Source organism: Rhinatrema bivittatum, chromosome 8, assembly GCF_901001135.1.
Source record: "Rhinatrema bivittatum chromosome 8, aRhiBiv1.1, whole genome shotgun sequence".
Taxonomy (NCBI): Eukaryota; Metazoa; Chordata; class Amphibia; order Gymnophiona; family Rhinatrematidae; genus Rhinatrema; species Rhinatrema bivittatum.
This window is the reverse complement of record NC_042622.1, coordinates 103,735,108-104,003,345: the sequence shown is the minus strand read 5'-3', so window position 1 is coordinate 104,003,345 and position 268,238 is coordinate 103,735,108. Positions and strand designations below refer to the sequence as shown.

General features: G+C 44.6%; 1 protein-coding gene across 9 annotated transcripts; it reads right to left on the bottom strand.

The window, feature by feature from the left end:
• Positions 1-28,941: 28,941 nt before the first annotated feature.
• On the bottom strand, positions 28,942-248,904 carry LOC115096830. Of its 9 annotated transcripts, XM_029611992.1 has the most exons (7): positions 248,805-248,869; positions 172,416-172,550; positions 147,424-147,532; positions 110,584-110,704; positions 48,371-48,495; positions 47,854-47,946; positions 42,270-44,142 (listed from the first exon to the last, which is right to left on the bottom strand). In XM_029611992.1, exon 7 carries the CDS (start codon positions 44,073-44,075, stop codon positions 42,663-42,665), a length of 1,413 nt encoding a protein of 470 aa, XP_029467852.1. In that variant the 5' UTR covers positions 44,076-44,142; positions 47,854-47,946; positions 48,371-48,495; positions 110,584-110,704; positions 147,424-147,532; positions 172,416-172,550; positions 248,805-248,869; the 3' UTR covers positions 42,270-42,662. The 9 variants fall into 9 exon arrangements, 8 of the variants coding, with proteins under 8 accessions (XP_029467852.1, XP_029467857.1, XP_029467851.1 ...); XR_003858151.1 differs by lacking the exons at positions 147,424-147,532; positions 172,416-172,550 and adding an exon at positions 28,942-30,069 and having other exon boundaries at positions 42,441-44,142; positions 248,805-248,904; XM_029611997.1 differs by lacking the exons at positions 147,424-147,532; positions 172,416-172,550 and adding an exon at positions 73,320-73,384 and having other exon boundaries at positions 248,805-248,904.
• Positions 248,905-268,238: the final 19,334 nt, after the last annotated feature.

The following is a 268,238-nucleotide window of genomic DNA, read 5'->3' as shown; positions in this document are numbered from 1 at the left end:
GGCATGGTTGATGGAATTCATTTGCATACAGACGAGAGTTTGATGCCCTTATTATCTAATTGATACTTCTGTTACATTTGATTCCGTTGATCATGGCCTATTGTGGAAACGATTTGTGGAATTTGATTTTACTGGATATGCACTAGATTGGTTTTGCTCATGTCTGTCTAATTGTCCATATTAGAGCTCTGAGTAATCCATAGTCATCTTGGATTAATCCCTGTGGCTTACCACAGAGATTAACTTTGTCACTTCGTCTCTTTAATCTTTATATGGCCTTATTGACCACCCTTCTTGAGGGGTTTTAGATTGAAAGTTTCTTGTTCGCTGATGATGTGCAATTAATAACCTACCTGGCTACTGATCAAGCTGAAGGGATTTGTAGGTCTAACTGCTGTCCTAAGGCTTTAGTGAATTAGTTGGTGTCTTCTAGACAGAAGGTAAATCCTACAAAAATAGAGGCATTATGGGTAACTCAGTCACTTACTGTTTTTCCTGAATTAGGTGGAGTTTAGTTGGTGCCTAAAGATGTGGTCCATAGCTTGAGTGTATGTTAGATACTAAGCTGATAATGAAGAAGGAAATTTCATTGGTGGTTTAGTTCTCATTTTGCCACCTCTGTTGAATTTGTCAGCTTTCATTGTTATCAACAACAAAACCTCCGTTCCCTTGTACTGAGAATCATCATTAACAACCAATCATCAAAGGAGCTCCTTGATGTGTGGTAATGTGCGGCAGCCATATGTGGGGCAACCACTCTGTGATTGTCACGTTCAATAGCTGCCATCTTTATTCTTTAATCTGTATGTTTTATACTTTTTTGTTTTTTGTCTTAATGTGCTTTATATCTTCTATGTGAGGCATCCACTCCCCGGCGATCAATCCAACCATAGGCGTTTTCACTACTGTTTCTATGTACTTATCACTTTCGATTAATGCTTGATGAATTTCAACCGCTGCTGAAAGGTTGGGGCTGCCTGCCCAACATCGGCCGTGTTTCGACAACTGTCTGCTTCAGGGACCTCGGAGTGATCTTTTTTATCATTCACCTCAGGATTTCAGGCTTTCTAAAGCACATATAATTTCATTCTTTAACAGTCATTCTCATGAGTGGCGCATGAAAAAGGCGCCACTCACGAGAATGACTGTTAAAGAACTAAAGATTCAGTAGACCCATTTTCTTTTATTATGTTGTGTTATTATGATGTTATTTTAATTTTCCATCTTTATGTTTTGTTAAATTTAAAGTTAATTTTATTTTATTTTTAATATATTTTAGGATAAAGATATTTAGTAATATTGATAGTGATAAGTTACTATGTAATTTTTATTCATACTTTTTATTATTTTTATTTTATTTTTACTTTCACTTTATGAAAGAATAGTATTTATTATTTTGCTCATTATTGTAAACCGTTTTTGTTCAAATCTAATTTGCTAAAGACGGTATATAAAAAGCTTAAATAAATAAATATGTATATTAGATTACGTGCATAAGATTTTCCATACTGGGTCAGACCGAGGAGGGTCCAGCATTCCATTTCAAACAGTGGCCAATCCAGGTTACAAGTACCTGACAAGAACTCAAACATTAAATAGATTCCATGCTACTAAGGCCATAATAGCAGTGGCTATTCGTTAAGTCAACTTGATTAATAGTAATTTATGGAGTTCTCCTCCAAGAACATATCCAAACCTTTTCTAAACCCAGCTACACTAACTGTCATAAACACATCCTCTGGCAATGAATTCAAGAGCTTAATTGTGAGTTGAGTGAAAAAGAGTTTTCTCTGATATGTTTTAAATGTGCTACTTACTAATTTCACGGAGTGCCCACTAGTTCTATTAACTAAAAGAGTATCTAACCGATTTATAGTCATTCTATCCTCTCATGATTTTATAGACCTCTATCATTTCCCTCCTCTGCCATCTTTTCTCCAAGCTGAACAGCCCTAACCTCTTTAGCATTTCCTCATAGGGGAGCCATTTCATCCCCTTTATCAATTTGGTTGCCCTTCTCTGTAACTTCTCCAGTGCAACTATATCTTTTTTGAGATACAAAACATTAGGGATGTGAATCGTTTTTCAACGATTAAAATTATCGTCCGATAATTTTGAAATTGTCTTAAATTGTTAAAGAACACGATACAATAGGAATTCTAACGATTTATCGTTAAAAAATTGTTAATTGGGTTAGTGCACACTAACAGGAGTTAGTGCGCACTAACAGAAAATGATACAAATTGACACTTTTCAGGTCAGTTAGGAATGAATATGTATTCCTATTGGCTGGCTGCCCTCTTATTTATTGATGTTACCAAGGTTCCCACTGAGGTGATGGTTGGGGGGATGGGAAATGGAAACGGTTGGTAGCTTGACAAAAAAAGTAATGTGATCAGTCAATGTGACTAGAACTTGTGCCTATCCCTGATACCGGGAGTGTTGTGATCTTCCTGCACGCAGTTCCCTAACCCTGATACCGGGAGTGTTGTGATCTTCCTGCACGCAGTGCCCTAACCCTGATACCAGGGGTGTTGTGATCTTCCTGCACACAGTCCCTAACCCTGATACCGGGAGTGTTGTGATCTTCCTGCACGCAGTGCCCTATCCCTGATACCGGGGGTGTTGTGATCTTCCTGCACTGAGCAGGGATACGGCACTGCATGCAGGAAGATCACAACACTCCCGGTATCAGGATTAGGGCACTGTGTGCAGGAAGATCACAATACCCCTGGTATCAGGGTTAGGGCACTGCGTGCAGGAAGATCACAACATCTTATTAAATACTTTTGTTGAAAGACCTCATACAAGGCATACATTGATCAATGCTAATTAGCACCAAAGTATACCAACAGTATAATCATGGGTCTGTGATATAACGATCAACTTTTTTTTCAATTTTTATGCTCAAGTGAGTGTGTGGCCCATTTTAGACCCGTGTTTCATTATGCATAGTAGCACTTAACTTAATGGAGTCGACATGCCGCCACCCCCCCCCCCCCACTCCCTGAGCTGCCCCCCCCCAAATTTAATATAGCCCCTCAAGACTCACCAAATCCCCTGGTGGCCCATGGGGGGCCCAGGAGCAATCTGCTGCTTCTGAGCCATCAGCTGCCGCTAACCAAAATGGCGCCGGTGGCTTTTAGCCCTTACTATGTGACAGGCGCTATCTGTACCATTGGCCAGCCCTTGTCACATGGTAGGAGCAATGGATGACCGGTGCCATTTTTTAAAAACCAAAATGGTGCCGGTCATCCATTGCCCCTACCATGTGATAGGAGCTGGCCAATGGCACCAGTAGCTCCTGTCACATGGTAAGGGCTAAAGGCCACCTGCACCATTTTGGTTAGTGGCAGCCAATGGCCCACCAGGGGTCTTGGTGATTCTTGAGGGGAGTCGGGAGGGTGGCATGATGAGAGGGAGGCAGGGTGAGGCAGGGGCTGCAGAATTTTGAAGGGGCACTTTTTGCCCCTTCAAAATTCTGCCACCTGAAGCAGCCACCTCACTTTGCCTCATTACAGAACTGCCCCTGAGTATAGTCCTTCAGCATGGCATTGAGCAGGAACTGAACCCGACCTAGAATCTGAGCCAGAGATGTGCGCTTCAGCCCCAGAAAGTATCAACACAGTGAGGGGGATTGAAATAGGGTGAAAGGTGATAACAGACTATTTGGTTGAGCAGCACCATTCCTTTGTGGACTGTGCCAGAAAGTTCTGGAATTGTATTTAAGACTCTGATATCTGTTCTTGTACATTCTGTTTCATGTATTGATAATAAATGTTTATTTCTTTAAGAATTACATATTTTTAAATGTTCTCTACTGGGTTGGATTCTGTCCTTGGTATGGGGTGGTCTTTGGGTTTGCCAGCCTAGTGTCCAGGGTCCACTGCCTTACAGAACTGGGCAGACAAAACACATAGCACACCTCTGCCAAGTTCAGCAACCATATTGCAGTTATTTTCCCTTCTCACTAGGGTGATAATCTCAGAGCTCATGGACGCCAGTACTCTGATACTAGTGTGCTGGGAACTGGAGATTTCCACACTGTTTTTGGAGGGAGAGGAATGATGGGAAAGGGGGATGGAAATAAGAAGAGGGGTGGGAGAGGGGTTAGTTGAGGTAGTAGTGGGAAGTGGGGTTGGTACTGGGAGAGAGGGAGAGGAATGTGTTAGGATAAACCCACGCATGGGGGGGTGGGGAAAAAGAGAGTAGTGAGGTTGGTGGACTTTTGGGAGGGGGTAGGTAGGATGGGAAAGGAGTGGTGAGAGAGGGGTGAGTGGCGGTAATAGTTGAACGTGGAGGTTAGTAGTGGGGGAGGGGAGGATACTGTGTTAGAAACCCATGCTTGTGAGAGGAGGGGAGGGGGAGGACAGAGAGTAGTGGGGTTGATGAACTTTTGAAAGGGGGAAGGAGGATGGGAAAGATGGTTGGAGAGAGGCGGGTAGAAGTACACTTGGAAGGGGGTTAGTAGTGGTGGAGGGGGAGGATAAGGAGAAACTTGCTTAGCTAGGCGCCTTTCTTGGTGCCCGATTGTCCAGATTCATGGCCAGATGAGCGCTTATCTCAGCTCCCGAAAAGCTAGATACACATCCAGTGGAGCGCCTATCTCGGCACCCGAGCAGCAAGATTCGTGATTAGCTAGGCGCCTTTCTGGGTGCTCGAGCGTCCAGATTCATGACCAGCTGAGTACCTATCTCGCTGCCATGCAGTTGAATTATCACCCATGAAAATATTTGCCATTTTTTCTGCAGCATACAGTTATTCAAAATATTAAAAATACATTCCAGGATCATACTTTCACTGAATAGGGAGAGCACTTGCTCGCTTTTATGCGCAGATTATCGGCGTGGATTTTCAATGCGGATGCAGCCGCTTATTACATAGGGCCTTATCATGCTTAGGTATGTGCATTTCTTCATGACTGCGCAGATTTCTGCGCACAAATTATTTGCCTAATTAATTTTTTTTACATCCTGCAGAGGCACCAGCTTTAGCTACACGTGGTGATCAAAACCCACTCTCATAACTAGCACCTGTTTTGCCACGGGTCTTATTACATCGGCCCCTTTGAATGTGCATGGGGAAATGAATTATTTGAAGTTTTGAAAGGGAGTAAAGTCCTAATTATTTAAACAATCATTTGAGAGTTAAGCATATTATTTAATGCTTTATCTGATTTGTTTGTATTTATGAAGTTATGAGATTTATTGGATTTACTGTTGGAATTGTTTTATGTTATGTATTTATATAGTTCACAATGTATTTGTGATGTTTATATTTTAGACTTCAATGAGCTGAAAAGGCATGGCAGGATATCAAGTATAAATAAATAAAATTGTAGAAATAAAAAATAAATTCCATTCTAAAACACTTTCTACTCAGTAAACTAATCATAGAAAAGCTCCAAAAATGATTCAGAACAAAACATGGATTATGGATTACAAATTTTGTATCAACCAATCTCTAAATATATACCCTGTACGGAATCTATATTGTTGGGGAAGGGGGAGGAAGTATAAGGTCCAGCCTGGGTTATTTTTGCTCCCAAGATAACTCCTTGCATCCAATGGCAGCAGAGGCCAAGGCAGCCAGGCAAAATCTAGAGGGGGCAGGGGAGGGAGATGAAGGCCTGGTTTCCATCTTACCGCCTTCCTTTCCCGCAGCCCGGACTCAGACTAGAAAATGTTACCCTGCCTATCAGTGACAACAGAGACAGCCCCTGCTCAGATTGCCCCTTTGAGAACAACTAAGAGCATGGGGGTTTATTACAGGCAAGGGATTCTCCTACTTTTTGGTGGGAATAGTGAATTTGTTTGGGTGGAGGAGGATTATCTTGTTCTTACCATTTATAGCCTGATGCAATAAGGTGTGCTTAGTGGTGTGGACATGAATGCATGGTTCTGCGAACATTTTTGTGCAAGGATCTTTAGTCTAGATACTGTATAACAAGGAGTTTAGCACATACAAAATGTGCACACAGATTAACACTTCTCCATGTGAATCCCATGTTAATCGAAGCATTAGCTACTGCTTCCAACTGCAGAGAAATGTGTAGGCTTACCTTATGTTTTCTTAACAGTGGAAATTTTACTCCTGGTCAGAGCTGGAGAAAAGTTTCTGGGGCTAATGTTAGTTTACGGAGTTGAACCTAAAATTGGTGGTGTAGGGGTCCTATACTCGCCTTCTCTACTTATAAAACACATTTTGTACACATAACATGTTTTCTGGGCAAAAAACATGGTTTACATGAAAAAATCATGTTTTCTTGGCTGAACAGAGTTTTGCGTCAGTACAATTTTTTTATACCCTTAATGCATTAAAATGCTATTAACCTATTGCATTGGGAGTTAATTCTGTTTTTGTGCATGAGTAAAGAAAATGTGCACTGAACTTCAGGCTGTTAGTGAAAAAGGGGTGAAGATAGGAAATGTTATAATTTAATAATATTTTTAACTGTTTGGGGCAGATTTTTAAAAAGTATGCGCGTGCGTACTTTTGTTCGCGCACCCGGCGCAAACAAGAGTACGCCTATCTTTTAAAATCCGGGGTCGGCGCGCGCAAGGCTGCACAAAATCGGCAGCCTGCGTGCGCCGAGCCGCGCAGCCTGCCTCCGTTCCCTCCGAGGCCGCTTTCATTCCAGCGCCCCCCACCTTCCCTTTCCTTCCCCTAACTAACCCGCCCCCGGCCCTAACTAATTCCCCCCTCCTACCTTTATTTCAAAAGTTACGCCTGCCCGAGGCAGACATAACTTACGCGCGCGGGCCGGCTGCTGGCGCACCATGTTCCGGTCCAGGGGCTGGTCTGGAGGCCCTGGCCATGCCCCTGGAACGTCCCCCGATGACTTGCCGGCCATGACACGCCCCCCAGGAAAACCCCGGGACTTACGCGCGTCCTGGGGTTTGCGCGCCCCGCGGAGCCTATGCAACATAGGTTCGGCACGCGCAGGGGGTGGAAGGGGCAGCTTTTCGGGGGTTATGTGCGTATCTTACATGCGTACCCCTTTGAAAATCTGCCCCTTTGTATATTTATTGTATTTGATAATACTTGCTGTAAGCCACTCAGGGCCCTTTTTGGAGGAGGGCAACACTTAAAAATTAAGGGGCAGATTTTAAAAAAGTACACGTGTGAGTACTTTTGTTTGCGCAACCGTCACAAACAAAAGTATGCCGGATTTTAAAAGATACACGCGTAGCCGCGTGTATCCTTTAAAATCCGGGGTTGGTGCGTGCAGGGCTGCGCAAAATCGTCAGCCTGCGCGTGCCGAGCCACGCAGCCTGCCTCCGTTCCCTCTGAGGCCGCTCCAATTTTGAGCGGCCTCAGAGGGAGCTTTCTTTCCAGTGCCCCCCACCTTCCCTTTCCTTCCCCTAACTAACCCGCCTCCTGGCCCTAATTCCCCCCGCTACCTTTATTTCAAAAGTTACGCTTGCCCGAGGCCGGCTGCCGGCGAACCATGTTCTGGTCTGGGGGCTGGTCCGGAGGCCGCGGCCACACCCCCAGAACGCCCCTGGGCCAGAACCATGGCTGCAGCCCCGCCCCCGGAATGCCCCCGATGATGCGCCGGCCACAACACCCCCCATCGACATGCCCCCCAGGAAAGCCCCGGGACTTATGTACATCCTGGGGCTTTGCGCGTGCCGGCAGCCTTTACAACATAGCCTCAGCGCGCGCAGGGGGAGCTTGGGGCAGGTTTTTGGGGGGTACGTGCATATCTTATGCGCGTACCCCTTTGAAAATCTGCCCCTAAATGAAATGAAATGTGTTTCAAATGTATTTCCCATTTCAGATTACACAAAACATCTAAAAGGTTGCTTTTTCTTTTCTATAAATTTAAACACAGCTACAATGGATGTGCAAAAATGTCATCTCTTTATTGCACCTTACATTTTCACAGTTTGATTTCCAGTTTACAATATATTTTTGAATCTCCATGATTTTTTAATTTTTTACCAACACAACCCTTAACCCACTGTTCAGAGAAAAACACCAAATACAAACTCAACCGATTCTCTAAATCTATTGTCACACAACAAGTTTAATTATGTGGTGATTCTAATATATATACACTAGTGATTCATAATGTGAAAAAGTCAGAGGTCACTAAAATGGAGCTAACAGCATCTAAAATTATAATGATTGATCACCCAAAATAAACCATTTTTTAAAGTTTTGTATTCTGCATTTAAAACATAGCTTTTTAAGCTTTTTAAGGTATGCCGATTTCCTGCTCAACTCAACATTAGTGCCAACGGTTCGAATGTAAGGCTTTGCTTCAGGAGAACACTGGAGAAAATGTGGCAACCAAAGTCATCAACTTGCTGTGTGGTCTTTCTGAAGTGGAAATAGATATGCCAGTTTTAAAATTTACAATGGACGTGTGAAACAACCGATCAGAATGCTGTAGGTTAACCAATCAAAATTTGACAAGTGCAGGGCCAGCGCAACTCACTGTGCAAGCCATGCAGTTGCATAGGATGGCAGCTCTGAGGGGGCGGCAGCCTGGGGACACCAGTGGACAAAATGGAGTGGAGGCCACGGGGCTGTCTGGCAGAATCCACCCTGCCGGCCTGCCTGCTGCAAAATCTTGCTACTCCTATCACAAGATTGGCCCCGTGGCAGCAGGAGATGATGTCACTGAAACACTACTGCTGCTGCCAGCTCGCTCAGAGGATCCACATGTTGCTACATAGAATCAGGCGGGGTTAGGGTTACCCTTGCCCAATGTGATGCTTAAATCTGAGCAGGCAAGCCTCCCTTAGGCCTTTCTATGCTGTGGGTGGCCTGGAGCCTTTCCTCTACTAAAGTTGCCAGCAGCTTGGATTCTGCCAGGCAACCCTGTGGCCTCTGCTCCATTTTATACAGGAGAAAGAGCCTGGGAAGGGGAAAGAGGTAGGAAGTGACAGGATAAGAAAGTGGGAGAAGGAAGAAAGTGGGGAATGCATAGGAAAGGGTGAGAAAAGGGAAGGAAAGAACAGGGGAGCGAGAGAGTGAGAAGAGCCTCTAGAGGAAGGGAGAGGGGAAAAGCTAAGGTAATGAGGACAGAGGGTGAGAAGGAGAAAAAGCTGAGCTAGTGACTCACTAAAGGATGAGAAGAGGGAGAAGAATCTCTAGAGAGACAGCAATGGGGAAAGAACTGAAATAGTGTGAGAAGAGGGGAGAATATCTAGTAGGGATGTGAATCTTTTTTTGACGATTTAAAATATCGTCCGATATATTTGAAATCGTCAAAAATCGTTAGAGCCGCGATACAATAACAATTCCCCCGATTTATCGTCAAAAAATCGTAAATCGGGGGAAGGGGGAGGGGAAGGGGGAGGGCGGGAAAACCGGCACACTAAAACAACCCTAAAACCCACCCCGACCCTTTAAAATAAATCCCCCACCCTCCCGAACCCCCCCAAAATGCTTTAAATTACCTGGGGTCCAGAGGAAGGGTCCCGGTGTGATCTTTTACTCTCGGACCTCCGTGCGTTGTAGAAATGGCGCCGGCGCTACCTTTGACCTGTCATATGACAGGGCAAAGGTAGCGCCGGCGCCATTTTGTTTTTTTGTCCCCCGACGGCAGGAGCGTAGGAGATCGCTCCCGGACCCCCGCTGGACCCCCAGGGACTTTTGGCCAGCTTGGGAGGGCCTCCTGACCCCCACAAGACTTGCCAAAAGTCCAGCGGAGGTCCGGAACGATCTCTTACCGCGAATCGTTTTTCCGTACGCAAAATGGCGCCTGCCACGGCAACACGATTCGACTGCAGGAGGTCGTTCCGGACCCCCGCTGGACTTTTGGCAAGTCTTGTGGGGGTCAGGAGGCCCCCCCAAGCTGGCCAAAAGTCCCTGGGGGTCCAGGGGGGGTCCGGAACGATCTCCTACCACAAATCGTTTTTCCGTACGCAAAATGGCGCCTGCCACGGCAACACAATTCGACTGCAGGAGGTCGTTCCAGACCCCCGCTGGACTTTTGGCAAGTCTTGTGGGGGTCAGGAGGCCCTCCCAAGCTGGCCAAAAGTCCCTGGGGGTCCAGCGGGGGTCCGGGAGCGATCTCCTACGCTCCTGCCGTCGGGGGACAAAAAAACAAAATGGCATATGACAGGGCAAAGGTAGCGCCGGCGCCATTTCTACAACGCACGGAGGTCCGAGAGTAAAAGATCACACCGGGACCCTTCCTCTGGACCCCAGGTAATTTAAGGCATTTTGGGGGGGTTCGGGAGGGTGGGGGATTTATTTTAAAGGGTCGGGGTGGGTTTTAGGGATGTTTTAGTGTGCCGGTTTTCGATTTACACGATTTACACGATTTACACGATATTTAAAAAACCCAAACTGCGACGATCCAATTCCCTCCCCTCCCAGCCGAAATCGATCGTTAAGACGATCGATCACACGATTCACATCTCTAATATCTAGAGGGAAAGAGGGAAAGGCTCTCTGCAGGGAGAGAAGGGAGGAAGTGGGGGAAAGCCAAGATAGTGAGAGAAAGAACCAAGATAGTGAGAGAACCAAGATAAGAACCAAGATAGTGAGAGAAAGAACCAAGAAAGAACCAAGATAATGAGGCTATGGGCTGCCTGGTTGCCCCTGGTTGCCCCTGGTTGCCCCCATCTCACCAGCCCAAGGAAAGCCAAAATGAAGAGGCAGGTCCAGGTATGCTGGGGGAGCAAGTGGAAGAAAAGAAAGTGAGGCCCATGTGTGTGAGAGAGCACGTGTGTGTGTGTGTGTGTGTGTGTGTGTGTGTTTTGTGCTTTTAGACCCTTAGACTGAGGTGAGGTTAGCACTCCCTGCAGGTCCTCATAGTCGGCAGGTAGAGCTGGCTGGAGCAAAGGCCCAACAAGGACTTTACCAATACCAGCCCATGTTCCTCGCAGGTTGAGCTGGGGTTGGCTGGACTTAGGCGCGGGCCTCTGGATGATGGAGGATCCGTCGTGGAAGAAGGTCAGCGAGAAGAAGACAGGTTAGTTTGGGCAAGGTCAAGGCAGGCAGCAGACAGCAGAAACAAAGACAAGCCGAGGTCAGGGCAGGCAGCAATCCAGCGAAGTCTAGAAGATCCGAGGTCAGCCAAGAATACAATACCGAAAAAAACAGGGTCCAAGCTGAGGTCCAAAAGCTAAAGAGACAATCCAAGGAAGGAAGACAAGGCAAGGCAGCAGGGAGCAGATGAACCAGGAACACCAGATGAGGAAACAGGAACCAATGGAGACACAGGAAGTAGGAACAGGAAATAAAAATCAGGAACCGGAGACAGAGCACAGGAACTGCATGGCAAACAGCTACTCTACAGAATTTGACCTATTGCTGAGGCGTCAGATGTTGGGAAAGCAGGCCTTAAATATGAAAGGCCTGGGACATCATCTCAGGGTGCAGCAGGGGATTTCCCAATGCGGACTCTTTAAGAATGCACCAGTCTCGCTCGCGCCTAGGGACTCCCCGCTCAGCTGAGCGACGGCTCTATTGCGGCACTTCGGGCCATCAGTGTCGGGAGTCCCACTGCAGCCCAGGAGGCCAAGGTAAGAGTGGCCGGTCGTGAGACAGGACTGTGACTGGCTGAATACAACAGTGAGCATATGTGTGACAGGGAGCATGAATGTACGTGTGTGCACAGCGCATGTGTGGGAGAGAGGGACTGTGTGCATCTGAGAAAAGAAGCATGAGTGTGTGAGCATGAATATGTATCAGAAAAAGTGTGCATGAATATATGATAGAGAGAAGAAAATTTGTGTGCCCTCCCACACCCACTAATCCATAACAATCTCAGGATTACTGAAAATTGAAATTCCCAGGTATGGAGAGTGGGAGTTTTATTTTTAATCCTTATTAGTTCAAATTATTTGGTTTTATTTGATATGTCTGCTGTTTTGAAATATTTTACTGGTGCTTGGGAAATTAAAAAATCTATTTATGTGTTTTTAATTATTGGATTTTTATTCTGCTTTCTTGAAATATTTATTTTCATAATTAATATGGTTTTACTGTTTTGATTGCTGTTTTATATTTCTTCATTTAATTATTTGATGTTTTATCATGAATGGTAATGTTTCTGTTTTTCCATTGTTGCACTGTCTTCAGAGTCTGGCTTGTTGCAGTTTCCAGTTCAGTTTTTGTCTGCACATTTTTATTTATGATTTATGGTCTCTTTTTTTGTTTTCTTTTGGTGATGGTCTGTCTATATTCTACATGTGTAATGAAGGTGAGGTATTCTGCTAGTGTGTAGTTTCCATGTAGGAATCTATAACAGCCTGGCTTGTACCGTTTCCCTAAAAGGAGGTGTATTGGTATTTTAGGACTTGGGGTAATATATTTGCAGCATTACTTTTTCATAGGTAAGATTGTTATTGTTTGAGTGCTAGCAGTTAGTTCTGATTTGGTATAGGAAGTCTATATAATTGCAATTGTTCACTCATGGCTTTCTGAGGGTCAAGTCCACATTCAACATGCATTACAATAGTAGTTTTGCTGGGTTTTCTGGTTGGTGCCACGGCAGTGCATGTAAATATAACATACAGGTTGCTGTAAGTGATGTTTGTACCTCGGAAGACTGCTCAGAATATTCTTTTTAATGTAAAATCTGTTATTATAAATGCATAATTTTTAAGTGTGTGTGTGTGTAGAGGGTAGGGATGTGCAGAGCAAAATTTTATGTTCATATTTTTTATGTCCGAAAGGGGGTCCCACTTGCGGCCAATATGGACATAAAAAAAATCCAATGAGTTGGGTATATGTACATATGTGCAAAAAAAAAATTTAAACCCCCTCACCCTCCTTAATCCCCCCCCCCAGACTTACCACAACTCCCTGGTGATCGAGCGAGGAGTGAGGACGTCATTTCTGCAATCCTTGGCGAGAAGCATGTGACGTCGGTGGCACGTCGAGTGACGCGGCGTCACGTGATTCCCGGCAAGTTCGCGCCGGACGGCTCGTTCGGCCCAAAAAGAACTTTTGGCCAGCTTGGGGGGGCCTCCTGACCCCCCCAAGCTGGCCAAAAGTTCTTTTTGGGCCGAACGAGCCGTCCGGCGCGAACGAGCCGGGAATCACGTGACGCCGACGTCACGTGATTCCCGGCAAGTTCGCGCCGGACGGCTCGTTCGGCCCAAAAAGAACTTTTGGCCAGCTTGGGGGGGCCTCCTGACCCCCTCAAGCTGGCCAAAAGTTCTTTTTGGGCCGAACGAGCCGTCCGGCGCGAACTTGCCGGGAATCACGTGACGTCGCGTCTGAGTGACGCGGCGCCACGTGATTCCCGGCTCGTTTGCGCCGGACGGCTCGTTCGGCCCAAAAAGAACTTTTGGCCAGCTTGAGGGGGCTTCCTGACCCCCCCAAGCTGGCCAAAAGTTCTTTTTGGGCCGAACGAGCCGTCCGGCGCGAACGAGCCGGGAATCACGTGACGCCGGCGTCACTCGACGTGCCGCCGACGTCACATGCTTCTCGCCAAGGATTGCAGAAATGGCGTCCTCACTCCTCGCTCCATCACCAGGGAGTTGTGGTAAGTCGGGGGGGGGATTAAGGAGGGTGAGGGGGTTTATATTTTTATTTTGGCTCAACAATCGCGATTTCCCACATATCGAACATATCTATGTTCGATATGTGGGAAATCCGATCGTTTATGTCGAATCAATTTTTTAAGTAAAAAAAAAATATGAGTTGCGTTTTACTAATGCGGTCAATCCGAATGCACACCCCTAGTAGAGGGCTGGGGTGGGAGCTGTAAAGGTCGACTAGAGCATCTAATATACTAGCACTGGCTATGGGTTCCAAAGGAGAGGGGATGGACCTGGGTAGAGAGCAATATCAGATTTTAAGGTTTAGATTACTGGAGAGAGATGACTGAACTGGGGGACATGGGGGGGGGGGGGGAGGGCAGCAGTATAGTAATTGTTCACGCAGGGCAGCAAAAAAAGCTAGCACTGGTCCTGGACAAGTGCCAGCTAAAATACAATAAAACAGGAACAAATGCATATGAAAAAGGAGGTCATAAAAGTGTGTACCAGTCCACAATTTCATTGAGGCTACCTGGGGACATGCTTCTTAATGTGAAAATCCAAAACTGCTTGCGTTCACTAAGGTGGACATTTAAATCTCCATCTCTAGGTGATGGTACCAAGTGCTTTGTGACTGTACATTTCAATTGATTGAACAAGTGCACTTTATCAATGTAATGCTGTACAATTGGAGCTTAGGTTTTAAGAGTGTTGATACAACTCCTATGTTTAATGAGCCAAGTCCTGATACTTTGCACTGAACACTTGCTACATTTGTCCTGCCACGGGATAGGCCTGCAACCAACTGCTCTCTCTGACTCATCCCAGCACAATCAGCATCCTCCCGATGCGGCAGAAACACCACTGCAATCCAGAGAGCCCAGCTCTCCATTTGGCTCAGATGCCACTTGCACGTTGCAATGTTCCGGCACCTCCTTGGGTCGCCTTAGGTGTGCGTTCTCAGCGCGCATCAGCACTTAAGAAGCTAATGGCAGGAAAAGCCCCGTGGCACCCAGCGATGACAAAAGCAGGAACTGACTACTTAAGAGTGCCCAGACTGCCTAGTGCCGCAACGTGTCTCCTGCCTTGTGCACAATATGTTGCTTCTATTTTCCTGAGTTCCTATTTTCCTGTGTTCTATAGTCCAGCCTTGCTTTGCCCAGACTGCCTCATCCAGCCTTGCCTTATCCAGCTTGTCTCATCCAGCCCTGCACTCTGGTCTTGTCCAGTATCTCATTATCCATCTTCGTCTGTCCTTGACTTAATCTTCTGGTGCTGACCACAGCCTTGAACCTGACCATGTTTGCCTGCCACCTGGGCATGACCATCACCTTAGACCTGACCATGTTTGCCTGCTGCCTGGATCTGATCATTGCCTTGGATCTGACTATGTCTGTTTGCTGCCCTTCCCGTCTCCTAGCCTGTTCAAAATTTGTAACCTATCATTAAAATCATCCATTGTACCTGAAGACTGGAGGATAGCAAATGTAACCCCAATATTTAAAAAGGGCTCCAGGGGTGATCTGGGAAACTACAGACCGGTTAGCCTGACTTCAGTGCCAGGAAAAACAGTGGAAAGTGTTCTAAACATCAAAATCACAGAACATATAGAAAGACATGGTTGAATGGAACAAAGTCAACATGGCTTTACCCAAGGCAAGTCTTGCCTCACAAATCTGCTTTACTTTTTTGAAGGAGTTAATAAACATGTGGATAAAGGTGAACTGGTAGATGTAGTATACTTGGATTTTCAGATGGCGTTTGACAAAGTTCCTCATTAGAGGCTTCTAGGAAAAGTAAAAAGTCATGGGATAGGTGGCGATGTCCTTTCGTGGATTGCAACTGGCTAAAAGACAGGAAACAGGGAGTAGGATTAAATGGACAATATTCTCAGTAGAAGGGAGTGGGCAGTGGAGTGCCTCAGGGATCTGTATTGGGACCCTTACTTTTCAATATATTTATAAATGATCTGGAAAGAAATACGACGAGTGAGATAATCAAATTTGCAGATGACACACAATTGTTCAGAGTAGTTAAATCACAAGCAGATTGTGATAATTTGCAGGAAGACCTTGTGAGACTGGAAAATTGGGCATCCAAATGGCAGATGAAATTTAATGTGGATAAGTGCAAGGTGATGCATATAGGGAAAAATAACCCATGCTATAGTTATACAATGTTGGGTTCCATATTAGGTGCTACAACCCAAGAAAGAGATCTAGGCGTCATAGTGGATAACACATTGAAATTGTCGGTTCAGTGTGCTGCGGCGGTCAAAAAAGGAAACAGAATGTTGGGTATTATTAGAAAGGGAATGGTGAATAAAACGGAAAATATCATGGTGCCTCTGTATCGCTCCATGGTGAGACTGCAACTTGAATACTGTGTACAATTCTGGTCACCGCATCTCAAAAAAGATATAATTGCGATGGAGAAGGTACAGAAAAGGGCTACCAAAATGATAAGGGGAATGGAACAGCTCCCCTATGAGGAAAGACTAAAGAGGTTAGGACTTTTCATCTTGGAGAAGAGACGGCTGAGGGGGGATATGATAGAGGTGTTTAAAATCATGAGATGTCTAGAACGGGTAGATGTGAATCGGTTATTTACTCTTTCGGATAATAGACTAGGGGGCACTCCATGAAGTTAGCATGTGGTACATTTAAAACTAATCGGAGGAAGTTCTTTTTTACTCAACGCACAATTAAACTCTGGAATTTGTTGCCAGAGGATGTGGTTAGTGCAGTTAGTATAGCTGTGTTTAAAAAAGGATTGGATAAGTTCTTGGAGAAGTCCATTACCTGCTATTAAGTTCACTTACGGGTGGATTTTAAAAGCCTTCCTCGCGTAAATCCGCCCAGGTTTACGCGAGCAGGGCCTTGCGCGCGCAGAGCCCCGGGACGCGCGTAGGTCCCGGGGTTTTTGGAAGGGGGCATGTCGGGGGCGTGTCGGGGGCGAGACCCGATGATGCTGCGTTCCGGGGGCGGGGCGCGGTGTTTCGGGGGCGGGACCGGGGGCGTGGTCCAGGCCTCCGGACCAGCCCCCGGGTCGGAGGACGGCGCGCCAGCAGTCCGCTGGCGCGCGTAGATTTACATCTGCTTCTCGCAGGCATAAATCTACGGACAAAGGTAAGGGGGGGTTTTAGATAGGGCCGGGGGGGTGGGTTAGGTAGAGGAAGGGAGGGGAAGGTGAGGGGAGGGCAAAAGAGAGTTCCCTCCGAGGCCGCTCCGATTTCGGAGCGGCCTCGGAGGGAATGGAGGCAGGCTGCGCGGCTTGGCGCGCGCCGGCTGCCCAAAATTGGCAGCCTTGCGCGCGCCGATCCAGGATTTTAGAGGATACGCGCGGCTATGCGCATATCTTATAAAATCCAGCGTACTTTTGTTTGCGCCTGCTGCGCAAACAAAAGTCCGCGATCGCGCTGTTTTTAAAAATCTACCCCTTAGAGAATAGCCACTGCCATTAGCAACGGTAACATGGAATAGACTTAGTTTTTGGGTACTTGCCAGGTTCTTATCGCCTGGATTGACCACTGTTGGAGACAGGATGCCTGGCTTGATGGACCCTTGGCCTGACCCAGTATGGCATGTTCTTATGTTCTTATATCTCCAGTCTGCTACCTAAACTGATCTCAGCATGTCTTTGGACTCTAGTTCTCTCGCTATCATCCTAGAGACCCACCTAAGTCCTCCTGGCCACCAGAACCCAAGGGCTCAACCTGCAGGTGAGGCAGCTGGTAAAGCTGAAGCTCCAGTCTGTTCCGCTTCAGGGAATGTTATCCAGCTTTCAGTTTAGGACTTGTAGGTCCACCTACTGGGCTGCGTCAACTATGCCACAGCACTAAGGACTCACTTCTATGCCAATTGAACACGATGGCCAGCTCCATTCAGGGCCTATCTACTCATCCAGTTCCCACAGAGCCTGCTCCAGTATCTCCTGTATGGCCTGCTACTCCCATGCTCCATCTCTCTCTCCTCCTCCAAGGTATGATGACGAAGTGTAGAGGCTTCTTGAACTTATGCCAGATTCAGTTTGAATTGCAAGTATCCCTCTTCTCTTCCTACCAAGTCAAGGTTACATATATCCTGTCCTTGTTGGGGGACTCTTTCCTAGACTGGGCTTTACCTCTCTCGGAGAGAGATGATGTGCTCTGGGCAACTTTTTGCAAGAATTCCTCCTGATATTTGATGAACCTAGTTGCATACCTTATTTATTTATTTATTTATTTAGTGCTTTTCTATACCGGCATTCAAGATAAAAAATCTCATCATGCCGGTTTACATTTAACAGGGGGGTGAAAAAATAAATAAATGAATAAAGTAACAAATTTTAGCAAGTGAAAAGAAAAAACTCTGCAGTTACAATAAAACAGGGGAGATTCGAAACTGGGAGGAGGAAAGTCTAAAGGAATTTAACATAGAGAGCAATTATTTACAAAGTTCTAGGAATGTCTGATTGTGGATGTCATTGAATTGCCTGATTGTGGATGTCATTGAAAACCTTCCATACAATGGAGCTCTTCAGAATATGTGGTTCATTTCCTCATTCTGGCATCTGAACTTCAATGGGGCCATTTTCAGGCAAGAGCTATCTGAATGCATCAAAGATGAGCTGGCCGGCTGGGACTTGCCTATCACCATGGAGGCTTTAATGAGTCTGGCAATCTGCCTGGACCTTAGATACCAGGAACAGGCTAGAGAGAAGGGCTTGACTCATCACCCCATTTGGCTCCCCCCGATTTTCAGTGACCTGTGACTACCAGATCATCTCCAGAGATAGGCCCTTCACAAGAAGAGTCCAAGCAGGTGGATTGCCTCATTTTCTTCTGAGGAAAAACAGAGGCACAGATGCCTCAATCTGTGAATATACTGTGCCACTCCTGGGCATTTTGCGAACAGCTGCCCGGTCAAGCCAGGAAATTCCAGGTCCTAGGTCTGGTGGGATAGGCCACCCTAAGTCAACAATGCTTCTCTCCACAAATCCTGGTACCGATATTCTTTTCTTTTGGTGAAACCTATGTGGATACTCAAGCCTTCCTTGAAACTGGCTCCAGTGGCAATTTCATTATGAATCCTTAGTGCAACAGTACAGTATTCCGACTCACTAGACATAGTGCTCACAATCTCTTTGATTCATTGAGAACCTCTACCAGGACATGTCATGATGGCCACTGCTCAATATTTATGCAGACTGACCTACTGCATGGAGGTATATGCTCCTCAAGGCAATCAAAACCATGATCTTAGGACTTCCTTGGTTGATACTACATCAGTCTCACATTGATTTGGGAATCTTACAGATAGCTCAGTGGAGCTCCCATTCTCATGAACAATGCCTCAGTAAGGTCTTGCCTTTGGTTTATCTTGCTCGAGCAGACACCCCAGAGCTACCTGGCCTGCCACTGCAATATGTAGAATATGCGGATGTCTTTAGCATGAAGCAGGTGGAAATCCTTCTGTTACAACCTTGCATTGATTATCATGGATTCAATGCAATTACCAAGAACAACCAATATCCTCTTCCGTTGATTACATAACTGTTTGACTGTCTCAGGTGCGTGCAGGTATTTACCAAGCTGGACTTCCATGGGGCATACAATTTGATTAGAATTCAGGAAGGTGATGAATGGAAAACCGCTTTCAGTACCAGGGATGGGCACTACATGTACCAGGTAATGCCCTTTGGGCTATGCAATGCCCCTGCTGTCTTTCAGTTTATGGTCAAAGAGATTTTCTGTGACCTTCTCTACTCTCATGTGGTAGTATATTCTGATCAATATCCTTATCTTCTCGAAATCTTTGAAAGAGCATTGAGATCATGTGAAGCAAGTCCTTCAAAGGTTCAAAGAATATCACCTTTATGCAAAATTAGAGAAATGCAGCTTTGAGCAGGAGGAATTTCTATTTCTTGGCTATATCATTTCCCAGTGAGGTCTATGATTGATTCTGAGAAATTGAAAGCCATCCTGGAATGGCCTCAGCTTGCAATGCTTCCTTGGGTTTGTAAATTATTATAAACAATTCATTCATGGCTCCTCTTACAACACTGACTAAAAAGGGTTCTGATACCAAGAACTGGACTGAGGACATGTCCAGGTGTTCAACTGCCTCAAGGAAAAATTCACTCAGAGCCCATGTCTACATAACTGGACCCTTCTAAGCCGTTCATACTAGAGGTAGATGCTTCTATCCTTGGGGTAGGGGCTGTCATCTCTCAGCATAATAATCATGGAACCCTCATGACTGTTCCTATTTCTCCAAGAAGTTTACTCCTGCATAGAGAAGCTACACTGTTGGAGATCACAAGCTGCTAGCAGTGAAGTTAGCACTAGAATAATGGCATCATCTGTTGAAAGGGACCAGACCTTAAAAATCTGGAATATCTGGTGCAAGCACAATAACTGAACCCTCAGCAAGCCTGCTGGTCACTTTGAGTTGTGATACCCCCGGCGGAGAAAAGTCAAAGGGCTAATGCCCTCTTACATTCCTTCGACAACGAAGGTTCCTTGGATCCCCCTGGACATAGACCCTGCCCAAGTAGTAGTCGCTGCCACAGAACCGGTCCCTACTGAGAAAAATGTGATTCCTCAGTGTTTATGCCAGAAAGTCTTTCAGTGGACCCACAATTCTCTTTTGGCAGGCCACCCAGATATCACCATAACCTTGAAGTTAATCTTCCGATACAATCGGTAGCTACAGATAAAGATCAATATTAAATGATGTTGAATCCTGCCCCACATGTGCCATCAATACAACCATCCAAGCTTGGTCTTGGGGCTTTTACAGCCGCTGCTAGCCTCCAAAGGACCTCGGACCCTTTTGGCCATTTAATTTGTCACGGACCTTCCCCTCTCAAGTGGCAACAACACTGTATGGGTAATGGTGGACTGTTTTTCAAAGATGGCTCATTTCATTCGCTCCTTGGACTTCTGTCTGCACCTGAATTTGCTAATCTCTTCATCCAGCACATTTTTCATCTTCTTGGGCTCCCATCTGATATTCTCTTGGACTGAGGGGGTACAATTTATGGCACACTTCTGGAAGAGCCTATGCAAGAAATTCTGGATCATCTTGGATTTCACCTTGGCTTATCTCCCTCACAGCAACAGACAGACAGAATGGGGTAATCAGACCCTAAAGGCCTTTTTGAGGGTTTTTGTGAACTAGCATTAAGATAACTGGGTGTCCCTTCTCTCATGGGCAGAGTTCTCTTATAATAACAACATGGAAAGTTCAACAGGATCTTTTCCCTTCTGCTTATCTTTTGGGTGCCACCCCCAGGCCCGGTGTTACCAGATGTGCATACCATGCATTTGCACAGGGAGACACACCCAAGGAGCTGGCAGGCCAACGGCAGCAGGAGAGGCTGCAGGGCCACCGGCAGAGCTTAACCCGCCGGTGGCTGTAGGAGAGAGGGCGCAGACCACCAGCAGAGTTTAATCCGCCAGCGGCTGAAGGAGAGAAAACACAGGTCTCCAGCGGAGCTTAACCCGCTGGCGGATGAAGAAGAAGAGATGCCTCAGGCCACTGGTGGAGCTCAATCCACCGGCAGCTGAAGGAAAGGCCCATGTTTTTATTTGCATTTGCGCACATACAACTTCCCTCCCCCCCCCCAAGCAGGAAGGCCAGGGGGCCATGTTGGAGCTCATCTGGCCATGGCCCGAAGACAACAGGAGGTAAGTGGGGCTATGGTGGAGCTCACCCCACCATGGTCGAATGACAATAGGAAGTCCATGGGGCAGTGATGGAGCTCATCCCACCACAGGCTGTGACAACACGAGACACTGTATGTATGTTTGTGAGCTTGTATGCGTGTATGAATGAGAGTGTTTTTGTCTGTGAGAGCATGTGTGTTGTGAATGTGAGAGCCTGTGTGTGTGTGTCTGTGTGACAGCCTATGTGTCTGTGTAAGCACATGTGTGTTTGTGTGTCTGTATGAACACCTATGTGTGTGTGTCTGTGGGAGAGCCTCTGTGCCTATGAATGTGTCTGTGAGAGCCTGTGTGTTTGTGTATGTATTTGTGTGTCTATGTGTCACAAATAGGCTCTTACAGGCACACACACACCCACATACATAATGTATCTGTGAGGGAAACGGAGCAAATTATGTATGTGAAAGAGAGAGGGTGTGAGAGAATAAATGTGTTATTGTGTGTGTGTGTGTGTGTATGTGTGTGTGTGTGTGTTTGTACAGCCCTACCTCCTCCAATCCATGATAATCTCAGGGTGGCTGGAAATCAAACGATCCCAGCTATGGAGAGCAGGAGATTTTTAAATCCTTATTAGTTTTAATTATTGAGTGTAATTTGATGTTTCTGCTCTTCTGAAATATTTAATTTTGGGGGGGAATAGAACATTTTTTAATTATTGCATTTTTTTATTCATCAGATGTTTTGAGATATTTTATTGGTGTTTGGGAAATTTTGGATATTCTTATTCATTAAGGGACAGATTTTAAAAGCCAACACGCGTAAATCCAGGTGGATTTACATGCTGGGGGGGGGGTTTACGTGCGCTGGGCCTATTTTAAAAAAGCCTGGTGGCGTGCATAAAGCCCCAGGACATGCATAAGTCCTGGGGCTTGAAAAATGGGCTGTCCTGGGGTGGGGTGAGGGCGTGGCCAGAGGCCTCTCTTCGGCCGCTGGGCCTGGGGATCGCGTGCCGGCACTTGGCTGGTGTGCGCAAGTTATGCCTGCCTCTGGCAGGCGTAACTTCTGGGATAAAGGTATGGGCTATTTTTTTTTTCGGGCTGGGGGTCAGGACAGATAGGGGAAGGTGCGGGGGGGGGGGGGGGCGAAGGAAAGTTCCTTCCGAGGCTGCTCTAATTTCGGAGCGGCCTCGGAGGGAACGGGAAAAGCCATCGCGGCTCCCCTAGGGCTTGGCGCGCACAAGGTGCGCTAGTGTGCACCCCTTTGCGAGCACCAACCCCGGATTTTATAACATGCGCATGGCTGAGCGCATGTTATAAAATCGGGCGTAAATGTAGGCCACGCGCGTAGGTTTTAAAATCTGCCCCTAACTGGTTTGAAATATTTATTCTTTTTCAAATATGATTTTACTACTATGATTGATGTTTTATATTTCTTGATTTTATTATTTAATGTTTTATGAAGAAAGGTAATATTCCTGCTTTTCCATTGTTGCTCTGCATATAGAGGCTGGCTTGTTGTGGGTTCCAGTTCAATTCTTCTCAGCACGTTTCTGTTCATACTTTCTGATCTATTCATTCTGTATTTGATGAGGGTCTGTCTATGTTCTGCATTTGTGACGAGGTGAGGAGATTGCAGGAGAGAGCTGGGCTTTATTTGATGGGCCAGCACAGAGACTGAATGAATCATGGGGGTAGGGCAGCACAGTAATTGTTCGCAGAGGGCAGTGAAAAAACTAGCACCAGCCCTGGCCACCCCTGGGAACCTCTACTAGTTTTCACCTTGATTGCCTGCCCAGCAGCTAATATCAGGAGGCAGGAGCTCCAAGACCGTTGGCAAAAGATGCATGATCTCTTAGAGCAGTCTGCAGAATGCTTCAAAAGTCAAGCGGACAAGAAACGACATCCAGTGCCACAGCTCCAACCTGGAGTTAATATGACTCAGTACAAATAAAGCTGCACCTCAAGATGCCATCCTTGAAATATGCTCCCAGATTTGTGGGAACAGTGGCTTACATACTCAATACAAAATTGAAGAAATTTTGGATTCCAGAAAATCAGGAACAAGATCCAGTACCGCACTTGGAAAGGCTATGGGCCTGAAGAAAATGTGTGCACTTTCCATGCAAGCCCAAGCCTAGAAGCCTGGGGAGGGGGCTTTGGTGGAGTGGGGGGGGGGGGGTATTGTTACATTTGGCTGGCTGGACGTTAAGCCCATGACCAGCTGCTCTCTCCGACTCATCCTAGCACCATCAGCGCCCTTTCGATGTGGCAGAAACACCATTGCAATCCAGCAGGCCCCAGTTCCTGACACAGCTCCAACGCTGCCTGAACACCGCTATGTTTCTGCACCTCTTTGGGGTCTTCTTAGGCAGGCAGGCAGGCAGGCACTTCAGGGCCAATGATGAGAAAAGCCCCACAGTGCCCAGCAGACTCCAACTACTTAAATGTGGCCTGCACTGCCTATCGCTGTCTCAACCACAAGTCTCCTGCCTTGTGCATAGTCTGTTGCTTCTGTGTACCTGTGTTCTCTCGTCCAGCCTCGTCTTGCCCAGCATGTCTTATCCAGCTTTGCCTCACGCATCCTGTCTCATCCAGCCCTGTCCTGCTAGTCTCGTCAAGTGTCTCACTGTTCATCCTTATCTACACTTAGCTTGATCTCCTGTACTACCACAGCCTTGAACCTGACCATGTTTTTCCTGCCGCTTGGACCAGACCACAATGGCCTGCCACTTGGACCTGATCATTGCCTTGGAACTGATTACATCTGCTTTCCGCCTGCCTCATCTCCTGGCCTGTTCAATTTATCTCCAGTCTACTGCCTGTCCTGACCCTGGTGTGACCTTGGACTCTAGTTCTCTTGTTATTATCCTAGGGACCCACCTAAGTCCTGCCAGCCACCAGAACCCAAGGGCTGAACTTGCAGGCGAGATGATTGGTATAGGTGAAGCTCCAGTCTGTCCCACTTTAGGGTGTGTTTCGCCAGCTGTCGGTGTAGACCTCATAGGTTTGCTTTTAAGGCTATGTCTACTATGCCACAGCACTAAGGGCTCATTTCCATGCAACTCATCACAGCACCAAGCATAGCATCAAGACGCGCCTCATTGAACACAGGAGCTGTGTCAATACTCTTAAAAGCCAGGCTCCAGTTGTACAGCATTGTGTTGATAAAGCGTACTTGTTCAATCAATTGAAATGGACAGTTATAGAGCACATTAAATCCTCACCTTTAGGTGACAGGACAAACACCCACTTTAATGAACAAGAGCAGTTTGGGATTTTCACATTAAGAAGCATGAACCCAGGTGGTCTCAGTGAAACTGTGGACTGACATACACAGTTTTGGCTTCCTTTTTCATATCCATTGGTGCTTTTCAAATTTTGGTTGGTTAATCTGCAGCATTCTGATTGGTTGTTTCTCACATCCACTGTAAAGTTTGAAAATAGCATACATTTCCACTTCAGAAAGACTACATAGCAAGTTGATGTCGGTCGCCACATTTTCTCCAGAATTGCCCTGAAAGAAAGCCTTTCGTTTGAAACATTAGCACCAATGTTGGCTTGAGTAGGAAATTGGCATACCTTATAAAGCTAAGTTTTAAATGCAGAATACAAAATGTAAAAAAATAATTTATTTTGGGTGATCGATGATTATAATTTCAGACACTGTTAGGTCCATTTCAGTGATCTCTGACATTTTCACATTATGAATCACCAGCGCCAATATATGAGAATCACCATATAATTAAACTTGTGTGACAGTAGATTAAGAGAATCTGAGAGTTTGCTTTTGCTTTTAATTTTTTAGATATTTTAATCAGTACATTACCTTAAAAAAAAGGAGAAAATAGATACAAAAATATATTTGTTATAAACACTCTTACATAAATCATTCTTTTCATTAATAATCAGAAAAACAAGTATATTTAATTTCCATTTTTAAACATGGTGGAGATGAGCATAAGCAAAAGTAATAGACTAGCTCTCTTTATACAAACAGAAATAGAATGGGAATATTAAATCCTATGGTACAATTCATCAGAAAAATAGCAGAGGCTTTACATACTAGAAAATAAATGCTGAATTGGCCAATCAGTAAATAATCTAACTCCAGGACATTATTTCCCAACCCTGTCCTGAAGTCTTACCTAACCAATCTGGTTTTCAAAATATCCACAATGAGTATGCATTTGCACATGCAAATCTCTCTCATGCATTGTCACTGTGGATGTCTTGAAAACCAAACCAGGTAGCCACGCAATAAACTGGGCCCACGGAAAACACCTGAAACCTATACCATGGCTACAATATGCCACAGTTGTTTTGGGCTTCTAAGCAGGAAAAAATAAAATAAATCAACTGAAGAAAACTGTATGGTGTTCCTTGTGATTAAAAAAAAAGATAACCATAGTTTTATTACTCCAACATCCTTAGTCCATTGGAAAATTTTACTGAAAGAGGACCACCTTCGGGGAGGTTCTGGACAATCATCCAGTTATTATAACATACAAAGCAGATGATAAATATCTTCAAGTGTTTACAGCAGAAAACATTATGAAAAAGAGTAGATTACAAAGTCAGCTTTGCAATTGTTTATTTTATTTGTTTGTTATGGTACCACAAACAAATTAATATCTTAACAGGTCAACTGGGTGGACCAAGTGATCATTTCCTATTGATATTATCTGTTTCTATGTTCCAGTTCTTCCCATAGGCAAAGTTATCATTTCTATGATTTGAAAATTTGCTGTGGATGCTGGTCTGCAATTATAAGTCCAGGACGTATGCTATTATCACCCTACTATAAAACTATAGCTGGGAGGAAGGGGGAGAAGAGACAAAAGTGTGCAATTCTTATTCCCAACCATAAAAATATGGATCTGAGACATAAGCGTAAAGCTTGGTAATGCAAGAAATGGCTAAGTTGTCTGTTTCAAGCAAAAAAAGGGTTAAATATAATATAGCTGCTTTAACATTCAACAGGACCTGATGTACTAAGGCTCTTCTCCCATTCTAAGGGGTGAATTTTAAAAACCTAGTGTGCGTCAAAGTTAGGAGATACGTGCAGAAGTTGAGCCAGTGCGCGCCGAACAGATTTTAAAAGGCGCCTGCGTAAGCTCACATCTCCAAGAATGCGCAGAAAATTTTCTTCTGAAAAGGGAGTGGGCATGTGCGTGGTCTGGGCGGGACATGGGCGTTCCAGGATTTATGAATGAAATACTTACGCACACAAGCGCACGCCGGGGTCCCCTGCCGCGTAATTTTACTTTTGCTATGGATGATGTGTAAGTCCTAAACAAAAAAACAAAACTAAGCTAGTCAGTAGGATTTGAAGGTTAGGGGCTAAAGGGGAGGCTAATTAACTAGGGGGTTTAGGAAGTTTATCTGGGCGAACTGGGGAAACTGGTAATTGCATCAGCATGAATGTCTACTAAAATCCCCTCACTTACACGGTAGAGGCATTTGCGAGCACATGCATGCATTCATATAGAATTGTGCACACATGTATGCGCATACAGTCTATTTTAAACCTGCTTGTATATATGCGTGTCTAGTATAAAATGACCGCAATCTTTGGCGCAAGCTGGCCTACACGCATACATGTACACCTGCATGCCGGTATCAAAGTTACTGTCTATGGCTATGGGAAAAGACCTTAATACATTGGGTCCTTAGTAATGTGGCTCTCTAGGGCGTGTGTGTAGGGAGTCCGTCTGTTCATCTGTTGGAACACAAAGAGAGACTGCATCAGAGTCTCATTTTTTTCATTCAGGCAGTTGCATTGCAAAGACCAGAGTGCATCAATTAGGGTCAAAAGTCCCTCTATTTTTTATTGTGTGTGTGTGTGTGTGTGTGTGTGTGGAGGGGGAGGGGGAGGGGGAAGGGAGATCTGCCCTACTGTTGGGCACATAATTTTAACAGTGCTATTTTCTCCACTCTCTCATGTCACATTAAAAATATAACATACTTAATGATATAAATTAACAAAAATGTTCAGATTGAAAATAAAAGTCTCTCTTTTCCCTTTGCTCTTTTGACTTGTCAAACTGTTGTCGGTCTGCTCTGCGATCTTGTCCGTCTTCTCCTGCTTCCGTTCCTGGTTCTCAATTCCATGCACTTTCCTTCTGTGCGCTTCTTCTTCCTTCTCCTCCTCTATGAGATCCTCCTGTCATTTTTCTTAATCTATCCCTGTTCCCATATTTTTTTTCATCCATCCCCTGTCCCTAACTAATTCCTCCATTTCCCACACCGACCTGTCTCTCTTACCCTCAGTCAGTCAGACATCTTCCTTTCCCTCTCTCGCTCTTCATTTCCCTTTTTTCTACCCATCTCCGGCAGGCCTCTCATGCCTCCTTCTATCTGTCCATTTGTTTTTCACCCATCACTTTGCCTCTTCTGCTCCCAGTCCTCAAATCTTCCTATCCTTCACATGCTCCAGCCCTCTTCACATTTATGCAGCCGGTTGCTATTTCATTCCATCCTTTTTCTTCCCATCTCTTCTTGCAGTTTCCTTCGAGTTCCTCTTTCATTCACATATTTCAGTTTTTTTCTTCCCATGCCCAACCTGAACTCTCATCCCCTTTCTCCATGGTCTTGCTAACCCCCTTCTCTGTCCATTCATCTTTTCCATTCATCGTAATGCCTTCCCCAACCTGTTTTCATTCCCTCATCCAAAATCTCTCCCCATTTCGCCATCTCCTCATTACTCCATATTAGGAGTGTGCAGGTCATAAAATGTTCTGTGTCACATCATTTGGGTTCAATTTTTGTTTTCGTTAATGTTTTCCCTTTTTTTTTTTTATATTTCAGAAAGAGTGTGCACTATGGGCCAGTATAACATGCGCGCGGGCGTAGATTTGTTCGCACAACCCGGCGCGAACAAATCTAGGCCCGATTTTATAACATGCGCGTGCTGCCACGCACATGTTATAAAATCCAGGGTCAGTGCGCGCAGGAGTTGCACAATAGTGCAACCTGCGCGCGCCGAGCCGAGCAGCCTGCCTCCATTGCCTTCAAGGCCGCTCCGAAATCAGAGCGGCCTCAGAGGGAACTTTCCTTCTGCCCCCCTGCACCTTTCCCTCCCTTCCCCTATCTAACCCGCCCCCAGCCCTAACTAAACTCCCCCTGACCTTTATTGAAGAAGTTACGCCTGCCTCTGGGCAGGCGTAACTTGCGCGCGCCGGCTCTCCATCCCCTGGCATGGTGGCTGTTCCGGAGGCCTCAGTCACGCCCCCGGAACGCACCAGGCCGGCGCCCTGCCCACGGCCCCGCTCCCGGAATGCCCATTTTTTCAAGCCCCGGGACTTACACGTGTCCCGGGGCTTGCGTACGCCGCAGAGCCTATGCAAGATAGGCTCAGCAAGCGCAGGGGGAGGCAGGGGTAGGTTTTCGGGGGTTGCGCGCATATCTTACGCTCGCAACCCTTTGAAAATCTACCCCTCTTTCTATACAATGCAAACTATTTGCAAAATAGTGTGCCCTTGTTCCGAATAGTACACTCTTCAGAAATAATGCAAACTAAAACACTAGTTTCAGATTGAAAACGACAAGAAATGACAGATGTCATTGACATTGTCTATTTCATTTCAAACGAATGCACATCCCTACTCCATATATCTCAACTACTCACTTTCTCTACTTATTCCTTCCATCTCCCACATCCTTCTCATCCCTACTCCCCTCAGTTTGACCCCAAGATCTCCTCTATGCTTGGTTTCCTCTTCCCAGGTTCTCCTTAATCTTCTCTTCCCAGTCCACATTCTCTGTGCACTTCTCTTTCTCCAAGTCCTCCTTGCTCCTCGATACCCACCTCACCCCAGGATCTCAAATTTACTAGCTCCTCACCTTCCTTCTCTCTGATGGTCTCACCATAACTCACTCCATTTCCTCTTCTCCAATCCCATGTATTCCTTTATCTTTTTGACCTTCTTTCCTACTCCCCTACCTCGCTCTGGACATCCTGTCCCTCTCCCTCTCCCTCTCATCCTGGTCAGCAGGTATGCAGTACTTTACCACTTATTATTCTGCCAAATGCCCAACAATTTTAATATCTTAGTGGTTTTTGAACTGCACAGGACTCCTTGCATTTTACATAATAATGAACAAAAGATGTAAGGAGCCCCATGTGATTTTAAAACCCATGAGGTTGCTAAGATAGTTGGGTAGCTGGCAGAGGTTAAAATGGTAAAATACTGCACTCCTCCAGCCTGGGAGAGAAGAAAGAAGGAAAGCACAAGGATACAGGTTGAGATCACTGGGAAGGAAGTGCACAAACAGAAACCATGAGTAGGAGGGATTTAAGCTGTTTGCAGCTTAGAGAGAACATTGGTTAGGGAGGCATTTTGCAATCAATGCCCTACAATTTCATTTTGCAAGGAAAATCTAAATTTTCAGCTTTGATTGCTATTTGATTTTCTAAAAAATGTTTTTAGTATGTTTTAAAAATTATGAAAGTGCTATTAAATTCAATGTGGGCATTGATGTCGGTCAGACCAAGGTGATGACCATCAGTGAAACATACTTTAAACAATCTCCCCTGTTTTTATTGGCTATTCTTGTTCTCTGTTTAGTTTTCGCTAATCACACATAGCTGTTCATTTGCAACTAAAATCCCACTTCTCAAAGAACAGCTCATTATTGCACTTAGGAGAACCACCCCCCGTAATGGACTGTTTTACAATAAGCAAAAATCCTGCAAGATGCCATTTCTATTTTGCTCAAAGCATGCTTTCAAGAGGTCACAAACACCTTGAGAAAAAGAATTCACAGCTTTGTCTCAGTTAATCGGCAACTAATGTCAGCATGGCCCAAAGCCTACACGGGGAGGTCAGTTCATTTTCTGCAGTTGATCCAATTCAAACGCTGCTTTTACTAGAAAAATATGTTTGAAGGAAAGAAGGGGAAAGCACTACAAAAATGAAGAGGTCTAATTTTCCTATTCTCCCCACCACCATTGCAATTTCAGAATAGCCTGTGAAAAAAGGAAAAAAATAAGTCTTGCACATGCAGTAAATAGGTTAAAATTGACAATGTGCCTTCAGAAATAATCACTGCTTTATATATATATATATATATATATATATATATATATATATATATTCAATATTTTTTAAAATCTACATTCCACTTACCTCAGTTTTCTAGTTTTAATATCATTGTTCATTTACCACCTACTCCCTTCCTAATATCAATTTGTATTAGCTTTAGTGCACAATACCATTGGCTGTATTAAGATGCCAAAAGGTATATAAAAATGGCAATTCTAAACAAATGTGCTATATATGAATACAATAAAAAAAAAATTAAAAAAAAAGACCTGTGTCTTCTTTTTCAAATTAAAGTGAATTAAATTGCAGGGAAAAATATTATATATAAAAATTAGTTTTATCTCAGTGTTCATTAACAATGTCACCAAACACACTTAATAGATGGGAAAAAGCCAGTTCATACATTTAAAAGGTTGCTGCAAAGCTGGCTAAGATGTTTTAATCATTACTGGCAAAAACCATGAAGTTCATGCCCATGTATTTAAATTGTGGCAGCAGCATTCTTGAGATGTTGAATCTATCTAGTCCAGACTAAGACCTTTTGAAAAATGGTTTATATACAAAATAAATGTGGAAACAACTCAATTTTAAATGTTCAATTGTTCCGGCAGGATAATGTCACTAAGAAAACCTTCATAAGGTAATAAAACCCCAACAAGGTCTTTGTTTCTCCAGAAAACCAGGGAATCTTTTTATTTAGCATGAAACAAAACTTATCTGGAAAGCCTGCTTGATGATGGAGCTCTTTGAATCCTTTGTTGATATCCTGTTGCGAACATGGGGATGTTCTCTGAACCTAGCTTGATGGACTCTCTACCTGGGTAACATCGAGCTAGGTTGAGAGAACATTGCACAAATCTCATCTTTGGGTGAGTTTCCTCACTCCGAAGGACATCAAATCTTCACAAGAGTGTACTGTTCTGTTTGTACGTCTCACTCTGAATACCTACCTACTATAAGGGCCTTATAGATGGGCTCTCTCTTTCTCTCGGAATTGCACCAATTGTGGTACTTACCGCAAAGTGCGAAAAAGTTATTGCATTCTGCGGTAATACCTATGCGAAGCACTAAGTTAGCGCACTTTGCAATAAATAGGCTATTACCATAAAACACACCCCTTTTCCTATAGTATGTGATATTTAAGTGCATTTTGATAAATCCAGGCCTAAGATGGAGGCCCACCCTGGTCTCTCATTGGACTGAGCATCAACACACTATTAAAAATTACATTTTTTTGTAGTTGAAGAAGCAATTCAGCATTGAGGAGGAAATATAAGCATTAAAATCAATACTTTTTCACTAGGACACCATAGTTCTGAATGATTTAAACTTAGCCATTGAGTGGGAAGTTTTAATTTAAGAAGATTATTCCACTTCACAGTATGATTACCTTTTATTGATTTAATTGGAAGTCACATGATCTGGAGGGTGGGCCTTTTAATTTAAAAGGAATATCCATTACATCTTTGTGTTCAGTCCAGACCAGCAAATCAAAGAGAGGTAACCATTTGCAGGTATGGCAATGTTTTTGTCTATTTGCTTTTTGAAGCTTGTGTTACTAGCAAGATCAAGATTGCTAATTGTTAATTTTGAAATTTTTGGTACACTTCAGGAAGAACAAATTGCATGATATGTACCAGTTTATAGATTGGTAGCATTGACATAGTTGGAACAAGCATTGTTAAGAGATTCATCTGTTTTGGGAACACCATTCAATTTCTCAACAAGGATATCAACAAAGGATTCAATCAAAGAGCTCCATCATCAGGTAGGTGTTGCGCTGCATTGGAAGGGAGCGCTAGGGGGCACTCCCCAGCGCAGGACAAGTGGTGTATGTCTCTGCGGTGAGACAAGTCCAAGTCTGGGAAGGACACAGGAGACGAGATGAGGACTTGAATTGAAGATCAGACGAGACGAGGACTGTAACTGAAGATCAGACGAGACGAAGACTCAGACGAGGTCTTGGAAGGACTCTGACATGGGAGGACCCAGACGTTAAGGATGAGCAGGTGCAAGGAGCTCTGAACAAGGAGAGAGTGCAGAGTTCTGATTCAGATTCAGGTTAAAACAAGGTCTCTGAGACTTGCACTGCTGAGATCAGAAACATGGAAATTCCTTAGTGACCACCACTGGAATCCCACCGAGTACCCTACAGTGGTTGAGGACCACTTGGCCACTGCGCGCCCTACACAACCCCATCGGGCTGGTCGCGGACCACGCAGGGACCGAACAGTGGAGCCACACAAGACATCAGGAACTAGGAACATCACGGATCTTGAAACAGGAACTTGGAACATTAAGGAACTTGGAACATCAAGGAACTTGGAACAGGAACATCAAGGAGATGCCAGGCTGGAGCGGAAGACAGGAAGTCTTGGAGAGAACTTGCTCCTGGAGGACTAGCTCCTTGCGAAGGCAAGTTGGAACTGACAGCAGGAGCCTTTTGTAGGCAGAAGAGGACTACACCCCGGGAGGCGTCCAAGAGGGTCACACTTGCACTGCAACTTTAAAAGAGGAAGAGAGCCACAGGCCTGCCCCCTAGGAGGAGCAGGAAGAGGAAGTCCAGATCCTTGGACAGCGGTGTCCCTGCCACTGCCCTGCAGGAGGAGGAGTTAGGCCTCAGAGCAGGCCTTAACGTGGGAGCGGCGGCATTCAAGCTGTGAAGGCAGGTCGAGGAGCGGCCTCCCTGCCATGGAACACACGGCATTGGGGAAGTCAGCAGGCAAGGCCCTGGCTTCTGTGGCCTCCAGGCTGAGCAGGTAAGCGCCTCCCGTGACTACAGCCACAAGAGGAACACAACAGCCCCCCCCCCTCAAAGGGAGTCCCTTCCCTTCCATCAGGAGGTTGAAAATCGGGCAACTGGAACAAGGATGGTGCAGGCGCCTCCTGCTGGTTGTGAGGAAGATATGGAATGAAACATGGAACAATGAGGAAACACAGGGACAAACAAAGGAACAAGGAAACAAGAAACAGGCAACAGCGGAAGAGCAATATGGAAACAGAGAAACAAGAGAACAGGAAATGGAACAAAAAAACAAGCAAGGAACAGAGAACAGAACAAACAACAGAGCAAACAACTGAACAGCGGAGCACAGAAACAAGAAACAGCGGAGCAAAGGAACAAGAAAAAGCAGAGAGCAAGACAAGAAACAGAGAACAGCACAACAAGCAAGATCAAAAAATGGAGGAACAAGACAAGGAACAAATGGAACAAGGAAGGAACAAGAGAACAGCACAAAGAACAAGAGAACAGCACAAGGAACAAAGGAACAAGCAACAGAAGAACAAGGAAACAAATGGAGAAGACCAAGGAGCGAATCCAGGGTGGGATCAGGCTGTAGCAATGGTCATCAGGTGGGGTGCAGGCACCTCCTGCAGGTCGTGGGACCCCGACCTGGAATCACCAAGAAAGTCTGGATGCAGGCGCCTCCTGCAGGTCTTAGGAATCCAGATGGCTGGGGCCTCCAGCAGGTCGTAGGAAGATGGAAGAAATCCCGAAAAACATTTTCTGGGGTTCGGAGGCAAGGAGTCCAGAACAAGGCCCGGGACCAGGGCTGTCCCACAAGGCACATGGCCTTCGCAATCTGTTGTGCTGCGTTGGAAGGGAGTGCTAGGGAGTGCTCCCCAGCGCAGGACAAGTGGTGTGTGCCCCTATGGTGAGACAAGTCCAAGTCTGGGAAGGACACAGGAGACGAGATGAGGACTTGAATTGAAGATCAGACGAGATGAGGACTGTAACTGAAGAACCGACGAGACGAGGACTCAGACGAGGACTTGCAAGGACTCTGATGTTGGAGGTCCCAGACGTTAAGGATGAGCAGGTGCAAGGAGCTCCGAACCAGGAGAGAGTGCAGAGAGTTCTTATTCAGATTCAGGTTCAGTTAAACAAGGTCTCGGAGACTTGCACTGCTGAGGAGATCAGAAACATGGAGGTTCCTCGGCAACAGCCACTGGAATCCCACCTACACACCCAGTAGGGGTGGTCGCGGAACAGGAACTTGGAACATCAAGGAACTTGAAGCAGGAAGTTGGAACATCAAGGAACTTGAAACATCAAGGAACTTGGAACATCAAGGAACTTGGAACATCACGAAACTTGGAGCAGGAACATCAAGGAGATGCCAGGCTGGAGCGAAAGACAGGAAGTCCTGGAGAGAACTTGCTCCTGGAGGACTAGCTCCTTGCGAAGGCAAGTTGGAACTGACAGCAGAAGCCTTTTGTAGGCAGAAGAGGACTACACCCAGGGAGCAGTCCAAGAGGGACACACCTGCACTGCAACTTTAAAAGAGGAAGAGAGCCACGGTCCTGCACCCTAGGAGGAGCAGGAAGAGGAAGTCCAGGACCTTGGACAGTGGCGTCCCTGCCGCTGCCCTGCAGGAGGAGGAGTTAGGCCTCAGAGCAGGCCTCATCGTGGGAGCGGCGGCATTCAAGCCGCGAAGGCAGGTCGAGGAGTGACTTCCCTGCAACAGAACAGAACGGGGGCGAGGGCCCCTCCCCCGGAGGGAACAGGGAATGTCGGCGGCCTCCTGCTGCGTAGGAGAAGTCCGGCAAGGCTCCTGACACGCCGGCAAGATGGCAGCCATGCCGCGGGAACACACAACATCGGGGAAGTCAGCAGGCAAGGCCCTGGGTTCTGCGGCCTCCAGGCCACGCAGGTAAACGCCTCCCGTGGCTCCAGCAGGCATTCTAGGTAAGTTTTGTTTCATACCAAATAAAAAAAAATCCTGATGAAGCCTTGTTTTCTGGAGAAGCAAGGACTTTGGCGGGACTTTACTACCTTATGAAGGTTTGCTTAGTGACATCGTTCCTACCAGAACAACTGAACATTTAAGAACTGAGTTGTTTCCACATTTATTTTGTGAATAAACCATTTTTAAAGAGGCCTTAATCTGGAATGGCTAGATTGTGTTGGGAATTCCAGCCGCGGACCACTGCAGCCGGGTCCCCCTTCCTTATCCGGCGGATGCCAGCCTCTGCCTTCCTCTGCAGTCCTGCCGGACAGGCTGCACCGGGCCTCTGCTGCGGCATGCTCCCCATGAGGGAGACGCCATCGACTGCTTCCTGGGCTCCTCCTCCTTAGGCACATGCACACAATCTATCCGGGAATTTAAAGGGGCCCCGGTGGGAACCCTCGGCCCGGCCCCCAATACTGACATCACAGTCTGGGGCTATTTAAGCCCACTTCCTGCTTCTCTTCCTTGCCTTGGCAACAGGTCAGCTTGAGAGAGTAGCTAGTTGCTTGTTCCTGCGTTCCAGTCTCTGTTCTTGTGTTCCTGCTTGTTTCTGCCTCCATTCCTGTGCTCCAGCTTGTTCCAGTGCCTTTTCCCGAGTTCCTGTGTTCCTGCTCCTGTGGTTCCGCTCCTCCAGTTCCTGTCTTTGGTTTTCTCCGAGGCTCTGACTTTAGCTTGATATTCTGATTCTCCTGTCTTCTGCCCGTCCTGACCTCTCTGGCATGTTCTCTGGTTCCTGCCCCGACTTCTGGCCTGGTTCACCTTGTTGCACCACTGCTACCAGCCTCGACTCCTGGACTGTCTCTGCGCTTCTGGATCTCTGCCAGCCTTGACTCGGACCGACTACTGAACTCTCCCTGCCAGGAGACCTTCGCCTAAGTCCTGCCGGCCATGGCACCCAAGGGTTCAACCTGTGGGGAATGAGGGCTGGTAGAAGCTCCAGTCTGGTCTCCTGGTCCTGCACCACCTCCCGGCTAAGAGTACCATTAGAGGGCCTTCCCTCAGTGGATCCATCTGCTCTCAAGCCAGCTCAAGGGTCCACAGTTTCAACAGTTTGCCAAGGCCATGGACCCGGCGGATCTCTCTGGTCTCCAGCCATTCCGGGCATGGCTCAACATTTGCAGCAGCAGCAACACTGCCTGGACCTTTTAGCTGCCACCGTTGAGTGGCTGGCTAACCGCCTGGACTCCACCCCACAGGCTGCGTCCCTGCACCTATCAGCACCACCTCGCTATGCTGGTGATCCCAAACAGTGCTGGGGTTTCCTTAACCACTGCTTTCTGCGATTCTCATTTCAACCAATACAGTTCCCGTCTGACCAAGTCAAGACAATGTACATTTTGTCCTTCCTGGATGGCAGGGCCCTGGCTTGGGCCTCCCCCCGTGGGAATGAGGCAACTCTCTGCTTGGGGACCTTTAGCGTTTTGTCCAAATATTCAAGCAGGTCTTTGATGAGCCGGCTCGACATTCCACAGCTGCCACAGAGCTCCTCCATTTGCACCAGGGTTCCCGACCCTTGGTCGACTATACGGTCAAGTTCCGCACACTGGCCTGAGAACTGGGCTGGCGGGAGGACAGTCTGCAAAGTATTTTCCTGGAGAGTCTGTCCTCAAGGATTAAGGACGAGCTTCCAACCTGGGAACTGCCTGTTGACCTTGAATCTTTGATTGATTTGACTGGACAGATTGACCGCCGCTTACAGCAACGAGCCCGAGAAGTGAAACCCGGACGTAGGCCTGTTCCTTTGGCGCCTTCCTTTTCTCAACCACTGGCTCCTCCTCCCACTGAGGCTAACTCGTCACAAGCTGAAGAACCCATGCAGCTGGGCCGCAGTCCTCTCCCCCCTAAGGAGAGACAGCGACATCACTCTCTGGGCCTCTGCCTCTACTCCGGCGGCAAGGGTCACTTGGCCCAGTGCAAGGAACTTCCGGAAAACTCCTGAGCCTAGGAGTCACAGGGGAGCTGACCCTAGGCTGTGCGAATCCTGCTCACCAATGCACGGTTCCGGTGTCCTTGATCATTCCCTAGACTTGCTTTCATTGACTCGGGAGCAGGAGGGAACTTCATTTTGGCAGAATTGGTGGAACAGCTACAGCTCCCGGTACTCCTGAAAACTCCACCTCTGCGAATTTCCTCCAATCGCGGAAGTCCTCTGCCCAGTCGTGTGACCTCCATCACTGGTCCAGTGACTTTCCACACTGGGGTTCTCCATGAAGAACAGATCACCTTCTTCATACTGGAAAAGGCGATCCATCCAGTTGTACTCTCCTCGCATTGACTGGGAGACCCTGCAAATTGCAGCTTGGGGACCGGCTTGCTTCTCCTCCTGCCTACCGGAATTACCCTGGTCCTGAATACCATTGGCTACTGCGTCTGTGTGCTTGCCAGCACAGTATGTGGACTTTATTGACGTCTTCTCTAAAGAGAAAGCCAGGACGCTACATGAGCATCGACCTTTTGACTGTGCTATCGACCTGTTACCCGATTCTACTCCTCCCTGAGGTCGAGTCTACCCTCTGTCTTTACCTGAGATGCAAGCCATGACTCAATACATCCAAGACAACCTAGAGAGCGTTCATCCGGCCCTCAACCTCCCCGGCAGGAGCCGGATTCTTCTTCGTGGCTAAAAAAGGCGGCTCCCGGAGGCCATGTATCGACTACTGTGGCCTCATCACCATTACCCGTCGGGTCCGGTACCCTCTTCCACTCATCCCCGAGCTCCTGGATTGCTTGCATGAAGTTAAGATCTTCACGAAGCTTGACCTTCGGGGGGGCATACAACTTAGTATGTATAAAGCCAGGTGACGAATGGAAGACCGCCTTCAATACCCGTGACGAGCATTATGAGTTCTTGGTAATGCCCTTTGGACTATGCAATGCTCCGGCGGTCTTCCAAAACCTCATGAATGAGGTCTTCCAGGACATGTTCCATTCTTGCATAATTGTCTATTTGGACGATGTGCTCGTTTACTCTAAGGACCTTTTTTTCCCATCGCCAAGAGGTACAACGCATGCTCCAACGCCTCTGGGACACCACCTTTATGTTAAGCTCGAAAAGTGCCTCTTTGAGCAAGAGTCTCTTCCCTTCCTAGGAAACATTGTGCGAACCAGTGGGAGCTGGGAACCGTACATTTAGCTAACGGACTCCTTAAAAATTGATACGTTTTACTTAAAAGTTGCAATTTTTGGCTGTGCGCACTAACTTTAGGTAGTGCGCACTAACGGTAACAGTGAGCGCACTAACCCCGTTAGTGCGCACTAACTACGGATGATTTAAAATACTGGTTCTACATTCCCATTGCCTGTTTTCCAGGTGGTGCGAACCAGTGGGAGCTGGGAACCGTACATTTAGCTAACGGACTCCTTAAAAATTGATACGTTTTACTTAAAAGTTGCAATTTTTGGCTGTGCGCACTAACTTTAGGTAGTGCGCACTAACGGTAACAGTGAGCGCACTAACCCCGTTAGTGCGCACTAACTACGGATGATTTAAAATACTGGTTCTACATTCCCATTGCCTGTTTTCCAGGTGGTGCGAACCAGTGGGAGCTGGGAACCGTACATTTAGCTAACGGACTCCTTAAAAATTGATACGTTTTACTTAAAAGTTGCAATTTTTGGCTGTGCGCACTAACTTTAGGTAGTGCGCACTAACGGTAACAGTGAGCGCACTAACCCCGTTAGTGCGCACTAACTACGGATGATTTAAAATACTGGTTCTACATTCCCATTGCCTGTTTTCCAGGTGGTGCGAACCAGTGGGAGCTGGGAACCGTACATTTAGCTAACGGACTCCTTAAAAATTGATACGTTTTACTTAAAAGTTGCAATTTTTGGCTGTGCGCACTAACTTTAGGTAGTGCGCACTAACGGTAACAGTGAGCGCACTAACCCTGTTAGTGCGCACTAACTCCGTTCGTATAAAAAAACCAAAACACACGCGAAAAACTAAATTTTTAAACGAATCGGTCGACCGAAGCCAGACCCGATACCTAAACACGAAGCACATCTCTAGTATCCACCATTGGCTTTCATAAGGACCCAGAGAAAGTCGTGAGTATTAGAGACTGGCCACGTCCTGTGGGAATCTGGGCTCTCCAGCGTTTCATTGGCTTCGCTAATTTCTACCGGCCCTTCATTCCTCGCTACTCACACTTAGTACCTCTGCTCACCGCACTTACCCAAAAGGGATCTAATGCCAAGGATTGGCCACCAGAAGCGCTTAAGTCTTTTGAAGAATTAAAACAGGCCTTTCTCCAGGAATTCCTGCCTGCGCCATCCTGACCCCTCTCGGACATTTGTAGTGGAGTTGGACGCCTCTGACTCCGCAGAAGAGGCCGTGCTTAGCCAATTCTCACCCAATGGGGTGCTGCTACTATTTTTCCCGGAAATTCTCCCCTGCGGAAAGAAATTACGGTATTGGAGACAAGGAACTTCTTGCTATAAAGATGGCCTTTGAGGAGTGGTGACAGTGGCTGGAGGGGGCTCAACACCCAGTAAATGTATATACAGACCACAAGAACTTGGAGTACTTGTGCCGAGCTCAACAGCTAAATCCTTGTCAAGTGCGCTGGTCCCTGTTCTTCAGCCAATTCAACTTCTTTCTCCGATATCACCCAACTTTGAAAAATATCAGAGCTGATGCTCTTTCCCGCACATCTGAGTCCGAGGATACTCCGGTCGACCCCAATATATTTTGGATCTAGCTAAGATCCATCTTGCTGCTACCAACATTGTTCCTGCAGGCAAAACCATGGTGCCACTTCATCTCCGAAAGAAAGACCTATCCTGGGTCCACGGCTCTTTGACCGCTGGTCATCCTGGCAGGGTCTGCACACTAGAACTGTTGACTCGCTACTATTGGTGGCCCCACGTCAATTGGGACGTCCAGGCCTATGTCACTTTTTGCCCAACTTGCGCCCGACAGAAGCCGCTTCCAGGTCGCCCATGGGGTCTTCTGCAGCCGCTCTCCATTCTTGAAGAGCCTGGACCCACATTTCCACGGACTTCATCGTGGACCTACCAGTATCTGAAGGGAAGCAAGTTATTTGGGTAACCATCGAAAGATTCTTGAAAATGGCCCACTTTGTGGCTCTTCCAAAACTTCCTTCAGCACCTGAACCTGCCTACTTATTTGCCCAACATGTCTTTCGGCTGCACGATCTACCCAGATATATAGCCTCAGACTGTGGATCACAGTTTACCGCCAAGTACTGGCGTGCCCTCTGTAAAATGTTTGGGGTTAAACTGGATTTTATGTCTGCTTTTCATCCGCAAGGGAACTGCCAAGCAGAGCGCGCCAACCGCACTTTAAAGGGCTATCTCCGTTCTTTCGTGAGACACCGACAAGATGACTGGGCACCCCTTCTGCCTTGGGCGGAATTTTCATATAACCATCACGTTCACTCTGTGACTGGAGTAACTCCATTCCAGATTGTCTCTGGGAAGCAAACCACACCACCACTGCCTTTACCATTGCCCGTGCCTTCGCCAGCAGCTCAACTCACAGCACAACTTCATGCTCTTTGGAACTCCACTCAGACACACCTGCAGCAAGCAGCTGAGTCCGCCAAGGAGGCTGCAGACAAACACCGTCGGCGGGCTCCACTCTTTAAACCTGGAGATCGAGTGTGGGTGAGCATGCGCCACATCTGCTTGAGGGTGCCCTCTATGCATTTGACACCCAAGTGAGTGAGCACCTAGGTCCAGTCTCGTATTGTCTGCGTTTGCCCTCAAGTCTGAAAATCCACAATGCCTTCCATGTTTAGCTGTTAAAACCACTAGTCCTGTCAGCCTTTCACCAGAAGCCTCCCGAGCCCCTGGATGTGGAAGCTGATGAGGACCCTATCTACCAAGTCCAAGACATACTAGATGTCAGATACAATCACAGACGCTGGGAGTACTTAATCTCCTGGTAGGGGTTCGGTCCGGAGGAAAACACCTGGGAACCCGCCTCCAACATTTGGGACAAATCTATCCTCCACCAGTTCCATCGTGAGCACGCTGAGAAGTCTGCTCCTTCTCGGAGGGGGCGTAAGGGGGGCTACTGTTGGGAATCCTGGCCACGGACCACCGCAGCCGGGTCCTCCTACCTTATCCGGTGGACGCAAGCCTCTGCCTTCCTCCGCAGTCCTGCTGGGTAAGCAGCGTCGGGCATCCGCTGCGGCATTCTCCCCACGAGGGAGACACCGTTGACTGCATCCAGGGCTCCTCCTCCTTAGGCGCACATGCGGCCCAGCCGTAAATTTAAAGGGGCCGCGGTGGGAAACCTCGGCCCAGCCCCCAACGCTGACATCACAGTCTGGGGCTATTTAAGCCCACTTCCTGCTTCTCTTCCTTGCCTTGGCAACATGTCAGCTCGAGAGAGTAGCTAGCTCCTTGTTCCTGCATTCCAGTCTCTGTTCCTGTGTTCCAGCTTGTTCCAGTGCCTTTTCCCGAGTTCCTGCTCCTGTGGTTCCGCTCCTCCTCTAGTTCCTGTCTTCGGTTGTCTCCTCGGCTCTGGCTTTGGCTTGGTATCCTGATTCTCCTGTCTTCTGCCCGTCCTGACCTCTGGCGTGTTCTCTGGTTCCTGCTTGTCTTTTGCCTGCCCCGACTTCTGGCCTTGTTTACCATGTTGCACTGTTGCTGCCCGCCTCAACTCCTGGACTGTCTCTGTTCTTCTGGATCTCCGCCAGCCTCGACTCTGACCAACTACTGTATTCTCCCTGCCAGGAGACCTTCACCTAAGTCCTGCCAGCCCTGGCACCCAAGGGCTCAACCTGTGGGGAACGAGGGCTGGTAAAGGTCCTGATCCTGCACCACCTCCCGGCTAAGAGTACCATTAGAGGGCCTTCCCTCGGTGGATTGATCTGCTCTCAATAAGGCTGCTGTCACAATTTAGACATATGGGTGGGTATGGGCTGGTTGTTATTTGCCAGTAATGATTAAAGCATCTTAACTAGCTTTGCAAGCCTTATAGATATATAAACTGGCCCTTTTTCCAGTTGTTAAGAGTGTTTGGTGACATTGCTAATAAGCAATCAGATAAAATTAATTTTTATATATAAAAAATGTTTTCCCTGTAATTTAATTCACTTTAATTTATATAAGAAGACACTGGGTGTTTTTTATTTTTTATAACAAAAACCCCAAAGGGTGAACGGTAAATCATGATCACATGCTTTCTTGAGCACACATAAGATTACAGGAATGTGCAAATACCTGAGACAGAAGGAGGTACTTCACTGTGTTAGTTATGTTAAATCAATGCTTCAACAGATCTATGCTTTCTTGTATTCTCTAGAAAACTCAGTAGCAGCATTAGTTTGGCCAAGGATGAGCAGCCCTATATTAGTAGTGATATATTTGTGAAAAAGTATGTTCCATTTTACAGATCAGATTATTAAAGTCCAAGCTCAGAAAAAGCAGATGGTTTTATTCAGCTTTAACATTTCTATGCAACATTCTCCACCCTTAAATATAACCCATGTCTAAAATTATCTTACAAAACACCAAGAGAATTTAGAAATGTTAAACTTTCTAGATTCTCAATTTTAAAAAAATCCTTTGCAAATATATTATCATACCTTTGGATTAGGTGACCCAGAGCAGTTCATTGGCCTCAGACCATGTCATATACTGTGGGCCGATACATTTTTTTATCTTAAAATTCTCCTTATCTCTTGGAATCATGAATAGTCAAATACTGTTGGGCATGATTATCAAAAATAATTCAGGATTTAGGATTCAAAACATCAAATTCAATGAAAAACCCAAATCATATTAAAACCCATATCTTCATATTAATGTCAGATGTTCACTTGCTCTGTCTCGGGATGTTTTCGATTTTCTAATACCCCAATTTTGTCCAGAGCCTTATCTACTCTCTCAGTTAAACTCAATTTATGCTTCCACAACAATCTGTCTTCGATAAGGTGCTCCTTTTCTAGTTTTGGTAGTATTGATTTTCTGAAATGGCACAACATGGCAACATTACTGGGCACCCAATACTGGGCCCCAGAAAATTCTAGGGGTGAATGAACAGATATTTTCACTAAATCTCTGGGATTTATGATCAGTTTTGCTGGGTCGAAGACGTCAGGTTGACGGCGCTCCCGATAGTTATACTGCAAGATATTCACTCCAGGGACAGAGTCCCATCCTTTGGGGGCAAAAGATTGATTTGCAAAGATCACATCTGTTGGGAAGATATGGTTTTCAAAAGTAAAAACGCTGGCCTCAGAGTTCTGCTTCCTGAAAGAGTCCATCATGTCATGCCAGTTTTCATATGCAACAGGAATAATTACTTCATCAATATCATTCAGGGTAATGTATTTGCTCCTGTACATGTTGCGATAGATGCAGTCATTTAACGTGGCAGTTTGTCCGTAATAATGAAGTTCTCCTGGGTGCTCGGGAAAGTGCCAGCCAGAAGAAACGTTCAAATATGAAGTGATGGGCCATGGGATAATCTCGATCACATCCAGCTTCTGATAGTATGACAAAACTTTCTCGAGCAATGGGCTACAATCTGTCTTATACACAACCACTTTTTGAGCCCCAAGTAACCTATACATTTCTATACCTTGAATGAACTGCAGCACGTTATTATAATCACCAAACAAGGTGGAAATGCAGACCAGAAATTCGTACTCAAATGTTGTTGCCAAGTCACCCGACAACTGCTCTTCTCGGTTTTGAACTTTCAAATAAGATAAAAGGGGTGGGAACACTTCATAATCAGATCCTTGATAAACTGATACATATTCTGGGATCCTCTGGTCTTTCAGGTTACATATAAGATCAGTGGTGCCATATGGGAAGTTAAAATGATCTGTATGAACTTGAATTTCTGCTTCAATGGAATAACTACCATTGAAAAGGCAAATGAAGCAGTAGAATTGCTCAGACTTTTCCCGATGTATAATTCCAAGAATGCGGACACAACGACTACTTCTGAAGTCTAAATATGCCGCAATTAACAAGGCATGACTGTTCTGTACTGGCGTGATAGTGCCAACTGCCACATTACTTCCGCAACTAAGTTTCTGAGTTGACTTGGTAGATCTTGCAAGGGCCAGCTCCTTCATCAGAGCAATTGGAGAGGACATTTTGAGCAGCACAGTCTTCCTGCATATGGAACTGATAAACAACAGCATAATAAGGGAGATGAATATTAAACAGTATTTGCAAATGCTTCTCTGTGATATGCAGTGATTCATTCTTGAATGAACTAGTACTTCAGGCAGCAGGAACCCTAAAACCTTTTTGTCATTCAGCCCATTTAATCTAAAAGAAAAAAAGGATAAAAGTATAAATTAAAAATGCATTTGACTTCTTGATATTTTTTTAATTTTTACATGCTTATAAAGAAGTCCAAATGCTTCCTTAAAATAGTCAGTTTCATCCTGTACCATCAAAGAAACTAAGCCATAGCACTCTATGGTGCAGGGGATAAAAAATTCAGAACCCCATCCAACAGGCCTGTGTAAGGGACCATTGTACCATTAATCTGGGGAGGTTCAATAGGAAATAATAGAGAGAGGTTTCGGTTTTGCTCCCCCATGTGGGAACATGCAGATGGTGTGTCCTAGCTGTTTATCATCCCAGTGTACCTGCTATCCTCATGGATTCTTAGTTAGACTTTCAAGCAGCCAGTAGGATGCTGCTTCCTGCTGTGTAATTTTTTCTCATTTATGGAAAAGGAACAAGGAAGTTTTCCCATTTAGGAGCCAGCCTCTGCTGACTTGTCTATGCAGCTTTTAAGCTTCTTTTTAGACTCTTTTAAGCCAACTTTTGAGCATTCCCTGTGAGAGCCTTGGTATACCTTTGCAGTATATTGGGGCTTCTGCAATGTAAGGTTAGATCATGTGTAAAGGAAGATTCTGGCAGTCTTTTGTCTCTTCTCCAGAGGATTTAAAGTGTCTGGTGACCCGATGCAGAGGAATTATATTTTTGCATTAACTGTCTTTTTGCACTATCTCCTCTGTTTGGAGGCAAGGACGTTTTATTCCACCCTTCCTGCTTCTTGCTTAATTTTTCCCCTTTTAGGGTCATTCTAATATTGTGAGTCAGCATATCAAACTGCTGTAAGAAGGAAGTCTTTCATCCAGAAAGACAGAGGTGTTGCAAATTCCATCTAAAGCTAGAGATCCCAGTAAAGTGCACTACCAGGAGAAACAAAGAAGATACAACATAAAGGTAACAAGAACTTTGTTGCTATTGAGGAAAGAAGTTAACAGAATCAAGAGAGTGAAGTACCCTTTTGGTACTGACTGAGGATTTCTAAGATATCTAAAGGATTTATTGGAAGATATTAAATTTGGGACTAAGTTCTGATTACATATTGGGACTGTATACTTTCTAACCACTTTCAGTGAGAAGATTTAAGAATTAAATTGAGAGGTGAAGGAGGATTGAACCAAGCTACATAACCTGAGGAGTTTGAGTTTGTGGGAGAAAAGAAATGTCATTGTAAATAATGAGTGCTTCCAAAGTGATTAAGAGGCTTTGCTAGAAGACGTGAAGTCACAAGTTTATTCTAGCTATCTGCTGTCTTATTATTTATTGCTGCTATTCAATCAAATACGAGAAGTGTAAATATTATTCAATCATCTGATCAAACTATCAATAAAAAAGTTGGAAACTACCATTCTTCTCCTGTGTGTTTATTGAATGCAAAGATAGTGTAAAGGATAGAAGTAAAGAATGGAGACAGAGCTTAATTGCAAAGAAGCAGGGTATAAGAGCTATTGTTCGACCCCACAACTAGAAGCCTGGTCTCAGAGACAAAAGCTAACCGTGGAGCAAGGGAGAGGTATATAGATATTGGGGAGGTGTTTACGCAGAAAGGATCCATCTCTAATTATTTCTATGTGCCCCTGGGTGCCAGTTAAAGGATCCGTCCCACCCAGAAGTTACACCTGTTTGGGCTTGGAGTCACTGCCATGGTCACTAAGGGAGAGTGTGCTTTACAGAAAGTGCCTCATCGGGCCAGAGGCCAGCAAAATGTTGTTTTGCTGCTGGGGCATGACCTTGGAAGGCACAAAGGATTTACAAAAAAAGCTAAGACAGTTTCCAAATTACTATTCTTATTGTCATTAATGTTAAAACCATGTAAATAAGTAGAGCTGGGCTGTGTGGCCAATGAAAAGCTAGTTCCTGGTGTTGGAAATAATTAATGGTTTTAGCATTCCAAGCTAGTTTGTGTTCTGGTGAATAGGAGAGAAGTGTAGCAAACGCTCTTCCTTAGTGAATATGGAGGCAAAAATTATCTCTTGCCCTCCTCTTCCTTCCATGCTCATTAGATATTAGGGATTAGGGATGTGAATCGTTTTAGGACGATTAAAATTATCGTCCGATAATTTTAATATCGTCTTAAACCGTTATGGAACACAATACAATAGAGATTCTAACGATTTATCGTTATAAATCGTTAGAATCGTGAGCCGGCACACTAAAACCCCCTAAAACCCACCCCCGACCCTTTAAATTAAATCCCCTACCCTCCCGAACCCCCCCCCAAATGAGTTAAATAACCTGTGGGTCCAGTGGCGGTCCGGAACGGCAGCGGTCCGGAACGGGCTCCTGCTCCTGAATCTTGTTGTCTTCAGCCGGCGCCATTTTCCAAAATGGCGCCGAAAAATGGCGGCGGCCATAGACGAACACGATTGGATGGCAGGAGGTCCTTCCGGACCCCCGCTGGACTTTTGGCAAGTCTCGTGGGGGTCAGGAGGCCCCCCACAAGCTGGCCAAAAGTTCCTGGAGGTCCAGCGGGGGTCAGGGAGTGATTTCCCGCCGCGAATCGTTTTCGTACGGAAAATGGCGCCGGCAGGAGATCGACTGCAGGAGGTCGTTCAGCGAGGCGCCGGAACCCTCGCTGAACGACCTCCTGCAGTCGATCTCCTGCCGGCGCCATTTTCCGTACGAAAACGATTCGCGGCGGGAAATCGCTCCCTGACCCCCGCTGGACCTCCAGGAACTTTTGGCCAGCTTGTGGGGGGCCTCCTGACCCCCACGAGACTTGCCAAAAGTCCAGCGGGGGTCTGGAAGGACCTCCTGCCGTCCAATCGTGTTCGTCTATGGCCGCCGCCATTTTTCGGCGCCATTTTGGAAAATGGCGCCGGCTGAAGACAACAAGATTCAGGAGCAGGAGCCCGTTCCGGACCGCTGCCGTTCCGGACCGCCGCTGGACCCGCAGGTTATTTAACTCATTTGGGGGGGGTTCGGGAGGGTGGGGGATTTAATTTAAAGGGTCGGGGGTGGGTTTTAGGGGGTTTTAATGTGCCGGTTTTGCGATTTTTAGATTTTTAGATTTTTCACGATATTTTACCCCCCCAAACGGCAACAATACGATTCCCTCCCCCTCCCAGCCGAAATCGATCGTTAAGACGATCGAGGACACGATTCACATCCCTATTAGGGATTGTTTTCAGCCCACCGCAGGAAATTTCGTATTTCCCACGGTTCGGGCTTTTAAAATTTGGAGAGACCCGAATTTCGTGTACTATTTCGGGAAATTTCTTGAAAAATTTCTTTGGGTTTCGAGCTCCCCGAACGAGGACGAATGCACATCCCTATTAGATATTGCTCCAGACTCTTATCTCTAATGCCTTGTATTTCATATAATGACAAAACAAAATATGTGTTTAAATGCACCTGTCCCATGTCAGGGTACTGCAGTCTGTGTGTGTCTCTCTCTTTCATAGGATTAAGCATCAGAATATTTAGAAAAGTTTGTATTTATTTTTCTTCTCTTACTAGTGCTCAAACAGGAGTGGAAATTGTGTAGAATCTGAATAATGTTACTGTACAGTGCCTCATCAGGGCAGGTATTTTTCTTTGGTGTTACTATACATAGGAGCAGGGCATGGTGGTGGGCACTCCCCCATTCTTTTCTCCCATCACCAATAATGAAAATGGAGCAAGAAAAAGAAGCCCACACTTTTCCTCCCCAAAGAAAAATTGTACAAAAACAAAATAGAAATGTTTGACTTTTACCAGTTTCCATGGAAGTGTGTCACTCTTTTGCCCTACAACGTTTGCATTCTTATCACATGGAAGCACATCAATGACCCATGGATCTTCCATAATCTGGGGAGAAAAGAATCCCAACACTATGCTATTTCTGGCTCTGTTGTCAAATTGGAAATTCTGGCCTTCTAGAAAGGTCTCCACATTTATTTATTTTTATTTATCTTTTGGGCACTTAACCAGCTACATAAATTTGAATATAGCTGGTTAAGGTACAGTTATCTAGGTATACATACTGGTTAATTTTAAACCTAGCTGGTTATATTCAAATGCAGCTGGTTAGGTTTGAAAAATAATTTAGGAAATGTTACCAGGATAACTTTATTCAAGTATATCCAGCAGAACCTTTATCCTGCTGAATACCCCTGACAACATATCCAGCTAATTTAGCTGTTTTTCTGAATATTGTCTTCAAAATATGCCATTGCAGTATATATTATTCTCACATTTAGCTATATATACAGGAAAGTTTGTACAGACTTACCCATTTTCCTAGTTCTGCCTCTTATTCATCCTGGGGAAGTAGCTACTAGGAGACAGGCGCTCAGTATGAAAACAGAACTTTAGAGTGTGTAAATTCCAGTCACTGAAGAAAGGAAGCCTGGAAAACTATAGGAAACCAGAAAAGAAAGTCAAAGAGATGCAAGAAACTAACAGAGTGCAAAATCTCCCCTAGAATGGCAGTGTTGCTAATATTCAGAACCCAGAAATCTTCGCGATGGACCAGGGCTATATATAAATGCTTGCCATCAAAAAAAAGAGGGAAAGAAAAAGTTCCCACAGTCATATGCAAAGGAATCAGGGACTTGTGTCTCAGAACTTCTGAATTATAGCCTAGTGTTCTAAATCATTAGGCCATTCCACCTCCCTGACTTAATTTAAACATTATTTAATATTATTTATGATTGCACAAGGGGCTATGAAGCTGCTGATTGCCCTCTTCTTCTCTAGATCATCACTAGTTCTGGATTATTATGGAAACAATGAAGTACATGACGCTGCTGAGGAGTCGGCCTTTGCCTTATAAATATTTATTTTTATTTTATTTATTTTAACTCTTTTCTATACCGACATTCATGAACAGTATCATATCATATCGGTTTACAAGGAACAAGGGGGTATAACTTAAACCATTTAACAAGAGGTAAAGTTACAGTAAACAAGGTGAAATGAACTTGGGTGCTAAGGTCAGAAGCTGTATATATTGGACTCCATATTTACATTGTACATTTGTATATAATTAACCCCCTCTATCTCTCTTTATTTCTTACAATCCCAGTTCATTAGCCCTTGTTAATTGTAACTGCTTCTTTTCATCACGTTTTATTATGTTTTTTGGTTGTATTCTTCGCACCCCTGTTTTCTGTAAACCGACATGATGTGAACGAGTTCATGAATGCCGGTATAAAAAAACCTTAAATAAATAAAAAATAAGGTAGCCGGAAACAAAGGACAGAAGAGTTAGATAAAAAAAAAACCAAAAACATAACAACCGTAGTTAGGCGGAGTGCCTAGCCGAGTAAAGCGTAGTCTGACTGGATGGCATTTGCATGGTTTAGAAAGTTAAGGGAAGGCTTGAAGGAATAGCCAAGTCTTGAGTTTTTTCCGAAATGTTAGAAGGCAGGGTTCCAGTCTGAGGTCTGGAGGCATTGTATTCCAAATGGCCAGTCCCGCTGTTGAGAATGCTCATTCTTTGATGACTGAAAGATGTGTGGTTTTGGTTGAGGGGACTTGTAGGGTTCCTTTATACGCTTCTCTGATGGGTCTTGTAGAAGAGTAAAGTTTGAGTGGGATCTGAACGTCTAGCTGTAGCTGATTGTGGATGGTTTTGTGGATTATGGTGAGGGACTTGTGTAAGATTCTATAATTTACTGGAAACCAATGCAGGTTCCTGAGGATGGGAGTGATGTGCGCTCCGCGGTTGGTGTTAGTTAAGATTCTAGCCGCCGCATTCTGGAGCATCTGTAGAGGTTTGGTGGTGGAGATGGGGAGACAAAGGAGGAGAGCGTTGCAGTAGTCAATCTTGGCAAAGAATGTGGTTTGGAGGACTGTCCTAAAATCATGGAAATGGAGGAGGGGTTTGAGCCTTTTCAGAACTTGTAGTTTATAAAAACAGTCCTTGGTTGTGTTGTTAATGGATTTCTTTAGATTCAGATGGTTGTCGAGGATTACTCCAAGGTCTCTTACTTGCATGATCTGGGTGTTGAGGGAAGTCTGATAGGTTGGGTCCGAGTGGTCGGAGGAGATGAGAAGGAGTTTGGTCTTGGCAGCATTGAGGGCCAGGTTCAGACTGGTGAGCAGGTGGTTAATGGATTGGAGGCAGTTCTCCCAGAAAATGAGTGTTTTTGAGAGGGATTCTGTTATGGGGATCAGAATCTGTACGTCGTCTGCGTAGAGATAATGTATTAATTTTAGGTTTGTAAGCAACTGGCAGAGGGGAAGGAGGTAAATTTTGAAGAGGGTAGGTGACAGGGAGGAGCCTTGAGGTACGCCTACTGATGAATTGATGTTGGGAGATTCTTTGTTGTTAATTCTGACTTTGAAGCCCCTGTTGCTAAGGAAGGATTTGAACAATCTGTGGACCGATCCTGATAAGCCGATGTCTAAGAGATGATTTAGAAGGATGGCGTGGTTCACGGTGTCAAACGCAGCAGAGATGTCTAGAAGAACTAGTAGGAATGAGTGCCCTTTGTCTAGGCCCATGATGATGTGATCTGAGAGGGAGATAAGGAGGGTTTCCGTGCTGAATGATTTACGGAAGCCGTATTGGGATGGGTAGAGGATTTTGTGTTCTTCAAGGTAATCTGAGAGTTGTGTGTTGACCAATTTCTCCGTGAGTTTAGCAAGAAAAGAGAGATTAGAGATAGGGCGGAAATTGGAGAGTTCTCTTGTGTCCAGGTTAGGTTTCTTCAGAAGGGGTTTGAGGGAGGCTATTTTTAGCGTGTCTGGGTAGATTCCTTGAGATAAGGAGCAGTTTATGATGTTGGCCAAAGGTTTGGAGATGGTGTCCGGAATGAGTAGCAGTAGTTTCGTTGGGATGTGGTCTGATGGGTGACTGGATGGTTTCAACCTCTTGAGTAGGGACTCGATCTCCAGGGAGGTTGTGGGTTCGAAGGTGTCGAGGTTGGCTCCAGGGTGAGTGGAGGTGTTGGAATTTAGGGGGGGAGGAGTTGTGTTGGTGGGGAGAAGTGCTAATGTGTTTGCAAATTTTTTCTGAAAGAAGGGTGCTAGCTCGTTTGCTTTGGATTGAGCCTGGTCATCTGGGATAGCCAGGGTGGAGGATTTTGTGAGTTGGGAAGACCCTGGAGAAGGACCGTCGCTAGTTAACAAACTAGAGGGGAATGGAGTAGATGTAACTCCATTTACAGTAGAGAATGTATGGGAAGAGCTGAGGAAACTGAAAGTGGACAAAGCCATGGGGCCTGATGAGGTTCATCCCAGGATACTGAGGGAGCTCAGAGATGTGCTGGCGGGTCCGCTGTGTGACCTATTCAATAGATCCCTAGACACGGGAGTGGTACCAAGTGACTGGAGAAGAGTGGTGGTGATCCCGCTTCACAAGAGTGGAAACAGAGAAGAGGCTGGTTATTACAGACCGGTTAGCCTCACCTCGGTGGTGGAAAAAGTAATGGAGTCGCTGTTAAAAGAAGGAATAGTGAGCTATCTACAGTCGGAAGAATTGCTGGACCAGAGGCAGCATGGATTCACCAGGGGAAGATCCTATCAGACAAATCTGATAGAATTTTTTGACTGGGTAACCAAGGAATTGGATCAAGGAAGAGCGCTCGATGTCATCTACTTGGACTTCAGCAAAGCTTTTGATACGGTTCCACACAGGAGACTGGTGAATAAAATAAGAAGCTTAGGAGTGCCAAGGTGGTGACCTGGATTGCAAACTGGTTGACGGACAGAAGACAATGTGTGATGATAAATGGAACTTACTCTGAAAAGAGACCGGAGTGCCACAAGGGTCGGTGTTGGGACCGGTCCATTCAATATCTTTGTGAGCGACATTGCGGACGGGATAGAAGGTAAGGTTTGTCTTTTTGCGGATGACACTAAGATCTGCAACAGAGTGGACACGCCGGAAGGAGTGGAGAGAATGAGACGGGATTTAAGGAAACTGGAAGAGTGGTCGAAGATATGTCAGTTGAGATTCAATGCCAAGAAGTGCAGAGTCATGCATATGGGGTGTGGAAATCCGGAAGAACTGTATTTGACAGGGGGAGAAGGGCTGATGTGCACGGGGCAGGAGAGAGACCTTGGGGTGATAGTGTCTAATGATCTGAAGTCGGTGAAACAATGTGACAAGGCGATAGCTAAAGCCAGAAGAATGCTGGGCTGCATAGAGAGAGGAATATCGAGTAAGAAAAGGGAAGTGATTATCCCCTTGTACAGGTCCTTGGTGAGGCCTCACCTAGAGTACTGTGTTCAGTTCTGGAGACCATATCTCCGAAGGGACAGAGACAGGATGAAGTCGGTCCAGAGAAGGGCGACCAAAAAGGTGGAGGGTCTTCATCAAATGACTTATGAGGAGAGATTGAAGAATCTAAATATGTACACCCTGGAGGAAAGGAGGAGTAGGGGTGATATGATACAGACTTTCAGATACTTGAAAGGTTTTAATGATCCTAAGACAACGACAAACCTTTTCCGTTGCAAAAAAATCAGCAGAACCAGCGTCACGATTTAAAACTCCAGGGAGGAAGACTCAGACCCAATGTCAGGAAGTATTTCTTCATAGAGAGGGTGGTGGATACCTGGAACGCCCTTCCAGAGGAAGTGGTAAAGACCAAAACTGTGAAGGATTTCAAAGTGAGATAAATACTGTGGATCCATAAAGTCTAGGGGATGTGGATGAAGAGAAGAGGCATGGGGGTGGCTTGAGGGAATGATGGCTACTACCTGGAGATTAATATCCTTATTCAATAATGCGACTCCAACATTGCTCTATGCTTCAACGGCAAGAGGAAATGTGGAAAAAAGGATTTGCAACCACATAAAAGCAGGGGAGTAGCTTGCTTGTTACGGCGGTTACTACCCCAAACCAAAAATATCTGATACTTCATTTTCAACGCAAATCCAGCATAACTCTCTGCTTCAACGGCAGGGGAGGAAGTTTGACACTTCACACATATCCAGCATAGCTCTTTGCTTCAACGGCAGGGGAGGAAGCTTGACACTTCACACATATCCAGCATAGCTCTTTGCTTCAACAGCAGGGGAGGAAATTTTGACAATTCACGCATATCCAGCATAGCCCTCTGCTTCAATGGCAGGGGAGCAAGTCTGATATTTCACTTTCAATGCAAAGCCAGCATAGCTCTCTGCTTCAACAACAGGGGAGGAAGTTTGACACTTCACGCATATCCAGCATAGCCCTCTGCTTCAATGGCAGGGGAGCAAGACTGATACTTCATTTTCAATGCATAGCCAGCATGGCTCTCTGCGTCAATGGCAGGGGGGAATGAAGAAAGGTGGATCTATATTCAGGCAACAATCAACAAGGACTGAATTACATAGTCTGAATAAACAGATAAGCATGGGTGTAGCTTGCTTATTGTGGTTGTTAATACCCCTAACTAAATTAAGCTATTTCACTTAGATGCAGTTCCAACACTGCTCGCTACATTAATGGTGGGGGTGGAAGGGAAATAGAATAAAAAAAAGGTTACTAAGAACCAAGAGAAACAGATAAGAATGTGAGAGAAAAAAAAAATGCGAAAGCTTGCTGGGCAGACTGGATGGGTCGTTTGGTCTTCTTCTGCCGTCATTTCTATGTTTCTATGTAGGAGAACAGGGCCCTGGCATGAAATTGGAGGTCATGGATTCTGCTAGTGTAGAAGTCTCTTTTTGTCTGTTGGATGGAGCTCTTGTAGAGGTGGAGGATGCGTTTATATTCGGACAGTGTAGTAGTGCTAGGGGCCTTACGCCATTTGCCTTCCTTGTGTCTGAGGTCTTGCTTCATCTGCTTAAGTTCAGGGGAGAACCAGGGTTGTTTCCTTTTTTGCGTCGGTTTGATTATTTTGACCACTGAGGGGCATAGTTTATTAGCTATTGACTCTATGATATTGTGCCAGGATAGAAAGGCTAAGTTGGGATTGGTTATATCCAAGTTGGTGAGTTCTTTGGATAGGTATTCACTGAGCAAGTCGGATGTGCATGATTTCCTGAAGTGGATGGTAGAGTGGAGCTGAGGGAGATTTGGACTTCCTTTAGTTGTGAGGGTAGAGGATATCAGTGAGTGGTCAGACCAGGGGACTGGAGTGCAGTCTGGAGCGGTAGAGTATGATAGGCTGGAGTTTATGAAGATGAGGTCAAGGGTATGTCCTGCTTTATTGGTAGGTTTGTCGATGATTTGTTCAAAGCCCATGGCCTTGAGTGTGGTGAGGAAGGCTTCACAATTGGAGGAGGGTGGTGAGGCGTCTACGTGGAGGTTAAAGTCCCCTAGAATCATAGCTGGGGAGTCCGTGTTGATGTGTTTGGCTATGGCTTCTATGAGGGGGGAGGCATCAGTGTTTAGTAGTCCTGGCGGGGCATATACTAGTAGAATTTGCAGCTGATTAGATTTGAATAGACCTAGTTTGAGTTTGGTGGAGGTCTTGACTGGTTGTGGGGTGAGTCTGAGCTCTTTTTTGGTGACTGCCTCCTCTTTTTTTTTTTTTGTCTGGGAATTGAGAAAATGTCATATAGGTGATTAGGTAATTGATTTATCAGGGCTATATCTGTGCTTTTGAGCCAAGTTTCTGTGATGGCACAGTCATTAAGAATGTGAGTTTTCTTTGTCAGTGATTGTGCGTTGAAGAGGGTTAGGGAGAATATCGTGAGCCCTAATAACTGCATGAGGGGGGAGGTCATGATTGGAATGAGACATCTAGCTGTATGGCTCGGGAGCTGTTGTAGTGACTTTGTGTGAGAATGGTGGCGATGAAATAGGATAGGGATAGGGTAGGTTAGCATCGTGCTTCTCAAGGTGCGTAGTTGGAGAAGTTTTTTTTAATAATTTTTATAATCTCCGCATGGATGTATGGGTGAGCTTTCATCTTGTTGGGCTGTTTTATGAGTGGACAGAGGCGTGTAGGGTTCCATTCCTTCTGTAGTCTTTGCTCCAGTCTTTTATTTTATTTATATGTGATAAATGTACTGTGTGCTTGTTGGAAATGTGTTTTTTTAATCGTTGAACTGTAATTTGAGATTTTGTACATGGTGGTATATAAATTAATATTTTTTTGAAATGTTAAATAAAAAGTTAAATACATTGATAATTGGGTTCAATTTTCTATACAGAAATTTTCATTTGATTCCATCTCCTTTTGCATTAAAATGTGCAGTGAAGGAATTATAGTGCAAAAAGATACCAATAGTAGGATGGATGCATTTATAGATCAACTCTGAGCAACTGGAATGAAATGCTAAACTCTAAACAACTGCTCAGTCTGGGGTAGATTTTCAAAGGGGTATACGCGTAGGATACGTGCGTACCCCCCGAAAACCTACCCCAAACCCCCCCTGCATGCGCCGAGCCTATTTTGCATAGGCTCGGCGGCGCGCACAAGCCTATTTTGCATAGGCTCGGCGGCGCGCGCAAGCCCCGGGACACGTGTAAGTCCCGGGGCTTGCATGAAGGGGCATGTCGAGGGGCGTGCCCAGAGTGACGCGGCGTTTTGGGGGCACGTCGCGCGTGACGCGACGTTTCAGGGGCGGTGCCACGGGCGTGGTTTCGGCCCGGGGGCGTTCCGGGGGCATGGCCGCGCCCTCCGGAACAGCCCCCGGGTCGGGTGTTGGCACGCCAGCAGCCCGCTGGCGCGCGCAGATTTACATCTGCCTCCGGCAGGCGTAAATCCGTAGATAAAGGTAGGGGGGGTTTAGATAGGGCCGGGGGGGGGTGGGTTAGGTAGGGGAAGGGAGGGGAAGGTGAGGGGAGGGCGAAAGAAAGTTCCCTCCGAGGCCGCTCCGATTTTGGAGCGGCCTCGGAGGGAATGGAGGCAGGCTGCGTGGCTCGGCACGCGTAGGCTGCCCAAAATCGGCAGCCTTGCGCGCGCCGATCCCGGATTTTAATGGATACGCGTGGCTACGTGCGTATCTATTGAAATCCCGCGTACTCTTGTTCGCGCCTGGTGCGTGAACAAAAGTATGCGCTCGCACAAAATTCTAAAATCTACCCCAGAGTTTGTATCTTTAGAGAGTGAGTTGAAACCAAGCTGGGTTTTTTCAATATAGAAGAGAGTCAAATAATAACATAAGATTGGATGCTGGGTTCAATGAACCTTTGCTCTGACCCAGCATAGTTTCTGAGAATGGCCAATCTGAGTCATTAGGGAATATTTATTTTTATTTATTTAAATTATTCATAACCCACTTATCACAATCATAATCATTCTAAGCGAGGAACAAAAATATATAAACAATTCTTCAAACAAATAATCATTCAAATCAAACAAATAACTTAAAAACAATACTTCAAAACTAGAGATCAACATATAATAACCAAAGGCTAGTACATATAAGTGATGCTCTAGTTGTTTACAAAACTCCTTCACATCAGGAACAGCATTAATGGAGGGCATTCTATGAGGCAGGACCAACCACAGAGACTGGCTGCAACCTGGTAAAAATCAATTTTATGTCTTTAATTGATGGAATGACTAATAAATGTTGATCTTGTGAGCATTGTATATGCTGTGGGATATAAGAATGTGACACGAAAAAATAAAGAACCCCAAATTCACAGTCCTATCCAAATAAACCAAAAAACAAGAAAAGGACACTGTGTAATATTTTCAGTGCTGTGACTTATAACAAACATTCATATCTTGATGGCGATGAAACCGCATCAGCAAGCCTGACAACGGCAGTATAGCAACTTGCCGTCTGGTCTAATCATCATTTGCAGTGTTGTTTTTTTAGTCAAAAGGCTTTGTTTTAAGTACTTCAAAATGGCAATTCAGAAATAGTGTATAGAATTCATCTGTTCCCATAAGTATGATTGAAATGTTGAACCCGACAGTGGCCAGTGTTTTGCAACATCACAGTCGCTTCTTCAGGAGTATATTTTCAGAACAGATGCTACAATTCAAAACAAAGCAAGTATCAATTGTATCTTTTCACGGAATAGAATGGTACTTAACTTTTGATGTTACAGCAAAACCAACCTTCATCCCGGACTCAAGCGTCTCCAATAGTTGTACTGCAATCGGGACAGAGACCACCTTGAACCGGTTGGCCCTTTAAATAGACCTAGGGATGTCATTTGTTTTAAACAAATATGCAAAACAAAACAAATAAGGGCAATTTGTTTCATTTGGAGGGCCCTCAAATGAATTGAGGGCCCCCTGAATGAAACAAACCTTACTCGTTGAATTCGTTTAAAAAGAATGCATCATGCCTAGGCCTAGAGCCGAGGCCAGGACCTCACATAAGGCCTAAGCTGAATCCTAAAGAAAGGGCCGTGGCCTATGCCCGAGCATGATGCTGGTGCCTCAACCTAGGCCTCACCTAGGGCATAGGATGAGGCCCAAGGAAGAGACCGCAGCCTAGGCCTGGCCCGGTCTGGGCCTTGGCTGAGACCCCTTAAAAATTTCACTTATCTGACCTGTTGGGTATCTGAAGAAGCTACCAGTCCAGTTCCCGACCATGGTGCCTTGACCCGGACCCAGGCCTGACACCAGGGCCTGGTCCAGAGACTAGGTCCCGATGTCTGGACCTTAGCATAGGCCAGGGCCCATGACCAGTCCCAATGCTTCAACGCAGCCTGGGTCCTGACACCAGGGCCTCGACCCTAACCCAGGCCCAATGCCAGGGTCAGTCCAGAGGCCAGGTCTTGATATGTGGGACATGGCCTAGGCTAGTGTCCAGACCCTGGCCCAATGCTGGGGCCCGGCCCAGAGGCCGGGTCCTGATGCCTGGGTCTCAGCCTGGACCACAGCCTGTGTCTAGGCCTGATACTGCAGCCTGGCCCAGAGGCTAGGTCCTGATGCCAGGCCAAGCCCTAGGCATCAGGCCTGGGTCTGGTTTGAAGCACCAGTGTCAGGTCCCAGCCTGGCAGCTTCTTATACTCCAGAGCAACCGCAGTGGATGGCATCAGTTGGCATACAAGAGTTGAAGAAAGAAGAAACGGAAGAGGATCTCCGAGGCTTGGGCTCCTGGCCTGGGCCTGACCCTGGAGCGAGGCCCATGCATTTGGACCTGGCCTCTGGTTCAGGTCCTGGCGTTTGGACTGGGTCAAGGTCGAATAAGTGGGGGCCGGGTAAATGGGAGTTGGGGGGCAATCCTGGCCCAAGCATTTTTCTGGGTAGGTGGGAGGAATCAATGATAAGACCAGGAGACCCCAATTTTCTTCTTCGTTTTTGTTTATTTTTGTTGTTGTTTGATTCAAATTTTTCCACACAAATGAAACATTCTATGAACCAAAATTTTTGTGAACAAAATCTCATGAAAACAAACTGAAAAACTAAAACAATTTTTTTATCCCAGCACACCACTATTGTCCTCAGGCGAAAAATTCTATGTCTATATGTTCTTCTTCGAACAGCTTGAGCCAGGACAGCCTTCTCCTCTCAGAACTTCTTTTCTTCCTCAGAGATAAAACAACTTCTTTTTCTCTCTTCTCCCTCTTTAATTCTTCAGCCCATCCACAAAATGTACCAAAGCATTAAAGTCAATGTACATAATCCATGTATGCCATATAAAAGCTCAGAGAAGCACCTACACACAGCACCATAATGGAAAAAAATGGCCATCAGAAACGTGAATTAACTTTTATTCCTGCTCTGACTAAGGCATTAAATTTCCAACATTAAAAAACACTCAACTGTTTTTCTTCAGTATTATGTGGATAACATTATTCTCAATTAACAAACATATGTAATTACGGTTTTAATTGTAAAATATCTCTGGACTTGGAGATTTGCTTCTTTTGCTTCTTTTCTTTTCCTTTTTATGTATGTTATCCTCTTATTTCCATAACAAAGTTGTTAACATGCTTTATTTTATAAATTACATAAATAAATAAAAACACTCTGTATTTCTATAAGTTGTTGCGCTGGTGGTAGACCCTTGGCCCGAGGTGGGGTTGACGCTACCCGTAGGGCAAGCCCCACGGGTCCACACCGTCGGGAGACGGAGGCCGACTGGAGCTTCGCCAATACCAGCCCTCGTTCCCTGCAGGCTGAGCCCTTGGGTGCCGGGGCCGGCTGGTCTTGACAGGCCTGTGTATGAAAACTCCCAGTAGATGAAAGGAATGGTAGCCAGGGTCCAGCAGAAGTGTCAAGGGACTGAGGTAGGTCCGGACAAGGCAGGGATCCAGAGACCTGGACGCCCAAGAGGAACAGAGCAAAGGCAGGTGGCGCCAAGGTAATAGAAGGCCGGAGCCTAGAAGGCCAAGTCCAAGGAGATACCGAAGGCGTAGTCTAAGACAGGCTGGCATCAGGGCAGGCAGCTGAGCAAGGCAAGGTACAGAGTCAAACGAAACAAGGGTCAAGCCAGAAGTCAGTCCTGAGCGTAGTCCAACGTAGCAAGGGTGAAAGCCGAAAGTCAGTCCTGGGCATAGTCCAACAAGACTAGGAAGGGACAAGGTACAGATCAGGAACCAGGAATGAAGTCAGGATCAGGAACCAGGAACAAAGAGCAATGAGCACACGAAAAAACGTGGAGACCTGTTGCCAAGGCAAGGAACTAGTGGCGGACCCTGCCTTAAGTAGCAGGGTCCGATTATGTCATCATCTGGGGCTGCGGGCTAGTTTCCCGCTGCGGCCCCTTTAAAGGTTGAAAAGGTGTGCGCCTGCGTGCCTAAGTGAAGGTCCGCAGAAGGCTGGACGGTGGCGTCTCCCCAAGACCTATGTGGGGAGACCCACTGGGTGCTGGGGAGGTCTGCGGAGGAGCCAGGAATGGCCGAGGAGGCAGCAGGGGCTCGGGAGCATAGGCGGCTGCCCACAGCCACGAGCGAGGATGGACTGGGTCCAGGAGCAGTGCTGCGAAGCTGAGTAGGCCCGGACGCGGGCCTACTGCAGACGGGACACGCAACAGTACCCCCCCCCCCCTTTATGCCCCCCTCTTAGAGGCCGGGGTTTGTCAGGATGGGCACAATGGAATCGAAGGAGGAGACCCTTGTCCAAGATGTTACTTGCAGGCTCCCAGGATTTCTCCTCGGGGCCGTAACCTTCCCACGAGAGAAGGTACTCCCAGCGGCGCCCTCTTCTCCTGACGTCAAGGACTTCTTGCACATGATACATGGTATCGGTTTCAGTGGTAACCTGGGAAGGAGCAGGAGCCTTACGAGATGGCCATGAGAGTACCACTGGTTTGAGTAGAGACACGTGGAAGGAGTTATGTATTTCTAGGGTCGGTGGTAACCGGAGTTGGTACATAACTGGCCCAATTTGTCAGGTAACTGAAAGTGGACCAATAAATCTTGGTGCAAACCTCTGCTCTCAGAAGTTTAAGTCGAATGTAACAAGTGCGTAGCCAAACCTTTTGGCCTGGCTGAAACTCTGGAGCCGGTTGACGGTGGGCATCAGCAGACTTCTTAGTATGTGCCGCAGCTTGGAGGAGACGTTGATTAGTCTGGGTCCATAGCGCTTGGAGGGCATCTGCCATGGCCTGAGCTGCCAGCAAAGGCACCGAAAATGGGATCGATAATGGAAGCCGAGATTGTCTGTCGTACACAATCGAAAAAGGAGAAACTCCGATGGCTGCAGCAATGTGGGAGTTGTGAGAAAATTCTGCCCAAGGTAATAATTCCACCCAGTTATCCTGTTGATCGTTCGAATAGGCACACAGAAAACTCTTAAATAAGAGGTTTGTCCGCTCGGCCTGGCCATTGGCCTGAGGATGATATGTTGTGGTCAAACTGATGGTGATTCCGAACTTCTTACACAAGGCGCGCCAATAGCAGGCGACAAACTGGGGACCCCTGTCCAAGGCAATATCCAAGGGCAGGCCATGAAGGTAAAAGACATGCTGGAAAAAGAAGCTTGCTAGCTCCAGGGCTGATGGCAAAGCAGGCAAGGGGACAAAATGAGTCATCTTGGAAAATCGGTCTTCAATGATCCAGATGACCATGTTCCCCTTGGTCGGTGGTAGGTCCACCATAAAGTATGTGGAAATTGAGTCCATGGCTCTTCTGGTCCAGGTAATGGCTGAAGGAGGCCCCAAGGTCGACTTACTGGTGGCTTCTGCTGGGCACATGTTGGACACGTCCACATAAGCATGAGTATCAGAAGCCATGGTGGGCCACCAGTAGTAGCACTGGAATAAGCATAGTGTTTGGGCGCATCCCGGATGACCGGCTAACTTGGAGTCATGCGCCCAATGCAAGACTTTCTCTCGGAGCTGGTGAGGTACTACAGTTTTTCCAGCTGAGACCGTGATGGTGGCAGACAGACAGATACAGGCAGGATCTAGGATGTGACACAGTTCATCTTGATTATCATCAGGGTCGAAGGAACGGGAGAGAGCGTCTGCCTGGAGGTTCTTCTCCGCCGGACGGTAGCAAAACTCGAAATTGAAGCGAGAGAAGAATAATGCCCAGCGGGCCTGGCGAGCATCGAGACACTGGGCATGTCTGAGGTGCTCGAGGTTCTTATGACCTGTAAAAATGGTGAACTTGAACTGAGCGCCCTCCAACCAGGGGTGCCACTCTTCGAGGGTGAGCTTAATAGTTCCTTATCCCCTATGCTGTAATTTTGTTCTGCATGGGAGAACTTGCGGGAGTAGAACAAGCATGGGTGGAGAACTCCTCGGTTTGAGTACTGACTCAGAACCACCCCAGCCCCTATAGCCGAGGCGTCCAACTCTAAATGAAGGGGTGGTTCAGATCTGGATGGCGCAAGCAGGGGCCAGAAAGGAAGGCGTTCTTAAGCTCTTGGAAGGCAGCTAGGGCTTCAGGAGACCAATTCTTAGTATTGCTGCCTTTCCAAGTCATAGCCGTGAAGGGCCCTGCCAACAGGGAGTAGTTCGCTATGAAATGACGATAATAATTGGTGAATCCAAGGAACCTTTGGAGCGCCCGAAGACCCACAGGTCAGGGCCAGTCGCGGATACCTTTTAGTTTGTTGGGGTCCATAGTGAAACCTTGCTGGGAGATGATGTAGCCTAGGAAAGGCAAGCTGGTTTTTTAAAAAAGACATTTGTCCAATTTGGTGAACAAACGCGCTGGAGTACGGTACAGACGTCGGCTCTGTGAGTAGTCAGGTCCTTTGAGAAGATGAGAATGTCATCTAAATATGCAATGACCTTGATATACAGGAGGTCGCGAAGGATTTCATTAATCATTCATTGAAATACTGCAGGGGCATTACAAAGTCCGAAAGGCATGACAAGGTATTCGTAATGTCCATCCCTGGTGTTAAATGCCATTTTCCAAACATCCTCAGGGCGTATGCGAACCAGATTATAAGCGCCTCGCAGATCCAATTTGGTGAAAATGGTAGCGCCCTGGAGGCAGTCAAACAATTCCGAGATTAACGGCAATGGGTATCTGTCCTTGCGGGTTATAGCATTTAGGCTGTGGTAATCAATACACGGTCTCAAAGACCTATCCTTCTTCATGACGAAGAAAAAGCCCGCGCCCGCAGGTGAGATAGATGGGTGGCTGAAACCCTTAGCCAGGTTCTTTTGAATGTTTTCAGTCATTGCTTGGGTTTCAGGCCTGGATAGTGGGTACGTCCTACCCCTAGGAGGCATAGTGCCGGGCAACAAGTCAATACGGCAGTCAAACTTCTGCAGAGGCGGAAGGATATCCGCCTTCTGTTTAGAAAAAACTTCTTCAAAATCCGCGTATGTAGGCGGAAGGCCAGAAGCAGTCACCGCAAGAGGGATTGCGGGAGAAGGTGCCACCTTCTTGAGGCACTTTTGATGACAAGCTGGACTCCACTCGACGAGTTGCAAGGTTCCCCAATCAAACTGGGGAGAGTGGCACTAGAGCCACAGCAGTCCCAAGACTATTGGATGGATGGACTTCTTCGGCACAAAGAGTTCAATCTCCTCTTCGTGTAGGGCTCCAGTGAGAAGACGGACGGATGCCATCACTTGGGAAAACCTTCCGGGTAGCGGTTCGCAGTGGATAGATGCAATGCGTAATGGTGTCTCGATGGTATGAGTGGAGATGCCTAGGAGGTGTACCAGGTCCTTCAGTATGAAACTCCCACTTGCTCCTGAGTCGATTAGAGCCAGGGTTGGGAATGAGTAAGAGACCCAAGTCAGGGTGACTGGCAGAGACAATTGAGGGGCCGGAGTAGTAGCACCCAAGTTCAGGACCCCAATTGAACTTAGGCTTAGGAGTTTCCCGGATGGACAGGACAAGACAGGAGGCAGTTGCTGGAAGCTCCGCAGTTCAGGCACAGACCCAAAAGCCTCTGTCTAAGGCATTCTTCCGGAGTAAGGCACCCTTGGCCCAGCTGCATGGGTTCTTCTGTCTTTGCAGATGGCGGGACTCCACTGGTCGCGGACCCTGCTGCAGGTGGAGAACGGAAATGCTCCACAGCAAGATGTCGGGGCGTCCAAACTGCATAGTGACACTCCTGGAGGCAGTGGTCAATACGGCCTGCCAAGTTAATCAGATCCTCAAGGGAGGAAGGAAGCTCGTGGGCTGTGAGTTCATCTTTTAGTTGGGATGAGAGACCATCCAAGCCAAATCTGTGGCAAGAATCCGGAATTCGATAGTATAATCGTTCAGAGTTCATTGATCTTACCGTAGACGTAGAAGACTGGTACTGGCTATAGCCTGCCTCCCTAGGTCGTCGCAGGTTCGATGGAAGACAGTCACAAAATGTGATAACTCTTGGCGAAGAGAGTCTGAACGCTCCCATAAGGGAGAAGCCCATGCCAGTGCCTTGCCTTCCAAACGAGAGAGAATGAAGGTAACCTTCATGATTTCATCCTGGAAGATGGAAGGCTGCAGAGCGAACTGCATATAGCACAGGTTGATAAACACTCTACAGAGTCAAGAATACCCGTTGAAGCGGGGTGGAGCGGGTAGGGCCAATAGAGCCCTAGAGGTACAGGCTGTGGGCTAAGGTACAGGCTGTGGGCTGGCTGGTGTGGATGTTGGTGTTGCAGTACCAGTGAGCAGGGCCGGTGCAAGGGTATTAGGCACCCTAGGCAAACCTTGCACAGTCTGGCGCCCCCTCCCCATACACAATTTTAAATTATGCATTTATAACATATTTTACATGAAAAATGACATTCTGAGGTAAAATTAATATATAAGTTGTTGTGATAATTTCATGCACTGTTGTGATACCAACAAGAAAACTTTGCATCTTGGAATTCATATGGCATCATACCTATTATGATATATTTTGGCATGGTCCTCCCGTATCAACACAGTACTATCTGCCAACACTCAAAGAATAACAACCCTACCTATGAAAAAGAATACCAAAACTTTTACACCAGAATCTAAAATATCAATACACCTCCTATCAGGAAAACAGAACAGCCAAGCTACTACAGATCCCTACAGAGAAACCACATGCTAAAAGAATGCTTCATCTCAGTCTTTGCATGCAGAACACAAACCCTCACCAAATACAGAATAAAATCACATAAAACATAAATAGAAATGTGCAGACAAGAGAGCTGTGACGTCAGCGGGAGAGATGGCAGCCTGAGACGTGAGCTCCTCCACACCATGAGCCCCACATAGCTATAATCGCCATCCATCCTGACGATAGAAGCAGAAAGATTCTTGAGGCGCACCCCAACAGCCTAAGGAATGCTACAAAAGAAAAAGGGGACGGATCTCCGCAGGTTTGCGTATTCTAAAGCAGGAGAAAGTGGGGAAGGCCCTGAGAGAGTACCAGAGGACGACATGGCGGAGGCATCAGAAGCCGAAGCTGAATCCCAGAACGGCGATCAGAACTCCCAGCTCTCCAGCGCGCCTACACGAACTGAATTTAGACAATGGTTTAGTGATATCAGAAAAGACATGAAGGACAATAGAAAAGAATTACTGGAGAGGATGGAGGAGCTAAAAGAAGAAATCAGAGATATCGGGCACAGAGTGGATGAATGCGATATCCGGCTGGAATCGCAAGAGCATAAAATGGGGCAAGTTCAATCTCAATGTGCATCTCTAGCTAAAGATGGAGAAGATCTTCTTTTAAAACTTGAGGATTTAGAAAATCGCAGTCGTAGAAGTAACCTGCGCTTTTGGGGTGTACCCGAAACGGAAGTGTATGGCGATTGCCACGTGGTGGTGAAATCCCTGAGCCGCTTCTTTCTGTCTCAGGAGGGCGAGAACGTGGAGGAGTCTGCCTCCTGCTCGTTTGAATTGGAGAGAGCCCACCGTACCCTTGGTCCGAGGAGAGGAAATCTTCCCAGGGACATAATTGCTTGTTATTTGCGATTCCCGGAAAAGGAGAAGGTCCTGACGGTAGCGAGGAAGCAACAGTCATGGCTGTGGGAGGGTCAGACTGTGTCCGTTTTTGCTGACCTAGCCCCGGGAACCCTTAAACGACGATAAACATACCAGAATGTTACCTTCTCGTTGCGGAAAAATAAAATTCGATACCGCTGGCTATACCCCACGGGCCTCGCTATTACTGTTCAGGGAGCGACTTCGCGAGCAAATACCCCGGATGAGGCGGCAGCCATCTTGAAATCGGCAGGCATTGTAGTCCGGCATACAACGTTGCCGGAGAGTAAAAACCGCCAGGAGCCATCCACGTGGCAACGAGTAGAGAGGGGCGGAAGACGACTGAGAAGAAACGATGAGACGCCCGGACCAGGAAGCCAAGAGGGTCCAGGGTGAAGGGACGTTTCTTCTATGTGTTGTGAGCCTTTTATTGACTTCAGCGGATCTCAACTGTTTTGTTATCTAATTTGTTTGATGGGTGACCGGCAGGGCTGCAGTTGGGGCGGCGATAGCTTTCAAATGTTATTTAAAAGCTAAGAGTGTTATAAGTGCAGTTCAGGAAATGGCAGCATGTTGCTTTCAGATTGGTGGGGGGGGGGGGGGGGGAGCGTTTTTGGTTCCACCCGCTGACTCACAGATTCTCATACCTGCTCCAGCAGGAACGCCACGTGTTGGTGGCGATTACAAGAGGGATAACGGGGGAGGGAAGGGGAGTTTCAGGGGACTGGGAGGGGAGGGAGATGCACTCTGACGTGGTCATATGGGGGGTTTTTGGGTTCTGGTGGGTTGATAGAGGATTGGATACTCAGGGTTACGGTGGATTGAGGGGTCTGGACCTGGAGGGGGATGGTAAGTGGGCTGTGGTCAAGGGTTGTTGGGTACTCGCTATAATTTCTCTTTATTTGTCTTTCATGTAATATGGCACTTAAATTTATGTCTTTAAACGTTAAAGGCTTAAATATCCCACGGAAACGTCAGTTACTTAGACAGGATGTTATTAACGCTAAGGCGGGAATTATCTGCTTGCAGGAAACGCACTTAAGACGCCGCTACGAACATCTCATGGAGTGGCCAATGTTTGCTTATAGCTTTTTCTCGCCTGCATCTAAAAATCATAAATATGCTGGTGTATGCACCTTGTTTAAACAGGGATATGATTACATTATAAAGTCACATGTGGAGGATGAGAATGGCCGCTATCTATTGATCAAATTTGAGTATAAGGGGGAACTGTTTACACTGTTGAATATTTATGCTCCCAACCATAATCAACAGGATTTCCTGGAAATGCTGGACCGGCTACTAGATAGGGAAGGGGAAGGTCATGTCATCATAGTGGGGGATTTTAACTTAACGATCTCCCCACAAGTTGACAACTTGGGGGGGGGGGGCAACAAGGGCTCAGGAAAACCCAGGAAACGACTGAGGTCCCTTATACGCAAATGGGACTTGTCGGATGTCTGGCGACAGAAAAATCAAAAACTTCAACAATATACTTTCTTTTCTATACCCCATCAATCTTATTCCAGGATTGACTTTTACTTAATAGATAAAATATTGATGGAGAGGGTGGTAGAAGTTTATATAGATCCCATAACATGGTCCGACCATGCCCTGATTGGATTCACGCTGGGGGACTTAGACACGGGTAAGGGCTTTTCTCCTTGGAAATTGAATGATTCTTTGCTGAGGGACACGGCATATTGCCAATCCTTGAAGGAAGAGATTGAGCGGTATCTAGCTACCAACGACGGAGATCCGGGAGTTATATGGGAGTGTCTTAAGGTAGTAGTGAGAGGCCATCTGATCTCTCGAGGATCTCATGTCAAAAAACAACAAAATCAAAAAAAGCAATCGCTGTTAGCTGATATAACACGGATGGCGGAAGTGCATAGGAAAACCTTAGCTAAACCTTTATTTGATAAACTGCAGAAAGCTAGGGATGAGTTACAGAGGATAGCCGATGAGGAATTGCAGGTTAAATTGTCCCTACTGACACAAGAAAAATTTGAATGGGGTAACCGAACAGGGAGATTGCTCGCCCGTTACTTGAAAACGCTGCAGACCCGATCCCAGATCACAGCCATTAGCGGGCCCTCTGGGAATCTACTCTCTTCTCCTCCGGATATCCGACAGCGATTTCAGCATTTCTATGGGGAGCTATATGATCATGATGCCTCCATTGAGGAGGAGCACATACAGGCCTACCTAGGTAACCTAGTTTTGCCCCAGCTTACCGAGGAGGATCGTGCTTATTTGGATAGGGAGATCTCTCAGGCAGAAATTGATCTAGCAATTAAAGGCCTTAAGCTTAACAAAGCCCCTGGGCTGGATGGTTATTCCTCAGTTTTTTATAAAAAGATGGGTCCGGTTATTGCCACACCACTACAGAAGTATTTCAACCACTTAAGGGCAGGGAACCCTATGGGAGTAGGGACTAATACAGCTGGGATTACCATTATAGGCAAGCCGGGCAGGGACTTATTACAATGTGGATCTTACCGTCCAATCTCTCTTATTAACATCGATCTTAAGTTGTTAGCTAAAATTTTGGCGACACGTCTTAACTCCATCATTGCTCGCTTAATACACAACGACCAAGCAGGTTTTATACCTGGCAGGATGGCCGCTGACAACATTCGGAAAATAGTTGACCTGACTTGGTGGGCGTGGGAGCGGGATATCCCCATGGCCTTACTATCGGTGGATGCGGAGAAGGCTTTCGATATGGTCCACTGGCCATTTCTGTTTTGTACACTTCGGAAGCTTAATTTTGGACCATTCTTTTTAAATTGCTTGCAACAACTCTATACCGATCCCCAAGCTCGGGTGAAGGTTAATGGCACCTATTCGGAAGCCTTTCCGATTAAACGAGGGACCAGACAGGGATGCCCCCTGTCACCCCTCTTGTTTGCCTTGTTTCTGGAACCTCTGGCTATCAGTGTACGGTCCAACCCGAGGATACAGGGAGTTCTCATAGATGCTACAGAATACAAAATGTCCATGTTTGCAGACGATGTTCTGTTCTCCCTTACAAATCCGTCCCAATCTTTACGAGAAACCTTGTCTGAGATGCAGTCCTTTAGTAAAGTGTCCGGCTTTAAACTAAATATAGAAAAATCTGAGATATTAAATATATCCATCCCGGAAGCGGATTTATCAGCTCTAAAGGAAGGGTTTGCATTCAAATGGGCCACAAAAAAGATTAAGTATTTAGGAGTTTATCTTAGCAGGGATCCTAATGAATTATATCAGCTAAATTATCCCCCACTCATATCTAAAATATTCCATGATTTGGATCGTTGGTCTAACCTATATCTATCCTGGTTTGGGCGTATCGCCTCCGTTAAAATGAATATTTTGCCCCGTTTGGGATATCTCTTTCAAGCTCTGCCAATCCATTTATCTACCCGGCTCCTGAAAAAGTGGCAGCAGAGGATTTTCTCTTTCATTTGGCGCCGCCGGCCTCCTAGGGTGTCACAGTTCATTATGTATCGTCCCAGGATGCGGGGGGGCCTGGGGGTTCCAAGTTTAAGGTGGTATTTTGCTGCGGCCCAATTGCGAGCGATTTTGGACTGGCACCGTACGAGGGGACAAAAGCAATGGTGTCTCATTGAACAATCGCTGGTGGCGGGGATGCCTCTTAAGGATCTGGTTCGGCAGACATGGTTTCCTGTGACACACATGCCACTTTCGGTTAGAACCACACTTGACAGTTGGAAAGCTTGGAGGATTTTTCTAGTGGGAGACAGAAAATATTTTTCTAGCTCAGGCCTACTCGCAAACGCCCTCTTACATCATAAAGATCAACAGTCTGCTTTACCTACCTGGGCTGAGCGGGGTATAAGAGATCTAGGACATCTATGGCAACAAGGTAAAATGGTCCCTTTCACACAGTTAAAGGAGCAATATTCATTACCCAGCTCTGATGTTTTTACCTATCTCCAAGTGCGTCATTTCATTCAAGTAGAGAGAATTGGTTTTGAATTGGAGAAGGGAAAGTCACAGCTAGAATGTTGGAGTGAATGTGTTGACTCCCTGACAAAAGTTATATCACGAATCTACTCCTTCCTAAACAGGGATCCTGATACTAAATTGCCCTACATGAGGGCCTGGGAACTTGACCTTGGGCGTTCACTGTCGCTAGAAGACTGGGATGAGATCCATGTAGCGACTAAAAAAGGATCGCAATATGCTTCTCTAGCTGAAAATTGTTATAAATTGCTTCTTCGCTGGTATTATTCTCCAGACCGATTACATAAATTTGCTGTTACCAATAGTTCAGGGTGCTGGAGGGCCTGCGGGCAACTAGGCACCTTTTACCATATGTGGTGGACGTGCCCCAAAGTCGTGGCCTACTGGGAGCTTATCACTCATTTCCTGAGTCAAATTCTGGGGTTGCAGTTTACACTGGGTCCAGAAAATGTTCTTTTGAATTTACCAGTTGATATCTCCCAGGCCCAATGGAAGGTAGCTCATTTGGTCATCATGGCAGCCAGGGGCGAGTTAGCCCTGAAGTGGAGATCTGTCAATTTACCCTCAGAGCTTGAAGTGAAAAACAGGCTTCGAAAGCTCTGGCACATGCACACAGGGATTATTACTGCTCGACACAGAAATCTCCAACAAATGCTAGTGTGGAGACCCCTGGCGAGGTGGCTAAACTTGTGATGGTTTCAGGATGACAGTTTAGTTTAATTCCATATAGTTTGGGGAATGGTGAATCCATTCTGGGTTGGGATGCTTGATTTATGACTCATGGGGGAAGGGACACCTCGGCCGTATCCCACCCTTACTGGAGATATAAGCCTTATCCTAGGCTCCACGATGTCTTTTACTCTGGACCCTGATTGCATTCCAACTCGCTATTAAGGAGTGTTTTACCACCAATGCTCATGACCACACATTGTAGGGATTTTCTATTGCAGGGGATGGGGAGGGGGGTAAGGGTGGGTTGATACTGGGGGTGGGACTCAAGGGGTTTCGATGAAGGAAGAAACGGACTTGTGGACTGTGAAACAAGTTTATTGATGTTTAATGTTGATATTCGTTGACTATGTTGTTCTATGACTCTGAACTTGTTGATATGTTATTGAACCACCAATAAAATATAAATTACAAAAAAAAAAAAAAAGAAATGTGCAGACAAAAACTGAACTGTAAAACGCATCACGCCAGACAATGGAAAAACAAAAATGTCACCATTCTTCGTGAAACAAATCAATAAAATAAAGATATATAAATCATTAATTATAATTATAAAATCTTCCAAATAAAATAATTTCAAAACAGCTGAATAGAATATCCAATAATTAAAAACTCATGCAAATTTTGAAAGCTTTACCAATCACCAATAAAATATTTCAAACAGCAGACACATCACATACTACCCAATAATTAAAATGGTAGTCAATCAAGAAAAAATTAACTTAAAAAGCCACCTTTACTTACCCTCTCCAGCAGTTCTACTCCTTTCCCTTGCAGGCCATACCAGAAGCAGCAGTAGCTGCTGAAGCTGTCCTCACAGTCCTCTTCCGTAGGGACCACAACCAGTCTCTTCTCTCTCACACACACACACGCCAGTCACACCCTCAGGACCAGTTTCTGTCTCTCACACACCAATCATCTCCCCAACCAGTCTCTCTCTCTCTCTCTCACTCACACACACACACACATTGACGCACACAAGCACCCTCCCTGACTCTCATATATACCACACACATACAGAAGCACCCTCCCTGTCTCACATACATGAAGCACCCTCCCTGTCTCACATACACATTACACTCTCACAGAAGAACCTTGCTTTCAGACTTGCAACATTTTTCACTTTTACTAAAAGTGAAAGTGATGCTCCCAACGGTTAAATAAGAAAACCACATTCCTATCAGAAGGCGAGATGACACCCTTCCTTCAGGTTCTGTCCTCCCACCACCCACACTGTACAGCTTCTCTTGTTTTACGCTTTCGGGCAATAAAGCAAGTGTCTGTTTTCAAACTATCAGTCGTATGATTATTCATGTGGGAGATATGGAACAGAAAGACATCCTTAGTCCGCTTCCTTTTTAAATGGGAAGATTCCAGTCTTAGTCATTTAACAATATACATTTTCTAAAGGTTTTAAAAAAAAAAAGCAAAATCGTTTCAGATTCTATTCTAGTCTTCATGCTTAAATTATGCTTAAAAAAAAAACAAAAAACCCACTTGGCATCAGTATCTTAAATTTGTGATTTTGCTGAGATGAACATTTTAAATACTTTAATTTTTTTTGCTTTAGTATTTGTCTCTACCCATTTTAAGTTGAATTTTATTTTCCAGAAGAGGGATACTTAAAATTCAGTAATTTAATCTTTCATCCAACTTTTCAAAAGTTCAGGTATATGTATTATCATATTTCATTTTTTTTAACTGGCAGATTCCTTTCTCACATACACACACACTCACAGAAAGAAGATCGGCGCCGAGACTTAGGGGGCGCCGCGGCAGGCAGCCAGCTCTCGACTTGCCCTGCCTCCCCGCCAGTGCTACCCTCCCGACGCCCCCCTAGTGGTCCAGCGGAGGTCCCAGGAGCGATCTGCCGTTCCCAGAGCCTTGGCTGCCACTAAGCAAAATGGCGCTGGTGGCCTTCAGTCCCTACGTTGTGACAGGGGCGAGTCGGGAGCTGGCTACCTGCCGCGGCGCCCCCTAAGTCTCGGCGCTTGGTCTCCACTTAGGCGAGTTGGGGGCTGGCAGAATTTTGAAAAGGCACTTTTTGCCCTTTCAAAATTGTGCTGCCTGCCGCGGTGCCCCCTAAGTCTCGACGCCCTAGGCACAGGCCTAGCTCGCCTAGTGGTTCCTCCGGCCCTGCCAGTGAGGGTATCTTGTTGAGCATAAAGATGTTCGACAGAGGAGGCCAACGCCTCTAGGAACCACTGCTGTTCCTGGATCTTTAGAGCCAGGGCCAGACATGGGCCTACTGCGGATGGGACACACAACATTTCTGATGAGCATTTGTTTTTGCTTACTGTTAATTTTGAAAACTCTAAATAAAAGTTTAAAAAAAGCACTCACTAAAATTTCTCCTTGCTAACACTATTCTCTGCATTGCCCTGTGATAGCTTTGTGTACACTTATGCAAAGCTTACCGCAGATTTCTTAGGGGCTAAAACCCATATTACTTAAATGAGTAAGGTTAGTGCTTAAAAACCCATGCTAAAAGCAGAGTAAAAACCTGCAGTAGGCTCAGTGTGGCTTATTACATCAGCCCCATGTCCATAAATCTGCTTCTAAAATTTGCCACTGTGCATGGAACCAGTGTCCACACACACACATTGCACCTGTTTCAGAACAGGTGTAATTTTGTGCATGCTTTCAAAAATCAAAGTATGTGTTTAAATCATTTCCTTACCCAAACTCTTTCCCAGCATGCCTCTTAGTAGTATGCATAAAAATACACTTAAAAATCACTTCTATGCGGACTTTTATACGCAGCCCCTCCATGCTATTTTTTAAAAGGCCTTTTATACACTGAAAATTACCCTTATAAAATTTTATTTTCCTGTTACTGTTATGTTAATGGGAAAATTAGACTACTGTGTTTTCCATTCCAAGCTGAACAGAGTAGTTTTCCTACATAATTATTTCTGGTGTGAGGAAAATAAGTGCATAGTGTGGGCTGCTTTCCAGGTATCAAGTTGAATTATTAGTAAGACATAAAAGTAAACCTGTGGTGTACATGGAATTACATGGCCAGCAGATGGCGCACCAAGACTAGGTTGCGCCAAATGGCTATTTCTGAAATGATTCAAATAGTTAAGAGTGAATTTTCAAAACATTTAAGTGCATAAAATGTGCATTTGCGTCCATAAGTAGTTTTTTATAAACATCTAAAAGTACAAAGTAGATTTTAAAAGCCTAGCTTATGCATCTGCTGGGGATGCAGACACAAGTTGGGCTTGCACATGCTAACCGAATTTTAAAAGCCACCCAGATGCACGCGTACCTCCCGACATGCGCACATCTCACTCGATTTCAAACAGGGACACGATCAGAACATGGGCATTTTGGGGTGTGGCCAAGAGATGTGCGCATAAATACTTACAGGCCCTGGCGCAAACCCAGACCCTCTGCTGCAAAATCTTTACTTCTGCTATGGAGGAGGTGTAACTGTAAAACACAAAAAAAGACAGCCATTTCGGAGAGGTTTAAAGGGTCTGGGGTAACTGGGAGGCTGCAGGCTATTAAACCAGGAGGGGTTTGGAGGACCTAGCTCAACACTGGGCAAACTGACGGACGGACTGGTGAATCTGGTCGTGGCATGGATGTGCGCCAGTTTTAAAATACCCTGACTTACATGAAAGAAACCCAATTTATGTGCCTGGGTACCCACACACTTAAAATTGTATGCACATGTATGCGGAGCCAGTCTATTTTATAAGATGGGTGCACATCTCCGTGCAAGTTATAAAATGGTCACATATCTGGGCTTGTGCCAGCATACACGTGCCAATTCGTGCCCGCACACTGAGTTGAACGTTACCATCTCGGTGCGTATTTTTGGTTTTGTGTACCCATATGCACATGCAAAAAAAAAGGGTAGTTTAGGGACATTCTGGGGTGCGGCCAAGAGGTTCTTGCATAAGTTACTATTTTATAAGACTTACACACGTACATCGGGCGATTTATTCGCATAATATTGCGCCTGCTAATTATCTTACACAATTGATATCATACTTGCCTATTATTTACCACTGGTTGGGTGGGAGGTGTGAGTGAACTGGGGGGAGATGAGAGTGAAGAATTAGGAGAGTCTCGATGATCTGGAGAAGGACTGGGTGAACTGGTACAGGTTTTGGCAAACTGGTGATTTCAATTATGCTCATGTGTTTTAAAATTTACTGATTTCCCTACATAAAAGCAGAGTTTTAAAATAGGTATGAAAAGTATGTGCTTTCAATGCATTGCAGGAAAATACTTGCATATGTTTGGGAACACATATGCGTGTATTTTATAATTTATGCAGGCTCTAAAAGACTGTAGTAGATCTCTTTGCTCCTCGCCCCCCCCCGCCACACACAAGCCCCGGGAGGGTACACAGCCACTAATAATGCTCCTTAATGCTAATTGAACATTTTGAAGCAATGCAGCTACGTAACAGAGGAGAATTTTGCACTCACAGATGCCGTGTCTGAATGCCAGTGATACCATTAGGGTAAATTTTTAATGATGGTCCTGGTCAGATACAGTTCCTGTTGTTGAGTGCAAAGGTTTATAAGAGCTATAATCAGGAATGGTACACATGGATTGTTTCTAGCTCTTTGTAAGAAATGGAACAATTATGAAACAGGACAGGGATAAGGCATTGTTGTAAATTCCACCCAAGCAGTCAAGATGGCCCACTCACAGCTGTACCCCAAAACAGCTACTCACTTTCTGATGCTGTCTAGCCACTGTTAAATCTTCACAGGGGAACCTCCCTCTCCTCCCCCTCCCCCTCCCCCTCCCCCCAAACTCCCAGGATCTTCCACGGGAGTCTCCCCCTGCTTTGGGAGCCTGGAATTCTAATTTACGCCACTGCAATAAATATCTTGTATTGTTGCAACCTAGTTTCTGTATTTGGAGATACCTACAGCTATTAAACAGGGCATGGCTGATATTTATTTTAAAAAATGTATACCGCACTCAGTGAAGTGATTGACTCTTGGTAGTTTACAATAAAACATACATAAAATTGCACATATTAAAATAAATAATATACAGTAAAAACTATTGCATATACATATTTTACAAACAATACAATTACTTGGGTCTGTCTTGACAGCAAATACAACACACTTTTGCATGAAGAAGAGCAAATTTAAGACAAGCTGATCAAGAAAAAAAAACCACTGCTTCCACTTCCACCAAGTTTGCATAATATGTTAATGAGAAGAGTAATTTTTCATACAGCCGGCACAGTCTAAAGTCTGCAGATACTTTTTACTAGCAGATTTTAGCCAGAAGTTTCAAAGTTCATTTATGCGCATCAATCTGCTTTGAAAATTTGCAGTTGGGTGCATGACCAGTGCCGACATATGCGACTATTTTTGAAAAAATGTAAAGTATGTACGTAAGGTCTGTTCATGCCCCAACTCAGTCCCTGGAATGCCTCTTTGTAGTACGTGGAAAAGTACACTCAAAATGGCCAATGTGCATACTCTTCCATGCACAAACCTCTGGGCAATTTTCAAAAAGCCATTTACATCCATAAAACCAGAGTGTATGTGCGTAAATACTTTTGAGAATTACCCCCCTACATAACAAAATGGTCTGTGTGTTTTGCTCTGTAATATAAGCTGGTGGTTTGAGCCTTGAAGGGTTTCGTTTTTCTAGCTCGGGTCGGGTTTCAGTTCAGGCACTTCGTGGGAAAGCTCGTTTTCCCATGGATCGTTTTTCGGCAAAAACGAATCTGGAACCCGAACCCGAAAAACAAATTTTAAAAAAATCTGAATCGGCAAAAAAACCACTCTAACCCTTCACATTTATTGTATTACAACCCTCCCACCATCCCAATCCCTCCCCAAGACTTACTAAAAGCCCTGGTGGTCCAGCGGGGTCCTGCTAGCGATCTCTCCCTCCAGGCCGTCGGGCTGTCGAGCCTGCTACGAATCAAAATGGCGCCGATGGCCCTTTGCCCTTACGATGTCACAGGGGCTACCAGTGTCATTGGTTGGCCGCTGTCACATGGTAGGAGCAATGGACGGACGGCGCCATCTTGTGCTCCTACCATGTGACAGGGGCCAACCAATGGCATTGGTAGCCCCTGTGACATAGTAAGGGCAAAGGCTATTGGCGCCATTTTGAATACTGGCAGCCGACGACCCGAGTGCAGGAGATCGCTCCAGGACCACCAGGGACTTTTGGCAAGTCTTGCGGGGGTCAGGAGTCCAGGAGCCCAGCGGGGGTCCTGGAGCGATCTCCTCCAATCGGGCCGTCGGCTGCCAGTATTCAAAATGGTGCCATGCATGTACTACCCATATTTGGAATCAGATTCTTAATAAATGTTCCTTCGATCTAATGGTACTTATTATTGAAACCACTAAACAATTGCAAACTTCCCTGCAGGACGATCTTTCAAACCAGTTGGATATTATTAAGACCACGTCTCCTGCTGAAGTGTTTATCAATGGATGGCCAAACATCGTCAACAAACTCCGAGGAAGGTTACATTCGCCCACAATTCCTCGGGCGATTCATCTGGCGAAGAGGTTCCTTCTACTCAGTTGAAACCCAATCGGGGAGATGCTCCACCTGGACCGGTACATCCTACAGGATCATCTGCTTCTACACGTTATGCTTCAATTGCCTCTTATTTTTGGACTCAGGCCAGAAGCCTCCAGATCCGGGACAAACGTTTCGGGAAGATCGCAACACACGTTTTCGAGCCCGAGGCGATGTACAAACCACTCAGCGTGTGACCAGAGCGACTAGGCAGTTGGCAGATCCCTGGCAATAGAACCAGCAGCAATATTTAACCTGTCTTCTCAAACTTTATCTAGCACTGAACTTGGGGTTCTGGGGAAGGGTTTATTTTTCATCCCGACCGCTAAATGTAATGTTTTCGACTTAAAAGTGCATCTGTATCACTTCTTTAGATCCCTTAAGTTAAAGTTGTTTTTCGCTGATTCTCCTGCGAGCCGGGATGAATCGCTTGTATATGTAAAATCCAGATGGACTCCACCCGGACCCATAGACCCGCTAATCTTAGCCTTTGAAACACTGGTGAATCAGGATGTGCAGAGTTTGGTGTCCAGCCATCATTACACACGTTTTAACTTATCTAAAGATGAACATTTAGCTGTCACTAATCTTGAGAGGGATCAGTCTATTGTAATTAAACCCGCCGATAAAGGGGGCGGGATAGTCGTCCAGGACAAAGACCAATATGAGGCTGGGGTGTATCGCCAGTTAAATGACCCTTCCTTTTATCTCCCTCTACCCTGCGACCCCACCCCGGATCTCCTGCAGCAGATTAAAATGGTGGTTCAACAGGCGCTAGAGGCTAGAATAGTTACGCCCCGGGAGGCTAAGTTTCTGTTGGCAGAATCCCCGATAACACCTGTGTTTTACACTCTTCCTAAAGTCCACAAGACTCTGGAGAATCCACCGGGTCGTCCTATTGTGGCGGGGATCGGGTCACTTTTGGAGCACCTTTCCCAATTTGTTGATCTATTTTTAAAACCATTTGTTCCCAATATACGGTCTTACATTTGTGATTCATCCCACCTCATTTCAATTTCGGAATCCACATCCATTCCAGCGGGGTCCTCCTTTTTTGTCACACTGGATATTGTCTCACTTTATACGAACATCCCTCAGTTGGAGGCATTAAAGATTGTAGAGGATGTTTTGAACTCACAACAGGTTCCTACATCTTTCTTAGTGACACTAGCAGAATTGGCCCTAACAAAAAACTTTTTCCGTTTTAAAGATACATTTTACCATCAGATCAAGGGCACCGCCATGGGGGCCACTATGGCCCCCAGTTTAGCATGTTTATTTGTGGCGAGATTTGAAGAATCTATTGTTTACCTGTCTGAATGGTTTCATTTCATTCCTTTATGGTTGTGGTTTATCGACGATGTACTTCTTTTTTTTTTTTTTTTTTAATTTTTAATTTTGCACTTTTCAAAATTTGATACAATCAAACAATTTTACATAAATACCGGAGTGAGAGTTACCAAAAACAATTATTTATCCAAAAGAAAAGACATTCTCTAATCTTAGAAGTCCATACCCATAAGTACTATCCTCCTTATTACCAAACTAGTAGGAAGGGGTGCCAGAGCAAAAATTTTACAATAAAGAAAATACAAAAATCTAAACTTATAAAGAGAGAGAGTACAGAGTTTTCTTGCAATATTACAACTATTAATTAGATGGTACTTCAGGCTCAGTCCCTTGGTTCCTTCGATTTTCAAGGTATTTAGCTAGTTGTTCAGGTTCGTAGAATATAAATTTTCCAGTTACATCTTTTAACACACATTTACAAGGAAACCTGACATTAACTTGAAGCCCAAAGGTTCTTGCTTGATTAGCAAGAGATAAAAATTTCTTTCGCCTCACCTGTGTCTCTGGTGAGACATCAGGGTAAAAACCCAGACTTTTTGACCTAAATACAGCATTGATCTTTTTGTCAAAAATATCTTTAACACATTATCTCTATCTTCTAAATTTTTAAATTTTACCAATAGCGTCCCACGCATCTCTACTTGAGAACTATACGACGTTTCTATTAACTCCGTCACGTTCAATGAAACTCCTTCTGTTGGTATATTTCCTTGTGGGAAAGTTTCTCCTTTTTTCAGTAAGAAATAAGCTTTATGAATTAAAGGTAATTTTTCTGGTATTATTGATAGTACCTCTTGAAAATAATTTTTCAATTGCTCCTTAGGAGAAGTCATTTTACATTTGGGAAAATTTATTATACGGAGGTTGTTATATCTCAAAGAGTTCTCGATATTTTCCACTTTCTTTTCAAGCAAATTCTCTCCTTTGATTATTAAAACTTGCACCTTCTTGATCTGGCTTATTTCTTCCTCTATTTTATCATTGTAAACCGGCATGATGTGCTTCACGAATGTCGGTAAATAAAAGTTAATAAATAAATAAATAAATAAATATTAGTAGAATGTTGATTTATTTCTGGGGTCAAATTTTGCAGAGATGTTTGTAGATCTTTTATATTAGAGGATAGATTTAACATGGATTTTTGCATAGTCATTATAGCTTGCCAAATAGATTCATTTGTTACAATCTTAGGTTTCTCCAACGGCATAATAGGTATTAGTTTCATAACTTGGGATTCAGAAATACCTTGAATTTCTTGGTTCCTCGAGACCTTAGCCATTTCCACAGCCAATCCAGCTTCTCTTTCGCCGGCCTCGGCACATTTTACACCCCCATTTTCTTCCACTCGGGGAGATGAGGTAAAAAACACCTCATGTTCTTCTAATACTGCCGTTCCTCCCGTTGCTCCCTCTCCGATTGGGCTCCCTTCTGAGAACGCCATCCGTCCTCGTCTGGAACCTGGGTACTCAACGCTGTCGGCGTCTCCGGGTGGGGTGGGGGTAGTTGGAGCCCCAGGACGTAGCGTAACATCTCCCAGGGGCAGAGTCGTTTGCTCTCCGCCTTGCTGCCCAGCGGGACTCTCCGGGGCTTTTTGCTCTGGTGCTGGGTGAAACCCGGTCAGCGTTGTCTGCACAAGCGCGGGTCTCGAGGGGGTCGGGGCTCCCTCTCTCACCCGACCTTTCCGCTTCGTGTGCAGCATCACACGGAGGCCTCCACGGGAAAACAAAGTTACCAAGAAAAGCAACGCTTCAGGACCTCACACCACAGCAACTCTCCCGGACGCCATCTTGACGACGATGTACTTCTTATTTGGCAGGGGACGATGTACTTCTTATTTGGCAGGGTACAGTTTTTGATGTTTCTAGACTGGCTTAACTCCCGTGATCAGAATCTTCAGTTCAACTTTTGTATACATCCTTCACAGATAGCCTTTTTGGATATTCTAATTTCGGTACATGATGGCCAATTTGTGACCACCATATACCGAAAAGAAACTGACAGAAATACTCTGTTATCATTTCATAGCTGTCACCCAGGGGCCCTAAGGAATAATATTCCTACGGACCAATTCTTAAGGCTCCGTAGACTCTGTTCGACTCGTGTTGAATTTTTGGAGTAGGCTAACCTCATGTCCGTACGGTTTTAATCCAGAAGTTACCCCAGACGGGTGGTGAGAAATGCCTTGAAGCGTGCACTATTTGTAAACCGTGACCTGCTTTTTCTCCAGCAGTCTCGTGCATCTGATACTGTAAATAACTGTATTTTACCCTTCTCTGTTCTAAGTCGTCAAGTTACAAATATTGTTCAGAAGCATTGGCAATCCCTCTCTTTACACCGTCTGTTTCAGGGACCTTTAGGTTTCACGTATCGAAGAGGGAGAAATTTGCGCGATAGGCTTATTCATGCGGACTTTAACTCAACTAGTGTCGTCCCTATATCCTCAGCTATACATAAACCCTGTGGTAACTGCTCTATGTGTAGTCATACGGCATCCCTCTCGTCATTTATACACCCGGTCACACAAAGAATTTTTTCTCTAAGATCTGCCTCCGATTGTACCACACAGGGAGTTGTATATATTATTAAGTGTCCATGCCCTCTGCTGTTCGTTGGAAAAACATCAAGAATGGTAAAAACGCGGATGATCGAGCATTGCTCTAACATTCGGAATGCCCGAGAAAATGAACCTTTGGTCGAGCATTGGGCCCAGCATTCACACACCATTTCTGATCTGTTCTTCTGTGTAATTGAAGTGGTTCCCTGTTCCTCCCGGGGCAGGAATTACGCTGAACAACTCGGTCGGAGAGAACAAAGGTGGATCTTCTTATTAGACACAGTGGTTCCTAAAGGCTTAAATCATGATCTAGAATGGTATTTCTTCACGTAATCATTGGGGTTTTGAGTGACACCCGTTGATCTGACTGCTAGTTGCGCTTCAGGGATGGGGCTCTTTTGATTGGCCCCCCGGAACCACATGACCGGTTCACCTGAATTTGCGTCAACTCTGTAGGGTTCAAATACCTGTTTGCTCCCAGGTTTTATGCACTCCCTGTCAAGTGTAAAGATATTCTGCACTCAGGTAGGCTGAACCTATGTATATTTGATATGCTGTAAGTTGTATCGGCATTAAGTCCATTGTTTTGTCCTGATCCTTTTATGTTTTTTACAGCTTACCTTGTGAAACGCATGTTCCCTCCCGATGCAGCCCTAGGCGAAGCACGGGACCGTGTCAGGGGACGCTTATAAGTTGTCTGTACTGTAAGTCAGTGGAGTTGCCGGACTAAACAATAAAAGAATTTGATTCTCAAATTTGCATTGAATCAGATTGATTGGGACTCAATATAGAAGCTCTGCACTTTCGTTGTGGATAGTAATTGAAGTCTCCCATTATTACCACACTACCAATTTGGTTAGCTTCCCTAATTTCTCTTAGCATTTCACTGTCCGTCTCACCATCTTGAGCAGTTGGACAGTAGTATACTCCTATCACTATAGTCTTCCCCGACACACAAGGGATTTCTACCCATAAACATTCAATTTTGTATTTAGTCTCATGCAGGATGTTTATCCTGTTGGACTCTATGCCATCCCGGACATAAAGTGCCATACTCTGTCATTGCGATATAATTTGTACCCCGGTATAGCACTGTCCCATTGGTTATCCTCTTTCCACCATGTCTCTGAGATGCCAATTAAGTCTATGTCATTATTCACTGCTACAATTCACAATGAGCACCAAGTTGTTATGGAGGAATTCCTGAAAATCTATGAATATTTTATTTATTTATTTAGCACTTTTATATACCGAATTTCCAGTAACAGAATTACTAATCAAGTCGGTTTACATTCAAAACAATAAATATGACAAGGCGATGTCTTACAATAAACAGGTAGATTGAACTTGGAAAACAAAAACTGGGGTTAACAACATAACGTAAAAGTTATGGGGCCTAATGTGGGCTGGAGTTGAGAACGGGTGATGGGCATAAGGCTAGTTTTTTAATATTGTTCTATGGGGGAGTCCAAAGAAAGGGATCATAGGTTGGAGTTCGAATAGAAGCAGAAGTTAGGAGAATGCTTGGTTGAATAACCACAATACAAATCCTCCATTATAGATTATTTGTTGAAAACTTTAAACCTTCTAAATCCCGGATCAGGGTAAAAAGTTTAAACAATTCTTATGTGTGTTTTCAAGAAAAAATATTTAAGACAAAGAGAGGAACGTTTCATATATTATTGTCATAAATCCCCACCATGGGTAATGTGACTATAAAGTATAATCATCAACGGACCCCCTCCTTCCAATGTTTTTCTGAAAATGATGAACACCAAGTGCTAACTTTTAACGTGTATTTTTTTTTTAAAGATTTTTTTTCTGTTACTAAATGGTGAAAGAACTTTCCTCCAAAAGATATAAAGCAACGATTGTGAATGTCCCGGCAAAATTATAATAATCCCGAAACGGGTATAGTAGATGATGTTAATGCTTATGATCAAAACCTTAGGCATAAAAGATTTTCAATAAGGCTTAAACACTAAGCTCTTGCAACATCCCGACTTATCTGATGTCTGTGATGGGTCACCAACGCAGCCACGTTTCAGGTCCATCCAGGGACCTTTCATCAGGGGTTTAAACCTCCTTCGAACATTCAGTCGGTGGGTGTTGAATTGGTTGCCTGCACAGGTCTCACATCTAGGTGTCGATCAACTCTATCCGGGTATGACAACGCTGAAGTTCAACGAATTTCCCTTTTTAAACTTGGTGGAGTGATAGCCGCGTAACCAATCCGTGTAAGCTCTGAGGTCACGACATACAAATGTGAATAGCCAATAAGAAAAAACACGCTGCTTTCAATGCTGACTCGCGGTAATTTTTTGAACACCAGAAATTACAATATGGAATTCCAATCCAATAATTCATTCATGCCTTGACGGGCTTGTGATTTTAATGTAAAAATCCAAAAGGCCTCCCGCTTGTTCAAAAGCCTAATCCGATCTCCCCCGCGGGGGGAGATCAGCACCTGATCGAGGATCGTCCATTTCAAATCAGTAAAAGCATGGCGCTGCTGAACGCAGTGCAGAACAATAGGAGCTGTCATTGTCTCTGTGTTCAATTCAGACTTGTGCTCATTTAAGAGTATCCTGATTTTCCTGGTGGTTCTTCCGATGTATATCTTTGGACAAGTACACATAATAAGGTATACAACAAATTCTGAATCACAGATCACAGGTTTTGATCATAAGCATTAACATCATCTACTATACCCGTTTCGGGATTATTATAATTTTGCCGGGACATTCACAATCGTTGCTTTATATCTTTTGGAGGAAAGTTCTTTCACCATTTAGTAACAGAAAAAAAATCTTTTTAAAAAAATACACGTTAAAAGTTAGCACTTGGTGTTCATCATTTTCAGAAAAACATTGGACGGAGGGGGTCCGTTGATGATTATACTTTATAGTAACATTACCCCTGGTGGGGATTTATGACAATAATATATGAAACGTTCCTCTCTTTGTCTTAAATATTTTTTCTTGAAAACACACATAAGAATTGTTTAAACTTTTTACCCTGATCCGGGATTTAGAAGGTTTAAAGTTTTCAACAAATAATCTATCATGGAGGATTTGTATTGTGGTTATTCATAGATCATTCAGTGCTATACATTCTAATTCTCCCTTCTTACTTCTTAGACTTCTGGCATTAGCATACAAACATTTCAAAGTTTGTTTTTTGTTTGTATTTTCATTCTGTTTTTTAATTGATAGGGATAAGTTAGAATTTTTTAGCTCAGGTGAGTTTTTAGTTACAGGCACTTGGACTACTTTTCTAATTATTGGAACCTCACTGTCGGGATGCCCTAATTCTAATGCATCATTAGTATCCTTCGAAGATACCTCTCTCCGAACCATGCGCTGCTGAGCGACTGTCGGCTTTCCCCTTTGTTCTAGTTTAAAAGTTGCTCTATCTCCTTTTTAAAGGTTAGCGCCAGCAGCCTGGTTCCACCCTGGTTAAGGTGGAGCCCATCCCTTCAGAAAAGAAGGGATGGGCTCCACCCCCAATTTCTTACAAAACTGAATACCTCTTCCTTGCACCATCATCTCATCCATGCATTGAGACTCAGGAGCTCTGCCTGCCTCTGAAGTAGTGCGCGTGGAACAGGGAGCATTTCAGAGAATACTACCTTGGAGGTTCTGAATTTCAGCTTTCTACCTAAGATCCTAAATTTGGCTTCCAGAACCTCCCTCCCACATAAGAACATAAGAAATTGCCATGCTGGGTCAGACCAAGGGTCCATCAAGCCCAGCATCCTGTTTCCAACAGAGGCCAAACCAGGCCCCAAGAACCTGGCAATTATCCAAACACTAAGAAGATCCCATGCTACTGATGCAATTAATAGCAGTGGCTATTCCCTAAGTAAACTTGATTAATAGCCATTAATGGACTTCTCCTCCAATAACTTATCCAAACCTTTTTTGAACCCAGCTACACTAACTGCACTAACCACAAATTACTGGAAGGATGAGCAAATACTTACACAAATGACAACTATAGGTACTATAGGTACTGTAGTAACATGAGCAAGGCTTTCAGCAGGCTTTGTTTTTGCAGCTTTCCAGCTAGGATTTTTTGTTTTAAATTAATTTTTAACTTCAGCAACATAACTGACAACTCTCATAATGTCTTTTTCCTACATTAATTTTACATGCTCTTTTGAAAAGAAAATGGCATAGCTGCTTAATTTTGGAACAGCTATGTTTAAAAGAAAACTATGCAAAAAAAAATTCTGTAAATATCTATAATAAAATACAAATAACAACCCCCTCCCCATCCTTTTATTTGATCTTTACTTCGTGGTTCCATTCTTTACTGAAGGCCACCATGTTATGATGAGTAACTTACCATGGTATATATTGCTGCAGGTAACCCAGCTATTAGGTTTTCCTTAGACTGATTTTCCCATAAAGCAGAAACCATCCTTGCGAAATTCAGCATCCCCTGCTTGAATGATCCTAGGTTTGCATTGACAAGCTTGCTCACATCTAAAGCTGTTGTGTTGCAGAAAGCTTACTGCAGTTTACAAAATTATTATTGTATAGGTATTGAATGCCTAGGCCATATTCAGGGCATGACAGCAGAATACAAAAGAACATAAGATGTGCCATGTAGGGTGAGACCAAAGGTCTATCGAGCCCAGCATTCTGTTTCTGGCTGTGGCCATTCTGGGTCACTAGGAAGTACCCAGCAAATTCTGAAGAAATAGAATAAATCCATTTCTTGTTGCTCACCCCCAGGGATGAATGGTCGCTTTCCCAAGTTTACCTGGCAAATTATTGTTTATGCATTTTCCCTCTAGGAACTTGTCCAAACCGCTTTTAAATCCAGCTATGCTAGATGCCTTGTCTTCTGGCAACAAATTCCACAGCTTGATTGTGCATGGAGTGAAAAAATGTGTTCTCTAATTTGTTTTAAATCTGCTACCTTTTGGTTTCATGGAGTGTCTCCTAGTCCTAGTCCTAGTCCTATTTGATAGAGTAAATAATAATTCCCTATTTACCTGTCCACTCCACTCATAATTTTATAAACCTCTGTCATATCCCCACTCTGTTGCCTCTTCTCCAAGGAACCTTTTCATCCCCTTTATCATTTTTGTTGTCTTTCTATGTATCTGTTCTAGTTTTGCTATATCATTGTTGAGATGGGATGATCAGGACTGCACACATTACTCAAGGTGAACTTGCAGAAAGAAGGGAATGTTCAGTTGCTCTATGCACCAGATCTCCTATAAAAGCCTATTGCAGGAAGCTGAAATCTTGTAAGGAGGTGCTGTTATAGTGAGGGGCAAGAATGAGGGTCAGTGGATTTAGTAACTCAAGTCTTTCCAATAAAGAGATTCCAGATCATATTTTTTTAAGTAAATCTTTTGGATTGTAGAAGTATTTCCTCGCAGCATATTGTACATATTATTATATAGTGTTGATCATCTAGGAGAATCCATCAATCTGAACTCTATGCACATCTGCCAAATTTCCCTTTTCTGAGAATTCCTTGCTTTCTAATGGAATCTTATTCCCTGTCATCAGCCTCAACTACTGCAACGGAGTCACTTCCAAACAGTAGACCTCCTTCTAAAGAGCTTTTTTTTATTTCATGTTTTGGTTTGAAATCTTCACTCCTACCACAGAACAACTAACAACCGCAGACCTTGGCAGCTGAGTGCACAGAGTGTGTGGTACACTTCAGGGGCATGAGACATTCACAGAATATAAACACTTCCTCTCAGTCTGACAGCATAACTTTGGTCAAGCAAAAAAAAAAATGTTAAGGTTATTCCAGTGATATAAGTCCATGGCTTCCTGGGATTTGGCTTTTGTTCCTGTTTCATTATTTATTTTAAACTCATCCTGAGAACGTTTTGGGAAGGAGACTTTTTTAAAGAGGAACCTAAAACCCCTAAACAAATTTATATGTTCAAGTTAATCTTTTTAATTGCGTGAAGTCAGTTCTTAAAGTTTATTTTTCACTGCTGGGTACCTGTGGAAAGTTTTGGTACATATACTGGAATATCTGGCATCCAGTAAAAAGGGCTCATTCATGCTAATGCACTTTGTTGTACATTTTAAATATTTTCTGAAGCAGTTTGCCTCATCATGTTTGCTTTCCTTAATGCTGGACTAGCTTACTTAAGTTTGCTCATCCGAGGAAGGTTACATTCGCCCACGATTCCTCGGGCGATTCATCTGGCGAAGAGGTTCCTTCTACTCAGTCGAAACCCAATCGGGGAGATGCTGCATCTGGACCGGTACATCCTACAGGACCATTTGCTTCTACACGTTATGCTTCAATTGCCTCTTATTTTTGGACTCAGGCCAGAAGCCTCCAGATCCGGGACAAACGTTTCGGGAAGATCGCAACACACGTTTTCGAGTCCAAGGCAATGTACAAACCACTCAGCGTGTGACCAGAGTGACCAGCCAGTTGGCAGGTCCCTGGCAATAGAACAAGCAGCGATATTTAACCTGTCTTCTCAAACTTTATCTAGCACTGAACTTGGGATTCTGGGGAAGGGTTTACCTTTCGCCTGACCGCTAAATGTAATGTTTTCGACTTAAAAGTGCTTCTGTATCGCTTCTTTAGATCCCTTAAGTTAAAGTTGTTTTTCGCTGATTCTCCCGCGAGCCGGGATGAATCGCTTGTATATGTAAAATCCAGATGGACTCTACCCGGACCCATAGACCCGCTAATCTTAGCCTTTGAAACACTGGTGAATCAGGATGTGCAGAGTTTGGTGTCCGGCCATCATTACACACGTTTTAACTTATCTAAAGATGAACATTTAGCTGTCACTACTCTTGAGAGGGATCGGTCTATTGTAATTAAACCCGCCGATAAAGGGGGCAGGATAGTCGTCCAGGACAAAGACCAATATGAGGCTGGGGTATATCGCCAGTTAAATGACCCTTCCTTTTATCTCCCTCTACCCTGCGACCCCACCCCGGATCTCCTGCAGCAGATTAAAGTGGTGGTTCAACAGGCACTAGAGGCTAGAATAGTTACGCCCCGGGAGGCTAAGTTTCTGTTGGCAGAATCCCCGATAACACCTGTGTTTTACACTCTTCCTAAAGTCCACAAGACTCTGGAGAATCCACCGGGTCGTCCTACTGTGGCGGGGATCGGGTCACTTTTGGAGCACCTTTCCCAATTTGTTGATCTATTTTTAAAACCATTTGTTCCCAATATACGGTCTTACATTCGTAATTCATTCCACCTCATTTCGATTTTGGAATCCACATCCATTCCAGCGGGGTCCTTCTTTTTTGTCACACTGGATTTGTCTCACTTTATACGAACATCCCTCAGTTGGAGGCATTAAAGATTGTAGAGGATGTTTTGAACTCACAACGGGTTCCTACATCTTTCTTAGTGACACTAGCAGAATTGGCCCTAACAAAAAACTTTTTCCGTTTTAAAGATACATTTTACCATCAGATCAAGGGCACCGCCATGGGGGCCACTATGGCCCCCAGTTTAGCATGTTTATTTGTGGCGAGATTTGAAGAATCTATTGTTTACCCGTCTGAATGGTTTCATTTCATTCCTTTATGGTTGCGGTTTATCGACGATGTACTTCTTATTTGGCAGGGGACGGATGTACAGTTTTTGATGTTTCTAGACTGGCTTAACTCCCGTGATCAGAATCTTCAGTTCAACTTTTGTATACATCCGTCGCAGATAGCCTTTTTGGATATTCTAATTTCGGTACATGATGGCCAATTTGTGACCACCATATACCGAAAAGAAACTGACAGAAATACTCTGTTATCATTTCATAGCTGTCACCCACGGGCCCTAAGGAATAATATTTCTACTTGCCAATTCTTAAGGCTCCGTAGACTCTGTTCGACTCGTGTTGAATTTTTGGAGCAGGCTAACCTCATGTCCATATGGTTTTTATCCAGAGGTTACCCCAGACGGGTGGTGAGAAATGCCTTGAAGCGTGTGCTATTTGTAAACCGTGACCTGCTTTTTCTCCAGCAGTCTCGTTCATCTGATACTGTAAATAACTGTATTTTACCCTTCTCTGTTCTAAGTTGTCAAGTTACAAATATTGTTCGGAAGCATTGGCAATCCCTCTCTTTACACCGTCTGTTTCAGGGACCTTTACGTTTCACGTATCGAAGAGGGAGAAATTTGCACGATAGGCTTATTCATGCGGAATTTAACTCAACTAGTGTCGTCCCTATATCCTCAGCTATACATAAACCCTTTGGTAACTGTTCTATGTGTAGTCATACGGCATCCCTCTCGTCATTTATACACCCTGTCACACAAAGAATTTTTTCTCTAAGATCTGCCTCCAATTGTACCACACAGGGAGTTGTATATATTATTAAGTGTCCATGCCCTCTGCTGTACGTTGAAAAAATGTCAAGAATGGTAAAAACGCGATGATCGAGCATTGCTCTAACATTCAGAAAGCCCGAGAAAATTAACCTTTGGTCAAGCATTGGGCCCAGCATTCACACACCATTTCTGATCTGTTCTTCTGTGTAATTGAAGTGGTTCCCCATTCCTCCCGGGGCGGGAATTACGCTGAACAACTCGGTCGGAGAGAACAAAGGTGGATCTTCTTATTAGACACAGTGGTCCCTAAAGGCTTAAATCGTGAGCTAGAATGGTATTTATTCACGTAATCATTGGGGTTTTGAGTGACACCCGTTGATCTGACTGCTAGTTGCGCTTCAGGGATGGGGCTCTTTTGATTGGCCCCCCCGGAACCACATGACCGGTTCACCTGAATTCGCGCCAACTCTGTAGGGTTCAAATACCTGTTTGCTCCCAGGTTTTATGCACTCTCTGTCAAGTGTAAAGATATTCTGCACTCAGGTAGGCTGAACCTATGTATATTTGATATGCTGTAAGTTGTGTCGGCATTAAGTCCATTGTTTTGTCCTGATCCTTTTATGTTTTTTACAGCTTACCTTGTGAAACGCGTGTTCCCTCCCGATGCAGCCCTAGGCGAAACACGGGACCGTGTCGGGGGACGCTTATAAGTTGTCTGTACTGTAAGTCAGTGGAGTTGCCGGACTAAAAAATAAAAGAATTTGATTCTCAAATTTGCATTGAATCAGATTGATTGGGACTCAATATAGAAGCTCTGCACTTTCATTGTGGATACTATTGGCTGAAGTGCAGCGGACGCTCTGTTGTGTTTTGGTTAGACTTCAATTACTCCAATATTGACTGGGTAAATGTATCATCGGGACACGCTAGAGAGATAACGTTCCTGGATGGAATAAATGATAGCTTTATGGAGCAATTGGTTCAGGAACCGACGAGAGAGGGAGTAATTTTAGATCTAATTCTCAGTGGAGCACAGGACTTGGTGAGAGAGGTAACAGTGGTGGGGCCGCTTGGCAATAGTGATCATAATATGATCAAATTTGATTTAATGACTGGAAGAGGAACAGTGTGCAAATCCACGGCTCTCGTGCTAAACTTTCAAAAGAGAAACTTTGATAAAATGAGAATAATTGTTAGAAAAAAACTGAAAGGAGCAGCCACAAAAGTAAAAAATATCCAAGAGGCGTGGTCATTGCTAAAAAATACCATTCTAGAAGCACAGTCCAGATGTATTCCACACATTAAAAAAGGTGGAAAGAAGGCAAAACGATTACAAGCATTGTTAAATAGGGAAGGTGAAAGAAGCTATTTTAGCCAAAAGATCTTCATTCAAAAATTGGAAGAAGGATCCAACAGAGGAAAATAGGATAAAGCATAAACGTTGGCAAGTTAAATGTAAGACATTGATAAGACAGGCTAAGAGAGAATTTGAAAAGAAGTTGGCCGTAAAGGCAAAAATTCACAGTAAAAACTTTTAAAAATATATCCGAAGCAGAAAGCCTGTGAGGCAGTCAGCTGGACCGTTAGATGATCGAGGGGTTAAAGGGGCACTTAGAGAAGATAAGGCCATCGCGGAAAAATTAAATGATTTCTTTGCTTCAGTGTTTACTGAAGAGGATGTTGGGGAGGTACCCGTAATGGAGAAGGTTTTCATGGGTAATGATTCAGATGGACTGAATCAAATCACGGTGAACCTAGAAGATATGGTAGACCTGATTGACAAACTGAAGAGTAGTAAATCACCTGGACCGGATGGTATACACCCCAGAGTTCTGAAGGAACTAAAAAATGAAATTTCAGACCTATTAGTAAACATGTGTAACCTATCCTTAAAATCATCCATTATACCTGAAAACTGGAGGATAGCTAATGTAACCCCAATATTTAAAAAGGGCTCCAGGGGCGATCCAGAAACTACAGACCGGTTAGCCTGACTTCAGTACCAGGAAAAATAGTGGAGTGTTCTAAACATCAAAATCACAGAACATATAGAAAGACATGGTTTAATGGAACAAAGTCAGCATGGCTTTACCCAAGGCAAGTCTTGCCTCACAAATCTGCTTCACTTTTTTGAAGGAGTTAATAAACATGTGGATAAAGGTGAACCGGTAGATGTAGTATACTTGGATTTTCAGAAGGCGTTTGACAAAGTTCCTCATGAGAGGCTTCTAGGAAAAGTAAAATGTCATGGGATAGGTGGTGATGTCCTTTCGTGGATTGTAAACTGGCTAAAAGACAGGAAACAGAGAGTAGGATTAAATGGACAATTTTCTCAGTGGAAGGGAGTGGGCAGTGGAGTGCCTCAGGGATCTGTATTGGGACCCTTACTTTTCAATATTTATTTATTTATTTATTTAACATTTTTATATACCGGGATTCATGTGAATTCGCATATCGTCTAGGTTTACATTGTAACTGAAAAACAAGCATGAGAGAATGCTAATTACATAGAACAGGGAATAAAACTTGGTACAGTATATGTGGGGAAAAAATATGGAACATAATAGAAAAAAGGGAAACAAAAACGTAACTTTATCTTATTATAAAATGTGATATTATAAGCTTGGTTTAAGAGTCTTTATTTATAAATACATATTTATATATATATTTATAAATGATAATATATTTATAAATGATCTGCAAAGAAATACGACGAGTGAGATAATCAAATTTGCAGATGACACAAAATTGTTCAGAGTAGTTAAATCACAAGCAGATTGTGATAAATTGCATGAAGACCTTGTGAGACTGGAAAATTGGGCATCCAAATAGCAGATGAAATTTAATGTGGATAAGTGCAAGGTGATGCATATAGGGAAAAATAACCCATGCTATAATTACACAATGTTGGGTTCCATATTAGGTGCTAGAACCCAAGAAAGAGATCTAGGCTTCATAGTGGATAACACATTGAAATTGTCAGTTCAGTGTGCTGCGGCAGTCAAAAAAGCAAACAGAATGTTGGGAATTATTAGAAAGGGAATGGTGAATAAAACGGAAAATATCATAATGCCTCTGTATCGCTCCATGGTGAGACCGCACCTTGAATACTGTGTACAATTCTGGTCGCCGCATCTCAAAAAAGATATAATTGCGATGGAGAAGGTACAGAGAAGGGCTACCAAAATGATAAGGGGAATGGAACAGCTCCCCTATGAGGAAAGACTAAAGAGGTTAGGACTTTTCAGCTTGGAGAAGAGACTGCTAAGGGGGGATATGATAGAGATGTTTAAAATCATGAGAGGTCTAGAATGGGTTAATGTGAATCGGTTATTTACTCTTTTGGATAATAGAAAGACTAGGGGGCACTCCATGAAGTTAGCATGGGACACATTTAAAACTAATCGGAGAAAGTTCTTTTTTACTCAACGCACAGAGGATGTGGTTAGTGCAGTTAGTATAGCTGTGTTTTAAAAAGGATTGGATAAGTTCTTGGAGGAAAAGTCCATTACCTGCTATTAAGTTCACTTAGAGAATAGCCACTGCCATTAGCAATGGTATCATGGGATAGACTTAGTTTTTGGGTACTTGCCAGGTTCTTATGGCCTGGATTGGCCACTGTTGGAAACAGGATGCTGGGCTTGATGGACCCTTGTTCTGACCCAGTATGGCATGTTCTTATGTTCTTATATCCAACTTTCTACTTAGAACTTGTGTGCCTTGTCACAAGGACAATGAGGGTGAATATTCTTTTTTGAAGGGTGTTTGTATAAAATGATAAACTAAACAATGGGGTTTTGATATTTTAAATAAATGCGTGGGTAGTAGTGATGCAGTTAGGTACGTTGGAAGATATTTTTTTTAAAGTACAAAATTAAGTAAATTGCGGTATATTGTTTTTACCAGTGATTCTCAACAGGTGTGTCACGAAGTCCCCGGAAGTGTGCCACAGAGCCAGCAGAAGGCTGATCTTTCATCAGTCTGGGCAGGAGTTGGCTGACTTCTCTTTTATTGGACATAACAAAAAGCTACTCTTGCTTCCTTCTCCTATTTCTGCCAGTGGAAGGTTGTTCCCTCCTCCTTCACACAGATCAGAGCGCAATATCACCAACTCCTGTTCATATGGGCCTGGCAGGCCACCAACTTTATCTTCCCCTGCCTGGCATGGCAGTGAGGCTGCTGATGCTCTCTTCACCTCATGGGGCCTGGATGTGAAAGAAGAAACATGAGGGAGAGAAGTGCATGCTCTACAGATCCGCTGCTGCTGCTGCTGCTTCTTCAACTTCCTCTTCTCAATCCTTCTTGCCATCATCTACTGTTGATAAAGAGGGAGGGAGACTCTGGATTGGACTGAAGTCTTTTCTTCTGGCTGAGAGCCAGAAGGAGGAGGAAATGTACTGGGCAGGAAGGCATGGGGAGATAGGGAGTCAGGAGTCTACTGGATAGGAAGGGCTGGGGGAAAGGAGGTTGGGGTTGCTGGGTAGAGAGAAGTGGAGGAGGGAGGGGTTGGGGGTTGTTGGCCAGGGAAGAGAGATGGAAGTGTAGAGAGAGATGTTGGTGTAGGGCTGCTGAGCAGGAAGGGTTTGGAAAGAGGTGGTCAGAGGTATTTTGGGTAGGGAAGGGCAGAAAGAGTTGAGTAGGGGAGAGAGGGAGCACAGGGAAGTGGATGTGGGGTAGGGGGTGTCAGAAATGTTGGATAGGGATATGAGCATGTGAAGGGACGACTGAGTAGTTGGGAGAGGGGAGGGGTGATGGGGCATGGAGGGGAGTGACTGGGTACAAGGGCCATAATATATCAGTTTTGAGAATATGCATTTCTTCTCTCTTTGAACTTTGCTTAGTAGAGGAGGAAATATATTTTTGTTTCTAGTCTCCAGTTTTGCACTGCATGCAGAAGGTGGTCTTTAAGTTTCCATTTCAGGTTTTGTTTCCACATTTGTAATTTGTGGTCTTTTATTCTATATTTGATGAAGGCAGGTCTGTCTGTGTTCTGTGTGCATGTGACTGAGATGAGGTACTTTACTAGATGTTTGTATCAGCCTTATTTGTTGTGTTTTCTCAATATGATATTGCACTGGTGGTAAACTGCTGCCTTTCCATGGGTAGGGCTATTGATGTTTCATTTCTTGGAGTTAGTGCTGCTGAGATAAGGCAGGTTTGATAGACACGTACAGAGGGGGGTTGTTTGTAATATTTTACAATGCACCTGGTAGTAGAGGGAGTTTTTGTATGGTGAGTTATACAGGGAAATGTCTTAGTTCTGCTCTGCACCCATTGTTAGGAAGCGGGAGATTCCTGTGGATGCAGAACATATGTTTACATTAAGTCCCATGATGGTTGTGTGCTCAGTGTGTCACACATGTGAGCGTCATCTCTCAGGTGTGTCCTGTTAGAAAAAAGGTTGAGAACCACTGGTTTATACTGTTCTATCCGGCTAACGTAGCCAGTTTTTAACTATAACCAGCTAACAGGGTCAATTTTCAAATTCTATTCGGGCCCTAGCCACACGATAACGCCATAACACCCGCGATAAATAACTCATTGTGAGATGCGTATGCAAATTATGCAAATTTTCTCAAATGGGAGAAGTTTAAGCGGAGTTAGGGCGGAGTGAATTAAAATGAGGGGTGCTCAGATTGCATGCGATAGGGTAACGCACCTTATTGTGGGTTTTAATGCTAGAAATAACTACACCTTTTTTCCTAGCGTTATGCCCGATACAGGATTTGAGCTAAAAACCGCAAATCCCATTTCAGGCAGGAGAGGGGAGGGAGAAAAAGAGAGAGAGAGAGAGGCACACATATTTGTCAACTTTTTATACCACTGTAATAGGGGCAACTAGTAACTTGGGGTGAGGTTTCGGTGGTGGCCTAGGTGTTAGGGGGCACTTTCACATGCACAGCCAGAGGTACGAGCAGCACAGTACGCATCAGTGAAGATTTGATGTGATTTGGAGTGATGAAAGGTAACAGTTCATTCCTCTGAAGGTGCATGTTAAACTGCCCCCCAAAACCTAGGCCACCACCGAAACCTCACCCCAAGTTACTAGTTGCCCCCTTACAGTGGTATAAATAGTTTACTTATATGAGAGCCTTATAAAGAGGTTCTCTCTCTCCCTCTTTCATGTGCATTTTGGTATCTTGAAAATTAACCTAGCCATGCCCCTTTTTATTGCAGGCACTATTTTTGCTATATTTATAGCAAAATGATAAATCTAGGTCTAAATTAGCTGGGTAACTTTATCTTCAAAAGATATCCAGGTTGGCTCTCCTACAGTTAAAAACATGAAACAAAATCGCAGGCTCCTTGCCCCCACCCCTCCCCTCCATACTACCCACTTCTCCTCCCTCTAAGCTCTCTCACCCACCCATTATGTCAATCGTTGTCCTGTTTACATGCTGGGACCACATTAGGATGCAATCCTAGGCACTTCCAGCATAGCTCTGAACAGCCACACCAGAAGCGGCTGAACAGTTACAGTGATAGTTTTATGCTTCCAGTGTGGCTTTCCAGAACTACTCTGGAAGCCCTTGCATAGTATCCTACTATGATTCCAGGCCTGCAAACAGGGTAGCCACTGAGGCACTGGGTGGGTGGGAAGGCTTGAAAGGAGGAGGGGATGGAGAGAGACAAGGAGGGAGGGAGGGGAAGAAAGGGAGGGCCGGCAGCATTATTACAGGTCCTTTAGTTTTGAAGGAGTATGGGGGGCTCTGGCTGCAGGGATTTTAAAGATTAATAGTGGTGGAGGGGTGGGAATCGGTCAAGGAGGAGTTTTTTTTGTTTTTGTTTTTTTAACTACAGGAGCAGCACTTAACCAAATATCTTTTGAAGATATTCAGTTAAGTTACAGATTCTCTGGCCACTGGAGGCTGGATAACTTTTGATTTAACCAAATATATTCAAATCTGGCTGGTTAGGTTTAAAATTATGTGGCTACAGATTGCTAGATAACTTTAATCAGAGACACTCAGAGGGACGTTTATCCTATTGAATATCTGGGACAAGTTATCCAGATAACTGTAACTGGATAACTTTTCCATTCTCTGGCTTACTGAATATAGGCCTCTGAATCTTTTTAGGTGATTTAAAAATCATTTTTTAATTAATAAACAGGTCCAAGAAGAAAGGTTCATTCACAACCTCATAGCGGGATGATCTAAATGCTGTTCTCTACTACAAGTTAGTTTAGAGAAAGGGATACGAACACTTATTTGAAGAGAGGTTCATGAACTTAGGAAAAGATCCAAGGATGGGTCACATTGGTTGAATTTTTTTTTTTAATAAAGTGTAATTGCTGTCAAAATCTGCTTTGGATTCATAAAGGATCAGCTGATTCCTTCAGTATTTTCCTAGGCCTTTTGCCTAGATCCATAGATTTCACCAGTCACCCCAGGCTGAAATCCCCTAGGATGGAGACAGTCCTCACACTTCTAGTTTGAAGGCAGATCAGTCAATCAAGCAATTTCATTGGCTGGATGCTGTCTGGTGCTTACACAACATTTTAAATTATTTATTTCCTCTGTGTTACCATGAATGGCCCAATTCTTTCTAAACTCTTCTCAAAGACAAAAATATGTGAAAAAAAAAGCCTTAATAAATCAGGCTTTTAGGCAAATCAGAAGAAGGTTGGTCTTGAAGGACATCAAATAATTTTTTTTATTTTTGCAAAAGGACCTAACATGATGAAAAATAAATATTAAATATGCACAAAATAGTGTTCCCCTCCTATACAGAATAGATTTCTTAACTATGCTTTGGCAGGCAATGCACTAATAGATCATTTGGGCTGCTCATGTATTCATTGGAAAATTTTAGGACCCGCTTCAACTGAAAAGATGCATTTGTAAAAGCGATGGGGTAGCTATATCTCAATGTGTACACGGCTGTACAAGCACTGCTGAAAACGGAGGTGTATAAGAACAGTGCCCTACCAGTGATCTGTTTCTTTGGTGCCACCAGGGCACCATACTGTTTATATTGCATGAGTAAAATTTTCCCAATGTATCTCTCCATCTATATTCTCTTTTCAGTTTACAGCTTTATTTATCTATCTATGCTTCTGTGACCCTTGTGTAACCCTTGGGCAGAATGGAACCTTTAGACTGGACTCGGGCACAGAGAAAGAGAGAGGAAACCTATCTGCATCTACTCTCCAGGATGGCTTTTCAATAGGGATGTGAATCGTTTTTTGACGATTTAAAACAATCGTCAGATATATTTTAAATCATCAAAAATCGTTAGAGCCGCGATACAATAGCAATTCCCCCGATTTATCGTCAAAAAATCGTAAATTAGGGGAGGGGGAGGGCGGGAAAACCGGCACACCAAAACAACCCTAAAACCCACCCCAACCCTTTAAAACAAATCCCCCACCCTCCCGAACCCCCCCAAAATGTTTTAAATTATCTGGGGTCCAGTGGGGGGGGTCCCGGTGTGATCTCCCGCTCTCGGGCCACGGCTGCGTTAATAGAAATGGCGCCGGTGGCCCTTTGCCCTTACCATATGACAGGGCAAAGGTAGCGCCGGCGCCATTTTGGTTCCTGTCACCCGACGTCACGAGTGCAGGGGATCGCTCCCGGACCCCCGCTGGACCCTCAGGGACTTTTGGCCAGCTTGGGGGGCCTCCTGACCCCCACAAGACTTGCCAAAAGTCCAGCGGGGGTCCGGGAGCGACCTCCTGCACTCGGGCCGTATTGCCAATATTCAAAATGGCGCCGGTGCTACTTTTGCCCTACAAAAGTAGGGCAAAAGGGTGGGGGATTTGTTTTAAAGGATTGGGGTGGGTTTTAGGGTTGTTTTGGTGTGCCGGTTTTCCTGCCGATTTACGATTTGACGATTTTTTAACAAAAAAAACCATGATGATCAGATTTCCCTCCCCCTCCAGCCAAAATCGATCGTTAAGACGATCGATCACATGATTCACATCCCTACTTTTCGATGCTGAGATCCAGGGCTCCCTATGAGGGGAAACATGGCTTCAAGGCTCTATTGTTTTTTTCAAGTTATACAGCCCTTTTCCCAGTCTCTGTAAACAGCAATGATAATCTCCACAGTCTATAGCAGCAGTGTTTACACCAAGAAACAATGTGGTTTCCAATTTCTTTACTGATAGTTTATGTATTTATTTATTTTAAAGCATTTCTTGCCCGCCCTTCCTATGTTCAGGGCGGGGTACAGCATCACATTCATAGTTAATTAACATAAAATAATAACAAATAAAGATGTCAAATAAAACGCAAGTAAAACTTACATAGCAAATTAGAAGATCAGATTAAAACATTATGAAAAATCAAAAAACAAATAACAAAATAAAACAGAATAAGAACATAAGATCAAATTAGCCTTCATAAGCTTGTTTAAAAAGGTGGGTCTTTAGGGCTTTTTTGAAAAACGTGGGTTTCTTCAAGTTTCTGATCTCTTTTGGGAGCGAATTCCAGAGGGGCTGGCCTGCTATTGAGAAAGCGCATTCCCTGGTTTCATATAAATGGGCTGTCTTTGGAGAAGGGATGTCCAAAAGGTTTTGGTTGGATAAACGTAGTTCTCTAACAGGAGTATCTATTTTCATTATGGCATTGAGAGAGCGCACAAAGGTGGCGAATTTGTATTGTATGCGGAAAGTAATTGTAATACGGGAGCTATATCTTCATGAACTGGTGTATTGGTTAATAAACGGGCAGCAGAATTTTGAATAACCTGAAGGGGACATATAGCATAAGTCGGAAGACCTGCAAGTAAAGAGTTGCAATTATCAATCCCTGATGTCAAGGAATGGTTTAAGGTGTCATAGCAGTCTTACTCCTAGATTGATCAAAATGCTGTGATAAAAAAAGGGGCATGGTTACAGAGAGAGGGAGAGAGACTATAAGGCTCTCATAGTAGTCAACTATTTATACCACTATAGGAGGGTAAGATTTTTGTGGTGGTCTAGGGTTTTGGGGACAGTTTTACATGCACAGTCAGAGGTACGAACAGCACAGTACACATCAGTGAAGATTTGATATGATTTGGAATGAGGAAAGATACACAAAGATGAGATTTGAACAATGTTCACCCGCCCTAACTTGATAGTACTGTAGGGCAATATCTCATGTTTACCAATGATGCACCAATTATGAATTATAATAGCCATGTACAAGATAAATTCTGAAAGGCCCAGACCCTGAATTCTGAAAGGCCAAGGGAAGGAATTTTACCCTGGTGAACTTTAAACTGCATTGCATCAGTGGAAACTAGAGGCCTTGTCCTAAAGCAGTGAAGGATGCTTTATCAGATGTGCCTGTTTGTCAGGTCCTGTGCAAATAAAGAAACCAGACAGATTATGACTTAAGATCCTAAGCAAGTGTCAGGGATGTTCCAGCAAGCAAGCAGTGACCACCACCTTTTCAAAAGGGGGGCCACCTGAGAGAATGCTGACACTCTGACACAGCTTGGTATGCCAACACGGCAGTTTTTACCCCCAAGAAATGGGAAGGGGGAAAGGACCTTCAACATGGTAGGACCCCTCCCGAAGTAATGGGGAGGGGGAGAAAAAGACTTTCAATGTGGCAGGAGACCCTCCACCCACCATGAGGGTATGCATGAGCTTATGCATATTTATCAGCTGGAAAGTATAAGATGGGGGAGGGGGTAAGGAGGAGAAAGAAGGTCAAAAAGAAGAAGAAGAAAAAAGAACCTCCTGGCAGAGCGACCTGTAAGCCAAAAAGGGAGCAGGGAGGCAAGGCACGGACCTTAGAGAAAGAGTTGTCCCAAATCCTCAACACAAACCCGGAGAGAAAACCCTGAGAGTGAGAACCTGTGCTAAGGTGTCCCTAGAAGTGAAAGTAGGGTCCAAGACCGTCCAGATCTCCCTGCTATCCCAAAGGGTGAGAACCAGCACAGACAGCTCAGCCCGCATCAAGCCAGGAAGTAAGCTTCTTCCCTGCACAGACTCTCTAGCACTCCAGCTGGAACCTGCTTCAGAGGTGAACAAAAGAATCGCCTGAAAGATCGAATCAGGGGTAAATAAGTTACTCATAAATTTTAGTATCTCAAGTAGGCTAAGGTTTATGGCAGGTTTTGTTACCACCTATGATATATTACTTTCTTTAGGAAAAACTGGTGCTTAGTTGCCAGGATGTTAAAGGATGTATTGTTGTTATTTTCTAAATGCTATGGCCTGCCAAATCTGATAAATAAAAGTCTATTTCCAAGGAGCATACCCGTTGACTTTTCCCTGACTTAGGATCGCAAGGAAGTTAGGAGGGCAGCTGGCAGTGTCTTGTAACAGACAGATCCCTGCACCAAAACCTTATCTCAAGTTACTAAATGACCCTAGATGACTAATATGTGTGCCACTCCTGAGGTGCTCTCTCTCTCTCTCAACAGGATTCATGATATTTGTTGTGAATACGGGCATATCACACAGCTTAATTTCAGGAAAAAAGATATAGTTATTGCAGTGTGTTATGCTATGCAAATAATGTTAAACATTCCTTATTTTCATAAACTCCTCCCCTTTGACTACATTTTCAGAATTTACATATGCATCGTGGAATGTGAAAAATAATGCAGGCGTTATCGTGGGTGTTAGGGCCCTAACACCCGGGATAACACTCTAAAGCATTTTGATGAATGACCCTGTTAGTTTGTAATGTGAAGCTTGTATTAATAATTTGATGTAAATATTCATGTTTAGTGATGAGTCAATTATGACACCAAGATTCCGGGCTGAAGCTGATGAACAATAATGAAGATGAAAAATTAATAAATTTGTGACCTCACTCTTCTAGCAAAGTCTTTGAATTTATGAAAGCCAATTCCTTAACAATTGCTCTCCTTCTCTTTACAGTTACTCATTCTGAAGAAAGGTTAATCCTTCCTCCAGCTCTCAAATTTATCATAATCTTCTCGCCACTGTAGAATGGTTAGAACAAAGTCCCTATTACTTATCAGAACGTAAGTCCCGATTCTCATACCATTCCTGTATTCTTCTCAAATGTCTTAGATATCCTTCTGAAAGTACCAGTGGGAATTCTCTTCTCAAGTGTAGCACACAGTTCTTAAACAATACCTTCAAATCTGTCCCTCTGGGAATGGACAGTAATCCATTTTGCCTCTGATGAAGCCTTCACTCCTCAAGCTCTTTCTGGGTGAAAGTCACCTCTTCCCTTTTAGATTGGAAGCTGATTCCCTGGTACCAAGGACACTCAGTTCCGGATGGAACAAAAAATAATCTTTGACTAAAAGCGGGGAAAACAAAGAGGAGGCAGGAAGGGTGGAAAAACTTCCTAGCCTCAAAAAATCAGAGACAGTCACTAAAGAAAGATAACTCAAGGTTAAAACTTCGAAACATTGGGTCACTGACAGGTTGATCCACTGGAGGAGTTGCTGAACACTGCAGAGTCTTCCCTATCCCTTGATCTAACCTTACACAGGGACTTGTACACGCCCCGCGCGCAGGCCTGCTCACCTTCATGGTTCCACAGCAGATCCCGGGACAACCTCCCTCGCAGTAGTTGCCAGTCCTGCCAGGCCCCGGCGTCCCGCAGCAGCGGTCGCTGGGCCTTCCACTGCGCGCCAGGCCTCAAGCCGAGGCTCAGCTTTCTCGGCCATGTTAGCCACGCCCATACGCACTCGCGGACCACCTGGACTCATGTAGGCCAAGGGCGGGTCCTAGCTCCGCGACGCGCCCTGATTGATCCCTCGATATAAGGAAGTTCCTGCCTATGCTTCCTTGCCTTGGCAATCGGGTCAGTTTGTTCTAAGATTGCCTCTGCGTTTGTTCCTGTTCTTTCCTGTTCCCAGCCTCGTTCCAGGATCTTTCTGTTCCAGTTCTGTTCCTGACTTGTTCCTGCATTCTAGTTCCTGTATCCTGCTTGTTCCTGTGTTTGTCTGTCTACACAGGTAGTACCCTTGGACTGTCTTACTGGTACTGACCTCAGTTTGCTCCTGTCCTGCCTGCCTGCCTGTCGCCTGCCTCAAAGACCTCAGCTTGTTCCAGACCTGCCTGCTTGCCTGCCATCTGCTTCAAAGACCTCAGCTTGCTCCTGACCTGCCTGCCTGCCTGCCACCTGCCTCAAGACCTCAGCCTGCCTTTGACCTCATCTGACCTCCGGTCCTGACCCCCTGATTTGCTGACCATTCCTCAAACTGACCTCAGGATCTTGACCTTTGCCTGCCTGACCTTGTCTCCAGATTCTGGCTCTGTTCCTCGCCTTGTCATCACCAACTCTGTTCTGGTTCTCCTAGTTCCAACCAGCCTCCACCTTTGAACCCAATCGCACTCCCCCTGTGTCCGTGGGCATGCCGGACTTTCATTTTCTCAGGAGACCCTGCGAGGCCCACCTAAGTCCAAGCGGCCCGGGTCCCTACGGGCTCCTCCTGGGGGGACCTCGGGCTTCCAGTGGTGAAGCTCTTCACAGCCTCTGTCTCCTCCACTGCTCTGCCCCCTGGGGGCAGTTACCTCCTGTTCCCTTTCAGGAGGCATTCCATCACTGTCCCAGGATAAGGGTCCACCCCAGAGCGCAACAGGTTGCCAAGGCCATGGACTCGGTGGAGTCTCCCGCCTCCAGGGCCCTACCAGGACTGGCTGCCACAGTGAAACAACATCATCAAGCTTTAGAGATGCTGGCCTCTTCGGTTGAAGAACTGCACTCTCAATTACAAGATACATCAATGGCCAACCTGGTGGGCCTCTCGGCCACTATGAATCCCAAAGCAACACTGGCACTTCCTGCACCCCCAGGTATAATGGAGAATCCACGCTCCTGTCATGGCTTCCTTAATCAGTGCTTTATGCAGTTTGCACTACAACCCTCATTGTTTTTGAAGATCACTAAAGTCACCTTCATTCTGTCCTGTTTGGAAGGGAAGGCTCTGGCATGGGCCTCTCCTTTATGGGAACGTTCTGATCCCATCCTCTCCAAGCTAAGTGACTTCATTGCCCTCTTCAAGCAGACTTTCGGAGACCCAGGTCGCATGGCTATCACTAGTCATAGCTTACTCCACCTCCGTCAAGGGTCAAGGACCCTCTCCGAATACACAGTGGAGTTTTGGACCTTGGCCACAGAACTTGGGTGGCAAGAAAATTGTCTGCAAGCCATCTTCCGAGATGGATTCTCCTGTGCTCTGAAAGATGAGCTCTCTGTCTGTGAGACTCCCACGTCTCTAGAAGACTTGATCTCCCTTGCCGGGAGGATTGATCATTGCCTAGAAGTAAAGGCTCCACGCCCTCCTCCAGTACGCCCCACAAGTGCACCCTGCACTCCAGTGAAGACTCCTGCACCACCACCTTCCTCCATGGTAGAACCTATGGAAGTGAATCGTGGGCGATTGTCTCCGACCGAGAATCTCCGTCGGCGAAAGGAGGGGCTCTGCCTTTACTGTGGCACTTCTGGGCAACGTCTGCAGTTTTGCCCCGTCCGTCTGGGAAAATGCAATGCCTGAGCCCGGCGACGGTCCCGAGCTTGGGCGCAACTGTTTCTGGCCCTCAACTCTTGCTTCCTGTATCCCTGGGCATTAAGGCCCACACCTTTGCGACCACTGCTCTCATCGATACCGGAGCGAGTGGTAGCTTCATTACGGACGACATCGTCAAACTCTTGAAAATACCTCTCCAACCCCTAGAGGTGAGTCTTCGTATTGCCTCCATCCAGGGGGAACATCTTCCAGGTCTCATTACTCACCAGACAGTGGCTATCCATCTCACTGTAGGTACCCTCCATGAGGAAGAGACATCTTTCTACGTCCTAAAACGCTTAACTCATCTGGTAATCCTGGGGCTACCCTGGCTCCAGGTCCATGAACCCCAGTTCGATTGGCAGTCCCTGCAGTTGGTACAGTGGGGCCCAAAATGCCAAAAGAATTGTCTGCATCTGGTATCTTCCGTGATACCCGTCTTGAAATCAGTTACCCTTCCAGGTTTACTTCCGCAGTATTCTGACTTCAGCGATGTGTTCTCTAAGCAGAAACTGGATACCTTGCCTCCATTAGGCAAGTTCAACTGTCCTATTGAACTTCTGCCGGGCACTACGCCTCCCAAAGGCAGAACCTATCCATTGTCCCAGCCTGAGACTCTATATTAAAGAGAATCTAGAGAAAGGCTTTATCCATCCATCTGATTCCCCCACAGGAGCGGGGTTCTTCTTCGTGAAGAAAAAGGATGGTGAACTATGCCCCTGTATCGATTACAGGGGTCTCAACGCGATAACTCGTAAGGATCGATACCTGCTACCCCTCATTAGTGAACTGTTTGATCGCCTCGAAGGGGCACAAATCTTTTCCAAACTGGACCTGAGAGGTGCGCATCCAACCTGATGTCATTTGGAAGACGGTGTTTAATACCAGAGTCGGCCACTACGAATACGTGGTAATGCCTTTTGGGCTATGTAACACTTCAGCCGTCTTTCAATGCCTCATGAATGAAATTGTCCGAGATCTCCAGTACAATTTCGTAGTCGTATACCTCGACGACATTCTGATCTTCTCTAAGGACATAGAATCCCACCGTGAACACGTCCGCATTGTCCTCCAACATCTGAGAGAGAATCATTTGTACACAAAACTGGAAAAATGTCTGTTTGAGCGGAATCGCTTACCCTTTCTGGGATACATCATCTCTGATCGTGGATTCTCAATAGACCCGGAAAAACTTCAGGGAATCTGCAACTGGCCTCAGCCAGTAGGCCTTTGAGGGTTGCAATGCTTTCTAGGCTTCACCAATTATTACCGGAGCTTCATTGCTAATTACTCTTCCAAGGTTGCCCCACTCACTCCTATGACTAGGAAAGGGGTCAACACCCGAGTATGGACGTTTAAAGCAATTGCTGCCTTCCAGAGGATTAAAGAAGTCTTCAACTCCGGCCCTTGTCTCTTTCATCCGGATTCCAAATGTCCATTTGTTGTGGAGGTCGACGCCTCAGCAATCGGTGCTGGAGCCGTCCTGAGTCAACACTCTCCCACGGGCAAGCTAACTCCCTGCTCGTTCTACTCTCATAAGTTTTCCCCCACGGAACAATGTTACACTGTTGGTGACCGCAAACTCCTTGCGGTCAAACTAGCGCTTCAAGAGTGGTGCCCCTGGTTGGAAGGGGCACAACATAAGTTTACCATCTTCACTGACCACAAGAACCTCGAACATCTCAAAGAGGCTCAACGTTTGAACCCCCATCAGGCCCGGTGGGCCTTATTCTTCGAAAGATTTGACTTCAACCTTTGCTTTCGTCCTAGTTCCAAGAACTTGTGCGCTGATGCGCTGTCCAGATCAGTCGAGCCTGAGGACGTCCCGGAAGTTCCTAGCTTCATTAACAACCCTACTTGTATTTCCCTTGCTGTGACTACCACAGTCCCTGTTGGGAAGACCGTTGTTCCCTGCCGGCTATGTGAGCACGTCTTAAAATGTGCCCACAACTCCAAACTGGCAGGCCACCCTGGTCGTGCCAGGACACTGGAAATGCTGCGCAGGCACTATTGGTGGTCTACTACGGTGCAAGATTCACGAAACTACATGGACTCATGTCCCACTTGCGCCCAGCAAAAGCTACCAACGGGGAAGCCTTGGGGCTTGCTCCAGCCTCTCCCAGCACCTACCAAGCCATGGTCCAGTATTTCGACGGACTTTATTACTGATCTACCTCCTTCCCAGAATAACATGGTGATTTGGGTGGTCATTGACCGTTTCTCGAAAATGGGTCACTTTATCCCCTTGCCGGGCCTTCCTTCAGCCCAGGAACTGGCAAAGCTCTTCCTTTACTTCTAGGCGATGATCAATCCTCCCGGCAAGGGAGATCAAGTCTTCTAGAGACGTGGGAGTCTCACGGACAGAGAGCTCATCTTTTAGAGCACAGGAGCACAAGCCGAAAGGACCAATCGACCTTGAAGACATTCCTATGCTCCTATGTAAATGATCAGCAAAATAATTGGTCGGATCTTCTCCCCTGAGCTGAGCTGTCGCACAATACCCATGTCGCAGCAGCCACCGACACATCCCCATTTGCAGTAGTCTAAGGACGGCAGCCCTGACTGCTCTTCCTGTTCCTCTGACGGTTCCATCTCCAGCGGCTCAATCCATGGCTCAAACCATTCGCCAAGTGTGGACCCAGGTAAAAGAGCGACTCTCGCGAGCTGCTGAACGCACCAAGCACACTTCTGATCTTCATAGTGGACCCTTTCCACTCTTTTGACCTGGCCAGAAAGTGTGGCTGAGTGCTCGACACATTCGACTGAGACTGCCCTCTCACCATCTGGCTCCGAAATACACAGGACCATTTCCTGTGATCCGAAGAGTGGGAGCTGTCTCATATCAACTCCAGCTACCTCATTCATTGGGTATCCACAACACATTTCACGTGTCCCTGTTGAAACCGTTGGTCCTCTCCTGGCCCTCACTCAAAGGACCGCCTGCTCCGCGTATCTCTGCAGAACCTGACACTTCTCTCCAGGTAAGAGAGGTCCTCGATGTCCGGCGACGCCAAGGCAAGTGGGAATACCTCTTAGCCTGGGAGGGCCATGGGGCCGAGGAGAATTCTTGGGAACCCTCCCAAAACATCCTTGATAAGGATCTCCTGAGGACCTTACATAGAATGTACCCTGAGAAACCACAGCTGCGTAGGGGGAGGCCTAGAAGGGGGGGGTACTGTTACGCGGCCTGCTCGCCTTCATGGTTCCACAGCGGGTCCCGGGACAACCTCCCTCACGGTAGTTGCCAGTCCTGCCAGGCCCCGGCGTCCCACAGTGGCGGTCGCCAGGCCTTCCACTGCATGCCAGGCCTCACGCCGAGGCTCAGCGTCCTTGGCCATGTTAGCCATGCCCATATGCACGCGTGCGCGGATCGCCCGGACTCATGTAGGGCCAAGAGTAAGTCGTAGCTCTGCGGCGCGCCCTGATTGATCCCTCGATAAAAGGAAGTTCCTGCCTATGCTTCCTTGCCTTGGCAATCGGGTCGGTTTGTTCTAAGATTGCCTCTGCGTTTGTTCCTGTTCTTGCCTGTTCCTAGCCTCGTTCCAGGATCCTTCTGTTCCAGTTCTGTTCCTGATTTGTTCCTGCATCCTAGTTCCTGTGTCCTGCTTGTTCCTGTGTTCGTCTATCTGTCTACCCAGGTAGTACCCTTGGACTGTCTTACTGGTACTGACATCAGCTTGCTCCTGACTTGCCTGCCTGCCTGCCACCTGCCTCAAAGACCTCAGCTTGTTCCTGACCTGCCTGCTTCCCTGCCACCTGCCTCAAAGACCTCAGCTTGTTCCTGACATGCCTGCCTGCCACCTGCCTCAAGATCTCAGCCTGCCTTTGACCTCGTCTGACCTCCGGTACCTGACCCCCTGATTTGCTGACCATTCCTCAGACTGACCTCAGGATCTTGACCTTTGCCTGCCTGACCTTGTCTCCAGATTCTGGCTCTGTTCCTCGCCTTGTCATCACCAACTCTGTTCTGGTTCTCCTTGTTCCAAGCAGCCTCCACCTTCGAACCCAATCACGCTCCCCCTGTGTCCGTGGGCACGCCAGCCTTTCATTCTCTCAGGAGACCCTGCGAGGCCCACCTAAGTCCAAGTGGCCCGGGTCCCTAAGGGCTCCTCCCGGGGGAACCTCGGGCTTCCAGTAGTGAAGCTCTTCACAGCCTCTGTCTCCTCCAGTGTTCTGCCCCCCCTGGGGGCAGTTACCTCCTGTTCCCTTTCAGGAGGCATTCCATCACTGTCCCAGGACAAGGGTCCACCCCAGAGCGCAACAGGGATGCCCCAAGCCTCTGTGAAGGGGTACTAAGGCTCTCCCAGGGAGTCTCAAACATGGATCAAAAAAAGTAAACACTGGCAGAAATAAGTTGGTCTGGCAGGCTAACTTTAATTTAAAGGCCAAAACAGCAAGAAAAAAAAAGAAAGAAAGAAAACCCTCTCCATTAAATTAGTAAAATTACCAAACAGAAGACAGCGAGGTCCTGCCTTCAGGAAATCTAACTAAAAATCCCACATCCTAAGATGGTGCTTGGTAGTTGAAAAGGCTAAGGCAACACCATCTCAGTCTCCCACAATGGGAAGCAAATTCCAGCCCCTCTTCATTAAATCTCTCTGAATCTCCCCAGCTAATTAGTACTCTTCTTCTGCTAAGAAAACCAAGGACTCCTTACACTTGCGTTTACTAAGATATTGTCTGTTCAAGTTTAGACTATTATTTACCTACCTATTCTAGATTTATGTTGCTACACCTCTCTTATAGGCCATCCTGGTCAGTAGACTATTGGCATATAGTTGTTTTTTTAATGCTTTTTAAATATTATAGCTTACCTTGGGAGAATTTCCTGTTTAAACTTAAATAATAAAAATAATAATAAGGGGAGGTGGAGGAGAGGAGAAAGCAGTAACTACCTGGACAGACGGCAAGGAAAGGGTGAGGCTGCAGTTCCCGGCCCCCTATGAACCTCTGCGAACCCTTTCAACGCGCTGACGTCATCCAGGGGCGACTGGCTAAGGGTTAAAAGCCAGCCCCCTGCGGCGCATCGACGCCACCATGTCGCCAAAGCTGCATGCGCCTAAGGGGCGCGCGGCTTTGTCACAGATGGACTGCAAACTTTCGACTGAATCTTGATTTGGACTTTGCCGCTAGAAAATTAAGTAATTGTAAGTAAAACATTAATTTCTACAAAGTTCTATCTCCCTCACTCTTGAACCTCCACTCAAGAAGGATTACAAATAGATCGGTGAGAGGAAGTGCAATATCGGTTTCAACAGGGAACTATGCCTCACACAAAAAGAAAGGCAAAGATTAGGGAGATCATTGTTTCATCTCCCATTTCTGAACCCTCTCAGTTACAGATACCTGCATTTTTCTCCTCCACACCTAGTAAGAAACTGGTGAACAGTGCCACTGAGGAGAAAGGTAGAGAGCAGATGCCTTCTCTTCCGGCAGCACCAGTGTTGAGTCCCGGAGCCCCAAATACTCCTCCTCCACCTCAGAAAATTCCTCCTGATTTTTAGAATTACATTCCCTTCATGAGGGGATGAGAGGAGGAGAGCAGGATAAAGTGGGTCAGCAGGACTCAAGATTGGTAAATGGTACTCGTCCGCAATTAGAGAAGCCTGAGGTTATTACAATGGACTCTCTCTGGTTCGCCATAAAATCCTTAGAGGCTGCGAGTACCAATTTAACAAAAACAACTATAGAGTCTAATCAACGTTTCAGTAATAGAGAATCTTCAATTTCAAAATGCGAAACAGAGAAGCATCAGATGGACATTAGAGTTAGTAAGCTGGAAACTTGTCTTCAAAGATTCACTAAGACTGAGATATTGCATGATAAAAGACTTGAAGTCATTGAAAATTCATTAAAATACTTGAATTTAAGGGTATTAAATTTCCCTAAGCATGATCTGATATCCCCTGTGGATATGTTTAAAGAGTATCTGACTCAAATTTTACATATGCCTCAACAAGCTATGCCTCCTTTTTCTAAAATGTATTGGGGCGGATTTTAAGAGCCCTGTTCGCCTAAATCCGCCTAAATCTGGGCGGATTTAGGCGAGCAGGGCCCTGCGCGCCGGTGCGCCTATTTTACATAGGCCTACCGGCGCGCACAGAGCCCCGGGACTCGCGTAAGTCCCGGGGTTTTCTGAGGGGGCGTGTCAGGGGTGGGCCCGGTCGGCGCGGCATTTTGGGGGCGTGCCGGCAGCGTTTTGGGGGCGGGCCCGGGGGCGTGGTTACGGCCCGGGGCGGTCCGGGGGCGTGGCCGCGCCCTCCGTACCCGCCCCAGGTCGCGTCCCAGTGCGCTAGCGGCCCGCTGGCGCGCGGGGATTTATGTCTCCCTCCGGGAGGCGTAAATCCCCCAACAAAGGTAAGGGGGGGGTTTAGACAGGGCCGGGCGGGTGGGTTAGGTAGGGGAAGGGAGGGGAAGGTGAGGGGAGGGCAAAAGAAAGTTCCCTCCGAGGCCGCTCCGATTTCGGAGCAGCCTCGGAGGGAACGGGGGTAGGCTGCGCGGCTCGGCGCGCGCCGGCTATACGGAATCGATAGCCTTGCGCGCGCCGATCCAGGATTTTAGCGGATACGCGCGTATCTACTAAAATCCCGCGTACTTTTGCTTGCACCTGATGCGCCAGCAAAAGTACGCCAATTCGCGCGGTTTGAAAATCTACCCCAAAATGTTTTACCTAAAGAGGGTATTAAAACATCTGAAGAGAAATCAGGAGGGCCACAATTAAATCTGACAGAAATTTTAGAAGCTACTACTGATACCATTATTGCTTTTAGAGCTACAATGCATATTACTTTTGCATTTGCGTCAGATAGAGATACAGTATTTCGCCTTTATATGAAAAAGAGATTAGAAAAATATCATGGGTCTCAAGTCTGGATTTACCCCGATCTCTCTAGATTAACACAAGAGAGACAGAAAAAACTGATAATACTAAAATCGGAAATAGAAAGTTTGGGTGGAAAAATGACATTAAAATTTCCATGTAGGTGCGAGATACTGCGTCAAAATCAGAAATATATTTTTTATGAAATCTCAGAATTGCGAATATTTCTTGATTCCATTACCCAAGATTCTTTAGCCGTAGAAATTGAGGCAAAATAGAATAATACTAGGTGTAATCTTGTTTTCAGTTGTTCAAGAGTTTCCTCAGATTGTTTAAAAACCGCTTAATTTTCTTTTTTTTTTTCTTCTTGAGGATTTCTTCTAACTTACAGATAAAATGTTAAATGATTTGTGTTTAATAATATTCTTCTGAATCTATAATGATATCTGTATTCATATAACCTTTATTTTTCTTCTATGTATTGTAAATTGCATAACTAAAAAATAAAAAAAAAAAAATAAGGATTATTTTAAAAAAATACAGGCAGAATCCAAGTTTAGTAGAGCTGAAAACAGACAGTACATTCTCTATATTGTTATTCTCTTAGCCAAAGAAATTAAACAAACATTGAATAATTAAAATAAACCAACTTACAGTTAAAATCTGAGCAGGTCCTAAATAAGATGCTTTCTCCTTGGTAAATTGCTGGGTATATGTTTGTTTTCTTTATTTACATTGGAAGCAACTATGTTTGCAGTACATAGTTCCTGTTGCCCTATAAAAAGCAAAGCAAAAGAAAAATAAGTTTCTAGAACTACTGCAAATGATCTTTTCACATACCCTTGGTTAGGTATTCCTGCTTTATAGACATTTTGAAGGGACTGCTTCCTGCTCAGAGCCTTCTTTATGAAAGTATGTTTTTGAACATTCGGAGCTAACATAACTGTTATCTCTGTGCAAGGCCTTCGAATGGACCTCACCGAGCTATCTGCAATTATGGATTGCCCCAGCCAGTGGATCTCAAGGCAATCCAGTGCTTTCTAGCATTTGCTAATTGGGTACCGAAATAGCAGATGAAATTTAATGTGGCTAAGTGCAAGGTGATGCATATAGGGAAAAATAACCTATGCTATAGTTACACAATTTTAGGTTCCATATTAGGAGCTACCACCCAAGAAAGAGATCTAGGCGTCAAAGTGACTCTATAGTTAAGCTCTGGAACTCATTACCAAGGGATGTGGTTACAGCAGTTAGTGTAACTAAGTTTTAAAAAGGTTTAGATAAGTTCCTAGAGGAAATATCTATAAACTGCTATTAATTAATAAGCAATAGTAGCTTGAGATTTATTTAATGTTTGGGTACTTGCCAGGTACTTGTGAGTTGGATTGGCCACTGTTGGAAACAGGATGCTGGGCTTGATGGACCCTTGGTCTGACCCAATATGGCATATCTTATGTTCTTATGGATAACACATTGAAATCGTCTGTGCAGTGTGCTGCGGCAGTCAAAAAAGCAAACAGAATGTTGGGAATTATTAGGAAAGAAATGGTGAATAAAACGGAAAATGTCATAATGCCTCTGTATCGCTCCATGGTGAAACTGCACCTTGAATACTGTGTACAATTCTGGTCGCCGCATCTCAAAAAAGATATAGTTGCCATGGAGAAGGTACAGAGAAGGGCAGCCAAAATGATAAAGGGGATGGAACATCTTCCCTATGAGGAAAGAATAAAGAGGTTAGGACTTTTCAGCTTGGAGAAGAGACGACTGAGGGGGGATATGATAGAGGTGTTTAAAATCATGAGAGGTCTAGAACGGGTAAATGTGAATCAGTTATTTACTCTTTCTGTGGGAGTAGGTGTAGGTTCTCTGAATGCTGTAAAGGATGGAGTAGGCCCAGCGGTCATTGACAATGGGTCTTATTTTGTGCAGAATTAGTGGAAGAGGATACATAACCACATGTACATCCTTGGCTATGGGCCCCCACTTGTTGCAGGAGATGAAGTCTAAGGTTTTGTAGATACCCTGGTGATCAGCCAGTTTAGAAACACAGATCCATTTCAAAGCTTTCTGTCAATAAGTTTTGGGTACAAAAGTCTTTCCTGGTGGGATTCCAGCTGATACCACAGAGGTGACCTCAATAATCTTGGTCAATGAGATTCTGAGAATCATTGGAGATATCAGCAGATTGAAAAGATCTAGAAAGGGCGTCAGCTTTAACATTTTTGCCAGCCACTTGGTAGGTTAGGCAGAAGTTAAACCTGTCAAAGAACAAGAATCATCTGGCTTGTCACAGGTTAAACCTTCTGGCGTTTGGAGGTATACCCAGATTATTATGGTCAGTGAAGATGCTAAAGGGATGCACAGTGCCCTCCAGTAGATGACCCCCACATTCCAAAATTATTTTAATGATGAGCAGCTTATGATTACCAATGCCATAGTTTCTGCTGAGGAGAATGTTTTAGAATAGAAAGCACAAGGTAACATTTACTTCTATGGTGGACTGAGAGAGAATGGTACCTAAAAAAGGTCATGGAGTGTCAAAGGAGTGTCAGGTCTTTGCAGTGCTAGTGCAGATTTCAGGAAGGCAAAGGCTTGGGTTGCTTCATGTGGAAAGTCCTTGGTATTAGCCCCTGGTTTAGTAAAGACAGTGATAGGAACAATAAGAGTAGAGTTGTGGTGAATGAACTGCCAGTAATAAGAACATGCCATACTGGGTCAGACCAAGGGTCCATCAAGCCCAGCATCCTGTTTCCAACAGTGGCCAATCCAGGCTACAAGTACCTGGCAAGTGAAAAAGAGCTTTCTTCGATTAGTTTTAAATGTGCTACATGCTAACTTCATGGAGTGCTCCCTAGTCTTTCTATTATCTGAAAGAGTAAATAATTGATTCACATTAGCCTATTCTAGACCTCTCATGATTTTAAACACCTCTATCATATCCCCCCTCAGTCATCTCTTCTCCAAGCTGAACAGTCCTAAGCTCGTTAGTCTTTCCTCATAGGGAAGCTGTTCCATCCCCTTTATCATTTTGGCTGCCCTTCTCTGTACCTTCTCCACTGCAGCAATATCTTTTTTGAGATGCAGCAATCAGAATTGTACACAGTATTCAAGGTGCAGTCTCACCATGGAGCGATACAGAGGCATTATGACATTTTCCATTTTATTCACCATTCCCTTCCTAATAATTCCATTCATTCTGTTTGCTTTTTTGACTGCTGCAGCACACTGAGCCAATGATTTCAATGTGTTATCCACTATGACGCCTAGATCTCTTTCCTGGGTGGTAACACCTAATATGGAACCTAAATTGTGTAACTATAGCATGAGTTATTTTTCCCTATATGCATCACCTTGCACTTATCCACATTAAATTTCATCTGCCATTTAGATGCTCAATTTTCCATTGTCACAAGGTCCTCCTGCAATTTATCACAATCTGCTTGTGATTTAACTACTGAAAATAATTTTGTATCATCTGCAAATTTGTTTACCTCACTTGTCGTATTCCTTTCCAGATCATTTATAAGTATATTGAAAAGCACAGGTCTTAGAACAGATCTCTGAGGCACTCTACTGCCCACTCCCTTCCATTGAGAAAATTGTCCATTTAATCCTACTCTCTGTTTCCTGTCTTTTAACCAGTTTGTAATCCATGAAAGGGCATCACCACCTATCCCATGTCTTTTTACTTTTCCTACAAGCCTCTCATGAGGAACTCTGTCAAATGCCTTCTGAAAATTCAAATACACTACATCTCCCGGTTCACCTTTATCTACATTTTTATTAACCCCTTCAAAAAAGTGAAGCAGATTTGTGAGGCAAGACTTGTCTTGGGTAAAGCCATGCTGACTTTGTTCCATTAAACCATGTCTTTCTATATGTTCTGTGGATCTTTAGAACACTTTCCACTATTTTTCCTGGCACTGAAGTCATGCTAACCGGTCTGTAGTTTTCCGGATTGCCCCTGGAGCCCTTTTTAAATATTGGGGTTACATTAGCCACCTTCCAGTCTTCAGGTACATTGGATGATTTTAATGACTGGTTACAAATTTTTACTAATAGATCTGAAATTTTATTTTTTAGTTCCTTCAGAACCCTGGGGTGTATACCATCTAGTCAGGTGATTTACTACTCTTCAGTTTGAACCAGGACACATTTAAGAGAAGGAGGGTCATCAAAAGAGGCAGAGCAGCATGGGTGTTCTGCTCCACCCCTCTCCTCCAGCAGCCTACAGGAAAGAAAAGGGGAGGAGTTGAGCCTGGTGTAGACAAAGCAGAGAACAGCTACTTATCTGCACCTTATTGCAACCCCATCCTCCTATTCTGTAGGAAAGAGCAAAGAACAAACACAAAGAGGAATTGAATAAGCGCAAGTCTGAAACTTGTAAGCAGCAGTGTCAATCATTAAGGCTTCAAAAGCCTGGCTTCGATGATTCACACTGATGCTCACAAGTTTTGAACTTCTGTTAAATTCAATACTTTTTTGTGTCTGTTACTCACGTTTTAATTCTGGCAGAATGACCCAGAACTGGTGTATTGCTACCTTTTTTTCAGGACCTGATGAAATGGAGCAGAGATGGCAGTGTAAATCAGTTGTGGCTCTCCTGCAGAAATGGAATATGAAGAGGGTGTTTGCATAAATGTGTGTGTGAGAGACAGTTTGTGTGTGTTTGGGTGTGGGGAGAGAGTTTGCACACAGCTCTGGCCCTGCTCCCTCCCTCTTCCCCCTTCCCCCAACTACCCGCATGCCACAATTACACTTCCTTTTTCTCTACATATTAAGCCTGGCACGCATATATTTTAGGTACATAAAAAAAACAACTGTAAAATTGTTTGTAGAGTAATTTATATTGTTTTGTACTCCACCCTAAACAGGATTCTGCTAATTATGACGGTTTATACATTTTTGTAAATAAATAAATGAACTTCAGCCAAAGAAATACTAGTCCGCATACCACATCACATGAATCAAGTCCTCAATGCACTACAATGTACCTATCTGTCAGACAAAAGCTACATTCAAAAACCTCTCTTATTATGCTTTTGAAAGACCAGCATCATAGCAGGGTACAAATTGAACACACACACGTTCCGGTTTGAGTAAACGCCGAGATAATCAGAGGAGCAGTTGACGTAAAGAATATGATCTGAGCAGTAAAGGTTTTGAGAAAGATTATATGTGCTGAGAGACAGGTTACAAGGCATGGAAAAGTGTCAGGCAGGCGAGTCGTGGGAGATGTCCAAGAAAAGGTTTTGTTGGTGAATAAGTTTTGAAGTACATCAGAGTTTTGTGAAGCTAATAATATTTCAGAAATAAATACATGTTTGCCCCGCTGAAGTAAGCAGGGAGCGTCAAAGAACTGGTTACCTCATGACATAAGGTGTTCGGTTCAAATTGATTATTCCCCTGAGGAAGCCAGTTGGCGAAACAAGGGCCTTGTTGGGATACCAACAATAGAGTTAAAAAGAACACCTGTATAACAACTTTTTTGAGGATTTAGAGGGAATAGTATTGTCAGTAATAACGAAAGAAACCTGTTTTGAATATTAGCTTTATCGCATGATAGTTAGAGGACAACTCTATAGCCATCTATAAGAGAAGAAGTTATTTTGAAGTTATATTTGAGGAATTTGTTGAAGATATTACAATTTTGAGGACACTTATTAAAGGTGGTTGAAGTTTATAACTCCCATACAGGGGAGCATGTGCAATAATGTATGGGTTAAGAATGAAGATATGTATGGGGAAGTATGAATGGTTAAATGTTTATAAATAAGAAACTTTAGTTTTTAAGATGTTTATAAATAGAATGTTCTTGTATTAAAGATGAAGGAAAAGTTGCTCATGAAAATAATGTATAATGTATGATTAGAGATGCCAAACATGTATTTCAATGAGAAGGATCTTTTGTAATAAAAATTTGTAATAAGTGTTTGTTTGAGTCAATACAATCTATGCATTATAAAGGCATATAAAAAACTTTTTTATAATAGAATAGGTGCTTGTATCCCACTCTGTATAGAGTGTTTTTTGATATATATATATATATATATATACATACATATATATATATACACACACAAGTAAAAAAGGTGCATTTTAAAAGATGTGCACTCATCAAAATTGGGAGATGCGTGTACACCGGATTTTAAAAGCTGCCTACATACGCGCAATCTCCCAATATGCGAATATCTCAATCCAATTGAAAAAGGAGCGTGGTTTGAGCAGAGTGTGGGCATTCTGGGGCGGGACCAAGAGATGTGCATACAAATACTTACGAACCTGGGTCATGCACCCAGGTCCAGTACCACATAACTTTTACTTCTGCGATGGATGAGGTATAACTTTAAAAACAAACAAACAGCAATTTCTAAAGGATTTAAAGGATCTGGGGTAATTAGGGAGACGGCATTCTATGAAACCAGGGGGTTTGGAGGATCTAACTCTATACTAGGTGAACTGGTGTAGAAAGTGGTGAAAGCAGTCATGTTGCGGATGTGCGCTAGTTATAAAATTCCCCCCTTACGCGACTCAGACCATTTATGCATGCCCAGCTGCAAAATTGACTATTTTGCAGCTGGGCATGCATAACTGGTCTGAGTTGCATAATTGACACATACGGGCACCCAGGCTATTTTATAACATACACTTGTATGTTATAAAATAGTTGTGTCCCTAGAAACGTACTCATCAATGTGCGCTTGCGCCCCTTTGAAAGTTACCATCTAAGGCCTGGATTTATCAAAATGCGATAAGTATCGCATGCGATAGCAAAAGGGGTGTGTTTTATGCTAATAGACAGTTTATCGCAATTTGTGCTAATATCTATGTGAAGAGCTAAGTTAGCGCAAATTGCGATAACATTTTCACACTTTGCGATAAGTACCAGATCTGTTGTATTTCCTGCATACAACCACTGGGGGACCATTTTTAATGGTCCCAGGGAGCTCAGGAGAGAGAGAGAGAGAGAGGGAGGCTCATCTAGTAACTCGAAGTGAGGTTTAGGTATTAGTGTAGGGGGTTAGGGGCCACTTTGACATTCAAAGTGAGACGTACGAACAGATCAGTGGTCTCCTGTGAAGATTTGATGACCTTTGGAGTGAGGAAATTCACTCAAAGATGAGATTTGTGCAATGTTCTCTCCACCTAGCTTGATGTTACCCAGGTAGAGAGTCCATCAAGCTAGGTTGAGAGAACATTGCACAAATCTCATCTTTGAGTGAGTTTCCTCACTCCGAAGGTCATCAAATCTTCACAAGAGACCACTGTTCTGTTCGTACGTCTCACTTTGAATGTCAAAGTGGCCCCTAACCCCCTACACTAATACCTAAACCTCAGCTCGAGTTACTAGGTGGGCCTCCCATAGGAATATAAATACCTATCTAGGGAAAAGATATTATGGCTAGGTTCTCTCTCTCTCTCTCTCTCTCTCTCTCTCTCTCCCTCCCTCCTTCCTAACACAGGTCTTCTAACTCCTCCTCTTTTTCAGATTTGCATCGCACCATACGATATGGTCTTAATGCAAAAATGCCTTAGTACATTTTGATAAATGAGGGGGTAAGTGAACAGAACAGGGCAATAGTAATTAGGTAACTACTTGGTATTCTCCAAATGCAAAGATCAAAATAAATAGAATACCACAAACTCCTCAACACTATTTCTACAGTTTTTATCACAAAGTGATGGTACAAATGAGATGAAAAAGCATAATACAATGTATCCACCCGTGAAACATTGTAACTTGCTTACATAATGTCAACAAACATTAAAAGTGTTTTAATCATCACTGGCAAAAAAAAAAACATCCCTCCTTTTTTGTGTATATATAGTATATTTCTGTGTGAAACCAACTTAATAATAAGCAATTATTTTCATGATGGCCCATGTGCTATAAGTTTTAACCAACTTTCAGGCTCATATCTGGTCCAAAGGAGCCTTATGTGTACTCTGAATTAAGAGGTCCCTATAGGCATATAGTGCTCCTTTACATGCTTTTTTTAAAATAATGTTACAGGGGTAACCTCTATGTAGAAATATTTTGATTATCTCCAATGCCTGTTTCTTATATTCATCTTGAAAGAAACAAAGGAGGCAAAGTCTTAAAAACTGCCCTGTTGGAACATTTTCCCTCATACACCTTGGAGGATAGCTCATAAATTGAAAACGAATGAATCTATCTGTGGGTAGTTGTCAAAATTGCCTCCGTGTTAATGAATAATACATTTAAAAAATAAATTTGTTTGTGATGGCTCTCTAAAATAAATTGTAAGTTGATATCTACAGAATTAATCTACTGCTCCGAGGTTCCTAAAGTTCCTTCTTTCCTTGGTGCCTTCTGTTCCCTCCTTGACATGGCTAGATATATATCTTCCCAGGGTCCTCCTATAGGATTCACTATTGTCTGAGGCTTAAGATGGATCTGGTCCCTTAAGGTATTCTGGGGTTTTCTTGTTTATACTGCTTTACACTTCTATTCCCTGTCAGAGGAGTGTGCAGAAACACCAGGACAATATAGCAGGCCTGGAGAAGCCTGCAAAAAGAATGTAATCATGCAGCCTCCTACCCACTGTTACGATAGTCTGGTGATGATGGTGGACCCTTAGCCCGAGGTGGTGTTGGCACTACCTGGAGGGGTAAGCCTCTCCTGGTCACCATCATCAAGAGGCGAGGCTGGAGCGATGTAGGGGCCAACGGGAGCTTCTCCACTACCAGCCCTCGTTCCCCGCAGGTTGAGCCCTTGGGTACCGGGGCCAGCTGGTCTTAGGAAGGCCCCTGTGGAGAGAAGTGATGAAGGTGTGGGAAGCAGACGAGTGGTCAGTGGCAGGCAGCAATCGGAAAGCATGAGGTCCAGTCCAGTGGTCAGTGGCAGGCGGCAATCAGGCAATGTGAGGTCCAGTCCAGAGGTCAGTGGCAGGCGGCAATCAGGCAACGTGAGGACCGGTCTGAGGTCAGGCAACAAGGAGATCCATCCAGAGGAGAAGCGGAGCGAGGGTGGAACACACGGGCTGGAAGGTGGAACAGGAGACGGGAACCAGGCAGGAGGATGAGGTCAGGAACAGCAGGTAGGAAACAGGAACGCAGAATGCTGAGCGAGGAAGGCCAGGCAGGAACCCAAGGCGAAGAGACCTATTGCCAAGTCGTTGGGCAGAGGTCGCTGCCAGATATAAATAGGGGCAGACCCTGGCATCAATGGGAGAAGCCTGTGGCGTCTCCCTGCCGCGGGCCCTTTAAATTTGTGCGGGCCATGCGTGTGTGCGCCTAAGGGGCGGGGACGAAGAGGCAGACGTTGGCAGTGTCCCTGCCTGCAGTGAAGACAGAGCGGCCCCGGCGGCACGGGGAGAGCATTGGCCCTGCCAGGGGCATGCCTGCGCTGCGGCCCGAGGGCCAAGAGCAGTGGAGGAGCAGAGTGGAGTTGTCCTGAGGCCGGTAGGCCTAACCTAACACCCACATGGGGTAAATAGACTGTGGGTACTAGGAACGGGGGTGAGAGTAGGAATTAGGGAAGGGATTGGGGTTGTTAGGAATGTGTTGGGAGGCAATGGGTTTAGAGATAGTAGTGAGGCTGATAAGAGTGTGTTGGAAATAATAGGGGTTTGGGGTATGGGTGGGACTAAGAGAGTGTTGGGAGGGCAATAAGGGGGGCATTTGTGATGGGGGAGGGGTATGAAGCTGGTGGCCTACTGGTAAAGCAAGAGGCAATAGGTATTTATGGATACTGTAACAGACTTAGATTTCATTCATGGCATGATCAGTATATATGTATTGCTAAAATAATATATTGAATTCATGAAATCTTAGGTAAGGATAGCAAGGAATGATTTTAACAAATAGTCACACGTATAGTAAAGGTCCAATAACAAGAATGAACTTCCTCATAGACATGTAACAGATTTAATGGTGCCTCTATAGCAATATGTAAATGAAGAACCCATAGAGTGAAAAAGGTCTATACCATACACTGAATTTCAATGTTTGTAACAGAGGGAGTCACTTTGCAGTCAAGGAAGTCACTTTGCATTCATAAAAACCTCATATAAACAGGTACCGGGACCACACCATATATCTTACCCCAGAAGGTAGTCCCTTCCATCAAAAGCTACACACCAACACACAAATTTCCCACGCAAAAGACCTTGGAGTCATAATAGATAGTCACCTGAGCCTAAAGAAATGTATAAACCACACTACAAAGGAGTGCTTCTACAAGCTACAGGTATTCAAAAAACTCAAGCCACTTCTCTTCCATCATGATTTCAGATCGGTCCTCCAAGCCATCCTTTTCTCTAAAGTCGATTACTGCAACTCCATTTTGCAAGGTCTTCCTGCTACTACAATAAAACCCCTCCAGCTGCTTCAAAACGCGGCGGCGAGAATCCTGACGAATACTAATCGGAGAGAGCACATCTCTCCCATATTGAAAGATCTTCATTGGCTCCCAGTAAACTTTAGGATTCTACATAAATCACTTACAATCATTCACAAAAACATTCACCATCAGACGCCTCTTGACCTGCTACACCCTCTCAAACTTCACTCTACAGCCAGACCCTTAAGGGAAGCCTACAAAGGATCCTTACACGTTCCTCCAATCAAAGTGGTGCACCACTCAAATATCAGAGACAGGGCATTCTCAACAATAGGTCCCTCCATCTGGAAAGCCATGCCCCCGGACCTCAGGCAGGAAACCTGTCTCCTAACTTTAAAAAAGAAACTCAAGACATGCCTTTTCGGTCGAGCCTTTCCCTGCTCTTAGCCCAATAGCTGGACTCAGAACTGTTCCCATCTCCACTGTAATTAAGCAAGCACTAAGACACACTAATACGTCATAATGACACTGGCTCCTTTGCCTCCCTCCCACACCCTCACCTGTATATAGTCTACTATCTCTGTTCTCCCCCCTTTATTTTCCTATCCCTAGTTTTTGCTCCCTTGTTACAATGTAACTTTATGCTTCATCAAATTTTGTCTTTTGTTAATTGGTTATGGTTAACTGCTTAGTTCGATGTAAACCGAGTTGATTTGATTTGTATCAAGAAAGTCGGTATATAAAAGCCTTAAATAAATAAATAAATAAATCTTAGTGCCTTATTTCCTACTGGGTGCCAATTCTCCAAATTCCATATATTTTTTGAAAAATTGTTGATGAAATAAAAGATTCCCCAGACTGAGGTCAAGCAAAGTAAAATAAAAGATCAGTACTCAGATCTCAGGGATTTAAGTCTCAAGTGCAGGCTTCCAATGACATTCGATCTACAAGAATAGATTGAATCGACAGAGTAGAGCTCAAATCTTGCATCCTCTGTAGCTAATCCAACGCTGCAGTGTTTTGAAATCACTTTTCTTCTTCAGGGGTTGAAATGAAATCCAGCATTGAAGATGGAGATGCCTGTCAGCTGTCAATAGGGCCGATGTAATAAGACCAACGGTAAAACAGGTGCTAGTTGTCTGTGCGTGCTTTTTCATTGCATGTGGCAATAGCTGGTGCATCCACGGAATGTAAAAAAAACAATTATGCAAATGATTTGTACTCACAAATGCAAATGGCGCGCCAAAAACTGAGCTCACGTGTGCAGAGCCATAACACTGTGCACACCGACGTCCTGGAGAGGGCAGTAAAGGATGCACAAGAACGTGCGAAAACGCCACTGTGGTCTTTCATGCAGCGGGCAGGCAAAAAGCCTAACTGCGGGGCCTAGCCCACCAGGGTTGCTCAACCCACCAGGCTGCCCACAGAAGCAGGAATGAATGCCGGAATGGTGCACCAAGCACATAGACAGGAGGAAGTCCTACAAACCCCTCTGTCTTTTTTTTAAACCTTACCTGACCTCAGCCCTTATCAGCTGAGTACAGAGACGGTCTCTGGCTGCGGGGGGGAGAGGGCATCTGCCATCACTGCTGCTCTCGCCCTCCTGAACCTGCTGCCTTTAAGATATACAATCAGCTAAGTCCTCGCTGGGAAACCCAGCTCCCGGACCAAAGCACACATCTGAAAAACCACAGAAATTACCTCAGGAATTCTCAACTGGGGAGGGACCATTTGGTATCGCCGCAGGAGAGCTGGGCTTTTCTTTCTTAATTTAAAAGTCTCCTTCCAAAATCTGAAGCAATCCCCATAGGGAATCGGTTTTTTACTCTTTCGGATAATAGAAAGACTAGGGGGCACTCCATGAAGTTAGCATGTGGCACATTTAAAACTAATCGGAGAAAGTTCTTTTTCACTCAACGCACAATTAAACTCTGGAATTTGTTGCCAGAGGATGTGGTTAGTGCAATTAGTATAGCTATGTTTAAAAAAGGATTGGATAAGTTCTTGGAGGAGAAGTCCATTACCTGCTATTAATTAAGATGACTTAGAAAATAGCCACTGCTATTACTAGCAACGGTAACATGAAATAGACTTAGTTTTTGGGTACTTGCCAGGTTCTTATGGCCTGGATTGGCCACTGTTGGAAACAGGATGTTGGGCTTGATGGACCCTTGTCCTGACCCAGTATGGCATGTTTTTATGTTCTTTTGAGATGCACATCCACCATCTGCTGGAGATGGAGAATACTGGCAGGCTGGGGTCACTGCAGGAGTAAATATACTGTGACATCATCTTGCTCCATCTCCATCTGCCGGCAAAGGAGCATAACCCATTAGTCCTGATTCCATTTGTCTACATGCTAGGAAATGGGTTGTTGCTGAAAGCATCTAAGATGGAGGTGTTTTTGGTTAAAGCAAGAGAAGGCCCTTGTGATCCAGTAACAGTTAAATTTGATAATAATAAATTTGTAACAGAGGAGAAAGTAAGGGACTTGGAATTTTGTTAGACTGATTTTAGTTTGGAGGCACATATTTTAGGAATAGTACAGAGAGCATTTTTAAAATTGTCAATTACACAATTTACGAGCTCTATTGAGCAGACTTGCTTTTCATAAAGTTCTTCAAGCCTACTTTACATCTCTATTAATTACTGTAATGCTGTGATAGTAGGCTTTCCATACAGATCCATCCAGCGATTGCAGATGGTACAGAACATGGTGGCACGTTTGATTTTTGGCTGCTCAAGGAGGGTGAGTGCAGTACCTCCGCTATACCAGTTACACTGGCTTCTGGTGAGAATGCGGTCGAAATTCAAAGTGATGCTTTTAATTTTTAAGGTGGTAAGGGGAAAGGGGCATGCTACTTGCAGTGGATGTTGAAACCTTATGTACCATTATGAAAGCTTAGGTCAGAAAATGAAAACCTCCTACAAGTTCCAGTTTGGAGAAAAGGATGTAAGGTGAAAAGTCGTAAGAGAATGTTTTCAGTGATGGGGACAGAACTTTGGAATTTGGCAGCAAAGGAGGATAGATTAGAGGAGGATTATTTGTTATTTAGGAAAAAAGGTGAAAACATGGCTTTTTAGGCAGTAAATAGTCTCTGGGCTGTGGTTGGGAAAGTAGTAGTGCAGAAGACTCTAAGAAGCAGCTAGAATAAAGGATGAGTCAGACATATGTCAGTAATATCATTTCTCTATGGGGTGGAAGGGAAATGTGGGTGGGAGGAGTAAGAGAATGTGTATTTTAAGTAGGGTGGAAGCTTTTAATGTTGAAAATTGTTTGTATGTTTTTATCCATTGTAAACCACCTTGATCTGCTTTATAAGTTTGGTATGTGCGGTATATAAATATTAAATTAAATTAAATGAAAATGGAGAAAGTATTTTTTCAATCAATGCACAAATAAGCTGTGGAATTGGTTCCCAGAGAATATGTCAAGGCATCTAGCATAGTTGGATTTAAAAGGGGTTTGGACACTTTCTGGAGAAAGTTCATAAATGATTATTAGCCATCTAGACTCAGGACACAGCTATCACTTATCCCTGGGAGGGAGAAACAAGGAACTGAATCTATTTGTTGGGATCTGTCAGGTACTTCCTAATGACCCAGATTGCTCGCTGGAGGAGATAGGATGCTGAGCTCGATGGACTTTGGTCTGACCCAGAATGGAACATCTTATGTGAGTAGATAACCCATGCACTCCTTTTAGTACTTCATGTGCAAACATGCCTTTAATTACTGGTCTGTTCATTTGTTAATGGGAGTTAACTGTACTTGTAATCAGGCACACTGTATCCCAATACAAATGGATGATAGAAAAATCAATATACTGAAAACTCTCCTACACTAACCTAATTCAGAAGCACTTAGAATTATTAATGCAGAGTCCACATCCAGCAAGCAGGCGTCTCATGTGGCTCCAGGGAAAATTCTGTTCAGCAGCTGGGGAGAGATATACTCCAGGTTTAAAGGAGATAACCTAAGTAAAGGAAATTAATTGAAAGTGAGTCTTTCCCTCATCAATAAAATCCAAGGAAAGATAGATAATTCAGAGCTTGATGGGTTCCGCCATAAGAGAATGTATTTAGGCAGTTTTCTGGAAATTCCAACCCTCAGAATTAGGGAAGAGGATACCGCACTTATACCAGGCACAGAAATGTTTCCCCTCTCTGCACTGCTGTGCCTGTATTTGGCTCTTTGCCCTGTGACTCTATTGCTAAAACATGTGTGGTCTACAAGAATTTCAGCACGTAATAATTCAGAAGAATTTCTCCTGAGTTTGCATGCCAGTATCTCTCCACACTCCTGTATACTGGCAAAAACAAAAACACATGCACGATCTCCATACTGCCTAGAATAAAGTAGGTAGCATGAAAAGGAAGTGCCCCCCTTTCCTTCCTTGTTAGAAGGGAAAGAGACAATTTCATGGAAATAGCATTTTGTAGCCCTTTAAAATAGTCAAGCAATGCACTATGAAGGAGTAATTATACTTCCTCTCTCCTCCTCTCTGCCCAATATAAAACACGCATTATCTCACTTCTCATTCTTGCTAGGGTGTGGGAACAAAGTTATTTCCTCTAACTCTGTTTGCAGTGTTGGTTTTATTAATAAAGGAAAAGATAGGCAAAAACACTGCAATGGTACCAGAAAGAAACAAAAGGAGCAGTGGAAAGAAAGAATAAATGAGTGAATAAATAGAATATACAAATTATATACGGTATATATATTCCACAAAACCTATTTAAAATATAAATGTCTATTTAAAAAATGCTTTTATTGTTGTGGATTAGCTAGACAGTGGACCCTTAGGCTGGCCTGCGGGAGACCTGGGGTAGTTGGACTATGGTCTCGGGAAAGCAGGCCAGTAGGCAGACTAGGCTGGTGTAGACAGTAGGCTTCACCCGGAAGCTGGTACTCCCCCGGGAGGAGCCCTTGGGAGCCCAGCCACTTGGGACTCAGGCGGTTCACCCTGGAAGCCGGTGTCCCCCCGGGAGGAGCCCGTAGGAACCCGGCCGCTGGGACTTAGGTGATCTCTGGTCCAGATCTTGAGTTGGCTGGAGCTGAAGCGGATGAAGGAGGCCTGGCAGGAACCGCGGCGGGCTGAAGTCAGGCAGCGAGAAACCAGGCTGGAACTGCAGCAAGCTGAAGGCAGGCAGAGCAGGACCAAGCAGGAAATGTAGCGAGCTGGAGGCAGGCAGAGTGGGCCCAGGCAGGAACCTGGACAGGTGCTGAAGCTGGCAAGAACTGAGAGGTTAGAAGTGCGAGCAAGTCACGAAGTAGAGCAAGCAGGCAGGCAGGCAGGAACGGTGTGCGAGGACGTCACACACCGGGGCTCAGGGCAACTGGGCACTGCAAGGGACCCGGTTGCAAGGCGTCGTAGTGGGGACCGCGGGGAGTTTAAGTAGGACTGGGCGTCTGACGTCAGAAGCGGGGGCGGAGCTCGCTCTGGCGGGAAATGGGCTATATCAGCGCCGTGACAGCGCACGCGCGCGCACGCCTAAGGAGCCCAGGGTAATGGCGTCTCCCCCGCGGAGACGCTCACGGAGCTGGTTCAGGCATCGAGTGGCCCAGCTGGAACTTTGAGGTAAGGGCCGGGACGCGAGGGTCGCGGAGCGGACCACATCAGTACCCCCCCCTCTTACGCCCCCTCTTAGCAGGCCCTGGTTTACCTGGGTGCTGAAGATGGAACTGCCTCAACAGGTCTTTATTCAAGATGTTCCGTGAAGGCTCCCACGTGTTTTCCTCAGGTCCACAATTCTCCCAGGAGATCAGGTATTCCCAACGACGCTGATGGTATCTAACGTCCAGGATCTCCCGCACCTGGTATGTAGTATCTCCGGGAACGGAAGGATCCGGTGCATCTGGGACCTTAGGATGGTACCTGGAGAGGACAAGTGGTTTAAGGAGGGAAACATGAAAAACATTGTGGATGCGCATAGAGGAGGGCAGGCGTAACCGATAGGAGACAGCTCCAATGTGTTCAGCCACTCGAAAAGGCCCGCAGAAGCGTGGAGACAATCTGTGGGACGGGATTCGTAGTTGCAAGTTTCTGGTACTCAACCAGACGCGGTCCCCCGGGAGGAAGACCAGAGCTGGCTGACGATGCTTGTCTACCCAGGTTTTGGTAGCTTGAGCGGCCTTCTGAAGCTTCTTTTGGGTGGACGACCACAGCAAACGTAACTGGCGAGTGGAAAGTTGTACTGCAGGCAAGGTACTGGGGTCAGGCGACAGCAAAGGGGGGCGTAACTGTTTCCCATAAACCATCAGAAACGGTGAATTCCCTGTGGCAGAGTGGGTGTGGTTGTTGTAACAAAACTCTGCCCTCGGAAGGAGAAGAGCCCAATCATCCTGCCTTTCGTTAACGAAGGACCGTAGATATGTCTTGAGGGTTCGATTGGTGCGTTCTGTTTGTCCATTGGACTGTGGATGAAAGGCCGAAGACTGGCTCAACTGGACGTGGAAGCGTTTACAGAATGCCCTCCAGTAGCGGGCTATAAACTGAGGGCCGCGGTCAGAGACTATATCATGCGGGAGCCCATGAAATCAGAATATGTGCAGGGCGAACAACTTGGCAAGTTCCGGGGCTGAAGGCAGAGCTGGTAGAGGCACAAAATGTGCCATTTTAGAAAAACGGTCTACTGTGACCCAGATGACCGAATTTCCTTCTGACAACGGAAGGTCCACGATGAAATCCGTGGAAAAGTGGGTCCACGGTTCTGCAGGGATTGGTAACGGCTGGAGTAGGCCTCGGGGTTTCCCTGTCAAAGGTTTCTGCAGAGCACAAACCGGGCATGAATCTACGAAGAGGCGGACATATCGCTTCACTGTGGGCCACCAGTAAATGCGGCTGATAAGGTCCAAGGTGGCGACTCGGCCAGCGTGGCCTCCAGTGAGGGATTCGTGGGCCCAACACAGGACGGCCCGGCGGGAACGGCGAGGGACCACAGTCTTCTCTTCAGGAAGTGCCGTAGAGGAGGCTATGCAGACCTTCCGCAGATCCAGGATAGGCTGGGAGGTCTTGGGTGATACTTCAGGTTCCGAAGCTCGAGAAAGGGCATCAGCACGGGTGTTCTTAGCGCCAGGGCGGTAGCGGATGGTGAAATCGAATCGGTCAAAAAACAGGGACCACCAAGCCTGCCGAGGGTTCAAGCGTTGAGCTTGGCTGAGGGAGGTAAGATTTTTGTGGTCCGTGTAGATGGTGATCGATGGTTGGCTCCCTCCAGCCATTGTCTCCACTCCTCCAGTGCAAGCTTAATCGCTAACAGTTCCCTGTTGCTGATGCTATAATTACATTCCACGGGCGTGACCTTTCGCGAAAAGTAGGAGCACGGGTAGAGTTGACCAGAATCAGAGAACTGGCTTAGAACAGCCCCTGCCGCAATATTCGAGACATCCACCTCTACAATGAAGGGACGTTCAGGGACCGGGTGCCGAAGGCAGACGTCCGTGAGGAAGGCCCTCTTCAAGTCTTCAAAAGCCTGGCAGACCGAGGCAGGCCAATCTGTTGTATTGACCCCTTTCCGGGTCAAGACAGTTAATGGAGCTACTAATCGAGAGTAGTTCGGGATGAAATGCCTGTAAAAATTGGCAAAGCCGAGAAAGCGCTGTATGGCTTTCAATCCTTTCAGGCGAGGCCAATTGCGGATGGCGGCTACTTTATCTGGGTCCATCTGGAACCCCTCGGCTAAGATAATGTAGCCCAGGAACGGCAAGGACGGCTGTTCGAAAATGCACTTCTCCAGCTTTGCGTACAGGCTGTGTTGGCGTAGAATCCGTAATACTTGACGGACCTGCTCCCTATGAGTGGGCAAGTCCCGGGAGAATATTAGGACGTCGTCCAAATAGACAATCACACAAGTATTCAAGAGTTCTTGGAGGATGTCATTCATCAAGTTCTGGAAGACCGCAGGGGCATTACAAAGACCGAAGGGCATCACGAGATACTCGTAATGCCCATCCCTGGTGTTGAACGCGGTCTTCCATTCGTCTCCAGCGCAGATTCTCACCAAATTATAGGCACCCCGAAGGTCGAGCTTGGTGAATATTTTTGCACCCTGTAACCGGTCTAGCAGCTCCGGGATGAGCGGAAGCGGGTAGCAGTCACATCTGGTAATGGCATTTAAGCCGCAGTAATCGATACAGGGCCTGAGCGATCCATCTTTCTTGGTAACAAAAAAGAAACCGGCACCTGCAGGGGACTTCGAGGGTCGGATGAACCCTTTGGCAAGGTTTTCTGCTATGTATTCCGACATAGCTCTGGTTTCCGGCAAGGACAAGAGGTATACTCGGCCCATAGGAGGGGTTGTACCAGGCAGCAGTTCGATGGTGCAGTCGTATGGGCGATGCTGAGGAAGGATCTCCGCTTTGGTTTTAGAGAAGACGTCAGCAAAATCTTCGTAAGGAGTGGGAGGCCCCAGGGCAGCATGCGACAGCAGGCGAGCTGATGGTCTGGGCAGCTTCATGCAGTGTTCGGTACAATAGGGGCTCCACTTGACAATCTGCATAGTTGACCACTGGATGGAGGGTGAGTGTTTTTGGAGTCACGGAAGACCAAGCACCAGGGGGTGGATAGCTCTCTCTAAGACCAAGAAGGCTACCTCCTCCACATGGATCGCTCCTGTGCGAACCATCAACGGAACGGTAGAGGTCAGAATACAAGCTGGCAGAAGTGTCCCTTGGATGGAAGTTATCCTCAAGGGGGCCTCCCATCTTACCGTAGGTATCCCCAGCTGAAGGACCAGTTGTTCTTGCATGAAGTTGCCTTCAGCGCCGGAGCCCACGAAGGCAGAGATCTCTAAAGAACCCCCCGGGTACTCTAGAGTAACAAGCAAGGTACTATGAGGAGCAGTGGCACAACCTAGGAGGTGCTCCTCTCGGCCCCCTAGGTGCTGGCGTTTTCCGCCCGCTCTTGACAGCGGGCCAGGAAGTGCCCCTTCTGGCCACAATAGAGACATAAGCCTAACGAGCGTCGACGTTGTCTCTCCTCCTTGGAGAGAGTTGCTCGGCCCAGTTGCATGGGCTCGGAAGCAGGAGACTCAGGCCGAACAACCTTCTGAGGCGGAGGCAGGCGAGGCGAAGTCCAAGGCGGGCTGGATCGGCTAAGGTGGGCCTCATGCGCCCTTTGCTGCAAACGGCGGTCTATTCGTGCGGCCATCTCCACCACAGCGTTGAGGTCCTCTGGGAGCTCCCGGGTGGCGATCTCATCCTTGATTCACCCGGAGAGGCCCTCAAGGAAGATGGCCTTGAGACTTCCATCCTGCCAGCCCACCTCCTGAGCAAGGGTCCTAAAGTCCAATGCGTAATCTGCTAGTGGACGGGTTCCTTGGCGTAGGTGCAGGAGGTCGGAGGTGGCAACGGCCCGACGGGATGGTTCATCGAAGGCCTGCTTGAAAATTAAGATGAAGCGTTGCAGATCACTCAAGGCAGGATCGTTGTTCTCCCACAAGGGAGAGGCCCAAACCAAGGCCTTTTCATCAAGCAGCGATAGCACGTAAGCAACCTTGACTGTATCGGAGGGAAACTGGCGGGGCAGCAGCGAGAAGCGGATGAAACACTGATTTAAAAATCCTCGGCAAGTCCTGGTATCCCCTGCATAACTCGATGGTGCCGGCAATTGAGTTTCTGAAGCAGCCGACAGTGAAGGTTCGACGTCTGCGCCAGGCGGGGGTCGGGCATCCAAGGCATCCATTCTGGTGACCAGTTGTCCAAGGGAGCCGGCCAGTACGTCCAAGTACTGTTGCTGTTGTTGCAGCTGTTGGCGTAGCCCAGGACGGTCCTGAGGCGCTGGGGCGTCTGCCGAGTCCATGGCCTTGCAATCTGTTGTGGACTAGCTAGACAGTGGACCCTTAGGCCGGCCTGCGGGAGACCTGGGGTAGTTGGACTATGGTCTCGGGACAGCAGGCCGGTAGGCAGAGCAGGCTGATGGAGACAGTAGGCTTCACCTGGAAGCTGGTACTCCCCCGGGAGGAGCCTTTGGGAGCCCAGCCGCTTGGGACTCAGGCGGTTCACCCTGGAAGCCGGTGTCCCCCCGGAAGGAGCCCGTAGGAACCCGGCCGCTGGGACTTAGGTGATCTCTGGTCCAGATCATGAGTTGGCTGGAGCTGAAGCGGATGAAGGAGGCCAGGCAGGAACTGCGGCGGGCCGAAGTCAGGCAGTGTGAAACCAGGCAGGAACTGCAGTGAGCTGAAGGCAGGCAGCGAGAAACCAGGCAGGAACAGCAACGAGCTGAAGGCAGGCAGAGCGAGACCAGGCAGGGACCTGGACAGGTGCTGAAGCGAGCAAGAACTAAGAGGTTAGAAGTGCGAGCAAGTCACGAAGTAGACCAAGCAGGCAGGCAGGCAGGAACGGTGAGCGAGGGAGTCACACACCGGGGCTCAGGGCAACTGGGCACTGCAAGGGACCCGTTTGCAAGGCGTCGTAGTGGGGTCCGCAGGGAGTTTAAGTAGGACTGGGCTTCTGACTTCAGAAGCGGAGGTGGAGCGCGCCCTGGCGGGAAACGGGCTATATCAGCGCCGTGACAGTGCGTGCGCGCACCTAAGGAGCCCAGGGTAATGGCGTCTCACCCGCGGAGATGCTCACGGAGCTGGTTCAGGCATCGAGTGGCCCAGCTGGAACTTTGAGGTAAGGGCCGGGACGTCAGGGTCGCAGAGCGGACCACAACATTTATTCATAAAAATACAAACATGAAAATACATAAAATGTCTTAACAAAAAACCGACATGATCATGCTTTGGCATAATGCCTGCCTCGGGGATATATACGATAAGCCAATCCTCCCCGATTGTGATTTTATCAGGGGATTGGGCGTCTCCTAGTGGGCCGGTCAACCTGATCACATGAAGCCATGGAACAAGGCCTTTGGTGGGGCTGCGACAGAATCCAACCAGTCGTGGCCCGAGGGAGTTCTCGCTGGGGCCGCAACAGAGCCCAGCCCGCCGCCGCCCAAGGGAAGTCTCAGCGGGGCCACGATGGTGTCCAACCTGACGTGGCCCAAGGGAGATCTCAGTGGGGCCGCAACAGAGCCCAATCCACCATGGCCAGAAGGAAGGCTACCGCCCGAAGTGAGCAGAAAGATGCATCTGGCGGTAGCAGGGCCACCACCTCCTACCTCCCCTCCTGCACTAAATAAGGGGCATCGTGGGTGTGGCCAAGGCACAGAAGAAAGGAGGACACCTGAGAGGAGTGTGTATGTGTGTGAGTGTGTTTGTATGTGTGTGTGTTTGTATAAGATAGTTTGCATGTGTTCATGAGAGAGAGCCCCTGTATCTGTGTATGAGAGAGAGAAAGAGAGAGCACCTGCATGTGTGTATGAGGGAGTGAGAGCCTGCAGATGTGTATGAGAAAGAGAGACTGCATGTGTGTATGAAAGAGAGAGAGCCTATATATCTGCATGAGAGCAACTGTGTGTGTATGAGAGAGAGCACCTGCATGTGGATGACAAAGAGAGCAAGTGCGCTTGTGTGTGTGCATGAGAGCCTTCGGATGTATATGAGAGAGAGAGAGAGCCTGTGTATATGTTTGAGAGAGAGAGCCTGAATGTTAAAGCCTGGCCTGTATGTATGAGAAACAGACAGAGCCTGAATGTGTGTGTGAGAGCCTGCATGTGTATGAGAGAGAATGGCTATGAGTCTGAAGAAGAGAGGATAAAGATTGTGTGACCTTCTTCACCCAAATCCACAACAATCTCTGGGAAATTAAAAGATGACAGGTATTTATTTATTTAGATTGTAAGCCCTCCAGGGTTAGGAAACTTCCTAAGGTACCTGAATGTAAAACGATGTGATATCTCACATCGAATGTCGGTATATAAAAAAAAAAAAGTAATAGTATGCAGAGCATGTGATATTTAAATTTTTTTAAGTTATGGGGTGTTATTTCATGTGTCTGCTATTTTTAAATATTTTATTGGTGTTTGGGAAATATTAGAACACATTTATTTGACTTTTTAAATCATTAGGGCCCTAATATTGAAAGATGGCCATTTAAGTAACTTGGTCGGATATAACTTATCCAGCTAAATTACATGGTACATTCAGTGGCAAGGCTATGTTGCTGAATGTACGCATATATATTTGTACTTAGCCATATACGTTATAACCATCTAACCTGGCCGGTTAACTTATGCAGCCAACACTGAATATTGCTTCTTAGCTGTCGTTCCACCCATAACTTATGCAGCTAACTTGTTAGCTATATAAGGGACTTAATTGGCTAAACAGCATCCACTAAACGTAAACACATATTCAGTGGGTGCTACTTAACAAAAAAAGTCCAGTTTATCTGGCTAAGTAGCACTGAATGTGCTTTGAATATCAGGCCCCCTATATTTGTTGGCTATTTTGACATATTTATTCTTTTCATGGTTTTAATATTATGAATGATGTCTTATATCTCTTGATTTTATTGCTTGATGCTTTGTGAGGAGTGATTATGATTCTGTTTTTCCACTGTTGCATGCATAATACAGTTGGGCTTGTTGTGGTTACCAGAGCATGTTTTTGAGCAAGAGAAAACGAGTGAGCCAATGAGCATATGTTTGAGCAAGAGGACTATTTAAACAAGTGGACCTGAGTGTGAGTGTAAAAGAGAGCAATTGAGCCAGCGAGCATGTGTATGAGCAAGAACAAGTCAGTGAACATGTGTATGTGAGCATGTATATGAGAGAACATGAATGAGCCAGTGAGGATATGTGTGAACAAGAGCATCAGTGTGGGACACAGTGAGCATGTCTGAGAGAGAGCATGTGAGCCAGTGAGCATGTACGAGAGAGCGTGAGTGATCTAATGAGTATGTGTGCGAGAAAGAATATAAGGGAATTTGTATGAGAATGAACATTGTGTTAGACAGAGAAGAAAGTTTGTGCATATCTTCCACCCCTTACTAATTCATGACAATCTCAAGGTGACTGAAATCTAAAGTTCCCAGGTACGGAGAGGAGGGGATTTATATTAACTTTAATTTTAACTACACTGGTAAACAAAGTTTTTGTTTCCTTCAGGCCGTTTGGTGTTCCAAATAGAATTTTTGATGCTGATCATAGATATTACTTTGAAAATTGTACATCACGTAAGGTTTTTGAGAAACGGCCAATTTTGTGTTACAATAATTTGCAGCAAATGTTTCCATGCATAAGTGACGCCAGGATAAAAGAAGGTGTTTTCGTTGGCCCACAAATCCGAGCTGTGATGAAGGACAGCCACTTTGATGGTCTTCTGCAAGGTACAGAACGTGTTGCGTGGACAACCTTCAAAAATGTCATTTGTAACTTTCTAGGCAACTATAAGGCAGCAGACTATGTCGAACTTCAGGCATACAAATTGATGAAGTGCAACATGTCATTGAAGATACATTTTCTTCATTCCCACTTGGACTTATTCCCAGACAACCTTGGCGCTGTGAGTGACGAACATGGTGAAAGTCTTCATCAAGACATTGTCAAAATGGAGAAACAGTATCAAGGCAAGTGAAACCCCTCCATGCTGGGTGATTATTGTTGGACTCTCATCCGCGAAGCATCGGACAGTGATTACAAATGAAAATCTACGGCAAAACATTTTTTGTTTTGATTTCTGGTGCCAACATTGCCATTATAGCTTATGCCGCTACAGACACGTAACAATGCTTAATGTATATCGCACTTTTCTGGCAAACGGTAAGTGATACAGACATAATAAATGCATATTTGTGTTCAGCTTGTTAAAATCTGCTTGTTTCACTGAAGGTTGTGGAGGAAACAAAATGTTCCCAGAAATTTGTTTACCAGTGCTATTGGATGTTGTTTTCTGTATCTGCTAGTTTGAAATATTTTATTGATGTTTGGGAAATTAAAATAAAATGTTATATGTTTGTTATCATTGGATGTTCTTTTCATCAGCTGTTTTGAAATATTTATTATTTTTATGAGTCTGATTTTACTATTACGATTGATGCTTTATATTTCTGGATGTTACTGTTTGATGTTTAGTGAGGAATGATATTTATTTTTCCATAAATAATCACAACAAAAAGAAGCAGCTACCTCTCCAATTAATCACCAACCAGAAAAAAGGAGAGAGGAGACAGACTCTAATCTGTAACTCCACAGAACGTTTTAACCTCATCCCATCAAATGACAATATCATAGATCTCAAACTCTGTTATGCTTTAATCTGCAGCCTCTCGCCACGCAATGGGCCGCAGGCTGTATTGAGCCTTTAGAGCATTTTTTTAATCATTTATTGTCATTTGAATCTATACACAAATGCCTTATTAATTTTAAAATTTAATTACATCTAGGCCAAAATATTCTGTTAATCCCAGACACACATTCAGCGTCTCTAAAAGGATACGAACATTCGTGGTGGTTGGTAAAAAAGTGTAAGATACGCTTAACACAATAGTAGCAAGATATGTTGAATACAATAGTACAGAGTTGATTAAATTTTAAAATTAATAAAGCATTTGTGTATAGATTCAAATGACAATAAATGATTAAAAAAAATGCTCTAAAGGCTGAATAAAGCCTGCGGCCCATTGCGTGGCAAGAGGCTGCAGATTAAAGCATAACAGAGTTTGAGATCTATGATATTGTCATTTGATGGGAAGTGGTTAAAACGTTCTGTGGAGTTATAGATTAGAGTCTGTCTCCTCGCTCCTTGTATCTGCTTGGTGATTTATTTTTACATTCCATACAGAGTCTGGCTTGTTGTGGTTTCAAGTTCAGGTTTTGTCTGCATGTTTCTATTTATACTTTATCAGCTCTTCATTTTGAATCTGGTGAGGGTCTGTCTGTGTTCTACATGTGGGACTGAGGTGAGGTATTCTGCTAGCATGTAGTAATGCTTCAAGGAGTAACTAGGTATGCATACATTTTTTTTTCATGTGAGCAACAATATTTTAATCCAACAATTTTTGAGTACCAACATTAATGTTACATATCTGTATATATCACAAAGAAAAATGTATGTGAGCGATCATGTAAAACCTGTAAGCAATGCTCTAAAGTGTATGAGCAATCGCTCATGCGCTCAACTTAAAAGGAAATATGGCGTATAGTGTCTGTGCAGGGATCTATAACAGCTTGGCTTATTCTGCTTTCTTAATAGCAGGTGTACTGGCATTTTAGGGTCTGATGTAATATTTTCAATGTTTTACTGTTTAAGTGCTGGGAGTTAGTGCTGTTTTCATATGGGAGGTTTACTAAATTGCAATTCAGTTTACTCAAAGCTTTCTGAAGGCCAAGCCCACACCTAACACCTATCACAATAAGCTATAATACCATATGACTGCAGATGCCTGTTTTGCAGAGTTTTCTGGTTGATGCCATAGTAGTGCATGTAAATAATATACATGTTGTACGTGACATTTTTACCTTAGAAGACTGTACTTTGAATGCTCTTTTTCATGTAAAATCTGTTATTATAACTTACCCTTGCACCAGCCCTGCTTGCACTGACTCCACAAGAGAAAGCAGGATTTCCATCTGGAGCTGGGTTACTGGCTCTCCCTCGTCACAGCCAGGGCTTTTATAAGCCCAGGGAAAAGTATGGATCCCTTCTGGCTCCCTATCCCCTGGAGTAGTTAGGCAGAGTCAAGCCTGGGGAGCCATAAAAGCAGCAGACTGTGTAGCATGCAGTCAATGGGAATGCATTGGAGTGGTGGGAGGATGGTGGAGAAGTGGAGGCAAGCTACAGGCACAGGAAGGGAAAGGGTGAGCCAGGAGGAAGTGCCTGTGCAGTGTTGGGGAAGCTGCTGTTTGAGGTGACATTTCTGAGCCCTGAGAGAAGCAGCAAGTCTCAGAGTGGGACTGGAAAAGGGGGAGGCTGCTGCAAAATGAGGAAGGCTGGAAGCAAGCAAGAACTTTAAACGATGGTGCAGTAGCACTGGGGTGGGCGCATGCACTGTATGAGACCTTAAGAGGCAGCACAACAGTAGTGTGTCAGAGAGAATGTGTGTCTGAGTCACACAGAGAATGACACATACCTTTGTGTCAGAGGGTGTGGGTTTATATGTGTGTCTGTGAGAAAGTTTCTGAGAGAGTAAGTGTCAGTGTATATAAAGTTTCTGTAATCTATAAATCTGTTTGTGTGACTGAGCTCTGACACTGGCTGGCAGTGTAGTTGTCTCATTACTTTCACTAGTTCAAGAGCTGCTTGGTTGATCAGACCAGGATATTCGTGTATGTATGTTAACCGATTTGAATGGATGGAACGGGGCCTAAAGCTTTGTTTACTTACTGCTGGTCTAGATTATGCTCTATTTCTTACAGGCCGATACAGTACAGTGCGCTGTTAGCCCGTGATTGGACGCGCGTTTTGGATGCGCTAGCTTTACCCCTTATTCAGTAAGGGGTAATACCACGTCCAAAACGCGCATCCAACCCCCCCAAACCTAATAGCACCCGCAACATGCAAATGCATGTTGATGGCCCTATTAGGTATTCCCGCGCGATTCAGAAAGCAAAATGTGCAGCCAAGCCGCACATTTTACTTTCAGAAATTAGCGCCTACCCAAAGGTAGGCGCTAGTTTCTGCCGGCACCGGGAAAGTGCACAGAAAAGCAGTAAAAACTGCTTTTCTGTGCACCCTCCGACTTAATATCATGGCAATATTAAGTTGGAGGTCCCGAAAGTTTAAAAAAGTAAAAAATTAAAAAAAAAAAAAAATTAAAATGGGCCCGCGGCTGTCGAGTTGAAAACCGGACGCTCAATTTTGCGGTGTCCAGTTTCCGAACCCGTGGCTGTCAGCGGGCTCGAGAACCGACGCCGGCAAAATTGAGCGTCGGCTGTCAAACCCGCTGACAGCCGCCGCTTCCGTCAAAAAAGAGGCGCTAGGGACGCACTAGTTTCCCTAGCTTCTCTTTTTACCGCCAGGCCTAATTTAAATAAATTAAAATAGTGTATCACGCGCACAGGAGAGTGGCCTGTGCGCACACCGGGAGAGCGGGCGCTTGCCCACTCTCCCGCGATTTTACTGTATCGGCCCGTTAGTTATTTAGGAAAAATGTGAAATTTATTTTGGAGGTATTAGGCTTAATTCTGCCAGATTCCAGAGTCAGCCTGACGTGTTTTAGGGAGTTGTTGACACATGTTCTGCAGAGAAAGTGCACGAGGGAGTCAGATACCCCACGGGCCGATTTTGAAAAAATCTCCTGGGATGATATTTTCCTGCAATTCGCCCCTGATCACAGTGATACGGATTCACTGTGAGGTTGCCTTGCCAAACCGACAGGCCAATGCAATACCGTGCATTCAGGCTAGCGCACAGGTTAACCTATGTTTGGACGCTCGTCCAAAACCCTTTATGCAATAAGGGGATTAGCACTTCCAAAACGCACATCCAAATCAGCGCGTAACTAATAGCACTCATCATATTTAAATGCCATGTTGATGAGGCTTACGTAAAAAATAAATGTGTGCCCGATGCACATATTTTTACCCTCAAAAATTAATACCAGCCTCGGAGCTGGCGTTAAAGTCTTGAGGAGCCCCAAAAGTTTTCAGATAAGCAGAAAATATTGCTTCTCTGTGATTCCTCCGACTTAATATCGTGGCGATATTAAGTCAGAGGAACAACAGAAAGCAAAAACCTGAATAAATAAATAAATAAAAATGTCTTGCCAGCAGTCAGGTTAGGAAAAAAAGTCACTCAATTTACGAGCGTCCATTTTCCTGACCCGCGCCCAGCCATTTCTCCTGTGTGCCCAATGCCATGGACATGCTAGGGATGCACAATTTATTCCTAGTGCATCCTTTTTAGTGAGGTGGCTCATTTGCCTATTGCGTAGAGTGCCCAGGAGAGGTGATTGTGTGTGCATTTTTAAAAAGTGTGTCAAGTTCGGATGCACGCTTTTAGCGCGTCGGTATCGCATTGGCCTGTTTGTGTGTATTTTTAGGCACAATGGGGTTGGGGGGGGATTATGTATACACTTTTGTATTTTCAAAATTATGCCTGTAGTTTCTGCCATCAAAAGTACCTGCAGAAATTAGCAGCAATTGCATGTGGGTATTTCTCATTAGGTAATTTTTAAACTAGAAGTGTACACATACTTTCACTTTGATAATCAGTGCAAAGTCTTGAGTAAAAAGTACCCACCGATTTTGCATTTATGTAGGTAGTCTTAAGATTACCCCCAATATGTCTGCAGGAAGAAGGACACCTAGAAAACTCCAAAATATGAAAAAAAAAAAATCCATCACTAAAGGACTAGGATGCGTGTAGTCAGTCTGCTTCTTCCATATCAGGCCACTTCTGGATTATACGGTGGCCTGATTGGGATCATTAGCAGTCAAGCTGAAGGAAGTAGTTTGCAATGTAATATATTTCATATGCATGTTGAGGTTTGCTTTCTTGTGACGTCTCCTGGCCTACATTTCTGGCCTCTATTCATATCACCATATGTTGACTCTCTCTGCCTCTTCCAAAAAGCTAAAGACCCTCACAAGACAGACTCACTAACATTTTAAAACCACTTGTAACCCCATCCCTGGGGTAAGGATTGCACTCCAATGGAGCCATAAAAGAATTTGTAAGTTCTTTGGGCCAGGAACGCTCCACTCCCCTTCCTTCCCAGGATGTAGGTTTGACAGACTTGGGATGAAAGGAGTCCTCTCGTTTCCCAGTGCGGGGTGACTAACTCTCCCTCTGGAATCCTCTGGGTTAGAGAAATTCCGATACTCTGTGTGCTGTGCGCTATGTGCCAAAAAATCAAAGGAGCCACTCTGTTAGTGTCCATATAAATCGTTACTGTTGCAAATAGTTGAAAAATGGCACAATACTGGTTCTCAGCACCATAAATATGTTCTTTCCAGATTTTTTCTCAATCTGTACAGGACTTGCTTACATCAGGGCAAGGAAGAACCCACTCTTCTTGGATTAAGGTAAAGAAGAGCTCTGAGATGGGCAGGGACCTTAAGATGCTCAAAATCCCTTCCAGGCTGATAAAAATAGCAAAGTCTATGGCACAGAGCGTAAATCCTCTCTTTCTTTCCCCAGGGTGGTGAACACTGGATGGGCATCCCCAGTGATGGTGTTTCCTTTACTCAGGGTTAGCAGATCTCCATGATCTCCTTGATCTTACATAAGTCTCTTTAGTATACTCTCTGGATCTTTGATGTAAGGGGTCCTCTTTGAAACAAGCAGTTCTCTGGCTTCTAGCAGGAAGGAAGGGGCAGCCAAATGTCTTCTTCCTGGATCTTCTAACAAAAGTGTTCTTCCCCAGAAAGGAACAGAAACTAACAGTGGAGTCCCCTCCTCACAGCAGGTCACCACCACTTCAGGGGTTTATCTTCCGGGTGGCTCACATGCAGGATTCTCCAATCCCTACGTGTAAGACAGGCCCAGGTGTCCAGTGAGGCTCCTAAATAAAAGTATCAAAGTTCCCTTAACTTAGACCCAATCAGGCTGTGTACTGGAAGAGGAAATCCCTCCTGACCCTGCTAGGACTACCTAACAGGGCTTGCTTGGCTAAGACTGGCTGGACCTGTAAAACAACAAAAACTAAGCTCCTCTCTATCTCTGAATACTGTTCACAAATCAAAGGACTGCCTCCCAAGCTGTAGCAAGGGGGCAGTTATATACTGGTACCAATAGGCTGGCCATTCCAGACCCCGCAGAAGGAGGGCTGCATTTGAATGGTTCCTGGCTTCATCCATCCTACTCTAGCTAATTGACATTACATTAACCCAGGGCTTATTGGTAACCTAAGAAGTGCCCAGGTTACATACACACCAATGGAAACTGCACAAGATTTTTTCACTTGAATTTCATTCCTAAATAATACACCATTTTATTCCAGGCACTTTCATTACAATTCCCTCAAGAATATATAATGTTTACCACAGTAGGGTTTTCCAACAGTTTACAAAGCATTCACACACTATCAGGCAGATGCAATAAGATGTGCACAAAAAACAGGTGGTCAATATCAGCACCCATTTTCCTAACATGCGCATATCCACATCCCCTGTGTGCACCCGAAGCAATATTTAAATGAGAACGAAAATGCAGTGACATACAAAATGGGCGTGCTAAGTAGAAACAAGCGTCTCTGGCACTCAAAAATGTATCACCAACCAAAATCCAAGGAGAGAGGAGACAGAATATACTCTATAACTCCATAAATCCTAATCTCATGATTTTTTAATCCCATCAAATGTCAATATCATAGATCTTAAGCTCTTATTAAATAAACTTTAATCTGCAGCCTCTCGCCACGCAATGGGCCGCAGGCTGTATTCAGCCTTTAGAGCATGTTGATTTTAATCATCTATTGTCATTTGTTACTAATATCTCACCCCAAATACTTTATTAATTTTTTTAAAAGATTTTTTACTATTGGAACCCACGTTCTAACACACCATCACCAAATATCATAAATTGCAAAGAATACTTAGCCAGCAAATCTGTTCAATCAATCAGCCATACTATACTGTTTTCAAATGTTCCCGACATGAATCATGTTTCAACTGAATCTCAGTCTTCTTCAGGGGAATTATTTTAATTTCAAAAGGCCAAAATATTCTGTTAACCCTAAAATTTAAAAAACAAAAATTAAAAACAGTCAAATAAGACAGCCCAGCTTCAAATTAAATCTTTGTGCTTAATAATAAACCATCCCAAACTCTTATTTCTCTAAACACTCACCCGGACATGTATTTAGCATCTCTCGGGGGATTCAAAACATGACGCCACAGCGTCTTAGATGTCAAATTCAAACATTAACCCAACTGGTTTAAATGTATCGCTCGAGCTACGTAACCGGAAATCCGAGCTAAACACGCAATGTAAGAACTACAACTCCCACAATCCTTAATTAAAAGACACAGGACCAGCAAACTAAAAGACAGACCAATCAATATCTTTATTAAGTCCATTAGGGTCGACCGTATCAAAAAAATGTATCCACTTCTGTTCTCTTTGTAGTAGATAACCATCAAAGTCACCCCCACGATTACAAGGTAATGGTTTTTCTATAGCAGCAAATCTTAAATCATCAAAATTATGTTGGTACTGTAAACAATGTTGAACTACTGGTGCTTCAACTCTGCCACGCACAATGGCACTCCTATGTTCAATCATGCGGGTCTTCAAGCTCCGTTTGGTTTTACCAATATATAAACGGGGACAAGGGCACCACAGCCCATATATCACTCCCTTCGATTCGCAGTTTGTGAATGACTGGAGCTTAAATTTCCCATTAGCAAAAAATATTGGTAAAACCAAACGGAGCTTGAAGACCCGCATGATTGAACATAGGAGTGCCATTGTGCGTGGCAGAGTTGAAGCACCAGTAGTTCAACATTGTTTACAGTACCAACATAATTTTGATGATTTAAGATTTGCTTCTATAGAAAAACCATTACCTTGTAATCGTGGGGGTGACTTTGATGGTTATCTACTACAAAGAGAACAGAAGTGGATACATTTTTTTGATACGGTCGACCCTAATGGACTTAATAAAGATATTGATTGGTCTGTCTTTTAGTTTGCTGGTCCTGTGTCTTTTAATTAAGGATTGTGGGAGTTGTAGTTCTTACATTGCGTGTTTAGCCCGGATTTCCGGTTACGTAGCTCGAGCGATACATTTAAACCAGTTGGGTTAATGTTTGAATTTGACATCTAAGACGCTGTGGCGTCATGTTTTGAATCCCCCGAGAGACGCTAAATACATGTCCGGGTGAGTGTTTAGAGAAATAAGAGTTTGGGATGGTTTATTATTAAGCACAAAGATTTAATTTGAAGCTGGGCTGTCTTATTTGACTGTTTTTAATTTTTGTTTTTTAAATTTTAGGGTTAACAGAATATTTTGGCCTTTTGAGATTAAAATAATTCCCCTGAAGAAGACTGAGATTCAGTTGAAACATGATTCATGTCGGGAACATTTGAAAACAGTATAGTATGGCTGATTGATTGAACAGATTTGCTGGCTAAGTATTCTTTGCAATTTATGATATTTGGTGATGGTGTGTTAGAACGTGGGTTCCAATAGTAAAAAATCTTTTAAAAAAATTAATAAAGTATTTGGGGTGAGATATTAGTAACAAATGACAATAGATGATTAAAATCAACATGCTCTAAAGGCTGAATACAGCCTGCGGCCCATTGCGTGGCGAGAGGCTGCAGATTAAAGTTTATTTAATAAGAGCTTAAGATCTATGATATTGACATTTGATGGGATTAAAAAATCATGAGATTAGGATTTATGGAGTTATAGAGTATATTCTGTCTCCTCTCTCCTTGGATTTTGGTTGGTGATTAATTGGAGAGGTAGCTGCTTCATTTTGCTGTGATTATCTACTCAAAAATGTATTGCATCGGGCACATGCATGTCTAAGTTGTACGTTCCTAACAAAAGTGCATTGTTAACATTAAGTTATGGGAATCTGCAATGCTTGTTTACAAAACAGAAAGGAATTACCCACAATTTTTTAAAGTCTCTTTTAGCTAATCATCATGCTCCACTCCACTACTCCCTATATTCTTTTTAAACATTTTTTGTTCTAACCTCAAATAACTAAATCTTATACCAATCTCCCTAAACAACCCTAGCTTACAAGGGGTACATTTATCGCAACACAGAGGACCCAATTTTTTATGTTTCTCATGAACATTTGACTGTGAGTAAACTTTATTCCACCTCCAAAGCTGAGTTAATTTTCTGGTATAAAAAAAAATGTGCATTGGGCGCACTTTCCTGCATCAGGCAGTAACAGCGAATGTCTTCATTTAAATGTAATTTAAATGCAAGAGACGCTATCCGGTACATGTTAGGGCATGCGTTTTAGACACGCTAATCTCCTTGCTGCATCAGACGCTATTATTGTGCACCCAAAATGCACGCCCAACTGCAAGCAAAACCGTATGCTAGGCTGGGCGCACCTTATTGCATCAGATTGATGTGCATCTGGAAGTGACACTGGACACTTACTTAACCTTGTATGAGAACATTTGTCATTGTCATACCTGGGAACTTTTGATTATCAGTCAGACTGATATTGTCGAGGATTAGTCGGGTAGGGGAGAGGGTGGAGGTGTTAAAGTCGTATGCATACAAACTCTCTCTCATACATACGCAAACTAACACACTCACTCAATTTCACACATATTCTCACACATGCCCCTCATTCTCCCCCCCTACAAACAAACATACATGCTCACTTCTCATTTCTCTCATGTTTATCCACTCACAAACATAAGATGCTGACAGGAGCCTAATTGCATCAACTGAAATAATGAAACACTGTTACAGTGTTGGGCTGTCTTGGAAGAGATTACAAAGAAAGATAAGTGGTTTTATTTGCAAAATAAAAAAAACCCATGGGTGACCTAAGATTATACAATGAAGCACACATTGTTGAACGTCAGTCGCTCAGACTTATGAGTGCAGTGAGCATCTCTGAATGTATAATGGTTACATACAGTATATAAATTTATAGTATAGGAGGCCCAGTCTATTGAGGGAGGGCCTCATAGCTGGGCAGGCGTGCTACTGCCAGCTCGAGGGGGGAATATTGGGAAACATGTGGCCAATAGGGCTCCTTGGCTGAGTTAAAACTAAGCCAGGAGCCAATGAGAACGGGAGAGGCAGCAAGGGCTCAGAAACAATACGGGGTAGGGGAGGGAAGAACAGCACCTTTGCTGACAGAGGACGAGAGAGCAACTCCACTTCCACGTGCAACTTCCAGAATTCCTAGGCAGAAGAGGCAGGCCAGAAGCTACCGGCCAGTCTGCTTTGCTGTGCTTCCCTTCTGAAGCGGCGGTGTTTGCGGAAGCGAAGATCTGTTCCATCCTTCCTTTTTCGATTGCGGTTGTCCTGGGAGTCTTTCCTTCACCTTCCTGCATGTCTACCTTTCCTCCTTCTACCTCCTCTGGTCCTTCCGGGGCACAACAAGCACAATTAAATTGTGCTCCTGTTAACAAAAGAGCAAAGAAGAAGCAGCGGACCCCCAAAGCATCGGACAACTTTGTAGCTACCCTGGAGGCAAGGCTGATGCATCCCATTAGGCGAACTAGGCAGTTGCCAAGGGCACCAACCATTAGGAGGCCGTGAGCAGAGCCTATCGCGCTCGCAGCAAAGAGTAGTAGAGATTCAGCGGGTCGCAAGCGGCACCCAACCTGCTCACAGCCCAGGGAAGCATACCCTCAGCGTGTGCAAATAAGTAAGGAGTCGAGGCCCGAGACCAGGAGGGTAGCGCAACTGGGAGAGTGGGCGCAAGGCAGAAGGTTCACCTAGGGCGCCTTGCACCGGCCCTGCCCGGAGGATGCCGCTGAGTCCAGGCCCTGGAAGAACAAAAGTCAGAGAGTGGGGGTCAAGCACCATGCGCCCCTCATCAGCCATATGGGCTGCTACGTGCCAGAGCATTGCCGATTCCCAGCCTACTGAGCAGGTGATGGCGGCAGCAGCGGTGGTCCACGGCACCAGCAGAGTAATGTCTCTGCTCATGGGGTTACTGCAGAGTGACAGCCGGGTCCTCCCGTATCGTTTTGCAGCAGCAGATGACCAGATTCCACTGCATCAATCAGCAGCACCAGAGCCAGTTTTGCGCACGGGACAAGAGCAGAACTGTCAGCACGCTCATTTAAATGTGGGCCAGGTTAATGCGCAGGTTCCCCGAGGATAAGTTAATTGCCCTCTGCAACTGCCATCTAACTTAAATAACAGTGGCAGTAACATGTGGTTGGGGGGGGGGGGGGGGGGGCGCGCAAAAAATGATGCCATATATGTTTGCCATCGATAATGCTATCTTTGAGTGCCTTTCTGGGCAAGAAAAGACCCTAGCTGGGCCACAGCCCTCGAGGTGCCCATGCAGGTTCCACAGAGTGGGCAGGGGTCAACAGAGAAAACAAATGGAGGGGTTTCCAGCCTGGCAGCAGCTCAAAGTGGGGCAGCCCCCAAGCCCGTTGCCATGGCAGCAGAGGTATCAGAGACACCGACGGGGCTTGCAGGGCATTTCTGGCTCTTATTGCAGCACATTATATATGTAAGGTAGCTCGCATATTTCAGAAGATATAAAAGTTTAAATTCGTCATAATGAGTATGTTGACATTTTTGATTTGCTTAAGAGGGATGGGGGAAGGAGCTGAACCAAAATGCCATGAATCTTGCAAGCTGGCAGCTAAAGACAAACCTATTAAAGCAAGGACTTTAATGAACTGATCAGCTGCCTTTAGAGTGCTTTCAATCGTAATTGGGGAAAAACATCCAGAGAAATATTGCGCCCTGTTCAAATACCAAGATGTGATGTATAGTACGTATCATACATAGGTGGTACTGCATGGTTAGAGTATAATGAACAGTTCAGGCATAATATGGCGGTTAACCCTAGCTTGGATTGGAATCAAAAGGATATCAACCTGTGGCTTTCCAAGATCACCCCCTGCAGGCCGGTGCAGGAGGTTGAATCTGGTTTTTTGGGCAACACTTACCAGCCTAGGGCATGGAGTGCAACGTACGTTTTGGGGAGGCTGTTTTTTCGACCTAGGCAGAGGTTTACTCAGCCCTCGAGAATCAAGGGCGGCAAGAGCATGCAACCAAGACAACCTCTCTGTCAGTTGTATAACACCGGCTACTGCAGATATGCAGAGGCATGCAAATGCGGGTACACATAACACTGCGTGTGGGACAGGACACCCACAAGTCAGGTTTACTGCCGGCAGCCAGCGGACAGAGCATCACTAGTTGCAGTTGAGAGATGGTGTCTGAATTTTTCAGAGCTTCGACGTCAATCAATTTGTCAAAGTTAAGGAGCCTATAGCAAGCTGGCTTTATGCTGGATTCTCAGAAGGTTTCTACATCCCTTGTAAGGGGCCAGAAACCACAACAGAGGCTGATAATCTACGATCAGCAAGGGACAGTGGGGAAGTCATTGCACAAAAGATCAGAAAAGAGTGTGCATTAGTGTGTCCAAATTCAGGATTTCACCCCGGGAGTTGTACCTAAAAAAGAGCCAAGGGAATTCAGGATCATCTATCATCTATCCTCCCGGAAGGAGGATCAGTTAATGATTATCTGGACCTGGAAGTCTGCTCTGTCTCATATGCATCCTTTGACCAGGCTCTGGATATGATGAGGCTCTGGGGGCAGGGGGCCTGGATAGCCAAGGCAGACATTGAGTCAGCTTTCCATCTTCTCCCAGTACACCCTAGTTATTTCCGGTTGTAGGATTTCAATTTCAGAACAAATACTACTTTCATAAATGTCTGCCCATGGGCTGCTCCATATCCTGTGCAATGGGCGGTGGAGCAGGACATCGGTAAAGGAAAAATCATCAATTATCCGGACAATTTCTTATTCACTGGCCACTGGGATATGAATGCATGTGCCCTGGCTCTTCAGGCATTTGTCCAGAAAGCAGAAGAGCTAGGCATTCCCCTAGCTGATGTTTTTTGGGGCCTTTAGGATATGCAAGCTGATCGCCCATGCAAAGGTGACCACCAGGGCTTCTGATGGGAGCCCTGCAAGAGAGGATATATGGGTTTGTCCCACTACAGTGCACATTTTCATCAGAAGATCCAAAAATGACCAGCACGCGGTGGGTAGGTGGGTTAGTTTGTATCCTGCTCACATGGCAGCTTTATGCCCAGTTAGGGCTGCACATGATTATTTAGGGGTATGCCTGCCTGGGAATGGTCCTTTATTGAAACATCAGGATGGATCTGCATTATCACGTTACCAGTTCGTTAGTATGTTAGATAGAGGGTTAGCAGCAATAGGGGAGGAGCCACATGAATATCACACTCACTCCTTCAAAATTGGTCCGGCATCATTCACGAGTAGCAGCGGGCTAAGCGAGGCACAGATCAAAGCTGTAGATCACAGATAGTCTGGTAGATACAAATCGTATATCCTGCCCATAAAACAGTCCTCCTTTGAATTGGCATAGGCCTGCTGGGACGATTGCTTAACTTGCTCAACCTAACCTTACTTTTGTAATTTATTGTAGACTCTTCTCCCGCTATCACTAAAGTGCTATGGATCCTGGGTCATTCATACATTTATTGGGCACACATTAGAGCCAAAGCAAAGAGTGCCAGTGAACAGATGAACATACCTTGGAGCAAAGCCTACATTTTTTGGCTAGGCAATCGAGGTTGTGAGGTGGGGGCCAAGTAATACCATCCATCATTCAATATGCCACAGAGCTTCCATGACTGGACATTATCATCTTTCATTTAGGTGGTAATGATCTGGTCTCAGTCAAAAACACTGACCTCATCATTAGCATCAAAAAGAACTTAGCGTTCATCAAGTCCCTCTGGCCATCAGTGGTGTTGATTTGGTCCACATTATCCCTCACTTGGTGTGGAGAGGTGCAAAATCCTGCAAAGGCATTGAAAATAGCAGGCGAAAATTAAAGAAGTGGGATCTTACGTAGGGACATAGGGGGACACGTTATCATACATGAGGATATATCTGCTGGCTGGGTGGGCTTGTTCAGGACAAATGGGGTTCACCTATCTGAGGTTGGCACACATCTCTTTATCCTCTCCTTGCAAATGGCCACAGAAGCACTAGTGGGATTAGGTGGTTGATAGGGACCAAGTAAGGGATTACTCGTCCCTATTATGGCAGAGCCCTCATAGGGGAATGCTTTGGTGTTTGGAGGAAGGGGAAGGGGGAAGGGTCTAGGTGCCAAAGATTATGTATATGGGGAAGCTTGTGGGGGGGGGGGGGGGCACATGAAGCGAGCTGCTATTGGTCAGTCTATTATTTGGCAGAGGGTGATGGACCTATGCAATGGATGGTGCAGACCAAGACGGTGGCCAGTCTGAGGTGGCCAAATGGAGGGCTGGCGTAAATAAATAGGTGTGGCCTGCAATGATGGCTAGAGGGTTGATGAGGCAGCAGCACACTGCATGGAGCGGTAATGGCCACAGCAGCATTCATGGAGTGGGATGCCAGTGGGTACCACCTTCACGGAGCGGAAGGTTGGAAGGCTGCTGCCTCACAGGGATAGCGGCAACAAGCGGGGGATAACAGCACAAAGTCTTTGCTGGTGGGGGTGTAGGCCAGTCTCAAGGTTAATATTAAGTTTGCATAAAGTATTTCTGTATGTTTATGTTTAAGCTCATGCTTGTATAGCTGTGGCCGTTTATATCCACTCAATAAAGAACATTATGGAAATTGTATGGTGCATTGCTGGCAATGGGGCAGGACTGGGGTGGGAGTGGAATTCCAGGAAGCTACGGTATACCCAATTTAAGGAGGCTCAGCCTATTGAGACAGGGGCCTCAAAACTGGGCAAACATGCTACAGCTAGCTCGAGGTGGGCAAGTGGGGGAATGTTGTCAATAGGGCTCTCTAGCTGATTTAAAACTAAGCCAGTAGCCAGTGAGAAAGGGAGAGGCAACAAGGGCTCAGAAGCAATACAGGGTAGGGGAGGGAAGGATAGCATATTTGTCGACGGAGGATGAAAGAGCAACCCTCCCACCACCCACAGCGCTACAGATCATGAGTTGTGGGCAGGACTTAAGCTAACAACAGCAGGACCCTCACCGGCACATAGGGGGATGCTTTGGTGTTTGGGGAAGGGTCCAGGCGTCAAAGATTACACATAGGGGAAAGCTTGTGGAGGGTGCATGAAGCAGGGTGCTATTGGTCAGCCTATTAATTGGCAGAGGGCGATGGACCTATGCAATGGATCGCGCAGACGGAGATGGTGGCTGGACTGGGGATAGTCAAATAGACGTAAATAAATAGGCAGGGCCTGCAAGAACGGCCCAGGGGTTGGTGAGGCGGCAGCACACTGCATGGAGCGGCAGTGGCCACGGCGGCATTCATGGAGCGGGGTGCCAGTGGGTACCACCTTCACGGAGCGGAAAGTTGGAGGGCTGCTGCCTCACCAGGATTGTGGCAGCAAGCAGGGGATTACAGCACAAAGCCTTTACTGGTGGGGGTGTAGGCCCAGTCTCAAGATTAAGTTTATTTATTTTATTTATTTATTTATTGTTTTTGTTATACCGAGTTTCATGACATGCATCACATCAACCCGGTTTACAATTAACAGAGTGTGTAAAGCATAACGTAACGTAAACAATGTTCTCAATAAACGTAAACAATGTTCTCAATAAGAACCTTGAACTTTAGATATAGTGGATCAGATAGAAGGATGTGAGAAAGTTACAATAAAATAGGGAAATTAACTTGGAGCTGGAAGAGGGGAGAGATAGAACCGAGCAATATTTACAAAGTTTGCATAAAGTATTTCTGTATGTTTATGTTTCAGTTCATGCTTGTATGTTTGTGGCCATTTTTATCCACTCATCAGAGAGCATTATGGAAATTGATAGGTGTCATTGTTGGCAATGGTGCAGGGTCGGAGGGTGGGGGGATTCCAGGAAGCTATGGCATGCCCAAGTTATATGTTCTCAGTGTTGTTAGAGGTGAATTTTTTTTTTTTTTATGTGAGATAATAGACTTCAGCAACTCAGGACAGAGTTCTGCTGAAATATTAAAAATAATCCTTTGTTTTCAACTAAGGACTCATGCTGAAGGATCCAGAGCTGAGTTCTCAGAGACAGAGCTTTGCCTTGACTGATGGCTGTTGCCGCAAGGATTCAAGCAGTTTCCAGCAAGATCAGCCATAACAATAACATTTCCCACCCTTCAAAATTCAAATCAGCTCACAGTAAGACATCCAAGCTGGGCACTGCTGAGTGCAGCACAGAGATTTTGCAAAAGTTAAAGCGAGCTGAGCAATTCAGTATTAGAATGTTAATTTTGAGCAAAATTCTTTTACACACATCTCTGAAGTATTTGCGTGTTAAAATCAGGAAATCATGGAGTTGGTACCATTCTGTGGATCTAGGAGGAAGACAGAAAAGTGACTACCGTACCTTATGTTTTCTTATTGTTGTGTACTGTAGGTTACCATGAAAAATAGTTATTTATTTATTTTATAGTCTGCTTTTCACACTTTTTTTTCAGCGCTTCAAAGTGGATTACATTCAGGTACTGTAGGTATTTCCCTGTCCCCAGAGGGCTCACAATCTAAGTTTGTACCTGAGGCAATGGGGAGTACAGAGATTTGCCCAAGGTCACAAGGAGTGACAGTGGGACTTGAGTTACCAGAGGTCCCCATTTTTTCTTTGTGGAGGGAGGGCGTAACCCTGCCTAAGGTCTCTAAGAAGGTTTATTAGAGGGTTCCTGGTTTCTAAGGGGTTATCTAAAGGACAGATTGTTCTGCTGCTACATAGCTCTGGCAAACTGCAAGATTAAGAGAAGCAGCTGCAAGATTAAGAGAAGCAGCGCGGGCTTGTCCCGCCGCTGCTGAAGATAATATGGGGCAAGCCAGAGCGAGGAGAACAGGAGAGGGGGAGGGGGTGACCCATAGCAACAGCAGCATTTTGAAATGCTGCCATGCTATTGGTCTATTAGGGGTAACAGTTTAGGCGCCGGTTGCTAGGTGCCTCAGTCAGCGTTGGACAGCGAGGCAAAGAGCAGAGCTTGCTTTTTGCTCCGTTGCTGGCTGACTAGTCAGGGTTTAGCTGGGCGTTTTTTAGGTCTGGTCAGGTTCCGGTACCATGAAGAAGGGGTCAGAGAGTGTGGTCCAGAGGATGAAGGAGGCGGCAGCGCGAGGCGTGCGGGTGGCGACCGCAACCCCGGCGGCCAAGAGGGAAGCAGACGAGAGCGGTAGGTCCCCCCCTTTGGCGAGACAGTCAGTTTCGCACCCGCCGGCCCCCTCGTCGTCTCCGCCTCCAGATCCCAGCCTCCTATTCCCCACCCTACCTTCCGACGAGGTTTGCAGGCAGGCATGCATCTCGGACTCGGGCGAGAGTGGCCCAGAGTCGGAGGAGGTGCGCCCCGCGAAGCCCCCTTCCCCCCAGTGCGCACCCCCCCTCAGGCGTCCCTCATGCATGCTCGCCGGTCGACGTGTCATTCAATGCCTCCCTCGGTGAATTTTTGGAGGCGGGCCTGCCAGTCTTCGGGGAGGGGAGGGAGGAGGGCGAAGCCCTGCAGGTCCGTTTTCCCGGCGTTTTTTCGGTCCCCTCCTCCGCGGCGTTGCCACAGGCTCCCAGCCACCTCACAGCGGCTCAGCCAGGATTTGGCCCCTGCAAGGGTAGGGGCAGGCAGAGGGGTGGGAAAAGCAAAGGTAATAAGGCCCCCATGAGACAACGGGAGGCCGCTCCTAGCAAGGTTGAGGCGCGAGAGAAGGGGAAGAGGAGCAGGGCCCCTGCCCGCTCTCATATGACATCTAGTGGATTTCAGTGGAGCCCCACTCCAAAGGGAGGGGCTAGCAAACAGGAGGCACCATGCCTGGGTAAAGGGAATGAGACCTTCCTGGGTTTCTGCAATACAGACAGAGGCATCAGCGAGGCAGGGGCAGGTTTCAATTTCCATGGGGGAGATGATTTAGGGGCGCACGGTGGCTAGTCACAGGCTGCTTTCATAGCAGACATACTGGGACATCTAGTGGCAGCGGGCCATGGTAGAAGTCCAGCTCCTGCAGCCAGGGAATACGGGGCAGTCAGGTATGCGCCTGCTGCAGGGTTGGGAGAAAGAGGATTGCAGATGTTTGCAGCCCAGCCTTCTGGCCCACAGGCTCAGGGCAGACCCCAGAAGATTTCAGACAGGGATAAGCTGAAAGGGAGCGAAGGGGAGGGGGCAGGAGGGTCTAGGTCAGGAAGGAGAGAGCGTAGGGATGTTTTTCCTTTCACAGATGAAGCGGAGGATGTATTCCTGGGTACTTCAAGGCAAGAGGCATGGCGGGAGGCAGCATGCCCAATGGGACTGGAGGAGCAGGGCGCCAACGGAAGGGAGAAGGACGGGCAGAATGTGGATGTGCAGGAAGGAAGCACAGCCGGATTAAGGACAGGTAATCAAGGTGTAGAGGGGACACAAAAGGATAGGAATAGAAAGAGGAAACCCAGGAGCCCCAGTTCTAGTTCTGATTCTAGTTCTTTATCCTTGTCCAGCTCCAGTGAGCAGAGTCCCATAAAGAGGTCAGTGTTGGACGAGGGACCTAGGCAGGATATGGGCCATCCTGCTTTAGCGTCATTAATGGAATTGTGGGAGGAGTTACTCAAGCGATTGGTGCGGAGGATTCGCAAATGAAAATACATAGATATTTTCAAATTCTTGGAAGGGAGAAGGGGTGGAAGGAAAAAAAGTAAAAAGGCAAAATGAAAGGGAACCGAAAGTCGACGGGTCCTAAAATATCCAGAAATTGTCACTTGGATGAGAGGATTTCTGAGATTGGCCAGTGTAGTTGGGCATTTTGATGCCACCCAGTATGGGTCCTTGCTGTCTTACGCGGACAGCATACTTGGGGCGTTCCCGGATTACGAAGGTTGGGCTTGGCTCAACTACGAAGAGAAATTCTGAGATAAGATGGCAGGTAACAGGTTTATGATTTGGGGATATTCATCTATGGTTAACACAGATGACTTTAAAAGGGGTTACCCAGGGGAAAAGCTTGGGGGCTGGGGGTGTAGGGAGTGGTTCGGTTAATGTAGGCGGGCTAGGTAGCAGTAAGGGTAGTTCCTTTCGTGGGCAAGGGAGAAACAGAATGTTGGGAAATACGGCTTCCCTCAAAGGATCCAATGTGTGTTGGCGTTATAATAAGCTTACCTGTCTCTTTCCTGAATGCAAATTCAGGCATGCCTGTGCGACCTGTGGAGGAGCGCACCCAGCTACAAAGTGTCTGCCCGGCCAGGGTACAGGGTCAGCCAAGGGAGGAAAGCAGTGACGTGCTGAGACGTAAGGCGGATTCGCCAATTGTTCTGTCTGTTTTATTGAAGTGGTTACAATGTAATCCCAATGTTGAACGGGCTGAGTTTTTAAGAGTCTGTTTTAGTGTAGGTTTTCGGATCCCATATGTGGGTCCAGGTAGTGGAGGGAGAATTCGAAATGCCAGGTCAGTTGCCTGGAGAGCGGAAGTAGCTAGGGAGAAGCTGGTTTCTGAAATTCGGTTAGGTAGAGTGGTGGGGCCTTTTGAGACCCAGCCCTTCAAATGTATGCATTTGTCGCCTTTGGCTGCAGACAAAACAGAAGGGCCTAGTTGCCAGATTACCTTCTTAGGTATCGAGTTAGATTCGCAGGCGATGGTGTCGTGTTTGCCAGTGGATAAAATAGTGAAGTTAAGAGAATTGGTGAATCTAGTACGAGCTGCTAAGAAGGTTACGTTGAGGCAAATACAGTCATTGATAGGATCACTTAATTTTGCTTGTCGTGTGATTCCCATGGGCAGGGCGTTTATTCACAGATTGTCGGCTTCAACGAGAGGTGTGAGAGTGGATCATCATTTTATTAGAGTTAAACGCATTGTTGAGGAGGAATTGGGAGTGTGGGAAATGTTTCAAGCATCTTTTAACGAAGTACGCATGATCCCAGCAGGAGAAGAGTCCAATGTTGACCTGGAATTGTACTCCGATGCGGCGGGAGGTGTCGGTTTCAGGATTTATTTCCAGGGTAGTTGGTGTGCTCAAAGGTGGCCAGAGGAATGGGTAAAAAATAGGGATGTGAATCTTTTATCTGACGATTGAAAATATCATCCAATATTTTCAATATCGTCAGATATCAGGGGGTCCCCGATAGCAATAGGAAACCCCACAATTAATTTAGTGGGTTTTCTTACCATTATGGGGGGGGCGGGAAGAAAGGACACAACCTAAAAACACAACCTAACCCTTTAAAATGAGTTTGTTAGTATCCCCCCACCCTCCGGCCCCCCCCCCCCCAAAAAAAATTTTAAATACCTGGTGGTCCAGCGGGGGTCCCAGGAGCATTCTCCCGTGCTCGGACTGTTGGCTGCCACTAATCAAAATGGCGCTGATAGCCCCTGTCACATGGTAAGAGCAAAGGGCCATAGGTGCCATTGGTCGGCCCCTGTCACATGGTAGGTGCACTGGATGGCCCGCGCCATTTTTAAAGATGGCACCGGCCATCCATTGCTCCTACCATATGACAGGGACCGGCCAATGGCACGGATACCCTGTCACATGCTAAGGGCAAAGGGCCATCAGCGCCATTTTGTTTACTGGCAGCCGACGGCCCGAGCACGGGAGAATGCTCCCAGGACCCCCGCTGGACCACCAGGTATTTATACATTTTTGGGGGGGGGTCCGGAGGGTGGGGGGATACTAACAAACTCATTTTAAAGAGTTGGCTGTATTTTCTGGTTATTGGCTCGGGCGCAGCCGATAAAAAAAACCCGATCGGACTGCAAGATAAAAATTTCACGATGTGAATGGGAACCAGAATCAGAACAGATACCGGTTCCGATTCACATCTCTAGTGAAAAACAGGATTACAAAGAACATCACTTTCCTGGAATTGTTTCCAATAGTGGGAGCAGTAGCAATTTGGGGTCAGCATTTGCAGAACAAAACAGTAGTTTTTGGTGTGATAATTTAGGGGTCATACAGGTCTGCTAGTTGTTTGCTAGTTTCAAGATTGATGCGGGAATTGATATTGTTATGTTTGCAATTAAATGTGGCAATAACGGCAAGACACGTGCCAGGAACTCAGAATTTGATTGCCGATGCTCTTTCTCGTTTCAAGTGGGATGTTTTTCGGGAGCTGGCTCCAACAGTGCGATTGACGGGAGAGGTTTTCCCGGAACATCTCTGGCAACTGGAATGGAGGAAGCTTGGCCTTTAATTCGGAAATCCTTGGCACCTGCTACTTGGAAAGCATATGCAGCAGGCAGGGGAGTAGTGTTGCGTTTTTTGCTGGCAGTAGGGTGGAGGAGAGGGCCAGTTAGGGAGTACGACGTGGTACAGTTCATACTGTAGGCTAAAGGGAGCGGTTATTCGTTATCCTCGGTGAGAGCCCAGTTGGCGGGGTTCACCTTCTTTCAAAAATTGGGAGGGTGGGGTAATCCGGTGGAAGGATTTTTGGTGAAACAAGTGCTAGGGGTCTGGGGAAGAGATGGGGGTAGGGTGGCAGACAAACGGCGACCCATTAAGTATGCGCAACTGTTAGCAATTGTAAGAAAATTGGAGAAGGTATGTTGGTCTCAGTACGAAACATTGTTGATTTGGACGGCTTTCGCGTTAGCCTTTTTTGGTGCCTTTCGGGTGAGTGAGTTGGTGGTGCGCTCTGCTGCTAGTACAGGGGTGGGAGTGCAGGCCGATAGCGTGTGGCTGTTTGCCAAAAAGGTCACCTTGCGGTTACATCGGTCAAAAACAGATCAAAGAGGTAGAGGGCAATGGATAACCTTAGTTGGGCTTGGGATGCGATCGTATGCCCGGTAAGGACCATGCACGAGTTTGTGCGGGCACGGCCACGAAGGCAAGGTTTGTTCTTGGTTCATTTGAACGGATCGCCGTTAACCATATTCCAATTTTCCACAGTTTCGAAATTGGTGGTCAGGTCTTTAGGGTGGCAGAGCGACTGCTTTACGTTGCATTCATTCCGGATTGGGGCAGCAACTATGGCGGCAGAGATGATATTTACTAGTGAGCAAATCCAATCCATAGGGCGGTGGAGGTCCAAAGCATTCTGATATTATGTTTGACGTTGAAAAGGGGGATCAGGGATTTGAATTCCAAGAAGGTAATACTAGTTTTTGTTTTCCAGAGTCGGCAGGAATGGCAGGAAGATTAGAATGTGCCTGGGTCATGGGCCATTCTTTCGTTCAATGGGCATTTCATCGGGCAGAGAAGCATCCGAAAGGTACAAACTTGGATTTGGATGTCCAGAAGTTCAAAGTTCAATGGTTTTATAAAGGGAGAATGAAATGGGGGAAGTTAACAACCTTTCTGCAGAGGTTGGTTGGGATACATGGTTATCCGAAGGTGTTACTAATTCATCTAGGGGGTAACGACATCGGGGTTTGTTCTTGTAGGCAGTTAGTGGCAATAATGAGAAAAGATTTGGCGGGCATCATGAATGCTATGCCAGCAACCAAAGTGGGTTGGTCAGACATCATAGTAAGTATCAAGTATCATAAGATACCTTTATGGAAGAAAGGGGTTAAGAAATTACATAGGCAAATTGGGAAATGGATACAGGAGCAAGGGGGCTTGTGGGTGCGGCATGATTGGTCATGGGAGATTTTGGCAGGTTTGTTTCAGAAAGATGGTGTTCATCTATCGGATGTGGGTATTGATTTATATAACAATGCCCTGCAGGAAGGTTTGGAACAGCAAATGAAAAGCAGGGGCAGGGTTGCAGTGGGGGTACAAAGACAACTAAGTGGTCTTTGTTGGTGGCGGAAGCCCGAGCCCTAAGTTATAAGTTTGTATTGAATTATAAAAGGAAATTGGGGGGGGGGGGGGGAGAATCTTGTGTAGTTTGGGGCTGCTACACGGGATGGCCAAAGAGCATGGGGGGGCCAATGCTCTGGCCGAAAGCTTACCCTCGCTGGAGCCGAGGCAGGGTAAGTGGAAGGGTGGGGGCAAAGAGACGGCTTACCATTGGGACGAGGTGGTAAGCGAAGGATAAAGAAGAAAGGGGGTGGGGAAATGTATTGGGGTTTGTTTTGGCTTATTGTATTAAACGGTTAAGGGCTCGGGGGAAGTTATTTGTAATAAACTACGGCCTAATGTTTAAGCCATATCCTGCGTTTGTCGTTTTGTACTGGGGGTGGGGGTGTCCACAGCGAGCTTAAGTCTTGCATACCTATGTTATTCCTGTTAAGGAGGGGTTGGAGGAGGTTTCAGCTAATGTCGAGTGATGAGAGGAAGTGGCATTTCCCCAAAGGGGATGGGGTGATGAGAAGAGAGAAGCAGCACTGAGAGGTTTGTTTGGAGAGGAGAAGAAAGGTTTGGAGTCCTTGACCAGGATCTAAGCAGAAAATCAGTGTTTTTGGTGATTTAAATTACTCAAGACCACTGGTGTGTCACCTAGAAGGCAAATTTCTCTCAAGAAAAAAAAGAGATCTTGTCAACTAGGGAAGTCCACAGTGGAGATATTTTGCTGATGGGTGCTTGTCTGATGCAGGGACCCTAAGCCACAGGGCTCCTTGCAGAAGAAGAGGTGACTTACTGATGTATATCTACTTTGAAGGAAGGAGTGCTCACTCCTAGAGACTGTAACTGCCTTGTTTATTTTTTTGCTACTGATGGAGTGTGTTCTGAGACAATATTTTTGAAAGATTTCAGAAATTCCACTCTGTTTTCCTTGGACTGTAACAATAAACTCTACCCTTGTTTTGGAACCAGGTCACAGTGTGGACCTTGAGTTTATTTTTGTAAGCCTCCCTTTGGGCCCCCCAGAAGATTTCTGGTCCCTGTTTGGTAATCCTTGATTAACAGAGACTGATCCAAAGGCTGCTCAGCATCACTCACCACCTCTGCAGCCTCTGAAGGTGACCTCGAGGAAAAGGGGGTTAACTCTAAAACTCAACAACTACTAGTCTAATTGTCTGTTAGGGCACGGATCTGGCAGGCCTTGAGCTGGGGGGTCTGCTCGGTTGAGTGGCATATGTCCTGGCTTTTTACCACTGGGCGACTCCGATAAAGTAGGGTTCCAGCAAGGTAAGAAACTTGCACTGAGCTGGATACCAGGATGAATAATCCTGCCATCAAGTAACCAGACTGGCCCTCAGGACAAGAATAGGGGTTACTGGGTATGACAAAGTTGTTCTCAGTAATTTGCCAGTTACCAAGCAGGAACCTGAGAACAATGTCTGAGTGAATTATTGGGCATTTGGACCTGTGACTAAGACTATGAACAGTCTTTGCTCTCAGCTCTAAGAAGGTGCATACTGTGAGTAGAACCTCTGCGGGGGGAGAAATCCTGTAGACTTGTGTGCTCTTCTCTGTGTTTAGTAAAGTTAAGCTTAGAACCTGAAAGAGAGACTAGGATTTCAATGAACTCAGGATGAGACCTGACATTATTCTCATAAAATCGGATTCACTTAACTTCTCAATACTTCGGGATGGACTAAGTATTGAGAAGTACTGAGGCATCCCTAAGACAATACTTAGGGATGCCTCAGGACGTAACCCGGTCATGCTTCCCCCTCAATACCTTTAATCTAGCTCTGCAAGGGCACCCCTTCTAGGCTTGGGTCCCAGGCAACTGTCCCATCCATCCCCACCCTCCTCTTTAATCCTGTCACTGCCTATTCTCAGATCAATAAGATGTAAGAGAGAGGAATCATACAACTCATGAATCTTTGTAGAGATACAGTATCTAGTGTTAGAATTTCATCTGCCATGCAGCATCATCCTACCCTGCTGCCTCTTGTGATGGCATCTCTCCACCAGCAGGGCCCTCTGGCAGGTTCTCCTTCCAGCCACCGGAGCCAGCTCCTCAATAACCACCTGACTCAGCTCGTGCTGCAGCCTCCACTCCACCAGGAGCCATCAGCGAGCTTAGCCCACAGCCTTCCCAAACTCCTCCTCACTGCCTGCAAAATACCCAAGCTCCAGGCCTGTGTAACCCAGCCTTGCGATTGTAACATTGCCTTTTCATGGAGTCACCCTTGTCTCTTTGATCTAGCTGCTCTTCCTTGCCTTGTGGCCTACAGGCCTTCTTGCTCCTTGCCTTGTGGCCTATCCAGGCCTTACCCTGCCTTGAAGCCTCTAGGCCTTCTTGACCCCCTTCTGGACCTTCTGCTGCCTTGCACCTTGCCCTTTGGGTCTGCTTTCACTTCTTACCTTGGTTCTCGCTCTGTGGCCTCTCTAGGCCTCTACTTGCTTACTGGCCTCTGGGCCTTATACCTAGTGGCCTATAGGCCTTCTGTATCACTGCCTTTGGGCCTTTGTGTTCTTTGTTCTGTCTTGTCTTCTCTAGTTCTTGTCCAGTCCTGCATAGACCAGTTCCTGCCCAGTTCCTACTTGTCTGTATCTGTATTCAGTCCTAGTACCCATTACTTAGGCTCCAGCCTGTCCAAGCCTTGCTCCAGACAATGCAGCCTATACCAAGCTTTACTTGTTCAAGCCAGTACCAGGCCTTACCTCCCCCAGCCAGTACCAAGCCTTGTCTCATCCAGCTATTATACTCAGCTTTGTTCTGTAGGACTGACTCACTATGTATTGCTTCCACAGAGACCTACTGGATCCCAGAACCCAAAAGTTCAACCTGTTAGGGAGGGGGCTGGCTAGGCGGAAGACTGGCTCTAATCCTGCTCAACATCCAGCCTCGCAGTCCTATACTGCTCCTCGGGTAATGTACCTTCAGCAGAGAGATCCTGACATTTAGGTTGAAGTCTTATTAAAAATTAAGGTATACCTTATGTTTTGCAACAGTCAAAACTTATAAGGGTCATTCCATATCAAGTGGATCAGGGGTCCACGCTCAACCTCCTCCAAATCAAACCAAATTTGCACGGATGTTCTCCAGGGTTTCAAATAAAACCGTACAAAATTTTTCACCTGGATCTCCATTGGTTGGAGAGCTAGATGCAGTTGAATGGAGGTCACCTCTGAGTAGCATGCTCAGCATCTCCCATCTTGGCATGGTGGAGATTTTAATACATTTTTACTACAAGAAGAACAGCGTTGGAACCATTTATTAAATACAGTACAACCTGTTGGCCTTAATTCCGCGTTAGAACTACAAGTGTTTCTTGAATAATTACTTAGCAACCCTTCGGTTGACCATATCATACCATCGGGGCACTCGCATGGCCCCTTCCAGCCTTGATAACACACAGGATATTTAGAGGCCTCACAGCTATTCTGATCGTTTAAATGGAACAGTTGCAGATATTGTTCAGAATTATAACATGCTTTTCTAACCATGACATCTGGAACACAAGCCACAGCGTTCATTTTCACATTGTTGACATGGTTGCCATGCCAACGACGTTGTTTTGACGTCACAACGTTGACTTTCCCCCGGGCTATTTAATTTTCATTGCCTTGGTACAGCGGTCTCTGTCCCGCTTTTGAGAATCATCGTGAGTTCTGGCGTTCATGAAAAAAGAGGTTGGCTCATTAACATCACCAAGCTAAGTATATATAATTGTTCTTGATCACACGTCTAATTTCGGCTATATGCTGTTTGTTCCTCAGATAAATACCCCTGACGAAGCTGCAGCTTAGTAGCGAAACACCGGCCGTTGTCGGGTTGGTTAACACTGTACAGTCGGGGCACATGAATGATTTGTTTGCTATTGTTACAGGCTGAAAGAGCCGCGATATCAACAGACCATATACAAATAATCATTTGCAAGCTTCACGGCTTTTTGACTGTACATGGGACAGACGCACAAATAGTCAAATTGCCACAGGCTTTCTCCAGCCGTGACACTTGGATTATTAGCCTCAGTGCTGCTCTAGACGGAGCTTAAGAAGTAGCTTAAGAAGTTCTTCATTCTGATATTTTTCACACCGCAGGCGATACAGCCATTCATTATCCATGGGCTATACAGCCGCAAAGAGCCGCAGATGATGAGAAGACCGAACGGTTCAATTCCATCGGAGTGAACACGTTGACAGGCTTACTGATGCGGCACTCTTAAAAAATTTTATTACATTCAATTGTTTGTATATGAAACAGCATTACCCTGTTTCCCCGAAAATAAGACCTAGTAGAGGTTTTGCTGAATTGCTAAATATAAGACCTCCCCCGAAAGTAAGACCTAGCAAAGTTTTTATTTGGGAGCATGCCCGTCGCACAGAACACCAGAGCATGCAGCTGTGATTTTTTTACCCTGCAGGATTCACAGTTAGTTGTCATCACAAACCAGCATAACCAGACAACTATTCAGAATATAATAAATGTTCATTTTTTTGTTCAACAATATATGTGAATTCTTCTTCATGGAAAAATAAGACATCCCCTGAAAATAAGGCCTAGTGCATCTTTGGTAGCAAAAATTAATATAAGACACTGTCTTATTTTCGGGGAAACACGGTAGCACTGTCTCTCAGATACTTTTTGAGCCACGTTAATCAAAAAACAAAGAAGAGGTGCCTTTTGTTTATTCATTATGTTAAAAAGAGCCATCTTTGGCAAATAGCTCCATTCGTCATATATAAATTCTCTTGGGTTATATATTAATCATCCATACGTTTTATTTTTTCTCTTATAACAAAATGTCAGTATCCTAATCCATTTTCAAAGGCGCTGTGTCTGAAGGTATGACAAATGGATGTCACCTTCCAATGTCTTTATTGAACAAAGTGCTCAATCAGCAATACAATACCATCATTATTTTTATAATGTCTTTCTAACGTATTTCTATTTGTGCTTCTTGTGTATACCTTATAATGACAAGCTGAAATTGTTTGTTTAATTTTTTGAATCTTTTCGCTATTCAATTTTTTTCACTACTTATTTGCCCCTGATGCAGATGCAGCTTTTTGAAACACTGTGAGCAGTGTCTGGCATTGGACTATGAAAGTAATGAGTGCATAAACTTTGTCAGTGATTCATGGGAATCTTCTATGAATGCCCCACAGAAGTCATTTTTTTCATATACAAAAAAATGCTATATTTATTTTGGCAGACCGATGATCAGAAACTTTGACACCTAGGATAGTCGTTAGTCACATTCAAATAGTGTGCAGTCAGTGTCCATGGAAATAGAATGATCATGCCACTTTCTAATATGTGCATTTGATTTCTGCAAAACATAGAGTGAATTCTTTGTATATTTTTGTTACATTCGTTTTCACTCTTGAGATTGTGTATATGGAAGTATTGGTTTATAAATGCATCCGTATTTTAGAGATACCATGGCTGGGATCAGTATTGCGAGTTTATGTACCAAGGTGGTTATTGAGCTCTGTAAATAAGGATCTCTTACAAACACTTACAATTCACTAGGCTAACTTAGGTGAAATTAAAGATTGTCCTTTCTCAGTGGCCGGTCCAGTTATTTGGAATTGAGTGCCCAAGTAGTTAAGATGTATGACAAATTCTGAAACTTTTAGGAAAGCACTAAGGACATGGCTATTTCAGCAAGGATATGGCACAGCAAGTTAAAACAATCAAGTCCAGATTTTGAGAATGGAAACATTAGGAGAGAACTGTCCTTGGGAACAACTCTGATGAGTAATTACTGGCAAGAACTCCGTAATAATTTCTGAAATACTTATATGATGTTGTCTATATTTATGCCATTCTCTTCCCTGAATCTGGACTGGCAGGGATCCAGGACATTGTTTTCTTGTATAAAACCATTTATTTAATTTATTTGATTGATTTTATATACCGACATTCATTGGAGTATATCACATCGGTTTACATTATAACTGTGAGAACTAGTAGGACTAAGGAGTCTTACTTTTGATACATTGTAACATTGCGAAAACATAAATAACTTAATAACTTAATGAGCTAAGGAGGCTTATTAATACACTATAACACATAAAAGACATTTAACTTAAGATTGAGGTATCTTAGAAGGAATACATGGTATCTTGAAAAGAGGGGAAAAATATGTGGTGACATTGATGCATCGGCGTATAATAGCACTGAAATGTTGAAAACGTGTAGGTAGGTGACGTTGAATTCTGGGAGGATGGATTACTTACATCTGCTGTGGGAGATGGGTGGAATCTGTGTGGTGGTAGGCTTTTTGGAATAGCCAGGTTTTCAGGTATTTTTTGAATGATTGGGTGGAGGGTTCCAATTGTTCAAAAAATATCACACATTCAATCACCTTAACCAGGAATGAGACATTTCACAATTGAAAACTTTCAAACAGAGAAGAATCAAGAGTTCCTTTTAAAGAGTTTGGAGCCTAGATGCTGAAAAAGCATTTGATAAAGTCCAATGGCAATATCCTTTTTGGGTTCTAGAACGGTACGGTTTGAGGGAGATTTTTTTAGGCTGTTTAAAATTACTTTATGCTAACCCTAGCGCCCGTGTGACTGTGAATAGTCAGATTTCAGCCCTTTTTCTTTTGTAAAGTGGGACAAGACAAGGTTTTCCCTTAGCACCCCCTTCTATATGTTCTTTCAATTGAACCACTGTCTTTTAAACTGCGTGCCCATAGAGAATTTCATGATATTTTTTTTTATACAGTAACACTGTATTATCCGTAGAATAGAGTGAACACGAATACAATATACAAAATGCAACATGTAAAGACTCGCTACAGATAATATAACATACAGAAACATAAAGCATCTGTCTGCCCCAACACAAGTTTTATAGACATTAAATCCTTTAAGTGGTTTGATTACCCCCTCCCACCCTCCCAACCCCATAGTTTTTGAAGATGTAGAACAAAAAACATGTATGTTCGCTGATGACATTTTACTTTTTGTTTTGAATCCAATTGTTTCTTTGCCAACTATTATGATGGTGATTCATGAATTTGGTATTTTTGCAGGTTTATCCATTAATTATACTAAAACAGAAGCATCTGTCTCCCCCTCTATCCCAAATTCTTGGCCAGGGAAATTTCCCTGATGGTGGGTTAATTCTAGCTTTACATATTTGGGTTTAAAAATTTTCCTCTGATTTTCGGGAGGTATATAGGTTGAATAAAACAGTGGTGCTTGATTCCATTCAGGTAACGCTGCAGTCCTGGATGGAACTTTCATTGTCATTATTTGGAAGAGCAGCACTTTTCAAAATGGTTCTTTTCCCAAAATTGTTGTATAAGCTCTATATGTTATCATACTGGCTTCGAACGACTGATGTGAAGTGATTACAAGCTCTAGTTGTAGGTTTTTTATTGCAGAACAAAGCTAGAAGCATCAGTTATTCTACATTAAAGCAAGATTGCAAAGCAGGGGGTCTAAACTTGCCAGATTTTCATTTTTATAATTTTGCTTGTCAATTTCGTTTTGCCAGAGAATGGGAAATTAACCAGTACCGGTTCTGTATGCCAGATCTGATTGACTCAGTTTTGTCTCCTCTATCTCCGTGGGCCGCTTTGCATTCATCAAACTCAGATATTCCCATGAATGTGCGAATATATCCTTTGTTTCACTGTGTTCGCACTGCTTGGAAGTTTTTAAATTCATGGTGGGGATCCAATTATGAAATCTCTGGCTATTTACCATTTATTGGGAATCCTGGATTTGAACTGAGAATGCAGAGTGGAGTTTATTTAACCTGGAGCAATAATCTGCTTACAATATTTCAGACTTTTTCTCTAAAGCCCACTTCAAATTTTTAAGCTTATTTACAAGCTCAGCATTATATTTCTTTATTGTTATGCCAGAAACCAAATCTTTTTGAAGCTACTTCTATATATTCGCTATGTTTGGGGGTTGGCAAAAGTCATAATAAAATTTCTTACTGGTACAATTTAAGACTGGAGAAATCATCTAGAAGTACTATGACCAAATTAGCTAATCAATGGTCTGTTTAATTTGGTACTAAGGTAACCAGTGAACAATTAAGTAAAATTCTTAAAGAATTGAATACTAAACTGTGGAAACTACATTTCCGTATTATTCATAGAAGCTATTTCACTGCAGTAAAACTTTATCAGATGGGTTTATTATTATCCTCTGCTCAATGCATGATATGTGCAATCTCTCAAGCTAGTACGATACGCGCGTACCCCCCGAAAACCTACCCCGAACCCCCCCTGCGCGCGCCGAGCCTATTTTGCGTGTAAGTCACGGGGCTTGCATGGAGGGGCATGTCGGGGGGCGTGCCGCGAGTGATGCGACGTTTCGGGGGCGGGCCGCGACTAACGCGGCGTTTCGGGGGCGGGCCCGGGGGCGAGGCCTCCGGACCAGCCCCCGGGTCGGGTGATGGCACGCCAGCAGCCCGCTGGCGCGTGCAGATTTACGCCTGCTTTCCGCAGGCGTAAATCTGCCAGCAAAGGTAGGGGGGGTTAGATAGGGCCGGGGAGGTGGGTTAGGTAGGGGGAAGGAAAGTTCCCTCCGAGGCTGCTCCGATTTCGGAGCGGCCTTGGAAGGAACAGGCAGCGCGCGCTGGGCTCGGAGCGCGCAGGTTGCACAAATGTGCACCCCTTTGCGCGCGCCGACCCCGGATTTTATAAGATACGCGCGTATCTTATAAAATCCAGCGTACTTTTGTTCGCGCCTGGTGCACGAACAAAAGTACGCCCGCGCGTACATTTATAAAATCTACCCCGTAATTTGCAACCATTTAAACTCAACATTTTTAGCGCAAAAGGTAAATAAGCAATCATAGAGAAAATAAATATATGCTAGGCGTGAAGGAGAACTAATGCAGTAAAAAGAAAAAAAAAAAAAAAAACAGAGCCAAAAGGCAGACTAGGTAAAATAGCACCATTCAATTTCTTTGTTTAAACCATCCGTTATTAAACTATTCAAATTGAAGATCCACGTTTGTTCTCCGCGGATAAGGATTTCAGAAAAATCGCCCCTCAAAGTGGGGGAGAAGTCACATCAATCACAAAAAATCAGAGATCGGAAGTGTTATGTGATTGTTCAACCCAATGGGGAACTAAAGGCGCATTGTCTCGGAGATTGAGGAGATTGGATCTATGCTCAATTATCCTAATCTTTATGGCCCTCGTAGATTTTCCAACATAAATCTTCTGACATGGGCAGAGAATGATGTAAATGACACCAGACGTTAGACAGTTTGAATTAAGGTTTAGCACATACATTTTTTTAGACTGAGGGTGAGTAAAAGAAGTTAGGGATAATGAGAGAGGACAAACTGAACATCCTTCATAGGGACTGTGACCATTGTAGACAGAAGGGGTATTGTTTAATGGGCATAATTCTGAATGAACCAATAAATCTCGTAGGTTTCTGCCTCTATGAAAAGTAAAGCGGATAGGATATTTGAAAATGTTATATATCGATAACAAAGGCCAGTAACGACGGATGATGGATACTACTGTTTTCTTTGGACAGAGTAAGGTAGAATACAATTTATAACACCATCAGAGGATCTGGGTTGGGGTATAAAAAGTAAAACACGATTAGCAAAAAGAGCTCTTTTAAAAGCTTTATTCAAGATCGTGTGGGGATAACCCCTTTCTTTAAAGCGAGTCATCATATCCTGAGCTTTCTAGATGTAGTTGGATTTTGAAGTGCAGAGACATCTAAGCCTTAAAAATTGTTCAGATGGGATATTGTTTTTTAGAACTTGGGGATGGTGACTGTCAAAAGATAAAAGTGTATTGCAGTCAGTTGTTTTTCTAAAGATAGATGTTGTAAAGCTATGGGAGTCGTAGGACATGCAAATGTCTAAAAAGGAGATCTCAGAGGGGTGAATGTTAAACTGTAAGTGTGGATTGCAACTATTCAACCAGTCTACAAACATGAAAAACTGGATGTCTGTGCCCAACCAAATCATAAAAACATCGTCAATATAGCAAACCCAAAAATAAATCTTTGACCACCAAGTAAAGGGATATATAAATTCATCTTCAAAATTGGCAACTTATAGGCATGCGATACTAGGGGCCATAGTGGCACCCATCGCGGTGCCTTTGATTTGTTGGTAATAAACTGAGTCAAATAGGAAAAAATTCTGTGTTAGTGCCAGTCTTGTTAATGCCTCTAAAAAAAAATCAGTGGGTGCTCAGTGTGGTCTGGGACGAGAGTCAAGAATACTTTCGATAAGGGTCAGAGCTTCTTCCTGGGGTATGTTGGAATATAAGGACACAATGTCTAAGGTGACAAAGAAAAAAAGAGGTTTGTGGAGTGGTTAAATCTTGCAATGTCATAATTAAATGGGCAGAGTCTCTTATGTACAAAATGTTAATTCTAAACAAACCTCTGCAGCAATATGTAATATAAAACTTTAATGAGACAGACAGAGACAAAGGGGATAGAGACAAGGACCGGAACAAAGTACGAGGAAAATAGTTTGTTCCAGGGAGTAACAGGTCTATACAACTGTATAATCAGCCAGTCACTCAATGTTCCAGTAATATGCATAACCTTATATACCTTTTAATTCTGACCAATCAGAGCATATTCAGAGTGTTGTTTCTATATAAGTGCAGGGCATCTGATTTGGGAATGTATTAGACCAATCAGCTAATGGGTCTGGGGTGCTGGCTGGCTGCATTCCAACACATAGTCAGAGTCCTCTGCATTCTTTGTCTAACACTGCTATACAGGAATACAGCACAAATGGATGTCAGAAAGACAGTGCATACCTAACATCACGACTGAGTGGGACAAAGGGTTGGAGAAAAAAAATCGACAAATTTGGATAATGGTTCTAACAGGGATCTGATCCCTGAGACAATCGGACGTCCGGGTGGGGGGGGGGGGGGGGGAGATAAAGATTTATGTATTTTTGGAGGAATATAGAAGGTAGGGGTAATGGGGTGTTCTGCATAGAGGAAATGGGCTTCACGATTAGTGATAAATCTGCTGTCGAGGGCATCTGCTATCAGATTTTTTATGATCGTTTGTAAAGCAGGTTGGGGTCAGAGGGTAATGGAAGATAGAAAACGGGGTCTTGTAGTTGGTGAGAAATCTCCTCCACGTATGCGATTCTATCTAAAATCACAATCCCTCCCCCCTTATCTGCAGGTTTGATCATGATATTCTGATCATTAGCTAAAGAGCTTATAGCAAGTTTCTCTGTTTTTGAAGTGTTAAAATTTACATTACAGGGGCCAAAGCCACATTTTTCTATGTCTAACTGTACCATTTTTTCAAAAGTTAGAAGAACAGGGTCAATAGGGCCCGGGGGGACCCATCTGGACTTGTTAGCCATGATAGAGTTATCAGGTGATGATGGAGAATTGGAGAAAACCAATTTTAATTTGAGTAATCGGAAAAACCCGTATAACTGAATCTGTATGTCAAAGGCGTTAAATAAACAGGTCGGGATAAATGAAAGTCCCTTCTCCAAAATTTTAAGTTCAGACGTGGATATCGTGCGAGATGACAGGTTGAAGACCAGGCCATCATTTTTTGAAGTCACTGCCAAGGAGTCACAGGATGTTGCTGCTGGCAGGTAGTTCTGGTGATGCGGGAACTCTGTTGTGATGCTGGACGACCTCGAGCTCGAGGATAACGTGAATTTTTCACTCAAACTGGTTATGATAACACTGTGGAGTTGCCGCTTTGAATGAATATACTTCATCACTGAACTATGTGTGGACATTAAATTTATTCTGCACATTCTTTTGGATGATTTGATTGCTTGCGTGTAGCAGTGCTCCTTTTTGTTTTTTGGATTATTCCAAATATCAATAAACCATTTCAAAACAGCAGACCCATCACATAATACCCAATAATTAAAATGGCAGTCAATCAAGAAAAATAAACTTTAAAAGCCACCTTTACTCATCCTCACCAGCAACTCTCCTATTCCTTTTAATCCTGGGGGAATTCTGCGCTACTGCAGAGCGCAAAATTTGTGCATAATTCCCCCCCCCCCCTGTGCAGAATTGCCATTTTCAAATTCTGCACAGAAAACAGCAGATGAGATCCTGGCATGCCGCGAACGGAGCCCACAAAGACAAAGGTCCATGTGTGCCATGGGCCGCGCTCCGCTCGCAGCAAAGATGAAGGCCCCAGCACGCCATTCGCAGCGAAGATGGAAGGCCCCCGTGTGCCATGAATGGAGTGTGCTCCGCTCGCAGCAAAGATAAAGGCCCTGGTGAGAGAGAATGTGTGTGTGTGTGTGAGAGAGAGGAACGGGAGAAGGGTGTGGGGGAGAGGAGGGGTGTGAGAGAGGAGAGGGAGTGTGAAAGAGGGGAGTGGGTATGAGAGAGGGAAGGGGAGAGTGAGAGCAGGGAGAGGGGTGTGAGAGAGGGGAGGGTGATAGAGAGCAGGGGGTGAAAGAGCAGGAGGCTGTGAGAGAGCATGGGAGGTGAGAGCACGGGGGATGCTTGAGTGTGGGTTTCAGAGAGAGGGAGCTTATATGAGGAGATTGTGAAGGAGTGTGTATGTGAGTGAGAGATTGGGAGCTTGTGTGTATGAAAAAGGGATTGTGTGTATGTGAGGGTGCTAGCCTTTGTGAAGGAATTGTGTATGTGTGAGACAAAGCCTGTGTGAAGGGGTGTGTGAGAAAAGACATAGTTAGCCTGTGTGAGGATGTATGTGTGAGACAGAAAGGAAGCTTGTGTGGGTGTGTATGCAAGAGATAGGGCCCTGTATGAGGGGATGTGTGTGTGTGATAGAGTGAGGGAGCCTGTTTGAGGGTGTGTGTATGTGTACTAGAGAGAGGGAGCATGTGTATGAGAGAGGGAGGGATAGAGGGAGCCTGTGTGAGGAGGCAGAACTGAGAACAAGGTCAAACTCTGGGACTATTGACAGAGTGGAATTCTGCGCAGAAATTGAGCATTGAGCCTAGAGGTGGAGGGGAGAGATACTGGCAGGTGGAGGAGTTGGTGCCTGAGAGGGCAAAGTGGACAGGGGAGTAGGGACAGCGAGTGGAAAGGACACTCTTACAGTGAATTTCTAGAGAAATTCTGCTCAAAATATTTAAAATTCTACATCTTTAAGTAATAACTTTTTTCTGTATTAATTTAAAATGTCATTACTTAAAGACTGTCATGTAAATTGTGTTATTTTGACCAATATAAAGTATGCAGAATTTTGCAGAATTCTAACTTAAAATTAACGTATTACCTATACGCGGATGATGTCCAGATTCTTCTCCCAATCACAGATTCTCTTCAAAAAAACCTGGTCCCACTGGAATAGTTGTCTGCAATCGATCAATAGTCTTCTCACTAGCCTAAACCTGATCCTCAATACAAATAAGACCGAGATCCTCATCATATCACCGGATGAAAACCACGTTCTCCTCAACTCCCCAAGCGCTTCACAATTTGCTAAAACAGCTATCAATCACTCCCCTTCTGTCAGAGATTTAGGGGTTCGGCTCGACAACCAATTCAATCTTAAATCATTTGTCCAAAACACCACTAAAGAATGCTTCCTTAAATTACAAGTACTTAAAAAACTGAAACCTCTCCTGCATTTTCGAGACTTCCGTCTGGTGCTGCAATCCATTATCCTCTCTAAAATAGACTATTGCAATTCCCTCCTGCTAGGTCTCCCTGCGTTAACTATCAAACCCCTGCAGATGGTCCAGAATGCCGCCGCTAGGTTACTTACCAACTCAAACAAAAGAGACCATATCTCTCCCATCCTTCAGTCACTTCACTGGCTACCCATCAAATTTAGGATCTCTTTCAAAGTTCTCATGATGATCCACAAGGACATCCATAACATTGCCCCTCTCAAGCTCAGCAACCAATTCCGTCCGCACACTTCAGACAGATCAGTCAGAAGAGCGTACAAAGGCTCCCTGTATGCCCCCCCTGCTTAAATCTTCTCTACGAAAGCGAGCTTTTATCAACAGCAGGGCCCACTCTATGGAACACTCTTCCACCAGATCTCCGTCAAGAACTTTGCCCTCAAATTTTCAAGACATATCTAAAAACTTGGCTTTTCAGTCAAGCTTTCCCCGGAAACCCGAGCTCACTCTGACGCCGTTCTAAGGACATGGACTAAGGCGCGTGGTTAAATGGGCACGCCGCACTCTCTACCCAGCCCTCCCAAGCCTCATCTGGGTTTTCCTCTTCCTCAGTTTACTGCCGTCCGCTCTTTCCCTCCCTTTCTCCTGCCCCCCCTAGCCCTCCCTCCCACCCTTTATTTCCCCATATATTCCTCTTCTTTTACCCCTGAATCCAAGCATCATGTCTAACATTTTATATTCTCTTATTCTGTATTGAAGCCTTATATTCACTCTGCATTGAAGCTTCTCATGGTTTGTAAATGTTCCTTTGTTTTTCTAAATGTTCGAATGTTCTAATGCTCTAATATTTAATGTAACGCCCTCCCGCGACGGTTCTGTTTTACTGTAAACCGGTGTGATCTGTATACTTTACAGGAATATCGGTATATAAGAATTCAAAATAAACAAATCAATAAATAAATCACACACAAATGCTTTTGTTCCCTTTCTACCACACACACACAAAGCTGCCACTCACGCACCCAGGCATCCATTCTACCGCACACCACAAAACTGCACTTCACGCACCCAGGCACCCATTCCACCACACACTCTCAAAGCTGCCACTCACACACCCAGGCACCCATTCAACCACACACACAGCGTCACTACACTTTTCAGGCCCCGCCAGCCTGGCCTCCGGCAGGGACACACAGGATCTCTCTGCTCTTCAGCCACCGCCGGCCTGGCCTCTGGTGGCGGCACACAGCATTACTCTGCTATTAACTGCATCGGCCCACTGGGGGAAGATCAATCCCCTGATAGGCCATTCCTCCCCTGAGGAGATGGGAAGCACAACTTGGGTATAGGGATGCTGGGCGCCGCAACACACCTGCCAGTGCTTGGCGACACACATGTGTGTCGCGACAAACCGCTTGAGAATCGCTGTCCTAGATTATATTCTTTTTGGTCAGCAGTACTAGATAAGATTACCATAATAACATTCTTGGGGGAAGTAGTATTGCTAGATTATATCACCTGGACTATATCCTTACCTCAGGTGAAGAAAAAATTTGCTCAAATTGCACTGTTGCTGGCTAAATAGGTGATATTGGAATATTGAGTAAATGCCCAATCACCCCCCTATTTTAGTATGGATCATCCAAATGAGAGAATGGAAATCCATTGAACATTTAGATGCACAGTTGGTACACAGGGTGTTGAATGCACAATATGTATTAACCTGGGAACAAATCATGGAACTTATGATTTTATAAATGATAAAATGCTTAGATGAGCTGTACATTGCTAAAGAAGGATGAAAGGTGTGTGAATGATTGTCTCTTGTACTGTTTGCTGTTAAAGTTTCTGACTATTAACTTACAAAATAATAGTACTACATGGTAGAATTATTTTTCATGTGATGATTATTTTGTATCTTGTCCTCGAGCATTACTGCAATAAAGATATTTAAATAAAAAGAGTTTGGATTAATGTCCACCTCAATTTTGTTGGAAGTCTCCTCTGCTAAAGAGGCATTCAAGATCAGTCTGAGTGATTAAGCCAATCCCTCTCTGGCTGCCTTTATAAAAAAACAAAATTAAACAAAACAAAAAACAGGAACTGGATCCAGGGGGCACCATGATGAACTAATTTCACACATCAATTTTACCACCTCATCAGAAACAGAAACATCACACCAATTCTTCTCAACTGCAATTGATGCAACTGACTCAGTCCTGAGTTCAGGTGCCCCACCCAAGAGATCCAATTCACTATAAGCCAAGCTCTCTCATGTTTCCTGTGGCCAATGTACAGTTTCTACCCTCAGATGTTCGACATTATTAACAAGAAAAAAAAAAGAGGAAAAAAATTATAGTTTTTAGTTGTGTAATTTCAGGACCAATTGCTCCTCTTCTCTTTACTATCTCATCCAATCTCTGGCATGACATCAAGTGGTTCTAAAGATAGAACTGTCTACTTATGCTCTTTAGGAGACAGCATCTTATCTTACTTGGCAACAAAGAGAGTCACCATTTCAGGGAGCTTCAGCAGGGTTTTAAAAGATACAAGAGACAACTGTTCAGAAACAAGACCCCATGGTCATTTTCCATCTTCCATCCTAGTATGCAGACCTCAGCTTTGAAACCTGGAAAAAGAAATTCCAAAATGTAAAACCCCTCCTAGACCGCATTTATAATGCCAACGTGATGAATGTGATAATATTATGTGTCCTTTCCTAGGACTCTGTTAACATGGCCCAGCCATTTACTCCTTCCTAAATTCCTATTCTACCTCCGAAACCTTCATATTAATTTCTCTGACATTTTGAACTTCTAATATGTGAATCACATTTTATAAAGTTCCACTTTATTCCAGGTGAAATTCATTTTTCCAGATTCTACATTTTCTGAAATTAACACAGTAACATGGGCCCTAGATCCAGCCACTCTATGATAGCAGGGGTCTGGAAGGACCCCTAATTCATGGAGCCTGAGTGAGGACCATCAGTGTAATGATGGGGGTTGAGTTAGGACTGGATACAAAATAGAGGGAAAGTTGCACAGGAACTCATGACGTCGCAGCCCAACAGAAGCTGGTTCTCACCAAACTGGAATGCTAAAGGAGCAGGAGGAAACTGCTGGGCCAAAAAAAGAAACAAAAACCCCACAGTATATAGCAAATTTTGATACTGAAAGATCAAATTGGCCCATCCAGTCTGCCCATTTATTCTAGTCTATACTATGAAGGATATGTCCCAGCTGCCAGCTGTAGAAGCTTGACCACTTGAAGGATATTGCTCCTTCTCCAAGTCAGTTCTTGTTGTCTTCCTCTCCTGGGTAGATAAGCATAGAAATTATCATACTTAATTCCAACACCCAGACACTCCCCTCTCCCCAACCCTTGTCTTATCACCAGTCTGTGTAATATTTTAATCAGATTGCTGCTTGAACATACAACCTGCTCTATCACTTTGGCCAGGCTGGATGGTACCTGGCCACTTTTAGGTGGCCACACCATGAAAAAAATATCCACAGAAGCATGCAGCAGGATGAATTTATGTATATTTAGCCCATGCATTTTCATTGGTAGCTGAAGGCAAATTACATTCAGGTACAGCAGATATTTCCTTGTCTCCAGAGGACTTACATGTTAGAACCTTAAAAGCTGGATTATGGGGATGTCAACATATGAACCTTATCTTTAATCTCTTAGTTTAGACTGCTGCAATGTGCATTAAGTAAAGTCTCAATGACAAGTCTGGACAGAAGGTAGAATGTTGTTTTGCATCAGCCATTTCCTGGTACAAAACTACACATTCTGAGATAACATAAAACAGCAGAAAAAAAACCCACTTTTCAAAAGCTCTCTGAGCTTTCTTGCAAGCCACACCTCTTCTTCATAAAACACCCAGGATTAGCAGCTCTCAGTCATGAAGTTATTTTAGTCATAGTAGTTTTCTCCTCCTTTGGGCTTCCAGCGCAACTGGAACTACAGCTATCACCTCTAATTTACATCCCTTTTTCTTCCTTTAAAATTTGCACTGCAGAGATGGTCCTTGGCCAAAGGTATTATGCAACTATGTGCACCTTGGATAGTGCAATCATGGTCCCTGAAACTGACCATTACATATTGCTTCTCTCTCTCCCATGGATTGTAAGCGCTGCCTCAACAGCATCCAAAATCAATATCTAATGCCCAGCCAGCCTGTGGAGCATAGTCTTGATTCTGGAAGCAAACCTAGCTCCTTTGCATGGCAGTGGATAGCATTGCTGCCAAGATACCAGATCGGACCTCAGGAATGGGAAACAAGAGTGACTCAGAAGCTGAAGAGCAGTTGTGATGGAAGTTTACATTCTCCATAAAGAAACTGAACAGAAGGGCTGGGTAGCCCGAGGATGTCAGAATAATAGACAGACATCTGCAAATGAAGTTGTAGAAAAAAAAAAGGAAAGAAAAAAAAGAGGGGGAATTGGATGAAGGAGAATAACAAAAACAAAAAATTCTGGTGGTCCTGGGCCAAAGCTCAGAAAAAGGAAGGGACCATGTTCCAACCAAGCCAACTATGGACAGAGAAGCCTAGAAAAGGGGAAAGCCCAGACTAGAGCAGAAGACGAGGAAGGAGCAGCACCGAAGAGGCTGTAGACAGGAGAAAGGCTGTGTGGTCATAGAGAGGAGTGATAACCTGGGAAACCTAGCAGAAGAAAGCCTCGCTGAACTAAGAGCCCCAACACTAATAAAACCCTATTGCTGGTTTAAGAGTGCCTCAGCAAGGTCAGAAGACCTTTTGCACAACTTCTCTACAACATTGTACTTAGCAAGAATAAAAAAGTTTAGTACAACAGCTTGGCAGCCTTCAAATATACTAAGGGGGCAATTTTTTAATAGCCTGCATTGTTTGCGATACATGGCCATTTTTATTTCACACATAATATAGAAAATTTCGAAAGGGAATCATCTTGAAGATAATAAGACACTTTATCCTAACCAATTCAGATTCTGGAAAAACCACTCAACCGAAACTATTCTTACGAGGTTTTAACTCAAACAAATCCTACTGCCTAGTCCTGATTGATTTAACAGCTGCCTTCGACACTGTTAACCATAACCTGCTATGCCAACAGCTGAAAAACATCGGGATAGATGGAAATGTGCTAAAATGGTTCACCTCTTTCCTCGCAAATAGATCGTTCCACGTTTAACTTGACAATTACTTGTCCGACACTTTCCAAAGCACAACTAGCGTACTTCAAGGATCAGCACTATCAGCAACATTATTTAATATCTACATGCTGCTCATATGCAAATTACTTATAGACCTAGATTTAAACTTCTTCTTTTATGCAGATGATCTACAATTCTATATCCCTCTAACAAAATCATATCAAAAAACATCACTAATCTCTGAATATATGATTAAAAGAAAAAGAAAAACTAGCTCAATTGAAACTCTTGAAGAACCCCAATAAAACTGAAATAATTTGGTTAAGCTACAACCCACAAAAAAACTATACCTCTGGAATACATCTTGGAAGTTGCCAAGTAACCCCTGCAACCTAAATAAGAGAACTAGAAGTCCAAATTGATGAAAATTTAACAATGAAATCCCACATAAGCAAACTAATTAGATCTGGTTTCCACAAGCTGAGGATTTTGAGTGGACTGAAACCTCTACTAAGCACATCAGATTTCAGAACAATTTTACAATCTCATTTTATCAAACCTCAATTACTGTAATTCATTATTTCTAAGTCTTCCTTCTAGTCACTTAAAACCCCTGCAACTACTGCAAAACGCAGCTGTCAGACTATTGTCTGGAGCAAGAAAATTTGACCACATCACCCCAATTCTGTTGGCTCTATTGGCTTCCAGTACAATCAAGAATACATTATAAAGTATTTAATACAAACTGAGTGTTTTGAAAAAAAAAAAAACCACAAAAAAAAACCATCAACAAAAACTTTATTGAGAATTTGATCAGACCCTGGTAGGCCACTACCAGACACATAGTGAATTCACTAACACATTTAAAGGATGTTAGACACATTCCTACTCCCATAGCAACCTAAAACTTAACTAGGAACTGATCAAAATTGAGATGAAGGCAGCAGTCCAGCAGCAAGAGGGGGGCTTCCCAGTCTTTTGCATAGCGTCTCACATGTATGATTTTTTACCCACCGATGAGAAGTTGTACATGTGCATGCGATGCAAAGAGCTTCTGGCTCTCAGAGAACGAGTCCGATCTCTGGAGGCTAGAGTGGCAGACCTGGAGTAGCTGAGGCAGACAGAGAGGTATATCAATGAGACCTTCAGGGACATAGTAGTCAAGTCCCAACTTCAGACTGGCAGCCCTGGTGCTGCCTTGGAGGAAGAAGGTCTCATGATGGGAGAGCACCAACCAGGTGCAGCAGGAAAGGATCCTGTAGCAAGGACCTGCTCTCCAGGTGATACATTGTCCTTTCGCACTGAGGATATCTCCCCAAGGCCTACTGCCCAGGAGGGAAGGGTTAGGTCGGCCGCCATAGTTGGTGATTCGATTATTAGGAATGTAGATAGCTGGGTGGCTGGTGGGCGTGAGGATCGCCTGGTAACATGCCTACCTGGTGCGAAGGTGGCGGACCTCACGCGTCACTTAGATAGCATTTTAGACAGTGCTGGGGAGGAGCCGGCTGTCGTGGTACACGTGGGCACCAACGACATAGGAAAATGTGGGAGGGAGGTTCTGGAAGCCAAATTTAGGCTCTTAGGTAGAAAGCTTAAATCCAGAACCTCCAGGGTAGCATTCTCTGAAATGCTCCCTGTTAGACGCACAGGTCACCAGAGGTAGGCAGACCTCCGGAGTCTCAATGCATGGATGAGACAATGGTGCAAGGAAGAGGGATTCAGTTTTGTTAGGAACTGGGGAACCTTTTGGGGAAGGGGAAGTCTCTTCCGAAGGGATGGGCTCCACCTTAACCAGGGTGGAAGCAGACTGCTGGTGCTAACCTTTAAAAAGGAGATAGAGCAGCTTTTAAACTAGAACAAAGGGGAAAGCCAACAGTCGCTCAGCAGCGCATGGTTCGGAGAGAGGTATCTTCAAAGGATACTAATGATGCATTAGAATTAGGGCATCCCGATAGTGAGGTTCCAATAATTAGAAAAATAGTCCAAGTGCCTGTAACTAAAAACTCACCTGAGCTAAAACATTCTAACTTATCCCTATCAATTAAAAAGCGGAATTAAAATACAAACAAAAAACAAAACTTTGAAATGCTTGCATGCTAATGCCAGAAGTCTAAGAAGTAAGATGGGAGAATTAGAATGTATAGCAGTGAATGATGACATAGACTTAATTGGCATCTCAGAGACATAGTGGAAAGAGGATAAACAATGGGACAGTGCTATACCGGGGTATAAATTATATCGCAATGACAGAGAGGAGCACCCAGGAGGAGGTGTGGCACTTTATGTCCGGGATGGCATAGAGTCCAACAGGATAAACATCCTGCATGAGACTAAATACAAAATTGAATCTTTATGGGTAGAAATCCCTTGTGTGTCGGAGAAGACTATAGTGATAGGGGTATACTACCGTCCACATGGTCAAGATGGTGAGACGGACAGTGAAATGCTAAGAGAAATTAGGGAAGCTAACCAAATTGGTAGTGCAGTAATAATGGGAGACTTCAATTACCCTCACTAAAAAGACGTCATGTAAATATGATTTTGCTTAATGTGCTGTTTACTTACAGAGCCATCATAACACCTGCAGGCATACCAGCGTTTTTTGCTTTGAGGTCTTGCCACTTCAGGTCACGTTTAATCATTGGCTCTATCACTGGCTGATAGAGGGAGACGCTATGTCTCCCTCTATCAGCAGAGCCATCAAGACACATTGGTCAATCTTGCAGGATCTTTATCCCATGTTTAATGAACCCATACGAATAGCCTACTCCAGAGGCATGAACATTAAGGATCAAGTGGTGCATTCAAGCCTATGTGAATCATCAATTTCTCACACCACAGTAACTAGTTGTGCTGGTTGTATGTTTTGCACTCTTAAATCATCTCAGACCACAATTTGCACTGCAACAGGACGTACTATGCTGATACCCCAATCATTGTGTAGAACATCACATGTTGTCTATGCCATATTCTGCCCTTGTCCTTTAATCTATGTGGGCATGACAAAGCGCCCCGTTCGTACCCGCTTAACAGAACACAAGTGCTGTCTAAAAACAGGAAGAACCGAGGAGCCACTGGTCACACACTTTTTGGAACATAAACATGTGTTCACAGAGATTAAATGGACAGTCTTGGAAATTATACCTCAACACTGGAGGCGGGGTGACAGAGTACAGCGTCTTCGCCAAAGTGAGCAACGATGGATTTTTACATTAAATACAGTGCATCCTCACAGACTCAATAAAGAAATTGAGTGGGTCCATTTCATGTAAACGTCATCTCCACAGCTGAATTGCACTGATTCTACACACAGCTGAATTGGACTGATTTCACACAGCTGAAAAATCATTTAAATTCAGTGGACTTCTCGCGGCAACTTTGCTCAGACGCCGGTAAGAGGAAACGGCGGCAAGGTTGGGTGAGTTTACTGTTGCCTTTATTCAGCATCACCAAGGTATGTGCCAAATAATTTTACATTAATATAATGTGCTCTATTAAGTAACTACAAGTTGTTTGTCCTTTGCAGAAAAATAATAGCCAAGCAAGTAATCTGAGTAACGGGGCAATCCGTAAAAAACTGAAGCGGAGTGTGTTTCAGTCCCTGATGCAGCGATGCGAAACACGCGTCGGACTGATTTGTAATTCTGACATTTAGAGTCACTTCAAGGAAGATTTAACCCCGACACAGAATTTTATGAAAAAATTCAAAAACCTAAAAAATACAAGTAGTAGAATAAAGGACTAGAGCCAATGATTAAACATGACCTGAAGTGGCAAGACCTCAAAGCAAAAAACGCTGGTATGCCTGCAGGTGTTATGATGGCTCTGTAAGTAAACAGCACATTAAGCAAAATCATATTTACATGACGTCTTTTTAGTGAAGATTTGTATTCGTTGTGTTTGATCATAACTGTTTATAGTGTGAGACTTCAATTACCCCAATATTGACTGGGTAAATGTGTCATCGGGACACGCTAGAGAGATAACGTTCCTGGATGGAATAAATGATAGCTTTATGGAGCAATTGGTTCAGGAACCGACGCGAGAGGGAGCAATTTTACATCTAATTCTCAGTGGAGCACAGGACTTGGTAAGAGAGGTAACGGTGGAGGGGCCGCTTCGCAATAGTGATCATAATATGATCAAATTTGATTTAATGACTGGAAGAGGAACAGTGTGCAAATCCAAGGCTCTCGTGCTAAACTTTCAAAAGGGAAACTTTGATAAAATGAGAAAAATTGTTAGAAAAAAACTGAAAGTAGCAGCTACAAAAGTAAAAAATGTCCAAGAGGTGTGGTCATTGTTAAAAAAATACCATTCTAGAAGCACAGTCCAGATGTATTCCACACATTAAGAAAGGTGGAAAGAAGGCAAAGCGATTACTGGCATGGTTAAAAGGGGAGGTGAAAGAAGCTATTTTAGCCAAAAGATCTTAATTCAAAAATTGGAAGAAGGATCCAACAGAAGAAAATAGGATAAAGCATAAACGTTGGCAAGTTAAATGTAAGACATTGATAAGACAGGCTAAGAGAGAATTTGAAAAGAAGTTGGCTGTAGAGGCAAAAACTCACAGTAAAAACTTTTTTAAATATATCCGAAGCAGAAAGCCTGTGAGGGAGTCAGTTGGACCATTAAATGATCGAGGGGTTAAAGGGGCACTTAGAGAAGATAAGGCCATCGCAGAAAGATTAAATGATTTCTTTGCTTTGGTGTTTACTGAAGAGGATGTTGGGGAGGTACCCGTAATGGAGAAGGTTTTCATGGGTAATGATTCAGATGGACTGAATCAAATCACGGTGAACCTAGAAGATGTGGTAGGCCTGATTGACAAACTGAAGAGTAGTAAATCACCTGGACCGGATGGTATACACCCCAGAGTTCTGAAGGAACTAAAAAATGAAATTTCAGACCTATTAGTAAAAATGTGTAACCTATGATTATTTATTTATTTTATTTTAAATCTTTTCTATACCGTCGTTTGGAGGATACAGTCACAACGGTTTACATCAAGGCACATAAAATTAATGATACTGTGATTTGAACATTTACAAGGGTGCCATAAGGTTCGGTAACATAGTTAGTGATCAATAATGTTAAATGTAATTAATTAATCATGTCCATGTCTCTATCTCGGTTTTTATTACAGGAATAACTTTAAGATTGTGATTGGTCCTTTAAAGACTACACACTTAGTGAATACAGCAGTGTGTATGGATGTTATATTGATTGTGCTTTGCTTGTCCCTGGTTTCTATTCTCCCTTCTCTTTCTTAACAGCTTGTTTAAAGAGCCAGGTTTTTAAACCTTTTCTAAAGGTTTTGCTGTCTCTTTGTAGTCTTAAATCTAGGGGCATGGAGTTCCATAGTATGGGTCCTCCCAGTGATAGTACTCTCTCTCGTACCTGTGTTAGTCTTGAAGTTTTGACTGATGGAATGGTTAGGAGTGCTTTGTTTGCTGACCTTAGGTTTCTGTTAGGGATGTGTACACGTAGGGCTGTATTTAACCAGTCTGCATGTTCGTTATGTATTAGCTTATGTATGGTGCACAGTGTTTTGTATTGTATTCTTTGTTCGATGGGAAGCCAGTGTAGTTCAGCCAGTGTTTCAGTGATGTGGTCTCTTTTACTTTTGCCGGTTAAGATTCTTGCGGCTGAGTTTTGCAGAACCTGCAATGGTCTTAGTGAGGTGTATGGAAGTCCTAGTAGAAGTGCATTATAATAATCAGTGCTCGCAAATATTAGTGCTTGTAGTACCGATCGAAAGTTGGCCATTGTCAGAAGTGGTTTAAGCCTCCTAAGGACCATGAGTTTAGCGTGCCCTTCTCTTACTTTTAGAGATATGTGTTGTTTTAAGCTTAGTTCGGGGTCAATTATTACTCCTAGATTCCGTACTTTTTCTGCAAGTTTTATTAGTTGATTGTTTTTTAGTGTGATTGGACTATGTTTGATTTCGGTATTTTTTCTCTCTAAATGTAAGAATTCTGTCTTCTCTATATTAATTACTAATTCCATTTGGTTTAGTAGCTGTTTGATGATATCTAGATACATGCTGACTAAGTTTAATGTTTTCTCAATTGTATCGTCAATGGGTAAAATTAATTGGATATCATCAGCGTATATATAGTGTGTGATTCCCAGACCAGCTAGCAGGTGGCATAGTGGTAGTAAGTATATGTTGAAGAGTGTTGCGGAGAGGGCAGATCCTCGGGGTACTCCCGTTTGAAGGTTTATTTTTTTTTATATAGCGTCTTTAATTTGTACCTGAAAATATTTGTCATTGAGATATGATCTGAACCACTTGATAGTTTTGTTGTTTAGGCCTATTTTTTTCTAGTCTATTTAAGAGTATGTCATGATTTACAGTGTCAAATGCTGCTGACAGGTCAAGCATCACTAGAATGTAATGTTTACCGTTATCAAATCCCCTCATGATGTTATCTGTAAGTGCAAGCAGAAGTGTATCTGTGCTATAGTGTTTTCGAAAGCCATGTTGTGATGGATAAAGGATTTCATTGTTGTCTAGGTGTTCTGCTAGTTGCCTTTGTATAGTTTTTTCTATTAACTTTGCAATTAAGGGTAGGTTTGATACTGGTCTGTAGTTACTCAGGTTCAGTGGGTCACTGTTTTTCTTTTTTAAAATCGGTTTTACGATGGCTCCTTTTAGTGCGTCAGGCATTGATCCTTCCTCTAGGGATAGATTAACGATCTTTGCCAGTGTTGGTGATACAGTTTTCGCTACTTTTTTTTTTATGTCTGCAGTTGTAATTGTGTCAAGTGCATGGGGTGCAGGATTAAGTTTTTTTTAGCATAGTTTCAATTTCCATTTCTGATACTTCATTGAACGTTGACCATTGCATAACATCTCTTTCCTTCATTTTAATTACTTGTTTTGCTGTATTTGGGATTTTTGTTTTTAGATTTTATCGCTAAAAAAACATTGCAATCTCGTTGAATCTATTTTCTGGAAGGTCTTGTGGAGATTCGGAACTGTCATTGGTGAGGTTTCTTACTATGGAAAATAATGTCCTTGGGTTGTTTGCATGTTTTTCTATTTTAAGAACATAAGAACATAAGAAAATGCCATACTGGGTCAGACCAAGGGTCCATCAAGCCCAGCATCCTGTTTCCAACAGTGGCCAATCCAGGCCATAAGAACCTGGCAAGTACCCAAAAACTAAGTCTATTCCATGTAACCATTGCTAATGGCAGTGGCTATTCTCTAAGTGAACTTAATAGCAGGTAATGGACTTCTCCTCCAAGAACTTATCCAATCCTTTTTTAAACACAGCTATACTAACTGCACGAACCACATTCTCTGGCAACAAATTCCAGAGTTTAATTGTGCGTTGAGTAAAAAAGAACTTTCTCCGATTAGTTTTAAATGTGCCCCATGCTAACTTCATGGAGTGTCCCCTAGTCTTTCTACTATCCGAAAGAGTAAATAATCGATTCACATCTACCCGTTCTAGACCTCTCATGATTTTAAACACCTCTATCATATCCCCCCTCAGTCGTCTCTTCTCCAAGCTGAAAAGTCCTAACCTCTTTAGTCTTTCCTCATAGGGGAGTTGTTCCATTCCCCTTATCATTTTGGTAGCCCTTCTCTGTACCTTCTCCATCGCAATTATATCTTTTTTGAGATGCGGCGACCAGAATTGTACACAGTATTCAAGGTGCAGTCTCACCATGGAGCGATACAGAGGCATTATGACATTTTCCGTTTTATTCATCATTCCTTTTCTAATAATTCCCAACATTCTGTTTGCTTTTTTGACTGCCGCAGCACACTGAACCGACGATTTCAATGTGTTATCCACTATGACACCTAGATCTCTTTCTTGGGTTGTAGCACCTAATATGGAACCCAACATCGTGTAATTATAGCATGGGTTATTTTTCCCTATATGCATCACCTTGCACTTATCCACATTAAATTTCATCTGCCATTTGGATGCCCAATTTTCCAGTCTCACAAGGTCTTCCTGCAATTTATCACAATCTGCTTGTGATTTAACTACACTGAACAATTGTGTGTCATCTGCAAATTTGATTATCTCACTCATCGTATTTCTTTCCAGATCATTTATAAATATATTGAACAGTAAGGGTCCCAATACAGATCCCTGAGGCACTCCACTGTCCACTCCCTTCCACTGAGAAAATTGCCCATTTAATCCTACTCTCTGTTTCCTGTCTTTTAGCCAGTTTGCAATCCACGAAAGGACATCGCCACCTATCCCATGACTTTTTACTTTTCCTAGAAGCCTCTCATGAGGAACTTTGTCAAATGCCTTCTGAAAATCCAAGTATTTTAAAGCTATAGAACTGATTTTTCGTGTTGAGAATTATTTGTTTGTAATATGCTAAGTGTTTTCTGTATTTTGTTAGGTTTTCGGTAGTTTTACTTTTTCTCCATTCTTTTTTCTTTTTTTCTTCCATTGTACCTGAAGGCTAGAGAATAGCAAATGTAACCCAATTATTTAAAAAGGGCTCCAGGTGTGATCCGGGAAACTACAGACCGGTTAGCCTGACTTCAGTGCCAGGAAAAATAGTGGAAAGTGTTCTAAAGATCCAAATCACAGAACATATAGAAAGACATGGTTTAATGGAACAAAGTCAGCATGGCTTTACCCAGGGCAAGTCTTGCCTCACAAATCTGCTTCACTTTTTTGAAGGAGTTAATAAATATGTGGATAAAGGTGAACCGGTAGATGTAGTATACTTGGATTTTCAGAAGGTGTTTGACAAAGTTCCTCATGAGAGGCCTCTAGGAAAAGTAAAAAGCCATGGGATAGGTGGCGATGTCCTTTCATGGATTGCAAACTAGCTAAAAGACAGGAAACAGAAAGTAGGATTAAATGGACAATTTTCTCAGTGGAAGGGAGTGGACAGTGGACTGACTCAGGGATCTGTATTGGGACCCTTACTTTTCAATATATTTATAAATGATCTGGAAAGAAATACGACGAGTGAGATAATCAAATTTGCAAATGACACAGAATTGTTCAGAGTAGTTAAATCACAAGCAGATTGTGATAAATTGCAGGAAGACCTTGTGAGACTGGAAAATTGGGCATCCAAATGGAAGATGAAATTTAATGTGGATAAGTGCAAGGTGATACATATAGGGAAAAATAACCCATGCTATAATTACACAATGTTGAGTTCCATATTAGGTGCTACAACCCAAGAAAGAGATCTAGGCGTCATAGTGGATAACACATTGAAATCGTCAGGTCAGTGTGCTGCGGCAGTCAAAAAAGCAAACAGAATGTTGGGAATTATTAGAAAGGGAATAGTGAATAAAACGGAAAATGTCATAATGCCTCTGTATCGCTCCATGGTGAGACCGCACCTTGAATACTGTGTACAATTCTGGTCACCGCATCTCAAAAAAGATATAATTGCAATGGAGAAGGTACAGAGAAGGGCTACCAAAATGATAAGGGGAATGGAACAGCTCCCCTATGAGGAAAGACTAAAGAGGTTAGGACTTTTCAGCTTGGAGAAGAGATGGCTGAGGGGGGATATGATAGAGATGTTTAAAATTATGAGAGGTCTAGAACGGGTAGATGTGAATCTGTTATTTACTCTTTGGATAGTAGAAAGACTAGAGGACACTCCATGAAGTTAGCATGGGGCACATTTAAAACTAATCGGAGAAAGTTCTTTTTTACTCAACGCACAATTAAATTCTTGAATTTGTTGCCAGAGGATGTGGTTTGTGCAGTTAGTATAGCTGTGTTTAAAAAAGGATTGGATAAGTTCTTGGAGGAGAAGTCCATTACCTGCTATTAAGTTCACTTAGAGAATAACCACTGCCATTAGCAATGATAACATGGAATAGACTTAGTTTTTGGGTACTTGCCAGGCTCTTATGGCCTGGATTGGCCACTGTTGGAAACAGGATGCTGGGCTTGAAGGACCCTTGGTCTGACCCAGTATGGCATTTTCTTATGTTCTTAAAGTCCAAACTATAATATTCAACAACAACCTGAACTACAACGATCTACTAGAAATAACATTTAAACCTCACATCCCCCCCCGCAAACTCTCAGATCACAGAACAAAGGTCTCCTAGAAATCCCAAACTTACAAGACTCTCATCTAACATTAACTAGAGATAGAGTGATCTCAATTGCTGGCCCTAAACTTTGGAATTCCATGCCTGAAGAACTTCAAACTTTAACAGATAAAAAGCAAATCAAAAGCAACTTAAAAACCTGGCTATTCAAAAATGCCTTTTACTTGACAGAAACACCCAGTTCCTCATGACTCAGATATCCTATATAATAACCCCCCTCACTAACCCCTTTAATCTAGCTCTGTTCCTATGTTGGAAGTCTACCATTTCCGTTTCTATGAAGTCTATCCACATTGTAACATTAATTTTATTTATGAATGTTTTTCCTGTAAACCATTATGAACTAGTGATTCTCACATGGAATGACGGTATATAAAACATGTAAATAAATAAATAAATAAATACATACATACATAAATAAACAAATGACCACATTTAGCCTTTTGAAAATGATCAAGTTCAAAATGTGCGCACTAAATGCATTCTCTGCTTTGCACCTGCAATTATTCCATCAAGACATTTTACCAGAAGATATGGTTTTCTTCAAATATTTTTTCTTTTGGCTACTTTTCATTGACAATTTATTGCGTTAGTGCGATCAGTTCCTAGGTTCTGTTTTCAAAGCATTGTTTCCCATGCAGGCATCAAGGATCTGTTAGTGGGATTGTTTTACACAATGTGCACAGAAGTTTCAATGCAAGCAAAAGGAATGCAAAAGTTACAACTCTTCTCATAAAGAGTGGCCTGGCTGGCCCAGTGAAGCAGTGCTATGCACAGGACCTAGGTTAGATTCCTGACTCAGGTCTTTCGCTCCAGCTGCATCATTGAAGGGTGACCCCTGCTGGCTGGAACTTCAGAGGAGGCCAATCCCACCCTGCCCAGAGTGCCTTGGATGCCACTTAATTATATAATATATAATTTTGTCAGGGGAAAAGTGCTCTGGTAGGCGTAAAGCTGGGGCCTTGCATGAAGAGCCATGGAGTAGCTCAAGCACAGGCAGCCTCAGATGGCTGTTAGCCTGGTATATGGCCCTGCTCCCAAGGATCTGGATTGGTCCTCAGAGGTATAATAGAATACTAGGAAGGTGTTCCCAATATTTAGAAAGCTCAAAGGCCAGGTGACAATTGTAAACCTCTGCACCTTGAACTACATTGTCTCTGCCAAATTGCTAGTATTTACTTGAATAAATATCACACTGCTGTATAAGTCCTACCCTTCAAAGGCAGGAAATTGAGTAAGAGGCACCAGCACATTTATTTATTTATTCACGTTATTTTGACAAGTTATTGTTGTCTATTTAATATTTAATATTTATGTTCTTATGTTCAGAAACTCTGTTTAATGTAACGCCTTAACCGCGACAGTTTTGTTCTATGGAAACCGACCTGATTTGATATTTGTATCGAGAATGTCGGTATATAAAAATTCTAAATAAATAAATAAGCACACAAACTCCTGAGGCAGGCTCTCTAAAGTAACATAAGGTTATGGCTGACTTTTTAACGTTAGCCAATATACTGAAATGACCTAACCACTGCCCCCACTCACCCAACTCATGTCTGCAAATGTCTGATAACATTTAGAAGTCTACATAGTTCTCAGTTTACCACCTTATTCATGGCTAGTGTAATGAGGTCAAATCCCCTTATGTTCAGTTTAGTTTTTAGGTTTTTTTTGCTGTTTGTGCTCTGAAGATCATGCAAGCCAGTACCACTTACAGCAGTGCCTTTTTTGTTGATCCAGTGATTTTCTTGTTTCTCTGAAGTCTTTCTCTTTAAACCTTGTTTCCCTCTTTGCAACAGCAAAACTGGAGGCAAAACTTTCTTTATCAAATGATCAGTTCCTGTTCTGTGAAATGCCTAGTTTGTTTTCTTTTTAGAAAGGTTTAAGCTCTGGTGTGCTGTTATCATTCTGCTCTTGGACCTCAGTGATGAAATATATTTTTTCTTTGCTTCACCTCTCCCCTCCCCATCCCCATTTTCTGCTATAACAGGGCAAATTAAAAACAGTGCCAAGTATTAGAAATTTGCAGAGAGAGATTTAAAAAATTATATAAATGGCCATGTGTTTTCTATATCCTTCCCTATCATTTTAACCCTTCTCATCCAGCCTCTCAGATCCAGAATGCAACCCTTCCCCATTCTATTGCTCCCAGAATGGTACAGTCCCTCCCCCAACCTACCTTCGATTTTTAAGACCTAGAGAGTGAGTGCATGCATATACATATAGATAGATAGATAGATAGATAGATAGATAATATATCGGGCTTGGTAGTGTGTCCGTCAGGGATCGCACATGTTCCCCAGTCGCCGATAGATGGCACAGGCGGATCCCTGGACGCCTTGGAGGCTCAAACACACCGTACAGCGGCCATGTCACAACACCAGCTACAAGAGGTATTCCTGGGGGAATTCTGCGCTACTGTGGAATGCAGAATTTGCGCTGAATTCCTCCTTCCCACAGATTTCCTCCCTCACCTCGCCGATTTCCTCCCTCGCCGGAAGTCTATTCAAAACCAGAAGGACAGCGGCCATCGCGGGACAGGCAAAAAATAGCAGAGGAGACACTGGCATGCCGCGAATGGAGCTCATCACGCAGCACACGCTCCATTCACGGCGAAGATGAAGGTCCAGCGCGCCGTTCGTGGCGAAAAGGGAAGACCCCCATGTGCTGCGATCGGCGAGCCCATCAGGGAATATCAGGACTGGATCACGGAACATTAGGACTGGATCATGAAACATCAGGAACATCAGGACTAGATTACAGATCAGGACTTCCTTGTGGAACAACCAGTCTCTGAATGCCCAAAGGGCGTAGTAGATCACCCGAAGCTCCAGAAAGTTTATTTTGCAGCAGGCTTTGTGAGCAGTCCAGAGTCCCTGCATGTGGAGGCTGTCCACATGAGCTCCCCATCCCTGAGGAGAGGCATCAATGGTGAGGACCACTTCAGATGGGGCAGCCTGGAAGGGAATTCCCCGCTCCAAGTAGGAGAGATTTTCCACCCACGACAGAGATGTCCTCAGAGGTTCTGTGACTGACAGAGAAGACTCAAGGTCCATTGCGCTCTCCACATGCACAAGCAGGAGGGGGTAATGTTTTCAGGGGTGATGAGACAGACGAACTGAACGAAATCACTGTGAACCTGGAAGATGTAGTAGGCCAGATGACAAACTAAAGAGTAGCAAATCACTTGGACCGGATGGTATGCATCCTAAGGTACTGAAGGAACTAAAAAATGAAATTTCTGATCTATTAGTTAAAATTTGTAACCTATCATTTAAATCATCCATTGTACCTGAAGACTGGAGGGTGGTCAATGTAACCACAATATTTAAAAAAGGCTCCAGGGGCGATCCGGGTAACTATAGATCAGTGAGCCTGACTTCAGCACCGGGAAACTATTCTCAAGATCAAAATCTTAGAGCATATAGAAAGACATGGTTTAATGGAACACAGTCAACATGGATTTACCCAAGGGAAGTCTTGCCTAACAAATCTGCTTCATTTTTGGGAAGGGGTTAACAAACATGTGGATAAAGGTGAACCGGTAGATGTGGTGTATTTGGATTTTCAGAAGGCGTTTGACATGGGATAGCAGGCGATGTCCTTTCATGGATTACAAACTGGTTTAAAGACAGGAAACAGAGGGTAGGATTAATGGTCAATTTTCTCAGTGGAAAAAGGTAAACAGTGGAGTGCCTCAGGGATCTGTACTTGGACCGGTGCTTTTCAACATATATATATAAATGATCTGGAAAGGAATACGACGAGTGAGGTTATCAAATTTGCGGATGATACAAAATTATTCAGAGTAGTTAAATCATAAGCAGATTGTGATATATTACAGGAGGACCTTGCAAGACTGGAAGACTGGGCATCCAAATGGCAGATGAAATTTAATGTGGACAAGTGCAAGGTGTTGCATATAGGGAAAAATAACCCTTGCTGTAGTTACACGATGTTAGGTTCCATATTAGGTGCTACCACCCAGGAAAAGATCTAGGCATCATAGTGGATAATACTTTCAAATCGTCAGCTCAGTGTGCAGCAGCAGCAGCAGTCAAAAAAGCAAACAAAATGTTAAGAATTATTAGGAAGGAAATGGTTAATAAAAAGGAAAATGTCATAATGCCTCTATATCACTCCATGGTGAGACCGCACCTTGAATACTGTGTGCAATTGTTATGATCAGGCTTGTGAACCCTTGGACCGACAGGAGGATGGTATACCTTAGGAGGTGGGTCCTTAGGTTCCCCAGACAGGTGGTGAGGCAGAACAGAAGATGTGACCGGGTGACCCTCGGTACTGAAGACTGAGGCGACCGTAGAGAAAGCAAAGAGTCATGACAGCCAACTGGGTCTTCGCCACTGGAAGCCCGCAGTACCCCCAGGAGGAACCCATAGGGACCCATGCCGCTGGGACTTAGGTGGGCCCTTGGAGACAATGGTCTGGAAAAAGTCCTAGATCAAGGGCCAGAGGGTCGGACACCAAGGAATCACTGAGAAGAACCAGGAACCAGGGATTCAAAGCACCACCGAAACAAGCAGACTCAAACAACAATGGTTCATAGCAGTGCTCAATCTTCATCCTACCGGGCCACATCTCCGGCCATCAGCAGGAACCAGAAGTCAGGAAACAGAGCCAATCAACAGGAGTGAGGTCCAGGGTGAGCAGCAGCTGAACAAGGCAGTGAGACATTCTGGATCCACTGGATCCAGAATGTCCTGCAGATGTAGGAATTCTTGAAGGGGGAGCTTGAACCCCCAAGCTTGGGGGTTCTTAAGTTCAAGGAAGTGTGGGCTGAGACCCACAAACTTGGAATCAATTCTTGGAAACACCAAGAGTGGGAACCCACGACCTTCAGATCTAGGTTTCTTCAACTTAGGCACTGCGCCACATGCCAAGTCAAGGAATGAGCAGAGGAATTCTCCTTATATAATTCCCCTGGTCTGGTTCATTGGAAACAGGTGCAGGCAATTAAAGGAACGAGGTCCCTTTAAATTCAGCAAGGAGGCGCGGCCTCACGCCTAAGATGGTGGTGGCCATCTTGGATTTCCAGCCTCGAGGGAGGAGCAGGGATGGCTCCCAGGCCAGCGGCTATCACGGAGGCCCGCGCCGGCGCGCAGGAACAACCGGCCTCAGCCTCCCGCGGCTCCCCCGATGCTGCCGCTACAGCCTGCCGGCTCAGGTCAGGTACTGGTCGCCACATCTCAAAAAAGATATAGTTGCGATGGAGAAGGTACAGAGAAGGGCAACCAAAATGATAAAGGGGATGGAACAGTTCCCCTATGAGGAAAGGCTGAAGAGGTTAGGGCTGTTCAGCTTGGAAAAGAGACGGCTGAGGGGGGATATGATAGAGGTCTTTAAGATCATGAGAGATCTTTAACGAGTAGATGTGACTTGGTTATTTACACTTTCGAATAATAGAAGGACTAGGGGGCATTCCATGAAGTTAGCAAGTAGCACATTTAAGACTAATCGGAGAAAATTCTTTTTCACTCAGCGCACAATAAAGCTCTGGAATTTGTGCCAGAGGACGTGGTTAGTGCAATTAGTGTAGCTGGGTTCAAAAAGGTTTGGATAAGTTCTTGGAGGAGAAGTCCATTAACGGCTATTAATCAAGTTTACTTAGGGAATAGCCACTGCTATTAATTGCATCAGTAGCAAGGGATCTTCTTAGTGTTTGGGTAATTGCCAGGTTCTTGTGGCCTGGTTTGGCCTCTGTTGGAAACAGGATGCTGGGCTTGTTGGAACCTTGGTCTGACCCAGCATGGCAATTTCTTATGTTCTTAACATGGACAGAAGCCACCTGCTCCGTTTGTTGTGGCCCAACAAACGGAGCAGGAGGCAAGCAGTCACATGCCGGTTGCTGCGCACAAAGGTTGCCAACGAGGCAAGGGCAAAAGCCCAATTGTGGAGCCAAAATGCCTTTGCTTGTACCATGTCCAGCCTGGCTCCTATAAAGTCCAGCTGGGGAGATGGGCAGAGGTGAGATTTTGGGTAGTTGATCATGAACCCCAAGAACTGCAGAGTCCACATCGTCAGGGCTAAAGCTCTCAGCACCCCTGTGTGGGAATCGCTTTTGATCAACCAGTCACCTAGGGTCGGGAAGACATGTACCGCATGATGTCTGAGGTACAATGCCACCACCACTAGGCATTTGGTGAAGATGTGAGCGGTTATGGCCAATGCAAAAGCAGTACCTTGTACTGGTAGTGAGCCTTCCCCACCAAGAAGCGGAGGTATTTTCTGTGGTCCAGGAAAATACCTATGTGAGCGTAAGCCTCCTTGAGATCGAGGGAACAGAATCAGTCTTCTCTTTTGAGGAGGGGTATCAGAGTGCCCAGAAAGACCATCTTGAATTTTTCTCTTCAGAGAAATTTGTTCAACGCCCTGAGGTCAAGAAAGAGGCGTAAGCCACTGTTTCTCTTCGGAATGAGGAAATACCTCAAATAGAACCCTTGGCCCTGCTGAGGGAGAGGAATGGGCTCTACCGCTCCTGCTGAGAAAAGGGCAGAGAGTTCTGTCCGAAGTATGACCTGCTGGGCAGATCAACCCTATGATGGACATGGGGAAGAGTTCTCTGAGAGCCGGTACCCCTGACGGACTATGGCAAGGACCCATTGGTCAGAGGTCATATCCTCCCAGTGATGGCCGAAGTTGAGCAGTCTGCCTCCTACTGGGGGATCCGGTGCTGGGGTATGCTCGGCTGACTCATGCTTCCTCACCGCCAGTCAAAAGCCCGTGACTGGGGCTTGCTGGGGTGCTGGTTGAGGCCTAGCTGCACGCTGCTGATGAGAGCAGCCCCTGGAGCTAGTGTGCAGTGTGTGAGCTCAAGAGGCTGGAGGATAATATTTCCTCTGCCGGAAAAAGGACTTCCTGGAACTGGGCCTGGAAGATTTCCTGGAAGAAGAAGGAGCGTCGGAAACACTAGTGGAGAACTGTTGGAGGGTTTCATGGTGGTCTTTCAATTGAGCCACGCATCCCGGACCTTATCCCCAAATAGGTTGTCACCTGTGCAGGGGAGGACAGCCAGCTTCTCCTGCACCTCCGGACAGAGGTCAGAAGCTCAGAGCCAGGCCATTCTGCAGGTGCCAATGCCCACGGCGGCCACTTGGGCCACAGTTTCAAAAACATCATAGGCGGATCACACCTCATATTTGCCTGCCTCTAAACCTTGCAGGACAATAGCCGAGAGTGACTCCTGTTGCTGCTGCGGCAAGCTCTCTGTGAGGTCCTGGACTCATTTCCACAGGTTCCGGTTGTATTGGGTCATATTCAACTGGTAGGCAGCAATGCGGGCAATGAGCTTAGCGCCAGGAAGAACTTTCTGCCCAGAGCATCAAGCTCCCTATGCTCTCGCCCTGGAGGGGCAGAGGCATGGGTACAGGAGCACCTGGCCTTTTTAAGGGTGGACTCCACTATCACCAACTGGTGGGAGAGGTGCTGCCTCTCGAATCCCATAGCCTGCTGTACCAAATAGGTGGTATCCGTCTTTCTATTGACGGGGGATATGAAGATCAAATGCTCCCACATCCAAAGAAGGTGGTCCTGAAAGATGTCATGGATGGGAACAATCTCTTCAGGAGCGTCGACAAACTAGATCACTTTCAGCATCTTATGCTGCTCATCCTCTTCCATATGTAGTTGGAAGGGGATGGCTTCAGCCATGGCCTTGATGAACCCCGCAAAGGACAGATTCTCTGGGAGGGGGACCGATGCCTTTCCTCTGGTGTGCAAGGCTCGGACAGGAGGTCATCTGAGTATTCAGATGAAGATTCTGAGAAATCAACCTCCCATGGGTAATAAGGGCCTTCCCCCTCACTAAGGCCATCGCAGCATGGGTGAGGCCTGTGAGGGATTCCAGCCCTGGGCTCCGAGGTCTTCGGAGGCATCGAGGGCACCATGAGAATCGATGGTTCCTGTTGTGTTTGTGGCATTGTGGACCCTTGGTCGCTGTGGAAATGACTCCGCCCACGGGAAGGGGCCCTGTGGGGAACCACAGCGATAGGCTGAATTCAAATAGCAGACACAGTATGGATGGAGGGTTTTATTGTATGCTGTAGATAGATGATGTAGGCAGGAAAGTAAGGCACTGATATCCACGAGGTGCCAATACGTTCAACAGGCTCGGATGTATCATCTCACCCAGATGTTCACAATAGGCGGGAGTGGTGGGTGGAGCTGGAGCACCAGATCGTAGAGGTACTCACAGGAATGCAGGCGTCTTCCTGATGATGAAATGGTGGGACCAAAGGTCCGTGGTGCAGGATAGGCAGACTATCAGGCCCTCGAGGAGCAAATTCCTGATAGTCTGATATCCTGAAATGGAGAAGAGAGAGAAAGACCTCCGAGGAGCGGTTGTCTTAGTTAGTAGAGGCCCCGAAGGGTAGTTGGAAGTGAGAGACCCCCAAGGAGCAGGTGTCTAGAGCTTCTAAACTCAAATTGGTATCACCATTAGATATGCTTAAAGAATATTTAATTTGTTTTGAAATGGCCTCAACAATCAATATATATCAATAAAATATATTATGTAGCTATTAAAGGTAGTACATCAGATCAAAATAAAGTAGATAAGAACATAAGAAAATGCCATACTGGGTCAGACCATCAAGCCCAGCATCCTGTTTCCAACAGTGGCCAATCCAGGCCATAAGAACCTGATGATACAAGATTCATCATTAAATCTATCTGAAGTAATAGAAGCAAATGTAGATACAAAGATAGAAACCAGAACAACATTGCATGTTTCTTTTGTATTCGCAACTGATAGAGATTCTGTGTTTCGTTAATTTATGAGAAATAGAAAAGAAAATTTTCATGGTGGGAAGATTTGAATCTATCCTGATCTTTCTAGAATGACACAGCTAAGGAGAAAAAGATTTTTGGATTTGAGAACTGAAGTAGAAACTAAAGGGGGTAAAATGATAGTAAAATACCCATGTAGATGTGAGACATGGAGAAATAGTCAGAAATATGTATTTTTTTGAGATTACACAATTGTGTAAATTTCTTGACTCTCATCCCCATGAAAATTAGCATTAGGTAATGAGGCTATAAGAAATAATCTAGGAGATGTCTTCTTTTTCAATTGTTTAGAGGGTTTTCCCTTGTTTTCCTAAATAACCGCTTGATATTCTCTCTCTTTCCTCCCTGGGGTATTATAGTAGAAATTCTTAAAAATTACAGATAAAATGTATTAATATACTTAATGTAGATGCCTAATAACTATGAGATATCTGTACTTTTGACTTTGTTTTTTCTTTTTTGTTTTTGTGAATGATATTGTAAAACTTGCATAAATAAAACATTTTTTTTAAAATCCTGAAATGGAGAAGAGAGAGAAAGACCCCCGAGGAGCGGTTGTCTTAGTTAGTAGAGGCCCCGAAGGGTCGTTGGAAGCGAGAAACCCCCAAGGAGCAGGTGGCTAGAGCTTCTACAGGAGCGAGGCCCTGGTGTTGCGTCCGTCAGTCTCAGACGGCTTCACCCGACATGCCTCACCTCTATTTCAGCCTTCTCCACCAGCCTCAGGAGAATGGCGTCCGTAGCGTCTCCTTGCCGCACTCTCCGGCATCCCCGGAGTGGCTTTGGTGCGGCGTCCCGCCATGTTGACTTGAGGCCTCCTAGGGCACGCGCATGCCTCACATCTTATAGCAGTGTTGGCGCGAACCTCGGGGGCATCCCCCTCGAGTGACGTCACTGCTTCCGACTACAAAAGGTTGGCCATTTGCTGACTCTCGTCGAGTTAGCAACACATTGGATTCGTTCCGGTCTGAATTTGCTTTGCTGCTTCTGCTGAAAGCTATCTTCACCCTCCGGGGTTCTACTAACTTGGGTACCTGCTCCTCGGGGGCCCTTTGCTTATTTCCAGGTGCCTATCCTGAATCCAGGTACTCGCTCCTGGTGCCTGCTACCAATTCTTCTACCTGCTGGAACACTACCTATCAGCTACAGAGAGTGAGTACTACTTCTCCCAGTCTGTTCATCTACAGGTCCTCGTTGTCTATCTGCATTGGGCCCTACACCACCATTGTGGAACGGGACTCCTCTGCCGAGGATCACAGACTGTTGCTACCTGTCCTCTCTCTGCTGCTTATTGGGAACTCTATCTACTCAGTACAAGGGAGTGTGTAATAACATCTGCCAGTCTGTCTCTCCTACAGCGCCTCACTGGATATCTGCAACAGGGCCTTATACCACCATTGCACCATTGTGGGACGGGTCTCCTCCGCCGAGGATCACAGACTGTTGCTATTTAATCCACTCTCTACTGCCACCTCTGGTGAACCATACAAGCTGCATAATAAAGATATATTCCCTGTGTTTGTGCATCTGAGTCTAGCCTGGTGCAACAGTTCCCTATGGCACTCCTCCCCGAGGGAGTCACTATCACTGTTGCCCCTAAGAATCCACCAAACACCTCGATATCATAATACCTGGGAGTGAAAGCAGCATCTAAGCGTGCAGCTTAGAACGGTCAGAGTAGCTAAACTGAAGTCCTTGCTAACTCAAAGGTGGTAGCGAAACAGAGGCTTGATATACCCGGAGGTATTGACGTCATGTGGTGGGGCTGCCCCCGATGTTCCCGCCATGACGTGTATTTGAGAGTAGGAGATGTGCGCGCTCACGTCCTAGGAGGTCACGGGAGTGAGCATGGCGGACTGGAACGCCCATGCTAGGTTGGAGACGTCGAGGCCCTCGGCACTCGAGGCAGCCATCTTTCCCAAGGAGAGAGAAGGAGGAAGAAAAGAGGTAAGGCAGAGCAGTCGCAGCCGTTTGCAACCGATGGACGCAACAGTACCCCCCTTCAAAGGGCCCCCTCCAAGACCTCTTCCAGGTGGTCTGGTCTTGCATGGGTGTGCCAGGTGGAATTGACGTACCATCTCTATATCTGTAATATTGGCCAGTGGTTCCCAGGAGTTTTCCTCTGGGCCATAGTTCTCCCATGAGATGAGATACTCCCATGTCGTGTCTCTTTTACATACATCAAGGATGTCGTCTATGGCATATTCAATGTCATCTTCTGTATCCAGGCTGGTAGGTTCTGGGTCCTTCCTGGAGAACTCTGAGAGTATCACTGGCTTTAGTAGAGATACATGAAATGCACTGTGTATCTTCATTGATTGAGGCAGTTTTAGACTGTACGTCAAGTTTCCTAACCGAAGGATGGCAAAGCGTCCCACAAAGCGAGGTGCAAATCTTGCTGAAGAAAGCTTAAGTCGAAGGTACTTGGTGCTTAACCAAACTTTGTCTCCAGGCTGAAACTGGGGTGCCTTTTGATGATGAGCATCATAGGACCTCTTTGCCTTTTGTCCTGCTTTGAGGGGAAGCTCCTTCGTCTGTCTCCAAAGTTGGGATAACTCTGCTGTGGTAGCCTGGGCAGCAGGAGAGGCTACTGTCAATGGAATTGGCAGAGGAGGTAACTGTTGTCTTCCGTACTCAAGCTGGAAAGGGGAAGACCCTGTCGAGGAAGCAGGATGCGAATTGATGGCAAATTCTGCCCAAGGCAGTAATTCAGCCCAGTCATTCTGTCTAGAGTTGACATATGATCACAGACATTGTTTCAGCATTCTATTCATCCTCTCAGTCTGACCGTTAACCTCTGCCTCCCATCCTCAGTCTAAGTCCAAGGCGATGTCAAATTTTTGACATAATGCTCTCCAAAACTTTGCAGTAAATTGCACTCCCCTGTCAGATAGGACATGTTTAGGCATCCCATGGAGACGGAAGATGTGTTTAATAAACAGTTTTGCTAACTCAGTAGCAGAGGGTAATCTTGGTAGTGCTATAAAATGTGCCATTTTAGAGAAACTGTCGACCGTGACTCATATGGTGTTATTACCATTGGATGACAGCAGGACCACTATGAAATTGGTAGCGATCTGGGTCCATGGTTCATCCGGTGATGGTAGAGGCTGCAATAGGCCCCAAGGACGCCCAGTTGGTGGCTTTTGCTTAGCACAGACAGCGCAGGAACCCATATATGCTTGTACGTCCTTCTTTATGGATGGCCACCAATAGTATCTTTGCAACATAGCTAGGGTACGACTCTGTCCTGGATGGCCTGCCAAATGGAAATCATGTGCCCATTTCAACAGTTTCTTCCTTAAACTCCTGGCCACCACCATCTTCCCGGCGGGTACCGTGTGGGTGGCTGCGATGACCACCCTTTCAGAATCAATGATATGACGGGGTTCATCCCGCCTATCCTGAGGTGAGAAGGATTGTGATAGGGCATCAGCCCAAGTGTTCTTCTCTCCCGGATGATACTTCAGAGGGAAGTCAAATCTGTTGAAAAACAGAGACCATCTTGCTTGATGGTGGTTGAGTCGTTGAGCATGTCGAAGGTACTCTAGATTCTTGTGATCGGTGTACACTACTATTTGGTGTTGTGTGCCTTCTAGCCACGGACGCCACTCTTCAAAAGCCAGCTTGATTGCGAGAAGCTCCTTGTCTCCGATCCCATAATTTCTCTCAGCAGGCGAGAATCGCCTAGAAAATAAGGAGCAAGGATGGAGCACATTGGATTCGATGCACTGTCTTAGAACTGCCCCCACACCAACGTCTGATGCGCCAAACCTCAATGATAAAAGAACGGTGTGGGTCAGGGTGGTGGAGACACGGCTTCTTCTGAAAAGCCTCTTTGAGCGTCAGAAAGGCTGAGATGGCTTCTGGAGACCATTTGGCAGGGTTGGCTCCTTTCTTGGTCATAGCAGTTAGAGGGACTGTCAATGATGAGTAGTTTTTAATAAAGGATCGGTAGTAACTGGTGAAGCCCAAGAAGCGATGTAATGCCTTCAGGCCTGTGAGTTGAGGCCAGTGCCGGATACTCTCAAGTTTCTTGGGATCCATTTGAAAACCACTCTTAGAAACAATGTATCCCAGGAAGGGTACAGCTTCTTTGTGGAATTCGCACTTTTCAAGCTTTACATAAAGGTGGTACTCATGCAGACGTCTTAGGACTTTAACATCCTCCTGATGACTTTGCAGATCTTGAGAAAAGATCAGTATATCATTGAGATATACTACTACGCATTGATAAAGTAAGTCCCGTAAGATGTCGTTCATCATATTTTGAAAGACTGCAGGTGCGTTAAAAAGCCAAAGGGCATGACGAGGTATTCAATGTGTCCATCACAAGTGTTAAAAGCAGTCTTCCATTTGTCTCCTTCTCGAATGCGCACCAAGTTGTAAGCTTCCTTAAGGTCCAATTTGGAGAATATTTTGGCTCCTTGGAGCCTATCGAACAGTTCAGAAATTAAGGGCAGGGGGTACCTGTCCTTGAAGGTAATCTCATTCAGACCCCTGTAGTTGATGCAGGAGCATAAGGTGTCATCCTTCTTCCCTATGAAAAAGAAGCCTGCACCAGCAGGAGATTTGGAACATCTGATAAATCCCTTTTGTAGATTTTCTTGTTTGTAGGTAGACATAGCTTTAGTCTCAGCTACTGAAAGAGGGTAAACTCTTCCTTTGGGAGGTTCTGAATTAGGCTTCAGATTTATGGCACAGTCGAACTCTCTGTGTGGCGGAAGGACATCAGCTGCTTCCTTAGAGAAAACATCCTGGAAGGAGGCGTATTGTGGAGGTAAGCCAGGTAATGATGGGGTAGTGGGCATGCAGATGAGTAGAGAAACTTCCGCAAGACACCGACCATGTCAGTCTGATCCCCACCAGGACAGTTCCAAAGTAGCCCAATTAAATTGTGGCACATGGTCTTGAAACCACAGCAGCCCCAATACCTCCGGATGCATGGCTTTTTCCAATACTAGAAAAAAAATAGATTCTGAGTGTAGAGCTCCAGTGCGCAAGCCAATGGCCTGGGTGGTCAATGAAACTTCTCCAGGAAGAGGTTCTCCATGGATAGAGGACAATAGCAGAGGCTTAGATATTGATGTGGTAGGAATCCACAGATGTTCAACCAAGAGCTTCAGAATAAAATTACCTCCGGCACCGGAGTCAATGAGAGCGAGAGTCTGAAATTTGAGACCTCCGCAAAGCAGAGATACTGGTAATGATAATGGAGGAGTAGGAGAGGTGATGCCCAGGAGAAGTCCTCCTGCAAATCCCAGGCCCGTCAGTTTCCCGGACAAATGGGACAGGTTTGGACTGCTTGGCCCGATTGGCCACAGTACATGGACAACCCCATGCGCTTGCGATAACGTCTCTTCTTGGAGGTCAAATGGCTTCGGCCTAGTTGCATAGGCTCTTCCTCCTCTAGGGGTGCAGATGGTAAGCTGGAAGCAATAGGCACAGGTTTAGGATGGTTAGCCCCCACCATAGATGTTTGTGGACTCTTAACCTCCTGAGTACGGTCGCCGATATGGCAGTCAATTCTCCCAGCCAGTTCCATCAGAAACTCAAGGGTTTCAGGCAAATCACGAGCCACTAATTCGTCCTTTAAGCGAGAGTTGAGTCCCTCCATGAATATGGCACGTAAGCATCCAGTATCCCAATGTAGTTCAGATGCTAGAGTCTTAAATTCAATAGCAAAGTCTGTAAGCGGCTTGTTACCTTGCTGAAGGTTGAGCAAGGCAGATCCAGCAATGGTCTGGCGAGCCAGATCATCAAACACAGACGTAAAACGTTTTAGAAATCCTGGTAGTTTATTCAGGATAGGATCTTCACATTCCCATAATGGTGAAGCCCAGGCCAGGCCTCGTCCTTCTAGGAATGACAGGATGTAGGCAGTTTTTGAAGCTTCAGTGGGAAAGAGGGTAGGCTGTAATGAAAAATGCATGCTGCATTGATTAACAAACCCTCTGCACATCTTGGCTTCACCCGTAAAGCGGGTAGGTGTGGATAAAGGTACAGTGGTCTTGAGGGTTATCACTGGTGACAGCAATTCCTTCACAGGAGGAGCTGAAAAATTCAGTTGAGCGTGTAACTGATTGAAGGCAGTAACTAGGCTTTCCAAAGACTTTTGTTATTCCGTGATCCGCTGGGCTAGGCCAGGGATGGCCTGCAGGGCTGCGAGCTGAGCCGAGTCCATGGAGTTAGCAATCTGTTGTGTTTGTGGCATTGTGGACCCTTGGTCGCTGTGGAGATGACTCCACCCATGGGGAGAGGCCCTGTGGGGAACCACAGTGATAGTCTGAACTCAAATAGCAGGCACAGTATGGATGGAGGGTTTTATTGTACTGCTGTAGATAGATGATGTAGGCAGGAAGGTAAGGCATCGATATCCACAAGGTGCCAATATGTTCAACAGGCTCGGATGTATAATCTCACCCAGATGTTCACGATAGGCGGGAGCCCGCAGTGTGGGTAGCACTGCGGCTGGTAGGTAGAGCTGAAGCACCAGATTGTAGAGGTACTCACAGGAATGTAGGCGTCTTCCTGATGATGAAATGGTGGGACCGAAGGTCCGTGGTGCGGGATACATAGGCTGGTAGGCCATCGAGGAGCAAGTATCTGATAGTCCGATATCCTGAAATGGAGAAGAGAGAGAACGACCCCCGAGGAGCGGTTGTCTTAGTTAGTAGAGACCCCGAAGGGTAGTTGGACGCTAGAGACCCCCCCGAGGAGCAGGTGTCTAGAGCTTCTAGAGGAGCAAGGCCCTGGGAGTGAAAGCGGCGTCTAAGCATGGAGCTTAGAGCGGTCAGAATAGTTTAACTGAAGTCCTTGCTAACTCAAAGGTGGTAGCGAAACGGAGGCTTGATATACCCGGAGGTATTGACATCATGCGGTGGGGCCGTCCCCAAGGTTCCCGCCATGACGTGTATTTGAGCAGAGGAGATGTGCACGCTTGCGCCCTAGGAGGCCATGGGAGTGAGCATGGCGGACTGGAATGCCCATGCTAGGTTGGAGACGCTAAGACTCTCGGTACCGGAGGCAGCCATCTTGCGCAAGGAGAGAAGGAGGAAGAAGAGAGGTAAGGAAGAGCGGTCGCAGCCATCTGCGACCGATGGACGCAACAATTCCCCTGGCATCGGGGGGACCGAGGGATGCAGGAGGCCGGAGGGCCCAGGTAAAAGCTTGGGGAACCAAGGCCACGGGCACACGGCACAAGCCACGTCTTCCTCCTCAGAGGATATGATGATAGGGATCGCTCCCAAGGGGGGCATCGGTGGCCGCTGGGGAACCGAAGGTACCTCAAGCACTGGTTGCGATAGTAGGGCACCTAACAGGATGTCCAGTCGCTCAAGCAGAGGTGCCAGAATAGAAGGTGGAGGCTCTGGCACAAGCATGGGGGCCGGTGGCATTGGCGGCTTGATGCTACGTAGAGCTCTGAGCACCCCGGTCTGCACCCTGCGGTCCAACTCCTCCTGAAAGTCCGGTGAGGTGAGAATTGAAGGAGGGGGACGAGGCGTCTTCCTCGGTTCTCCGGGTAGGCATGGTGCCCAGTACCGATATCAGTGGGGAACGCCTGGGACTCCCAGGTATGTTGAAGGATGGGGGCTCTGATGCACAGGGTCACTTTGGTGGCGGTACAGCAGCCACCGGTACCGCACTGGAACTAGAGCCGCACGCTGACTGCGACCGGTGATGATACTTGCGGGATCTCCCACAGTGCTTGCCTGGTCTTTCCCCGGCACTGAGGAAGTAGAGGATCCCAATATCCTGGAAACCGGTGATATCATAGAAGACTGATCACTGTTCACACGATCCTCTGAAGATGCGGTAAGGGGAGCAGCGAGAGGGAGTGTATTGACGGGCTTTCCTCAACCTCCCGGTGTCAGACTCCAATGCCCAACACTGCAACCCAGAAGCCAGGTCCCAACGCCAGTGCCTTGAACCTGACCCAGGCCAGATGCTGGGGCCCAGCCCAGAGGCTGCCTCCCGATGCCTGGGCCTTGGGTCAGACCCAGGCCTCAGATGTCCTCTTTGTAGGTCTTCTATCTCCTTTCTTCTTGTTGGTAATGATGCCATCTGCTTGGGCCTACAAGAGCACATCCAAGGACTGGGCTCCAGGCCTGGGCCTAATCCTAGACCGAGGCCCAGGCAAAGGTCCCAGCATTGGGACCCGGCCTCTAGACTAGGCATCGGTGTCAGGCCTGGGCCTCGGCCTGGGTCAAGACCCAGGCATCAGGACCTGGCCTCCAGATTAGGCTCTGGCATGGCCATGGCTTTGGATGCCCGATGGATCAAGTAAATTATTTTTTTGGGGGGAGGCGGCCTGGGCCTTTCCTTGCGTTTGGGCTGAGGCCCCAATGTGTCGGCCCGGACCTAGGCCGAGACCCCAACATTGCACTCAGGCTTAGGCTAAGGCGCCTGCTTTGGACCTCGATCCTATATTCTAGCAAGGCCCCAGCTTTCAGCCTAGGCCAAGGTGTTGGCATAGCATTTGGGTGCAGGCCACAGCCTTGCTTTGGGCCTCGACCTATGCCCTAGGCGAGGCCCTGGCTTCAGACCTAGGAGTAGGCCCGACCAAATGTTTTAACTGAATTAAATGGATAAGATTTGTTAAATTTGGCGGACCCTTCAATTCCTGTCAGGGCCCCCAAATGAAACTAATTTTCCCTTATTCATTGTGTTTTGCAAATTCAGTTAAAACAAATGCACATCCTTAATAAATATACATGTACTTATCCATCGTGGTGGGGCCATAATCAATTGTATGATTGGAAGGGAGCCACGGCTCAAAACGTTTGCTCATCCCTGTGCTAGAGTATATCATCTGCAGTTCCCACATGGGGAGTCAAACACAAACCTCCTTTCACTAAATCACCCTGAACCTCCCCAGCTACATTCCTTCTGTTAAGGAAACCAGAGGTTCCTTACAATTGTTTTTGTTTCAAACATAGCTGGACACCCATAAGAACATAAGGCTTGCCGTACTAGGTCAGACCAAGGGTCCATCATGCCCAGAATCCTGTTTCCAACAGTGGTCAAGCCAGGTCACAAGTACTTGGAAGGATCCCAAGGGGTAGATAGATTCCAAGCCCCTGATCCCAAGAATAGCAGTGGATTTCTGCAACCCTACCTCAATAATTGTTAATGGACTTTTCCTCCAGGAACTTGTTCAAACCTTTTTTAAATGCAGCTATGCTAATAGCTTTCACCACATCCTCTGGCAATGAATTCCAGAGATTAATTATGGATTGAGTAAAAAAAATACTTTCTCTTATTAGTTTTAAATGTATTACCCAGTAACTTCATTGTGTGTCCCCTGGTCTTTGTACTTTTCGAAAGAGTAGATTAATGTTTAATCGTTCCATTCCACTCATTTTATAGACTTCTGTCATATCTCCCCTCAGCTGTCTCTTCTCCAAGCTGCAGAGTCCTAACCTCTTTAGCCTTCATTCATAGGAGAATTCTTCCATCCTCTTTATCATCTTGGTCACCCTTCTCTGTACCTTTTCTAATTCTGCTATATCTTTCTTGAGATGAGGGGACCAAAACTTCACACAATACTCAAGATGAGGTCGCACCACGGAGCGATATAGAGGCATTATGATATTCTCTGTTTTATTCTCCATTTCTTTCCTAATAATCCCTAGCATTCTATTTGATTTTTTGGCTGCTACTGCACACTGAGCAGAAGATTTCAACATCTTTTCAATGATGACAGCTAGATCCTTTTCCTGAATGGATTCTCCTAATGTGGAACCTTGCATTTTGTAGCTACAATTTGGGTTACTCTTTCCTAAGTGCATTACTTTGCACTTATCTAAATTAAATTTCATTTTCCATTTGCATGTCCAGTCTTCCAGTTTTATAATGTCCTCTTGCAATTTCTCATAATCTTGTTGTGATTTAACAACTTTGAATAATTTTTTGTCATCGGCAAATTTGATCATCTCATTTGTTTTCCATGTAAACCGGTCTGATATGAATCTTGTCATGAAGTTCGGTATAGAAAAATGTTAAATAAATAAATAAAATATGTTGTTCCCATTTCCAGGTCATTTATAAATATATTTAAAAAGCATCTGTCCCAGAACAGATCCTTGTTGCATCACTCTTCAAATCACAAGCTAAAGCTGAGATAAAACAAGCTCCAAATAGTCAAATGTTGTACAGTAAGACTTACAAGCAGCAAGATCATTAATGAATTAATGTTAAATCCAAGCTGTAGCCAGGATCCACTATTAAAAACAGTCTTAGACTTCCATCAGTCATGCAGGCCTTTCTGTGAACTGCAGTGTAGAAATTAATTTGCCTGCATGTGCAAAGTTCTGAATTTTACAAAATATGAATGACCAACTCCAGTCCTCAAGAATCACAAACAGGTCTGGTTATTCACAATGAATATGCATGTAATAGATCTGTATACAAAGGAGGCACTGCCTGTAAATCAATCTCATGCATATTCATTGTGGATAACCTTAAAACTTCACTGAGCTGTGGACCACGATGAAGGTAAAGCAGAACTGGAACCCCCAAATCTTTATCACCCCTCCCAATCTAGATTTCTCCCTGAAGTTTTTATTCTGTTAAAAGGGCTTTTGTGAAAGAATAACTAAATTTGACAATAACTATATTATTTTGCAGGTCTCTGCTAGTGATACTTTGAAACAGAAGTAGCCAACTCCATCCCTCAAGAGCCACAAACAGATCTGGTTCTCAAAATATGTAAAATAAATATCATGAGATAGATTTGCATACAATGGAGGCAGGTCATGCAAATTATCTTATGCATATTCATTGAGGATATCCTGAAACTCAAGCCTCTTTGTGGCTCTTGCGGATTGGAGACAGCCATCCCTGCTCTAAAGTTTTGTCTACGAAATCTTCACCTATTAGCCAGATCACGGTCTCAGCTTGATCTCTTGGTTAACTCTTATGTTGCTGAATGGTTTTCTTACAGAAATCTGCCATCTGTGTATTTCTCAAGGGACATGTTTTTCTCAGGCTTGTTTTGAGACTGGTGTAATATATATTACGATTGTCCTTTATTCAAAATAAAATTTCACAAGAAAAAGACTGGATCAAATGCAGTCACCATAGGGATGGTGTAGTCAGATGTGGAACCTGCCATCAGTATGAAAAAAAGTGAGAATAAACTCTGCAGCCATTGCACACCATGGCATATTTTGCTTATTTCATCTACCAATGATATTTTGTTAAATACATTTTTAACATTCCAGTATTCTTCTATTTTGGTTTATGTCACTGGTTTTGTAAAGTTCTTAACCACTGAGGAACTTGCTCAATCTGTGCCATGAATCAAAACTGCTTTGTCGTACATCATTGTATCTCAGCTCCAAAGAAAAGCATCAGCCCCAATGGCAAGGAATGCAAGAAAATGTTTTAATGTAATTTAAATTTACAAGCTCTATTCTGTCAATTCTGGGCTCATGTCAGCTGTCAGCATGTACCATAGTAACAGATATGGATGCAGATTATTTTCTTTTCAACTGGAGGTGAACAGTGTACTTCTTTTTTTTTTTTTGTGATTAAAAATTTTTATTGACTCAGACAATTAGCCTCAGAGGTACATAATAACCAGATAAACAGAACTCGTAATCACTTCTAATAAAGTACTGTCAATTATAAAGACATGCTACACATGTGGCTGCCACCATGTGTTGTGCCAGCTATTAACAGACATTTAATAAAGTCTGCAATTACACTCGGTGCCATCTCTACCACATTGTGGCCTTAAAAACATCAACAGTGTGCCGCATTATCACCCTCACATGCGGAAGGAACCCCATCATAAGTGTGCTCCTGGCCCATATGCTCCTGCACCCTGAAGATAGACAGAAGTATTTATGTAGTCATTTTCCTTTATAACGGAAGGTCCTATGTGCCTGTGAATGCACAAAGTAGCATGCAGAAAGTGGCAATGCACATACCTATACACACACTTTTTTCCATTTGGTGAGACCGCACCTTAAATACTGTGTACAATTCTGGTCGCCGCATCTCAAAAAAGATATAGTTGCGATGGAGAAGGTACAGAGAAGGGCAACCAAAATGATTTATTTATTTAGGATTTTTCTATACCGACATTCTTGAACCAAATATCAAATCATATCGGTCTAAAATGATAAAAGGGATGGAACAGCTCCCCTATGAGGAAAGGCTGAAGAGGCCAGGGCTGTTCAGCTTGGAGAAGAGACGGCTGAGGGGGGATATGATAGAGGTCTTTAAGATCATGAGAGGTCCTGAACAAGTAGATGTGACTTGGTTATTTACTCTTTCAAGTAATAGAAGGACTAGGGGGCACTCCATGAAGTTAGCAAGTAGCACATTTAAGACTAATCGGAGAAAGTTCTTTCACTCAACGCACAATTAAGCTCTGGAATTTGTTGCCAGAGGATGTGGTTGGTGCAGTCAGTGTAACTGGGTTCAAAAAAGCTTTGGATAAGTTCTTGGAGAAGTCCATTAACGGCTATTAATTAAGTTTACTTAGGGAATAGCCACTGCTATTAATTGCATCAGTAGCATGGGATCTTCTTAGTGTTTGGGTAATTGCCAGGTTCTTGTGGCCTGGTTTGGCCTCTGTTGGAAACAGGATGCTGGACTTGATGGACCCTTGGTCTGCCCCAGCATGGCAATTTCTTATGTTCTTATGTTTACAGGTGTGCACTAGAACGTTCACCTCAGTAATGGCTGTGGTTTATGTAAAAAGCACATCAGCTCAGCAGTCACTCAGCAATGGTAGATCATGAAAACCCAGAGCTAACAGTGAAATGTACACCTGCATACCAGTGTGCTGCATATGAACAAGCAGCCAGCGTGTAACTCCCATGGCTGCAGGTGTACAGAGTGTTCATGTTGCTGCCATTGTCATTAAAAAACATGTACATAATTCTCAATCTGTATAGCTGGCCACATTACCGCACACATCACACAGCTTTGGAATCAGAGCTTGCAGTACTGGCTGGGTAAAAAGGAGAGTGCTATGCGGGGAACGTTCTCCTATGTGCACAGCTGCTTCCAATGTACTTTTAACATTCCCGAATGCAGGCTGCCTTTCAACAGATGTTGATGAAATCAGTGCCTTCCCTTTTGGTATGTTATGTTCCAGGCGTCCCCTCTTTTTTGAAAGATGCAAGAGTATGCACTCACAGGTGAATGAATGCAGGAAAGTGCTTATACTACTGTCCTGCCTTCAGTTTTTCAGTTCTAGGGCCCTGTGGCTTTACACTTCATAAACTGTAAGAACAGCCATATCTCTGCTCCACAACGTAGGGCAATGGTTACACTACCTTTTACGTCTCTGTAACACAGTGCCATCTGCAGATGGCAGGTTTCAGGAACATTGTAGTGGGTTATGTCTCAGTGATAGTCATGTCTTCCTGCATTATGCACATCTGTTTGTTCCCTACACATAAGCACTTTGTGCATTATACATCAAAACCTACACTGTAAACAGTGCATCTGTTCTTTCACAGTCTTCCAGTCTAATAAAGAACTATCTGTGTTTGTCTCAATACTCCAGCCTAGCCGGTGATCCCTCTCAGGATCTCCACTTGAGGGCACTGTCATCTGCCATCAGCCCAGGGATTCACTATTTCTACTAAGTGTTATTCCTACACTAATAAGAGTGGTATTATCATCTGCCACTCTGTGGGAGGCAATGCACATCAGACCATTACTCCTCTCTCTGCGAGAGCTGATCCATATCAGATAGCTATCTCCCCGTGGGAATCATACAGGTTGCTGGTTCATCTTTCTATAGGAACAAAGCAAACCAGTTGCTATTCCTTCCCTCTGGAAGAGCAGAGCACTAACAGACTGCTACTCCTTAGCAAGATCCCCGAGGCACTCCACTTTTTACCTTTTCACTGAGAAAATTGACCATTTAATCCTACTCTGTTTCCTTTAGCTTACGCTCTTTGAGTGCATTCTTTCTACATTCACTGTTTTGGGGCCTTGGCTATCACGGGGTTGTGCTGGCCTTTAGCTTGTGCTCTTTGAGTGCTCTCTTTCAAATCACCTGGACCAGTCTTTTAACCAGTTTGTAATCCATGAATGGACATCGCCTCCTATCCCATGACTTTTTAGTTTTCTTAGAAGCCTCTCATGAGGGCTTCTGAAAATCCAAATGCACTACATCTACCGGTTCACCTTTATCCACGTGTTTATTAACCCCTTCAAAAAAATGAAGCAGATTTGTTAGGCAAGACTTCCCTTGGGTAAATCCATGTTGACTGTGTTCCATTAAATCATGTCTTTCTATATGCTCTATGATTTTGATCTTTAGAAGAGTTTCCACTATTTTTCCCGGCTCTGAAGTCAGGCTCACTAGTCTATAGTTTCCCGGATCACCCCTGGAGCCCTTTTTAAATATTGATGTTACATTGGCCACCCCCCCCATTCTTCAGGTACAATGGATGATTTTAATGATAGGTTACAAATTTTAACTAATAGATCAGAAATTTCATTTTTTAGTTCCTTCAGTACCCTAGGATGCATACCATACGGTCCAGGTGATTTGAAAGAGTGCACTCAAAGAGCACAAGCTAAAGGCCAGCACAGCCACGTGACAGTCAAGGCCCCATATCAGTGCCTGTTCAAAGAGTGCAGTTTAAGAGGAAAGGCAAAGGCCATGACCAACTATTTGTGGGTAAAGCCCACTCAAACTGCATGTTCAAAAACTGCACTCTAAGGACAGAGCCGAAGCTCCCATCTAGCACAGATCAGCATGTAGTCAGCAGGATCAACATCAAACAGTAACGCATCTAAGCAGCAGGAGAATGAGCAAACGGTTCAGCATGTAAGGAGCAGAATGAGCAAAGTGTTCATCATGTATGCAGCTGGAGTCAGAATTCAGACAGCACCATCAGCATCACAGGATCAGAAGACAGAGAAGCTTGGAGGCAGGAGGTCCAGCACCAGAAGGAGCAGCATGCAGCCAGCACTTGCAGGAGATGAGAAGAGATGACACCCCGCAACATGGAGAGAGGCAGTTCCTTCCATCTAGACATGTGGTTGTCACAGCAACTCTGTGACAACCACATGGCCTTAGTTTACAACAGAGGTCTTTGGTGCTCAACGCCCCTTTCCCCGCCTCCTTCCAGTTGGGGGGGGCGCATTTTGCTGGGCCGACCCCTCTGGCGTTGAAAATCTGCAGGACTGCTGCGGGGGTGCCGATCCGACTGATGTGCCAGAAGCCTGGGATTTCAGGCATTCGCTGCAATATCTGGGTCATGACGTTCGTTAAATTGCTTATTGCAGTACTCATGGTGTTTGCACTTTGAGTGTTTGCGACGATGGCTTACTGCACGATGCAGGCTTAGTGTTGACCTGTTCTGCGCAGGTAATGTATTTCCGCATGCAAGACCCGGGAATCATATGAGGTCATGGGTTCTGTGCCTGCTGGGCATGATGGTGTCAGTATGGGGGATGCTGGCCGGGGCCCTGGTGTGGGGGCTGCTGGCGAAGGTGCAGATAGAGCTGGAGTGGGGGCTGCTGGCGGGGGTCCTGCTGGAGGTGCTGTGGGTGGTGGCTGTAGTGCTAGTAGTGATAAGGGACTGAGAGGCTGCAGTACTGGCATACCTGGGCTGCTGTGTGACTCCGGTGGGCTGCTGTTTGGATGTTGCCAGTCAATGAAAGTGTGTAGATCAAACTCCTTGTTGAAGGCGAGTGGATGGTGAAAAGCCGCTGTGATTCATGTTCCTCCTGCTGCTCCTCCTCCACCTCCACTTGTGTCTCTGCATCCATAGTTAAAGGCCTCTGCATGAAGACAATTGCTTGGCTGCACCCTGCAGCATCCGAGCTCAAACCTGGGCGTACCTGGCTGGGACCGGCACGTTCTTGTTTGAGGGCTGTGCAAATAGAGAAGGGCCAAAAAACCCTTAAGTACACATGCTACCATTTTACGCTTTTTTTCTTTGTCATCAGAGGTGCAATTTGTCTACTTACAGTGCCTGATTCAATAAATCATGTTTCGCAGTCACTTCATATGGGAAAAACGTTTAAGGAATAAAGGCCAAAGTTTGCCTCTAATGGCAATGTGTGAGGCTTATTTACTAAATGCTTTCTGCCATTCTTATTGGTAAAAACAAGTAGTAAAAAAAAACCCCTATGTGTACACAGGTTGCTGTCTGTCCATTTATGGCTGATTTCAACTTACCAGCAGCAGCTCGTGAGGTGTCTAGTCGCGGATCCATGCCCTTGAACACGTCCGGTCCCAGCCTTTCGACGAGGCTCCATGTCGGTGAGGACGGTAGGACAGGGGGCACCTCCTCTAGTCTGCCGCATCTACTTCCACCGCTCTGCAACTTTAGCCTTCAGCTGGGCCTTTATGTCCCTGTAGCAGTGCGCAACCTGCTCCGCTGAATGCCACTGTGCTGGGTGATGGCCTGGGTGATACGCCTCCAAATCTGGCCTTTAGCTGCTTTAGAGGTCTTCACTGCTCTGTTACTACAGACAGGCAGGCGTAGTTCTGCAGAACCCCAGCAATCAGAAGCTCGATCTCAGCCCCACTGAACCGTATTGCATGCAATCTCTGCCGTACAGCTGGCTCTCCCAGAGAGGTGTCCTCCCTGCCCTCACTCTCCGTCCCACTGTCCTCTCCCATCACTTCCTCCCCCCCCCCCCCACCTCATCCTATACTACCAACTCCCTTCCCACCTGCCCTGTCTAACCCTTTGTACTCCTCCCACCTGTCTTTCCTGCCTAACCCCTTCCCCCACTCCTATCCCTTCTCTCCTGCCCATCTCTACTTCTAGCCCTATCCCTACTCTTACTCCCCCTGCCACTCCTGCCCTCCTCCACCCCCTACTATCCTTACCCCTCTTCTCTTCCCAGACCTTTCACCCTCCATTCACTCATCCACTCCTCATACACCTCAGCTCCACATACTCCTCCTCTGCACACTCCTCCACTCCTCTGTTCCCCACACTCCTCCTCCACTTCTTCTCCACTCCTCCGCTCTTCACACTCCTCCTCCATACCACAGAAAATGACAGACAGGACGTACAAATTTTCACGCCAACAAATATCACAAAAGACAAAGGTGTAGGGAAACAAAGGAGAACAAGAAACAAAACTGCTCAATCAGAACTCACAATAAACTACCTCCAAACTCCAGCAAAGCACTAACCTCCTCTCCTCTCACTCCACCTGACACACCCTCAAAGAAAGAGGGACAGGAAACGACTATTTATAGTCTGTAGAAAATATTGCGTGCTGCGATCACGTACCGTGCGGAGCAATGCCATACCACGCACTGCGATCATTTACCGCGAGCTGCCATGTCGTATCACAGCGTGCGATAATAGCTTCTGCGATGCTGAAAACTAGCGATGAGCATGGCCACGCCCCTTTTTCTTTTCGTACTCATTAGCTATGTGAAATTAGAGCTTTTTGAAGAATCTAGGGGAGAATGTGCAATATCTGATTTAGTGTGCACTAAAAATGAAAAATGCTAACATAATTTCAGAAAAAGAAAAAATAAAACAGAATTTTTTGCCATGCACACCCCCTATTCTCCCCTTTCCTCTCTCAAAAGGGACATAGACAACTAAACCCACTCTCCACATGCTACCAATCCCTAAAAATGCTCCCTCCCCCTCCCAGAGGGGTAACCCCACCCCTGAAGTAGGTTGGTGTTTATGGTCAGCCTATCATGACAGTGGGAGGGGGTGGGGTCAAGCAGGCAAAGCAGCAGCTGCCCAGCAAACACAAGAGGGACACAGATGGATAAAGTCTTCCCCTCCCCCATACCCCTTGCTGCACCAACAGCTCACATCAGGCCAGTTCTTCTAACTGAAAGGATGGGAACACCTGGAGCAGACTCCCTGAAAGTTGATAGGAGATAAAACAGTGGCAGAATTCAAGCATTCCTGGGAATGACAGAAAAATGTCCTTGGGTGCAGAAAGAAGGAGGTAGATGACCTGTGACAGCACAGCAGGCAGGCACAACTGGGACGACTGGGTAAACCTAGTGATGTTCTAAGAACAAAAGGCATTTAGTGTAATTCTTCATAGTAGATTATCAAAATACAAAATTCTGCCCTCTAATAGTTGTAATCCAGAAACCAACAATAAAATAAAGATGTAGTAGAAAAGAAGTTAGTGTTTCTGTTCATTTAATTCTGAAAAATAATAAATGAGCATAATTATATACTATCTGTTAATGTTTGTAGGACTGACACAATGCCAGCTAATAACATTTTTTTTATATATATCCTTTTTATTGAGGTTTTAAACATAATACATAGGCTGAATGTCAGTTAGGTCCACTTTGCTATATTTTTGGGACATTTTTAAAAGTATGAATGAAAAGCTTCACATATATATCATTATACAATTTATGCAAATGAAACTACAAAAGATGTTACTGTAAGGAGTGAAAAGACCTCAGAGCTTCAATACATGTTCTGACTAGAACATTATGGTATTTTAGAAGGTATTTCAATCATCGGTCTTAAGTAACCACCTCACTCAATTTTATTCAAAAAAAATTTGTTACTTTTTCTTTTTTTGTTAAAAATCTGTTTAAGTCGAATTCCCACTTTCAAAGAGTACACAGCATCACACATGAAATAATGTCCAAAAAAATTTGAAACTTCATGATTTTTAAAAATTAGTGTTTGGAAAGACCACTTTATCTGAATCTGGGTGTATTTCATCACCCTCTTCTTCATATATGTGAACCGGCTGTGTGACTTGAATGCTTGTATCAGTGGTTATTTCAACCAATTCAAATACTTCAGATTAACTAGTGCATATTGGAGCTAGGAAATCATTTCCTCCAAACTGGAGCCGACATCAGCTACGTTTCACCAATATGGCTGTCTCAAGGCTCAAACTCAATATTCCGCTGCAATATCCTCATCTTTTTCTTCAGCGGTACACCGCTACTCTGTTTTCAACAGCGCGTGGATTATAAAATATGCTTACATCTACCTTGCAACATTCAATCAATGCACGTAAGATTCTCATAAATAGATATTCAAGTTAACTGGGTAAGTTCTAATTTATCTGACTATGTAGCAGTTTTGCCACTACTTATCTGGCTAAGTAAGAAAGACAGATAAGTCTGAATTTATCCAGATAAGTGGTGCACAACTTCTCTGAAAGTGTATGTTTACTTCTTACTTAAAAAATATACATAGGGAGATTTTACACACATTTACCCCCTTAAGTCGGCTTTTATGCAGTAAGTCAGCTCAGTTGCCATAGTTACTGTGTCCAGGGTGGGAACAGATAGCCACCTCTCTAGAAGTTCACTGCCAACCTGCCACTGCTGAGCTATCCCCTCGCAGCACTCTGGGGCAGGCTGTCCTCTCCCTCCTTCTGGAAAAGGAATGCGGTGGGAAAGAACACTTATCTTCCCACTGGCCTCTCCCTTCCTCCCCGCCACATCTGCCCCATATGTTCTCCCTACCTCCCCAGGGCAGGGGTAAGCAAACTTTGAGCCTCGGACCCCAACCCACAAAGCTGGGCTACATTATTATGTAAATAAATATATACATGTATTTAAGTATGTGTATGTTTATATCTATGTACAGTATATACGTACATGTATCTATCTATATCTATAAACAGATAAATACAGACTCACAGCTATACACGAAAGGTATCCTTGATTCCTATCCTGTTATCAGTCTTTCATCAACTAATCAGCTGTTGAACCCTTGCCAAGCAACCAGGCAACTACACTGCCAGCTCTTAATCTAAAGCTTTAGTTGTATTTCTCTTCAGCTTGCTGAATGGCTGAGCTTACCTGGTGAGGCTGGCCTAGCTGTGCATCCCTCTTTGTCTGCCTCTGACAGAGCTGGGCATCTCTCTCTCAAGTTAGCTCTCTCACCTTCACTCTGAGCGGGCTAGCTGTCTATCTTCCTACCCTGCTTCTCTCCCCACCACTACTCAGGCCTCCTGCTGACCAGCTGGCCCTTGCCATGCCTCGTTTTAAAATTTGCCCGAGTAAGATCATGACAAAAGAGCATGCCTACCCATAACATTGTGTGCTACTGTTTTAAAATTCAGGGAATATTTCAAAAACAGCTGAAACCTACAAAACACTTATAATCTATCACATTAATATTTCTGTAGGTGAATTGGTTTTTCTTTCACTGAAGACTTTTCCAAAATCCAAACTTTGGGTACGGGAGACCTCCTTCAGCTCCAGTCCTGCTCCCCCTCACATCTCTATCCCCACTCTCAACTCCCTGTCACTTTCTTACATATACTCCCCCTCCCCCAGCTGATCATTTCTTTCACCTGACATCTAATTTCTAACTCCTCTATCCCCCATACAATACTGAACCTCACATATATGACCTCCTGGTGATTAACACCCATGGCCTATACATCTTCTAGGATACCAGGTAAAATCCCTCTGGCTCAAACAGTGCCTCTATCACACATTGTGGGCCAATTCTGTGGCCTTCATTGCCATGGCACCAAGACCCTGCTGACACCACCCACTGCCAGCACAGCTTATATGGCTTACCTCTCTGCCATATGCTACTGGTGCTCACCTTTCCGGTGCTGCCCACAATCTTGCAACCTGATTCTACCTGCTGCCTCACTCTACATAAGCATGCGTTTTCAAGACACAGTCTATTTGGTCCAGCAAACAGTGCCAGCAGTGGGCACAATGTTTCAGGATAACAGACTTATGAGAGACTGCTAAAACAGCGGCTACAATGTCAGTATCATTTTTACTTTGCATACATGGAGTGAAATAAACAGAGGGAGGGAGATTGGGGCACAGAAGAAAGATCAAGGGCCACAGGAAGCAGAGGAAGGAAGGAAGGAGAAAAAAGGGCAAAAGGGGAATGTCACATATGACAACTTTGTTAGAACCTGAATCCAATCATAGCCTGGTGTAACTCTGCAGATACCTGTGGCGCCGCTATATGCTTCTACTTCTCCCCAGAAAGGATAGCAGAGGGCATGGTATTAGGGGGAGAGGTGAAGCTGGGCAGAAAGCAAGAGGAATATGGAAGGAGTGCAGCCAGAGTTAAAAATCCTGTAGGTGAAGAGGGACTATTACAACAGTGATAATAACCTAATATGCAAATAATTAGCTAAAGGAAATTCAGAACTTCAGAAATCTCCAGGTACAGCAAAGAAGTGGGTGCATGGCCTGGAAGAAGAAATCTCCTGGTCCCATGCAGGCAGAAAAGAAGGGGAGCTTGGGCTGCGGGGGCAGGAAAAAATGTTTTAAAAATCTTGTCAGCCCACGGTATCACAAGAGGAACAGCAGTAGCTTCAGTCATGTGAGCAGGAAGGAGAAGCCCCAGTAATGTCAGCTGCGCAGGTGGGAAGAAGGAGCCCCGGTAGCGTTAGCCTGAACAGCTGAACAAAAGGAGGTAGAGTACTGTCTGCCATGGTGGGGGAAGGAGAAAGCGGTTGCTGAACAGAAGGCAGGGCGGCGCAGAGCAGGAGAGAGAGAATTTGCATGTGAGTGCGAGAGACAGTGTGAATGGGCATTTGAGTATGTGTACTAGGGATGTGCAATCATTTTTCCCGAATTAGGCAATTTCAAATAAATTTCCTAATTCGGAATAGTTAGGTTTTGTCTGTGTTTGTGGGCCCTTGGCCTGAGGTGAGAGATAGTACCGCCCAAGGGGTGGAGCCACACTGAGCCTCACCGTTGGGAGGAGAGGTCTGGCAGCTAGATACGTAGCACAGCAATAACTGGAGAGAGAGAGAGAGAGAGAGAGACGGATGGGCTGGTAAGGTCCTTGAGTCTCTTAAGTATGCTAAGGCACAGCCCTGCAGGGCAGGGAATGTGCTGGCAATCAAACAGTCACAAATGGAGCTAAAGCAGTAGTGCGGTGTGCACCACAGAGGGTCCTCTGTAGAGTAGTCATGGCAATGGTCCGCAGAGCGGGGTACACCAGATGATAGGTCCTCTATAGAATTACCACAGTAAAGGTCTGCAGCGCGGGAACACTTAGTGAGATCCTCTGTAGAATAATCATGGCAATGGTCCGCAGCACAGGGTACACCAGGTGAGGTCCTCTGTAGAATACCACGGAAATGGTCCGCAGCTCGGGGAACACCGGGTGAGGTCCTCTGAGAATAGCACAGCAATGATCCGTTGTGCAAGGTGCTCACAAGGGAGAGTCTCCGGTAGAATAGCAGGCGTCCGAGACGTAGGTCCTCCGAGGAGCGGATACCCAGATAGTCTCACGCCAACAAAGCAGGAACCAGAGGAGAAGTCCGAAGTGGTAGCGGATTCAGCAATGAGGGAACTCATTGCCAAGTCGTTGAAGGTCAGGACCAGCGGGCTTAAGAGGCTGATATTGATGATGTCATCCGAGGGGAATGCTCCCGAGGTTCCCGCCAAGATGTGCTTAAGGCTGGCCTGGAAGCTTGCGTGCGCGCCTAAGCAACTCCAAGGGTAAGATGGCAGTTGGCAGCATCCTCGCTGCTCTGGGAGGTCCGGGAACGAAGACAGGAGGGTCAGAGGTAATTAGCGGATGCTGCAACTTTACCCCAATGAGACAAGGAAGTGAAACGAGGTGAACAATGGTTGCAGCCATCTGCGACAGATGGGCGTAACAGGAATGGTTCGGGAGAACAAAAAACAATTTAATTTTTTCCGAAATTTCAGAAAAAATTCATTTTCAGGTTAGTGCGCACTAACTCCCGATAGTGCGCACTAATGTGGCAGAATTAGTGCGCAGTAACAGGGAATTAACACATACTAACCCGAAAATCGGGGCCCCCGCAAAAAAAAACAAAAAACATGAACCATGGAAAAACGAAATTCCCGTGGGGGACCCCGAAACAAAGTCCGACACGATAAAGCAACATGAAACACATCTCTAATGTGTATGTGAGGGAGCGTGAGTGTCATGTTAGAGTGTGTATGTGTGTGTGTGAGAGAGAGAGAATGAGAGGAATAAGTGTGTGAATGGGTATATATGTGGGAGAATGAGAGGAGTGTTTGAGTGTGAATGTATGCAGGGGCAGATTGCAGGAAAATATCAGCCCATGGGATTTTTTCAAACATGGCTCATGGGGTATCTGACTTCCTTGTTCATTTTCTCTGCAGCACATGCATCAACAACTCCCAAAAGCACGCCAAGTTGGCTCTGGAACCTGGTAGAATTAAGCCCAAATATATCCAAAATAGTGTACTCACTGCTGGTCTAGTGTAGAGCATACACTAGTCCAGCGGTGAGTAAAGAAAGTTGTAGCCCCGTTCCATCCATGCAAACTGGCTGGACCCCCCACCCACCCACACATGTCTCCTTATATATCATATATTTTATATATATATATATATATATATATATATATATATATATATATATATATATATATATGTTTGTTTTATTTGTTTTAGTTAGTTATTTTAGAGTTGTGTGATATTTTTAGGATTATATATTTATGTTTATATATTATGTTGTGTGTGAGATAATTATATGAATATAAACATTTTATCCAATTGGCAAATTGTCTTGAGAAGTTGTGGAATATAAGATGTTTTAAATAAATAAAAAAATATACATATATATATTTATGTACACACACACATCCTGGTCTGCCCAACCAAGCAACTCTTGAACCAATGCAACTAATGAGACAACTACACCTCTTGATATACACTCACACACACATACTCCGTCACACAAACAAATGTATAGATTGCAAAAGCTTTATTGACCCATATACACTGACACACACTCTCTCTTTCTCAGATGCTCTCTCACAGACACACAGATTAACCCACACACCAAGAACAAATGTGTGTGTAATCTCTGTGTATGTTTGTATCAGAAAGAGAAACACCCACATACACTCTCTCTCAGAATCAAAGGGACGGATTTTAAAAAGGTTACGTGCGTAAATCAGGAAGCGCGTAAAGCCCCGGGACACATGTAAGTCCCGGGGCTTTACAAAAGGGGCGGGGTGGGGGCGGGGCCAGAGGCCTCTGACAGAGCAGCCATTGCCGCTGTGTCGGAGGATTGCGTGCCGGCGCGCACAACTTACGCCTGTCCAGAGGCAGGCGCAAAAGGTAAAATAAAAATGTTGGGGGGGTTAGAGAAGGGCTGGGGGGGGGGGAGGTTAGAGGAAGGGGTGGGAAGGTCAGGTTAGGGGGAAGGGAATGGGGGAAAGCAGAGCGCTTCGGCGCGCGCAAGGTGCACAATTGTGCACCCGCTTGCTCGTGCCGACCCCCGATTTTATAACATGCGTGCACCTGTGCGTGCATGTTATAAAATCGGGCGTACATGTGCATGCGCTACGTAGCGCATGCACATGTAAGCCGCGCGCGCTTCTTTTAAAATCTATCCCAAAGCGTATGTATAGTTAGGTGTCACTCTCTATGAGACAGACACACACAATCTCTCTAGACGCAGTGAATTTTAAAAGCTTGATGCGCGCATTAATTAGGGGATGGGTGAATATGTTAGGAACGCGCACGCCGAACAGATTTTAAAAGTCACTGAAATAAATGCGTATCTCCCAAAGTACGCATATCTCAAAAGTTTTCAAAAAAGGGCAGGCTGTGGGTATTTTAGGGTGCGAACCTGAGATGTGTGCGTAAATACTTGTGCGATCCAGTGTGCACCAAGGTCAACTGCCGCTTAACTTTACTTCTGCTATGGATGATGTGTAATTAAACTTAAAGAAAACTAGGCAGATCTGCAGGGTTTTAAGGGTCGGGGTGAACTGTGGGGAATGAAGGCTATTAAACTAGAGGGGCTTTGAAGGGCCTCTCTATTAACTGGGTGAACTGGGGATGAACTGGTAAAACTGGGAATAGCATCAGCATGCACCCCTTTAATTTCACCCTATTTATGTGACAGAAGCAGGATTTGCATGCCCAGACGCGCACCCATTTAATATTAGGAGCACATGTGCGTGTGGCAAGGCTAACTTTCAAACCGACACGTGTGTGCACATAGATTGGCCCGAGCCAAGGTACGTACCCATTTTATTACATACATGTGCATATGCACACATGTTATAAAATAGCCAAGCTGCACACTCATGTGCACCAAATTTTAAATGGGCGTGAGCCTTGCATGCAAATCCTGCTTCTACAGCAGAAATTGGGGGGGGGGGATTTTAAAACGGAAGCGCGCTGACACCATTCCCAGTTTTATCAGTTTGCCCATTTAAGAGATAGGTCTCCAACCCCCATGCTTTGAGAACCTTCACTCCCCCCAGTTAGTGCGATCATTAAAACCCCGCACATCTGCCTAGTTTTCTTTAAATTTTTACTTACATGGCATCCATAGCAGAAGTAAAGTTACATGGCAGGGTGCCTTGGGTCACATCAGTATTTATACACACATCTTAGATGCACACCCCAAAATGCCCATGCCCCACCCAGACCACACCCAAGCCCTTTTTCGAAAACTTTCGAGATGTGCACGCTGGGGGAGATATGCGCATATCTTCGCGGCTTATAAAATTTGCTTGGTGCGCACAAGCCCGACTTCTTCAGGCACCCCCTAATTAACACGCGTGTCAGGCTTTTAAAATTCATCTCATAGTGAATGCCCCTACTCCAGCACTGCCACATCATACAGTAAAGTTTGCTTGCTGCCAGTCCTTCATTCTGGAACAACCTCCTCTCTTTCCAATCCCATTCTCTGAGACTTGCTGGTTCCACAGTCAACTGTTTCTCTCAGAGCTCAGTCAGGTCACCTCAGGCAGAAGCCTCCCTAACACTGCACAAGTACTTCGTCCTGGCTCACTCACTCCCTTCCAGTGCCTGTAGCTTGCCTCCACTTTTCCACCACCCTTCCATAACTCAAGTACATTCCCACTGACTGCATACTACACAGTCTGCTGCTTTTATGGCTCCCCAAGCCTGGCTCTGACAACCTACTCCAGGGGAAAAGGGACCAGAAGTGATCCAAACTTTTCCCTGGGCTTATAAAAAGAAAAAATTAAGCCTTGGCCGAGACTAGGGAGAGTCACTAACTCAAAGCAGCACAGCTCCAGATGGGACTACCGCTTTCTCTCGTAGAGTCAGTGCAGCCAGGGCTGGTGCAAGGGTAATTTATAGCACAGAGAAGGGTGACCAAAATGTTAAAGGGGATGGAACGGTTCCCCTGTGAGGAAAGGCTAAAGAGGTTAGGGCTATTCAGCTTGGAGAAGACCGGCTGAGGCAGAATATGATAGAGGTTTATAAAATCATTAAAGGACTAGAATGGGTAAATGTGCCTCAGTTATTTACGCTTTCAGATAACAGAAGACACTAGGGGACAATGCATGAAGTTGGCAAGTAGCACATTTAAAACAAATCGGAGAAAATTCTTTTTCACTCAGTGTACAATTAAGCTCTGGAATTTGTTGCTGGGAGATGTGATTAGGGCGTTTTAAAAAAGATTTGGATAAGTTCCTGGAGGGGAAGTCCATAAACTGCTGTTCATCAAGTTGACTGAAAATAGCCATTACTATTACTGGCATTAGTAGCACGGGATCTATCTAATATTTGGGTACTTACCAGGTACTTGTAACCTGTAATGACTACTGTTGGAAACATAATGCTGGGCTTGATGGACCCTTGATCTGACCCAGTATGGCAAGTTATGTTCTTACGTTCTATAGTAACAGATTTTACATGAAAAAAGAACATTCATATTACAATTTAAGGTAAAAATATCACTTATAACATATATTTACATCCACTGCTATGGCATCAACCAGAAAACTGCAAAAAAGCCACCTGCAGCCATATGGTATTAGAGCCTATTGTAAAGGAGGTTGGGTGTAGGCTCAGCGCTCAAAAAGCGTTGAGTAAATTGAATTGCAATATAGTAAACCTCCCATACAAAAACAGCACTAACTACCAGTACTCAAACAGCAACAACCCTATCTATGAAAAGGCAACACTGCAAATATTACACCAGACCCTAAAACACCAATATACCTGCTATTAAGAAAACAGAACAAGCCAAGCTGATCCATACACAGAAACTACACACTAGCAGAATACCTCAACTCAAATACATTCAGAGCACAGATAGATCCTCTCCAAATAAAGAATAAAAAGAGATAAAGTATAAATAGAACATACAGACAAAAACTGAACTTGAAAATGCAACAAGTCAGACTCTGTATGGAATGGAAAAACAGAAACATCACCATTCCTCATTAAACTTCAAACAACATCATCAAGAAATATAAAACATCAATCATAATAGTAAAACCAAACTCATAAAAAGAATAAATATTTCAAAGCAGCTGAAGAAAAGAACATCCAATGATTACAAACATAACAATATTTTTTTACATTTCCCAAACATCAAAAAAATTTCAGAATAATAAACACATCAAACATCACCCAATTATTAAAATTAAAACTAAAATAAATCCCTGGCTTTCTGTACCTTGGAACTCTAGATTTCAGTCACCCTGAGATTGTAATGGATTAGTCAGGAGTAGGAGATATGCCCAAACTTTCTCCTCTAAGAAACATGTTCATTCTCACACAAACTCCCTTATATTCTCTCTCACACGCATGTTCACTAGATCACAGGCTCTCTCTCATACATGCTTATTCTGTCACACACTCTTGCTCTTATTCACACATATTCATCAAGTTGACTTATTCAACTTGCAGCCTCTCATGTTCTGTATGGGTCACAGTTTAATAAATTCTGGCGGGGTAGCGATTTCAAATACTTCCGTTTTTATTATAAGTTTCATTTAATCTGTTAAAGATATAGGGGTGGATTTTAAAAGAAGCACGCGCAGTCTGCATGTGCGCTCGCTACCCGGATTTATGCATGTAACCCTTTTAAAATCCGGCCCATAAGGCTTACTCATTTCAAATGGCTAACTAAAAATCACACTAAAAGGTTTAAACCAATATGGAATGGAAGTCATGCTATTCTGTTCCAAAGAAGAAGACAAATTATGAAAATGGCTAGGAAAAACACTGTATAGGATATTCTGAAAATGAACAAATAATAAGGCATCAATCATCTGTAGAAATCATGTGATTTTATAGAACAGGTCCCTGAACTTTCAATACATGGCACATTCTGTCCATTTTGAAATCACGAGTGAGACCAGTGTGTCCAGATGATAACGTTGAGGTTATGGATATAGAAGTGCAGTAAAGAAACCTTTCGGTCCTTATATTCAAACACTTTTTCATGAAGACGCAATATCAGCTGTTTTCAGCGACGGAACCTGTGAATAATTGTGTTTAAACTTGGCTCCTGATGAAGCTGTTTTTACAGCGAAACTTCGGCCGCAGTTGAGCCATTCTCAAGGACATTCATTGATAGTCACCGTCGTCTTTTAGAAGTGCTTGCATCAGTTCTAGTTACTTAAATACAAAGATGAAACAAAGCTATATAAGTGACTGCAAATGATTGAGAAGACCGGGCGCTCACCATAAAAATTCTTGGTCTGCCGCCGACTGGCTTGCTGATGCAGTTCACATTCACAATAATATTTAAGCATTTTTTCTGTTCTTCACATTTACAAAAACAGTAAAAAATTTGTAACATAAATTGAAAATCAAAAATTAAAAATTAAAAAATTAAAAAATCGAAAATAACAATAAAAAATCGACAACAAAGGCTATAAAATTAGTTTTATTGGAGCATTTTTTCAAAATTAAAATAACATTTCCATCTTTTCCTATGACATTCATTTTTATTACATAATTATTTATTTGCTAAACTATAAATCATTGCTCCAAACTAAATTAACAAAATAATTTCTTGGCTAGTAAACATAAGAAGAAAAAGAAGAAACTGTATAAACAATTAAGTTTTAAAGTAATTTAAATGATATTTTAGTTACTTGTCCTATGAAACATTACAGGGGTCTGGTGGTCACTAGTTCTGCACATAGAGGAAATATGCACCAGAAAAGGCTAGACTGGTCTCCAGTCTGGCTTTTAGAGGAATGTATCTTAACATTTACACCTATCATCTGCAGCAGTTGGAAAATGGACATGGGCCTGAACTGAGACTTCAACAATGAAACACTGTCTCCGAGCCAGGCCCCAGCATTAGACCTGGGCAATGGCTAGGCTAAGGCCTCAGCAATGGGGCTTGACTTCTGGGCCAGGCTCAGACGTTAGGTCTAAGCTGAAGCCATGGCATCAGGACCCTGCTTCTGGGCCATACTCTGGCATCAGGCCCTAGCCTCCAGTCTAGGCCCTGGTATCAGGCCTAGGTGGGACCTCGGTGAGGGAACCCAGCCTCTGGGTCAGGTGCCAGTATCGGGCCTATGCCTCAGCAACAGGACTCAGCCTCTGGTCCTGGGCCTTAATGAAAGGACAAAGTCTTAGGCAGTAGGATGCAATTCCAGGCACTTCCAGTGTAGAACTGAAAAGCCACACTGGAAATAGCTAATGCTTCCAGCATTGCTATACATATATATGCTGGAAGTGCCAGAGATCACATCCTACTGAAATCCTGGGCCTGCATATGGGGTGGCAACTGAGATACTGGATGGGTGGGAGGGAGTGGGAGTAGTGGGGAGGAAAGCAAAAAGCCAGAATTATTTTTTTATTCTCTAGGCAGGGAGGGCTGGCAGCATTATTACAGGTCCTTCCATTTTGGAGGGTCTCGTTGGAGGGCTTGACAGTAGGGATTTTAAAGATTAATGGTGGTGGGGGGTAGGATCAAGCAAGGAAGATCATGGTTTTGTTTTGTTTTTTTAATTATAGGAATGCCACTTAACCATATATCTTTTGAAGCTATCCATTTAAGTGGCAGGTTATCCAGCCACTCAAGGCCAAATAACTTTTGACCTAACTGGCAAATTCAAAATCTGACCAATTAGGTTAAAAGTTATCCCACAACAGTTAACTGGATAATTTTAATCAGGGATATTTAGGTGGACATTTATCCCACTGAATATCCAGGACAAATTACCTGGCTAACTGAAGCCAGATAACTTGCCCACTCGATGACTTACTGAAGATTGGCCTCTGTAATTTGTAGGTGATTTAAAAAATCATTTTTTATTTATTAAAATGTGCAAAGTTCCTTCACAGGCAAATAGTGGGATGATCTAAATGTTGCTCTACTGTACGGTTTCTACTACAAAGTTAGTTAAGAGAAAGGAATGTGAACACTTATTTAAAGAAAGCGTCACAAACCTAGGAAAAAAAATCCATGGGCAGGTCGCATTGGTTCAATTTTGTTTTTTAATGGGGAGCAATGGCGTCAAAATCTGCTTTGGATTTCCAAGGATCAGCTGATTCCTTTCCTTTTAGCTGCCCAAATAGTAAGTACAGATTTGTGTGGGTGCTTTTTTCCTTAGGCAATCTTCAAAGGGAAACTTTTCCCTTTTGAAAATTAGTGTAAAGTCCACAGGTAAAAAGTACTCACAGACTTTACAGCCATGCAGACAGTATGAATTCTGCCCTCAATGTGTGTGCATAGCAAATATATAAATAAAAATTATACCACTAAATGCACTCAAAATAGAGCAGTGCTTCTCAACCCAATCTTCGGGGCACAACTAGTCAGTTAGGTTTTCAGGATATCCACAATGAATATACATGAGATAGATTTCTATACACACTATTTTATAAACTGAGTAGCAGGAGCTGTGCAGTTTATAAAATACTGGGTACTTATGTTCCAAATGTACACGCAAATGTTTCAGAATGCACATATATTTCCACTGCAATGAAAGCACTTACTTTTCCTACCTATTTGATAAACATACATGTGTATATTTTAGAATATATATGCATAAAACCAGATTTTTATAACATGCGTATAGATACTTTCTTGCACATGAATTTTAAATTATGCACAAATATGCTAATTTTCCACACATAACCCCTTTAAAAATCTCTTATTATTTTGTAAGATGTTTTGGGAGGAGATTTATGATACTTAAATATTTATTATTATGCTGAGTATATCTACTAGTAGTATAAAAATGCTAAGTATTATTATAGAAGCCTTAGTTTGCATTTCATCTGGACAGACAATATCAAGAAGACTATATCAATGCTAAAGAAGTGTCACCAACTATAAAATGAGTCCAAACCATAGAACTTCAGCCAAATAAATATTACTCCATATAACACCTCACATGAATTAAGTCCTCAGGGCACTATAGTGTATCTGCCTGACAAAAACTACCCTGAAAATCCTCTTATTGTGCCTTTGAAAAGCCAGCGTCATAGCTGGGTATAAACTGAATATATGTATCTGACACTGAACAAGACAAGACACTTGGGTACCCAACTGTCACCCCATGACCTTTCAATGTATGTATGTGTAGGGTTCACCTTCCCAGCCTCGGGGAGCAGGGTAATTACTATCCCCAGGTGGAGGAAATAAATCTCAGGGACAGTAAGCTAGGGACAGGATAACTGGCAGGATCAGTACCAGACTGAGAACACTCCACATAAACAAACCATTCTCCAGACTCAAGTTGTGCTCCAAACAATAAGATTGTTTGATCCTGAATATTCTGCAGTAAACTTAGTGACAGGGACAGTTCAGGTAGATGCAGAAATCAAACAGAATCACAGTCCAGAAATCTGAACTCCTCTCCTTAAGTAACAGTTTCTTCTTACAGCAGCACAGTAGTTCTGGTTACTTTGTTTATCCTCTTTCCAACTTTCCACTCTTCTCCTCTGCTCTCAGGCCTCTGGGGATTTTTAAGGGAAAATTCCTGCACTCCTGCTGCTCCCTTCTGAGATCCTGGGTGAGGATCACAACTCCATCCAACTCTCTTTCCTTGCAATCTGGAACAGCCCCAGACTCAGAAGAGTCAGGGTCTTTTATCACCTCTGCTTTAATGACTGAGCCCCTAAGGGATGAACCCCCTTGTCTGTCAAGAAGGCAGGTTACACCTCCTGACACATAGCTGACCCAGGGCTCTGGAATATTCCTATGCTGGGTCCAGATTAACCTTTTGCCCCTGCACATCCTGTGCATTTCCAGCCGAGGGTGACATACTGCTTACAACCCTTCAAGGCTCCCATAAAGAGGAAACTTGCATTTTTACCATTAAACCTTTCAGCGCCTTTAACCTGTATCCACTTTCTGTGGCATAGGTGCCACATCTGAAATTAAGAGATGACGTGTGGCTCAAGGTCAGAAAATGACTGGCAGACAGAGGAAGGGTGCAAGGTTATCGAGTTTGATACACTGCACTCTAACACAATACCAATGCAGACTTAGATCATTTCTCTTGACGGCTAGATAAGTGTTAAAAACAAAAATGAAGATGGTAGCACTCTATTGGCATCAACCAAAATGGTTGCCTAACTTCAGAGCTCCTCTCCCCTGCATTATAATTTCCTTCACTTTTTAAGAATAATCCCACAATTGTGGAGAATATAGAGCATTCTTTCATTGCTTAAGCTCTTATGATGGCTTCCAAGTGGAAAACCACTGACCTCAAATAATTCTCATACAGTAAAAATGCATCGATACTCCTCGGCAAAGATGGTGAGGTGACAGTGCAGGCCGCGGAAGGTGCAAGAGGCAAAGATGATGAAGAGCTGCTGTCTGGCCCTAAGACAACTGCAAACCCTCCCAACTTTCCTTCTTGGGATGAGTTGCGCGGCTGATTTATTGATTTGAGTTTGGACATGAGACAACATAAGGCAGAATTGCTAGCTTCCATCTCTAAGGTCCGAGAGGATCTCGCAGCCCTGGGGTCCAGAGCTGAAGAATTGGACCAGCAGGTTGAAAGTCACAGCGCTACACTTACCATTATGTCAGCACAGAAAAATCTATGCAGGAGGAATACGCTTCTCTCACAGACAAGTTAGAAGACCTAGAAAATAGGTCTCGGTGATGCAACTTGAGAATAAGGGGAGTCCTGGAAACCACTGAATATTTGGATACCCATGGGGTAGCACAAAAAATCTGCACCTTTATTCTTACCATGCAGGCTAATGGAGCTTCTGATGGCGACTCCGTTGTTCTGACTGTTAAGATCAAGAGAGCCCATAGAGCTTTGGGCCCCCGTTTGGAGAACCAGCCTAGCCTAGAGACCTTATCTTTGCCTTCACAGCTTTATGCAGAAAGCACAAATATCTGCGGCAGCGAGAACTCAAGAGAGAATGGCTGTGGGAGGAGCACTCCCTCTCCATTTTTAACGATCTGGCACCAACGACCCTTTGTAAGCAATATGAACTTCGAGAAGTAACCACTTCCTTGCATGCAACAAGTGTCCGGTATCGCTGGACTTTCCTTTCAGCCTGCAACTTATGCTCAAAGGAGTTACCTACTTCATAAAAACTTTGGTGGAGGCCACGGACGTCTTTCAAAAAGCGGAGCTCCCAGTCACCTTCACTTTGCCCAAGATGGCTCCAGCTGCAGCAAAAGTTGATCTGCAACCCCGATGGCATTGAACAGGGAAGGGAGGGAGCCGCCTACGCTAACACTCTGAAGATTCGTGCTCGGCCCTGTCAAACCAAGGCTGAAGGACTCCTGCTGTTTACTAATGCTTATTAATATTTGACATCTTACATAATATCTGCTTTAGGAATGTTTTAGCCTTGACAGTCCTACAGTGCTAGTTTACCTGCATTTACATTTTCTGTCTCTCTCAATATGCACTTACTCTGTATACTCAGTGAAGGTTCATTTCTTATTTTTCATTACCCATGCAGGGGGGAATGGTTGGCAACTATCATTGGTTTGATGATTTTGTCCCCAACGAGTAGGAGGATTCGCTGGACTGGTTTGGCAAATCAAATGGGGGTTTCTGGGGTACTTAGGGGAAAATTCCATCTGTCCCATTTTAACTTACTACTGAAATGGTATAGTGTTTTACGTTTGTTCAGCTCTTTGGATATTCTTTACAACCTTACTCTTTTGGATAAATATATTTTTCTAAGGCAACTAAGATAATCTCCTTAAATGTAAAGGGCCTTAACACACATTGGAAGAGATACTTGCTGTCTCAGGAGTTAATATACCATAGAGTCTCTATTGCTCTACTCCAGGAAACACACCTTTGGAAGAGGCATCAATATCTGTTAAATCTCTCTGATTATCCTCATAAAATTCTGGCCGCTAGCTCCAAGGGTGCTAGGTATGCTGGGGTAGGTATTTTGATCTCTGCACAATTTGTTCATGAGATGACATCTCAAATTGTAGATCCTCTAGTTCGGTACTGTTTGGTAAACTAAGGGTGGAGAAGGAAGTGCTCACAATCATCAATGTTTACGCTTCCAATGTTGCTCAAGGGTCATTTTTACATTCTCTTGATAAACTCTTATTAGATAATGCTGAGGGAACCTTACTATTAAGCGGGAACTTTAATCTCACCAGAAATCCTAAACTTGTTAAATCCCTCCCTGCTCTTGCCCCTTCTTCCTTACAGGGCAGTAGACAACTTGCTGCTCTTATGGCACAGTGGGGACAGGTTACATTTGGAGGTAACATTATCCTACCTCAAGAATGTACACTTTATACTCTTCGCCTCATAGTTTGTATTCCTGTCTAGATTATTTTCTTTCTGACGCAACATTGCAAAATCGAGTGGTGGGGCAGGAATTGAGAATATCACCTGGTCAGATCATGCTTCTGTGTGGCTTGACGCCATATTCTTAGATGCACATAGGGAGGTTACTTTTTGGCACCTCAATGAGAGCTTGCTCAAGGATGAATGCTTTTCCAGGTCTCTAGAGGAACAACTTCAGTCCTACTTTCAAACCCACACTTCTACCCCTGTCTCTAAAGGTGTAGTCTGGGACTGCTCTAAGGAGGTGGTAAGGGTATTCGGATTTCCCAAGCGGCCTTTTGCAAGAAAGAATGAGAGAAATCCCTAATAACATTAATTGATAGTATTATCCAACTCTCTGCAATACCTCGATGATGACCAGTTAGCATATCAACTTACTTTAGCTAAACAGGCCTACTACGAGGGGGGGGTAGCAAGGCTGGGCGCTATTTAGCTAGAAGATTGAAAGCCCTCACTGCTCGAGGATATGTAGCGAAAATTAAAGATTCACAAGAGAAGTGGGCCACAACATCCTCATGTATTAGGAAATGTTTCTCTAAACGTTACGCTTCTCTCTACAGTTCAGACTCCATGATAGGGGATTCACAGATTGAGGATTACCTTTCCTCTATCTCTCTCCCTTCCCTTACTGAAGAGGGCAGCAAGAATTCCTAAATAGACCTATTACTATCCCTGAGGTCCTAAAAGTCATCGCTGCCCTGAAACCCAGGAAATCTCTAGGGCTAGGTGGATTTTCTTGTGGTTTCTATAAACAGTATTCTCATATATTGGTTGCCCCTTTAACTGACATGTTCAACTATGTCCAGGAGGGGGGTCTTTTCCCTTACATTCCAATACTGCTGGTATCTCTGTTATTGCTAAGCTTGGATGGGATCCCTCTCTCTATGGGTCATATAGACCAATATCTCTGATCAACTTATTGAAGATCCTTGCCAGAGTTCTTGCTGAAAGGCTGAATGTGTTTTTATCTTTCTTAGTCCACTCTGATCAAGTAGGCTTTATTCCTAATCATGTGGCAGCTGACAACATTCGCAAAATTGTAGACATACTCTGGTGGGTCCGCAAGGAGCAAATCCCAATTGTCTTGCTCTCAATTGATGCTAAAAAAGCCTTTGACTTAGTTCACTGGCTTTTTCTTTTCAAGACACTGGAGAGGATGTGCTTTGGCCCACTTTTTCTACATTGGATAGGGAGGATTTATGATCAGCCAAAGGCTAGAGTCAAGGTGAATGACAGCTTTGGAGATAGCTTCACAATAGGTAGAGGGACGAGACAAGGCCGTCCGCTATCATCCTTGCTATTTACGCTATTTCTGGAACCTTTTACATCCAGGGTTCGCTCTTCCCCACAGATCAGTGGGGTTCAATTGATGTCACTGCACTTTAAGTTATCATTATTTGCTGACGACATCATGTTCATGGTGATTGACCCTCGTTCTTCTCCGAGGGGTATTGTTGAGGAGCTAGGGTCTTTCAGTAGTGTATCTGGATTTAAAGTAAATTTCGAAAAGTCGGAGTTACTTAATATTAACCTGAGCAATGATGAGGTTGCTGCTATTAAACAGAATTTCCCTTTTCGATGAACCTCTCACTCTCTCAAGTACTTGGGTGTCCACATTAGTCCTCACACGAAAGACTTATTTTCCTTAAATTATCTACCTCTGCTACAAGCTATGGAGTCAGACATTTATTTATCTGTTTGTTTTATATACCTTCGTTTGGGGGGACCATCACAACAGTTCACAATATTACAAAAAGTCAATTCAAACAATAAATATATAATGAACAAATAAGAGCATTTAGAAACATAAATAGCAGCAATAATAGTGAAACATAAAATAAGATAGTAAATAAATACAAATACAATAAAAATACATCATAAAAGAAATAAGATAAGATAAAAGTGCGTGGTACAAAACTGGCTGCGGTATTATGTGGGATCCTGATATGCCTTCAAAAATAACCAGGTCTTTACTTCCTTTCTAAAAGAATTTAAGTTGGATTGTAACCGCAGTTCAACTGGGAGAGAGTTCCATATTTTAGGGGCTGCCAATGAAACTGGAGACATGAGGAAGTGGCAAAGGGACACCTACTCATGGCTAGGCCATGTAGCCATTGTTAGCCATTATTAAAATGAATATACTGCCTTTCTTTCTTTCACCACCCTCCCCATTTTCCTCTCCACTGCAATCTTGAGATCCTGGCAAAAGAAGACTTTTTTACTTCATTTGATGAAAACACCCTCCATGAGTGGCCAGGCTAACTCTTTTCCAACCTAAATCCAGGGGAGGACTAGGAGTTCCTAATATATTGTGGTACTTTGCTGCTTCCCAACTCCGCCCATTGATTGATATACATAGGGAGATTTCTATTCCACAGTGGGTTCCTTTTGAGTAAGCATTGGTGGGGGCCATGCCTCTTTCTGCCCTTCCTTGGCAACCGAAATCATCTTGGCACCCACTTAATTGCTCTCCCTTTGCTTTACATAATGCCATGAGAATGTGGGCTCTATGGAAACAAAATCTGGTAGGCACTAGCACATATTTTTTTTCTCACTCATCTTTTCCATAACACTACTTTCCTACTGGGGCTGCAGTCCTCGACCTTTAAAGATTGGTTACCTTCTGGTGTTTCACATATCGACCACTGTTTATCTCAAGGCTCTCTTCTTCGATTTCCCGAGTTTTGGGATAAGTATAATATACCGGCTGGACATTTTTTTGGCTTATGTGCAACGCAGACATTTTTTGTACACCATAATGTGTAATGGCACATTGAGCCGGAATAAGTCCTTGTATGAACATTTCTGTGATCAAGCTGATCATATGCGAGGGCATATTAAAGCCTGGGAAGTAGATGTGGAAGTCCCTCTTAAGTGATGACACTTGGAATTGGTTTACACTTACGCAAGAAAATGTTCTGTCTCTGCCTCTCTATAGTAAAATTGCTATAAACTGTTATATCACTGGTATGTAACACCTGAAAAGTTACATCGAATGTATGCCTCTGTATCTGATTTATGTTGGAAGACTTGTGGACAGACCAGTACATTTTTCCATTTATGGTGGCAATGTGGGATGGTTGTTTCCTTTTGGGATCATCTTTTTCAGTGGTTAACTCAGTCTGTGGGATTACTGGTGACCAGAGACCCGCGTTATGCCTTACGAAGTATCCCTGTACCTTGTACTGACAAATATACACAACGCCTGTGCCAACAGATTTTTATAGCAGCTGGCTTTACACAGAAGACAACTTTAGGCACCATCGGTCTTGAAGGTTATCCACCATCTGTACACGTGTTATAGTTTAGCACATCTCACCGCTATCCATAATAATCGTCTTTCTGCTTTCCAGGTGATCTGGGAGCCACTGAGTTCCAAGCACAAAAATTCTTTAATCTCTTGAGATCCATGCTCCATTAACAGATACTTTGTTTTATATCTTTTCACAATGATGTCCTTTTAAGTTAGCAATGGTAATGCTCTTCTCCTATACTACTGCCCTGGTTTCTTGGTATATTTAGTTTTCTTGCTGCATACTGTAATACTGTATACCTTTTCTGGAGAGTCTGGAGAACAATTGTGCATACCATGTTTAGTTCCTACACTATTTCTGCATTTTTGTGTTTTGTGTTCTGTGAAGGACATATGACGGAAAACAATGGGAAGTTGTTTACATTTTACGTTTATTATACCTGTTGATTTCTAATAAAAATGTTAATTACAAAAAAAAAACACTTTTGAATACTAGTGAAGTCTGACCTCAGTCTGACTGATGCTAGTGAATGATCTGGAGCAGGGAGCTTTAGAAATGATATAGCTGGCCTCCGTAATCATTGAATATTTTAGCTACTGATAGAGGCTTTCCAATCCAATCGTGGCCTCAAGCCTAATGCAGTGGCTCTCTGAAAACAAGGATGGTAGCATCATAGTGCAGGCCAGAAATTACCTCCAAATTATGGGCATTCAAAGAAAGCTAAACAAATAGCACAATGAAATAAAGCTCCCAGACTTAAGCTTTTCATGTCAACTTAAGTGCTGTTAACTGTGGGTAGGAGGAGATCAAAACCATCTGTTTTATAGGCTTTGCTTCCGTTAAACAGAAGAAAAGAGAACAGAGTTTCCCTGACAACATCTCCATACAAAAACATGTACCGGAGTCAGTCGAAAGATGGTTATCTCCCAGTGCTTTGCTCTGTTTTCTGTTCCTTTCACAGGTTCTGCTGATTCAGTCAATGATTAATCACAGTCTAAAATATTTTCAGTTGTACCTATCCAAGAGTTCAAAAGCACCAAGCGGAATAAATCTTTAACTAAAATTGCTAGAATAGCATCCATATTCAGCACTCTTTACTAGTAACCTCGTAGATGATGGCAGAAAATAAATGTGTAATTTTATATCTGTTTGTTTGTTCCCATATTATGAATGTTTTTAATGATGTAAACTGCCTTGGGCTAAAATATAGAGTGCAGATTAGAATTCCTAATAAATAAAGAGATCAATTGACCCATCCAGTCTGTCCACTTATTCCTGTTCACATTACCAAGGTTGTATCTTAACTGCCAGCCCTAGAAGCTTGACTACTTGTAGGACATTGCTTCTTATCCAAGTCAGTTTCTGTTACCTTTAAGGTTGCTTTTTCAACAATGCTGTCAATGTCAAACCTATCAGAGATCTAAGGGTCTTTATTTATAATTATCTCAAAATGGTTTCTCCTTTCACTGGAGATTGTACTATCTGGGCTAACAGCATCAATAGTTGTTAAAAAAAAAAACATCAATGGTTCTCACTTTAAATTTCAATAAAATTCAAGCTATATAGCAATCAATCAGATTCTAAATACTCTCTAGAGAAAGCAGATCTTTGATTAAATCTAGTTCTAGTCTTTTGATTCAGAATATCTTTATTTAAATAAAATATTTGACATTGGTTGTTGAAACATAAGAACCAGGAAAGAAGTGGCCATTAAAGTACCACTGCTGTGTCACAGGGCAGTGAGCTGGAGACAAGGAGCACCCCTGCAGAAGCGGCACAGGCAGGACTGTAAGTAGTCTTCTGTCTAACTGGCCCCTTCCCCTGTAGATTGAGCTCTTGGGTTCTGGAAGCTGGTAGGACTTGCCTTCTAGAGAACATCATGGTTGTTGCTGGATTCAGACACAGGCTGGGGGCTGGAGGCTGGACTGGTACTGAGGGCAGACAGGAGCTGGATATAAGCAGGACTGGAAGCAAGGCTAGTTCTGAGGGCAGGCAGGAGCTGGATATAGACAGAGCTCGAAAACAATACTGGCTGGGACCTGGAACTAGATATCAGCAGGGCTGGAGACACGGCTAGAGTTGAGGACTAGGCCTGGCCAGAGGCAAGGGCAAGGCCAAGGCCAGGGAAAGCATACAAGTGACTGAACTGGGCAGGACAAGACTAAACAAGAACTGGACAAGGCAACAAGAAACAGGAAAGACCAAAACAGGGCACAAGGCACGCTAGGTGAATCTAGCGGGCCCAGAGGCCAAAAAGTAGAGTAGGAAAGCCCAAGAGAGCATTGAGCATGATAGGTGGGCCTGAAAGGCTGCAGAACAAAGCAGGTAGGCCTGGAATGCCCCCAGGTAAAGTAGAAGGCCAAGGTTGGCCACAAGGCAAGGCAGAAGGCTGGAGTAGGCCGCAAGACAAGATAAAATAGCAAGAAAGAGGTAGCCAGGTCGAGGAACCAAGACGACTCAATGAAGAAGCACTGAGGGAATGGACAGGCTGGGTTAAGTAGGACTGGAACAGAGGTGTCATGTGATCAGCGAGGAGGTAACTTGCGCATCTTGAGCAAGGCTACTGAGGACTCCTGGTGGAGGGGAGTCTGCGCAGCAGGCAGAACTGTAACATGCTGCTTGCTTACTCCAAATTACTGAGAGGACATGGCATTTAAAATAGAATTCTATCTTACTTGAAAATTTTCTTTCTTTAAGTCCTGCTAAGCCAGTCAATACTTTAGGGATTTCCCTTCTCCACTGCTGACAGAGACAGAGAACACACCTTCCTTTACTCCCTTGTGACCTCATGTTCACTATAAGGAAAGGGTGGCTCTAGGCAGTTGCCATAAACTTTCTATCAAAGCTAAAAAGAAACAACTACCCAAATTTAATTGAGCACAATGAAAGGGAGATGACCACAGAGAGGAGATCTCCTGATTATCTCTCCAGTCAGTTACATCTTACTCACACCTTTGTTTTTTTTGTATGTCATATCTAGCTTTCTTTCTTTATCTTATCATATATATAGCTGACCTTTTTTTTATAATATGCTATCTCCTTTGACATTTTTTTTTTTTAATTTTGAAAAGGAAGGGATGGAGTCTGGAGATCTATCTTCCCCACAGGATAGGTAATGGACAGAAGATAAGGGAGATGGCTTATGACTCCTCCCTTTGCTGGAACCTGGCATCATCGACTTCCTGGGTGGGAAATGGACTAGTCTAGGAGTACACAAGGAAAGAAAATTATCAGGTAAAAATATAATTTTTCCTTCCTTATCCTCTTGTTAGACCAGTCAATACTGTAGGGAAGTATCAAAGCTGCTATTCCCTGGAGTGGGAGGAAGCAAGTGCTGCCCTAAGGCTGCTGCTTGCCCTGAACTGACTTGGCCAGTACATCCAGTCTAGAAAGCTTGGCAAACTAATGCCAGAAAGATTAGGTGGCTGCCATACAGACCTCTTTAAGGACCACCTTTGCTACCTTTTCCCATGATGCCACCTATGCTCTGGTGGAATACCCCCAGAGGCCTGGTGGTACCGGCTTTCCTTTAAGGATGTATCCCAGGCAACCTCTTCCTTAACCCATCTGGCTAATGCAGGTTTAGAGGCTACTTTTCCCTTGAAAGAGCCTCCATGTGGTATGAACAGTCTATCCATTCTTTTCAGAATGGGTACATGACTTTAGATACCTCAGTAACCCACGCCTGATATTCAGAAGGTGTGGCTCCTGGTTCCTCTTACACTTCTTGCCCCTAAAGGCTAAAGTGATGCAACCTGAGTTAGGTGGAACGGGAATAATATTTTAGGAAAAAAAGGAAGGGACTGGGGTGGGGCATTGAGAAGACCTGCTGCTGCTGCTGCTGTCCCGATGCTGATTACAAGTAAGTTTGGTGCTGATTAGAGGAGGGCCCGTGGAGGAGGGAGACTGCCATCTTGTCATCACTAGTCATCAGGCCTTTAAATTCCAGCCTGCTGCAGCTCCAACTGGAGGTGTTCAGAAGACCTGCTGCTGATTCCAAGTGCAGTGATGATTGGAGAAGGGTCCATGGAGGAGGGAGTCTGCCACAGTATCATCACTAGGTGTTGGGCCTTTACATTTTAGCCTGCTGTGGCACACAGCCTCTAGAGCACAGCCAAAGCCATGTTCTAAAAGGGTGCACCCATAGTCAGGATTTTGCTGGGCTCCTGATTATGAGTAAGTAGAGGAAAGGGAAGTCTACGGATCCTTCATTTGTTTCCACACCGGTAAGAGGTCCCTTGAACTTGATGTTACAGTGACCAAGTGTTTCTAGTATTAGTGCTGTCAATTGAGAAGCACTGGAAGTTTCCCTCAGCTCTGTCTCCAGATCCCCCCCCTCCCCTCCCAGTCTTCAACCACGGTCTGAAATGCATGGGATCGGATCTTCCAGCGTGATGGAATCATCTGACATGAGATCTAATGTGGATAGATTAGGTGTGTTTCTCCCATCAGGTGTAGATGGAGATGTGGCCATTAGACCATCACGAACTAACCCCTTAGCTTCTTTGATGCATGCTGTGGTACCTTCCCCTCCACATCCAGCTGTGGGGGTGGGTATTGAATCTTCTTTTCCTGGGGCTATATGACAAGATCCTTCTGGTAACATTAATAGGATCTTGGTACCTGTTGTTGTATCTCTACCCAATTTGGGAAGATTTGAATCTGGCGAATTGTCTGAGCCATATAAAATCATTCTTAGAAACATATGGAGAGTTGTGACATGTACTGACACATCTTTAGCTCAAACAATTATCCAACTATTTTTTCCTCGGGTGCAGCATTTAAAATATCAGCATTGTAATTGAGATTGAAGGAGAATGGAACTCAGGTAACCTCGATATCTAATACTGTCTCTTCATTACAACTGACTGCTGTGTCTAACAAGGATAATTTATCTTTATATCATAAGTGTGAATTATTGAAAAATATGATCAGTGCTAGGAATCTCCAGTTGATAAAAACTTTCCTAAGACAAGGTTGCTCTCATCCAAGGAGTTATTCAAAAAGTACTGTATGTGACTGGATTATTACAGTTGTCACAGGAAAAGGAGATTAGTTTGGAATGAAAAGGAATCAGGGACGCTGCTAGCTGTTTTGCTGCCCTGAGCAAATTATTAACTTAGAAGTTACCGTTCCTCTCGTTCTCTCTCCTATCTATTGTTGGGGTCCTTTTCCGACCCCCAGTTACTCTTAGTTCTCCACTTCACCCCCCCCCCCCCCCCCCTGTTATTTGTAATTTCCACCTTTTGTTATCATGTAAACCGATATGATGTGTATTTTAATGTCGGTATAGAAAAATTGTTAAATAAATAAATAAATATTATTGTGCTTCCACCACCCCCACCCTCACCACCACCATCAGATTCAACTGGAGACCTTCAAGAGCTTTTTTAATTTTTCCAGTACTAATTCTGAGAGCCTTGATCCCACTTATAGGGGACTGTTGTGGCAGGATTAAAATAAGGCTAAGAGATTCCTGTTGGGTGAATCTGGGACTGTGGTTCCCTGTGCCAGTACTGAGCAAGCTTTCATTGGGAGGGAGAAGGACAGGGTTGTCCAGTGGGATGCCCCCATTGAAAACTACAGTAATTTACTCTCAAAATATACTTAAAAGCACAGAGGCTGATAGTAAAAATAAGCTGAGTTACTAAATGTAGGTCCCTAAATTAAATGCTTAAGTTGGGACCTGAAGTTCAGCTGAAAATAGTCTTATGTTTTCAGATGAAAATTCACCTAAATTGAGGGCTGCTATTCATTTGCTTTGACTTAGACTCCTAAGTTAGATGCATAGAGCTAAAAATCAGAGCTAAGCTCCTAACTTTTCTTTCCCTGCCCTAACTCCTCCTCTGTAGCCATCCACTCTTTAAACTACTAAATCTTGGATCCTAATGAAACTAGGACCTTAAAGTTAGAAAGTTTGGCCTAGTTAATTTTTAAAAAGGGCCAATTAGGAGCCTAAGTCTGAAACATAGGCGCCTAAACCCTTTCAAAACTGGCCTCACAAACTTTAACACAAAATATTTCAGATCCAATACAAAAATCTCAGAGATACCAGGTATGTTCTGCATACAAAAGAATTAATTATTCACCAGAAAAGTCAAATTAGACAAAAAGAAATCTGCTGTTCCAAACAAGTAAATTCAGTGTGGGAGATCCTTGTCCATTTTGACCTAAGTCCCATAATCTTTCACACTGATGAGTTATTAATAATCTCTATCAGATAAACTAGTTCCCACTGAAACTCCCCTGCCCCCTTACAACTCATAATACAACAAAAGTATTCAAATTTTGGTATCATCTCAGAAACTGCAACATAAGCTCCCATCACTTCCAGGTACTCTGTGAAGTACAAAATCCTGTTTAAAAAAAAAACACCCTGCACATACACAGAAAATCTGCCATACCAAAACAAAACCCTCCCTAGGAAAAGGCAGCACAGCAAAAGTACACTGGGCCTACAACAATACACCTCCCACTGGGAAAACAGAGCAAGTTGGACTATGACAGTCTCTTACACAGAAATTACACACAGCAGAATATCGCACGTGCAGAACATGGACAGAACCTCAGCAAATACAGAATAAGTGAGCACAAATATGAAATGTTCAGACAAAATATGAAAGATATGACATACACATTGCCAAAACTGACATATTTCAATCACTAAAGTGAAAATTAAAAATTTTTCTACCTTTGTTGTCTGGACATTTTAGTTTTTTAATTAATTATGTTGGTCCTGTCTCCTGTTTTCTGCTTTTCTCTTGTCTGCCTTCTGTTTTTCTGTCCAATTTCTGTCTCTTCACTTTCCTCTTGTCTTCTTCATTCCTCTCCATCATTTGACAATGATCTTTCCCCCTGCTCTGCATCTCTCTCACACCCCTATTACTACCATTTGCTGTTATTCACTTGTAAAATATACTCAATATGAGACATCACTGCGCCGTGAAACCACTAAAACTAGATGACATAATTTCCATGACATACCCCTTCGGTATTAATGTACATAGTATGACTGTTCATATATTCTCCCGTTATAACCCCTTCCACAGTTACAAATGTAATCCGTTTGTCTGTTCTTGTAAACCTCTGTTTTCACTTGTATTTCGGAGTGTAGGCCTGCGCCACCTCCCACAGTTATTAATGAAAACCGTTGATCTTTCATGTAAACTGTTATACCTGTAAACCGGAGTGAAGGCCATCGCTAAACTTCGGTATTTAAAAACATACAAATAAATAACATAAATAAAATATGTAACTGTTTGATTGAGATCCTGCATGTATAAGTGAGAGAAAGCATGTGTATGTATGATTAAGAACCTGCGTGTATAAGAGAGAGAGCCTATATAGGTAAGAGAGAGCATGTGCGCATGTGAATGAGAGCCTGTGTGTAAGTGAAAGAGAGAGTATGTATGTAAGTGTGTGACTGAAAGTCTGTGAGAGTGTGTGAGAAAGAGAGACAGCATGTGTGTAAGTGTGATTAAGGGCCTGTGTAAGTTAGACAGAAAAACCATGTGTATATGTGAATGATTGAGCGCCTATGTAAGTGAGAGAGAGAGAGCGAGAGCGAGAGAGCATGCTTGTGTGTGACTGAGAGGAGAAAGATGCGAGCAACCTCACACCACCCTCCTCCTGCTAATTCAAAACAATCTCAGGGCACTTGGATATCACACATTCCCAAGTATGGAGAGCAAAGCATTTTTTATTCTTATTATTTTTAATTATTTGGTCTGTGTCTGCTATTTTGAAATATTTTATTGGTGTCTGGAAATTTGAGTTTTTAATTATTGGATATTTCATTCATCAGCTATTTTGAAATAATCTTTTCTTTTTATTAGTGTGGTTTTACTGCTGTTGATTTTATATTTCTTGATTTGTTTTAACAGGACTGGTGAAGCTTCTCTTTTTCCTTTGTTACACTGCATACAGTCTCTCTGGCTTGTTGCAGTTTCCAGGTCAGTTTTTTCTGCATGTTTCTAGTTATGCTTTATGGTCTCTTTATTCTTTGTTAGGTGAGGGTCTGCACATGTGACTGAGGTGAGGTTTTCTGCTGGCATGTAGTTTGTGTAGGGCTCTATAGCAGCCTGGGTTGTTCCGTTTTCCCAACAGGAGGTGTTGTTTTAAGGTCTGGTGTAATATTTTCAGTGTTGCCTTTTCTTAGGTAAGGTGTTTTTTTTTATTTTTTTAATTTATGCATTTTCCAATATAATATCAGCGGCATTCGACACAGTCAATCATGATGTCCTCCTTAACATCCTCAGGAGCATCGGGATCACTGGCAATGCCCTTTCCTGGATACGATCGTATCTCCAGGATCGCCTTTTCACAGTATTAGTTGATAACAATGAATCTGACCCCATCAGTCTTCCCCAAGGTGTGCCCCAAGGTTCTTCACTCTCCTCCACCCTCTTTAATATATACATGCTCCCCCTTACCACCCTCCTCACTAACCTCCACATCAAGCATTTTATTTATGCGGACGATGTGCAACTTATTTTCCCATTCTCTGACTCTCTCCTTACTGCCCTTCGCAACTGGGAATCCTGTCTCTCAGCCATCAACAAATTACTAAATGACATGCAACTAGCGCTAAACCCCAGCAAGACTGAACTTTTAATTATATCTAACAGGCCACCGCTCCCAGACATCCCACCTGCATACTCTTCCACAACTTTCCCATCACACGTTCGCAACCTTGGTGTTTTCATTGATAACCATCTTACATTCAAACCTTTCATTAAATCTATCATTAAGGAATGCTTCTTTAAGCTCCAAACCATAAAAAAACTCAAACCACTGCTACACTTTTCTGATTTCCGCACTGTACTACAGTCTATCATTTTATCTAAGGTAGACTATTGTAATGCACTTTTTCTAGGCATCCCCGCTACCCATATCAAACCCCTACAACTACTACAAAACGCTGCCGCCAGGATACTATCAAACACGAAAAAAAGAGATCACATCACCCCTACACTTATCGAACTTCATTGGCTCCCTATACACTCTCGAATTCTCTATAAAGCCTGTTCCATCATCCACAAAAGTCTGTTGAACTCTAACCTGAATTGGATTAACCCCCCACTCCTTCCCCGCACCTCGAATAGACCCACACGTACTGCCCTCCAAGGAACCCTACGTGCACAACCTATCAAATCTTTCAAATTATCGTCCACTATAAACAGAGCTTTCTCCCTAGCCGGCCCCTCTATATGGAACTCCCTGCCTCCTGATATACGCCTGGAATCATACACACCCACTTTCAAAAAAAAACTGAAAACATGGCTCTTCCAGCAAGCTTACCACACATCACCTCCCATTACATAAATCCTTACTGATTAAATAAGTGATTCTCCTAGAATCTGATACGCGACTTATGATTTATTTCTCGGATTACGTTGTATGCCTATCGATTTTGTACTTTGACTCGGCTATTTATGTACTTATCTTTTGTATATAGTTTTGATGATATGTATATAGTGATTTTGCTGTTCTCAATTTTATGTAAGGGCCCTGCCCAAAAGTTAACCTGTTTGCAATGTTATATGTAAGGGTTCTGCCCAATGGTTCCTGTTTAACTGTAAACCGATACGATGTGTGAACGGCTATCGGTATAAAAAAGACATTAAATAAATAAATAAAATAAATAAATATCAAGCATTTCCACTTGAAAGGCAATAATTACAACATTAACCAAAAAAGCAAAAGAGATAAAAAAAAATCACAAGAATGTAGTACCACATATCTAACAAGCCCACAATAAATGATACAAGATATACACTATCCATGAAGAAATCATATTATAATTAGAAGTATTAGCAATAGTGGGTCATTAACCAGAAGCCGGAGAGGAACTAAACTGAACTCAGCTTTATTGGAAAGAAAAGTTATTAATTGAGACGGGTGAAAAAAACAGATAAGAAGCACCTTGGTGTTAATCAAACATTTGAAAGGAAACTTTAGCACAAATAATGAACCTAATTCAAGCACTTTGGGCTTCAATAACAAAAACTGACGTCTTCTCCTATGGGTTTGTCTTGAAAGGTTAGGAAATATTTGAACTTTATGGTTCAGAAAAAGCTCAGTTCGATATACAAAATATTTTTTGAATATTCATTCCCTATCAGAGTCAAGGAGAAACATAACAATCAAAGTTGCAGGTGTAGCCAAATTTTCATCTGACTGTTCCAAAACTGCCAAGATGTCCATCTTAGGTGACTCAGTAGGTAATAAGACATGCATGATACTATTCTCCATTGGAGTCTTCTTTAGTTAGGAAATGTAATAAATCTTGGAAATTATTGGTAGCACTGCTTCTGGAATTTTTAATATTTCTAATAAATACCTCCTCCAAATATCTTTGGGTGCGGTAAAAGGAGCTTTCAGAAAATTAATACATTGTAGATTTTTTGTGCGTATTTGATTCTCAATATTCTCCAACTTAAGCTGGAGTAATTGATTTTCCTTGATTAGCACTTACTGAGTTTCAGTAGAACTCTCAAGAGTAGTTTTAAAAGATTCCCACAACACTTTATGTTCACCAACTTCTCTCTCTACAGATAATTAGCCGATTATCTAAATCTTTAACTGTGTTTGAGATAAGAATCACTTGTACTGAAATGTTTGAGTTCAAAACATGTATTGCATCCCAAATCGACTCCAGACTGAATGATTGGGGTCATACCAACTCTCGGGCCAATACAGTAAAGTGCGGCCTTGGTTACCCGGTTTTTAACCCGCTTTGGACGCACGTTTTGGACGCGTAAGGCGTACCCACGATTCAGTATCGGCTTTTACGCGTCCTTACCGCTTGCCGAAAAGGACGCATATCCCTTTCCGCCCGCCGCATGTATATGACATGTTAATGATTGGATTAGCTATTCTCTCCGATACAGTAACGTGTGCCCAGACTATCGCCCTGTTAACCAGCTTATTTACCGCGTCTTTAACCTGAATATTTACCACCTACCCTGTCCCTGGAGTTAGTGTGGTGTTCAGTCAGCTTTGTACCGGACGGCACCATGGACAACATGTATATACTGGCTCTGGCGCTATTTTTCATTCAGTTGAGAAGCAGAATGAGAAATGCTCGATTGAGAAACGCTCGGCAGATTGGCAAGGCGAACAGGGGAGCCAGCAGCAAGGGGAACCCATCCGACTGGAGAACCCAGCAGCAAGACCAGAGAAGGTATGTGTTCTGTTTTGGTTCAGCTGTACCATCCATCTCTGAGGCTCCGGACATGGACGCCTCTACGGACACCAGAGAGCTAGGCGTCCGCTAGGCATCCTGAGGTTCCGGGGTCCAACAGAACAGGAGAACATAGAATACAAGAGAAAATCTACAGAACAGAAGAGGAGCACCTGGAATACAAAGGGAAAATCAAACCAATAGAATAGGAGAACATAGAATACAAGAGAAAATCTACAGAACAGAAGAGGATAACATGGAATACAAAAGAAAAACTCAACCAAGACAGAAGAGGAGCACATGGAATACTATGGTAAAATGGACCAGACAGGCAGAAGCACAGACCCCCATACAGGCAGCTGGGCATTTCAGTCATGGACGTCCGGAAAGAGACAGGAATGTCCATGAATGGAAGCCGCGACCTGGACCTTCATGCCTGTATCTGGGCGTCCATGATCGGAGGCCCAGCCAGACGTCCAAGGTCGCAGCTTGGATGTCCGGCCGGGCGCTCAAGGCAGCAGGGCCTACAGGCGGGAAGGTCCATGAACGGATGCCGCGACCTCGGACGTCCAAGATCGTGGCGTCTGTTCATGGACCTTCCCGTCTGTATCCGGGCGTCCATGATCGGAGGCACCGCTACCTTGAGCGCCCGGCCGGACGTCCAAGGTCGCAGCTTGGATGTCCAGCCAGGCACTCAAGGCAGCGGGGTCTGTAGAAAAGAACCATCCACTTACTTGGTGGAATGACATTTCAAATGACATTTGTAATGACAGGTACCAGCGCACCCTGGATACTCTATAGGCGCTGCATAACGCTCTATACAGTAAAATGGATTGTGAGCGCCTACCGCTTCATTGACGCGCTTTGGACGCTGCTTGGATTTGCATCTAATTTGAATACTGAATCAAGCGGTATGTGAACCAAAATATGCGCTCGGCAAACGAGCGGGCGCCCGGCACTGCCGCACTGTTTCTTACGCGTCCTTACTGTATCGGCCCGTCTATTAGCCGAAAAGGTGGTCGATCAGCTGGACTCTCAACGGCCTGCTGAAAGGCAGTTCTATCAGAAACCACTCCCGCTGCCTCGAAGCTCTGTCGTGGGGCAGAGACATCGCCCTCCAAAATCGCGGGCTCCGGCAGAGATTCACTATGGGTGCCCTTCTCTGGCATCTCTGAGTCTTGTCGTGATTTGTGGGAGCAACTCTCGGCAGGGTTGGCGGGTGGTGACCTCTCCTCCAGGGATAGAGTTGTCAACAGCTCTAGGATGGATTCAGGCCCGTCTTCCCCCGAACAATGACCAGCGAGCTACTTCCCAGAAAAACTGATCCCTGACAAACGTGGGCATCCATTGGTCCCACCGGTGGAAAGGGAGAGAGAGCTTCCAGGGCCAATCACTCCCTTGCCCTTCGCTTACGAGCTGAGTGCAACATTGCACAAAGAAAAAGCAGTACAGAAAAGAGAGTCACCCGTGTTCGCCTCGCTAAGGTGCCATCTTGCATCTCAAAGTGGTTACTGTTTGAGTGATGGAAGTTAATACTATTTTAGTATGGGACATTTACTATTTATGTAATTTCTGTTCAGAGTACTTATCTTTCCCTTGTATCATTCTTAACAATAAAAATAATTCTGGGCCTCTTTCTTTCTTTATCTGTCATGGATTGTAATGAGTAGAGTGTCACACATGTGAGTGTTGTCCGTTGGGTATGTCATGATGGGTAAAAGGTTGAGAACCACTGCTCTAGTCCTTGCACTACTGCATAGTAACAGAATGGAACCAGGGTGGCAAGAAATTTTTAAAGGGGGAGCATGACATCTCCACGATGACAGTATTTACTGGGGTTGTTTTCAGGCTCCCGCAGATCTATCTTGCCTCCATTCTTCAGTTGTGCTGGTAAGCAGAGGCTGAGCATGGACAGCTGACAGGGAATTTGAGGGGAGGGATGAGCAAGAGAGAAAGGCAATAATCTAGACTGAAATTCCTCCGTGGTACATCACTACTCCGGCTGCTTGTGCAGAGATGCAGTAGAGAAGAAGAATAAGCAGAGCTGTTATTCTTCCTTCACTGCATATGACATTGATCTGACTCTGGTATGAGACACCAGCCCTATGGATGTGCTGCCCTGTGCAAATGTATGGTTTGTACACCCTGTAGCACCTGTCCTGAAAAGAATGTTAATGATGTAGAAGGTGCTTAAATGTTCTTGCTTGACAGCTCGGACACATCAAGATTTCTTCAGAATGCTAATCATAATATTAAAACCAGAGTCATACATTGCGGAACTTTTGCCTTAGAAACAGATAAAGATCTGGTACTCTTTCTTGCAGTATTTTAAGTGTTTGAAAGAGCAATTTTGTGGTCAAAGAATTCAAATCTTCCCTGATATTTCTAGAGAGACCCAAGCAAGAAGAAACTGCTAATAAAACTGCAAGGCACAATGAATCCCTTATTAAACTTGCTAGGTAGTGTGAAGCTGTCACAATAAGTCTTTAAAAGTTTCTTAAAAGTCATGCATTCCACAAGTCACAATTCTACTGGCAGAGAGTTCCAGAAAAGGTTTTCTCTCGTACTTCAAACAAATGGATAGAGTGGATAGATGGTACACCAAGGAGACCTCTCTGTTGGGATCGCACACTGTGTGTGAGATTATAGATATATGTAGCATTCGGTTAATCAAAGGGAGAGAGTCAACTAGTCATCTTCTGCACCAGCAAAGCGATTTTAAATTGCATTCTTTGTTCTATCCATAACCAATCAAGCTCTTTCAGAACTGGAAAAATAACCCAGATTCTAAACAGGCAGCCAAATTCTGTAGGACTTGAAGGGCACACAAAATATTTTTTGGAAGTCCAAATAAAAGCATATTACAGTAATCAAAGGTTGGTAATATTAAGGCCGGCACAACTGACCTAAATTCATAGGCAATCAACAATGATTTTAAAGGCTTCAAGAAGCATAATTTGAAATAACTAGATCTTATATAAGCCTTAAGTTGAGCAGACATCTGTAAATTCATCTCCAATTTTATGAAAAGGTTGTTGACAGAAGATAATTTTGCTCTGCTTATTTGCATATTATGGCAGCCTTGATTGCTAGCATCTAACTGCTACCACCTGTAGCGTTGTCTAATAGGCCTCTGACCATTGTTTCTTTTTATTAAAAGACAGGAAGAAAACTAGTGGTTGACTAATAGCTCTTAACTCTAACCTGTTTCTTGACCATGTCTCTTCCCTCCTTCCCCATTACTCCTGAGCCATCTAACTCTGGCAGTAAGCTCCACAGCTTTGTGTTGGGATCCATGGTTATAGCAGTCCATGAGGGAAGTTCCAAATCTACTCCCTTCAACAAATTGGCGGAATCTAGCCAGCACGCCAGACTGACTTTCACCATTGAGTGGAAGGGAAGATGAAGCTCATAGTTCCTTAAGTCCAAATGGGTGCAAGTGGGCTTTGGCCCAAGGGACCAGGTCTACAATGGCCATCATTAGTTCTGAAGGATTTAGGTAATCCCTATACTTTGGGAGCCATCTTGGAAGATATGTGAATGGGAGATCAATTTTCACATCCTCTTTAGTGTAGGGTATATGTCTCTTGTATAGAAGAGAGCTTCTAGAGCATAGAAGGCTTGAATAGGCAGCAGCTTCTCTCTTGTAGTTTTCCATCCAATCCTGGCTTTGGTTTGGACTTGTGATGGGCCTGAGCCTGAGCCTAGGCCTAGGCCAAGGCTTGGGCCTCAGCAACTGGAACCCAGCATAAGGCCTGGACCATGGCGTCAAACCTGGGCCGAGGTCTTCGGCTTAGGCAATCGGGATCGACCCTTAGCCTAGGCCCAGGACTGGGCTTCTGCGATTGGGACCCAGCCTCTGCCAGGCATCGGCAACCAGGATCTGGCTTTGGTGTTGGGTCATAGGCCACTGGCCCGGGCCTCAGTGACTGGGACCTGACATCGTCTGGACCCCAGCATCAGGCCCAGGCCTTGGTGACTGGGAAGAGGCCTCAATATTGGGCCCAGGTCCATCCTGAGCTCCGGAGTTGAACCTAGGCCTGGGCCTTGTTGACCAGGATCCAACCTCAGATCAGGACCCAATATTGGGTCTAGGCCCAGGTCTCAGCAGCCAGGGCCTGTCTTCAGTGACTGAGATCCAGCCATGGTATCAGGCCTGGACCTAGGTCTTTATTTTCTTTTACACTGAAATAAATGGGGATTTCCCCCATTGACCTCAATGTAAAAATTAAAAAAGAAAACATGAATGGAATGAAAAAACAAAATATTTTATTTTGTTCCAAAACTAATGAAATGAATTGAAGCACCTACGAAAGGAACCAACAAACTGAAACAATCCAGGAGCACTTTTTAATTCAGTGAGAAGTGCCAGCACAGTATTGCTGAAATGTATACTTGATCTCTGATGAAAAATAAAGCTTCCAGTGCTAAGAAAACCTGGTTTAGGGAGCATAGCTATGCTGGAGGGTAATGCTTAATGCTCTCATTTGCATAAGATTTCCTTACCAGGGCACAAAGCAGGACACAGTTTTAGATGCACTTTTTGTACACATAAAACTGCTTGCTGCACCAGCGCACACAACCATGGGTAATACTGTGCATTCTGCTGAACTCTACCTTATTAAATCAGCCTGCTTATTTGCTTGAGGAAAAAAGGGCTATTCTGGAGTTGCAGAGAAGCCAGCAAGATGGAAAAGGAGTAAGTACCCATCCCCCTACTGTTTGAAGTTTCAACTCTGCAGAAAGTAATTCCACTTGCATTAGGACTGCATTTGCAAAAACTTGTGTAAACATACATACAGCAATCTGAACTGAATTCATCTACAGAACCAAAGAACTGAGCTCAAAGCATTTTAGGATTGTAAATTTAAATGATCCAGTGCTAGTAGAGTGCTCCACATTACATTTTATGAAAATAGTTGTGTTAATTCATGCATATACATACTAGTGTACTTTTTCTTATCTGTTTGCTTCAGTAAAAATTCATCTGTTTCAATTACTTTACTGTGTTGAATTATTTTTTGTCCTTCATCAAATCATTCCCCTCTACTCTCCCGTGTAAAAAGTCTGTTTAGAAAAGACAGTGATAAATCAAGGCAGCGAAGTTTGCTGGGAAGTATATTGAATGAGAAAGGGGGGTGTCGGTGAGGACTCCAAAGATTAAAAAAAAAATATGCACACAACCATGGGTAATATCTCTCAACTTCTCTTCTAATTAAACCCTGAGGGTTTCATAACTGTGCTGTGCAGGAGATTGCCCACTGGAAGGGTGCTGCGGTTGGAGATGTCAAAAAGGAAAACATCTTCCCTACCCCAACTCCCCAGGATCTCTGCATGTAACAGGACTGTAAAGTTCCACTAAGCAAGGAGTAAAAACTATAGAAGAGAGACAGGATTAGATGTGCTGTGCCTGAAGAACTACGAGAAACATCAGTGCTCAGCGACGGTTCCTCCCCCGCCCAGTTAAAATGTGCATTCAACACAGGCTGAATGCACATTTTAACTCCCGACACATTAGCATAACGTTCGCTTACTACATCGGGGATTTAAAAAATAAAGCAGCCTGTGCATTCGCTCAGCTTTCTACATCTGCCTTCCTCGTTCTTTTATTTAGAGCTTCGTTAGCTCTGGAAACGACTTCCATTGCAGTCCTTATGCTTGTCTGCTACGCAACTAACTCAAGACACATACAAGTTAAACTGTTTTATATTGAAATCTAATACTATGCATTTCATATTTTTCTTACAAAGAGCAATGCAAGATAATATCAATAAAGAAATGATTTAAAGTTTCAAATTACAGTTTAACAATAGATTCATGTTACTTTAATAACATAGCGAAACTCTTTACCACTGAAACCTTGTCACAATAAATGCACTTATGTCACTTATTGAACAAGTACCACCAACTCTTAATCTAAAGTACAACACATAGATAAACTCACTTTTTTTCAAACAAATAAGATTACGGTCTTACCTTTTATTTAGAGCTTGGTTTCCTCTGGAAATAACTTCCACTGCAGTCTCTTTGCTTGTCTGCCATGCAACTAACTCACAAGCAGACAAGAGACCCCTAGTGATGATTTGCAAGATTTGAGGAAGTCTTAAAGGGACCCTGCTTTTATTAATATGTCTGGGTGTGGAATTCGCAGTAAAGATTACATATTCACCTGAAAGATTAAAAGCTTTGAAACAGACCGAAATTGCATGTTGTCTTTCTAGGATCAGTTCTGAATCCAACTCCAACAAACAAATACCAAAGGAAATCTCCTTCTCACAGTTTTATGTATTTGAATGACCTGAGTTGGAATTTGAAGAAGCAAGCTGTTGCAGATTTTATTAGCATTAAAGAGCCATTCTAGATCCCTCAGTACCACATATTAAATCAGAGAGCACATGCACCAGCATGCAGCGATACTTTCCAAGGACAATCTGATTATACCGGCTGTACAAAAGGGGAGGTCAGAAACAAAAGAAATGTTTGGCTATTTAGAAACATAGATATATAATGGTAGAAAAAGACCATATGACTCATCTAGTCTGCCCATCCGTCTAATTTATCTAGCCCTTATAATTCCCATCACGCCCTCAGAGATCCACTGCATTTATTCCTGCTTTCTTGAATTCAGATACTGTTTTTGCCTTCACCAGTTCTACTGGGAGGCCATTCCATGCATCCACTACCCTCTCTGTAAAGAAATATTTCCTAAGATTACTCCTTGAGTCTACCTCCTTTCACGCTCATCCCATGACCCTTTGTTCTAGAGCAGGGGTCAGGAACCTTTTTGGCTGAGAGAGCCATAAACGCCACATATTTTAAAATGTAATTCCATGAGAGCCATACAATATGTTTAAAACTAAATACAAGTAAATGTGTGCATTTTATGTAAGATCACACTTTTAAAGTACAATAAGTCTCTGAAAATATTACACCAGGCCTAAAGACACCAATACATCTCCTATTAGGAAAACGGACCAAGTCAGGCTGCTATAGAGTCCTACACAGAAACTACACGCCAGCAGAAAACCTCACCTGAATCACGTGCTGTCCCTCACCTAACATAGAATAAAGAGACCAAAACGCATAACAAGAAGCATGCAGACAAAAACTGAATTGGAAACTGCAACAAGCCAGAGTCTCTGTATGCAGTGTAACAAAGGAAAAAAGAAACATCACACATCCTTATAAAACAAATCAAGAAATATAAAATCATCAGCAGTAAAACTGTACTAACAAAAAGAACATATTTCGAAACAGCTGATGAGTGGAATATCCAATAATTAAAAACTCATATAAAACATTTCCAGATACCAACAAAATATTTCAAAATAGCAGACACAAAGATCCAGTAATGAAAAATAATAAGGATACAAAAATTTTTTGCTCTGCATACCTGGGAACGTTTGATATCCAGGTGTCCTGAGATTGTTCTGAATTAGCAGGAGGTGGGGTGGTTTGCTTGGAACTTTCTCCTCTCTCAGTCACATACCAGCACTCTCTCTCACACTGGCTCTCAATGACACACCTATACACACATGCTCTCAGTCACTCACATATACAAATGTTTTTTCTCTCTCACTTATATAGGCTCTTAATTACACATTTACACACATGCTGTCTATCTTTTCACGCTTAAACACACACAGGCTTTCAATTACATAAATACATGCTGTCTTTTTCTCTCACACACAGACTCTCATTCACATGCTTACAAACACGTCCTCTCTTTCTCTCATTTACACACAGGCTCTCAATCACATACTCACATGCTCCCTCACCTAAATCAGCTCTCAATCACACACAGACACACATGGTCTCTCTCTCTCATTTAAACACAGGCTCTCAATCACATACTCACATGCTCCCTCACCTAAATCAGCTCTCAATCACACAGACACACATGGTCTCTCTCTCTCATTTAAACACAGGCTCTCAATCACATACTCACATGCTCCATCACCTAAACCAGCTGTCAATCAGACACAGACACACATGATCTCTCTCTTACTTATACACACAGGCTCTTAATCATACATACACATGATCTCTCTCACACACAAAGGATCTCAATCATACACACATACTCTTTCAAACAAACAGGTTTTCAATTACAAACTTACACATACAGGTTCCCAATGGTAAACTTACATTCATGCTCTCTCTCTCACAGGCAGGATCTCAATCACAGACATACTCTCTTTCACATATACAGGCTCTCAATCATTCACATACATGCAATCTCTCACTCACACACACAGGATCTCAAACACACATGCTTGCTCGCTCATTCACTCTCTCTCTCCCCCCCCCCCCCCCCCGGGAACTCGCGGCAGCAGCAGCCACCTCCCAACGCTAACCTCCTTCATTTTCAGCCCTCGCGGAGGCGAAGGCGGAGTCCCATCGGCCGCGGTTGAAGATTTTCATTTTCCTCCGAGCCGCGCTGCAGTCTTCTTCCCGTCGGACACTAGCGTGCCTGCGCGGGTCTTCCCGCGCAGGCACCCGATGCTCTCCACTTCCTCTTCCGGGCCGCGGGAAGAAGAGAGCACCGGCGTGCTCTCTTCTTCCCGCGGCCCGGAAGAGGAAGTGGAGAGCATCGGGTGCCTGAGCGGGAAGACCCGCGCAGGCACTCGATGACTCCAGCGCTGGCACCCGGCTGACACCCGATGACTCCCGCGCAGGCACCCGGATGACTCCAGTCGGCGTGCTCTCTTCTCCTCCCCCCCGCGGCCCGGAAGAGGAAGTGGTGAGCACCCGATGCTCTCCACTTCCTCTTCCGGGCCGCAGGGGGGGGGGGAGGAGAAGAGAGCACGCCGGTGCCGCTGACTCCAGCTGTCCTGCCGCGTTCCGCCCGGGCTGACAGCATTTTAAGCCCGGGCGGCGGAGGACCGGGGAGCAGCTGGGTCAGCGGGGAACCGCGAAGTATGGCGACACTTGTCTGCGAGCCAGATGCAGCCCTCAAAAGAGCCATATCTGGCTCGCGAGCCATGGGTTCCCGACCCCTGTTCTAGAGCCTCCTGTGCATGAAAATCTTCACGATATTTAAATATCTCTGTCATATCTCCCCTATCTTGCCGTTCCTCTAGGAGGTACATGCCACTCCGCTAGAATCTGTCCTGTTTGATCAGCCATACCAGTAAAAGGTGCTGCCAGGCGAGACTAACAGCAAACAGTGACATTATTGAAATGCACAAATTCTAATTTTTGTTTTGACCTGGCAGATTCCTTCTGTTCCTTTGGATTTGCAGCTTAATCGGACCCAGGAATGGGCTCCAGCACCATGACACTTCATAGGCAATTACCAGGGGATGTTTTTTATCCTATTTTATATCCCCTCCCAACTCACTTAGACCAGTCATCACCACGACAGTCCTTGGGCAGGCCACTGGATGTTATTGTTGCTCAATGACTGGTACTCCCTCCCCCAGGGGCAGTGAATGCTGCCTCTCAGGCACCCTCTACTCTGATTGGCTGGTGGAAGAAAAAGACCCAAGTCGGGAACTGATCCCAGGTGCTCCGTATTTACATCACCACAGAGCCACCATGCCAAGCCCCAAATTTAAAGTTGTTTGCATTGGAGGCAAATGCACCATTATGCACTCAACAGGTTTTATTGGCAAGTTTAAAAAAATGGAGAGCACATTTCTCTCTGAAACTTGTGTGGAATAATACAGGTGTTTTCAATTAAATAGAAAGAAATTTGTCAGGCTGTACCATTTCTCATTTGCTTTTGCTCTTTTATTGATCTCTTCCTCTGACCCCCAAGCCCACAGAGAGCAGGGTAAAATTAGGAGCAGGAGTCTCCAAATGCAGTCTTCAAGAATTGCAACCTAATCAGGTTTTCAGGATTTCTGTCATGAATATGCAGGAGATCTATTTGCATGCAGTGCCTTCACTATATACAAATTAGAATTGAATTTTGAATGTATTAGAACATAAGAAATTGCCATGATGGGTCAGACCAAGGGTCCATCAAGCCCAGCATCCTGTTTCCAACAGAGGCCAAACCAGGCCACAAGAACCTGGCAATTACCCAAACACTAAGAAGATCCCATGCTACTGATGCAATTAATAGCAGTGGCTATTCCCTAAGTAAACTTGATTAATAGCCGTTAATGGACTTCTCCTCCAAGAACTTATCCAGACATTTTTTGAACCCAGTTACACTAACTGCACTAACCACATCCTCTGGCAACAAATTCCAGAGCTTTATTGTGCGTTGAATGAAAAATAATTTTCTCCGATTAGTCTTAAATGTGCTACTTGCTAACTTCATGGAATGCCCCCTAGTCCTTCTATTATTCGAAAGTGTAAATAACCAAGTCATATCTACTCATTCAAGACCTCTCATGATTTTAAAGACCTCTATCATATCCCCCCTCAGCCGTCTCTTCTCCAAGCTGAACAGCCCCAACCTCTTCAGCCTTTCCTCATAGGGGAGCTGTTCCATCCCCTTTATCATTTTGGTTGCCCGTCTCTGTATCTTCTCCATCGCAACTATATCTTTTTTGAGATGCGGCAAACAGAATTGTACACAGTATTCAAGGTGCGGTCTCACCATGTAGAGGCATTATGACATTTTCCATTTTATTAACCATTCCCTTCCTAATAATTCGTTGAAGGAACCTTTATCAACCAACATTGACTCTCACCCTCCGACCTCTTCCCTAACTCATCCCCCCCCCCCCCTGCCCGTCCCAGTCCCCGCCCTGCCACCACCCCACCCCCCCTGCTTACCTCTCCATGTTCCCTCCATGTTCTCCATCTATCCCCCCTTCCACATGATATATTATGTTAATAATCGCCTCGGATAAATCTTACAGCCGAGATCAACAATCTGTTTACGTCTCACTACTCCATTGTTTTTCGTTGACTATTTTATCACTCTCAAGTTGTTATCGTTTTTAAAATCTTTCCTATCTTCCAGCTCCCAAGTTTTTTGCTCCCTGTTGTAATGTAACTTTACCTTCTATATATTTGTTAATTGGTTTCCCCCTGTTCTATTGTAAACCGGTACGATAAGACCTCGTCTGGAGTATCGGTATAGTAAAAGAATTTAAATAAATAAATAAATAAATAAATTCCTAACATTCTGTTTGCTTTTTTGACTGCTGCAGCACACTGAGCCGACGATTTTAAAGTATTATCCACTATGATGCCTAGATCTTTTTCCTGGGTGGTAGCTCCTAATATGGAAACTAACATCGTGTAACTACAGCAAGGGTTATTTTTCCCTATATGCAACACCTTGCACTTGTCCACATTAAATTTCGTCTGCCATTTGGATGCCCAATCTTCCAGACTTACAAGGTCCTCCTGTAATGTATCACAGTCCGCTTGTGATTTAACTGCTCTGAATAATTTTGTATCATCCGCAAATTTGATAACCTCATTTATATATATATTGAAAAGCACCGGTCCAAGTACAGATCCCTGAGGCACTTCTCTGTTTACCTTTTTCCACTGAGAAAATTGTATTAAACTTTATATGCCATACTTTCAGAAAACCATTTCAAGGTGATTTACAAAGTAATATTCTTTGTAACATATAATACAAAACAATTCAGGACATAGGCACATACAAAGCCTGCAATAAAGGACAAAGTCTGAAAATAAGCCTGCAGATTACAAAAGATCTCATGCATATTCATTGTGGAAATCCTGAAAACCTCACTGGGTTGCAGCTCTCAAAGACTGAGTTTGGGACTCCTAAAACAGAGGGACAGAAAGACTGCATTTATTAATTTAGGCATTTTATATACTGTCGTTCCAGAATAAGATCACAATGGTTTAGAAAATCAACATTCATAATCTTGGTCAACAATCACATTCTGTGCCAGCATTCATAGTCTAGGTCAACACAACAGCAGATTTATAGACTACATCATATTCATACATTTTCAAAGTCAACATTACAGCAAATGCAGATTCTAGTTCTACTACCTATACACTTTACATCATTCATTACTTTTGCATCATTACTTATTATTATTATTATTACTTATTGCATCAGGAGGATTAACATAGAAACATAGAAATGACGGCAGAAGAAAACCAAATGGCCCATCCAGTCTGCCCAGCAAGCTTTCATACTTATTTTTCTCATACTTATCTGTTACTCTGACCGCTGAGGTCAGGGCCCTTATTGGTAACTTTTTGGTTCTAATTTCCTTCCACCCCCGCCATTGATGTAGAGAGCAGTGCTGGAGCTGCATCAATGTGAAGTATCAAGCCTAAATGGTTAGGGGTAGTAACTGCCGCAATAAGCAAGCTACTCCCACGCCTATTTGTTTACCCAGCCTGTGCAATTTAGTCCTTGTTGGTTGTTGTCTGAATATAAATCCTCTTTTGTTCGTTCCCCCCTGCCATTGAAGCAGAGAACTGCTTGGATATGCAATGAAAGTGAAGCATCAGGCTAATTTGGTTTGGGGTAGTAATCGCCGAAACAAGCAAGCTACTCCCACGCTTATTTGTGAATGCAGATCTTTTTTCCCACATTTCCTCTTACCGTTGAAGCATAGAACAATGTTAGAGTCGCATTAACCTTGTGCCATTGAATAAGGGTAGTAGCCATCATTCCTGCAAGCCACCCCCATGCCTCTTCTCTTCATTTCATTCACATCCTCAAGACTTTATGGATCCACAGCGTTTATCCCACGTCGTTTTGAAATCCTTCACAGATTTGGTCCTCACCACTTCCTCCAGAAGGGCGTTCCAGGCATCCACAACCCGCTCCGTGAAGAAATACTTCCTGACATTGGTTCTGCGTCTTCCTCCCTGGAGTTTTAAGTCATGACCCCTGGCTCTGCTGATTTTTTTCCAATAGAAAATGTTTGTCGTTGACTTTGGATCATTAAAACCTTTCAAGTATCTGAAAGTCTGTATCATATCACCCCTGTTCCTCCTTTCCTCCAGGGTTTAAATATTTAGATTCTTCAATCTCTCCTCATAAGTCATTCGATGAAGACCCTCCACCTTTTTGGTCGCCCTTCTCTGGACCACCTCCATCCTGTCTCTGTCCCTTCTGAGATACGTTCTCCAGAACTGAACACAGTACTCCAGGTGAGACCTCACCAAGGACCTGTACAAGGGGATAATCATTTCCCTTTTCTTACTCGTTATTCCTCTCTCTATGCAGCCCAGCATTCTTCTGGCTTTAGCTATCGCCTTGTCGCATTGTTTCGCCGACAAGGTCCATCAAGAGAATGCTAGGGTTCCAGTATGCCAGCTCTGATTTTATTCTACGATAACAACATACCAAAAATAAAAGGATTTTTTAACTAGCAATATCTGAACTGAAATACATTTAGATAAGCTGATAATCACTCTAAAAAAAATATCAAACACATAGACCCAAAATAGGTCAACAATAAACATCCCCATCATCTCCTCTTTTTGTAAAGGGCTTAACTACTTGGCTGTAAATATTGTATATCACTTTGATTTACGTATTGCAATCCTATTTTCTTGTTTTTATTTCCTATTATTATTTCCTGTGCCATAAAACTGCAGTTTTTTGGGTTTTTTAATTCCTTAGAAACATGACACACATAAATCTAATATCCCGACAAATATGCCATTCACATTATTCACACACCCCATATATGTTATTCACACACTCCAGCCTCCAATATTTAAGAAACCCATCCCATATAAGGGGATTCTATACCCCCCCTGGGCAGTTTGCATCCTCAAGTTAATATTGCAACCCACAAATCCTCCTGGGTTCTAATCGTGATGTTTCCTGCTACCACAGATGTTATGCCTACGGGGCAGATTTTATGAGCCCTACGCGCATAAATCCAGCTGGATTTATGCGCGCAGGGGTGTTACGCGTGCCGAGCCTATTTTGCATAGGCCCAGCGATGCGCGCAAGCCCCGGGATGTGCGTATGTACTGGGGCTTGAAAAAAGGCGTGGGCCAGGCTGGGGTGGGGGCGTGGCCAGAGGCCTTCGTAGGGCCGCTAGGTTGGGGAATCGTGCACAGGCACTCGGCTGCTCGTGCATGTTATAAAATCGGGCATACATTTGTGCATGCTGGGTTGCGCACACAAATGTACGTCCGCGCGTTCCTCTTAAAATCCGGCCCACACTGTTTACCCTCAGCAACAGAGTGGAATTCCCTGAGGTCAATTCCATCAGCTGCTTCCTTCTTTTACCTGCCTACAGGAAGGGTCCCTGTGGCTTAGTTTTGCCAATAGACCCAGCTCTGTTGGTAGTTTTCCTCTCAACTCTATTGGGGGTGTTTCCCACAACTAGCTCTGCTCGCTTCTTCATCCTTTCAGCTGGGCAGGGGTTATTTGGCATCACTCTACTCACTGGCTGTCTAAATCAATTCACCGGTGGTGACCAGTGATATTTCTGGAAGGCTGAATATGCATGGGTCTCCCAATGTATGCAAATGTGTCTTATGCATATTCTTTGGGGATATCCTGAAAATGCAAGTGGTTATGAGAACAATGGGCTGGTTTGGCAGCCATTGCCTTAAGACTCCATGACAATTTATTCCTGGTGTTAAGAGCTAAACTATAGCATAGACTGAGATTAGAAGAAATTGTGGTTTGCTAGATTAAAGATGCTAATTATAGAGCAGACATTGCCCCTCACTTTATAACTATTATTCTTTAGATAAAACATTACATGATACAATTAAAGAATTTGATTGGCTTTATAATAGTCTCTTTCATCATCTTATGTGAAATAATTATAAGAGTCAAAGGTACAAAATTAGATTGTAAACTCTGTGGGGGATAGGGAAATACCTGCAGTACCTGAATGTAATCTGCACTGATATACGCTTTGAAGTGCCAAAAAGCGGAATATAAAAATCTAAATAAACAAATAAATAAATAAATAAATATTCAAGATATATTTCCAGAAGAACAAACCATTTGTTACCTGACGATAGCGACAGCATTCTCCTGACGCTGGCGTTTCCTGCGGCGCAGCTCCGCGCGAGTCAGAGCTTTGGCCATGCCCCCTTTTGACGTCAGACGCCGGCGGAGGCGCCGGGCAGCGCGGGAGATCTGGCTTATTTAAGGGAGCTTCTCCTCTCCTGTGTTGCTTCAGCCACAAGTGTGTTAGGAGAGTTTCGTTGCTGTGTTCCTGCTGCTTGCTGCCTGCTAGACCCGGACTGCCCTTTGTATTATTCTGCCTGCCGCCCGCCTTCGGATTAGTTGCCTTGGTTCCTGTTTGTTTGCTGCCTGCCCTGACCTGGACTGCTTTTGGATTATTCTGCCTGCCGCCTGCCTTCGGATTAGTTGCCTTGGTTCCTGTTTGTTTGCTGCCTGCCCTGACCTGGACTGTGACTGGATTATTCTGTTTGCTGCCTGCCCCGACCTAGACTGTGACTGGATTACGTTACCTGCAGCCTGACCCTTGGACCACCCTGCCTGGATCCAGTCTCGCTGCTGGGCTACCTGGACTATCAGAAGTCTACCCAACGCTATTCGCTGAGTCTCCAGGTCCGAGAAGTTCTACTACTCAAGGTAAGCGGCCATCGGCCTTGGTTCCACATACCGGTATAACACCATTAAAGATAACAAAAAGGGAAAATGTACTGTCTGTGTGTATATATTGTTGCAGGTTTGTGTCACTGGTTATTCTCCCAGTTGTAATTCAGCTAGAATCCTCTGGGTACAAAAGAAACTAAACCCCTGGTTAAGTCTCTATTGTTTATATCAGATTACATTATCCTAGAAACAAATACACACATACATAGATAAAATGTTATGTGGTATATGAAGTTGTCTGATGCCCAAACAACCACAGATTTCAAGAAATGTTGATGTCACCATGTCCAATGTGGTCCAGCAATCACGCTGTACTTCAGGTCAGGGCCATGCCTAGGGGAGGGCAGGAGGGGGTAGAAGAAATTGCCCTTTGACCTGTACTTCAGGACGACCAATTCTTCAGACCTCTTCTTCTCAGGGGCATGATTGACCCTCTAATTCTAATTTTTCTTTCCCCTTGCAGTCCTCTTCACCCTGGCACTCACTCCCTGCCACACACACACTCCTTGGTTTAACTGCATTTGCCTCCTCTTCTGGCCACTTCAATCTTAACTCTGAACAATGTGGGGCTCGATAGTTTTGGACGTCAGCCACTCATGTTCAGGCTTTAGAATGAAATCAGCAGAGGAGGAAGTAGACATAGCGTCTTATGTACTAAGCAATTTTCCCATAGAAACAAAATGGGAGTAACCTATGGGACCTATGCACTAAACGTTGTCTATGGGAGAGAAGGGGGGGAAGAGGGGAAGAGGATGAAAGGGCAAGAACTACATAGGTTGATTTGCGCTGGGCCCCACACCTTCCACCGATTTTGGGTCTGCTCTATCTCTGGTCTTCTTTCAACCTATGTAACTATACTACTGGCCTAAAAAGTTTGTTAAGCAACTTGTTTCTGAAAATACGCACATACATGCTGGCATTGTTAGTGACAGCAGATAACCAAGTGTTTGCTTCCTGTCATTGTAAATTTTCAGACTTGCCTTTGCTTAAAAGAGATATTCTAGAAAGCAAGGGAGGTGGGGCTAGATGAGGTCAGCTACAAGTGATTTTGTTGGTACAGCTGCACCCGTTGTGAATTATGCTGCAGCTTTTTTCAAGTGAAAAGTATTAAATGCAAGTTGTTTCTTAACTTTTTACTAAGATCCAAGTGCAGGGTTTGAACCATGAGTCGAAGACACACACAGGTATCATATAAGAGTTTTGTTTAAATCAACTAAATTGCTTGGGTAATTAATTTTTTAGTTGTATAAAGAAATGGGTAAAGATCAATTAGGCAAAACAAAAATTCATCCTAATTTAAAAATCAGGCACCCTGTATCCCAATTTAAAAAGATAGTAGGCTAAGAAAAATCAATATGCCAGAAACTCTCCAAAAGGCCCTACACTAACCTGGTAATTCAGAAGCACTTAGAATTATTAATGCAGAGTCCACATCCAGCAAGCAGGCTTCTCATGTGGCTCCAGGGAAGATTCTGTTCAGCAGCTGGGGAGAGTCATCGTCCAGGTTTAAAGGAGACAACCTAAGTAAAGGAAATTAATTGGAAGTGAATCTTTCCCTCATCAATAAAATCCAAGGAAAGATAGATAATTCAGAGCTTGATGGTTTCCACCATAACAGAATGTATTTAGGCAGTTTTCTGGAAAGTCCAACCCTCAGAATTAGGGAAGAGGATATTGCACTTATACCAGGCACGGAAACGTTCCCCCTCTCTGCACTGCTGTGCCTGTATTTGGCTCTTTGCCCTGTGACTCTATTGCTAAAACATGTGTGGTCTACAAGAATTTCAGCATGTAATAATTCAGAAGAATTTCTCCTGAGTTTGCATGCCAGTATCTCTCCACACTCCTGTATACTGGCAAAAACAAAAACACATGCACGCTCTCCGTACTGCCTAGAATAAAGTAGGTAGCATGAAAAGGAAGTGCCCCCCCCCCCTTTCCTTCCTTGTTATAGGGGAAAGAGACAATTTCATGGAAATAGCATTTTGTAGCCCTTTAAAATAGTCAAGCAATGCACTATGAAGGAGTAATTATGCTTCCTGTCTCCTCCTCTCTGCCCAATATAAAGCACATATTATCTGACTTCTCATTCTTGCTAGGGTGTGGAACAAAGTTATTTCCTCTGATTTTGCAGTATTCATTTAATTAAGGTAAAACAACAAAGTAAATGTTGCGCTCGGAGGTGGACCATTGTCTTGGGGCAGTGGAGGAACACCTCCTGATAGGGATCAAGAGGAGACTGCCCCCAGGGGACGGAGCACTGGAGGAGACAGAGGCTAGGATGAGCTTCACCACTGGAAGCCCGAGGTCCCCCCGGGAGGAGCCCGTAGGGACCCGGGCCGCTTGGACTTAGGTGAGCCTCGCAGGGTCTCCTGGGAGAGTAGAAGTCCAGCATGCCCACGGACACGGAGAGCGCGGTCGGGTTCGAAGCTGGAGGTCCAATGGAGGAAGGAGGACCAGAACAGCGTAGGTGATGACAAAGCAAGGAAGAAAACCAGAATCTAGGGACGAGGTCAGGCGAGCAAAGGTCAGAATCCAGAGGTCAGTCCATGGAATAGTCAACAAGGCAGAGGTCAGGTACTGGAGATCAGACGAGGTCACAAGTCAGAAGGCAGGCAGCAGGCAGACAGGAAGGTCAAGGAACAAGCTGAGGTCTTGAGGCAGGCGGCAGAGAGGCAGTTAGGTCAAGGAACAAGCTGAGGTCTTGAGGCAGGCGGCAGGCAGGCAGTTAGGTCAAGGAACAAGCTGAGGTCTTGAGGCAGGCAGGCAGGTCGGCAGGCAGGTCAAGGAACAAGCTGAGGTCAGTACCGGATAGACAATTCAGAGGTACTACCTGGGGAGACATACAGACGAACACAGGAACAAAACGAGCAGGTGTTACTGCCGCTGGCTGTGGCGGTCCGCAACCGGGGCCGGTCACCTACCCGCGGCGTCGGGTTCTTCCAGGGACGCCCGCAGGAGCCGGCAGCCACTGCCTGAATGTTTCTTCATGGCGGTGTCGCATCTAAGATGGCCGCCGTCTTGATTACTCCACCCCCGCCGGGCCTCCTAGAGCCGCGCGTGCGGCTGAAGACTGCATTTAAAGGGGCCACGACAGGAAGTGTCATGGCTCCCTCTTGAGACTCCTCCTCCAGGTCTAGGTATTTAAGGCAAGGTCTGTTCCTCAGAACTTGCCTTGGTATTGAGGCTTGTGCCTGGTTTCCTGTTCCTGCGTTCCTGGTCTCATTTGGTTCTTCGTCCCATTTCTGCTCCTTCCTCCTCATTGGATTGACTCTTCTGGACACCTGACCTTCGGACCGGCTGTGGTGACTTCTTGGCGTTGACTTCGGATTGGCTTTGGACCCTTCTCCTGTGTTGTTCCTGGACTGGCTTCGGACCTCTCTCCCGTCTGTTCCCGGACTGGCTTTGGACCGCTGTTTGGACTTCGACCCCTGGACCGGCTTTGGATTCTTCTTCGACTTTTACTCTCGGACTACCTACGACCAGCTGGAGGCACCAGCATCTGGAATCCACGACCTGCAGGAGGCGCCTGCGTCCAGACCTTCCGTAGTCTTCAGGGAGTTCCGTAAGTCCCAGCAGCCGGATCCCTACAGGCTCCTCCTGGGGGGATCACGCGCTTCCAGGGTGAAGTCCTCTTTCTACACTCATCTCACCGAGCCTTGCCCTCCGACGGTAGAGACCTAACGGATCCTCTGTCCATTTGGGTAGCACCAACTCCACCTCGGAACAGGGGTCCACCTTCTGAATTCGTAACAGCAGGAACTAGGATGCAGGAGAAAGGCAGGAACAGAACTGGAACAGAAGGATTCTGGAATGAGACTAGGAACAAGACAAGTGCAGGAACAAATGCAGAGGCAATCTCACATACAAGCCGACCCGATTGCCAAGGCAAGGAAGCACTATCAGGGAATTCCTTATATCAGGGGATCAATCAGGGCACGCCACGGAGGTGAGGCCCGCCCTTGGCCCTACAATAGGCTGGGCGGTCCACGCGCGCACGCGTAGGGGCATGGCTAACATCGGTGTGGATGCCGAACCTCGGTGTGAGGCCTGGCACACAGTGGAAGTCCGGCGACCGCCGCCGCCGCAGGACGCCGGGGTCTAGAGGAGCTGGCAACCACTGCTAGGGAAGCCGACCCGGAACCTGCCCCGTGACAGTGAAGATGAGCAGGCCCATGCATGGGATGGCTGCGGACGGGACGCATAACAGGAGCCCCCGTTCTAGGCTTCCCCCTACGCGGCTGTGGTTTGTCAGGGTAGGCTCTATGAAAAGCCTTCAAAAGTTCCTTATCAAAGATGTTGTGTGATGGTTCCCACGAATTCTCCTCGTCCCCATAACCCTCCCAGGTGAAGAGGTATTCCCACTTGCCTTGATGTCACCGTACGTCGAGGACCTCTCTTACCTGGAGGGAAGAGTCAGGTTCTGCAGAGACCCGGGGAGCAGGAGGGGCTCTGCGGGAGGGCCAGGAGAGGACCAATGATTTTAGCAAGGACACGTGGAACGCGTGTTATGGATGCCCATAGAACAAGGCAGCTGGAGTTGATATGATACAGCTCCCACTCTGTTATGGTTTAGCAGTGTTTGGGTGGATTCTTGGGTACTGTGGCAGATGACCACGTCCACGGGAAGAAGCCCTGTGGGGAGCCACAGTACTGGGATAGACTCAGGATGCAGAAGCACAGAATTTAGCTCTTTTATTATACAGCTTGATGTGAACCACCAGAGGTGGCAGTAGTGAGGTGATCCAGAGATAGCAGTCCCGGGACCCTCGGCAGAGGGAACCCATCTCACCATGTTGGTATAGGGGATTCCGGTGTAGATTTCCCAGGCAAGGCAATGCTGCAGATGAGACAGACTGAGAGTTAGATTACTCACTTGATGGTAGCTGCAGGTAGGCGATTCCACCAGGCTGAAGAAGATGGTACTGGCACCGAAGCTGGGAGAGTAGGCCCTCGAGGAGCGAGTACCTGATCCCAGTAAGGCACCTGAAATAAAGCAGAAGGCCCCCGAGGAGCTGGTACCCAGGTTAGTCAATACCCCGAAGGGCAGAGAGAGAGCTTCCAGCGACAGCACGGAAGCAGCAGAGTAGCTTAGACCGGACGAATCCAATCCTAAATCCAGCCTTGCTAACTTGATTAACTAAATACCTGGATGGCGTGACATCACTTGAGGGGGACAATCCCGAGGTTCTCGCCATAGCTGGAATAAAGACGTGGGTAGCGCGCGCACGCACATGCAACCTAGTAGGCCCTTGGAAGGAACATGGTGGGAGGCAATGCCATAGCCATTTCGGGGATGCCAGAGAGGGTGGCTTGTAGACGCGGCGGTAGCCATTTTCCCAAGGTAAGCGGGGAGAGCCGAGAACAAGGTGAGGCATACAGGGCGAAGCCGTCTGAGACTGACGAACGCAACAGTACCCCCCTTCAAAGGGCGCCCTCCAGGCTTCCTACCTGGTCTTGGTTTCTGAGGATGCTTTCTGTGGAATTGTTGAAGCATCTCTTTATCCATGATATTTGCCAAAGGTTCCCAAGAGTTTTCTTCAGGTCCATAACCCTCCCATGACAGGAGGAATTCCCATACTCTGCCTCTCTTTCTCAGGTCAAGGATTGTGTCTACCTTGTATTCGATGTCTTCTTCTGCATCAATTGGTGTAGGTTCAGGTGACTTGGGTGAGAACTCACTATGGCCCTTGATCGGAGACAATCTCCTTGGGGAGTCCGTGGAGGTGAAAGATATTCTTTAGGAAGAGTTTCGCCAGTTCCGGAGCTGAAGGAAGGCCCGGCAAGGGAATAAAATGACCCATTTTTGAAAAGCAGTTGATAACAACCCAAATTACTGTGTTGTTCTGGGAAGGAGGCAGGTCAGTAATAAAGTCCATCGAGATGCTGGACCATGGCTCAGTGGGTGCTGGGAGTGGCTGAAGTAAGCCCCATGGCTTTCCTGTGGGTGGCATCTGTTGTGCACAGGTGGGACACAAGTCCACGTAGTTTCAAGATTCCTGCACCATATTAGGCCACCAATCGTGTCTTCGCAGCATTTCCAAGGTTCTCACATGACCAGAGTGACCTGCCAATTTGGAATCGAGGCACGATGGTCTTCCCAGCTGGGACTATAGTAGTAGCAGCCAGGGAAATACAAGCAGGGTCAATGATGAAGCTAGGGACTTCGGGAACATCTTCAGATTCAAATGATCTAGATAACGCATCTGCGCTCTGGTTCTTGGAGCCAGGACGAAAACATAGGTTGAAGTCAAATCGTTCAAAGAACAGTGCCCAGTGGGCCTGTTGAGGATTCAAGAGTTGAGCCTCCTTGAGATGTTCGAGGTTCTTGTGGTCAGTGAAGATAGTAAATGTATATGTTGCGCCCCTTCCAACCAGGGGCGCCACTCCTGAAGTGCAAGCTTGACCGCGAGGAGTTCGTGATCACCCACGGTGTAACATTGTTCTGTGGGGGAAAACTTATGCGAGTAGAAAGAGCAGGGAATGAGTTTGCCCTTAGGGGAGTGTTGACTCAGAATGGCTCCAGTGCCGATTGCAGAGGCGTCCACTTCTACAACGAATGGATGTCTGGGATCCAGGTGGTGGAGACAAGGGCTGGAACTGAAGGCCTCCTTAATCGTCTGGAAGGCCGCCAGTGCTTTGGGTGACCATACCCGGGTGTTAACCTCTTTCCTCATCATAGCGGTAAGTGGGGCAACTATGGAGGAGTAGTTAGCAATGAAGCTTCGGTAATAATTGGTGAAACCAAGAAAACATTGCATGGCCCGGAGGCCTACTGGCTGGGGCCAGTCACGGATACCTTGGACTTTCTCTGGATCCATCGAAAATCCACAGTCAGAAATTATGTATCCTAGAAAGGGTAAGCAATTGCGCTCAAACAGACATTTTTCCAGCTTGGTGTACAAGTGGTTTTCTCTCAGACGTTGAAGAACAATACAGAAATGTTCACGATGGGACTCTAAGTCCTTAGTGAATATCAGGATATCGTCCATATATATGACTACGAAATTATACAAGAGATCTCAGAAGATTTCATTCATGAGTTGCTGGAAGACAGCTAGTGCATTACAAAGCCCAAACGCCATCCATTGCTTCTACCATGTGACAGGGGCCGGCCAATGGCACCGATAGCCCCTGTCACATGATAAGGGCAAAGGGCCATTGGCACCATTTTGATTAGTGGCAACTGATGGCCGAGAGGGGAACATTGCTCCTGGGACCCCCGCTGGACCACCAGGGACTTTAGGCAAGTTTTGGGGCGGGGATCGGGAGGGTGGGGGATTGTAAATAATTAGATCTAAAGGGTCGGAGTGGGTTTGGGGTTTTTTTTTCTGTGTGCCCTTTCTCTCCCCCCCCCCCCCCAAAAACAAAAAGAAAACCGCATGAAATTTCATGGGGTTTTCCTATCATTTTCGGGGACCCCCGATACATGACGGATTAGAAAATTTCGTACGATATTTTCATCCATCAAAAAAATGGTGCACATCCCTAATAGGGGGTGCTGTCTGCGTTCACTGCTTGATTAGCTGAGAGGAACTGATAGATGATATCTCAGGAACTCTTTTTATCAAAATGTGCTGATCTTCTTCTATGCTGTATTTTAAGTAAATGAAAAACAGGATTTCTGACCAGGCTAATGCGATAAAGTCTTCCAATCCGGGAATCTAAAGTGTATACTAAGTAAGATCTCACCAGTTTGCTGTCAATTAATACTTGCTATGGCTTCAAAAATAAATGATAATTATGTTTATTTAAAAAAAATTATTTAAAATCTTTTCTATATTGTCTTTAAGCTAGTTGCCATCACAACGGTTCACAATAAGGCACATAATTTCAAACTTAAATGTGTTGAGTTATATTCACTAAACAGGTGCCATCAAATACTGTAACATAGTTTCATATAAAATATTACTTAGTGGTTGTGATAAGTCATGTCTACTTTAAGTATTGTAAAGCTTACTCTGTGCTTATGGCCAGGGACACAAGAACACTTAGACTCAGTAAAAAGTATAATGTATTTTTATTAGTCAATATAAGTGTTCTCGGGAGATGCTGGGTACTGGGTGCCCTTAGTCTTACAAACTGACCAGCATCTCTTTGGATACAGGAAGTGACCCTTGTTTTATAGATAACATTCAAATACAGGAAAAGGATAGAAGGCTCTAGAGACTTGCATGACTGCCCAAAGAATCATTTACATAAGTTGTCATGTCAACTGCATGATAAGATTATCCCTAACTAACCCTGATTGGCTTCCCAGGATGTGTAGCCCATTTCCCATGACCTTCTTTGTTCTGTTAAACTCTTACTGGTCATGGCAATCAACACTGTCTGTAGCTATGTTGATTACAAACTCCTGAGGATGGTGCCTGAAGCTCCCCTGTGGTTTCTTCTTTGTGACTCTATGAATAGACATCACCTGTCTGGTGCCAGCTTGCCTGCCTCTACAGATATCCAGGGTCATTCTGTAAGTCATGCTCAGAAAGTCACTCAGTCCATTCAGCCCAGGCAGGCCAAAGACACGCAGAGGCTTCTGGGGATTTCCTTCTCCATGTTGGTTTTCTGTTCAGGCATACTTCTCAGTATATCGGCTATAATTAACACTTAAGTCTTGTCCTCTGTTGTTGCAATCTAATAGAGGTAAAGTAAAATAAAATACACACACACACACCATTCGAGTAAGCTGATGTGTGTGTATGGGAGTTCTTCGGACCGCATCATACAATTCCCTGGATTCTACTCTTCATTCCCTTTGTGGTATGCTTGCTTAAATAGCCATGTTTTTAAACTTTTTTTGAATGTTTTGATGTCTCTTTGTGTTCTGATTTCTAAAGGCATTGTGTTCCATATTATAGGTCCTGCCAGGGATAGGGCCCTATCCCTTACTTGAGTTAGTCTGGCTGTTTTTACTGAGGGAATAGTTAGTAGGGCTTTGTTTGCTGATCTCAGGTTTCTATTAGGGACATGTATGTGAAGGGCTGTGTTCAGCCACTCTGCCTTTTCGTTGTGTATTAATTTATGTATGGTGCATAGAGTCTTGTATTGAATTCTTTGTTCAATGGGTAGCCAGTGTAGTTCAATTAGGGTTTTGGTGATATGATCTCTTTTACTTTTACCAGTTAAAATTCTTGCAGCTGTGTTTTGTAATACCTGTAGTGGTCTTATCGTGGTGTGGTGTAATCCTAGTAGAAGGTCATTACAGTAATCAGTGCTTGAAAAAATTAATGCTTGTAGTACTGATCGGAAGTCATTTGGTGTTAGTAGTGGTTTAAGTCTTCTGAGAGTCATAAGTTTGGCATAACCTTCCCTTACTTTTAGAGATATATGTTGTTTCATGCTTAGTTCCGTATCGATAATCACTCCAAGGTTTCGTACTTTCTCTGCTAGTTGTATTTTTTAGTTGTTATTGATTGTGATTGGGTTTTGAATGATTGTGATGTTTTTTCGTTCAAGATGTAGGAATTCTGGTTTCTCTATGTTAATAACTAATTCCATTTGGTTTAAGAGCTGTTTTATTATATCTAGAATCACTTAGGTAATGCTCAGGGAGACACAAATATTAAGATGGAACGGGTCCAGAGTAATTCTAGTGACAGTAATGAAGAACCCTCTTTCCTATTTTCTCAAATTATCAGGCGCGCTTGTTGGTGACCGTCATAATAGGCATCATTGTGTGGTGATATATACCATTATCACTCTGCCTTATGTTTAATCATAGGTCAGTCCATAAGTCATTCTCAATACTTTTTAATATATTTTTATGCTTAATTCACCCAAGTGGTATTGAAATACTGACAAACGTGCTTTTAACTTTAACTTCACCAATTGGAAAAAATTCTGGGTTAGCAATCATTAACCAAACTTATCTAGATATCGCCATTAATCTTGGTGTTGCTTTTTCT

Bases quoted from the DNA above. Each gene is read 5' to 3' on its own strand.
- LOC115096830 (XM_029611997.1), bottom strand. From the start codon at position 44,075: ATGAATCACTGCATATCACAGAGAAGCATTTGCAAATACTGTTTAATA.